The sequence below is a fragment of the Siniperca chuatsi genome, linkage group LG1, assembly GCF_020085105.1.
Source record: "Siniperca chuatsi isolate FFG_IHB_CAS linkage group LG1, ASM2008510v1, whole genome shotgun sequence".
Classification (NCBI taxonomy): Eukaryota; Metazoa; Chordata; class Actinopteri; order Centrarchiformes; family Sinipercidae; genus Siniperca; species Siniperca chuatsi.
The window spans coordinates 34,233,131-34,507,978 of record NC_058042.1 but is presented as its reverse complement, the minus strand read 5'-3'; the positions used below and the strand labels follow the sequence as shown (position 1 = coordinate 34,507,978).

At 40.0% G+C, this 274,848-nt stretch overlaps 2 protein-coding genes and 1 long non-coding RNA gene across 10 annotated transcripts; all 3 read left to right on the top strand.

The window, feature by feature from the left end:
- The first annotated feature begins 8,433 nt into the window (after positions 1-8,433).
- LOC122873161 lies at positions 8,434-9,147 on the top strand. The gene is made up of 2 exons (XR_006377368.1): positions 8,434-8,731; positions 8,945-9,147. It is a non-coding gene; the product is annotated as an uncharacterized LOC122873161 (long non-coding RNA).
- Positions 9,148-45,884: 36,737 nt separating this feature from the next.
- Positions 45,885-97,235, top strand: aldh1a3 (aldehyde dehydrogenase 1 family, member A3). 2 transcript variants are annotated; one of them, XM_044189517.1, is made up of 13 exons: positions 45,885-46,060; positions 46,242-46,346; positions 46,852-47,007; positions 50,630-50,759; positions 57,799-57,860; positions 64,549-64,677; positions 66,771-66,884; positions 68,096-68,198; positions 69,097-69,281; positions 78,146-78,310; positions 89,352-89,509; positions 95,191-95,265; positions 95,366-97,235. In XM_044189517.1, the coding sequence occupies exons 1-13, from the start codon at positions 45,962-45,964 to the stop codon at positions 95,433-95,435; spliced, it is 1,551 nt and encodes a 516-aa protein (XP_044045452.1). In that variant the 5' UTR covers positions 45,885-45,961; the 3' UTR covers positions 95,436-97,235. The 2 variants fall into 2 exon arrangements, with proteins under 2 accessions (XP_044045452.1, XP_044045459.1); XM_044189524.1 differs by having other exon boundaries at positions 45,887-46,060; positions 46,852-46,992.
- Positions 97,236-97,587: 352 nt separating this feature from the next.
- Positions 97,588-259,559, top strand: lrrk1 (leucine-rich repeat kinase 1). 7 transcript variants are annotated; one of them, XM_044189467.1, is made up of 39 exons: positions 97,610-97,744; positions 102,529-102,551; positions 102,911-103,057; positions 120,882-121,072; positions 139,417-139,588; positions 141,199-141,378; positions 142,591-142,727; positions 144,262-144,491; positions 152,378-152,505; positions 153,416-153,579; positions 154,354-154,491; positions 155,937-156,049; positions 157,513-157,583; positions 158,226-158,355; positions 159,881-159,993; positions 161,431-161,645; positions 179,033-179,197; positions 182,075-182,247; positions 182,344-182,464; positions 198,476-198,635; positions 200,508-200,686; positions 200,846-200,943; positions 201,488-201,659; positions 201,741-201,910; positions 202,337-202,476; positions 203,799-204,102; positions 213,090-213,259; positions 219,711-219,908; positions 220,007-220,146; positions 225,051-225,188; positions 233,487-233,681; positions 233,859-234,010; positions 235,999-236,116; positions 243,449-243,565; positions 244,374-244,571; positions 250,986-251,200; positions 252,854-253,291; positions 255,830-255,931; positions 258,936-259,559. In XM_044189467.1, exons 3-39 carry the CDS (start codon positions 102,988-102,990, stop codon positions 259,111-259,113), a joined length of 6,093 nt encoding a protein of 2,030 aa, XP_044045402.1. In that variant the 5' UTR covers positions 97,610-97,744; positions 102,529-102,551; positions 102,911-102,987; the 3' UTR covers positions 259,114-259,559. The 7 variants fall into 7 exon arrangements, with proteins under 7 accessions (XP_044045411.1, XP_044045421.1, XP_044045392.1 ...); XM_044189476.1 differs by lacking the exon at positions 102,529-102,551 and having other exon boundaries at positions 97,588-97,744; positions 144,265-144,491; XM_044189486.1 differs by lacking the exon at positions 102,529-102,551 and having other exon boundaries at positions 97,588-97,744; positions 179,036-179,197.
- The last annotated feature ends 15,289 nt before the right edge of the window (positions 259,560-274,848 follow it).

Sequence of the window (274,848 nt, the reverse complement as noted above, 5' to 3'; positions counted from 1 at the left end):
CAAAGACATGCAAAACAACTACAAAGAGACCCACAAAGAGACAAAAATTCAATTGAATTTTATTTATATAGCGCCAATTCATAACAGAAGTTATCTCATTGCACTTTTCCTATAGAGCAGGTCTAAACCATACTCTTTATAATATTATTTACAGAGACCCAACAAATCCCACCATGAGCAAGCACTTGCGACAGTGGCAAGAAAAAACTTCCTTTAACCCCGAGCAGAACCAGACTCAATAGTGGGGGGCCATCCGAACACAAAGAGACCAAAAATGACTACAAAGAGATAAGAAAAGACTAGAAAGACACACCTGTGGTTACTAAAAGCAACATGGCTGTGTTGCCTGTGTTGTTTGTAGTTCTTTGGGGGTCTTGCTCCTATATGTAGGAGTCACGGGGGGCCTTTTTACATGTCTGTGCCCAGGGGCTCATTGTCTCATAATCCATCCATGTAATGTCTCAATATGTGTAATACCTGAGTGGATCCCAAGCAGATTCTCCATTTGCTCTGATCTTGGTGGTGTTTCATCATCATCACAGGAGAATTTTTTTTTTTAAAGGGATGTAGAGTGTGTAGATCAAACCCCATTTTTGATACTATTTATGGTCAGCATTTGTTCAGCAATAGCAATTCGATGTATTTACATTCTATAACTGCCTCTTTACATACTACTTTTCATTGTTACTGGTGGAGACCGCCTTTCATCCACAGGATTCAATTGCTTATCTGATCCTGAGTTCAGCATTAAAGTGTTGAACAACATTGTTGACTGTCTTCTTTACCTTCTGTCTACACAGGACCGTTTCAGCCAGGTTTTTCAGCCTTGTGCGTTCTGTATATCTGACAGATGAGATTCCATTTTAATCAACGCAGCTGTTTACACTCGCCGTGTATTGGCTCACGTTTCACATGTGCGTTACATGCTATCAGCAACCCAAAGCATCTGTTTATGCTTCAAGTCAATTTTTTTTCATCTATGCGCATAAATGTTTGATTTAAACCCACTTGAGACAAGGCATTTGGCTATTTTAACTTAACTATACCAATTAAATACAGAGCACAGTCATTCTCTCTATATTATCCTCCAAAATATCTTATTTTCCATACTTGCCAGGGTTATTGGGGCTGACACCTATTTGAGAACGACCATCCCATCCTGCCATTAGCACTTTTTGATTGGTTGAGAACCTATGTCCTTTGACCAGTCAATGGGCTGGTCACGATAGATCCTAAATGCTGCTTATGCAACGCATCCTCTGTAGACACAGTGTTAGTCTTTATCATTATTAAAACAGCGTGTCATTTTGAGAGGGATTGGATCAAATCATTCATGGATTGGTTTTGATTGCTTAAAAGTGGGCGTGATTGAGTGAGTCTCTGGAAAACCACAATAATTTGGAGCTGTACAGAACTGTTGGCCTCCACCTGCAGTGATAGATCATGAGACAGAGGACAAGGGGGAAATGAATAACTTAGACCTCAACTACATTCTTTCAGAAATGTCAACAAGGTTTCTGCTGATTTCCAAACACACACACCACCATCCCGTGACATCATCGTGCTAGCTGCTACAAGCAACCAGCTAGTGGTCAAGCGTGGCTTTATATTATTGGCAAGGTTTGCATTTGATTGGATACATTTATGTAAATGCCCCAAGTGCAACTCATCAACAATATTTTTATTTTATTTATTTATTTTACAAAGAAAAGAGAGGCATTTCGATATTAAAATACTCACACATACCATATGATTAAAAAAAGGATTACTGATTGATGCAAAGGGTTAATGACAGTCCCTCTGTAAATACCTACGGCATGGGTTTTGATTCATAGTTCAGAGTCAAATTTCAGCTGTTGATATCACCACCACAAAACTAAACAGATGTATTGTACATACTCAGGCTTTAATTACATTCCCCACAGTAACTGTGTTTACATCCTTTCACTTACTTTGTGACACAGAGTGACGATGGGAGGGTATGCCTTGTTTCATTATTGAGTTCTTCTTCATTTCTTTTTATTCAATTATTTCATTCACTGTGATACAGCAACATTGGATAGATAGTAGTAATAGTGGTGAACAGAAGGTTTGCAGTGAAGATGGCTTCATTGGATATGTGTTACTAAAAAGCATCAGATTATTGAGCTTCTCCAATTTGCTTGTGTTGTCTTTACTATCAAAAGCCTCCGAGCCTGTTCAGGTCATTTCACTCACACTGGCACAGTACCGGGGTGTTACTTTTCAGAGGATAACTGTGCACATGTGTGTGCCTGCTTAGCTGGGAGGAGCTGTAAGATTTTTAATTCATGCATATTTGATTAGTCAGCCCACCCCACACCCAAATATCAAATATAAAAGTAACCTGGCACTTTGTCAAGCATCTCTCCTGAGCTCTGTATCATTTTACGAAAGGCATTTTCCCTATTCTGTCTTTATTTCCCGTTTCTTTTTTTTCCTCTGGAATGCTGCCTTAAAAGAGGTGGTTTCTGCTTTCGCCTCCATTTGTTCTCAGCAGGACTCAGTCAAACACTACACTGAGCTGAGGTGACCTAATAGTGGCTGTGATATACTCCTGTCTTACTTTACCAAACATAGAGTGCTATCGTTGAACAGATCACTGGTAGCATTACATGATAAAACAATGCCATCCCTCTGTGGGCCAGCAAGCCTTCAGACAGTAGGAACAATAGCAGCTTTGTCAGGAGTCTGTACAGCTCTGTGTGCTGTCTAAAAATATCTAAATGCTTCTTCCTCTCCTACCTGATACGGCACCTCCATACTGTCAAACCTAAATCAAATATGTGCACATATCCCCTATGATGGATTTGTTAAAAAAATATTAATACAACTTCATTAGATTCATATGTTTGCAAAGTCCTGTAAGTTTCCCGGTAATGTCATGTGAGAAAGGGAGCTCCTTTTTCAAGGCTACATCTAAATAATACACTCTGCCAATGTCTTTCTCTTGTGTTAGAAGGGTACAGACTTGTTGGTATAATTCTCAGGGTCTAAAACCAACATGCAAAAAAACTCCTAATATTTTGAATATTTTCTACATCTTTTCCAGATTTTAATAATGTATCAAATGAGTGTCAGTTTTGCCAGCAACTTTGCTCTCATCAACCTTGTTTCCAGCCACAGCAAACAGGTGTTTTCAAGGTGCCAGTCACTTAAACACAGCCCTTTCTAGTCTCCTGGATTCAGTTGCACCACTTTGTACCAAAATAAGATGGTTGAAGAGTTCTACGCCTTTATTTACTGAAGAAACACTTGCTTTCAAGCAGGCCTGCAGGAGATTGGAATACAAATGGCGTAAATCAAAATTTTCTACCTCTCACGGCACAAGTTTGTATTGAATTACAAGCATGCTCTGTCCACTGCTAAAGCAGCATATTTCTTTCACTAAATCAGTAACAATACACACAATCCTAGATTTCTTTTTGACACTGTAGACAAACTTACTCAAAAGCAGCCATCTGCTCACCCTTTAAGGCTCATGATTGTTTAGATTTTTTCTGCAGAAAAATAGATTAGATGATATTAGGCATTGTGCCTGAAATTGTGAGACTTTCTCTCTTGAAACATTGTCTAAACTGGTGTTGGCTTCTAAACCAACTACCTGTCCCCTCGACCCATAGATCATTGTATACTCCTAGACCGACCGATCTATTTGCCGTCTCTGGCCTGACTCTTGCATGGTTAAAGTCTTATCTGAAAGAACCCTGTGTTTTTATACTAATACTAAAGCTACATTTTCTGATGTGAAATATGGAACACCTCAGGGTTCTGTTCTTGGCCCTCCACTTTTCTCTCTCGCTCTCTCTTTCACTGCTTGGCCAAATTATTTTCAGTCATGGGATTCATTTCCACTGATGATACTTAGCTGTATGTGCCTCTAAAGGCAGATGAGCATTACCAAATTATTAAATTAGAGGCCTGCTTGTCTGCTGTGAAAAACTGGATGTCTCAAATTCTGTTAAAACTGAGATGCTGCTTGATTATTGTAACATTTTATTGTCAGGCCTGTCAGGCTGGCAAATACAAAAAATCTTCAAATGGTTCAGAATGCTGCAGCTAGAACTTTAACTAAAACTAAAGAATTTGACCATGTTACACCACTTTTAGCTTCCCTTCATCCCAATCCATGTCAGATCAGACTTTAAGGTGCTTCTGATGACTTACAAAATTCTAAATGGACATGCCCCTTCCTATCTGTCTGATCTCCTTAAACCTTATATTCCATTCCGTGCTCTCTGCTCTCAGAATACAGGCCTCCTGTCCGTCCCCAGAGTTAAAAAGCTGCTGGCTGCAGGGCCTTTTCCTATCATGGCCCCTTCGTCTGGAGTGACCTCCCTGTTGAGGTCTTTGAATCCAAACTTGAAACTCATCTTTTCGCTTAGTTGCTTATTCTTTGAGTACACCAGGTCTTGTACCAGTTATCATTATCCTTCCAGTGTGTCAGCGTCAGTCTCAATTAATCTATTAGGCCTAGTACTTATAGTCCATACAAGCACACAGGCGTCCAAACTGTCTGCCAATCTCTCTCTCGCTTTTTGCAAGATGCAACAAGATTTTTAGCTGCTGTTTTCAGCTTCTTCTGCTGCCCTCAAGTGGCCATAAAAATCAATTAATGCAGATTAACTAATAAGTTATGTTTCCTTTTCTTTTCAAATTGACTAATTCTTGACTTTAGAATTGGTTTCAACTTGACCTGGCTCTAGTTTTAATTGTCCTGTTAGTGTAATTCCGAGCTTCAGTAGAAATGTCCACGTACTGAGAGGGAGCTGAAATCATGAGGGTCAGAATACCTGAGGTTTATTATGTTGCTGTTAGATCATGAATGTGATCAACAGAAAGAAACTACCATTTTGTTTTGCTTCTACTTTCTGAATCTTTCTGAATGCTAAAAGGACACCTTCTACTCTGATTCTTTTAGAAAATACCATTAAAACCATTGGCTCATTTCCACTGGGCTTTCTCAAGGGACTCTTTATCTTTTTGCTTGGTTGAGGAGACAAGCAGCTATCAGGGGTCAGCTGTGTCTTGTGCTGGACTCTGAGAAAACAAAGAGGCTCTTTCTGATGGCCTTCGCTCCCTTTACCATAACCAGCTGCATCATTTTATTAAGACTTCATTTTGTGGTGAAAGCACTTCACCTTCTTGCCAGATACACAGGCCACTGAGGCAGAACAGAGTGACAGAGAGGCCAGTGCAGGAATTCCCTCAAGTTGGCATCCCAAACCCCCTCTGTCCCACTGTTGCCTGCCCTGACCCAGCCTCACTCAAACACTCCTCACATATTTTAATTTATTCCTTTATTCTATGAACATTGTTGATATTCTAACAAATTAAAAACAATTTAAAGTACTACAAATCCAATGCTGAGTGTAAAAACCATGTAAACGATGTGTCTCTGTCCTGTTGTAGGCTTGCTGGGGTCCAGGGCTGCAAAGCTATTGTCTGAAAAAGTTATTTTTTTTCAAATGGCAGCCTTTATTTTGTATTTTTGTAGATGTAGCTCCTTTATATGTATAATGTTTTTATCGATAATTGTGTTTAAATATAAAACCGTAGAATAAAATAATAACATGTAAGTACATTGTAATTTGTACAGATTGTTTTAGCCCTGAGTGGCTGCCTGAAAAAATGCTGCTGTGGAGCACAGTATCATTAGAAAGAATGTGGAACTCAATGTTTTCCTGATGACACACAAATGACTGAGATGCCGATTCACACAGTTGTCAGACATACCAAAATATGTTAAAGGCCTAGTTCACCCACATGACACAAAAACATATTTTCTCACTTACCCAAGTTTTGGCTTTATTTGTCAAGGTTCTGAGATATCTGTGTCTGAGATTTCTGCCTCCACAGTATAATGGAGGTGAAAAGAACTTAGTTTGTGCTGCTCAAGCAATGAGAAACTGCTTTTAAAAAAGTGTCCATGAAATAATGTTACTCTGGATATTCCACATATCTCATTATCAACAGTTTTCATTGGAAATACGGATCCGGATATCTTATCTGGAGCAGGAAAAACACATTTTAATACAGGTGTCAATGCACACAAAACACACTGCCACCAGAATGCTGCCAGATCAGCCAGACCACATCTGGAGGTAGTCTGGCCTACAGATGCCCTCACCTGTCTCTGTCTGTGACCCTCGCCTTGCATGTTGTAGAGGTTCCTTGGCAGCATCCCGCATCACCTGAGACTCCTCATGTTTGTTGACATGTCATTGACTCTACCTACCTAGTTTGCACATTGAAATCTGATCACAATGTGGGCAGAATGGAAATAATGAGAATACTTTTTAATACCAGATGTAAATGCAAAGGACTATGATCAAATGTCATTATTATTACTATCAAGATAACATAACCAGATACAGATCATATTTTATTACCAAATAAATAGTCCCTATGACAACTGTTGACAGTGTGTTCTATGGATTATCTAGAGTAACTGGGACAGTGGATGGCAGTTTGGGTTAACCAACTGTTTAATAAACTATATATTACTTCACAGTAACAGAAATGACACATTCACATTTCACAGGTTAAATATTGTTGATAACCTCCATAATTATCACACATGACCATCTTCCACAGGTAAAATAAAAAGGTTAAAGACAGTCTGCCTGTGGGCTGAGGATACAGAAGTGAGATTGCTTCTGACCTGCACTGATATGAATGAATAACAGTGTAAGAAAGGTCACACACTGTCATTACCCACATACACTAAGCAATTATGAAAATCTTTGCCCACACATCCACTGCTGTGTTTTTCTCTTTGTCCTCCATTTTACAGTTTTTAAATTCTCAGTTTTTGTCTCTTAGGTCTGTCATTTTTCAGCGTAAATATCCAAATATGTAGTTGGAGTGTACAGTTTTCCCCACATAAAACAACTGGCTCTTGGCACATGTTATTCTAGAGATTTTCATGTTTGATTATGTTTCAGTTTTCAGCATTTTACATTTACAGTAGCTAGATTTACTGTAAGTATGATTCAGGTTTATATCTGGCTTTATTTGAGCTTTTTTAGCTTAGTTTTGTTAACAATAATTGGATTTAGGTTAAATGTTATTTAGTTTTAGTTCTGTATTCAGCACTTTTTTCATGGATGGTGCTTTCTAAACTATTTTGTGTACAGTATGTTTGCGTTTGTGTTTCCCAACCTGTTCTGACATTGCACACTATGTTTCCCCATGGCAGTCCACTGTTTCATACCAAAACACTACAACGTATTACATCCATGTTCAGCTGTGTTTGTGTGACTTACAACTATAATATCACTCACTCTCAGTGTGAATCCTGAGCTTGTTTTTATGAACATAAAGCTAGTGTCCAGGCTGGAGAATATCAACCACACACACGCGCACACACACACAGTCACCTGCTCCCTGTCTTACAATGGGTTAACTTTTTATGAAAGGTATGTTTTACAGATCTATTTGTATGCCTCTGCAGAAAATCACTGATGTGTGCAACAGGTATTGAGTAACAGAAATGATAAATCATAAATTATTTACAGCATTATCATATATCCTCAACTAACCACTTTTGTAGACCTGTCCCCAAAACCTGAGTCAAGGTCTTTTCTCAAGTCCTCCATGTAATAAAAGTCACCAGGTCAATTATGGGATGGTGGATATAACGGGGATATAGCTTTAAAATCAGACCTGCAGCCTCATTTAAAACCGTTGTGTACACACAAAACAGGGCTTGAACCATGTGTATGCCACCAATTTATAAAAACAAACTTGACAGGAGAATGTGTGCACCTTTACAGAAACTCTGACTCAGACATACGAACATTTTGGAGACTGTGGAAATTGGTGATACTGATGGCAAAGTGTGGAAATAAAGCCATTAACAGTCCTCACCCAATAATTTCACTCAATATCCTCATTATCAGTTCCTATTATAATGCAGGCCAAGTTGACCATAACAAATAGTCACGGCAGTGGTGTTAAATAATGGTTATTTGTCACCTGTTACGGACAGAACAACCGGAGACAATGGTAAGGAGACTGAGAGAGTTTATTGCAACACAGAAGTAATATAGATTGGTATAGATACTGTCCTTGTTTCTCTGCTGTTGGAAGAGTGTGGGCACTGGGGCGACACACTCAGGAGACTGGAGACACACAGGAGCCTGGAGACACACAGGAGCCGGAGGTTAGAGCGACACACTCAGGAGACTGGAGACAGACGGGAGTCGGGGTTCCAAGTGGTAGTTTTTCTCAACGTTGCGTTGTAGGTAAGTCCGTGTAACATTCGTAGGAAGACTGCGATGCTCTGTCCTTCGTATGAACGAGACCGGACACTGACTGAGGTGAGGAGCTGGGTAATATAGGGAGTAGAGTGGCTGATTATGTGCAGGTGTGCGATGGGTGACAGGTGCTGGGAATTAATACTCAGGTGAGGGAGTGTAGAGTGACTGTGATGTGGTGGAGAGAACATGACAGACTGTGACATCACCATTCCATTTTCAAAAGATATCCTAGTATGGTGGATAGCCTGCCACTAATTAATGCAACCCAATTAATGGGTTAATATTTCATGGCCCATGATGATGGCTGGCTAATAAGCTGATTTAGGTTCCCAAGAGCCATGCTCTTGGATTCATGTGCTGAACTGGGTCCACCTTTAGACAGAACGACCCGATGGAATCGTGCCACTGTAGGAGACCAGGCCATCATCAAAACGCAATTTGCAGCAAATGTACGGTTTTCCAAATGTAATCTGCATAATTGATTGCACTCATGTTGCAATAAAGGAACCATCTGAAAACGAGTTTAGTATCCTAACCCCCAGCCCCCTACCCAACAAGAAGGAAATCAACTGGCAGCAAGATCTTTTAATGTTGTTGATATTTCATTCAGAACTGATCTTACGTATTTTAAGTCGTCTGATATTTATTAATTGCATGGATAGTGTCCCTTTGTGTTTGAAGGACAGCGTCTGTCAGGACACAACCACTGACGGGGGCTCTGTGCGCATGATGCACACAGGACGCATTGGAGATACCACTGGGGCAAGCCACACTCTCTCCAGCTTCAGCCTCCTCACCAGGCACCTCCTCACCACCAACTGCACTCATCAACCCTGGAAATAAATAAATAAGTGAATAAATACAAACTTAGCCTGCTCTCCTTTTTCACAAAAATGTTTCTTGTAAGCTTAATCTGGAGTTTCAACATCCAAACAAAAGATTGCTTTACTGGGTTCATCTGTGGTCTCAGCCATGTCAGTGTCTCCCTCTTTCTCAAAGATCAGAATCAGAATCAGAAATACTTTATTGATCCCCGAAGGGAAACTCTTTGTTACAGCAGCTCGCCTTTACGTCAGTGCACACAGGAGAAAGTACTAGCAAAAAATATAATACAATACACTATAAAAACAGGTAAAAAAATAAATTAAGTACCAGGTGGGTGTAAGTATAAAATAAAATAAAATAAAATGAGTGTGAAGTACCAAGTGGGTTTACCGGTTGATGATGATAATACAGTATAATAATACAATGTAATAATATAAGTAATAAGTAGTGGTGCATGTACTGTCGAGTTAAGTGTAGCTTATTGAGATTATTAAGATATTGCACAGCAGTAATGGAGGTATGAGTAATATCAATATCAATAAATAGGAAAAACTAAAATAGGAAAACTAAATATTGTACAGATGATCCCTCTTTCCAAAGATCCAGCGGTGAAAGCTCTGATGTGCCTTTGCCCTCATTAGTGGCAGACATGCTCTGGCAGTGGGATGCAGTCCATTTCTTTGTCTTCATCTTAAGGTACGAATATTTTTACTTAATTTCAGGTATCATCCTACTTCATTAAGGAGAGAGCAATTGGAAATGTATAATGTTTATTGAGGTTAACAACAGAGAAGGACTTTGGGGATAGACCCCATTGATGTACAGTAATGCATCTGCAATAATACATAGACACATTGAGATAGGAGATCCCCCAGAGTCTAGATGCTGGTGATGGTGAAGAAAAGCCAGCAGATGGAAGATTAAACATCTCAGTTGAGACACCTGGGGCCTCATTTATAACCGTTGCGATAAAACAGTTCTTTACCGGGTTCGTCTGTCGTCTCACAAGCGCCTCGATTTCTGTGTCAGAAAAAATCTTTTTCTTGGTCTTCCTCACGGTTGTTGCCATGATTCACCATAAAGAACCATTGATCAGCAGGCTCAAGGGACAAGGTGTTGATGGGGAGGCAGTGGGTTGAGCAATCATAGGTCTGAAATACAGAATTACAGAAACACATATTTAGACAGATATTTAAAGAACAGCCTCTGAGGACTGATTGGCATGAGGCACATGGGCAGAAAGATCACTGATGGTGATGGAAAATAGCAGGAATTCCCAACATAAAAAGAAGTGAGAGGGAAACAATCTTCCTTATTGAACATATTGAAGCCAAAGCTTCAGTTGTGGAACTCACACAGTTGTGAAACACGTTTCCACTCAATAAACTTTCTTTTTTGTGTGACTCCAGTGCTGAGACCACCAAACAATACATGTTTCCTGACCTCCACCTCACCCACAGCACCTCGATTTCTGCTTCTGTGAAATCCTTCTTTTGGTTTTCTGCTCAGATGTTGCCATGATTCTCCATAAAGAACAACGGATGAGCAAACTCATTAATACATATATATCAGTATTCATGAGGGGCTTTGCATTGACTATCATCATCATCATTTATGGTTAAATGTGGGAGTGCTGTGGGCTGGATATGAGGCTCATCCATGTGTGCACATTTTCAAGTTAACTGGGAGTAATAAAGGGAAAATTGCCCCCTCAGACTAAATGAAGAACTGTCAATCAAACCCTTATTAAAGGTAGGGTGGTTTAAACAGCAGCATTATCCTATTTTTTTCTGTATAAGATTAATATTTGTCTTTTTTTTTGTATGTTTGCTATCTCTTTATGTTTGTCAAATATGCTTGTTTCCTCAGGGATATTGTTTTTTGACATTGTTCTTGATACATATTTTAATTATTTTTTGCTAAGGCCTTTCAGGGACTAATGTATAATTCTCATTAAAACCCATATTTTGAGGGTGGTTTAACAACATCATCTTTCAAAATCTATCCTATTATGCGCTGTCTAAAATTTACTTTTACCTTGTTTTCTGATCGAATTCCTTTTTCCATAGTTATGTGGTGATGTACTATTGATATGAGTCAGGCTTGGAAGTGAACACTTATCTAGCTGGTTGTAGTCACACCTGTAGGCAGGGCTAAGACTATTTCATCAATGACACATACCTGAGTATATGTTGTACATTTCCTAATGTAATAATGTAGAAAATTTAAAGGGAGCAGATAATAGCATCACAAGACCTTCAGGAGATAGAATTCAGGGCAAAATATCATGGGCATGTAGTACGTCTTACTACTCTTAAACAGAGTTTGTGTCCTGTCACAGGTATGCAACTGAAGTTAACATTTTTGTTAACCCTAGCCACGATCTTTCTCTAACTTTAACCAAGTGGGGGTAGCTGCAGCTAAACAGGTAGAGTGGGTCGCCCACTATTTGCAGGGCTGGTGGTTTCAATCCCTGGCTCCTACTGTCCACGTGTCAAATTGTCCTTGAGCAAGACACTGCACCCCAAGTTGCTCCCGTTGGTTAGGCCAGGTATCGCTGCCATCGGTGTGTGTGTGTGAATGGGTGAAAGAGAGGCAAACTGTAAAGCGCTTAAAGCACTATATAAATGCTGTCCATTTACCATTTACCAAGTGTTTTAGTTGCCCAAGGTTCTAGGTGCAATTAATGTGGTCTTGTGTTAATCCTGATATACTTTCCATTAAATTGAATTAGCACAAAAACATGCTGTTCCCTTATTTTGCACTGTTGCCTGTCCTATCCCAAATGCAATCTACAACAACTTCAGTGTTGTACACTACATTTACTGTAAAAATGCTGAATATTTTTGCTCAGAAGGCACAAATACATTTCTATTGTACACACTGGTTTATAAATAGACTTCAAGAACCTTCTGAACAGGGGCCAAAGCAGGCTGAATGGCTCATATGCATGAAAGAAGACGGTTTCAGTACAGTGTGGAATAAGTTGCTTAACATTTCTGTTCCAGTAGAGCCAATTTAAACTCTAAAAGCACTAGCCTAGGGAAAAGTGAAAGCAAACAGAAAATGGCATGACAGTTTCAAGTGGCAGATGCTCAAATCTTTCAAATGGGCTTACTCGCCATTTACAGTTCATTTGGAGCACCAATGGCTCACATGTGACTCTAGTTAAAAAATAGAAACTTTTCTTTCCTCTTCCATTCTCATTTTTGTTCACATTAAGAGCTCTTGTTGCTTTCTTTTCTCCTCCCTTTTAGTAAATACAAATTTCTGTCATTGCAGTTGTGATTAGCTCTTTTCTGCAGTTGCAATTATGGAAGAATAATTGGAAGTTTTCATGATTGACATGATTAAATCAATGAAAGGAATTTAGATTTATTTCTTTCCATGCATTCCTTTCCATGTTTATCTTCGTCAAAATTTTACTTTTACCAATTTAACCCAAATACACAAAAAGAGTCTCTAAAACTTGTATTTAGTAATATCTCCAATATTGTCCAAAAGACCTCTATAATTTATCGCCAAAAAAAACCTAGAACCTAAAATAATTACTCAGTATGTTTATATTTATTGTTAGTAAACTGATCCTGACCTGTGATGCACTTCAAATAATGACTGCTCACTATTGTGTTTTAAAAGGGAAATCCCTGCAACAGCAGCAACACTGAGTTGCTGCTTCATCTACCAGACCCCGGGCCCCAGCAGAATATGATGAAATACCCATTATTTTTAAAACATCACAGTATTTACATGTTTTATATTTATAATTATAATAGTTTCAACCTTCATTCCTTTATCATAAAACAAACCAAACCAACAACGGGGTTAATGTAAAAACGTTTTGAAATTTTTTTAGTGTAAAGTGACAGTAGTGTTAGTCAGTAGTGTAGTGTCAGTTAGGCCTACACTCTACTTGGGCGAAAGCCAACATATCAGACGTAAGGATCAGGAAAACGCTCTGGGAGGATGTGGGGAGGAGGGAGGGGAGTGCTAGTCTGCAAAAACAGACAGGAAAGTTAGCAAAAATGCTGATGTCGCTTACAGCCCCCTTAAGAAATACAGTCGTTTATGAGCTTTCTTTACCAGGGTGGAGATGTGTGATTTCCATGACAGCTTCTCTGTGATGCTAAAACTGTTCCACTGCCCCACTTCTCAACTGATTTAGACAGGGGTGTGTGTCTTTGTTTCCTTTTTCTAAAATCAACAATCAGCTCCTTGGTTTTGTTGAAAATTGAGCAGTTGGTTGTTCTCTGTGCACCTCTCTCAAGATTGTTGATTTCCTCCCGATATGAATTCTCATGATTGTTTGTAATCCAACCAATGATGGTAGTGTCGTCCGCAAACTTCAAAAAAGAGTTCTCTTCATATCGGGGATTCCAGTCGTGGGTGTACAGCGTGAACAGGAGGGGGCTAAGCACACAGCCCTGGGGAGCAGGGCACTAGAGTGGAGGAGGTGTGGCCGCCAGCATGAACTGTCTGAGATCTGTGAGGAACTCCAAAATCCAGTTGCAGAGTGTGGTACTCAAGCCCAGAGTGCTAAATTTGCCAATCAATTTCATTGGGTAGATGGTGTTGAATGCTGAGCTGAAATCAACAAAAAGCATTCTAATGTAGGTGTAGGTTGCAGACTTTTTAGGTACAGGGACGATGGTGGCTGTCTTGAAGCAGGTGGGAACACTCTCCTGTGACGGTGATATGTTGAAAATGTTAGTATTGACATCGACTAGCTGGATGGCACATGTTCTTAGTACATGGCCAGGAATGTTATGAGGCCCAGCAGCTTTACACATATTCCCTCTCAACAAATTCTTCTCACATCTGAATACTGACAGTGGCCAGACTTCTGGAGGCGGAGTAGACTTGACAGCTGAATCTTTGCTGAGGAGATCAAAGCGAGCATAAAATGTGTTAAGGCAACATGGCCTCAGATATGATGAGGGTGCTCCTGCTTTTGTAGCCTGTGATGGTCTGGATTGCTTGCCACATATCTTTGGTGCTGGTCCAGTCTCTCCTGATGTCGCTGCTTTGCCTCCTTGATGCCAGCTTTCAGTTTTGCTCTGGCGGTGCTATAAGCTTCCTTGTCACTTGTCTGAAAGGCAGCTTTTTTGGCGCTGGATAGGGCCCTCACCTCTCCATTCATCCAGGCTTTCTGGTTGGGGAATGATTTAATGAATGAATTTAATGAATGAATAGAATGCTGTTGTCTTTGTGATCACCATGTCATCAACACATTTGCTCATGTATGATATCACTGATGATGTATATTGCTCAAGACTGATGTGGTTCTCCTGGGTGGTGGCATCTCTGAACATGTGCCAGTATTTGCACTCAAAACTAGTCCTGTAGAGCTGCTGTAGCTTTATCTGTCCATACTAATTTTTTTCTGATGGGTTGACCCTTTTACCAAGCAGGGAGTAGGCAGGAGAAGCAGGGAAATATGGTCTGACTGACCAAAATGGGGGCAGGGGAGGGCTTTGTAGCTGCCAGAAATGTTTGTATAAACATGGTGTTGGGAATCTGGTAGAGCAGGTTTTGTTATTAGCAAATATCAATATCAGGAATTACAATGGTTAAAGAGGCACCAAATTGTGTAGGTGCAATCAATAAATGTTGGCTAGAAGAATTATCAAAGATAATAATAAATATTAACTTGAATTAATAACGTTCCTCGGCGCACCACTCTTAAAGAAGAGAAAATGAATAGCAAATTAATTAAGTCTCATAAAATATTCTAAGCTATCAATTTGGAACTCTGATTAATAATTAAATGAAGAACTATAACCACAATTACCACCAATAGTTAGTAGGACAAAGGATTTGGAGTTCAACATAGAAGAGGTTGGCAGAATTCACTCTTGTGGGACATTAAAGAAACCAGCATGTATATCCACAAGCATTTATTAAAAATATAGTAAAAGTAAAACACACAATTCATCTAACTAAAATGTACTTTATACAGGTGTGGATTCAAAATGGCAGCTGAGGCCACATGGTGTTGGACAAAGGAAAACTACATGGGGGAGTCTAGTGAACATGACACAGAACGGGGTAGGAGAAGGACTATAACCAACCAAGATAAATGAGGAGCTCATTCCTTACATATAGGAGCCCTCTAGCCCTCCGTAATGCCAGAGCAGCCTGCTACTCATCATTAATAGAGGAAAATAAGAACAACCCCAGTTTTCTTTTCAGCACTGTAGCCAGACTGACAGTCACAGCTCCATTGAGCCATGTATTCCTATAGCCCTCAGTAGAAATTACTTCATGAGCTTCTTTAATGATAAAATTTGAATTATTAGAGACAAAATTCATCACGTCCTGCCCTCAACTGGCAACTTTTTATCCTTAAAGACAGGAACCTTATAAAAAGCTGTAAAACCTGATATATATTTAGACTGCTTTTTTCCCATCGACCTTCAACTAACTTCAATGCTTTCTTCATCTAAGCCATCAGCCTGTCTCTTAGACCCATTCCAACTAGGCTGATTAAAAAAGTTTTACCCTTAGTTGGCAGTACTTTACTAGATATGATCAATCTGTCTTTATTTAAAGGCTTTGTACCACAGTCCTTTAAAGTAGCTGTAATTAAACCTCTTCTTAAAAGCCCACTCTTCATCCAGGGGTTTTCAGTTTGCACATGTTAACGATGAATCCTCCATGCATGCCAAAGTTAGTTCCACAAGGTTGTGTGCTTGGACCAATTCTACACACGTTATGTATGCTTCCATTAGGCAATATGATTAGGAAACACTCCATAAACTTTCATTGTTATGCGGATGATACCCAATTATATCTTTCAATCAAGCCTAATCAGTTAGCTAAACTTCAAGCATGCTTTAAGGACATAAAAACCTGGATGACCTGCAATTTTCTGATGTTGAACTCAAAACTGAAGTTACTGTACTTGGCCCCAAACACCTCCTAAACATGTTATCTAAAGTCTATAGTTACTCTAGATGGCATTGCCCTGGCCTCCAGCACCACCGTAAGGAACCTCGGCGTTATCTTTGATCAGGATATGTCCTTTAACTCCCACATGAAACAAACTTCAAGGACTGCCTTTTTTCACCTACGTAACATTGCAATAATCAGGCACATCCTGTCTCAAAATGATGCAGAAAAACTAGTCCATGCATTTGTTACATCTAGGCAGCCTGATAATTCCTTATTATCAGGCTGCCCAAACAAGTCCCTTAGAACTCTCCAGTTGATTCAGAATGCTGCTGCACGTGTACTGACAAGAACTAGGAAAAGAGATCATATTTCTCCAGTATTAGCATCTCTCTACTAGCTCCCTGTAAAATCCAGAATAGAATTTAAAATCCTTCTCCTCACTTACAAGGCTCTTAATAGTCTGGCACCATCGTATCTTAAAAAGCTCATGGTACCCTATTACCCGACTAGAACACCACTCAAAAATGCAGGGCTATTTGTGATTACTAGAGTCTCCAAAAGTAGAATGGGAGCCAGAGCCTTCAGTTATCAAGCTCCTCTCCTGTGGAATCAGGTCCCAGTTTGGGTTCGGGAGGCAAACACCATCTCCACATTTAAGAGTAGGCTTAAGACTTTCCTCTTTGATAATGCTTGTAGTTATTGCTGGCTTGGGTGAGTCCTGAACCATCCCTTAGTTATGCTGCTATAGGCCTAGACTGCCGGGAGACTTCCCATGATGCACCTCTTTCCTCTCTCCTCCTCTCCCTCTCTATCTGTATGCATTTTTATCCCATTACTGTATGTCACTAACTTGACATCCCTCTCCCATAGTTTTGTGCTTTCTCATCTTTCTCCTCTCTCCTTCTGTTGCTTTCAGCAGGTATTTCTACCTCCAGAGCTGCAGAGACTGGGTCTGTGGTTGTGGGCCACCTGCTGCCCCCGTGATCCTGCTCAACAACTGCTACTACAGTTGTTGTTATTGGCTTTGTTACTATTATTGTCATTGTTATTCCTATGACTATTATTCCTATTATTATTACTACTTTATTAATATTAATATTACCCCTACCATTACATTATTGCTATTTTAAAATTATAGGTGGAATTTGCATTGTGCTTCCCTCTCCCCCCCCCCTTCTCTCTCTCTCTCTCTCTCTCTCTCTCTCTCTCTCTCTCTCTCTCTCTCTCTCTCTCTCTAAAAGTTCATTTTAAGTCACACAAATGAACAAATTCATCTGTGGAGTCCCAGTTGTCCCAACATATTTATTAATACCAATACAATTATTATTAAGAGTTCATAATTACAGGGCACCACCCTGGGATCAGGGACCAATAACCAAACTGTGTATGTAGTCTCAAAAAGGGGTTGTTCACTTAAAAATGCCAATATTTAATCTCTATTTTACATTCATAAGGTGAACAGTGAAGGATTGGTTATATATATAACCAACCATAAACACGCCATAGCAGGCCTAATTATCATACTTTAAGTAACTATTTAGCTTTATGTGTTAACACGGTGTAGTCCCTCATTTGTCCAGGAGTGTTCTATTGTAGAAATGTCTTAACATTAGGCTGTCATATGTGGTTGGTTTTGACATTGGCTGTCATGAGACCATTATAATTTCGTCGTGAATATTTTACTTGACCTCGACTACAGTGGTACAATTTGGACTTGGCTAGCACAGGAGCTTTGGACTGCCATCGTCAATCTGGCCTCCATTGGTCTCGGTGGCTGTGTCAGGTCCCGGTGCGGCTGTGTTCAATGGGAGGCTGCTGAGCCCGGTTCCATTGCCCGCTTGCCCGGCTCCAGTTCGGTGCCCATTCCAGTGTATGAGCATTCCCCTATGGGTGTGTGGTCCCCCCCAACCCGGGCCTGAAAACTTCCTCCTGCTTCCTCCACCACAAGCTCCTGGTGCCACCAACACCTCTGGTTTCTCCTGAGCTCCCAGTCAGAGATGCAGAGTCAAGACTGCTAGCTGCACGGCTAACTAAGCTAACTAGCTAATGGCAGCTACAGTTATCAGCAGTTACAGGTTACTTTAGAAACAAGTAAAGCTAAAGCTTTCTGTCCATCAGGCAGTTGCAGTTCTACAAGCTTCTCTGCGCTTCCAGAGCAGTTACCCACCCAAAACTCCTTAGTGACGGTGTCTGCACCCCAACCACTTAAATTAATCAAATCAAAAAGTTAATAGAAGATGAGTAATACATAAAAACCTGAAAGCTGAAATAGCACAACAAAATAAGAGAATGAAATATGGACACCTAAACATCAGATCTCTGTCAGTACAGCTCTGTCTAAAACTGTACTAGTGAACGATTTAATATCAGTTTATCATATTGACTTATTTTGTCTTACTGAAACCTGACTGGGTCATGAAGAATATGTTAGCCTAAATTAATCCACTCCACCCAGTCATTAATACTCACATTCCTTGAGGCAGAGGAGGTGGAGTCGTAGCCATCTTCAACTCAAGTTTATTAATCAACCTTAAACCTAAATTAAATTATAACTCATTCAAAGCCTTGTTCTTAGTCTTTCACACCCAACCTGGAAAACACTACAGCCAATTATATTTGTTATAGTGTCCTCCTGGTCCTTATTCTGAATTTTTATCTGAATTGTCTGAGTTTTTATCAAGTTTAGTCCTTAAAACAGGAATTATTGTAGGTGATTTTAATATTCATGTGGACAATGATAACGCTAGCCTTAGTACTGCATTCATCTCATTATTAGATTCTACTGGCTTCTGTCAGAGTGTACATAAGCCCACTGACTGTTTTAACCACACCCTTGACCTTGTTCTGGCATATGGCATTGAAATTGAACATTTAATAGTCTTTCGACAGAATCCTTTTTTATCTGACCATTATTTAATAAGTTTTGAACTCCTATTACTGGACTACACGCCATTAGGCAAAAACACTGCACTAGATGTCTGTCTGATAGTGCTGTAGCTGAGCTAAATTGAAGGAAATGATTCCTGTATTTAATTCAATGTCATGTCTCAATATAACAGAGGATTCCTATGCTAATTTCAGTCCCTCCCAAATTGATCATCTTGTTGAAAGTGCTGCCGACACTCGACTCTATCGCCCCTTTAAAAAAGAAGATAAAACAAAGAAGGTTAGCTCCATGGTATAACCCCCAAACCCACAAATTAAAACAAACATTGCAAAAACAAAAAGGAAATGACGTTCCAACAATCTGAAAGAATCTTGCTTAGATAGTAATGCTCCATAATGTCAGAGCAGCCTACTACTCATCATTAATAGGGGAAAATAAGAACACTCCCAGGTTTCTAACAACTTTGTGAGCTTCTTTAAGGATGAAATTGTAATTATTAGAGACAAAATTCATCACGTCCTGCCCTTAACTGACAACGATTTATCCTTAAAGACAGGAACCTTAGAAACAGCTGTAAAACCTGATATATATTTAGACTGCTTGTCTCCCATCAACCTTCTCCAACTAACTTCAACAATTTCTTCATCAACCTGTCTCTTAGCTCTTATCCCAACTATGCTGCTTAAAGACGTTTTATGATTGATCTGTCTTTATTAACAGGCTATGTACCACAGTCTTTTAAAGTAGCTGTATTTAAACCTTTTCTTAAAAAGCCCACTGTTGATCCAGGGGTTTTAGCCAACTATAGACCTATATTTAACGTTCCCTTTCTCTATAAGATCTTTGAGAAAGCAGTCATCAGTTGTGTGACTTTCTATATAACAATATTTTAATTGAGGATTTTCAGTCAGGATTTAGAGTGCGTCATAGCACAGAGACAGCACTGGTGAAAATTACAAATGACATTCTAATTGCATCAGACAATGGACTTGACCTTTCTGATAAAAATGTGTCTTGAGAAGAGACTTAAAAGAAGACACTGACTCAGACAACCTAATTTCTTCAGGCAGGTTGTTCCAGAGCCTCAGGGCCCTGATGGCAAAAGCTCTGTCCCCCTCAGTTTTCTGACTTGGGAACAGACAGAATACCCCTGCCCGAAGATCTCAAACTACATAATGGTTCATAAGGGATTAAAAGGTCAAAAATATATTCCAGGCCATGAAGAGCCTTAAAAGTAATCAATAAGATCTTAAAATCAATCCTAAAAACAAACAGGGAGCCAATGAAAAGAGGCTAAAACCGGTGTGATATGATCATACCTCTTGGTCCTGGTTAAAAGCTTAGCAGCTGAGTTCTGTACAGTCTGTAGTTGTTTTTTACAATAATCAAGGCGTGAGGAGATAAAAGCATGCACAACAGTTTCTGCATCACTAAAATTTAAAATAAATCGTATTTTTGCAATATTTCTGAGGTGATAAAAACATGATTGGACAAGCTTAGTGATATGTTCCTCAAAACATAAATTGCTATCAAGCAGGACACCAAGATTTCTTGCATCAGGCTTGATATGTTGTGACAGGTAGCCAGTAGATCGCAGTATTTGTTTAGTGATGTGTTTGGGCCCAATATCAAGGATTTCAGTTTTATTTGAGTTGAGCTGAAGAAAATTTATCGACATCCAATTTTTTATGTCAGACAGGCAGTCCTGCCGAGAACTCAGCGTACTAAGGTCAGTGGGCTTGACAGGGAGGTACAACTGTGTGTCATCTGTATAACAATTAAAAGAAATACCAAGTCTGCGGATGACATCACTCAAGGGGAGCATATAGAAGGAGAACAGTATTGGTCCCAGAACTGACCTTTGAGGCACACCGTAGTTGATATGGGAAACGGATGACATGAAATTATTAATGGCAACACAGAATTTCCTATTGGACAAATATGATGAGAACCAGTCTAATGCAGGGTCAGATATGCCCACCCAGTGCCTCAGTCTATCTAAAAGATGGGCCATGATCAATTGTGTCAAAGGCAGCAGTTAAGTCCAACAGCACAAGAATTGAGCACATGCATGTGTCTACAATCATTAAAAGGTCATTAGTGACTTTGAGAAGGGCTGTCTCAGTGCTGTGGTGCTGACAAAAGCTAGATTGGAACTTTTCAAAGGTATTATTGTTATTATTCCACAGCAGCAATAAGCTGCTTAGATACAAGTTTTTCGAGAATCTTCGAAATAAAAGGCACATTGGAGATTGGACGATTGTTGTCCAGGAGGGTGGAATCAAGCCCAGGTTTTTTTAGGACTGGCTGGACACAAGCAGTTTTAAAGTAAGCCAGTAGACAGTGAGCTGTTAAAAATAGTTAGCAAATGGGGTGCAATACAATCCATAACTTCCAATAAAAACCAAGTTGGGATTTTGTTCAGAGGGCTGGAGGATAATCTCATAAGAGACATGATGTCTGTTAGTTCAGGCAGAGTAACAACAGAAAAATTGCTCAAAGAATCCCTGATCGGGTGTTCCACATTAAAAAGGCAGGACTGGGGTTAATGCCAGAACTTATTAACTCTACCTTTCCAGCAAAGTGCAAAAGAAACTTTTCAGCATCACAATCAGCAGAGGCACAAGAAGAGGCTAGGTTAACTAACTGATCCACAGTCTTAAATAGGAATCTGGGGTTGTGCTGATGGGCATAAATAAGTGCAGAGAAGTGGCATGCTCATGCATCCTTCACCATCCTATTATAAAGGAGTAATAACTCTTTCATAGCCGCAAAGTGGACCTGGAGACCTGATTTCTTCCATTTGCGTTCTGCTCTTCTGCATTTCCTTTTACAGCTTCGAGTGCTCTCATTTAACTATGGCTATTTTCTAGTCTTTGAGCTTGATCTATTTTTAAGAGGAGCTATGAGATCTAACGTTGAAGAACACAGGTAATTAAAATAATAAACCAAATTATTGGTGTTGGAGGAGTCAGGAAACACATTGCCAGGAGAATTAAACAGTATACAGAATTTTAAGGCACTATGCTCATTAAGGGCACATGTGTACTTAGAGCGGGATAATTCAATACTAGCAGCCTGTAATTCACAGTTAAAAGCAATGCATAGGTGATCAGATACAAACATGTCCCTGATTGTCCTTCCTAACACGGCAGCAGCGGATGGACACCCACCATTGAGTCTGGTTCTGTCCAAGGTTTCTGCCTGTTAAAAGTTTTTCCTTGCCACTGTCGCCAAGTGCTTGCTCATTTTGGGCTTTGTTTGGTCTCTGTAAATAATATTATAAAGAGTATGGTCTAGACCTGCTCTATAGGAAAAGTGCAATGAGATAACTTCTGTTATGAATTGGTGCTATATAAATAAAATTGAATTGAATTGAATTGATTTCCACAGATGGTATTCTCAGACCCAGACTAAAAATTATTAACCATAGACAACATTTTAACCATCTATCTAAATAATGTTTATAGATGCTTTACAAAGTATTGATTAACCCTTTAACAAGGTCTTAAAATCATGAGTTGCATCCAAATAATGTGTGGGCAACTGTGGCTTAGTGTACCCCACTGTACCCCAAATTGCTCCTGAGGGATGTGCCCTCGGTGTGAGTGTGTATGAATGATTAGTTTCTTTCAACTGATGAGCAGTTGGCTCCTGCCATCAGTGTATGAATGTGTGTGAATGGGGTGAATGTGATATGTAGTTAAAGCGCTTTGAGTAGTCAGAAAGGCGCTATATAAATACAGTCCATTACCATTACCAAACTAAATATTAACCATTAACAAAGTATTACAAATATCTGTTCCATCACAAACAATTTCTTAAAGGTTTACAAATCATTTGGTAATAATTAACAAAAACTTAACATAGTATATAAACTGTTACAATGTGTGCAGCAACAAACTGTTAATAAATAGTTAACTAATGTAATCATAAATTGTTATCATCTCGTATCAGCTATGACACAATATATAATTATAAACTCATTATTTTATATTACACAAACTAATGATAAAATAACATAAATTATAGCATTACTAATAATTAGTAAACATTGTTAACTATCATTTCATTGTTTACAGTAAAATAACTTAATCTGTTAAATATGGCATGCATGTTCATGTGTATGATTGAGTTTGTATGGGAGAGAAGAAAAAAGTGATAATACTAATAATACTACTACTAATAATAATACATATATTGAAAAATAAATAATAAATACATGATAATAAGGGAAGAATAAAAAATAAATGAATAGTTTGTAAATAATATTTAGAAATGTCAGCTATTGTGGTATAGGGGTCCTGGCAGGTCTTGAGAGCTGTTTATTCTATAGCTGATATATGTGGAGGTGGGGGCACTGTCACCGGCAGTAGGGGGAGGTTGTTTCCTGGATGAGGATGTGTCTGTGTGTGTGTTTTTTTTTTTTACTGACAAAAGCGAAAATATACAAACATTCAGGTAAACAGCAGCACATACAAATCAAATATAGACTTACAAATGCAAACAAAAATACAAAGTGACAATGTAAGGACAAGTAGGTTTACATAAAAAAATAAAAATCAGGAGTATATGTGTACACAAATAGTATGACAATCAGTCAGAGGTTTCAGGGAAAAGAATGGCATAATTTTCCAACAATTTATTGTTTAATAAATTGAGTGATTAAAGTAGAGACTTCAATTCTATGAGAAATTGTGAGATCTTAGGCAATGGTTTAAAGAATTTCAGGTTGTATAAAAAACGTTGCATATAGAATAATGAAATTAATCAGATTTTCAAGAGTGCCATCATTTGGATTAACATAGTAATAAATAATATCCTTGAGATTAAGAGAATGGTCAGAGTTAGCAGCTTCAAAAAAATGAGACTCTAGATCTTTCCAAAGTGTTTGAGATATTTCACAATCAAAAAATAGGTGAGAGATTGTTTCTATATTATGTTTACAAAAGGTACATGAAATATCAATGTCTGTAAATTTAGTAATAAGACAGCTAGCAGGATGTATTTTATGTAAAACTTTGACATGAACTTCCTTAGCTTTGCATGAAATACAGTACTTAAGGTAAAAGCTTATGCCCTTCTCCAGTTTATGTCCTCAGCTTGAGCTCTCCAGAAACTGTCCTCTAGGTACAGTTTTATTCTTTCTTTGAAAAGTTTGGCGAATATGCTTATTATTGAGCTTTCTCTGTGTTAGTTCACTTCCATCCAGCATCAGCAAAGGCTGTGTTATTTTATTCTCATAATGCCTTAGATGGCTTTTCACAAATTAAACCACTTGGAATAGCATGAGTTATAGAATTAATTGAGTTATAGAATGAATTAAATTCTCTGAAAGGAATTAGAAAACTGTGTACAGACATGAAATGTTCATAGGACAGCATATTACCAGATTCATCAAAAAGGTTGAGGATATGATTTATATCTCTCTGGAACCATTTAGGAAAGAACAAGGATTTGTTTCTGATCAATATATCACAGAGAAACGTTTTGTGAGGTGAGAAATTGTGGACAAAAGCTAACTTCCAAGCTAAAAGGGCTTGCTGATAATTTCATTGGCAATCTGTCTGGCAAAAGTTATACCTTAGTAGGAAAGAAAAGCCTCCAATTTTGTTGAAAATGTAATTTGGGATGAAATACCAAACTGAATCGGGAAGCCATTTTTTTAACTATTTAAAGGTATTAACAGTATCAACAAAAGCAAAGATTTCAAGACAAGACTCTTAAGCTTTGCTGTTAGAAAGCACAACTTTCTTGAGCTTGTGTGATTTATTCTTCCAAATAAAATCTAGAAAGATTCTGTTTACTTCTTTGGCTGTCGAGTCATTTAAATGGACTGTACTTGTATAGTGCCTTGCTGTAGTGTGTTCTAGTCACACACTACATATCATATTCACGCCATTCACACACATTCATACACTGATGGCAGATGCTAACTGCTCATCAGTCCAAAGAAACTAACTAATCATTCACACAAACACTCAGACACCAAAGGCACTGTTACGGACACGCCAGGCTCCACCACCTCACAACCACAGCGTACTCCCTCACCAGAATTCTAATCAGATACCTGTTGCCAATCACACACCTGATCCTCATCTGCATCACCTCAGCACCTCCAGTACAAAAACACCCCACTCACCTCAGTCACTGTCCGGTCTCGTTTCAACAAGGACACTACTCTCTGCCCTGCAAGATAACGTTTCGGAAAAGTGTGTTTCTCCTCTCCTGAGTTCCTGTCTCCAGCTCTGTGTTCTCCTGTCTCCAGTGTGTGTATTTCCAGCTCCCGATCTCCTACCCCACTAAACAAAGGACGGTATCAGTAACCATCATCTCCCATTCTACTCACTGCTTGTTTTACCTCGTTTGTAATAAAACCTTCTGTGTCTCCATCTCAGTGTCTCTATTCTGTCCATAACAGGCATAACCCTCGGGAGCAAGTTGGGGTTCACTTCGACACGTGGGCTGGGGGAAGCCGGGATTGAACCTCTCTATCACTAAACCACAGCCACCCTCAAATAAGGACAAAGATGGATACACAAAGCTAGATAGTGTTGTGTGACTTTGTTTGTCTCACATTTACAGAGCCAGGGCTGTGTACAAACACCGGATATTTTTTAAGTGCACACACTGAACGGACAGCTAGCGGACCGTGAGGAGATATTTGCTGAATTTGACAAAGATGTGTATTGGATTAGAATCGCATACCCCATCAAGGCCATGCCTCAAACACACAAAAAGTACTTAAGCACATGTTGTCCATTCCCTTTTTCTTTGACTCAGTTTTCACATGACCTGTGACAGACTAGTACAGACGGAGCTCCTTCTCAACCCTTCAGATATTGATTGATTGACTGATTTTTATTTATGGATACAGAAGACAAACAATCCAAGGGATAACATGTAAAGTGTAAAACACTTATTTCCAACATGGTCCCTGATGTCATGAAAAACAGGACAGACATCAGAACAGAATCCCTAAAACAATAAGCAACAAAAACCAAAGACATCCTACAAATGAAAACAGCAGAAATAAACCCTATCCTAGTATCTTCTTTTGTTCACAATCTTTATGTCCTAAAACCATTCACAAACCCAATAAAAATACTAAAATAGAGGCAATAAAAGAACTAGATGAGCCCGGATCTGACCTTTCAAAACTCCTCTAGATTTTAACTGCTGGATGTTTAGTGGAAGGCTATTCCATAGTATGGTCCCTGTATGAAAAAAAGAGCTCCGGGCTACAGTACGCTGTTAACTCGCTGCACCTTGCATGATCCAACACTAGTCGAAACATCCCTTTCCACTGCTCAGACAATAAAGCAAAACACCACTCTCCCTCCCTGAGCTTTCCAAGCACTAACGGGATCCCAGCGACACATTCATGGCAACGTCGATAATGTCCCATGGCCAAAGAAGCCCAGCCTTCCACATCAGCCCTCTTAGAGGTTTCAGAGCTATCTCGCTCCTCCTCTACTTTCCCTCAGGCTTCACAAACAACCTGAGCACATGCATCCCTCCATCCCAGCATCCTTCCCCTTCACTTGCTTTTACCTTTCCTATCCCATCTTCTTCGGCCACCTCAGCTCCTCCCACCTCAATACATCACATTCGCACAGTGCGAGTGCACTCCGAGCCACACAGCCAGACAGCTAGTGTACCATGAGGAGATATTCACTGAATTTGACAAAAAGATGTGTATTGGATTAGAATTGCATACCCCACCTTTAAATGCAACCCTTTTCCCCACAGCTCCGCCCGCAGCTCCAGTGCTTTTCCCACTTATCCTCCTCTGCCAACTTCACGTTAGCCACTGCATTACCTCCAGTGCTCCCACTTGCATCCACCATCATCCCCTGTGTCACCCACACTCAGGCAACAGATTCTCGCCGGTAGCTATGTTGACCTTGCTCAATTGATACATCCATCCACATGTAATCCTCATATACCCAGGGAACTGCAAACTGCACTTGGTTCCATTGAACTCAAACAGCCACTCCCTACCCACTCCAAAGAACTCATGGTGGTTGAATTCGCCATCACAGTCTCCCTGTACCATGACATTATATGTTCTGCCTTCAGGTCAGGTCAGAGCTGGATGACTACTTTTCACTGATCCTCGATCTGGCCTTGCGGTTCAGTGGTAACGGATTCTATACTTACCATGTTCTTTTTGCATCATAAGTCGCCCAAAACCAGCCAATTTCCAGGCAACCACCCTATCTTTTCATTCCAGAAATTCAGACAATTGGCACCAGCCTCTGACCCTCTTCCAACTCCAGTCCCACCATTTTCAGCCACCATCTTCAACTGACCCCGCAGCTGGAACATTTAGTCACCGCTTCACAAGATGCCATCCTCAACAGTGTCGCTCCCCAGACACTCTCATCATATCTGACCAAATGAAATTGCTTCATTGCGTCCCTCAGTTTTTCGTTCTCTTCACTCAATGTCCTAACCCTCTCTAGCTTTATCACATTTGCCCATTCCGTTCAGCGGAATTAACTTCTTCATAAAACTGTCCTCAAGGCCACCGTGTCCAGCCTTGTCCCACTCACACATCAACATGTTAATCAAAGGTCTCCTTAAGGCTGAACCACGTCCTACACCAAAATGTTTGCCGCTCACTTCAGACGTCCTTGCCTGCTGCATCGGAACTCTTCACACAGGCTATCTGTCTACGCATATAGACAAAGTCTTAGAATCCATGTTCCCACTGGCATTGTTCTATGTCTGACATTTCCTTTCATTCTTCCAACACTCTCATCCACAACCTTAAACGCAGCAAGACCAACCAGTAGGGTCCACCTCAACCCATCTACTTCTTGCGACTAGACTCGTACCTAAGTCCATACAAACCTATGTGTGACAACATAGACTCAACAGCTGACACTGGTACATCATCATACTCCTCCATTCATCTGTTCACGGCCCGGATTTCTTCCCTCATCCCTTCATTGCTCACCCTTCTTCCCCTTATCCCTTGATCCCTCTCTCATCATCCTTTCATCCCTCACCCTTAATCCCTTCATCCCTTGACCCTCACCCCCATCCCTTCATTCCTTCATCCCTCATCCCTCCCTCTGGACCCTTAATCCATCCCTCCTACATCATCTTGGCTCTCCTCCATCCATAATATGTAATAAACTATTCTAAATCCATTCCCCGCTGAAGTGTAAAGTGTTGAGAGTTGTGATTATTTGGTTATAACTGATGCTGACGGTGATATTCAGAGAGTTTTGATCCACTGAATAAATGACTTACCCCAAAACCACATTTCTCAATTTATCAAAGACTGAGTAGTTTTTGCCTCAGAGCTTAAAAAATTGTCTTGGACAGGCAAATTGTGGCAAAAGTTGTGTAGACTGGACGAGGCCTTACTTTTACAAAGTGTGGACACAACTGTGAAATACTTCACATTTCCTGATTTCTATTTGAAATGTTGATCATATCTCCACACCCAGAAGACACCACACCATGATGCCATGATGTGTGGACTGTCTATGCGTGAGCTATTCTAAAACTGTTCTCAAAATGAAAGAAGCACCTGTATTCTTAATACTAGTGGACTTAATACATTTTTAGGGCGGATAGACTGTCGTGATGGCTCCAAAACAGATTTTAAGGCTTTACTGACCCCTTTCCAAACAAAGAGAAAGGAACAGGAAGAGAGAAATGACTGTGTCCAGACAGAAAACACTGTGTTCACTAATTCAGGATCCACTCATGCTTCCCTGAACAACAGAGGAGAGCCAGCCAGCTATCTTAAATGCTGTGGGAGTCTTTCACAGAACTGCTCTGAGTTTCCACACAATAGAGCGTATTGATTCGACATGTATCCAAAACAGTTCCACTGGAGATGTGTACTGTGTACAAGTAGCCTCTGAGAATTTATCTGCAACAGGAGAACAGGTGATATGTCCTCTGTGGCACTGCCATTAAAGCATTGCATTTCTCAGCAGAGAAACACAGACCAAGCATGGCTGTTTGAGTGTGTGCGCGCGCGTGCATGCGTGTAGAGTTTGGGCAACATTAAGGACAGGACAGAGTGGACAGGACTGGAGTGGACCATTTATCTTGATTTAATCCAAATTCAAGACTAATCGCTCTTGAGTTTGAGTCAAGACCAAGTCTGAAAAGGGCTTGAGACTCATCAAGAATCTAGAAAATATAGAAAAATCTAGGAATCTGTATAGTTGAGCCAGTTCTAGATTTGCTCTTAGGCTAGTTTTAGGCTAGTTAAACAGTTGTATAAAATAGCCTAGAAAGTTAACTAACCCCAGATTATCACTATCACAGTTTCCATGGTAACAATTATTCACACCTGCTGACAGAAAGAGCATGGCTAAGTTTGTTATTTGTTTTGAAAAATGATAAGGGAAATACTTTTTAGAGATCACAGAAACTCCTTCATAATAATATATAAATATATGCACTCTTCTATTTTGTCCTTGCAGAAGAACAGTAAATTGAAGTTAGCAGCTGAGTGAGTCACTCATGTGGGAGGGGGAGTCCAGGATATATTTTAGCAAATTATTCAGATTATCAGTAATTTGACATTGACATTTTTTCCATATTCTAGTGGTAGAAATGAATGTTGCATATCTGCTATACATTAAAACATTTTTAATGTCAACTCCATTTACTGTCAGACTGAGATGACAGGTTAAATGTGTCGTAACAACATATTTTACCTGCATCAAATGCCCTAGATTTGGTTAACTTTCTTTTAGTAATTGCTCAATTTATAGTCTGTGCACCTTGAACCAACAATATTCTTCTTTATGGATGGTGTGTATTGTACAATAATTGTACAAGAGACACCTGACAGCCAACCAGAACATATGTAATGCAATAATAAGGTACAAGGTACATGGTAATTTATTTATCATTATACAACCCAAGGTTGTACAACAAAATTAAGTTAGTAGCCCCTTCATGCTACACACACACATATACACACACACATATATATATATATATATATATATATATATATATTTACATATATAATATATATATACACACACACATATATATATATATATATATATATATATATATATATATATATATATATATATATATATATATATATATATATATATATATATTTATATATATATATATATATACACACACACATATATATATATATATATATATATATATATATATATATTTACATACATACACGTATACACCCAGGAAATAATTCAATGCATTTTTTGAATTTGCATCTGGGGGAATGCAAGACAGCAGCTACAAGATAGTGAAGATAATAATATGGTTATAATCTATTACATAAAATGTTTGACATCTGGACATAGTGTCCATCCATTTTGACTGCGCTTGAGCACCAAGCACCATCGATGTAAACAGAGTCCGCCTCCCCTCATCCCACTGGAGTCTTGCGCTCTTTCAGCTAGGAACAATGGTCTGCCCGTTGAGTGTTGAGTGATGTTGGTGGAGCAGGTCTCTGCAAAGATGTGGGCACAACAGTCTCTGATTCCCATTGCTTGGCCAGCCTGAGTCCCATTTCGTCCAGACCGGACATTAGCCAGTAGCAGCCTTAAATCCAAACTAGGCCAGCTTGTTCCTATCCCAGCTCTTCCTCTCCCCGGGGCGATCACACAGCACCCGCCGTGGTGTCTGGTCCAGTTGATCTGGCTGGGTGGATAATAAAGCACGTCACTTATTACTACAAAGAGAAACTGTTATATGAATGTCAAGATCCTCCAGCTAATAAAATCCATCCAAAAAGTTAGATATAAGATGAAAGGGATGAGCATCATGTTCTGCAGTGTGAATGGAGACAAACAGTCCTTATTTCCCCACTAGAAGTAAATTCCTTCAGTCAGTTTGGGAAAATATTGCATTTTATAGTTATATTTCTACTCATTACTGGAGGAATAGCATTCATAGAAGTGATGATTCTCAATTGACAAAAACCTTGGCCTTGTCAATGTATCAGTTCTGTTTGTCTATTTTTGAACAATAGAATACAATGTTATGTAAAATGGACAAAATGTGGAACTGGAGATGTTACCATAACAAGATAGAGATGAGACAAATAGAGGACTTACAAGTCAAGAAAGTATGTGCTATATTTATTGTGAACTTTACAGTATTTACAATAAAAGTTACCACACAAGTTTTTTTTTAAAACTGAACAAAAAGGCCTAATATATTTAGAAAAAGACCACAACTTTTATCATTAGGAGGAAGCCATCACTAATCCTATTGTGTATTAACATGTGATATGTTGCGAAACCTTAGGCTACTCCAGGGAAATTTGAAAACATGACCTACCCTCCATCTAACGTGCCTGCAACCTGAGAGCCTTGTCCTGCATGTAAATGTTCCTTTTGGTCCCCTATAAGTGTCTTCTGTTTCCTGGTGAAGTATGATTCATGGATGGATATTCATGGAAGAAGAACAAGATATCCATTTATTCCTATGCAAGTTGCTCACTGGGCACATATCCCAAAAAAGTCTTGGGGGCCCAAAGAACATGTGCACTGCACTTCTGCTTTCAAGACTTACACTGGCCAAGCTGGCTGACTTCCTGTTGGGTCGCTACACACATGAGTGAAATAAAATTATTTAATCAAATGGGTCTTCTAGACTTTCTAAATGTTTCTGGACCGACTCGATCACATGTTGATAATAAAAGAGTCAGTTCAGGGTGTTTGTGATGCTCAGAAAAAAGTATTTACAGTTTTACAGCTGTACCTTTTTCTAATGATTGTGTATGGGGAAAATGCTTTTTATGAACAGTGTGCATCACATGATGTTGCCAGAAGTTGCAGTGTGGCTTTACTACGCCTAAATTGCCCTGTGCTGTTCCTGGGGGCTTAGTATGAATCACCTGCAGAGGCAGCACTGGACTCTGTGTCACCCATGTGACGCCTCTTCCTCCTGTGATGCTGCTGGTGATAACAAATAAACCTTCATCAGGAGAAGAAACATTAGAAAACTTTGCAACAAGCAGGTCAGCTGACTGAAAGTGTCACTGTAGATCTTCTAAAGTGGTAGAACTTCACCATGTTGACATAACACAGGACTCATGAGTTTTAATGATGTAGTTGTCTACAACGTAGTACCAGAAAAATGAGCAGAAAGTGCAGAACCAAGTATGGCCAACTAAATCAAAGCTATATCACCTAGGGCCAGCCAGGTGGTCTGGTCATAACAGTGCTTCATTTTCACATGAGCAGTTGCTGAAGCTATTTGGTTAGAGAGCAGGCTTGTTGATGACATTCCCATGATGCATTCTCTTTTCTGGTGTGACACACTTGTTTTGCAGAACTTTTTTCAAGGGTTAACGTCATGTTCAAACACTACTTCAGTAGGACTGAAATCCATTGGTTTTTGTGCAGCTTCACAAGTTGCTAAAAGAAATGAGAAGAAAGTCTCTCAGTCTTTCTGTTACTGATGAAATCTCTCCAGTGCTCAGCGTGGGTTTCAGCATGTAGCATGTAACCTGTCAGGTTTTGTGGTCAATATCCCTTGTTTTCAATATCTGTGCAAACAAATTGGACTGTAAATTGGGACCCGAGTCAGTTAAATCATCTTTGGGAAGGCTCATGTAGAGAAGAACTTTATCAGAGGCTCTGTGATCACCAGGCTATGCAGGGAATGATGGGGGACCTGATCAATTTCCAGGTCACGTGAGGAATGATCAAATAGATGATCAAGAGACTGGGATGTACTCTTGGTCTTGTTTATGAAACAATGACTGTCAAAGCTGCAAGAAAGACACACACTAGAAGATGTGAAGTTAGTTGTTGAGACTTCTTTTGGAAAGAGTTACTGTCCTTGTATTTTGAGAGAGAAGTTGAGAGTAGCTGAGTCTTTTTTTTTCAAATCTGATCTGTACAACATGCATAATGATGGTGGTTCCTTCCTGTTGCTGTTATATTAAAATCAGATATCTATCTACAGAAATCTTTCCAGTGTGACGTGGGAGGATTTTTCACTGCAGCTGGTTGTCAACACAGTAAAATAGACCTTTCACTTTAACCATCAGTTTCCTAGAAAAGCATGTCTAACTTACTTCCCCAACTGTGCAGTTAACCCTTAAATGGGCAAGCACATATAAATATTTAGTAAAATTAATTACTTTCTATTTTCTAACGTATCTAGGCTAAAATGACACAATTTCATGATTTTTTTTCAAAATATAACCTTTTTTCCCAATTTACACTCTGTATCTTCCAAGATATATTGCCCATTTAGGATATAAATTTAACATTTTCTCCTCCCTATTATTAGTTCATTTGGCAACTTTCAAAACATTTTTACAATTAATTAGGTACTTTATTTAAAATTTTGCATACAAAGTTTTAAAAAAGTGAAAAAAAAATTAACAGTAGTTACTCACATATATTTTGAACGCTGGAAACAAATCTAATCTTTGAATAAACAACAAGCTATTAACATTTATAAACAAAACATCTTATTTGTGTTTTCATACTACCATCTTCCCTGTGGTGCCCGCAATATCCTATCGGCAATGGAAGCTGAGGAAACAGTTGTGAGCATTTTGACCAGTGACAATGCAAAACCTCACTTATTACCTACACTTCTGACACATGATGGAGGTCTGTCCATCCTAGCACATCCTGCTTTGGCCTTTCACTGGCAGGATATCCACAGACCTGGGGACTTTTGGATGTTTGATTACTCTTGGTGGTGTATTGTCTTCATTTCCTTTGGAGGGCTGTCCCCCTTTCTGCTTTTCGGGGTACATGAGTCCTTTGGCAGCATCCAGCCTAAAGTCCTTCAGACACTGATGTTTCTGACCCAGTGCTGCTGCATCACACTGGTGTGTTATTGACAGCAATGTCAACCATCTGTCAAAATATGCCCAGGTACCACCAGTGGGATTTTGCTGGAGTGTGATACAGGGCAATCATCATATCAGCCAAATCCACTCCTCCCATGTGAGTGTTGTACTCAGACACATTCTTAAGGCATGGCATACTTATCTTCCTCTTTTCCTCTTTAGAGTTGGGCCAACAGGGTTGACAGTAGCACAGAGCTTACCAAGGTGACTGTTTTGTTGTCTGCCCCTTTGACCATAGCAAGCTTTGCATCGTTGTCTACACGAAAGTCAAAGCTGCCTCTTCCTCTTCGTAGGATGTCTCGATCTTCTTCCAATCCACAACCCATCAAGTGTTTTTTTCGAATGGTACCCAAACTTCTGAGGCCCATAGACTCTTTTAGATGAGTTATCAAACTAAACGATGTGAGAAAATTGTCAAAGTAGAAAACACAGTCAGAGGGGTTTCTGGTGGTTCTGCACAGCTGCAGAACAACATTTGCACCTAACCCAAACTCTGTCTGGAGTTTGAGTAGCACCATCAAATGTAGACATTCCTGTGTAAATCATGAAGTCATACACAAAGCCAGACAAACCAGCTCGCACAAAGATCTTGAACCCCCATTTCTTGGGTTTGCTAGGTAGATAATGCCGCAAACTTCCAGTTTTTTTGCCTTTGTAAGGAACCGTCATCTCATCAATTGAAAATTGGTTCTCACTCTCAATTTCCATACACTTGCTCCTCATGTGGTCAAGTATAGGCCTTATTTTGAGCAGGTGATTACTGGAGTCAGAGCTCATGTTAGTGGCATGACACCTGCTACTTTGTCATATCTTGTATCTGTTGCCCAGTAGTTTCCCACTGCAGGCATTTTCACTATACCCATGATAAGCTTCATTCCAATGAATGCCTTGATTTCAGAGGCATTAGTGACAAGAATACAAGTTTGCCTGGTGAGCAGTGACCTCAAAGATGTCCTTTTCAAAGAATTAGTGGAGTGGAGAAAAGCAGCTTGGTTTAACAGTACACTGGTGCTCAAACTCAATTTATCTCCAACTACTGAAAAAGAAAAAAGTTATCAGTGTAAAAAAATACATATACACCCTTTTCCTGCAATCACCAATACAAACCACCTAACTATATGTAATTTTACACATAACTCCTGTGTGTGTGTGTGTGTGTATGCGGTACACTGCCATTTTGGATTTTGATTCAAATGATGAGTATATTTTTTAATGTTGGTATGAAGTCACATGACCTGAGTACTTGACCCATCCCCCATTCAGTGTTTCTCATGATATAAAGTACACCCACTTAATGCCCCTCCCCCCACAGCCTGTCAAATGACTGTATCCCCCAGGATACAGAATCCATTTATTGAGATGCCATCAGGTTGGAAAGTTAATCTACTGCCCATTAGAAACAGTGATGAGAGATTTTATATCTAAGCTCCTTTTGTTTAACGCTGTTTGTGAATGAACTTGCAAATTGCTCTGATCTGAAGACACAAAGTACTCTCTCACTCCATATAACAGACTGGGTAAGAGGTTGGACTGATGTGAATTGGTGAGAAACAGCCGGGAGTAAGAACCTCTTCCTGACATCAAAAGACTGCCATCTCACTTCTGACAGCTTAGGCAGGGAGGGATGACAGAGGGCCGCCAGGCAGACACATATCCCTCTGCAAGCTGAGCCCACAGAGCGCTCTGCATTGAATGGATGTTGATGTAGAGGCCTGCACCACTGATGAAACCCTGGGTAAATATAGTGCCAAAAAGAAAACTGAGACAATAGGCGTTTTTGGACCAAACAATTCTGGAGACTCCCCCGAGAACTATATACCCTTCAAGGGCTTTTTTCTGTTTGCTAACTAGAATCATTTAGGGTTCTTCAGTTTGTCCCTATAGAAGAACAATTTTGGGTTTTTGATAGAACCATATATAAAGGTTCTACCTGGAATCCTTTCAGATGCTTTTACCTTCAACCATCTGTGAAAGGTTCCATCATTAACCCCCTGTCAGAGGTTCTACAGAAAACCCTTCTATGGTGTAATGGTTCCACCCAGAACCCACCAAGGGGGTTCTACCAAGAACCCTTTTATATTCCAAGGGTTTCATCTAAATGAAACGCATTCTGTATTTCCTCAAATAGTGACCAGGACTTTTATTTACCCCCCCGGAAATGGCTTTTAAACTGAGCCAGGCCAAGTTAGGAGGGATTGCTGTATATTTTTTATTTATTTATTTTTATGTTAACACTTTACCTAGCTACATTTCAACTGTTTCGCTGTTGTCTGTAGATATTCAATAAAGTGTATATGTCAATTCATGAACATACCCTAAACAAGATGTTTTTTGTACCTAAACCTAACCCAACCTTTATTTGTGAAATTGTTGAATTGTTGAATCTCAACTAATAAGCTGTTCAAATGTTACAAATACTCTATAAACTATCTGTAGGCGAACTATCCAAGTGTAACCAGTGATGGCCATTATCAAAGGCAAACTCAATTTAGAAAGATAGGGCTGGCAGTAGCAGCGCCGCAGAGCAACGCTGCCTGTGTGGACACCACACACAAGCCACAGCAGTTCAGCGAGGTTGCCGTCACGCACAGGTAGAAGTGGGCAGTGTAGCCCGGGCGTAAGGACTAGTGATCCATTTCTTGTCGTGTATGTATGAACATATTGTGGTCTCTAATCCTGCCAACAAATCGCTATATCTTCTATGTTATTTTAATGCCACTGTATGAATGTATCTGTTAGGGGCCGCTGTGGCTCAAGAGGTAGAGCGTGCCATCCATTAATCACAAGTTGCTCCTGATAGGCAGCGCCTTGGATGGCAGCAGATATTGTATTGCAAAATCAGAAAACAAATGAAATACGTTGTCAATTAACATTTTACTGATACTGTTCCTTTTCTGCAGTACATCTATAACCAGCTATTGTACGCAGTGGAATTCAAAGAAAAAAAGTTGCAACGCCTCCATGTTCACTAGCAGCAGAATATTAGCTGCATAAATTCGAACAAGATTTGGTTGTTGTGTGAAGTTAAATACTCATAATGCTATCTGCTCTATTCTCATGCCACCTGTCTCTGCAAAGTGGACTGAAATCTGGCCTGTGTGAGCTGTGATCTTTCACAAGCTAGGAGGGTATGCCTAAGAGTGAACTTTTCTGGTGAGTGAATTCTACTGCTAATCTTTGTGAGTGAATTCATTGAATCCTACCTATGTAAACTGTTGAATGGTTAAAAGCAATCATTTCGGCTGTTTAGTTGCAGCTGAGTGTCGTAGGAGAGATTTCCGTGTGCATTGGTTGTTCATCAGTCTTCTTGTAACCGCTAATTCGAGTTCTCCTCCTAAACCATAGGTCCGATTGCTACCAAATTTTCGGTGGATCATCATTGGATCAAGCTTGTCAAAAGTTGCATGAGGCTTGTTGATATCTTATTTAGTTTTCATGATATTGACCAATGAACTTCAAAAGGAGCGTAGTCCACCACATAAATAGACCAAAGTCAACAATCGTTGGTCCAATCGTCACAACAGCTTACAGGATATATTCACAGAAGTACCTGAACCATACCCTGAAAGTTTCATTCAAATCGACCACTAGGGGGCGCTACAAATGCAAAAAGTGGGCGTGGAATAACACAAATCGGACACAGAATCACAAATTGTTTGTCCAGTTATCACAAAACTTCCAGAATTTGTCCTCTTAAGTACCTGAAATATACCCTGAATGTTTCAATGTTTAATTTCAACCACTAGGGGGTGCTACAAATGCAAAAACTGGGTGGGGCATATTCACAGAAGTACCTGAAACATATCCTGAAAGTTTCATTCAAATCGACCACTAGGGGGCGCTATAAATGAAAAAAAATGGGCGTGGAATAACACAAATCAGACTATAAGTCAGTGTGATTGGTCTCACTCCTTCTTTAAGGAGAATTAAAGTAGATGAACTGACTTTGCTCGGCTTGAAGCCTGAAGCCCACTCGTTGCTGCTTGTGGATTTAGTAATGGACGATTGAGCTGCTTCCTTCTGTTGAGCTTGCCGCGGCTCAAATTGCCATAAGCTGGAATGAGCTAGAAATATGATACTTGGCCCAATAACTGGAAATGGTGTGCATGTGCTTCCGTAGAAATATGAGCCCAGTGGGTCACATGGTGACGCTTTAATTAAGGCCCAAAAATGCAATTTTGAAAAGGCCACACCCCTCACACCGTAAGTCCGAATGACTTGAAATTTCCAGCTCACTGCGCTCTACAAAATGGACCACTAAAGTCCGCCTAACTAGATTTTCAGCCATTTTGAGTTTTTTAAAAACATATTTTTGACATCTCCTCCTAAACTGTAGATCCGATTGCTACCAGATTTTTGGTGGATCATCATTGGATGAAGCTTATCAAATGTTGCATAAAGCTTGTAGATATCTTATTTAGTTTTCAAGATATTGACCAATGAACTTCAAAAGGGACATGGCTCAGCACATAAATAGGCCAAAGTCAACAACCGTTGGGCCAAATATCACAAATCTTACAAGATGTGTCCACACAAGTACCTGAAACATACCCTGAATGTTTCATTGAAATCGACCACTCGGGAGTGCTACAAATGCAAAAAATTGGGCGTGGCATGACACAAATGAGACTATAAATCAGGCATTGTTTGTCCAATCATCACAAAACATCCAGGATATATCCACATAAGAACCTGAAACATGCCCTGAAAGTTTCCTTCAAATTGACCGCTAGAGGGCGCTACAAGGGCAAAAAATGTGCATGGCATAACACAAATCAGACTATTTATCAGAAATTGTTTGTTTTCTTCATTCTATTTGTGAAAATGCAAAACAGAGAGATTTCACTGCTTTTGTCATGTCTAGGCCACATTTGACCAGGTCCAGATCAAAATCTTCTTCTTCAGTCTGTGATGGCTTTAACCCCGGAATTGCCACTTGCGGCTATATTTCTCCTTGTTTGTGTATCTTTTGTGTTGGATTCATCATCTTTGGTAGAGAGTGGATTTCTTCTGCTGCTCCTCTGTGCTACAACAGTGGTGGTAGAGTTCAGCAGTTGTGGCGAGCCAAGCTAATTGATGAGATGATGCTGACAGATCTGAACTGTTGTTCTCATCTGAAAACAACATCTGGGATTTGTTGGGTCTCTGTAAATAATATTATAAAGAGTACGGTCTAGACCTGCTCTATAGGAAAAGTGCAATGAGATAACTTCTGTTATGAATTGGCGCTATATAAATAAAATTTAATTGAACTGAATTGAAATCCTGGTAGACTGATCATTGCCAGAACACTGAAGGATACATTTCACAGACTGCATATTTTCATTCCTTTCACTGGACTGACAAAAGGACAAAACGGGAGAAACTGTTCATTACTTAAGTCTGTTGATCTGTTGATTGATATTGACATTTGGGGATTGATACTATTTCCTTTAAGAGGTTAAAAGGTATTTTGATACATACATTGAGGTCAAAAGATGTGGTGCTAATACACAAAGGGGTCTGTCTCATGACAAAAACCATAGTTTGTGAGTTAACTTAGTTGGGTTGCCTAACCCTAGGATAAATACTAATATAGGCTCAACTTAGATTCTAAATGGACTAAATCTATAACTAAGTGACCACTAACTATTGTCTACTTAAGTGGTGTTTGGTTATACAGTGTGAGTGACTCCATTCAGAAGGGGAAGTACATTGTTCCTGTTGTTATATGTTTTTTCCCCTCTTCATACAAACAATTAATACATTAACATTTGTTTAAACTTACCTGTTGGTCTATGGGTCTTCTTTACTCTTGCTACTTAATGCTTACCACTTAATACTCATTTCTCCTGTGAACGAACCCACACTCTGACGCATTGGTCCATGTGGTTACTAATTTATAGATGTAGAGATACATGGTGTCTGTATCACCCAGTGTCTGCTATAATAAGCTAGAGTTGAGCCTGGTTACAATTATGTCAAAACATGTTTGCTGTTGCAAATCAGTTGTATGTAAATGTGTTTACTAGGGGACAGGGATAACTGTTCTGTAGTCATATTTACAATTACCCACTTATCCTGCAGATATGATTTCTACTTATTATCTTAGAAACCTTGATCCTTTCAAAAAATTGATACTTACTGCAACTGCAATACACAGAATTAACATATTGTCAGAGGTCACAGTTCTGACCGCAGCTCTTTTCTCTCCCAGCTAATACTCTTATTTACTGGCAGCAATGAGATCATGTAATTGGGTAGGTCTTGCCCTGGTCCATATTTTGGTACGGTAACAGAATATAAGCTTCTGCCTGAGTTGTGCTCTTTTTTCCTATTCTGTATATTCTGCAACAAGTGGAGGAGCAGTGCATTCTCATCAGGCCCTGAAAAGAGCCTTTGTTTGGCTCTGAACACCTGGACAGAGTTGTCTCAGTGGTTCAGACTCTCTCTCGCTCTCTCTCTCACTCTCTCTCTCTCTCTCTCCTTTTTTCTCTTATCTGTCCACCTTTTTTAAATCTGAACTGTTTTCTCCTTCTCCCCTCCCCTCTTTCTGTTTTACACTCTGTATGTGTCTAACTGCAGCGTTGTGACCAGTTCAGACAAATAATACACAAGCATGGGAAAGTGCTTTAAGTTTAAATAGAAAGCAGCACAAGGTAGGAATGATATTAATAGTCAAGGCCATTATCTAAGGTCAAGTCCCCCTGAGTTTGATTCCAGACCAGGTCCAAGAGATTCTCAAATAAGTCAAGACTGAGACCAGGGCAGTCAGGAGTCCTATTCAAGGACCTCAATGTTGGTTTTATTTTAACCATAAAGGCAGTTTTTCCCTAACCTTAACCAAGTAGTTAAAGTTATTTAAACTTAAACCTGGTAGTTTAAATGAAATGTGGGCGATTTTGATCAATCAGTCCCCTCAAATCCTAATATATATATATATATATATACATATATGAATGAGCAAAAATATGACAGTACAACACCATATCACCATATAACCTCCCTCTTTTTTTGTATTTTTTTATTATACAAAAGCACCTCCTGCATAGACAATGTACTTTTTCTTTCCTATTTAAACACTATATTATAGTGTCTTGTATATTTTAATCTATGTCATATTTTACATGATACTTTAAAATATTATTTCCATGCAAGCTGTATGTTGTTTTTTGAGTACTTTTATGTTTATCTTTCTTTTATTTAAGAAGGGACAATGCACATTAATTAACATGAGCACTTGGGTCCATCATGTAAATGTGCCAGATTTAGCCATAAAGGCTAATTTTCATCTGCAGTCCCTGGCAAGTTGATGGCATGTAAAAAACATCAAAAGAAAACATTATATTTTGATGATTTGATTTTCTTCCTTTGTTTTAATATTCTGTTCCATTGTTATTTTGCACTCCATAAAACTTGATCCACGTGATCATAATGCATGGACTTGCATGTGCAAAATGTTATAGTTATTGTAACTCACTTCATATATTTTCACTCATACACTTCGACTCAATCTATTTGTGATACCATAGAATTCTATTACGTAAACTGCTGTTATTTATAATTCCCCTTATTTGCTTTGATGTGCTGTATCCATTTGATCCTACAATGGCCCAGATTGCACACAGAGATCACTTTAGTTTTCACTTATTTTATCTCTGGTTTCATTACACGCTCCTAAATTGAGAATTGTTGCTGAAATGAATGATAAATGACCCTGTGTCTTTTCTGTGAAATGCTATTTAACAGTTAAAAATGTCTCAACAAAAGACATAACGCTGCAATTAGCTATCTGGGTAGTGATTCTAATTGGCCTTGAAGTCTTCATAAGAAGGTGCGCAATGCCAATTAGCCTGAGCAGCCAAGCCTGGAAGAAGAGGCCACCTAGCTCCATTTTCCCACGGCAGGACGCTCTCCTAACTCTCTGTCAGCTAGAGGATTGAATATTCACAATACACTGTAACAAAATGCTGTAAGAAAACAGTCAAATTCTGACAGTAACATACAGTTTCCCATTAAAATGGTAATATACTGTAGAAAACAATGCATTATGGGCAATATTTGCCGTTTCTCATAAAATACTACAATATACTGTGAATAGCGTTGCATTCTGGGGGTGATGGTAGAATCAATCATTTCTCCAGCAAAAGTGAGCTTGGTGAAACTCCACTACCAGTTGGGTAGTGTTAGCTTGTAGCGTAAGCGTTAGTAGCGTTAACGTGAGTTTGAATCAGATTTTTGTCGTGCGTTAGATGTGTACGGTGCAGTCATTTATTGTCCGACATTGCGAGTGGGGCGAGAAGATTGTTCCAATAACATAACATTAACGTAGTTATAGCCAGGCCAGGCAGTAGCAATTAAGGTTCTATGTACAGTCCGCTCGATACTTTTCTGCCAAAGCAATTTTTGTCAGTAGAGTTACACTATTGAGTCATGATATGACAATTTGAGCTAAAACGTTTTTTGTTTTTGTATTGTCAGTTGTTATTGCTGTTGGATTTGCTGTCGTCAATCCTCATACTGAGCTTCTGACAGACCTCAATGTGCTGCGTCTCCTGGAGCTTACCATGGAAGAATGTGGGAGAGCAATCATAGAATACTTCCCACCAGCAAAGATGTCCAGACTGTCCTCTCCCAGGACGCTGAGGTGGCACTCCATGTTATCCAGCTGATGGCCCACTTCACAGAGACCACAGATGGGCTCATCCTTCTTGCAGACGTTAGTTTGTTTCTCTTCTTTCTTCATTTAGCCACTCGTTAAATTGTTGCCAGCTTAAAAATCATATTATGAAACTAATATTCTCACTACAGTTTTATTGTCTGTGCCCTGCAGTTGTCTGCCACAGTGGCTGATGTCGACTGATGTCGAGAGGACCCTCACCCTACCCCTGATTCCTCATCTAATACTGCTCAGTATGTATTCAGTGAATTGACTGACATACTGTGTATTGCATATGAGATGAGCTTTTCAAGTTATCTGTATTCCAGTAAGGCATGAATGTTTTTTTCAAGTAGAGATATTTTCAAGATGCTCTCTGAAATTACTCTTAATTTCAAATTTTATGTGGAACAGAGAGACTGTTGGACGCTGGATCAGCCTTGAAGATCGTGTCATGTGAGGGCATCTAACCAACCTTTGTGACAGAGCTTGCTGCTCTGTTTTCACTGTACTACATCTTTAACCGTCAGTACCAAGAAACGGCTGCCTTTACACTTGGGTAAGGCTTGTGTTGTCCAATTGTCCTTTTCTCTCTCTCTCTCTCTTTTTCACATTCATCATGCGCATCTTAAATCCTGACTTCATGACCACTTCATATAGTAGCAGACTTTCCTTCTATCCAACCTCTAATCTCAGACTACTGTGTTTTTCAGGCGCGTCATTGGAATCAACCCAGAAAGAGGGACAAAGGCCAGCCAAGGCAAGATTGTCTCCAAGAGGACAGGGAGAGTCGTTCAGAAGAAGCTATCGGCTATCTTCATAAATGTGGGTATTCCTGCTGTAGAACACTTCAGAAAAACTACTATTTATGTAAACAAGAAGGGAACATGTTCACTTGTCCCAGTGCAGGAGTGCTCTTGTAGGATATGTAGGATCAGTTTTGCCTTTTACGAGACCTGTTTAAGTTAATTTAGAAAAGCTTGCTTTGAAATGCTGAGTTAAGCTAAAACTGTTGAGTCAGAATTTGTGCAGTGTATTTCACTCGTGTAGAAATTTTGATTGGTTATTGCACACATTTACTCCATATGTCACTTCTTGGTTTCCCCATGCAATGAAATCGCGGGGCTCCCACCGTCTGTCCCTCATACATAATATCTCAGATATCGCTGTTCAAATGTGTGTGTTTGAGTGTTTGAAGGAATGATGTATCTTTCCAATGTGTTGTGAAATGTATCGTATTATAGCAATTTGTCTGATGGAGGCACTCTAATTTGCACTAAAGTCTGACTGGGTAGATTTTCCACCGTTTAGATTTTTAAAAAACTGCAAATCTTTCTCTATTTCTCATATTTTGGAAGTCTCTCTGCTCATAGATTATTATATTTATGGGATTGATGTTACAATAACTACATCATAAGTTATTTTTAAGATCCCAAATTGTTACCCCCTTATTCTATCACTTCACATCTTGTTCCCCAGTACCTACATATATGCATTTGTACGTACTGTACTGGTACACAATTAGTACAAAAGATTATACTGTAACTCCGGAGTAATTACGCTGTACGTTGTACTAGAATCTTTCTTTATATATATTACACTACTGTAAATCCTACATTTATACTGTTGTGCATCTGGGCATAAAACCGTAAAACACAACAACACAACAGGAAGGCAATATGTTACAACATTTTGGCACGAAACAAAAGTGCATTGTAGAGTAATTAGCAGTTGTGTTCAATGCTGCTCAAATTGTCAGAAATATGAAGAAATGTTTGCAAACATGTGACTTTGATACAGTGATCTGGATGTCTAGTACAGTAATAAGCTGATATGATGTTGCTGTATCCTATGAATTGAGTATGTGGTTTGTTTTAAGCACTCTAATTGTTAGCACAGCATTTTTTGTTTACAGTAAAGTTAAGAATTTAGTGTAAGTTACTTAGGCTCTTTACTTTTATAGGTTTGCATATTGAAGCTCTGCTGTGAATTGAACTAAAGCAATTGTAAAATATGGTAAAATAATGTCTAAAAAACATAAAAGATGTTGTCTAAAAAATGGCAAAGCAGTGGAAACAGTTTCCCAAAGAGAGGGGTGTGAAACAGGATTGCAGTATTAGTCCAACCCTACTTAAAGGACAATTCTTCTCATATTCTATATTTGTCTACAAATCCCATGTGCAGAGCCAAACCAACAATGAATGTATCCTACTAACAAGTATTGTGTGTGTGTCTGAATATATCAGAACCAGATATATCTTATTTTTCTGTGCCAGAGAGCTCCATTGTTGTCCAAAAACTATTTTCAGAACACATCAGTGAGACACACTGTTGCACTGGGTGACATGTTCCTTCATCACTATGAACACACACACTGTACTTTATTTTGACTGAATCCCACATACCACCGTCCGCTGCTGGAAATAGTCCCCAAAAAATACATTTCTTCCTGTTTGAGTAACATTTGATAAAAATGACAGTGGCTCTGTTGGATACTCTAATAAATACTTCTGTTTGCTGACCCCATCTAAAGAATATTTATGGTGGCTGTGTTGATTTCTCCCTTGCTGTTAATCCCTCAAACAGTTTGAGCAATCAACTCATAACTCATCCCCTCCAGAGCAGGTTCCTGCTTATTTGCATGGGTCTGGGCCCATGCTTTGCATTTGGGTCTCTCCCTCCTTTCAGTCAATCCCTTTGAGTTTCTCTCTCATTATGAAGTGTTAGAAAGTTGCTGAAGTGAGAAATGAGCCTGCGAAAGCTCGTTGTCCTAATTAAACTTTGACATAAAGACAAGAAGCGATGAAGGGGAAACAATAGCAGACTGTGTATGAGTGCAAGTCCAGAGCAAGCAAGCAGCTTTGTCCCCAAGAACAAAAGCATTTGTTTGCATGTGTTCAACTCCATTCAACTTCACCAGGCCCAGGTGCAAAAAACAACTTTGCGAGGAAAATCACAATTCATAACACCTTTGCATGGTTGAACAGCCCGCAGTCGGTCCAAATAGGCCGACTTAAGCAGATCAAAGCTGCTGTGTTGCGATGTAAATATTGTGCAGCAGAATGAATTCCGTCTCATTACTTTCATTGCCTTGACTGAAAGACACAGTTAAATAATTCAGGTGTGAAATTTTACACTTGACTCTCCCTTTGCTGTTTCAGAGGTCTCCTAAAACTCGTGAATGCATGCTCGCTGTCACCCCACCAGTTAGAATGAAAATAAAAATCCACTGCATTTATTCCCCATCGTCATGAAATGGTAGCTGCTGCCTCACAGCCTTGCTTAATACAGTAAGAAGGTAACAGCTGATAAACCTAGGCGCACATGGCCACCATCTTCCACACTATCCACATAGAATTAGTAATAAATACGATACATGCTGCAGGATGTTTCCAAGGTGCTGCAAGAACATGAATCCCCTCAAATATGGGCCCTTGATTTTTTGACAGGGGCGGAGTTGGGCTCTCTTCAACTGTTGTGCGAGGAGGGAGGAACTCCACAATTTTATAAAAAGCCAGTGGACGGGCCGAGTGTAGAGTAGACGGAGCAGACAGACTGTCTCTGGACTGTACAGCTGACCTAGAATGGCACAGAACGGAACAAAAGAGAATGGAGTCGCCGAAGGGATTCCAGCTTTGCCTTTTCCTCAGCCTGTCAAAGTCCAGGAGATCAGACACACCAAGGTAAGGGGGCTCTACAAAGAAACCAAGTTCATCTGCTGCAGGTAGGGGTTTTAAGTGCCAAGACAGTCAAAACATTTACTCTCATTGTGTTTTTAACTTTGGTGACAGTATAAATCGGGTGTCAGTTGAGGCACAAAAAAAAAGCAAAAAGTAATTACCAACACTTTTCCACTTTCCACAGATTTTTATCGACAATGAATGGCACACATCCAGCAGTGGAAGGACATTTCCAACTTTCAACCCAGCGACATGTGTCAAAATTTGTGATGTGGAAGAAGCAGACAAAGTAAGAAGGCATCAATTGCAGCTCTGCGGGCTTTATTTGATTAATTATAGCCTATTAAAAATATTAAATAATTAAACTTAGTGTATGTCTACACACTGTACCACTGAATAATTAAATGAAATCATTTGCTGCTTAACTGCTTTGACTCTAATTCCATAGGAATAAACTTTTGCCAAACTTTATTTAAATATTTGTCAGTAGGAATATCTATGAAAAACAGCATTACATAAGAACTTAATCAAAAAGATAATTAGTTTTTTGCCAAATTCGGTCTATATGTTATATAGCCTACAAAGTAAAGTTTTAATTCCACAAAATATGTTTAAGAATAGAGTTTTACACTACCGCACGCCACGGGACATTTTTTGACTTAGCGTGGCTACCGAAATATTTAAAAATAAATTTACTTTTGTTGTGTTGTGCTTATAGCCTATGGGAGACGTGTGTCCGGACATTGTCCCGCTTTATTCTGCTTATTTTATTTATTTATTTATTTTTTGTGTAGGAAGATGTGGACAAGGCGGTGGAGGCAGCCAAGGCGGCCAGGCAGAGAGGCTCTCCGTGGCGGAGGATGGACGCGTCCAGCCGTGGAAGGCTGCTGCACACACTGGCCGACCTGATGGAGAGGGACCGGCACCTTCTGGCGGTGGGCTCATTGCCAGTACTTTCTTTATGTACATATACAACGTGACTTTTCGGAATTGTTCGTAACCTACATACTGTTGATTTCCGCATACAGTAGGGTACATACATTTTATTTAAATACAATTTAAAGTTGTGATAGTTTTTCCTTGAAACTGTTATGGACCTATACCGTTCAAGAATTACAGATTCATTTTAAACTGGGATTTTAAAAGATGCGCAGCTAAGTGTATCATCCTGTTGTTAAATTATCTAGAAGACAAATAAGTTAATAGAAAACATTCTTAATAATGTTGCGAGAGCGATAGAATCATTAGATTTACTTTAAGCTAATTCCAAAACTTAACTTCCAAAACTTAAAACACTATCGCAATATTACTGCTAGCCTACATGACAAGCTAATTTGAAATGGTCACTTTCATAGTGACAACATGTTACTGATACACAGCAGATTTCTAGTAAGGATGCTTAGGTCGCCAAAACACCAGGCTGACTACAGAAAGTTGCCCTGACCGCTGATTTCCACTGGTAGAAAAGTTATGAAGTGTAAGTAGCTATTCAAATCCTATACTTAAGTAAAAAGTAGCAATGCCACACTTCATTACAAGGTAGGTATTTTATATAGTGTACAGTAGTTTATTTTACTGTAGAACATTTTATGGTCATTATAGATTGAAGTTTTATATATAGAGTAGGCCCTATAGCATAAAATGTAAATACTCAAGTAAAGTAGAAGAACATTGGAACTTGGTATTTAGGTACTTGCAGTACTTTAGAAAATGTACTAAATTACTTTCTACTACTGCTGATTTATTTCTTCTTACAAACAGATTTAATATTTCTTTCCCCTTCATGTTTATATAAACTCAGGGTCAGATCTGGACAAACACTGGGCAGTAAGATATTCCCTTAATGACCAGTCCCTTCGGTACACAACTAACTAATGCTATATGTTTCAAATGAATGACAATTGTTAGCAGTGACTGCATTTTTCTAGTTTTGCTGGTGGTTCAGATATTATTTTTAACAATAGATCTCAATTATAGATAAAGTACTGTTTCATGTTTCAAGCAACAAACTTATGGGATTTTCCTGCAGCTGAAAAATGTTCTGAAAAATGACTTATTCATATCAGGGGTTGACCTACATTATTGCATGACATCATGACACTGTGACCCCACCCCAGTCTCTCTTTTTCTCTTTGTAGGATGTTACTTTCCCTCTCTTTCAGATATTGTTGGAATGAAATCCCCATTGCTGTGCCTTTTCCCTCTGTTTAGCTGCCAGCTTGCTTTAAGACTTAGATCTGTAAATGAACCCTTACAGATGTGAGTGAAGTAATAATACCAGATCGCATGTGACTGCTAATTGCAAACATGCTCTGGAGTGGTAGTGTGCAGGGTATGGCTAATTACACTAAACTCCCAGCTATGTTTGGGGAAATAAGGACCAGATTCAGACCATTTAAATGTATAGTAAAGTGGTACAGTGGTTTCAGTATCTGCTGGAGCTGCAGAGCCTCACTTTTAATTATTTTTCCTTTTACAATGAAATAAAAGTAAATCCAGTAAACACAGTTCAGGTGATATGTGCCAAAATTGAGGTGATATGTTCACTTTTTCATAAAAGCAGAAATGGAGCCGTCCGAAAAATTCCTCGTGGCTGCCATTTTACTTTCCGCCACAACATTATAAACTGATCAGATGAATAGTTAATGGTGATGTCAAGTCAAGTTTCATGCTTTTATGAAAAAATGAACATCATTTTGACATATCACCTGGACTAACATGGTATATATGTTGGATGTATGAAGGATTAGGGTACATAATACAGTGTAAATCATGTCTGATACATTCTTAACATAATCAATTATAAATTCAGTTTTACATGCTTGGTTTATTGCTATGTATTTATCAAGACACTATACATTGCAGTGGCCCACTGTGGCTGATATCCCACTGCACCTCCTAGCTCCACATAGAAACTACCTCACCAACTATTTCAGCCTCATACAACTCACTGCCTTTGTTAGGCCCTAGATTAATTCCACATTATTATAGTAGCTATGATTATTATATCTGGAACCAAGTATAATATCATAGTAAATTCCTGATATATTGTATAACAGAGAAATAGAACCGTTTGTAGATGGCCAGCAAATGTATGGGCAACCTGCACTGTGCAAGAAGAGGCCTGGTAGGTACCAGGGATTATAGATATTTATTTAAGGATTGCTTACCTATAATAAGGATTTATTACAATTTTGGTCTTATTTTTGTGGTTTTTTCCAACATTTCGATCAGTTATGATAATATTGTGTACACCAAAGTAATTGCTGAGCTCTGTAACACTTCACTGCAATGAAGTCTTAGCAGTCAAATCATCAGACAGGTTGGAAAAAAGGCAACCGTTTATCCAGATTATCTAAATTACTTCATTTGGAGGTCAAACTGAGATTGAGTGAAATGTTGCTAATCATCCCTCATTGCACTGGAAAACTGTGTTCAACTACAATAAATACAGTAGGTCAAAGTTGAAGCAGGAAGTGGATAGTAAACTGTGATGGACGTTTACAGCAGACAGTTTGGGTATTAATTTTACCATTCACCTTCATTTTGTCTTCCAAAAAAAGATACGTTTGACTAGTTTGACCATTAGTAGGGCCCTGCCGAAATATCTCAAGCAGCGATCAGGCTCATAGGGAGTTAGCAGATCGCAAATATGGGCAGGAGTCTGACCATTCACAGCTTTAAAATCAAGCACTAAAATCTTAAAATCAATTCTAAAACTCACAGGTACCAGTTAAGTGCAGCAAAGATTGGTGTGATGTGGTCGCTTCTCTTAGAACGTGTTAAAAGCCTGGCAGCAGCATTTTGTATAAGTTGCAGTCTTTGGATGTTTTGCCTGCTGATACCAGAATAAAGTATGATGCACTAATCAAGTCTGGAGTAGATAGAAGCAGAGGAAAGGAATGTCCTGATCTTGGTTAAATGTCTCAGTTGGATAAAGCAGGACTGCACCACTTTAGTCACCTGAGCATCAAAAGACAACTCTGACTCAAAAAGTACACCTAGGTTACGGCCTCTTTTTTTTTTATAACATTATTAGATAACGCACCCAAACTAGAGATCGTTCATACTGCTAGTGCTGGGGCCAAAAGGGGTAGTAATAAATATTTCTGATTTGGAGTCATTGAACTGCAGGAAATTTCATCAAATTCTTAATTTCAATGTGAAGGCGCAAAATCCATCTTTAGTCGAACCACTGACAAATCATAGAGGTTCAAGATATTCTGTGGCGTGGGGTCCAAAGTATACACTGCTTCATCTTTAGAGATCATTAGTACAAATCTGATCCATTAACTTGAGTATGAGTGCAATGTTATTATTACTGATAGGAATGATGACCAAAACTACTGAAATAAGATCCAGGTTGTAATAAACTATATTTACCCTTCAAGTCAAAGTCTTTTTCATGGAACCTGAATGTTTTGTTTTAGTGACACCCCTGCATCATTTACAGTTACAGTGACAAATTACATTTCTTTAGAGTAGTTATTACTTTGCCAAGATTTCAGCTAAACATGCAAAAAAGTCAAGAAGATGTATTAAACAGTGATGTTAGCTTTCCTGATTCTTTAGACCCTGGAGACTCTGGACACAGGGAAGCCTTTCCTGCAGTCCTTCTTCATTGACCTAGATGGCAGCATCAAAACCCTTCGTTACTACGCAGGCTGGGCCGACAAGATCCATGGCAAGAGTCTGCCTGTAGGTGAGTGTGTGTGTCATCTTCTTCTAATTGTCAGGAATTCAACAAATGAAACCATCATGGCAAACAAAGATGTGAAAGATCCTGTGTAGTATCAATAAAGGTTTGACCAATGTGATTCTAAGGGAAGGAAAATTAAAAACATCTCACAAACATACAGTATAAGACAGTAAGACAGCAGAGACAACACAAAAAACCTAAAGACATCTGAGAGAAAATAAAAATATATACAGTAAAAAATTTTAAATATTCAGGCACAGTACTGCAGTGTAGGTCACCTAGATTTTAGCAGCACTCAGTGCTCAATTCACAATCACTTGAAGGCTTGACCCTTTGGGTCACAGTTATGTATGTAAAGCGTGAGTGAAATTGAGCCATTATGTGGCCTGTTTAAACAGTTTTATTGTTTAAAATATAAGCATATCTGTTCCATCAGACGGACGACTGAAAAACACAGCTACATTGTCTCTTGTGTTGAGTTATAGTTTGTAATGCACTCAAAATAGTTTCTGTTGCACAATTAAAAAGACTACTGGGTGTAGGGAGATTTTTACACTAATTTGACAATAATTTTAGAGCATAAAATAGGAATTAACCTATGCACACAAGTTAGTAATTTGTGAATTTGTGAATTTCTCCTGAATTTCTTAATTCCTACCATCACAAATTATTGAATTTGTGCTATCACATAAGTTATTGTAACAACAGGAAGTTAAAAGTTGTGTTTCAGGTGACCCAGTAGCTCACCTGGTAGAGCATGTACTATTAAGGATGAGTCCTTACTGCAGCGGCACAGGTTCGATTCCAACCCGGGGCCCTTTGCTGCATGTAATCCTGCCTTTCCTGTCTCTATCTGCAGATCTGCAGCTGTCACTGTCCAATAAAGGCAAAATGCCCCCCCAAAACAAGTCTTTGAAAACAAAAAAGCTGTGTCCAATCTAGTCAGTTGGGGAAGAGCACCCAGAGTGTCAGCAGCAGGGTTTTGGTATTGTCGTGGCTATAATTAAAACTTAATGTATTCATTTATTTATTCTGTTACACATTTGAGAGCATGAATTAATAAGATACAGTATGTGAGCTCCATACAAAATAATGCAAAATGAGTATAATTTGTGGTGCACATGACATGAGTTTCCAGTGTGCACTAGAAACATGGGGGACATTTTTGCCTATATCCCCTCAGGGGCTCCGTAACCAGTGCACCATTGGGAAAAGTTAATTACTAAAGAGCAAGTGACTTGGCCTGGCTCAGGATTGTGCTCAGCCCTGGGTGGTATCTCATCCAGCCTCTTAATACTTCCCCCTCCTGTCAGATCCTACTTTGCATCTCCTCTGCCTCTGCAGGACAGCAGATAGACAAAACACGCTTGCCTTTTCCTCCTGATTAGATCCCAATAGAGTGGTGAGAGACGAAAGGCATGGCAGGACAAAAGGAAGAGGAAGAGGCTGAGATAGTAATCAGTGAGGTGCAACAGTCTGTGAGGATTAACAATCAGTGTTGGCTCAATGCCTCGCCAAGCCGGCAGCCACTCAGCCAGAAATCCCCATTTATACTGGAGCAGTCTCACTACCAGTCATCAAGATGAGACACATAACTGATATGTAGTTTGATATGAAAACTGCACAGTCGTAGGCTACATAAAAAATGCAGACTGGAATTTGAATTTTACAAACTTTAGTGGTAGAACTGCTGTATAAATGGCTCGTTTCATTGGATGCAGATGAAGCCAAAGTAACCATTGTTCTAAAAGTCAGGATAGACTAATCACTGCTGTATAGTGGAAATTTCAATAATGGCCAAATTCTACTCCTTTATTCTAAATTTATAACCCAATCGCCAGAATAAAATGTAGCCATTTTGCATTTCTGCAAACCACAGATACATTGAATCTCTACATTTCAAACGCTGTGATTAAGGTCTGGTTATGTTTAGGCACAAAAACCACTTAGTTAGGCTTAGGAAAAGATCATTATTTAGGTTAAAACCCCCTGTTTTGTCGCCACAAAACCGGCTACAAATGTCCTGATGCCTCCCTAAAAAATACCCACTTTTATGCCACAAAAACTGCTACAAATGTCCTGACACCTTGCTATAAAATATCCACCTTTGTCATCACAAAAATGGCTACAAATGTCCAGTTTTGTCAGGTGAAAAGGGAAGCTAACAGTGATCTACATCACTTTCCATATGATAGGTATAGGTACGATAGGTAGAAATGTTGATATGACATGTATTATACGTATTAAAACGTAGACATTCAACCTATCTGTGGTTTGCAGAAACGTAAAATGGCTACATTTTATTCTGGCAACTGGGCTGAAATTTACTGACTATTTGCTGACTAGTGAATTGTATTTGAAAAATAAGAAAACCCAACAAATGTACGTGGCTTGTGGCCACCACTTCATGCCTACTATACATAAGAAATAAAGATAGCATGACGATAATAAGGATGCTGGACAGGTTTCTCCCTGGTAAAATCAAAATAAGCCTACTTAATGCAATCAAATGTAACACTGAATTTCCAGTGAACACTGTTATTAATAATAACTAAGACTGAGACAAAGACAGAGAGAAACATGGGCAAATAAAACCAAAAGTAACTGCATTGCTAGACACCACTAGCTCAAAAATATTTTCCAGAAGTCAAGTCATTCTTCTTATTTGTCATGTTGACAGTAGCTGAATCACTAGTACTGCAGACATAATTAGTGGTTGTTCGGCTGCTTTCGTTTTCTATTTTTACGAAATTTTCACATAATCTTATCACTCCTGACCTTCCTAGGTCAACTCAACCACATGGTGTGTAGGCTTGCTTACTAGGCTTAGCTAGCCTGCTCACCCTCAAATATCCGTCATGCTATCATCAGGAATAAGTGACAAAGAGTTTAGTTTACAGTAGTTTAGTGTATTTGACATCACGAAATGCAGGACATTAAATTACACACAACTAGAAATTGTGCAAGTCCAAGACTTATAAATAGAGCAAAGATACAGGAGTCCTGGTACATCAGACCACCAAAAAATCAATACAAGAAACACCAACATTATCATCAATAAAACCACTCCAACTAAAAAAATAAATCATAAAAATGACAACTTATTGTGAAAGGTAACTTATTCTAATTCCTGGTGCCACAGAATGTAAAGTTACCCATGTTGGTATTAAACCTCAGCAAGTACAAGTCAACAACACTAGCTTGTGGGCATGAGTTCCCCCAACCCTATGAAGGTAGTCTTTGATATACTCAGGGGGCTTTGTTGTTATAAATATTATGTATCGCATTGAGTTATCATTGTATAGCCTGAGTGCACAACAGTAACCACCCGAGCGTTTGGAATTTCTGTTTGCTAATATGAGCTTTTAGGTTGACTAATGTGTTCAGGGCCAGCAGTCTTAAATGTCCTTTATCAATTGAGCTTCTCTAACCAAAAACCTAGTTCCTGTTGTTCACTTTCTCCAGGGTCTTTAATGCCATGCTCCCTCCACTCAAACTGCCATCTATCTACAGACATCGTAGATAAGTAACAGAAGATTTGGCTGAAAAAAATTCAGACCATACTGGTCGAAGTTGTCGAAGTTTTGATCCAAGTAATAATGTTTTTTTGAAAAGACAACTTAGACCAAAGTCAACTTGTGATGACCATTATTGTGTTCTCATTCTTATACAAAGCCAAAATGGCTGAATCAGCATATACAAATACATTTTTAGCACAAGCAAATTCCACATTATTTACATATAAAATGTAAATATATAATATGAATGTTTAATGTATAACAAAAACGGTAGGGAGCCCAAGACACTTCACTGTGGGACTCCACATGTCAGGTTAGGTTGACTCCTAGATACATTCAACAGTACTGAATGCTTTTTGTGGGCCAATGATTTTGGGAACTTAAGAGAAATTATTCCAGTAGTAAGTAGGTAAAATTAACTCCATCTCAACCAGATGAAATTGTAAAATGCAGCTTATACCTTAATGCATATATATAGGACTTAGGACTACTTTTGATTCTTCACTATTTTTATAGTGTGGTATAGCTACTTTAAGTAAGAGATCTCAATACTTTTTCCACCACTGATTATTTAAACTCAGAAAAAAAATTGCTTTAGCTCTGCCCTTTTTGATACAATTCCATCAGTACAGTGGGATATTCCTGCCTTCAGATGAGCTCTGCCTCTGATTTTGTATATAGAACCTGAAGTGCCAGAGAATACCAGTGCGTGTCAGTTTGTAATGAAGCGCATAGCAAAGCTACAGTAAGCCTGAGGCTGCCCCTCTGATTCTTGTGTTACAGCAGCTCTCCCAACACATTTTGTAAGAGGACTTCCGCGTTGAGTGAATGTAACCTTCAGTAAGCTACGATTGAACATGGACTCACCCAGTGAGTCAAAGATAAAGGCAGCTGGAGATGAGTCCTGTCATGGGGGAGTCTCCCAGTCTGTGATCAGTCACACGGGAAACTGGAGAAGGTCAGGGTGCAGACTGGGAGGCCAGGTTTGGCCACTTATCTGCTGAGCCTCTGACAAGTCCATGTACATTACAACTTATCTCATGTACAGGGAGTGTTGATCTCACTGATAGTGCTGGTGGGACATTCTAAAAGGATTCATGTAAAAACAGCTTAACAATACAACATAAATAGTCCACTTGACATTCAGAAAGTTAAAGAGTACAATGGAACCTAGCAATAATGTAAGGGGAACTTATACATGATATTGATTATCAAAAACCCCAAAATGTGCCTTAATGTAGCACAGTAACTGTTCCTGACTTGAAAAACCTGCCCATCTTTGCTAGTTTTTCTTTATTTCACTTGATTTAGTTTTTAAAAAAAATACACTTACTGTTTTTTCTTCCACGTTTCTTTTAGAGAAGTATTTTCACTCCAACCATCATGTGAAATTTTTAAAGTTGTTCAATTTAAGAAAAGGCTATTAAAGAACCAACAAGTCCTCCAACTTAAATGACAAAATGCCTCATTCGCCCACCAGAACTATACATAGAAGCGTTTTCTGATGTGACAGCTTTACCAGCAGGATGAGATCATTTGTCTGTGCCTTCCAAAACCATTACAAATCATTGTTGACAAATAAATCTGTTTTATGATGTGATAATGCTATTGTTAAGGTTTGGAAGCATCTTGGTTTGGGTTAAAAATACTACTGAATCAAGGTTAGGGGACGTTTGTTGTCACGGTTACAATAATAACAATTGGTTATGGTTCACGGATGAACGTGGTCATGGTTTAAAAAAAACAAAAACAATGTTGGCTGTTGTTTGGAAATAGGAAGAGAGCAGTCTCCCGCGTGAAAGTCTGACGTTTTGTTGACCCATCCACACGCCCACGCAACCACCCCAACCTCCTCCCTACGCAGACTTTGTGGCTCTATAATGATAATGATATCACCTGACTTCCTGCTTTGCTCCCATCACAACTCCTATGGCTGCAAGAGGGCTTTGTCACTAGAACATATGTCGTTTTAAGGGCACCAGCTGAAACGACTGATTCTGTCATTTCTCTTGGGAGAACAGTCTCTAAAAAAACATAACAACCTGAAATCGAGTGTTTGCTGTCCTCGAGTGGTGTAATTTCTTACCTTGCTGCAGTGACATCCCTGTTGGGTTACAGGTGCAACAGATCATACTTCTGACCAAACCCAACTACACCCATCAGTGATGCTGGCTGTGGTCAAAAGTGAAACAGACTTAAAACTTTCAACCAGAAAGGACAGTGAAACACTGCTGTTCAGCCTGGTGCTAAGTCACTGTTTAAACCACAAGAAAGTATTTCCACAAAAAGCACCAGAAATTGCTTGAAATCAAGCAGTTAGCTAAACCCTTGTGTTTCTTTTGCTTCTTGAACACCAAAGACGTAATTTTGTGCAATAGAAAAAAAACATTGTTGTTGTGTTTGCTGCCAGAAGTGAGCATTTGACCATTTCATTTGTGCCCGTTTTATGACCTTAAGAGATTGGGGCAACAGTTTTATTGTCGTTTCTCCACCTACTGAGTCTACATCTTATTAAGTGTATGATCTGAGTCATCAGCACAGGCTGAGGTCACAGCAACAGTGACAGTCACAGTCTGACAAGAACAGAAAGGAGTTACCACTCAAATACAACAGTAGACTTGTGAACAAATGAAAACATCATGATCCGACTTCAAACGCACTGCCAGTCGCTCAAATCGTCATCCTGCCATGAAAGCAAATAATCGCCATTGCTGCTAAAGACTCCATCGCTCACCAGTTGTGTGGGGAAAAAAAATATGCCACCTAATTTTTGCTTTTTCGTGTCAGAATTTTGGTTCGGACCTGGTGTGCAACCCACATTTCTTTGCAGCTTGTTTACAATTTGTAAAGATGTTTTCTCATTATCTCATAGTGTGTTTGTTTGTTTGAAGCTGATTACCTGCGCTGCAATGTTTATTATTTTTTATGAATTTGTTAATTCTATTGACATTGAAATGCTTGTCATTTCCAAAAACAAATGCAGAGTTTTATTATTTCCTCCAGAAATGTGTTATTTGCAGAATGCAAATTCATTAATAAAAAAATAGTACTATTAACATTACTACCACTATGATAATAATAATAATAATAATAATAATAATATACCATAGCTATGTTGATTCTGACCTGTAATATTAGTTATATACCTGTAAAACATGTAATATATTGATCCTGAAAGTTCAGTTTTGACCTTGGATAGATTAGTTTGATTTTTAAAAAACAACTCCAGATCCACTTACTAGCTTTTTCTGTAGGTTTCAACCACGTCTTTTCTCAGTATGGAACTTCAGTTATATGATATGTGATTGTACTTCACTGTTTTAACTTGTAACTAGCTGAACAACTTTCTTGTGCAAACATCCACTTGACCTCAGTTTACCTTGAATGTTTATCGTACCTTAAAGCAATAACAAAATAAACTATGATGAAAATAAATGTAAAAAATGGCAGTGCCTAAATAAAAATCTCCACCTAGAGTACAATGGATCAAACTGATTGTGCTGTTCTGTTTTTTTCTGTTTCAGATGAAAGCTTTGTGTGTTTAACCAAACACGAGCCTATTGGCGTATGTGGAGCCATCATTCCAGTAAGTCCAGAGGGGATCTGGTTTGAATTTCTGAGCAATAATGTATAATAGGAATTCTTATTACTTTTTGTATTACTTTGGCTTGGTGTGAAAAGAACTTCTGCAAAAATTAAACACACACATACACACTGGGGTGCGTAAAGAAAATAAATCCACACATAACGTTGTTTATATACTGTTACAGTGTGTTTGTGTGTGTTGAGAAGATCCAGTAACGGGTAATTCAGGATGTCTGACCATACTGCTGTAATACGATCTGTTCTTAAAGGCAGAACAAGTAGGATTTTTCAGTTGCTGTTTGCAAACACACGTTGGCCCTTCCTCCCCAGCTCAGAATGAGAGAGAGTGAGCTAGATAGTGAATGAAGAGAGAGAGCGACGTTGGCAAAAACAAAGCAGTGAATCAGAGAAATGAAACTTTCTTTCTGATTGTTTCATGGTGTTTACGTTCTAAAGCACAAATAAAATCGCCCACACCTCTGCACAACTCGGAGCCAGGAGCCAGACTGAATGCAGCCGAAACCAGGCTTCATCATGTCCGCTCTGTCGCCTCTCTGCTCTGAGTGTAGCTCAGCCCCGCAGTCTCTACAGATGTAGACACCTCCACACACTTCTAGTGGGTCATAAGTGATGATTGAGAGGGATTATTTTAGGAAAATCCTACTTATTCTGCCTTTAATAAGCATTTTTAAAAACCTGAACATTTCATAATGTCTTATTTATAACTTAAGGATATAGAGTCCAAGACACTGTTTGACTTTGACACTGGAGATAGCTGCTTACATAATGTTTCCTATCAACAGTCAACATTGTTTTGATTTTAACCATGTCTATGATCATTTACTAATCCTAAACAAGTAGTCTTATTTGCCTAAACCTAATCAAACCTTAACCATAGAGGTGGCAGATAAAAAAAAAGGAATAATTTTTCTGACGGTGACAAACAATATATTTTGTGATCCGAGTTTCCCCTTGTTTCCAGTCTTTGAGTTAAGCTAGGCTAAACAAATTCCAGACCTATCTTTATACTGGACTGGTCATTGGAATGTAAGAGCACCCTGAGATGGTGCTCTTACATTCCAATGACCATTGTTCTCCCACTGAATATGCCAAAAAAATGTTTGTCTCTTCCTGGTTTGCTCAACTCTGTGAACTGCATATGATCATAAGAGTCTCTTTCCCTGGCTCAGCCCCCTTATCCCTATTGAAAATATATCACAATCATAGAAATTGCTTTTCTTGCCTTGGGAAGCTTAATCATAATTGACCATGTTTGCAATATGAGGTGTCCTGTCAACAGTTTTACAGGCATCTATAGGGATTTTTGTTTTGCAGTACCACAGTTGGCCACTGGGACAAATTGTCAGCAAGGCCTCAATTAATTAATTCATATACTGGACACACAGAGATAAGATTTATATCAATCTTCTCATCTGACTCTGCATGGGCATAAGTGTATTTCCCAAAATGTCACAGTGTTCCTTTAATGCAGCAAGGGCCTTAAACTTCAGCAGGTTACAGTATTTAAGTGAATGGTTCTATCATTTACACTGCTAATATCTCTGGCTTTCTTGGAACTGTATTCAGGCTTAACTGGAACCACTGAAGACTCAACTTAACTTTCCAGAAAAGTGCTCATCATAATAAATGTGTAGTGCTAGTAAGTCAGCTGCACTCAATTCGAAAGCACTGTCTGAATGTAAGGATGAAATGAAATCCTGGTCTTAATTTTTGCTCTCCCTAAACAAGCTAATACCTTTAGGGCTATTCTTACAAGCTCCAATCCTGTGCTGCTTGGATTTACTTTCACAAATTGGTATATGTATTTTTTTCCTTTTGATAATAACTTCATCAGATTTAGGGTGGGGCAATGTTTGGTGTTTCACCGTATTGTGTTGCACTTTGTTGTAGATCCAGACAGACACATGAGTATAATTTCAACATCCTGATAGAATACAGCCATTCAGTTTTTTTATTTTGAGCATAAGCCTAAACCTCTGATGTTGCTTTGGCAACAAAGGAACAAAATGGCTATTGTTTGACATGGGCGATTATATCATAAAAGTGAAATTTATACTGAAGGACATTGTGTAATTACTTAAAGTACTGCTGGCGCAGACACAGCATGAGTCATTGTCAGAGGAAAACAGGAAACCTTTCTCCTGATTTGTGATCCCAAGATCCCTTAATGGCGCTGAGTGTTTCCAAAGTGTTGTAAAAGTTAACAATGCCTAAACAATAATTATGCAGCGCTCACATATATTGCTGTCTAATTTGGGTTTGAGTGCCCAATTATTTGTCCATTGGTTTCCAACATGGAAAACTGCAACTGGAAAATAAATGACCTCTTTTTCTGAATTTGTTTACTTTGAATCACCTCCAGTCCTGATGACTTAGAGCTTCTTTTATTGTCTTGTATATTCTCTCCAGACCAACATCCAAGTTATAAAGTGGATTTTGTTAACTGGGAAAACCAAAGCACTGATAATGTGTGTGTTGCTTGGATTATTAGCCCCAGTTTGTACCTCTCATGTAGTTGTTATTATTTCCATTGGAAACTGTTGCAGTGATAATTGCAGTTAGAAACAGAAATAAACCAAAAACTTTAATAAACGCGTCAGGTCATTTAAAAAAACAAGATAAAATATGATTTGGGTGTTTTACAATTACACAAAAATAGCAGCTGGAAATTACACTTGTTTATTTCTTTGTTTAGTTATTCCATATAGCCATGGCTGGTTTACCAACCAGACAAAGCAGGCAACTGGTTTGTGGTAATGTGATTATCAATCCATCCATTGATTTTCCATCACTTATCCATGTCCAGGTAGCGGTGGCAGTAGGCTAGGCAAGGTAGACTAGATTGGACATGTAATCACTTCAATGTGTTCGGGGTCTGCCCCGGGGTCTCTTCCCAGTTAGAAATGGCCAGAAAACCTGTAAAGGAAGGTGTCCAAGAGGTGTCCTTATCAGATGGCCGAATCACCTCAGGTGGTTTCTCTCAGCGGGCCTCATTCACAAACAGTGCGTAGAATATGCACAAATCTGTGCTTAGACCATACGAACTGTTGGGACCACTGGCACTTCACAGATGAATTTGTTCATTTGTGGGACTTTAACTGAACTTTTATTATGAGACCGCATGCTCTTTTGTTCTGTAAACAAAAGAAAGCCATAGAACTCAGTTTCCCACAATCCTCCAGACTTCACACCTGTGAAGTCACCCAGGCTCCAACTACCATTGGTCAGTCTGATTTGGTAAATCAACTGATTTGGCTATCATTTCTATATTTTCTTACTTGACTTTGCGAACAAATTTAGAACTGCCTCAGGCCATGCATACACACAAATGATAAAGGCCCGGTTGTCTTAGTTAAAAGGTGTTGTGTGTTTATATTTTCTAAATGCACAGCATATTAAAAACTGCATTCATTAAAAAAAGCTTTATTAGGAAACAATATTTTAAACCGTTAATTTTCTAATGCATTGGCGAAATGTATTAAAGGACCATGAAATTGACAACCATTAATCCTCATGAATTATTGTCATAATTAAAATATTCAACTAGAAAAACTAGTAGTGTCCCAGTCCTTGCTTACAATGCGTTAAATTGCAGTTATATCTATGGATAATGCACATATAGGGTCACAAAATGTAACATTCTGATTAATAGCAGATGGGTTGTGGGTGGGTGAAATAGGGTGAAGTGTCTCCCGGGGCTGTTTTTTTTTTTCAATTTTGTAGGGGGCGCTATGGAGCCATTTTGCCACGCCCATTCCCAAGACCCATAAAATACAAGTCCTCACAGTGATCACAGCAAGGATGCCAACTGTTGGATGCAGCTCTGACTTGTGATGTGTTTTAGTCACTGCACGTAGGGTTAAATGTTGCTTCCTGTGTCCACTATGTGGCGCTACACAACACACTTTATGCGCCACGTTGAAGGATATCATGCGTAGACCACACCACGAAAGTTTTGTGCAAATTGGATCATCTTTGTCATGGAAGGCTTACTTCCTGTTGCCACTGGGTGGCGCTATGACTTTACTTCATTATTGTCCTCTTACCAAACGTGAAATTAGAGGCAGATTGGACGGTGTAAACTGAAGTTACAGCAACTTCCTGTTTAAATATTACTTTCTGTGTCCTCTATGTGGTGCTAGAGAACACACACAAATTACGCTTGCTGGATATCATGTGTAGATGACACCATAGAAATTTGATGTAAATTGGATGATGTTTGACACAGAAGGCTGACTTCCTGTTGCCAGTAGGTGACAATAACTGAATATTGTCATATAGATGTGTTCAGGGAGGGGACTCTTATCATACATGTGAAGTTTGGTTAAGATGGGACCATGTACAGTAAAGTTACAACCAGTTCCTGTTTCATGGCGAAACATTGAAAATTGACGCCCTTTAACAGCCACATCGGTTGACAAAAACTCAACCTTTTAATAACTTGTCATCTGCAATCTGTTTTATTTATGCTGACTAGGTTGGAAGTTGATCAGATTAACAGTCTAGGGCGAGTTTGTTAAAATATAACCCCTATAAATCGTAAAAAACATGAAAATGATTTCAAAATGGCTGACTTCCTGCTGGGTTTAGGTCATGTCACTAGGAGACTTTTTTGTTAGTCTTGGCATCTTACATGTGCCTCCCAAATTTGGTACATGTGGGTGAAACCGCAAGGAGGGGCTGAATGTGTGAAGGCTGACTTCCTGTTGTCAGTAGGTGGCGCTATGACTATGACTCAGTTTGGGGATGTACATGTGTTCAGGCCTGGACTCTTATCCAGCATGTCAAATTTGGAGCAGCTGGGACCATGTAAAGTAATGTTACAACAGCTTTCTGTGACATGGAAAAGCATCAAAATTAGCTGCGCCCCCACACTAGGCCTTTCGATGAAAACTCACAATCTTTACATTGAAGCATTACCAAGGTCTTAAGTCCATTTCTGACGACATTTGAAGTGGATGTACTTAACCTGTTGGCTGGAGTAAATCAATGCGTAAAATATGCCATTTCCTGTTGCCGGTAGGTGGCGCTGTGACAATAACTGAATTTTGTCATATAGATGTGTTCAGGGCAGGACCCTTATCATACATATGAAGTTTGGTTGTGATTGGACCATATACAGTCATGTTACAAACCACTTCCTGTTTCATGGCGAAACAACATGTCGAAATTTGCCGCCTCATAACAGCCACACCGCTCGACAAAATTCAAGCTTTAAGCAACTTTTCATCGTGAAGGTCTTTTAAATATGTCTTCTCTGGAGAATTTCCTCTGTCCTGTCAAGTTTATAACTACAGTTTTTAGTTTCCCACGATATTTGCTGTGTATTGGGCGCATGGAAACGTTTAAAGTTACTGACAGCAGCCTCTCTAATCATTAAAGTAAATTGTTAAAGAAAACACTCACACATCAATACAACACACTATAAAGAAATCACCTGGAAAGCTTGCGCTGCTCAACATTATTTTAAAAGCAATATAGCCTACAGGAACTGGTAGAGGTGGAGTGAAATGTCCATGCGGATGTCTCGGAGAAGATAGTTTGTTCTGGTGGGTGGCGGGTGGATGATTTATGTATACAAGCGGATTCAGGTGACTTCAGAGCCAATCCGCCCATCACTATGGCCTATAATGTGCCTTTTCTGGCTTCCACCTCGGACACTATTGTTTCAATTTCTTCAGTAGTGAAATTCTTTTACTTTTTTGCTATCCTCTAGGCAAATGTATTTCCTTATAGAGAAATGGAGGCGCGGCAGTATGCTGGTTGCAAATAGTGGGCACATGCCTATCAATTTAGAATGATTCAACTGGTACATTGAGAGTTTTGCCTTCAGGCTTAGCTCCCTTGCCACCTCCACAGTCTGGTTCAATCCTTGCATCACTGTGGACTCTAGGGTATGTTTGAAACTAACTAGTTTGTATGATGTGTTGTTTGACCACATCTGAAGTCAAGTGTTAATAGCTGTTCGAAACAGTCACACTTGAAGGCAGGACAAATAGCATCTCATCATAGAGAGAAGCGAGATGCAATAATTGTTCAAATGAGAAAAATGGCACACACTGTGAGACAGTCTCTCCTCAAACACATTCATGGTGTTGCACTTTGATGTGCACACAAAATGTAATGAAAGTATTTGTGTGAAGAATGAAAAAAGAGAGCTTGAGAAAAAAGTTTAATAGTAGTGTCACATCTCCACACACCTGGCCAAATGCTGCCTGAAGTGGGCTTAAATCTCAGTCAGTTTTGGAAAGTTACAAAAGTTGCAGCCCCCAGAATTTTGACTTCGGAAAGGTCTGGGAGGAGGGGTAATGAGAAAGTATACTGACACATTTACCCTCGCTGGTGAACAAGACCCCAAAGTACTTAAACTTTGCCACTATGGGCAGTAATTGTAACTTTAGGAAAACAGGAATGTCTACAACTAATGCACAATATTAACACATAACAAGGACCCTAAGGTGCTTGCCGCTTCATTACCTGATCTTGAGTTCCTATCTTGAAGAGTGGCCCTATGTTCAAATCTAGTTTTAAAAGTTTCAGTAAAACCCTCAGTAAAACTTGGATTGTGGTCTAACTGTGCCATTTATTTGCGATAGCATGCTTTAATCTAACTTGTGCAGTTACATATTGAAAGCAGTCAGCTAACGTGTTCTTTCTGTCTGTGCTAGTGGAACTTTCCTCTGCTGATGTTCATGTGGAAGATAGCGCCGGCCCTGAGCTGTGGAAACACTGTGGTCATCAAGCCAGCAGAGCAGACCCCCCTTACGGCCCTCCACGTTGGATCGCTTATCAAAGAGGTCTGATGTTAGGCTCAACATGTACAGTGGGATTGATCCAAGCTGTGGGCTGAAAGAGGTTTAGACTTTAAACCTCTGACAGTCCTCTTATTGAACAGATTCTGGGCCTGTATTCTTATAAAACATCCTGTTTCTAATGTGATTGATGGAGTACTCTACTTCTATTATGTTTTGGTGGTGACTTTTCCTAGCAGGGGAGAAAATCAGGACATGAACACTTCAACTGTGGTTTCCAAAGTGTGGTTCGGAGACTCCCAAAGGTCCTTGTCCTTCATTAGACATAATCGCAGCTTAAGAAATGTCTAATGTTGTATTTGTAGGTTTCATTGTCACTGTGATCTGCTAACAACTTCAGAATAATAGACTTCATCTGCTAACATTCAGAAGTAAATCAACAACAGCATTCGTTCCATATGGGAAAAAAGACTTTACACAACAAGTGTACATTTTTTACATTTCTTTCATCCATAAAATTTGTTATGCACATAAAACTTGCACATTTAGTCTGAATAGATTATTTTCTTTTTTTTTCATTTCTTGCAAAACAAAAAGAACCAGGCCTTAACTGTTAGTTAAGTCTAAGTTATATTTTCTATAAATTTTATTTTCTTACATAAACATCTATCTAAATGCTCTTTCAAAGCCTTCTCCACATTTGGGTGTGAAAATACTGAATCCTTTATAATCTTTCTAGTATTCCGACTACTCAAAGCGCTTCACACACTACATATCACATTCATACTCTGATGGCATTCACACATCTGTTGAATCCATTTTATGGATGAAAGAAGACATATAGCACAGCCCTCAGGAGCAATTTGGGGTTCAATGTCTTGCCCAAGGACACTTTGACATGTGGGCTGGGGAAAGACAGGTCAAGACAGGTTTGAACCGCTGACCTTCCTATTAGTGGACGACCTCCTCACCCACCAAGCCACCGCTGCCCCTAAACATTCGTTGGTGGAATGTTACTAAGTACATTTACTCAAGTACTATACTTAAGTACAAATTTGAGGGACTTTTTTACTTTTGTATTTTCTTTTCATACTACCTTATACTTCTACTCTACTACATTTCAGAGGAAAATGTTTTTGACTTCACTACTTTTATTTTACAGCTACAGTTACTAGTTATATGCTCTTGATATGTTTTGCATCTAAAACATATGAAGAGCTAATAAAATATGATGCGTGGTTATGGATGAAACTACCCAACACTTATACAAGTAGAGCTGAAACGATTGGTCAATAAGTCGATTGACAGGAAATTCTGATTTTCGTTGGACAAAACGGAGCATTGTGAAGGTGTCACTTTGAGTAGTTGTGACAGCATTTCTCACTAATTTCTAAATTTTTTCAAACCAATAAATCGAGAATATAATCAGGAGATTAATCCACAATGAAGATAATCATTAGTTGCAGCCCTATAAAATAGTTTAAAAAAATAGCTCCACCTCAACCAACTACAACAGTAATATGCTGCTTTTACATTAGAGTAATAATAATAATAATGAGTCATAATAATCTAATTATATATTATATGATAGTATAACACTAACAGGGGCCATTTTTCTGTACTGAGTACTTTCACTTTTAATCATTTAAGTACATTTTCTTGATTATACTTACATACTTTTACTTTACAAGTTTTAGTTGTAGAATGTTAACTCCCTCCATAAGTCCCTGAAATTCCCAAATTTCTTGAAAAAAAATAGTAAGATATGACCTCAGTGTCATCAATGATAGCTACAGCCCTGGTCATTTGTTGATACAGAGTGGTACTAATATAGAATATCAATATGTGACAATATTTATACATTAGAACTGTGAAACACAGTAACATGTCATGTAATAATCATATAGAAATATGATAAAAGAAATACTGAATTATCACCCAGTCCTACCCTGAACTAGACAAATGAGGAAAAGGATGACCTGCGCTCCAAATCCATAAAGAGGGTTATATGGCATCACAGGCTGTTATGGGGTCAAATATCTTTTGACCTCATATGTGGGGTCTGTTGCTGTTGGTGCTGGTGCATCAAATGGATGGTGATGCCCTGCACTAACATGCTCTCTGGGTTGCCATCTCAGGCGGGGTTCCCTCCTGGAGTTGTGAACATCGTTCCAGGGTTTGGTCTCACAGCAGGAGCAGCCATTGCCAGCCACATGGACATCAACAAAGTGGCCTTCACTGGCTCTACAGAGGTATGTGAGTGTATGACAATGCACTTCTGCTGCATAATCATCATTTTGACAAATTAATTAAAGATAAATACTCTCAAACATTGGTTTTGATATAGAATCTAGCAGTGGTACAGTGCTGCTTTCAATGAGATCAGACCTTTTTTCATTTCACCTAGAGTCCTAATGTAGAGGTGATTCTGATGAATTCTAGAACTAAAGCAATGCAGATGTTGGTATAATAAGAAAATACAGAAGAAAATATAGAAGACAAAGTAAATATTTGGCTTGTGCTACTATATGTGATGAAACTATTCCTAGTTGGTTGTCTTGGTGAGTTATAACTTAAACGAGTCAGGAAGCCGACCGCATAAGATTGTTTTTAATGCTAATAAACATTACAAGAAATGTTTGTCCCTTGTCCTAATATTGATACTAGCAGCACTGATACTTCCTTGCTTTGTGAATGAAGCTGTACACAAGTTGAAGTAGCCGTGGTGTCTGTGTTTGACCATTCAGCGATGGGCAGCCCTGCAGACTCCGAAAGTGCTACCCCTTGAGCAGGGACTTTTTTATACCTGGAACTATTATACAGGAACTGAATTTAGTCCCTAGTTCCTCCGACTGACACATCAGTAAAGTTCCTCTAAAGTTTCTTGGTCCCTTGCACAGTTCCAACAGTGGAAAAGCCATATTGCATGCAAACTACAATCAAAACTACACTTTATACTCCATGTATACTCCAGATTATGGTAAAGGTTACTTTTTAGAGTTGTAACTGGTTCAATTTTAGCACATAGAAATCTGATTTGCCATCATGCCATTACTGTTAACACAGTGATAAAGTGTATATTGTATAAATACACAGCAAAAATGCAATTCTTAAATTCGAGGGGGGGGGACTCGAGAAAAAATAAATAAAATGAAGTAGCTTTTAAACAGTCTTCACTAAAAGTTGTTATGCAACTAACTTTTTATTCTTAATTTAAGAAATTATGATTATTCAACCAAAGATTTTTTTAATCTGGAGAAATCTGTTTACCAATGTAAAGGCTGTTTCAATTCTTAAATATTCTCAGTGATTTCGTCACTTTCAGACACCGGCCCTAACACTCACATCTGAAGACGTTTTTTGTTCTGATACTAGGTATATGTAAAGGAGTTCTATTTTTTCAGCATTTCCCATGATGCATTAAGGCATGGCTCATAATTTCTGTGTACCGTCATGCGGGCAGGTCGGCCGGCTGATTAAAGAAGCGGCAGCCAAAAGTAATCTGAAGAGAGTGACTCTGGAGCTGGGAGGGAAGAACCCCTGCATTGTGTTTGCTGACTGTAACTGTAAGTAAACATGCTCTCTGTCTGTCTCTCTCATTTTGAATAATGAAATGCAACATCACAATGTTGTATTGTGATTATTTCAGCATGCACTGGAGTCACACTATAACCTATTATATGGTTACTTCAACCTTTGCAGCCCCAGGTGTTAATGAGAGGCAGTTTTGAATTCATTAAAGTTTGACTAAATCACTACTACTCAAAAATACTGAAATATGAAGCCTGTAAAGTCTCATCTTTCACCTGTGCAATTCACCTTTTTGTGCCATTCCTGTCATCTCACAACTATAAGGTGAAGATTATAAAAAATAAATCCTGTGACTAAAATGCCAGAGGGCTGTAGAGAACCCTGCCTGGCTTCATTTGCTGTGCTGCTGACAGTGCTGTCATTACAGAGCAGCAGTAGAGGAAACAGGCAATACTGCCACTGCTGTACCATTCCTGTGCAATATTTGACCAGGGTTGTAAAGAGTACTAGAATATTTTACTCAAGTAAAAGGTGTGTGTGTGTGTGTGTGGGGGGGGGGGGGCACAGCATGTGCATACAACTGATTATCAATTATAAATATACAACTGCCTTCCTCAGTGTAGCCTTACTAGAATTAATCAGAAAACAGGGCAAAAGTTTGACAATAAAACAAAAATGACCATAAAGTCAGAGTGGGCTACATAAATTAAATATCCTGCCACTTTTTATAGGATTAACAGCAGAATAAAACATAACCAATGCAGACAACACAGAGATGTTTGATACAGGTAGTGACTGTAGGAATGACAAAGTAGACAAAGCAGGCAAAGGGAAAGTGGATATTTCAAAAATGTAAATTACTACCCCTTACCAACTCACCATCACTCCTGAAATGCACTGAACATCCCAGACTGTGTGTGTGTGTTTCTACAGTGCAGCTGGCTGTGGAGGAAACCCAGAAAGGAGCTTTTTATAACCAGGGTCAGTGCTGCACGGCTGCATCTCGTGTCTTTGTGGAGGAAAGTATTTATGAAGAATTTGTGCGTCGCAGTATAGAAAACGCCAAGAGGATTGTCATAGGAGACCCACTGGACCCCCAGACATCACACGGGCCACAGGTAGGAACATGCAGTCAACATCATAGAATACTAATTGACAAGCAGTCCTTAAGCCTGCAACAACAATAATAATTTTACACTTGGGATCAGCAACATTGATATATTACCTTTTAAATTGATATGGCAAACTTGTGAGCAAACAGTTGCTTATTTACACATTCATTAGGTACAGAGCAACATAATCACTGATTTGGAGTTGTTTCTGGTCCAATATTCATACTCTTTTAGCTCTGTTTTTGGTCTCTACCAACTCTTGTGGGAAATATGTTGCTCGTTAGCTACTAAATGCTCCACTATGTTCACTAGCCCAGTTCAGAGACAGTCCCGGAAGGTCCTATTTTTTCTTGGAAAACAAAAAATACTGTTTGAAAACATAATCTCATCTTTGCATTGCTTGTTGAAGTTTTTTTTCAATGGTGAAATGGGCTCATTGTTGCCCCTTGTGGCCATTTGGGGAAAACACATCCACTACAACTACAGTTCTCACTAACGTTACATACCAGTGGGTGTTTTTCCAACCTCCGGGAGGCAGTGATGAGCACATTAAGGCTTGACACACAACAATGAGACAAAGAAGATGCTGCACTAGAAAACTTACTCAGAGAAGCAACACAAATGTGAGATTTATGGTTTATCAAACAAGAATGAGGACTAACTGGTTAACTTCCCCACCACTGTTGAAGAGCAGTGCACAGCCACTTCCCTGAGCTTCTATATGGGACCTTCTACAGGGCCATATTGCTGTGTCTGTCTGCCGTTTGGTGCTGCGTAATAAAACGAAGCTATGAGAGCAGTAAGAGCAAACCGAAACAGTAAAGTTGCAGGCCGGGGTTACAGCATATTCTGTGACCATCGCAATGTGTGATCACAGGGTACACTGTTGCATGTATATTACTTTATACAAGTGGTTGTTGTAACCTTATTCAGTCTTTAAAAAAGGTGAAAGGGTACCTGACAATATTTATTTATTTCAATTTAATTCAATTTATATAGCGCCAATTAACAACATCAGTCATCCCACTTTTCCTATAGAGCAGTTCTAGACCGTACTCTGTATAATATTATTTAGAGACCCAACCATTCCCACCCAAATCAAGCACTTGGCGACAGTGGCAAGGAAGAACTTCCTTTTAAAAGGTAGAAACCTCGAGCAGAACCAGACTCAGGTGGGCCATAAATATGTAATGGTAGTGGTAATATTAATATTAATAAAATGATGATAGGAATAACAATGATAATAAGACTAACAATAATAATAATTGTAGTAGCAGTTGTAGATTCAAACTCTACAGCTCTGGAGACTGAAAGCGACAGAAGGAGAGAGGAGAGAGACAAGAAAGCACAAAACTACAGGAGAGAGAAGATGTGGCGTTAGTAACATGCATTAATGGGATAAGAATGCATACAGATGGGGAGGGAGAGGAGGAGAGAGGAACTCAGTGCATCATGGGAAGTCTCCCAGCAGTCTAGGCCTATAGCAGCATAACTAAGGGATGGTTCAGTACTCACCTGAACCAGCCTTAACTATAAGCTTTATCAAAGAGAAAAGTCTTTAGCCTACTCTTAAATGTGGAGATGGTGTCTGCCACCCGAACCCAAACTGGGACCTGGTTCCACAGGAGAAGAGCTTGATAACTGAAGGCTTTGGCTCCCACTTTTGGAGTCTTTAGGAACTACAATTAACTCTGTATTCTGGGAGCGCAGTGTTCTAGTCAGGGGAAAAGGTACTATGCGCTCTTTAAGATATGATGGTGCATGACCATTAAGAGCTTTGTAGGTGAGGAGGATTTTAAATTTTATTCTGGATTTTACAGGGAGCCAGTGCAGAAAAGCTAATACTGGAGAAATATGATCTCTTTTCCTAGTTCTTGTCAGTACACGTGCCGCAGCATTCTGGATCAACTGGAGAGTCTTAAGGGACTTGTTTGGGCAGCCTGATAATAAGGAATTGCAATAATCCAGCCTAGAAGTAACAAATGCATGGACTAGTTTTTCTCCATCATTTTGAGACAGGAAATGCCTGATTTTTTTTAATGTTACATAGGTGAAAAAAGTCCTTGAAGTTTATTTCATGTGGGAGTTAAATGACAAATCCTGACCAAAGTCCGAGGTTCCTTACGGTGGTGCTGGAGGCCAGGCCAATGCCATGTAGAGTAACTATATCTTTAGATAACGTGTCTTGGAGGTGTTTGGAGCCAAGTAACATAACTTCAGTTATGTCAGAGTTTAACATCAGAAAATTGCAGGTCATCCAGGTTTTTAGGCATGTTTGAAGTTTAGCTAACTGATTAGTTACATCTGGCTTGATCAATAGATATAATTGGGTATCATCAACATAACAATAAAAGTTTATGGTGTGTTTCCTAATAATATTGCCTAAAGGAAGCATATATAAAAAGGTGAATAGAATCGGTCCATGCACAGAACCTTGCGGAACTCCGTGACAAACACGTGCACGAAGGACTCACGTTAACGTGTACAAACTGAGATCAATCTGATAGATAGGCTTTCAACCAGCTTAGTGTGGTTCCTTTAATGCCAATTAAATGTTCCAGTTTCTGTAATAGGATATGATGGTCAATGGTGTTGAATGCAGCACTAAGATCTAACAAGACAAGTACAGAGACAATTCCATTGTGTGATGCCATTTGTAATTTTCATCAGTGCTGTCTCTGTGCTATGATGCACTCTAAATCCTCACTGAAAATCCTCAAATAAACTATTGCTATATATGTGATGGTCAATGGTGTCGAATGCAGCACTAAGATCTAACAAGTACAGAGACAAGTCCTTTGTCTGATGCAATTAGAAGGTCATTGGTAATTGTCACCAGTGCTGTATCTGTGCTATGATGTACTCTAAATGCCGAATGAAAATCCTCAAATAAACTATTGTTATTTAGAAAGTCACACAACTGACTGGCGAATGCGTTTTCAAGGATTTTAGAAATAAAAGGTAAGCTTAGATATACAGTGGGTACGGAAAGTATTCAGACCCCTTTAAATTTTTTACTTTGTTTCATTGCAGCCATTGGCTAAAATCAAAAAAGTTAATTTTATTTCTCATTAATGTACACTCAGCACCCCATCTTGACAAAAAAAAAATACAGAAATGTAGAAATTTTTGCAAATTTATTAAAAAAGAAAAACTGAAATATCACATGGTCATAAGTATTCAGACCCTTTGCTTAGTATTGAGTAGAAGCACCCTTTTGAGCTAGCACAGCCATAAGTCTTCTTGGGAATGATGCAACAAGTTTTTCACACCTGGATTTGGGGATCCTCTGCCATTCTTCCTTGCAGATCCTTTCCAGTTCCGTCAGATTGGATGGTGAACATTGGTGGACAGCCATTTTCAGGTCTCTCCAGAGAAGCTCAATTGGGTTTAGGTCAGGGCTCTGGCTGGGCCAGTCAAGAATGGTCACAGAGTTGTTCCAAAGCCACTCCTTTGTTATTTTAGCTGTGTGCTTAGGGTCATTCTCTTGTTGGAAGGTGAACCTTCGGCCCAATCTGAGGTCCTGAGCATTCTGAAAGAGGTTTTCTTCCAGGATCTCTCTGTACTTGGCTGCATTCATCTTTCCTTCAATTGCAACCAGTCGTCCTGTCCCTGCAGCTGAAAAACACCCCCATAGCATGATGCTGCCACCACCGTGTTTCACTGTTCGGATTGTATTGGGCAGGTGATGAGCAGTGCCTGGTTTTCTCCACACATACCGCTTAGAATTCATGCCAAAAAGTTCAATCTTTGTCTCATAGGACCAGAAGATCTTATTTCTCATAGTCTGGGAGTCCATGTGTTTTTTGGCAAACTCTATGCAGGCTTTCATATGTCTTGCACTGAGGAGAGGCTTCCGTTGGGCCGCTCTGCCATAAAGCCCCGACTGGTGGAGTGATAGTTGACTTTCTAGAACTTTCTCCCATCTCCCTACTGCATCTCTGGAGCTCAGCCACAGTGATCTTTGGGTTCTTCTTTACCTCTCTCACCAAGGCTCTTCTCCCACGATTGCTCAGTTTGGCTGGACGGCCAGGTCTAGGAAGAGTTCTGGTGGTCCCAAACTTCTTCCATTTAAGGATTATGGAGGCCACTGTGCTCTTAGGAACCTTGAGTGCTGTAGAAATTCTTTTGTAACCTTGGCCAGATCCGTGCCTTGCCACAATTCTGTCTCTGAGCTCCTTGGGCAGTTCCTTCGACCTCATGATTCTCATTTGCTCTGACATGCACTGTGAGCTGTAAGGTCTTATATATACACAGGTGTGTGCCTTTCCTAATCAAGTCCAATCAGTTTAATTAAACATAGCTGGACTCCAATGAAGGAGTAGAACCAATTCAAGGAGGATCAGAAGAAATGGACAGCATGTGAGTTAAATATGAGTGTCACAGCAAAGGGTCTGAATACTTATGACCATGTGATATTTCAGTTTCTTTTTTAATAAATTTGCAAAAATTTCTACATTCTGTTTTTTTTCTGTCAAGATGGGGTGCTGAGTGTACATTAATGAGAAATAAAATGAACTTTTTTGATTTTAGCAAATGGCTGCAATGAAATTTAAAGGGGTCTGAATACTTTCTGTACCCACTGTAGGTTTATAGTTGGCTAAAACCCCTGGATCAACAGTGGGCTTTATAGGAAGAGGTTTAATTACAGCTACTTTAAAAGACTGTGGTACATAGCCTGTTAATAAATACTGATCATATCAATTAAAGAAGTACTAACTAAGGGTAAAATTAACTAAAACTAAACTAAGAATCTAAGAGACAGGTTAATGGCTTAGATGAAATCGTTGAAGTTGGTTGAAGAAGTTCAATAGGAGAAAAGCAGTCAAAATATATATCAGGTTTTAAAGCCGTTTCTAAGGTTCTGTCTTTTAGGATAAAATGTTGCCAGTTGAGGGCAGGAGGTGATGAATTTTGTCTGTAATTATTAAAATGTTAACATTAAAGAAGCTCACAAAATCATTACTACAGAGGGCTATAGGAATACATTGCTCAATAGAGCTGTGACTCTGTCAGCCCCTCACAAATTGACCATTTTGTTGATAGTGCTGCAGGCTCACTGCAAATGACACTCGATTCTATCGCCCCTCTAAAAAAGAAGAAAATAAAACAAAAAAGGTTAGCTCCATGGTATAAACCCAAACCCGCAAATTAAAGCAAGAATCATGAAAACTTGAAAGGAAATTCAAAACAACAACTAGATGAAGTTCCAACAACCTGGAAGAATCTCATTTAGTCTGGCAAGAGTCTTAAAGGAAGTTTTCTTGCCACTGTCCCAAATGCTTGCTCATGGTGGGATTTGTTGGGTCTCTGCAAATAATATTATATAGTGTATGGTCTAGACCTGTTCTATAGGAAAAGTGCAATGAGAACTTCTGTTATGAATTGTCAGCCTCGCTACAGTGCTGAAAAGAAACCTGGGGTTTTTAAATTTTCCTCTATTAATGAGTAGTAGGTAGCTCTGGCATTACAGAGGGCCTTCCTATATGGTGTAAGACTATCTTGCCAGACTAAACAAGATTCTTTCAGATTGGTAGAAAGCCATTTCCTTTCAAGTTGTCACAATGTTTGCAGGTTTGGGGGATATACCGTGGAGCTAATTCTCTTTGTTTTATTTTCTTTTTTAGAGGGGCAATAGAGTCAAGTGTCATTCGCAGTAAGCCTACAGCACTAACAAGATGATCAATTTGGGAGCGGCTGAAATTAGCACACGAGTCCTGTTGTATTGAGACATAGCATGCTAAGTTAAATGCAGATGGAATCAACTTAAATTTAGCTACAGCACTATCAGATAGACATCAAGTTCAAAAGTTATTAAATACTAGTCCGTTAATAAAGGATTCTGTGAACAGACTATTAAATGTTCAATTTCTATGCCATATGCCAGAACAAGGTCAAAGGCATGGTTCAAACAGTTAGTGGGTTTATGTACACTCTGTTACAGTTAAGCAGGTAACACAAGGGCTTGGACCCAGATGCAGACAATGGAGACAGGCAGGTATACAGTTCAATCATTTAATGAAACAAAACACTTACAAAGTTCTCAGGCAGTCAATAGCCTGGTAACACCAGGAATGCAATCCAACAAATGCAGACCAGTCCGAGGGAGCAAACTATAAAGTCCAACAAAGCTGGCAAGGTCCAAACGAAACATAGAAGTACGCCAAAACTCAGTGGCAGAAACAGCAACCAGGACACTTGACACACAGACAATGAAGATGGTCTGACATAGAACAAAACAAGAACACAGACTAAATACATTCAGGTAGGGGAGACAACAAGACACAGGTGAAATCAATAAGGGCAAACAATCAAAGACAGGAAGCACAACTACACAACACATGAGGGAGGGAGAATATTTCAAAATAAAACAGGAAACATCTATCGAAAACATGAAACTGAGGAAAACCAAAACTAAGAGGCAGAGCAGGACATGACACACTGACAGAAGCCAATCGAATCTAATAATGAGATTAACGCAGTATTACGGCTATCAGTATCAATGTCCATATGAATATTAAAATCTTCTACAATAATTACTTTATATGTTTTAAGGAATAAACTCTAAGAATTCCGATAAAAATTCAGAATAAGGACCAGGTGCGCGGTACACTATAACAAATAGAATTGGCTGTCCTGTTTTCCAGGTTGGGTGTAAAAGACTAAGAACAAGGCTTTCGAATGAGTTATAATTTAGTTTAGGTTTAGGGTCGATTAATAGGCTTGAGTCGAAGATGGCTCCATCTCCTCGGCCAGTGGCTCGAAGAATGTGAGTATTAATATGACTGGGCGGAGTGGATTAATTTAGGCTAACATATTCTTCATGACCCAGCCAGGTTTCAGTAAAACAAGATATGACATTATGATAATCTAATATTAAATCGTTCATTAGTATAGCTTTAGATGGCAGAGATATGATGTTTAAGAGTCCACATTTAATTATCCTGTTTTGTTGTGCTATTTCAGCGATGGTAATTTTTTTAGGTTTTTATGTATAACCTAACCTAACCTAACTTTTGATTTAATTAATTTAAGTGGTCAGGGGGCAGACAGTGTCACTTTTAGAGTTTTGGGTGGGTAATTTCTCCGGAAGAGCAGAGAAGGATGTAGGACTGCAACTCTGCCTCCTTTTTTCAACTTTGGGTTGGTTTAGGTCATGACAACCCAGTCAGATTTCTAGATATGAGAGCTGCTCCATCCAAAGTGGTTTGAATGCCATCTCTCCTAATCAGACCAGGTCTTCCAACATTAATTTTGGTGATCTCCGACTGGTATAATCGGAAGTTGTTACCGCAGACATGATTAACAGTCTTACTGTATTTATGCTTATCCTTAGTCAGCACTTTTAAAGGTGGGGTACGGAATTCCGGAGGAATTCAATACCATGACAAATACCATGATATAGAACGAACAACGACACAGCAAGTAATATAACTAACGTTAGCTAGGTTGTGGGTTAGTTTAGCTAGATTCGGACAGTCACCCTGCCTCCCTGGTTTCCCAGCTGCCGGGGGACAGCTAACAGGAGCTACCTCTGGTCGGTCCACACCGGCTACTGGGGGCTGGTTAACTACAGCAGTTAAGAATGGAGTTCCCATAGTGCAGAACCGTATTTCTAGTTCACTAAGTCTTGCCTCCGATGCTACAAATAAACTACATTTATTGCATGTACCATTATCACTAAAGAAGGCAGAGGAATAGCTAAACATTTGACACACCAAGCAAGAGAGAGCAGGAGAGGCAGAGAGAGAATCTATCACTAGCTGCTAAGCTAAAGAACAGTAGCTAGCAAAATGAGTGCTTGAGCATAACTAGTGTAGGTTTAAATGTATAGAAGATAATTAGCCGCTGTAATGAAGAATCTACATTTTTTTTAAACAAATTGCCACATCCTGTAATTATCAGGTACTTGGCATTTCTCTCACGTTCTTTAAAGACTGAATAACACAAAAACAATCTATCAAGGATCAACACAAACACAGCAGACTGAAGGCCATCATTTCTGAGACAGGCCTTCAGAAAATGTGACTGCATCTGGAAATTCACCAAAAAATTGCATCTAAATATTGTCTGGTACGTTGTCTTTCTTTCACTCGTTTTAGAGAGTGAATAATGTTAATTGCAACAACCACTTATGCTAAGTAACATCCACACAACAGCGGCCCCTAGGGTCACACTTTATGATAGTCACAGAATATGGTGTAACGCCGGCTAAACCAGTGGTTCTCAAACTTTTTCTGTCATGCCCACCTTCAGAAACCGAAAAAAGTTCATGACCCCCACCACATGTAAACGGATTGGATTCTTATCAGTCATTAACTATTCTGGGGGAGCAACAAATAAAAAATTCGATTTAAAATAAAAAATGATTCAGGTCAGCACCATAGTATCAGCAAACTCTTGTTTTTTTAATTTCCCTACATAAATCATGTTTATTCAATTTAGTTCCACTCCATATATTTTCCCCTGGGCACCCACACCCTCTCTGCAGTGGCTCTATGCCACCCAGTTTGAGAACCACTGGGCAAAACAGTGAGCTGAAACTCGCTAGGAGGTTCCCTAAAGCTGAGGGGAGCTCCAGATTCAGGTGATAATTCTCTGAAGGTTCATCACTGCAAGTGACGCCTTTCACATTTTCATCTGTTGTTGTTTAACTTGTACACATTTGAGCTAAGTAGGGCCAAACACCATGGTGCAATCTCTGTGGTGGACGCACAGAAATGAACCTGATATTAATCTTATTGTTTCATTTGACTCTGTTTAAGGACAGCAAACAAGTGAATTTCAAATTTCCCAAAATTTGGGATCGTACCAGTATTATTAAACTGTCTCCTTCCCTTGTCTATTTGTCTGCCTGATGCTGGCTTCAGATTGACCAACAGCAGTTTGACAAGATTATGAATCTGATAGAGAGTGGGAAGAAGGAGGGAGCCAGGCTGGAGTATGGAGGAGCAGCTGTGGGCAAGAAGAGCCTCTTCATTCAACCTACCATCTTCTCCGACGTCAAAGACTACATGCGCATCGCCAAGGAAGAGGTTACAACTTGTTTCAGTTCATTACAAATGAACTTGACAGGGAGAGAGATAGCGCCAGTGGGTGAAAGTAAAGCCTGACACCCTGTGGAACAGTGCTTTAAATACAGCGCAGACAGTGCAGAGAGGCAGGCTGCACAGCCAACACTGGAGAGCAGGTGAACACACAGGAGAAGTCTATGACAAAGGAAAACATGGCCTGTTTCCAAACAACATAAGTCCCTGAATTACGCAAATTTATAATTTTAAATTAAATAACCTTGACTTAACTTTTTTTTTTTTTTTTTTATTTCTTCATGAATTTTTAATCGTTTTTTTTTCTTTTTTCCTAGCAGAAATTGGCTTTCGTAGTCATGATGTAAACATACTTTCTGTACAAAAAAAAACAACAATACAATATAATCCTATGACCAGAGTCATTAGATGACCATAAATCCAAGATATAAAGTGTATAAAAAGAAAAACTGCTGTTGTCATTGTATATACCGTTGCCAGCTCCATTATCTCACCACAGACTGTCCAAACATTTAACACCAGGGGCGACAATGGAGAAAACCGTATAGTACATCCAGGGCCATGAGCGTTTTAATTTAAGAGATTTAAATTAGTGACTTTTAAGCAATTTGTGCTGCACACTTGAATCTGTAGTAAGATAATTTTATCACTATTAAATTTCACTCACCAGTAAATATCACTCCTAATGGGTTGCACAGTAGAGCCAGAAAAGCTAAGTATATGCTTTGGCATGGCCTCATCTGGGTAAATCGCGTCTTTACGTTTCCCAACAAACCTCTGCCATAACCACGCCCCTGGGCTCTGACGTGTTCTCAGGATCGATTTCATTGGCCAACTCCTTGACCGTCGCGTCACACTGCGCTCACACAAATCTGGATACCGGATCCAATGATAGCGTCTATTCAGTCCAATAAGAGTTGCTTGCCTGTCGCATACGGCAAAAAAGTTTTTAGCTTCTGGGTTTACTTCCGGGGGTATGCGGCCCACCGAATATACGCAGTAGTGTTTCTCCCGCTGGCCCCGACCGCGAGTTCCTGTTCCCTAAGAGTAGCCGCCTATTTTTTTAACAGCTCCGGTCCCGAAAGGGAATTTCTTATTCATTCATTCCATTGACGTTTCAGAAAATCCTTAGGGTTTTAAGCCTGGAACCAAGCAAACCAACTACGAGATCAATCATGACCATAAAACATTTGAGTCAGACTGTGTACTACGCATCCCATAAATCACTGCAAATGATACTTTTCTAACAATTTCCAACTTAACAATATCTTCTTGGAATTTAACCTTTGACATTATTAGTAGTAGTTTATCAAATAGCGTTGTAGTGATTCTCTAAAAAAACTTTAAAAAGCAGCATGTCAAAAAAGGAAATCATGGTTGCTCGGTGGTAAACATAACATCAGTGAACGTAGAGTTCAGTGGTAGCAGTGGGTGTTTCTCAAACCCTAGAATGCAAAGAACAGACTTGTGTTTTTGGGGAGAACATTCTTAGTAATCATTCTTAGAAGAATGAACTTGCAAGTTCACAAACACACAGAACGCGGTTGACAGTTTGAGACGCATTCTTGCTGGTATTGCGCAATACCCCCAGCATAGAGGGCACCTGCAGTGCTCCAAAATAACAGCCAGGCTTTATCACCCAAAACAATCAGCTCAGAATCCAGTTTATTGCCAAGTAGCTTTTCACAAACACTATATTTGCTTTGGTATATTGGTGCATAATCGCACCAATATACCAAATTATGCCATTATTCTCTATGCATAAATAAGCATAGAGAAAAATAGGAAATCTATAAAATAAAAGCAAATAAAAAGCAAGTACTGTAACCACAACTGTACAATAACAATGTAATGTCTATTTACAGACATTTTCATACTGTTTCTGTTTCACGAGCCAAGATTTTTTCTGTACATCACAAGCCAGATGTCTCTTGACTTTACTCAGAGTCTAATGACAGAATAGCAGCAGTACAAAAAATAAAAATATCATACAGTTGTGAGCCTGGCTCTCTTCTGCCATGGTTGCTGAAGGCATCTGCTGCATTGATCTGTGTGACAAGAGAGGTCTGTGACCGGTTTGTGAGCATGACTGGCCGGCTGGCTAGCTAGCTACCCCCACAGGCACTTGTGGAGCTTCTCAACTCTGAAAACAGTACATTTTCAATTCGCCTTCAATTTTCATAATACTACCATTATGCAAACTCTACACAGTTGATTTTTCACTTAAAAAAAAGTGAATTTAGTGATAAAATAGCAAACAAAAATTGTAAACAAAACTTTGTTGTTGGCTTCTTCCTCTGCTGCTTTCCGCTCCTCGCTTGAATGCCGAAAGAAATGCTGGGATATTTGTGCTGTCATGTTCATACAAGTTACGAGTAGGGTATCTCTGCAGATCGGAATGGGCGGGGTAACTGTCAATCATTTTTTTAATTTGGCCAATCAGAGGCTTACAATCAAAAGCAAGTTTCACCAATAAGCAGCCTGAGAGTTGTCAGTTTTTAATTCAGTTAATCATCTTTCTCATAGAGAGAACGGGGAGGTTCGACATGAAGAAGCAAAGTTGCCTTGCTTCTCCCTGTTTAGAAGTTTTCAGGTCTAGTTAGAGGATCAAAGTATCAACAGACAGCAATGTTTGTAATCCGTATTTTAAACTGGAAGTAGAGAACTTTTGATTTTAACAGAATATAGTAACTTTCACCACTGCTCATTTTAGAAAACACACGTTGCAAGTTTTGTTGGAAAGCTAGACGCTGGCAGCTAATTGTTACGGTTGTCAAGCAGGGGAACCAGGAAAACAGTGGCAGGACCCAAAATGCAGACACTGAGGCCAGGCAAGGTAAAGGAGAAACAGAAGATGACTCCAACAGAATACTCAGAAACCAAGTCAGGGACACACTGACAAAAAGACACAGGAAGCACACAGGCTGAATACACTCAGGTGAAGGGAGACAATAAGACACAGGTGAGACTAATAAGGGTGGAGCAAACAATCAAAACTGGTGGGAAAAGCCAACAAAGACAGAAAGCAAAACTACTAGACACATGAGGGAAGGAGAGTCTTTGAAAAAACAACAGGAAGTAACATACATACACCCTCAAACCATGACACTAATGAGCTACCACAGGCTATATTCAGTAAATTGCAAGCTAATGTTAGCTAACTCGCTAACCTCTATGGGAAATTACAGTAGTAAGCTAACAGGCTAGAAAAGCAGTGGAAACCGGAAGTGTAGTAGTGCCCTTGCCTTACAAAAGTCAGAACAAACTTTTAAATTAGGCCTCGTAGATCTAATATGAGTTCAGATTTAGCAACTGGATTGCTTATTTCTTGTCTTAAATTTGTTCAGAAACAGATTTTGGTGGACTGCTAAGGTGAAATAAGTGAAAGTTTGCATAGTAGGGTTTCATTGTATGAAGTAGGCTATGCACGTTCAAACCCCACTGGTTCACAGAACTAGTGGCCTCAGGAGGGAGGACTGCAGTTGGACCCTTCTCTGCCACCAGGCACGATCCTGGTAAAATGAAGGCTCGCTAGCTAATGGCTGGAAGCCAGGAACAAACATCTATGATCATTGTTTGTTTGATAATCTAAACACATTTTCTTGTGGTGGCCTTTCTAAAATAAGCAGTGGTGAAAGTTACTATATTCTGTTATGATCAAGGAGTTGATAAGCCATAAGCAGACAGTGTTAGCTAGCTTGAAAAGTTGTCTGGTACAATGGAGCATGAGTTGTTTGTGTACCTCCCCCCTTATAATACTGTGAAGATGATACTGTAAATGTATTCCTGGGGCCAGAGCGGCTGACATTGAATCCTATTTAAAACTGCTGGCTAGATAGTAAGATTGTTATTCACGATGGAGGTAACGACTCTCGATTACGCCAATCGGAGGTCACTGAAATGAATGTTGAGTTGGTGTGTACATGTGCAAAGACAATTTGCAGAGTTGCAGTCCTACACGCTTCTCTGCGCTTCCAGAGCAGTTACACACCCAAAACTCCTTAGTAACGGTGTCTGCCACCCGGCCACTTAATTAAATCAAAAGTTAACAGAAGAGGAGTTATACATAAAAATCTAAATGAAATTACCACAGCTGAAATAGCACAACAAAATAGGATAATTAAATGTGGACTCTTAAACATGAGGGCCCGTATTTATCAAGCTTCTCAAAGTGAATTCATGAAATTTACTTCTACTTTCAAATTTAAGTATAAAAGCAAGTTATCAAATTTCTTAAAGCTAAGAATCACTCTTACTCTCCCAGTTATTTAAGACAGCTTGAGAGGTCTCCCAAGTGTTTAGGAGTTGCTAGGGGCTTGTGATGGCACTGAGGAGAGAGAGACGTGCGTGAATCTTTCAGGAAAGGAAGAATGTTTTTGAATTGTTTGACGACACGCAGTTAATCAGACGGTGTCGTTTGGATAGACCAGGCATTATCTTTGTCAGCAAGTTGGTGAGGGATGTCATCTCACCACTGAATTTATGCAGCAATGCGTTTTCAGCTGAATTGAAGGTGGTGATGACAAGAAGTGTGGTGGAGAGAGGGATTGGCCTATGGAATCGCAGATTCCACATTCTACACTCAGAAATTCGGTACTCCCCTGAAAGAGTGTGCCGTATCTTAATGGCTTGTGCAATACTGCATAATATTTGCAAGAGGCGCAACATCCCACCCCCACCAGAGGATGACAACGATGGAGAAGCAGGAGATGTCAGCCCCCCCAAGCAACATCAATCCATGTGATGGGGCAGCCTTCAGACAACACTTTGCCAACCTCCACTTTGGGTACACATAATAATTAATACGTATCAATGAACACTTTATCAGGCCATTTTATTTGTCACTCTTGTTTTCTTTTTTTCAGTTACTAGGGTGTAGTATTTGTGTTGCAGTCTCAATACTTTAATTTGAAGTTTTAATTTTTCTCTCTACAGTGCTTGCAGCTCATCTGGGAGCAGGTCCTCTGCCGGGCCATCATCCACTACTGGGCATACCTGACTTGAGGTGCTTGGGAGGACATCCAAAGCAGGGGTGGCATACAGAGAGCCCATGTTTAGGCTGGCCGGGTCAGGCGACTCACCTGCATCTTCATTATAACTGAAAAATAAAATGTTTGAAATGTTGAATATTGTTGTCATGGTTTTGAGTGAACCAAAAATAATTTGGGCCGTACCTTTGTGATAGAATTTCAAGTTTGATTGCTGCAGGATCCTGGATCCCCTCCATTCCGGAGATGACGACATTGTCCTCCCCAAGTATGCGCTGCACCACCTCACAAAGGGCGCTCAGTGGTTTGCCTGGGGGGCCTCCGCCTGAGTTTCAATATCAGTTATAATAAAGACTACAAGTAAATAAGGTAGGGCTAATGGCAAAGGGCCTAGGCATGCAAATGGGAAAGAATGTTGTACCATTTCTTCACGCAGTCAGATGGTGACCGAGTGTATGAGATCTGTGAAGCATTTAAATGTCTGAAGATGTTCTCCCATGCCTTTTTCTTGTCAGCGCTGGTTAATGTTGGGCTGAACTTGCCTTTTATAATATGTTTCCTCTGTTCAACAAATTCAACAAGCAGTAGTGCTTCTTCCCTCCAGTTTGGTTTTCTTTTGGAATCCATGGTGGCTATGATTACATCATAAAAGCTTGGATATATATATAGGCAGGTCAGTTAACAGCACACACTTCTTTAAATTTTGTAATTAAGAAATGGTGGAAAAAGTGTTGGAAACTTTTTTTTTTTATTTTCCAATGTGTATATCATAATTCTCTTGAAAATTCTTTACTATCAAATGTGTATTGAATGTAAACTCCTCTTAGGAATTTCACCATTCAATATGAATTTATTTGAGAATATTCTTAAATAAGGAAATCTATTCAGTGATTGGTCCTTGCCTATATCGTCATCCAAAATCCTGTTTGCGGCACAGCAATCTGTCATGAATCAGCTCTAAGACTGACAGATTTAGTCCTACACTTCACTTAAATTAGGACTGAGACGCTTGATAACTAACATTTAAGTTCAGCTTTGAGCCAAGAACTTTCTTACTCAGTCAATTCTTTGCAGTGTTTTAATGACTAATTCTGAGAAGCTTGATAAATACGGGCCCAGATCGCTGTCATCTTAAGCTGTACTAGTGAACGATTTAATATCAGATTATCATATTGACTTATAATAGTAATTATTGTAGGTGATTTTGATATTTATGTGGACGTTGATAATGATAGCCTTAGTACTCTCATTATTAGATTCGATTGGCTTCTGTCAGAGTGTAGTATAGTAAACCCACTCACTGCTTTAACCAAACCCTCAACCTTGTTCTGTTATATGGCATTGAAATTGAACATTTAATAGTCTTTCAACAGAATCCTTCTTTATCGGATCAATATTTAAAAACTTTTAAACTCCTAATACTGGACTACACGCCATTAGGCAAATACTCCTACACTAGATTTCTACCTGATAGTGCTGTAGCTAAATTTAAGGAAGTGATTCCATCTGTATTTAATTCATGTCTCAATATAACAGGGTACTCCTATGCTAATTTCAGCCACTCCCAAATTGACCATCTTGTTGATAGTGCTGCAGGCTTACTGCAAACGACCTTCAACTAACTTCAGCGATTTCTTCATCCAAGCCATCAACCTGTCTCTAAGACTCCATCCCAATTAGGCTGCTTAAAGAAGTTTTACCCTTAGTTAGCACTTTACTAGATATGATCAATCTGTCTTTATCTGTCTGTATTAACAGGCTATGTACCACACTCTTTCAAAGTAGCTGTAATTAAACCTCTTCTTAAAAAGCCCACTCTTGATCCAGGGGTTTTAGCCAACTATAGACCTATATCTAACCTCCCCTTTATTTCTAAGATCCTTGAGAAAGCAGTCAGCAATCAGTAGTGTCGACTTTCTATATAACAATTTGAGGATTTTCAGTCAAGATTTAGAGTGTATCATAGCCCAGAGACAGCACTGGTGAAAATTACAAATTACCTTCTAATTGCATCGGACAATGGACTTGTCTCTGTACTTGTCTTGTTAGATCTTGCAGCATTCGACACCATTAAACATCACATCCTATTACAGAGACTGGAACATTTAATTAGCATTAAAGGAGCCGTACTAACTATGCATTTGTTACTTCTAGGCTGGATTATTGCAATTCCTTATTATCAGGCTGCCCAAATAAGTCCCTTAAGACTCTCAAATTTATACAGAATGCTGCGGTATGTGTACTGACAAGAACTAGGAAAAGAGATCATATTTCTGCAATATTAGCTTCTGTGCATTGGCTCCCTGTAAAATCCAGAATAGAATTTAAAATACTTCCCCTCACCTACAAAGCTCTTATTGGTCAGTCACCATCATATCTTAAAGAGCTTATAGTACCCTCTTACCCCACTAGAACACTGCACTCCCAGAATGCAGGGTTCCTTGTGGTTCCTAGAGTCTCCAAACGTAGAATGGGCGCCAGAGCCTTCAGCTATCAAGCTCCTCTCCTGTGGAATCAGATCCCAGTTTCGGTTCGGGAGACCATCTCCACATTTAAGAGTAGGCTAAAGACTTTCCTTTCTGATAAAGCTTATAGTTAGGGCTGTCTCAGGTGAGTCCTGAACCATCCCTTAGTTATGCTGCTATAGGCCTAGACTGCCAGAAGACTTCCCATGATGCACCTCTCTCCTCTCCCCCTCCTCTCCCTCTCTTTCTGTATGCATTTTTATGCCATTAATGCATGTTACTAACTCGACATCTTCTCTCACCCGTAGTTTTGTGCTTTCTCATCTCTCTCCTCTCTCCTTCTGTCGCTTTCAGCAGGTATTTCTGCCTCCAGAGCTGCAGAGTCTTGATTTATGATTGCAGGCCTCCTACTGCCCCCATGTTCCTGCCCGACAACTGCTACTACAATTATTATTAGCCTTATTACTATTGTTATCATTATTATTCCTATCATTATTATTACTATTATTATTTTATTCATGTCAATATTACCACTACCATTACATTATTATTATTTAAAAATTCTATGTGGAATTTGCATTGAGATACTGTATTCTCTCTCGCCCACCCTGAGTATGGCTCTGCTCAAGGTTTCTGCCTCTTAAAAGGAGCTTTTTTCCTTGCCACTGACAAGTGGTTCAGACAGCTTTGACTGACAGTGGATTGTAAGCCACTGACTGGCCAAATTAAAAAATGATTGACAGTTTCATAAGGACACAAGTACAGATAAAAACGCAGATTGAGAAAGGACTAGTAACTCACTAGCTAAACCTATTATAAGTTGTAAGTGTGTAAATAAAGTTTCAAAAAGAAAGCTCTCTAGCTATTCACGGTAAACATTTCCATGGTAACAGCTAGCTCCACAAATCAGAGACATCGCTGTAATACTTTATAGTGGGTAGTGTAGTACTTCTCTGTGAGATTGTGAAGAAAACGTTGTTTTTTTTAACTAAGCTGAATTCATACAGACTTGTGGCTTATACAGGAGCATATACCATTCTTTCACAATCTCATAGCTTGTGGAATGTCTACCTTGGATGGCTACCATATTATGGCTAATAATCAACATCCTCTATTCAGAATATGAATGGGATTTTCATGTCCAGAACCTCACTGCTGAGCTCTATAGACTTTACATTGTGTGTAAAGTCCATAATGGTGGTCTATGGGGGAAATGCTTTTTGGGAAATTTTTTGCTGCAATGCCGCGAGTGACCACTGAGCAAAATTGGAAGCAAGGCTGAGCGGCGGCGCCTTATCTAGGTCTTATTATACATCCATGAAATCTTCAGAATGTTTGACATCTGTTTTCCTGTCGGAAAAGTTGATGCGGAATAACATTCTTTGAGCATGATTATGATTATCTGTATCTGATTAATGATGTTGTTAGCTAGCTAGCTTGCTAATCATGGTAAAATCAGTTCATATTGGCTCTGTCATTATAAAGCCCATTTGTAATCGAAAAAAGATCACCACGTTGATGCTGATTGCATCAAGTAACATTATGTCTGTAATAGGGAGATCTGCCAACCACTCAGGGTTGCGCAGCTCAACAAGTTGGAACAACTGTCCCACGACTAAGCCAGCAAACATCTGAGAGGTAGATCCCCATATTGCACATGAATTTTTAGAAAGCCCAAAACTCACGGTGATTAAGCGCTCTTGATTGAATGGGAAAAATTGTTTTCACCACGGTGAAAACAATTTAACAATATTAACATGAATATTCTCATCACATCACCCAGCTCAGCGACTGATATTCCCATATGGTGATAGTGACACCATATTGAAATATCACCGTTCACCATAGGAATTAGGCCATATAAATTAAAGTATCGGATTTGTGTATTTTGCCAACCTCTGAACTCGGATTCACTTACCAGTTCACCCAAATAATTTTTCACATTCGCACACTCTAATTTTCACTTTGATATGCAGTGAGATTTCCGCACAGTTGAGCCTGGCTGCAGAACTGTAACATGAGCAGGCTCAGGTGGACAAAACAAATTAGGATCAGAATTTGATCGGTTTTATTTTAGACGATACCGATCCATTAAAATATACACGGATTGCCCCCGAAACCAATCCTTAGGATCGGCTCTGCACATCTCTACCAGAAGTTAAAGTCAAGTTCAGTGGGCTTCAACAAAATTCGTCCGCACAACATATTTACAATGGAGTAAAAAATGTGCTGCACCATATATTCATTAGGGATTCTAGATATAAGACTCTGTGTGTTTAAAGGAAACAGCAAAGTGCTGAACTACTGAATGAATTTGATCATTTATTTTTCTTTCTGTCACTAGTTATTTGCCATATGATGATAAGCACGAAGAGACAGTTTCACCAGTTACTTCAGATTCCAATGTATTAACTCAACACCAAATAACATGGCATGTAGTACATATATCAGATACAATAGAAAGATCACAAAACAATGACACATAGTAGCAATTAAGTGTTAACTAAATCACTTAAAGAAAGGATGGACATTATTCAAAAAGCCACCTAGTTTACCTTTACCTTGACTTAAACATGGATGAATGGTATAGCCTACATAATAGCAAAACAATTTCCCAATACAGGAAAATGTTCTTTATTCCTACATTCAAACAATAATGTTCCAGGTACTTTGAGGATTCTTGGGTTATTGATGCTAAAGTTAAAAACAGCATTTCTGTCATTTCTGTTTTCCTGCAAGAATATTTTTCAAGTTTAAACACTTTCAATTTCATGTAAATATCACATGTTGACAAGTCTTGGAGCTCACTGCTCCACTTTTTTATAAACAAATCTTTTAGAAACCAGATTTAAACAGTTAATGTTGTCATATTTTTGTGTGATGCAGAGATTAAAAAATCCACTGTCATCTTTGTTAGCTTCTGTACTGTCCAATAACGACCTGCAAATAAGATTTTCTGCAACTGCTAAAAAGGTGAACACAGCTCTAGAGGCTTGCTGTAGCAGTTCTTCAACAGCTAACCAAATTAACCATTGTGATTCATTATGTACTCTGATACTTGAAAAAATAACAATCTCTAGATCTTCTCCATTAAATACTGTACCAACTTGAACATACTAATGTTAGCTTTTCTACAAAGGTAAAAATGTGTAACTTTAGTTACTTTCAAAAATTAGACATGTGAGCCTCTGTTTTTTAAAATCCTTTTCTTGTTATGATAATAGTATCATCCATTATACTGTCTGTCACGGTATCATTACAACCAATGGGCTCACAACCATTCTGTTGTATGTACTCTTCTACATCATTAATAAATAATGGAAATACATTTGTGAAAAAGCACATTTGGCCTACAGTACAGAATTGTATTTCTGTTTAATGTTGGATTGTACAGTTCTATATTTATTTATTTTTAACTATTCCAGTTATTCTTTTTTCAGTTGCTATTAGACATTAATTTTATTTACTTAGGATGAATGGCAGTCAGATAGGACAGCAAACTAAATTATTGAATTGCACAGTGTGACTCACTTCTCTGTATATGTGACTGATCTACTGATATCTTTTCCCTCTCAGATCTTTGGTCCAGTGCAGTGTATATTCAGCTTTGAGAGCCAGCAGGAGGTCATAGAGAGAGCAAATAGTTCACAATATGGCCTGGTGTCAGCAGTCTTCACAACAAGTATGGACAGAGCTCTGTCTGTGTCTGCAGCCCTGGAGACTGGCACTGTCTGGTAAGTCCCTGTTCACAGTCCTGACACCAGAGGGAAATATTTGGACAGAAATATATAAATATAAAAATTACTTTTCCATTTTATTGTAGTGCCTTTCTTGCTCGACCAGTTTCTGCTATCCCTATTCACATATCAATGGTTATGTACATTAGAAACACAACAAAAAAAGATAAAGAACAGGGAGGTTGACTCCCCCTGACCTTCCATACCGCTAACATAATGACCATTCCTGCCATTTTGCCAGAAAAAAAACATACTTGAGAAGTAGACAAAGTTTCACTCTTGTGTCTCAAAGCAGTCTGTTGTGTCAAGGCACGACTAACCATAAAATTAATCAGTTTGTCAGTCATGACAAAACAGCAAATTAGACTAAACAGCATATGAACACTATTAGAATGAAATTATCTTAAACCAGGTGATTTTTTTTCTTGTCTTCCTCTGTACAAAAGCATCCTCCATTTCCAAGACAGATACATTTTCCATTTAATAGACTTGATCATTTTCTTTACTATCTTAAAATGGCTCTATAGCACCCCCGACAAAATTGAAAAACTACCTACCGTTCACCTACATGTACAAAATTTGGAAGGTACATGTATCACCCCAAAACATGCAAAAAAGCCTCTTGGAGCCATACCCTAAACCCAACAGGAAGACAGCAATTTAGAATTGAATGTGCACTTTTCAGTCATTTTTCGCCACAGGAAGTTGTTGTAACTTGAGTGTACATAGTCAAATCTGACTATGTCTCAGCCTGAAGAAATCTACAGGCCAAAATTAAATATTAGTCACAGCGTCACCCACTGGCAACAGGAAGTTAGCCTTCAATGAAGTAGCCCCTGTGCTACGTTTCACCTAGATCTACAAAATTTGGGATGCAGATATATATCATCCCAAGACTTACAAAAAAGCCTTTGGAGCCATTCCCTAAACCCAACAGGAATTTTGCCATTTTGGATGGAATGTGCACTTTTCAATTAATCAGATTAACTTCAAATTTTCGCAGTGCAGTCTAAAGACCTTCGTAATTAAAAGTTGTGCTAAGTGTGAGTTTTCGTTGAAGGGCGAGTCCATGTCGTGGTGTCGAATTTCAATGTTTCGCCATAAAACAGGAACTTGTTGTAACTTCAGTGTACATGATCAAATCTGCTCCAAACTTCACATAAGAGTCCCGCCCTGAAGACATATACATGCCAATATTCAGTCATAGTCATAGTGCCACCTACTGGCAACAGGAAATTACATGTTTTATACTTTAGACCTACTCCTTCTACCTGGTTGACCAGATCCATCTCAACATTTGGCAGAAAAGCCTTAAGACCTTGATGATGCTACATTGTGAAGCTTGTGAGTTTTCGTTGAACGGTGTGTCCGTGCCGTGTCGTCGAATGTCAATGTTTTGCCCTGACACAGGCAGTTGTTGTAACTTGAATGTACATTGTCAAATCTTCCCCAAATTTCACATGTTTGATAAGAGTCACAGTCTGTGGACATCAACATGCCATTAAGGAGTCATAATCATTGTGCCACCTATTGGCAACAGGAAGTAGGCCTTGTGTGGCAATCATCATTTGATTCATGTGAAATTTTCATGTTGTGGTCCACACTTGATATACTGGAACATGATGTATAATTAGGGGGTGTTGTCTATCACCATATAGGAAGTGGCATTTAACTCAGTGCAGTGTTAAAAATGCATGAAAATTCAGAGATGCGTCATTCGGCCTCCGGCAACACCGTCACAGATACTGCATGCCCGACGTGCGAGTGCCCATTCATTGCTGCTTGCAGCTTTAATTTGATTTCAGTTTTGTTGGACCATTAAAAAGTTGTGCGTATGTTTACTTAACAAATGAAATAATAAATACAAAAATAAAAAATAAAATCAATCTCTCTCATTTGAATTCAATGGGGCTTTACTGGCATGGGAAACAGACGTTAACATTGCCAAAGCATATGTGAAATAAAAATATATACATAAACAGAAGAAATGTGATATTAAAATATATACAGATAAGTAAGATAAGATAATAAAAATAATAATAATAATTTAAAACATTGTATGAGTGTGTGTGTGTGTGTGTGTGTGTGTGTGTGTGTGTCCAGGTCATTGACTGTCCTGTGGCATGTTGAAACTGGGCAGCAAGATATGGCCTGCCACCTTCTCCTAGGAGTATTTTTAATTTTGAGAGGTCATCAAGCTCTTTGAAAGCTGAGATTACAGAACTGAACTTGTTAAAGTAAATGTTCCTTATTTCATTGAATGTTGTACATTGTAGGAGGAAGTGCATCTCTGTCTCAACCTCACCTGTCAAACAGTGACCACATATTCTGTTTTCTTTTGGTCTTCCTTTTTTCCAGTTTGTGCTCACTGAGCCTTTATTTGGTTAGGATCTGTCTCTGCTTTCTATCTCTGACAGTAGAGAGATGTTCTGCCAATTCATAATCTCTTTTTAGGGCCAGATAACATTCTGATCTACTCTGGCTTTTAGTTTCTTCTTTCCAATGTTCCAAATAGTTTTCTTTTTTACATTGCATTATAATTTGGTTTACTCTGATTGGTGTTTGGAAAAGCAGTGTTGTTGTGAGACTGATCAGAGTGTGTCTGAGAGGGGTCAGTTAGTCTCAGCACCAACTGACATAGGGGACTCTTTTCTGGGCTCAGTTCTTGGGTTTGGAGGGCTTTGGAATGGAGGGTGTCTAGGGGGGTGGATTAAAGGTGATGAAAAAATTTGCTCTCTTAACATTCTCTTTTGAATGTTAATTATCAGAATCAGAAATACTTATTATCAGTGGGTATCTGCCTAATTCTGCTCTTCATGCATTTGTTGGTGTTTTTCTACGTATGTGTAAAATGTATCTGCAGAATTCTGCATGTAAAGATTCTGCTGAATGTTTGTCCCAATGGGTATAGCTATAATGATATGAGTGGTCCCCATACTTCACTACCATACAGAGCAATGGGCTGGATGACACTATTAAATGCCAAAAGCCAAATTTTTATTGGAATTTGGAAATTATAAAACATTCTCTTAATTGCATTTAGAGCTCTTCAAGCTTTTTCTTTTAGTGCATTCACTGCTATGATGAAACTCCCTGATGCTGTTATGGTTATAGCAAGGTAGGTATAACTCATACTGTATTCAATGATATGATTATTTATGGTAAACTGGTATTTGTTCTCCTGACATCTGGGGCGTTTTTGAAAAATCATGATAATAGTTTTCTTCATATTTACTGCCAGAGCCCAGTTCTGACAGTACTTTTCTACTATGGTCCTTGTTCAGTAGGAGACAGTAGAACAAGGTAATGAGTGTAAAACAGAGAATTCTTTTATTTATTTTATTACCAGGGTCAGATTTGTTCCAACACTTATGAAGGGGGGAAATGAGCCCTTTACACCAGATGTCTGGAAAACATCCTGACTGTAATACGATACTGAACAACTTCTACACTGCAACCTGCATCTCTGGAGAGCTGCATTTGAGCATTTCATTTTTAATGCTGTCTGGACCACAAGCTTTCCTTGGCTGGAGAGACTTAGTCTGTGTGGTCAATTCTTCCCAGGAAGAGTCCTGTAATAGGGAAATCAAGGGGGTTTTGGTTGTCTTTAATTGTTTCTTCTAATATTTGGAGTTTTTCTTTTATAATACATTGATCTGAATTAATTAGATTTATTGGTATGTCTTTGTACAGATTTTCAAAATGTGCTCTCCAGATGTCACCATTTTGGATGGGTAGTGCTTGTGGTTGCTTTGTGTTGAAGATGTTCCACATATTCCAGAATTGATTTTGATTAATGGCATTTTCAATATCTTCAAGTTTCTCGTGGGTATAATTGTACATTTATATTTGTTTAAAATATATTGTTGGGGATTGCTGTCTGACAGTGAATGCACTGATTGTGGAGGGGTCCATGTCAGTGATTGCATAGTCTACAACACAAGACCCAAGAGGTGAGGAGTATGTGAATCTCCCTAAAGAGTCCCCTCTGAACCTACTGATAACTATGTACAGGCCTAAGGCCTGACAGAGATGCACTACCTCCCTGCCACTTTGGTTTATTTCAGATTCAAGATTGTTCCAATGGGTGATGGTTGGTGTGGTAATAAGGGGAAACTGACCAAACACATTCCTGTTCGTCTGATCTCCAGTTAGAAGTACGTTTCCCTGGGCCTGGAAATTGACGATTTCTGAGTGGAGAGTTTCAAAAATGTCTTCTTCAAAATAAGGAGAATCTACTGGGGGTATATAAATAGATAGCACTTTCTTACCAGGAAAAAGTTTGTTTGTGTCCAGGAATTTCCCATTAGGGTCAGCCAGTAGGACTACTTGTGCGGCTTACTCTTCAGGCTGAGTGGAGGGAAGCTAGGATGGGCAGAGCTGGCTGTTGGCAGCTGGCTGTGTGGATGTATCAGCAGGTACCAGGGTGTTGTTGGGCTGAGTGTAGACCAGAGAGGGTGGGACAGAGAAAAGGCAGGGGTTTGAGACACTGGCATTGAGAGTCTGTGTCTCTGCACTCGTCATTGTGAGGACTGATGAGAGTTGGTCTGTCAGGTGTTGGGCTTGCCTGGTGAAGCTCCTTTCTCTATTCTCTGCATCCTCCTTCACTTTGGCTAACTGAGCACGGAGCACACTGTTCTCCCGTTTGAGTGTCTCTAGACTTCCTCTGAGGTCAGATGCTAAGGCCTGGTTGTCTCTCTTTAGCTGCTGGAGCTCCTCTTTAAGCTGCTGCAGAGTGTTGTCTGGGTAGTCAGATGGCCTGGCTTGGCTCAGCTCTTTGAATTCAGCAAAGTCCAGTTCCAGCAGGGCCATATTCTCCTTTAACTGGTTGGTGCCACTGTCAGGTGTGGGAGGAGCAGAGATGGACAAGGTGGTGGGGTTCCCTAATGGGCTCTCATCATCTTCACTGTCAGAGGGGACATTGATCCTCTTGGTGTCCACCTCAGGTTTCAATAGGGGAAAATGCCTCTTGAAAGGACTCCAGGTGTGCTTCATTCCCTTGGACCATGACCTTTCCTTTGGTGTCGTATGTGATGGTAAGCAGAGGGTCATCCTTGTCAAGGTGGTCATCTTTACAGATCTTCTGAGCCAATGCCCTCGCTGGACACATATGCATAATTACTGCACAGAGTATCTTTCCAGATGTAGATGGAATCAGTAAAGAATATGGGCGTAGTCAGTGAAGAGGACCTCTGGGTTTTCACGGAGTGTCTTCTCCTTGTGTTTTAATTTACTTTGCAAGCTATTCTAGCCTACAAACACTGGCAAAAAACTGAACTATGCACAGGTTACCAGATATATTGTTACCTTTCATTTTTCTCCTTGTCTTTATAAAGTACATTTTCTTTTAGCTTCTTCAATGCAATTTTTCCTTTGGAAAGTTGGTAACCATAGCAGGTAGCAATTGACAGCTAGCTAGCTAGCTTGACAGTTAGCCAGTTGTTTTGATTTAAAAAATATATCCAAAGATGATATTTCCTCCTTTGTTCTTGTTGATTAATGCAGTTACCTCTTCTTTAGAGTCCTTTCTGAAGATTATTTGAAGGTTATTTTGCAAAATGTTCCACTTTTTTAGGTCCAAGTTTGAAATGTATTCAGGAGCTCATCTTTTGGTGCAGCTACTCTTATGGAAGTCTCTCTCTGTCTCTCTGTGTGTGTGTGTGTGTGTGTGTGTTAAGGATAAACTGCTATAACGCCCTTCATGCCCAGGCTCCCTTTGGAGGGTATAAGATGTCAGGCAATGGACGAGAGCTGTAAGAACCATCACTGTTTCTTCATATTTCATCTTCTTCCATTATTCCTGTTCACTGCGTATTCCCTAACCTGCCTCATGTGTTGTCTCTGTTCTCTCAGTGGAGAGTATGCCCTGGCTGAGTACTCAGAGGTGAAAGCAGTGACCATCAAACTGAGTGAAACCCTGTGAGAAGAACTGGGAAAGTCCAGCGCTCTGCACTTCCCATTCCATCAGGCCACAAAACAATTCTTTACAACCCATGCACTCTCTTCTTTGTCTTCAGTCATGCTCATGATGTTGAGATTAGGGTTAGGCCAATATGTCAGTTGGCCTATACAGTATATCAGTGCCCAAAAAGAGCCATCATTTGTTCACCTTTTCTTTGATATACTGTAGGTGAGGACAGGGTTTTACTCAGCAGCTTCAGTAATATCAGTATATAAAACCAATAATGCTTTATTTTACAGGTTGGTATTTTCCTAATAATTTATTCAGAAGTTTCCCAGAAATAAGTATGTGATTTGGTACTACAGTAATTATGGAGAAAATAGAGACAGTGTTTAGATGGTACATTTCCAACTAATAAGTAATTGTTGGCTTAACCCACATCAGCTGAACATGCACAAATGTGAAATTTGTCTACAGCCAAGCATACAATTCAACATATAGGCTGGGAAGATTAAAGTTTCCAATGATAGACAAATAAGATCCAGTCATTGGGAAATTTTGGCCTTCATCAATGGATGGAGTTTGCTCACTCGTCATGTTGATGGGTCATGTGATGTATGGTAACCCCTGTCTCTGTTCAAAGATGGTCTCTTATGTCAGATGTGAATTTCCTCCTTGATCTTTCTCTGGATATTCACTGACTCCTGGTCAATAACCTCTTCCAGTGGATGCTGTGAATGATTTGGTCCGGTGTTCACAGAAACCTGATGTTATTTGTTCCTGCTGTTCATTGTCTGCTGTCTCTTGTTTAGGATCCTTGCTCTCTCACTGATGTAGTGTTTCTGTTGCTTGAAGTGAAGTGCAAAGATCCACTCCTTCTACCCAGTGAGTGCCCCCTGGACCTGCTGCACCTCCTCTTTTTTTACAACCTTACTTGTTTATGTGTCCTGGAAAGCATTTTCCTGACTCTGTGTTAATGGACTTACATACATAATCTTTGAACAAAGACAGGGGTGACTATCTCTTATCAAGTGATGGAAATTCCAAATGAGATAAATACTGAACCATCTCCATGACAACTGAAGAAACTTCATCCGCTATTAAGCCAATGAGATGTGGCTGAAATCTCTGAAAAATTCCCAGTAAGTGGACCATGAGCTATTTTTATTTTATTTTTTGTCCAATTGATCTTTCAAGGTCAATAATGAACCTTCAAGTTCAACTGGTTTTAGTGTGTCAGTCCCAGTTTAGTGTCCCAGGAAAAGTAGTGGAAAGAAATGAGAGGATGTCTCTGAGGTTGATTTCTGTCATGTTGACTGTCTGTGTTGACCCTCAACCCAAGTGTGTTCAAAAATACTCTAGTAGTTATAATGTTAAATTTTTTGCCTGTCTAGTCCAGTCATTAAAGCAGACTGATTATATGAGATGAATAAATGCACAAAACATAGTGACAGCAATGATAGGATTTTGCAAATGAATTCCATTGATTAGTTGTATCTGTTCATCAAATCTCCTTACATGGGACAATGTGGGAAGTTCAGGAGAAGTTTTATTTAGTAGCTGATGTATGCAGATACTTTTTATTTCTAATTCCAAGCGCAGATTCTAACCTTTCCCAAACAAGGTAACATTTACCTCGCCAATAACATTTTAGTACTGTAACAGCAGCAATGATATCATTGCATGGATAGTGTAACTTTTTTTTAACCAAAATATATGTTTGAGTGTTTGTTTATTATCATACATGGGAAACAAGTCTGCATTTTTCTCACATTAGTTTTGTATTTAAATAGAAATTCTGAATAAAGAAAACCAAATACACTTTGTGTGTCATTCTTTGCACCTGATGTATAGGAATGTATCATTTATACAAGAAAGTTGCCCAATGAATGCATTTTCAATGTCCACTCACTACAGATTACAACTCTAGTGACAAACCCATTATGTTCTTTAAGTTGTGTCATTTCAAGTCTTATAACATTGCAATATCTGATTTTTTGGTTTAACTATTCCCACCGTTGAAATGTACTTTACTGATAGGCGAAGATATTATTCCTATTCTCGCGGTGGAATTGCTGTTGTTGAATCTTCGTTACCTTATCGTAGCCACCAGGGTTTCTCTTGACATTATTTTGAAAATTATTACCGGAAATGCCTCAGTTGTGCAGTCTGATTTGACACGGCGTTCGTCTGGATTGGAAAGTTTGCATCGTGGAATCAGGAAGTTCAGTAAAACGTTAGTGTTAAACAGTAATCTATGCCTGCCACTGCTAACGACTTAAAAACTGTGAAACCCTATCGTGATGCTCACTGGACTTCTCAACCATGTGGTGAGTTAGCAAATAATAACTGGTGTGTCATAATAGTTTATGTCTGGTGTTTTAGCTGCAACTATGAACAAGTGCTCACGTTTTGTTTCATTAGATCTGGTACGTCGTTGGCATTAGACAAAACAAACCAATTTTAGAAAATCTGCCAATTTTGTGTTATTTGTAATCGTAAGTATAATACAGTATATTTTCCATTCTCTCAGGAGGTACGTTTTATTTTGGTATTCTTATAATTCATAAAGAACTGCGGTAACGTGAGCTGCCGAATGTGAAACTGTGGTCAAGCCAGCCGCCGTCTGTATTTTGTTGCGCCTAAAGTGGTGTTATTATGGTAAGGATGGAATCAGAGCGAGGAGAAGGTCCTGAAAGATACTTATACGTGTTTTCTTTCATGAGCTTTGTTTATTCATGAACAGAAATAAATATTAATATAATTATAATAATTGAAAATAAATACAAAATGTGCATGTTATTTTATAAACAAATACAAATATATTACATAGCAATTATTATCATTACTTTTATTTTTATGTTATTATTATTATTATTATTATTATTATTATTATGATTATAAGTTTTATAGAGCAAATGCTTGATTGCAGTTGTTGCTGCTAAGGGTGGCCCAACCAGTTATTAGGTTTAGGGGGCAATCCCTATTTCACACAGGGCCATGTAGGTTTGTGTTTTTGGAATTATTTTCCTTGCATCTCTTTGTTGCATCCTGAGTTGGAGGGACTAAGATGCAAGGAAAAGATGCAAATGAGGGAAACGATGCAATTAAGGGAATTGCCACGTATCCTGTGTTCCCTGTTCTTGCTCTTTAAACCTGCCACTTATCTGTAGGGTTGCAAATAACTATTATTTTCATTATCGATTAATCTGTTGATCATTTTCTTGATTAATCGATTTGTTGTTTGGTTCATGAAATGGGTGAAAAATGTTGATGACTCTCAAAAGCCCAAGTCCTATGTTTTGTTTTGTCCACAACCCAACAATATTCAGTTTACTGTCATTAAGGACTAAAGAAACCAGAAAATATTCACATTTAAGAGGCTGAAATCAGAGAATCTGAACATTTTTTCTTAAAAAATTATCGAAAGCGATTAATCGATTATCGGAATAGTTGGCGATCAATTCAATAGTTCTAATTGATTAAATCGACTAATCGTTGCTGCTCTACTTAACTGTTACCTGTTTTTATGAACTGCTGCCAGTTACTGTGAGGCTGTTTTTGACCATTTCCTCCATAGTAAAGTTCATTTATGTGGTGGCACATTAAGGCAACATAACATACGTGTTATATTAATGTGTAGTGGAGATAATTACATTTCACTGTAAGTCTTTTCAGTGTAACATCCATTTTATGTTTTATGTTATATTATTAGCACTACATACCTCGCCTGTAAGCCACGGGTGAGGTATAAGTGATCGTAGCTTACTGTGGTGGATTATGAAGCTTTGCCCTTGGATTTGAGAGGGGACCACAGAAACAACCACTTCTGTGTCATTTTTTTCCACAATGCAGTGAGCTGAGGATCCTAAAAAAATAAGTGTTGTAATAGGGGCTAGACAAAGAAAGAGTTCTTGACAGAAGATAAGTCAAACATGGGCAATTCCATTTCACAATGTATGTACATATTCTGTTATCACTCCTTCCTACCTCCATATTGTCTTCCTCTATTAGTCTTCATGTTCTTTCCTTTTTAAAAACAAACAATTATTGTGTTCTTTCAATCCTTTTTTCCTAATATACTTCTCTCCTTCTTTCTCTCATTTTCCTTTCTATCAATAGTGTATTTAGTTCAATATTTTATTGTAATTCTTATGTAATCATGTAATTATTTATTCATGTCTTTCTTACTGTAAATTTGGTACCTTTTCTAACTTTGAGTCTTCATTAAGGAAAAAATATAAATACACCAGCTAAAATACTGATGATATTAAATTTAAGATGTTACAAGATGTTACATTACGAAAAATATTTTACACGTCCAATACATTATTGCTTTCAATGTGTAGATAATACTTAATTGTAAAGGTAAAGTTAGATGAAGCTATTGGGGAATAAAATCCGAATAAATTATAAAAGCTGAATTTTACAAATGTATGCATTAGGTAGGCTAATATCAGTCAAAGGACTGGCGCCGATCGCAGCTGACATTTGGCGGGAGGTGGGGTACACCCTGGCAAGGACGTGCAAATACATAGAAAGGGCCACACCCACTGTATTGTCATGCCTCCTCCCGATGTTGGCACACTAGGCCATACAAAATTCATATGGCCAAACACACAAATACACACACATTCATGCTCATGTATCCAAGGATGAAACACAGATGATGTATTTTTAAAAGAGAAAACTGAATAAACTGTTTACATAAACTTAACACATGATCATGATTACAGATGATGGTTCTCTGTGATGCTCATTCCCAGAAACCTAAAACTGTTCACCTGCTCCACCTCAGGGTTGTGTGTCTTTGTCTCCTTTTTTCTAAAATCAACGATCAGCTCCTTGGTTTTGCTGACATTGAGGCAGGTTGTTTTCTGTGCACCACTCTGCAAGATTGTTGATTTCCTACCAATATGAATTCTCATCATTATCTGGCCAATGATGGCGGTGTCATCCGCAAACTTCACAACAGAGTTCTCTCCATGTCGGGGATTGCAGTCATGGTTGTACAGTGTGAAAAGGAGGGGGCTGAGCACACAGCCCTGATGGGGGCTCCAGTATTCAGCGCTAGAGTGGAGGAGGTGTGACTGACAATCCAAACTGTCTGGGGTCTGTTTGTGAGGAAGTCCAATATCCACTTGCAGACTTTCATGGGGGAGATTGTGTTTAAGCATAGGATGAAGTCAAATTTGAGACACTGTAGTAGCATCTTTGCTTCTCCTGTGGCCAGATCAAGCCGCTCAATCCTGGTCAGATCCTCCAGGAAATGCTTGTAATGCTGCTGTTAATCAGGGAGGACCTTTTTAGCGCTCTTTCTCTGCAGAGTTTCAGTAGCTCAAGGATGCGGTGACCGGGATTCATGGCTTCCTGGGTTTTCACGAATACTGCATGGCGTTTTGAAGAATTGGTGATGATGTAAAGTTTTTCAACAACATTAAAAAAAACTTTTACTTTCCACTTTCCACTAAAACGAGATTCAAGCAATGGGCCAATAGTGCCTGTGGATTCTGGACTGAAGACCTTTTGTAAGGTGTACTCATGTTGGCTACCCCATCATAACCCTGGCCACAAATGTCTTCTACTTTCAGATGGTTTTCCCTCATCACATTCATCATCACTAAGTTTTCAAGATCCTCCCCTGTTGTTGACTGTACATTACACAGCTGGATGAAGTGCTCCTTTATGGCCATGTCAACAAAGGATGCCTTTTCAATGTGCATCACATCAAACCAAATGGAGAATATTTATGCTTCCCACACTTTTTTCTGCATGAGTATCCAAAACTTTGATCATTTTGAGTTTTGTTGGAAAGGAGAGATACCTGTTTGTTTTTTTGTGTGCGTGTGAGGCTCGCTTTTCCTTGTTTGCATCAAGATGAAACTTGAGGACACTGTCATATTGGCTAAGCAATTCCACTAGCTCTAAGAAGTTTCCTCTTTCTGAACTTGAAAGGCTTTCATCACAACCTCTAAAGGTCATCCTTTGTTGTGCTACTTACAATGTAATGTCAGTTAACTGAGAGATAAGCCTTTCTGTCTTTGGCAGTTTGCATGTCATGGTCAGCCTCTTCCAAGGCAGTGTCCACTGCCTTTCTTTTATAGGCATTCCACTTGATCATGCTTAGTATGTGTGACTTACTACTGCAGTGGTCCATGATTTTGTGTGTGGCCCACTTCCACAGGTTTACCCCTACAGATTTCCATCCAGTCCTGCTCTTCAATTAAATCAAAAACTAAATTAAATTAAATTATAAATTAACTTACATTTGATTAAAAATTAAGTTACATTTATTTTCGCTATAATTTAATTTTAAATTCAATTCAATTTTATTTTATTTATATAAATTAGAAATTACATTCAAATTAAGTTAAATTAAATGTCATTACATTTAAATTAAATTATATTAAAAATTGATAGATAGCTAAATACATAGAGAGATAGAATTCATTAACAAATGTTTTAAATATTTTTTTGAATTTGTGTCACAATCATCATATATTCATATATAAAACAAAGTAAAAGAAGAGGCTGAAAAATTAAGCCAACACACAACTGCCAAAAACTGCAATTCCTTGAATAGCCACTTGAGGCTGGCTCCAAAAGCGAGTCGATCCCCATAGAGCCCCATGTTACAAAAATGGTTTTGGTCTCTATAGCTAATTTCCCACGTCATGACAACTGTGAGGGGGGTGAATTTTTTTATAACTCACCCGTTTAAATTATATTAAGACTTAAAGTTATGCATAAATAAGGACGTGGCCGTTTTAAGTGACAGGTGGGTGCCCTTTCAGTTGGCTAGCCGCTAGGTGGTTCAGCAACCAGGCTTCATATGGCCCGCCTCAGCTCCAGCTCTTTGCCCATTTTTGGATTAGCCGGAGTCAGGCACTGCCAAGGTGGCGACGGCTGGAGCCGCAGGGAGCCGCCCACTTTGAGCTTCACAACGGCTCTTCAGAAAACTATGGGTGACGTCACGGATGCTACATCCATGTTTTATACAGTCTGTGGTATTGACACATACTTGGGACTAAAACTCAGGATATCTCTGGCTCTGCTACTTTGATTTTGACCAGTCTTTTTTTTTTTTATCTGTCTGTCTTTTCTACTATTTTAGAGGATTGTGCTGCCTTGTTGGAGGTACTGTATGGACACTCACAGTTTGTGATGTTGTTTTATTGGATTGCATTATTTTAAAATAATTTCTTATATTTTGTCCACCGCCATTTTTATATAGAGGGGAATTAGTTTTTTTTAGAAACACTTCTATATACGTTTATAGCAATCCAATGAAAGACCAGCACAGCTCCTCAATTTTTTTCAAACACTCAAACATAAAAATAGTCAATAGTCTTAGCCAATAGATTTTAAATAAATTTGGTACCATTGGTCTGTACAGCTAAATTGTGTCTGTTTGACTGGTAGAATGTTTTTTTTTGTATGGCTCCAGAGAGCTGTTTGTGTTTGTTATTCACCACTGCTGCTTTGTCTTTGTGCAGGGTGACAGCTGAATTCAGGCCTCCTATATGTGGAGGAACTCTGCCCTGATAGTCATTAACCAGTAACTCCAGTAGGAATGTCCTACTGGACTGTTGGCCTTCCCCAGGACTCTGGAGACACTCCCAGCAACATGGAGCAACAAAGCAGTGAGTAATCTCCCTTTATCTCATTCATCCCTAAATTCTGTCACTACACACTGCCTTGTTTTCTTGCTGTGGTGTAAGAGGCATCAGAAAGGATGTGACTGCAAACTGAAATGTATCGATGTGTGGAGCGACTATAGCACTGCTTAAATTTAGCAATAAGAGAACTGAAACCGTGATTGAGAGCCACAAGCCTTTCTGTTGCTGTCTAACTGTATGTGTGAACCAGACTGTGCTCACTGAAAACAGGGAGAATATTTTAGTCTCAAATAACACACACAAGGCTTTTCTAGCTTCTCTACCAGCAGATTACAGTAGATTGTGGTACAGTTGTGTGGTAAATGACAGCTGAGCTAATAATAGATGATGGGGCTTTACAGTAGGAGATGGAAGAATATGGCAGCGTATGGTAGATTAGATTATATTAGGTTTACTATCCACGTTTGTTTCCCAGCAACAAGGAAGCTGTTGTAATCTGCGTTATATTTCCTGTCCTACTTCCTATCTATGCCAGAAGTGGGGACGTCTTGTTGTGCTGGTTGACTTCTTCTGCTTGTGATTGGACACATATCTGACCAGTTTTACAGTGTAACATAAGTGTAAGTTTTTAATGGTAAATGGACTGTACTTGTATAGTGCCTTTCTAGTCTTCCGACCACTCAAAGCGCTTCACACACTACTTTCACCCACAGATGGCAGATGCCAACTGCTCATCAGTTCAAGGAAATTAACTAAACATTCACACATACTCACAAACCGAACCCCAATTGCTCTGGAGCAATTTGGGGCTCAGTGTCTTGCCCAAGGACACTTCAGAAACCGGGATTGAACCGCCGACCTTCCGATTGGTGGACGACCCGCTCTACCACCAAGCCACAGCCACCTGAGCTGGAAGAAGACTGTCAGAGCTGGAAGAAAGTGAGAGACTTCCTTCCACAACAGTCTTACAAACATCCACTGCTTAACAGCTTAGTGCTCCTGCATGGTGCCGAATTAGCTAGTCGTGTTATTACAGTTAATAGTCATGGTGACCAATCACCATGACTATGGCCTGCTTGGTTGTGTCTGTTGTCTGTTCTTTGCAGTTTGCTCTGAATTCAGCCTGACAGGTAGTGGTTCTTTCCCATGGCTCAGTGTAGGTAGAATGTTAGAATGACTTTGCTGAGATTTGGCCTGGTGGAGGTCAGGGTAAAGTACCTCAGACAGTGGTATATCTAAGGAAATTGCTTTGTTGGGTTGGTCTGGATTTGTAAGCACTCCAATTTGACAATTTTTGTGTAATATAGTTTGCCTCTTGAATTAACTAACTAACTAACTTAACACAGGGATTAGTTGTGATTACTTTTACATGTATGTTCAATTATGTGATTACAAAATGGCAAAATCCTGTAGGGATGAAACAAATTACAAACTATTTACAAATTCATCCAAAAACTGAGAAAAGTCCAATGAATCATCTGTAGTTCATTTACTGAAGCCATAAAAGGGTATCTGTTTAAGTTTGAAAATTACAGTTTGTTAATATATAATCACTGCTTTTCTAAAACTGATGATCAGAGGGAGCAGTTTTCTTTCTTTTAGAACTGACAGAAGCTTTGAGCATGGAAGGTCATTCTTGGGAACAGAATGTGCAACAAAATAGGCTCCTAGTCCACTTACTAGCTTTTTGGAGCTTGCAACTGCATCTTACATTTTCTTCTGCATCTTCATTTAGTGAATGGAACTGGTGCAGGTGTCATTATGTGAACTAAGTATGGATCTTCAGTCACATGATAACATGATTGTACAGTATATAAGGGCAGATGGAAATCACTGTCTTTGTTCAAAGATGGTCTCTGATGTCAGATGTGAGTGTACTCGTCCAATGAATTATTAGTATTTTTAGTTAGAGTTACATTTAAATAAATCTAGCAAATATGATTTTTTAACGGTATGAGAAAAAATAGAAATGCTACATAGACCTCTGCTGTATTGATAATGCACTAACCATACTTAAATACATGTTTAGTTTCTTGATAGAGATGTAATGTTGTACTGTGTTTGCATCTTTACTATAGAGAGCCCTGTGCTTTTACTGCCTTAATTTTGATTTAGGTTCAAGTGTGTGTGTTTAGGAGGATATTCACTGTAACAAAAACTGACATCAAACTAACATCAGATATTGATCAGCCAGTGTGCTCTGCAGATCCATGTGATGGATCTGATGACTTTATACTGTAGAGCTCATTAATACAGCAGTGGTTTTTCACTCAAGAATACGTGGATGTATTTAATTGTGTTTTAATGAAGGATTTTAGTGGGACATGGTCTAACAGTTGCAAGTAACACTGCTGGGAATTGAGCCCAGAATTTTGCTCCTGTGCCACCTAAACATGTCCTGGACCTATGTCTGATTAATTGTTTGAGTCATTTATCAAACAAAAATACCAGTCATTCTCTGGTTGCAGCCTCTCCAATGTCTTAGATTTTCTACGTTTAATATCATAATAAACTGATCATCTTTGGGTTTTTGACTGTTGGTTGGACAAAAGAAGACATCTGATGATGTCACCTTGGACTCTGGCAAATTGTGATGGGAATTTTTCTCCATAAACCAAATGATCAATTTAATAAAGGTTTCACTGGACAGTGTGAAATTACAGTAGATCAGAACAGATGCAGTGTGAGGGAGAGAGAAACAGGAAGCTCGGAGGCTGGCGTGGCTCTTAAACAAAGGAGCATCATTCCCTGCTCTCCCTCCCTGCCTCCCCATCCTCCCTCTCTCCTCAGGCTGTCACAGGGTTAGAGGGGAGGGAGCTCATCCATGGAACACAGCCAGGATGGCTGAGGATGCTGGGTAGAAGCCACACAGCAGCTGAATGGAAGCCATGAAAAGAAAGTGATCAGCTTTAGATCTGATGGAGGCTGGAGGAAGAGGAATGGTCGCTGCTTCGCTATGAGCAGGTTAGTAGGAGAGAGGAGCAGAACTAGGAGAATTAGGACTGGAGCCTTATTTATAAGCTGCACATGCAGGACTGAGTGAGCCTTAAAGCTACTTTGCTCTGACTCTGCTAGCAGTTTACTGACATCAGATCTGGATCAGCCAGTGTGGTCTGCAGATACATACTGTAGAGCTCAATAATACAGCAGTAGTTATTTATGAGAATCCGTGAACCTGACTCTGATGTCCCACTCTGAATATATTTTACTCAAGTACGCACGGATGTATTACACTGGGTTTTAATGGAGGATTTTAGTGGGGCATGGTCTAAATGTTGCTTCAGATGCTTTTCAACACCTTCAAGAATACATTTCACATTTCAAAGGGAAATGACAGATACTGGAATTTGTTCACTGACCTGGCTAGAGGTACCACTGCTGGGAATTTAACCCCAGGTGGTGGGCAAGTATTTTGCTCCTGTGCACTGGAAAGGTTTTAATTTATGTAACAACAATGATACTGATATGAGTATGATTTTTTTTAAATCAAAAGGATAGTATTGCTTTTTCAAAATAAATTAAATCACACCGCCTGGCCACTGTAACCATTTTAGTACAAAATAGTTATGGCTTCGTCTGCATAACTTTGCCCCTGTGGCTACAGGCGACATTTTATCCTACTAACCTAACCTGTATCATACATTTTAGCAGCTACGATCTCACAGACTTTTTGACCCCTTTATGCACACTTTCCGTTAGTCTGCATATCTGCAGTCTTTGCCTGAGGGAATAACCCACAGTTCATAGCGTTGTTACGTTAAACACAGGGTTACCAGGGGAAGCCCGGATGCATTAAAAAAAAAAAAGGTAAAGAAACATGGAAGGAGCAACTACAAGAAAAAAGAAGTTTACATGTAAGTGCATGATACTGTTTTGATTAAAAATGAGTAAATTGATTATTTGAAAATTACCTCTCATCCACTTTGTAAGGCAAGAGCCTGGAATAGGCCCATCCCATTATCCTCCTTTAAAGGATAATGGGATGGGCTCTATTACCGTCCCACATTTGAGGGGAAAATGCTTGAAAAATTCTAACGATCTGGCTATGTACAGTAAGTGGTCATCTGCATAAAACGATACCTTGTGGGCTTCTTCATTTCTAGTGATTCCCAAGATGCTCTCCTCCATTCTTAGAGCAATGGCTAGTAGGGTTGGGTCGGTCTCTGGTTTTGCCGGTCTGAACTTAAACCGGTTTGATTTTATGCAAACTGACTGAACTGGCACATGTCATTATGAGACATTCTGGCCAATTAAAAAGATACAAGAAGCAGCTCTCAGCGATGTCAACTCTTTAATGACATTTTAGAGCTGGGCTCAAGAAATATAACACCCACCTCACTAATAGTTAAAACTATAAACCAGCACAAAAATGACAATTACCCACTACGGTTGAAGCGGTATACCAGTTTCACATTATATCATGGTATGAAAACTGATGGTTATCATACCATGTACATTTGCTTATCTACGGTATTGAATTCTACCATATTACTGTTAGTGAAAAATATATATTTCAAGTTTATATCAAGTTTCATACCTACAGGGAATCCATCCGGGCCAGACGCCTTACTGCTCTGCATGGAGTTTATTGTTGTACTATTTGCTGATTTGATATTAGGGCATCAATAAATGCTTGATTTTCCAAACAAATCTTAGAAATTTCGATCATCATTCGACCATCTAGGAAAGCCTGAATCTCAGGTGCATGAGTGGATGTCTGTGAGGTGTATAGTTTGGTGTAGAATGATTTAAATTGATCATTTATAATTTGATGATATGTGGATGTTGAGCCTGCTGAAATACGAATTTTTAGGAATTGCACTGCTCGCTGCCACTTGCCTGAGTTGATGACGCAGCAATTTACCTGCCATGTCACCATGCTCATAATACATTTGTTTTGTTTTAAGCATGAGCTGTTCAGTTTGTTTGATGGAGGTTATCAAATTCTGTTTGTAACACTAACGTATTTTCAGTTGTTTGGGAGTGGTTCCCTGAGCTAGTCTGTAATCTATGTCTGATATCTGTTGTGCTAGTTCTGTGAAGCACCTAGTTTGTTCTCTTTTTTCATGAGCAGCGTATGAGATGATCTGTCCTCTGAGGTAGGCTTTGAGTGCTTCCCATAAGAACCACTTAATGCCAAATAGCTTTCCCAATACAATAATAAACCTACCCTTATTGTCTGGCAATACTGTGGTTGATAAACAGAAAACCTTTTCTTATTAATATAGCTGCACCTCTAGATCTTTCATCACAGTTAGAATTAAATACCTGTTCTATGCAACCCTTCTTGAGTTTGGTGTGCTCATTTGTCCGGGGGTGAGTTTCCTGGAGGAACATGATGTTTGGCTCTCGACTTTAGGTCTGCTGCATTTAATATGATAATTGTATCCCATTAATGTTCCAATAATGAAAAGAGTTTAGCCTAAAATTAGAGAATTAGCCATGGTTATGCTGTACTTTAAAGTGTGAATATGTAACTAGTTGGTTGGATGAAAATATGGTTAAGGTCCCTAGCATGACGACAAGTATCCTGTATGTACTAAACAAATATAAAACCAACTGTCAAAAAATAAATACAGAAAAAGCACAAAAACAGTGGCCTTGTGTTCCCATGCTGACCTGTCCATAACAGGAAGGTCACTCTAGCCTTCCCTAACTTCAGGCTAAATCCCCACATAGGTTTTTAACTGGTTTACCACTAAGCTAAACTAAACTCAACTAAAGCCCCCAGATCCTGGCTCATGAAACAATTATTTATATCAATCATTTTCTGTATGCAGCTGTAATAATATTCTGTAGATGTCTCCTCCTGCATTCGGAAGATCCGCTCCTGGTTGCTGTGTGTAATTCGGAGTTGGGCCAGAAAGAGGATGACATACTTGACAACCTCCAGTTCTCAGAGCTGTTGTCTGAAGTTGTTGAATCCTGCCCGAGCTTTGGCCACTCGTGCAGTGTAGTCAGGATAGATGGATATGGTCATCCCATCCACTTCAATCCGCTGTTTTTCTTGTAGGATGTTGGCACATTCCTGTGAATTGTGCAGGCAGGCCACAATGACGTGGGGTGGGTCTCCCTGCAGTGATCGGTAGGCTCCCAGTAGTGGTGCTTCTGTCATACTGAGTGGTGGTAGAACAGCTGCCTTGGCTCTCCGGTACTCCTATTTTCCTAATGTTGTTCTTTCTCGACCTTGACTCCAAATCCTCACATTGTTCTGTAGTGACCCAGTCAGGACAGTGAGCCGGTCCACCTCAAGCCACTGAGTAAAGATGTCATCCTTGCATGGCGACAGGCTCTGCTCCATTTCACTAATGGTGCCTCTTATGTTGGCTAACTCTGTCGTGATTGTCCCCTGGACTTTAATTCAGTCCTTAGCGTATTAATATCAGTTTTGATGACCTCTTTCCAATTCGGTTCTGATCTCAGTTTTCATGATGTCTCCAATGTCTGTACGCAGCGAAGTAAGCAGCTCACGCCTGAAGGCATCTCTAGTTAGCTCTGTGGGTACATGGTTTGTGGTTTTGTTTCCAGGGGAGCTAGGCCTCGAGGCCGTTGTGGCGGAGCTTCTACCTTTTGACTACTTGCCAACCATTCCTTCTAAGTTGATTACTTTTCAAACAATAGATAGATCAATGGAAAGAAAATAAACATCAATTCTGTATCGAAAGGTGCCTTTGGAAACTTATTTAAGTGAGAAGTTGTGCGGCGCTCAGTAGATAGCTCCCCTGGCGGCCCCCCAGTGGAATGCTTTTAATGTGAACTAGCAGCAGTAGTAAATGTTGGGTTAGCATTAGCAGTAACAAAATACAGTTCTAATACAGCATTAGGAGAGTGAACAGTAAACAGTGAGGTTGTTATCGATGAGATAAACATGCATCATTTCCTCTGAACCCCTCGTGCCTAGGTTGGCAATTTAAATCCAGCACAGAAATGGCGGACTCCACTACTAGCAATGAGACCTATTACAGAATGTAAATACATTGAATAGCTATAGCTGAAAAAAATAACCATAAATAGGGAAATTATGAAATGAGGGTTTGATTTCTTGAAAATCTTAAGGATTATTTTTACACATGTAATTTATGGAAAACAAACACCATCCTTTTACAGAACTACATAGTGTAAGTGATCACTTCAGTGTTTCATAAAAAGAGGAAGCCTGTGGTGTGGTTTTCTGTTGGCCTTTAGGATCACTGGGTACAAATAAGCATAATATACATTTCCAATACTTTATTTTAATAAATTCAAAAATATAATCATGCTATTTTCAATACTTTGTTGTTCTGGATTACTCATCTAAAGTGTTATTTAGTTTGAAATAGATACAGGAAGTGTTAAGTTTGTGTTAACAGCATAATGCAGTAACAAAACTTTAACAGGGCAAATGAGACTGGATCAGAAAACAAGGAGGTAATGAGCACCTTGATAATAAGGTCTGTAATGAGTACTTTTTTTTAAAATGGCCTGTAACGAGTACTTTGATAACATGATCTGTAATGAGTACTGTATAGTATAGTATAAGAATGTCACGCAGTGCCAAAGATGGAGGTTTTATTATTATTTTATCTTATTTCTGTGGTCTGTACTGTGCCAAAAAGTTGAAATAAAAAATAAGTTCCAAATAAAAAAAGGAAAACAAGGAGGCTTCATACTAAAATATGACGAAATATACTTTTAGAAATAAAGGCCTATCTCTAATTTAAACTTGCTTTAAATAAAGGCCTTATACCCTCTGCAGTTGAGGTAAATAAAGGCCCTGGCCAAATTTATGGTACATAACTAATATATACAAAATCTATGTATGTATCTTACAGATACATTTTGTTTTGACAATTGAAGTATTGAAGTAGTTGATATTAGATTATCGGTATAGCCTAAGCCTTCTCATCTGGATAATGGCACCACTGATTTGAGTTATTCCATTGAGCACTGATTTGTAATTTACTTGTAGCAGTCTCCTGTCCAGCATGTCCTGTCCTGATGGTTGTGTGTATGGTTGAGTGCAGTAGTGAAAAGTAACTAAGTACATTTACTCAAGTTTTTTGAGGTACTTGTACTTTACTTGAGTATTTACATTTTCTGCTACTTTGTACTACTATTCCACTACAATTCAGAGGGAAATGTTGTACTTTTTACTCCACTACATTTATTTGACAGCTATAGTTACTAGTTACTTTTCAGATTAATATTTTACATTAAACACAGATGATAAGCTTATAAAATACAACACATTTTTAAAAATTAAACCAGTGCTTTCCAACCTTTTTGGCTAGTGATCTCTTACAAGAAAACTGTCTGGTTGGGGCCCCTTGTCACATTTCAGATATCTTTGATTTGTTAGCAGTTCTACCAAACAGTCATTTCCCCTCTAAACTTAAATCACTTTAAACTTTAATCAACTTTAAATCACTGTTAGAGGCACACACAGAATCGGACTCAGCATGTAGGGAATTGTGGAGAGCTAAAAGTCTCCATTGAAACCACTGAATGAAATTCTATTAGGTGGTTTCTTAAGGTCCTCAAGGCTCCATAACCCTTGATTAATTGCTGTTTTTCTTTAAAGATTATTTTGGGGAAATTTGCTGTGCCTTGCTCTCTGTATATTTTCCTGCTTGTTTGTCCTTTGCAAATCACATGCCTGATTAGTTAAAATGGCCTTCATATTTCATCGTCGAACCAGTACCTTAAACATCATGCCCCCACCAACGCAGTCCCTTGCATTTTTCATTGCAGTGCTGTTTTTGGTCTGAACGCCCAGCTACGATGGTGTCAGAGAAAAGGTCATTATTATGACCCTCTGATGTGATTTAGGGATGTCTGATAGTCTTATCCCACCCCCTGTCTGATATCCCACCCCATTGATACTAAATGTAACATTAACGTAAAGTCCTTCATATTTGCACATCTGTGAACCCTCCACAGCAAACTTAGTAATACTATGCACATTGACTTATCGTCTGTATTATTATTATTATTATTATTACTATTGCATATCTGCTTACCCTCCACCGCAGACACCACTCATCAAATTAACGTAGTTCTGTATGTCTGTGTATCTCCATCTGTCCATTTGCACATTTCACATATTCTTTATATTATGAACATTCCCTATTCAAAATGTTGTACATTTCATTCTCTTTGTTCTAATCACTGTACATCTTCTTAAACTATAGAATATATATTGTACATATTATTGTAAATTATAATAATAATTAATAATATTTTATATTACCGTTTTACGGTACTTTTACGGTATTTTCTCCTATTTTGTATATTTTGACTGTTATGCACCACAACACCAAGTCAAATTCCTTGCATGTGAAAACCTACTTGGCAATAAACCTTCTAATTCTGCAACACATTGCAAGACAATACCTTTGGTCATCAGTGATCCTATCTCACTGTGAGACATGTTCACCAACAGCTGATTTAGAGCCGAAAGGCTGCTTCAAAATTCTGACAGAGTAAGAAATTTAGGACCAAATTCTCACAAGATGACTGCTGCTATGACGCACATATACAAACCAACTAAACAGAATACAGCATGAAATGACACAGAATACACTACCTGTTGTGCCATTGTAAACGCTCATACATAATATGCATCTAGATGCCACACTGGTGTGTATGTATTTGATGAAGTTGGAAAAACTTGTGTCAATGGCCAGGGCTGTTTTTTGACATTCATCGCACAATCTGACATGCTTCAAAATTGATATTGTACAGTTTGACAGAATGTGACCCAGATTTTAGTAGACCATCTCACACATACAATTAACCAGAAAGATTGCTGTTATCTCTGCGCACAGGGCCCTTTAGAGTTATGTTGAGTTGTAGAGTGTAAGATAAGATATAACTTTATTTATCGTGAGGGAAATTGTTCTGCAGCAGTTGCAGTACAAAGTAGGAACAATGTAAATATAAATATAAAATATCAATAAGGTGGAAATCCAAAATATACACAATGCCAAAAAATATAACCAGGTTAATGGTAACGATCATAAAAATATAAACTGGTTAACGGCAAGGTGCAAATCCAAAATATACACAATGCCAAAAACATTAACAGGCTAACTGTAAGGATCACAGATATGTATGAGAAGTGACATATGTATGTACAATATGAAATCTGAAGTTCAGGTAAGTGTTTATTGTGTAGTTATTTTAATTCTGTTTTTGTTTGTGTTCTTTTGAATGTTCTTGTTCTCAGGTCTCAGAAAAGAGATCTTAATCTCAGGGTTGCACAATGAAATGAAAGTTGTAGCCCCCATCACGCTCAGTTCCATATCATTTATTTATGGTGGAGTGTGAAGGATGAGGTGGAGTTGAGGAGTCTCACAGCCTGAGGAATGAAGGTGATCTGTAGTCTAGTGGTCTGGCAGTGGATATTTCTATATCGCTTGCCAGATGGCAGCAAGGTGAACAGGCTGTGGCTTGGGTGGGTATTGTCTTTTAGTATCCTTTGGGCTCTCTACAGGCATATCACCTCATCGATATCTTGGCCCAATGATGTTCTGGGCGGTTTTAATCACCTGCTGCAAAGCCCTCCAGTCCTGGGAAGTGCACATCCCATGCCAGTTTGTAATGTTAGTCAGGATGCTTTCTATTGCTCCTTTGTAAAAGTTAATAAGAACTTGGCATGCAAACTTTTATGTTTTCTTAAGAAATACAACTGTTTCTGACCTTTCTTGTCCAGAGTGGAGATGTGTGATGACCATGACCGGTTCTCTGTGATGCTCATTCCCAGAAACCTAAAACTGTTCACCTGCTCCACCTCAGCACCACTGATGTAGACAGGGTTGTGTGTCTTTGCCTCCTTTTTTCTAAAATCACCGATCAGCTCCTTGGTTTTGCTGACATTGAGCAATACAATGGTCTCTGTGCACCACCCTGCAACATGGTTTCCTAGTCATATGAAGTCTCATCGTTGTTTTAAATCTGGCCGATGATGGTATTGTCATCCGCAGACTTTGAAACAGGGGTTGCAGTCGTGTGTGTACAGCATGAACAAGAGAGGGCTGAGCACACAGCCCTGGGGTGCTCCGGTGGACATGCAGGTAAAATAGTTCTGAGGTCTGTTTTGATTAAAATCGCCACCTGCAATAAATCTACCATCCGGTTGTTTTGTCATATGACTGCTGATGACTTCATACAGTCCCTGTAGTGCATTTTTTAAATTTGCATCTAGGGGAATATAAACAGCAGCAACAAAAACAATTAAAAATTCAACATCTAGAGAACATTGTCCATCAACTTTGACTACATTTGAGCACCTAGCATCATTATAAACAAAGAGTTTGCCTCCCCTCGTCTTACCGGAGTCTTGCGTTCTGTCAGTGCAGAACATGGTCCGCCCATTAAGTGCAATAGCTTGATCTGGGTTGTTGCGGTGGAGCCAGGTCTCTGTAAAGATGAGGACCGTCTCTGTTTTCCCGTTGCTGGGTTAGCCTGAGTCTTATTTTGTCCATTTAATTTCCTGCGACTGGACATTAGCCAAGATTAAGCTGGGTAGTAGAGTAGCCTTAGGTCCAATCTGGGTTAGCTTAGCTCTTATCCTGGCTCTCTTCCCCCTCTTCCTGGCGCTGTTGCACCACTTGCATTGGCGTTTGGTCCGGATGATCCGGCAGATGTTGTGGCAGTGATTGTCTCATTGCACTTAATCCAATTACTGGTATTTATTAGGTTGGCAAATTTTCACTACCCATGACCAAAATTAACATGTATAAACATCAAATTTGATGGGAATATGAGGAGACAACAATATGCTTGACCATGAGACACAATGAAGTGACACGATTCAAGTTAATGACAAGAGATTTAATATTGGGCTGGATGTAGCCATCAAGTTCTTCAAAGAACTCCAGCACAGAGAAGAGAAGGAACAGAGAAACAGAAATATATAAACATTACAGGTCGGCAAGTGTGGAGACACAATGGGGCAGCACACGGTCCGGATTTTGCTAACAGACAGCCTGCAAGAGGAAGAAAAAACAAAACACATGAGCACATCGCTTTTGGAAACACTGCCAGGTTGTTCAGTTGACTACAAGCTGTGAAGCAAAAGCATTCTAACACGGCCCTATTGATAACCAGACCAGCCAGGCCAAACGTCACCACAAGCGGTGTGACCGAAACAGGAAGAAAGGAAAGAGAGGCGGCATAATGTCCTGTCCTGGCTAATGTCCTGTCGCAGGAAAATAAAATGGATGAGACTCAAGCTAACTCAACAATGGGAAATCAGAGACTGCTGTGCCCTCATCTTTACTGAGACCTGGCTGCATCACAAAATCCTGGATGAAGCTATTGCACTCGACGGGCGGAGCTTGTTCCGTGCTGACAGAACACAAGACTCCGGTAAGACGAGAGGAGGCAGTCTTTGTGTTTACTTCAATGATGCTTGGTGCTCAAACGCAGTTAAAGTGGAAGGACATTGTTCCCCAGATATGGAATTTTTCTTGTTAAGATGTTGACCATATTATCTCCCCAGAGAATTCACCAGTGTTTTTGTTTCTGCTGTTTACATTCCTCCAGAATTCAAAAAACGCACTTCAGGAATTGTATGAGGTCATCGGCAGTCATATGACAAAACAACCCGATGGTGTTTTTATTGTAGCTGTTGATTTTAATGAAACAGACCTCAGAACTATTGTACCTAAATTCCACCCACATGTCCACATCCCCACCAGGGGAACAAATACCCTAGTCCATGTGTACGCAAACATTTCTGGCAGCTACAAAACCAGAGTGTGGACAGATGAAGCTACAGCATCTCTATCTAAATGACTACTACCCTGTGGCTCTGACCCCTATTCAGCCACAACAGAACAACAGCCTGGACCCTTACCAGTTTGCTTTCAGAACCAACTGATCCACAGAGGATGCCTTCTCCACTGCCCTCCACTCAGTCTTCAAACACCTTGAAAACAACAACACCTACATCAGAATGTTGTTTGTTGACTTCAGCTCAGCAATCAACACAGTCTCCCCCATGAAACTTACTGGGCACTCTGGGCTTGAGTACCACACTCTGTAATTGGATATTGGACTTTCTTCTCTCTTTCTTCTTATGTATGTTTTTCGGTGGACTACTACTACTACTGCATATTTTAATCTACAGAAACAAGTCAAATGTTAAAACTTGCTCTTCATGAACATTTATACTTCTATTCAACTTTTTTCTATCATTTATACTTAGCTTCCAGCTTTTCTACCATTGTATTTCAGCTCTTAGCTTATTTAGGTAATGCAGTTCAGCTTCCAACCAGTTTTCCAACTCCCAATTCTACCGGTTTTACATTTCAGCTTCAGTTTTTGAGCAGTGTAGTGTGATACATTTGAGGTTTCAGATTTTTCAGGCAAATTCAATTCAGATTTCTGCTTTTTCAGCAGTGCTTTGCGATTTATTTCTGCTTTCAGCATTCACATGCATTTTCTGCAGGAAATGCAATTTTCTAGTTACACATTATGTTTCATAATGTTCCATAAATCAGAGAGTTGTAATGATTGTAATCCGCAGAGAGACAGTAATCCAGAGAGAAAGAGAGAGATTAAACAAATAGTGCAGAACAGAGCTGAAATGGTGGCTGGAGCCACCTCAGCACCCCATGACCCTGTTGTCCATTTCTCGACATGAGGTAAATGAGTTGTAAAGCTTGATTGTAAGTAAGTAAAATTTTATTTTTATAGCACCTTTCAAAACCTACGTTAGAAACTGCTTTACAACGGGATAAAAATAAAGAACACACACAAAACAGAATAGGGTACATGACTGAAGCACAGAAACACTTAGAAAAGAGATGGGTCTTCAGCTGTGACTTAAAACACACAAAGGAGTTTGCTTACCAGACTCCCAGGGGTCTCCACAGCCTGGGACCCAGAACAGCGAACACTCGGTCCCCTCGTGTTTTCAGTCTTGAATGAGGTACAACTAGGCCTTGTTCAGAGGACCTGAGAGGCCTAGCAGGGGTATAAGGCATTAGTAGTTCACTAATATACTCTGGAGCAAGATTATTTAAAGCCTTATAAATGAGGAGGAGGATCTTGAACTGAATCCTCGGAAGCCAGTGTAGTGACATCGGAACCGGGGTGATGTGAAAGCGATATGAGGTTTTGGGGAGTTATCTAGCTGCAGAGTTTTGGACAAACTGTAACTGGGCAACTGCATCTTGACTTAGGCAGGAATACAGAGCATTACAGTAGTCTAAGCGAGAGGACACAAAAGCATGGATAACCATTTCCAACTGCTGTAAGTTAACAGAGGGCATTTTGCAATATTCCTCAGGTGAAAGTAACAGGACTGAATAACTGTCGTGACGTGTTTGTCAAATTTCAGCTGGTAGTCAAAAATGACCCCTAGGTTTTTGTAGAAAGGTTTTCTATTTGTAGCCAATGAACGAAGTGTTTGAAAATGTTAGAAGAGACCTGATCTGGGGCGAAAACCAGAACTTCAGTTTTACTGTGATGTAGTTGAACAAAATTATGAGACATCCAGTTACTAATTTCAGCCAGACACTTGTGCAGAGTAGTTATATTTGAGAGATCACTGGGCCTAAGGAATAAGTAGAGTTGTATATCATCAGCGTAGCACTGATAAAACACAGTCGAATTGACGGATCAAGTGGCCTATATATAATGAAAATAAAATGGGTCCTAGGATTGGCCCCTGAGGCACCCCACAAGTCAAAAGAGCACAGGTGGACACCTTATTATTAATAGATAAAAAAGTTTAGTGTTACACCAGATATCCCAACCCATTTTTCTAGCGGATCAACTAGAGTAGCATGGTCAATAGTGTCAAAGGCTGCAGACAAATCTAAGATAACTAAAATAGCAACTTCACCGTGGTCTAACTGCATAAGAATGTCATTCAGATGACCCTTAGTAAAGCTGTCTCGGTGCTGTGTTTGTGACGAAAGCCTGATTGGTATTTATTAAATATGTAATTTTCTTCCACCAGTTCTAGAAGTTGCTTACAGACCAATTTTTCTAAAAGGGTAGCTTAGAAATAGGTTTGTTTGTGGTGATGAGTTTATTGAAATAAGCAGTTTGTGCATCCTTAATTTTTTGATTCAGCAAGGTCATTAAGTCTTTCATTTGATTATAATGGACAGGCAGCCATGTGGTTTTCCACATACACTCTGCTTGTCTACATTGTCTTTTCAAAGAGCGGATGTCATCATTTAGCCAGGGAGAAGAATTGCTGTTAGAAACTGATTTGGTCTTAAGGGGGGCAGCAGCTTCTAGAGCAGACATATCATTAAAGTGGTTACCTATGTCATTAATATGTGAAAAGGATGACCCACCTTGATCCAACACAGAAAAAGTGGAAGAAAATGTGGCTATAGACTGACTGTTAATGTGGTGACATTTTATGGTGCACTTCTGGGCTAGATTGCTACAGGAAGAAAGGATGTTCTGTGGTGCATCATGGTGGTAACAGTCAACTGCTGAAGGTGCTGCGACCAGCATATTGTGGAGAGGGTGGCAGTCATTGTCCTGATGCGCCGCAGTTTGCGCAGCATCATCCTCTCTGACACCACCACCAAAGAATCAAGCTCCACCCCGAGGACAGAGCCAACGTTCCTGATGAGCTTGTTGATTTTGTTGCCGTCAACTGCCCTCTCAATACTGCCCCAGCACATGACAGCAAAGAAGATAGTACTGGCTACCACAGACTAGTAAAACATCCTCAGCATGGTACTGCAGACATTGAATGACTGGAGAAGAAGACTTAAAGGCCTGTAAGAGACAACATTTGTATCATCCCTGTCTTTTTTCAGTAGGAGACAAATATTTGCTTTGTAGATTGTGTCAAGGGAAAATGATGTTGCTAATTGAGTTATTCATCATTCAAAGCATAAGCTGTGCTATTCTTTCTAAGTGAGCTTTGTAAAATTTGATGATTAATGAACGAATAGCAGCTTCTTTTTTTAAGTGTGAATGGTTAGTCCAAGTCCTGCCTTGCAGCTGTACTGTGAATGGGCATATATATTGTATCACTAAAGTTCATAATGTCGAAAGTGGTAGCTGGTAAGTGCTTTTAAAATTTCAAAGACCTATCATTAATTAATTTGTTTACGGTCTGTGATCAATTGACCAGAACTGGAAGAAATTTTATAAATAGCCCTGCGAGCCTGTACGGCCTTTAATTGTCTTGCCAACAATCAGCTTCATGAGTTTCCAGCCTGTGAATATGGTTGTACTCATACTTAGGCTTTGAAATAGAGTGGAGAGAATCCTGAGATCCATATCCACGGTAATCCAGACCCACGGTAAGCCTCTTCCAGTGTGGGGAGCTGTGACTAAATTACAACTAGATTAAGATTTACACTGATAAAGCATCAAACAAAGAACAACGTTTATCAAAGGATATATGATAGCAAAAGTTTAAATAGGAATACTGTTCATTCACAATGTAATCATTGAGTCAATCAAGTCTGGTCCCCTAGGGCAGTTCATTACGAGTTGATCATTTGAATCATTTGTGATGGAGCAGAGAGAGATCTAAAACATGCAGGACAAGGGGTACTCCAGGAGAGGTTTGGGAAACGCTGCCCTAGGGAATTCACAAACCGTTCAGCATCAGCAGGAGACTGGACAGCAGAGGAGTTGTAAGCTTGGCTGGGCACCAGCTTCTCGTGACGTCTTCCTCACGTGGCTCAAGAGCTCTGAAAAAGATGACTACTCCATTACAACGCATGAACACCCCCAGGAAAGGTTGAAAGAAGAAGACGGCTGAGTACATCTGCATCAATATGTTGAATTTGATACTAAAAACACCTGCTCAGCCCTTTTACCTTAAGTTTTCAGCTTATGCGTTATGCCTTGGCTCTTAGCTTTTGGTAACATCATATCACTAAAACAGTCAGGTAGATAGGTCAGTGGAAGACAACAAAAGCAATAGAGTGAGTATTATAACAGTGAATGAGTTTGAACAAAAACAGGAAAAGTGCTCCTTTTTTTGTTTTGCAACTACCCTTTTAATATTATTGGACCAAAGACCTCTGTGCAAGATACTGTACATTTTTATGAATTAATGATCATTGAGATGACTCATTTGTTCTTGTTTTTATGATGAGGAAGATAACCTATATGTAACCTGAATTTATTTTATTTTGGTTATTATCCTTGAAACTGTGCTCAGATGCTGCTTCTGATGTTGTCTTAAAAAATCTAGACACTAAACCTAACTTTATTTTTCTTGCATATTATATTTCTGTGTCACAACCAAGTGCTTTTAGGTCAATTGTGTATTTGTATTAGCAGAACACCCAACAGTATGTTTTTATTTATTTATAGTTTAATTTGCATCTCGTTAACCCATATTACACAAATTGCAACAGTGTCTCACTTGCTCATTGTACTGATGTACTAATTCCATTTTGCACATGAATCCTTAAGAGATGAAAACATTCACCACACATCTTGCTGGAAAGCCTTTATACTCTAAGAAAGTTTCATATGCCATCATTTTATATAGAAAATTTGAGCTAAATACTGTTACATACTATTGACATTTTGAGTCCAAGAGTGTTAGTTTTAATATTTTCCTATATAATACCAATATCATTGTGTGGTATGAGTTCAGTGTCAAGTGCTTATTCCACCTGCAACCATAGGCTATAACTCTTTCACAGTGTGCTCTAATCCACTCAGCTGTATTGTAGTTCATGCCATGAGAGCATTCTTTAATAAGGTGACCAAGTTCTCGGCATATGCTGCTAACAGAACTACAGAAATATGATGTGTTCAATCTGCAGCATGCTGCCAAAAGCTCCATATGATCCCATTCCTCCTCATAAATACTCTTTTTAACTCCCATTTGACCCCTGTTTTCCCTCTGTGCTGTCAGGCCCTGGGGAGGAAATGGGAGCCAGGGCATCATTGGTGGAGGGTCTGGGGTCCGGCTCTGCACTGGTTCATTCTGCCACTCTGGAGAACATCCAGGCAGCATATGAAGATGGAGAGGAGGAGGCTGCCAGGGAGCTGATCCAACAAGCCTGCTGCGTGGAGTGCAGCGCGGGCACACCTCACATCGATGGCGTGAGTACACCCATATACATGACAGTCACATTGTCAACTACACCGCTTGTTGGGCTATGGACATCACTGTAAAATTATGTGTTATGCATGGTGGAAACTAGGGTTACAGTGATATGCTGGCAAGTCTTTACTTGGCTTTTATGGAAAGAAAAAAAGTGTTTACTTTGATTATATACGTTACATAGTCAGTGAGTGTGGTACAGTACATTACATTACATTTATTTAGCTGACGCGTTTATCCAAAGCGACTTACAATAAGTGCATTTCAACCATGTGGATACAATCCAAAAATTGCAAGAATCATGCAAGTATATCAACTTCATCAAATATGCTGAACTGCTTTAAGTGCTACATTTAGAAACAATAAGTGATAGAGAAAAAGTTTAGTTTTTTTTTTTTATTGGCCAAGGTGCAGTCTCAACAGATGAGTTTTCAGTCTGTGATGACAAACAGTTGTGATTTTGTTGAGCGTTGGCTGGGCCACCCTCGTAGTAAGGGAGTAACAAGCCGATTGTTAGTAGCAGAATGTAGTGGACGTGTATGGTTTGATTATGTCCAGGATGTAGGATGGGCTTGAGCCATGGTAGGCAAGTACTAGTGTCTTCAATCGAATTCCAGCAGCCACCGCATAACTCAGAACAAGATAATAACAATTAAAAGGATCTATTTGATTCTGAAAAAGTTTGTTTTAACATTTATAACACATAACACAGAAAGTAATCGGAAAAGCTGGAAACGAGCAGAACGTTAAAATAAGAGCCACGAATGAAGTTTAGAACCATAAAACAATTGGGCTACTACTTTCATATTAACTAATTACATCAATAATGTGCTTGGCTATTTAAGCTTCACAGTCAACGCAAGTGACCTCTGTTCTCCATGCACAATTTCCACACATGGGTTTGCAGCATTTGCAGCAGGTGTCGGGTGTTTTGTTTGCATCTTCTCCGAACCTGGCACTGCCACCGTTTTCGTGTCTGCTGCGGTGGTTGCTTCTGCTGCTGACTGGGACCTTGTGCCAACTGCCATGCTGCCCCTTTTCCCTCCATGAACGCCTCTCTCAACTCCTCTGCCAGTTGCTGCATGAACTTCCTCCATGCTATCTTGCTGCTGGTGCACTCCTTGAAGAGGATGTGGGCATTGATTTCAGCCAGGTCGAGGATGTTATAGAAGACAGCCACTGGCCATCTACGCGTACCGCCTTTCACAGAGTATGCCCTTGCCATCTGATCCAGGACGTCCACGCCATATTTGGTGTTATTATAATATGTGACCGACTCCGGCTTTTCCTTCGGCCCATCAGTAATGCCCATGCTTGTGTGCACGGAGCTCAGAATGCACACATTCTTCTTGCTTCGTTTTCTCCAGGGTGCAAACAAAGCTGGACTTCTTGCCCTATAAGGTGGTGGCCAGTTTGAAAGAAGTGAAGAAATTATCTGTAGTAATATTTCTGTAGTAATATTTGATTCCATATTTAAAGGCTGCCCAACTCCATGTTTTTTGCTCCCTGTGCTCCACGGATATATAGCAGGGCTATGGAGGCTTTCAGTTCAGCGTTCAGTGTCAGGTCCCATGAGCTGTCACCACGGTGCTGATATGTCTCAGCCACAGTGCAGTCCCTGATGTGTTTCAGCATGCCATCATCAAACACACAGAGAAAGGCGTGAGCTCATCTCCGATGTTGCGCTTCGCGTGCGCTGTGGGGCCAGCAGCTCCAGTCAGGACATTTTGGCTCTGCCTTCTCCCTGGACGTTCAGTTGACTGAAGGACCGTCCACACTGTCCCATCCTTCCCCTTTTCCACAGTGGCCTCCGGCCGAGATGACTCCAAGGGCGGGCTGAGCACTCCAGTTGGCTCAAGAGCAGGTACTGGTTCGGGAAGGCCTAGAACAACAATAATAACCTAATAATAATAATAATAGCATAATCTATATCTATAATATAACTAGCGCAGGGCAGCACAAGACAGGACAGCGGTGCATAGAGGAGCGCAGGGCAGCCGAGCTCACCTGGAACGTCAGCCGTGAACGGAACATCTGGATCCCTAGTCTTCGATGAAAGTAGCAGCCTCTTTTTCCTCGGTATGGACTCTGAATCACTCTCTGATGAGGATGAAGTGTTTTCTTGCATTTTCTAAAAGCTCCTTATAAACTCCAACCTAGGCAATTACTCAGTTTCTTAAATTATTGTGCTGATAGCCAATTTAGTCTAATAATTTGTATTTGTAAGTAAATTACCATATGCTAATAGCACTCGAGAGCGCTAGCGACGTTTCTTTGACGTTCCTATTTGTATAACAAAGTGCGCGAAAATAGAACAATAGAATAGCGCGAAATTCAGTGCGGTCAACATGACCGTGTATGGCTGAAATAGGTAAAAATGATCATATTTTCTTTGCCTTTTGTGTAATTTATATGAAACCCATTGTAAATAAAAATACAGACACTTTTAGGAAAAGTCACGTACCAGCAGGATTGTATTTTTTAAAGTTATTGCACATATAAATTTCAAAACGGTCAAAATGACCGTCGTGGCCGTTCTAGTGTTAAAGTTCTGCATTAATTAAGGGCGTGGTCGCTTTGAGTGACAGGTGGGGGATGTAGGTGCCATCACTGCTAATGCTAGCCACCCATCACCTTAGCTAGTCACCGAACTTGACATCTGTGTTTCTGCTTTTTGGAGACTTTTTCATGAAAATATCTGAAGAATAATATGGCTTGCTGTGCGGTTAATTGTACCAACAGACCGTCCTAGAAGTCTGTGCTACAGTTTTTCTGGTAGGTGAAATTCTAGTACTTTATATGTTAGCAATAATAAGCAGGTATATGTGTGGTCTGCGCTCACCATACATGGCTTGTTAACTAATTAGCCAGCTAATAAATTAGCCTTGGGTTAGCTAATGATGCTAACTTAACGGGAGACGTAACGTTAATGTAACGTTAATGCAAGACTTGGCTAGGTACTGTAATTGTGATCAGGGAGGGGAGCTGCTGCGGACACTGAGTAGAATAAATGGCTGCACCTGTACCTCATGAGGACTGGAGGTAGGACTACGAAGTGTTGAAATGGAGAGAGTTGAGGTGGGTACGCTGTTCTAGGGAGTGGCGCTTAGTGCGGGTAGATGCCGTTCGCATGCTGATTAGGGGTGCCGGGGGTGAAGACAGGTAGCTGGGCTGTAGGGCGAGGTTCCTGAGTTAAGTAAGGTTAGATTAGTAATATTAGGACATGTGATGGCCCCTGCTTAGTCTACTTGTGTGTGTGCTTTGTCAGTAACTGTGTCTTCCCATGTTGTCTTGAAAGGTGCTAGAGACCTCATTGCAGTATCAAAACAGATCTGGAGCAGCTGGGCCCAGTGCTGTACAGGATATAAAAGTCCCAGCTTCCATCGTGGCTCACTCTCTTCCCTGTCAGCACCCTATTGATTTGCTTAGTATTTTGTTTTACTTTAACTCCACACACATCCACATGAACACTACTGATTTCACTGACTAACACACCTCATATCCAAAGTATAGTTCTTTCTTTTTTTCTTCATTACAATAAATAACTTCTATTTATTGGTATTTAGTGTCCTTTCCCGTTTTTCTCATGGCCTATGGGCTAGGTTATGACAGACGCTTATATGTTGCCTAGGCCAATGTTATGTGTAAATGGTAAATGGACTGTACATGTATAGCGCCTTTCTAGTCTTCCGACCACTCAAATTGCTTCACACACTACATATTGCATTCATACATTCATACACTGAGGGCAGAACTGCTCATCAATCATTCACACACACTCCCACACCTCGGGAGCAATTTGGTGTTCAGTGTCTTGCCCAAGGACACGTCGACATGTGGGCTGAGGGAAGCCGGGATCGAACTGCCGATCTTCCGAATGGTGGACGACCCGCTCTACCAAGTCACAGCCGCCCCCTGTACTCCATGGTAAAGAGGTTGAAGGCATCACTTGTTTCACAAGACATTAAGATTTTGCCAAATTATGACACTGGGATATTATCCATAGGTTCTATCATTATAATTACTTTACACATTTTTTCATTTATTTCAAGTGTACTTAAGTCATGCAAAACAACTTGTAAATTTGCAACCTTTAATATTGATGTTTTCATGAATGCAAGATATGATTTTAATTAGTTAAACTGTTGCTTGTGTAGTGGTACATTTTAGTTATATAAATTGGACTAATTATACTTAGAGTTAAAGCACATTCTTAAAAGCTGTCATTCATCAGTTTCCTATGTTAATTGGAAATAGAGTGGTGATCTAAACTTTTAACAAAATAATAGTTAATAGTTATAAATGAAAATATTAAGATGGTATTTATAGGTTAGCATTTCGAATATATCTTAGCAGAAAGGAAAAAAAATGACAAGATAATGGTATGTGCTGGTTTTGTTTGGACATTTCTGTAAGACAAATGTGGAACATTCACTGACGAAAAACAATTATCTGCACACTGAATAGTTTTGAAGCCCTCTAGGAGGTGTCATTCATTTGCGATGTCTGAGAAGGTCTTGTGGGTATTGCACAGGTACTGTGAGGCTAATACTGTATAGTGAGGCAAAAGTTGGCTGATTGTTTCTTTTTGCCTCACAATATAAGCCTCACAGTACCTGTATATTTGCTTGAGGAACACGAAAATGTAGGCAATATTTAAAACTATAAATGTAAAAGTTAACACATTTATTAAAATAACATCAACAGACTGGGCTATGCCCAAAGAGCTGCAGAGTCCATGAGGTGGTAGAGGGAAAAGGGTGGGATTGTAGGAATGAGGAAGACCAGAGGTGGTAACAGTGTTATGGCTACTGATTGTATTAATTATCAACCATAATGAACATAAAAAATAAACATAAGTCATGACGGTCAGGGCTATGTTTACTGTAGGTGTAAAATAAATGTGTCCTGAAGCCCAAATTCAAAAGCAGTGACACTGCCAACTGTAAGCAGTTGACTGCATTTGGAGGTGGTCTTTAAGGCAATAAGATGCTGTACTTAAAAACATAATTTCCTCTAGGTGTGAAATTAACTCCATCTTTCAAAAATAGCCCAGGACTGTCATGTCTAATGTGAGGGTGCTCAATCATAACACCATTTAAGCTACAAACAAATGTAGCTATAATACTGTTGACAAATTTCCTGGCCTTGTCGAGCTTCACCGGGTTGGCACCAGCCTTCCACCGGCACCTTTCGGATCACTGACAAAAACATGATCTTCATGCCAGGGTGTTGGAGGTGAAGCTGGTGTAGGTCCTCCATCATGTTGACCAGCTTAATGCTGCTGACCTACCCGTGTCGTTGCCTGAAAGACTGAAAGAAATAAACATCTTGTAACAAATATAAAAATGCCTCTTTCTTTCTCAACAGTCATTTCTCACACAGCGCTGTTGGCAGCACTACACAAATCGAAATAGCGGTGTGGGGAATTACAATCTATTAAGTTATGCATCCGCACTGAGAATCGAACTGCAGATTTTCTAATTTCTTGTTTGGTATAATTCCTTAATGCAGCAATAATAATTATGACTATGCAATCACATGTACAGTGGTGTGAAAAAGTGTTTGCCCCCTTCCTGATTTCTTTGTCACACTTAAATGTTTCAGATCATCAAACAAATTTAAATATTAGTCAAAGATAACACAAGGAAACATAAAATGCAGTTTTTAAATGAAGGTTGTTATTTTTAAGGGAAAACAAAATCCAAACCCACATGGCCCTTTGTGAAAAGTGATTGCCCCTCCTATTAAAACATAACTTAACTGTGGTTTATCACACCTGAGTTCAGTTTCTCTAGCCACACCCAGGCCTGATTACTGACACATTTGTTCTCAATCAAGAACTCAATTAAATAGGACCTGCCTGACAAAGTGAAGTAGACCAAAAGATCTTCAAAAGCTAGACATCATGCCGTGATCCAAAGAAATTCAGGATAAATTGAGAAAGAAAGTAATTGAGATCTATCGGTCTGCAAAAGGTTATAAAGCCATTTCCAAAGCTTTGGGACTCCAGTGAACCATTATCCACAAATGGCGAAAGAAATGGAACAGTGGTGAACCTTCCCAGGAGTGGCCGGCCGACCAAAATTACCCCAAGAGTGCAGCGACGACTCATCCAAGAGGTCACAAAAGACCCCACAACCACATCCAAAGAACTGCAGGCCTCACTTGCCTCAGTTAAGATCAGTGTTCATGACTCCACCATGAGAACGAGACTGGGCAAAAATGGGCTGCATGGCAGAATTCCAAGACGAAAACCACTGCTGAGCAAAAAGAACATTATGGCTCATCTCATTTTTGCCAGAAAACATCTTGATGATCTCCAAGACTTTTGGGAAAATATTCTGTGGACTGACGAGACAAAAGTTGACAAAACTTTTTGGAAGGTGTGTGTCCCATTACATCTGGCATAAAGTAACACCGCATTTCAGAAAAAGAACATCATACAAACAGTAAAATATGATGGTGGTAGTGTGATGGTCTGGGGCTGTTTTGCAGCTTCAGGACCTGGAAGACTTGCTGTGATAAATGGAATCATGAATTCTGCTGTCTACCAAAAACTCCTGAAGGAGAATGTCCAGCCATCTGTTCGTGACCTCAAGCTGAAGTGAACTTGGGTTCTGCAGCAGGACAATGATCCAAAACACACCAGCAAGTCCACCTCTGAATGGTGGAAGAAGAACAAAATGAAGACTTTGGAGTGGCCTAGTCAAAGTCCTGACCTGAATCCTATTGAGATGCTGTGGCATGACCTTAAAAAGGCAGTTCATGCTTGAAAACCCTCCAATGTGGCTGAATTACAACAATTCTGCAAAGATGAGTGGGCCAAAATTCCTCCACAGCGCTGTAAAAGACTCATTGCAAGTTATCACAAACGCTTGATTGCAGTTGTTGCTGCTAAGGGTGGCCCAACCAGTTATTAGGTTTAGGGGGCAATCACTATTTCACACAGGGCCATGTATGTCATATGGTGCGTAGTGGTATGTGGACCCAAATGCAGATGACCAGGAAGCAGTATGAGGTGAAGTAACCAGATGGCTACAGTGTTTATTGGGGTTGATGGTTTACAGGCAGGTACAGGCAGACATACTGGTAGGCAGACAGTGCAACAAACAGGCAAAAGGCAGATAGGTTACTGGCTGGTAGTGTTGGAAGCAGGGAAGTGAGTCCAAGGTGGCAAAACAGTTCAAATAGGGAGCAGGCAAGTTACAAAATCCAGGATCCAGCCAAGGTCCAAGGGAGACAAACAATCCAAAAACAGAACTCACGGTAAAACTGCCGGGGAACTGGGCACTGGAACCAGGTACAACAAAAAGTGCACCAAATGGCAACACACACAGGTCAGGAACACTCACAAAACAGGAACAAAACTCAAGGCAGGTATAACACCATGTGTAACAACAATGACTCAACACTGAAAGACAGAGACACGGACTAAATACCCTAGGGGAGGTGAGACAACGAGACAGAGGTGCAAACAATTAAGGAAGGGCAATCAAAACTGGAGGGAAAACAAAGTCAGGAAGTAAAACCACAAGACACACAAGGGAAGGGACTACAAAATATAACAGGAAATGAAAACCCTTAAACTACCACAATGTAGGTTTGGCTTTTGTTTTCCCTTAATAATAACAACCTTCATTTAAAAACTGCATTTTGTGTTTACTTGTGTTATCTTTGACTAATATTTAAATTTGTTTGATGATCTGAAACATTTAAGTGACAAACATGCAAAAAATAAGAAATCAGGAAGGGGGCAAACACTTTTTCATACCACTGTAGGTAACTTAAAGTTAGCTTATTATCGTTAACTTATTAAAAGTAATGTTATAATCAAGTGACATCCAAATAAATGACTCGCCACCAGCTAGCATTAAAATTATACATTCTCTAAAACGGTGGACAGCCCACTTGCCACACAGAATTATATGCGCACTTACTGCACAGCTTTATGTGCGCATTGTTTGTGGTATTTTACAAGACGAAGTGAGCATGCACATTTGTGTTTATTTGCCGTGCTGTGCTTGTACTTAACCATACGCGCCTTGCTCTGCGCTCTATATATTTTGGTCCTTTGCCAATCACATGCCTGAGTGTGGGAGAACTTGGGTGGGTTGAAGACCAGCTGAGCTGCTGGATTCTGGATGAGCTGCAGAGGTCAGATGGCACATGCAGCTCACCAGTCAGGAGCGAGTTGCAGTAGTTTAGGCACGAGAATACGAGCCTGGACCAGAACCTGTGCAGCCTCCTGGGTGAGGAACGGATGTATCCTCCTGATGTTATGGAGGATGAATCTCCAGGAGTGGGTTGTCCCAGCAATGTTGGCAGGAGGACAGTTGGTCATCCAGTGTCACACCCACGTTCCTTGCAGTATGATCCGAGGACACCACAGAGTTCTCAGTGGTAATGGAGAGGTCATGGATGGGAGATGCCTTCCCTGAAAGGAAGAGTAGCTCAGTCTTATCAAGGTTGAGCTTCAGGTGGTGAGCAGACATCCACTGAGAGATGTCAGCCAGACACGCAAAGATTCGTGCTGCCACCTGTGTTTCAGACCGAGGAAAAGACATAATTAGTTAAGTGCATGGGCCCCAGTAGTTAGGCTGCAAGGTTCAGACACAGATTCTTTCCAAGTTGCCCTGTAAGTGCCATCCTTGAGGTAGAATGTAAACAGAGTGCAGAGCCTGAGACTCCCAGTTCTTGGAGGGTTAAGAGGAGGATCTGGTGGTTCACCGTGTCAAACACTGCTAAAAGATCCAGTGGGATGATGACGGAGGAAAGGGAGGCCACTCTAACAGTGTGAAGTTCCTCTGTGACAGCAAGGAGGGCAGTCTCAGTTGAGTGGCCTGAAACTAGACTGGTGGATGTCAAGTAGGTTGTTCTGGTGGAGATATGCAGAAAGGTGAGTGAAGACAGCACGCTCAAGTGCAGGTCTGTAATTCTTTACATCAGAAGGGTTGAGGAGTGTGGGTTTCTTTAAAAGGCGGTTCAGTCAAGCAGCTTTTACAGTGTTAGGAACGCAACCAGTCGTCAAAGCGGTATTGATGAGGTGGGTGAGGAAAGGAAGGAGGTCGGGCGCAATAGACTGAAGAAAGTGAGAGGGGATAGGGTCAAGAGGGCAGGTGGTTGGGTGGTGGGAGGTAACCAGGGTTAGTACTTTATTGTGAGAGAGGGGTGAAAAGGTAGTTGGAATAGGAGATGAAGAGGTGGATATAGGACAGTACACTCTGTTAGATTGGAAATGAGAAATCTCTTGTGAATCTTATATGACTGTATGTATGTACAGTATATGTATCTGGTAATTAAAGGTACAGTCCATGATCTCAATGTAAACCAAAATTCTAAATACAAGATTGGAACATGCACTCACTTGGTAACAGGTTTTTAATTCAGGAATCAAAGGACCTTTCACAACAAGTCTGACATGAAATTATAGTCTGCTATCTAAAACTAAAAAAATAAATGAATAAAAAAACTTGGTGACATTGGGGATCTAAAGCAGTAGTTCCTAAACTGGGGATCAAGACCCGCAAGATATATCTAAGGGGTCTATAGTAACTCTCTAACAAAGTGTATGTGAAAGAAAATAGTAATAACTAAAGCAAAGAAATAGAAGACTGGCTGGTGGAGGGTAGGACTTATCATGAAATTTTAGTTGACGGTTAATTGTGATGAACAATTTAATTGTCTTTTTCTGTTCATTTTATGCCATACATCAGTACTGTTGTCTTTGGCTTTGCAACTAGGCTTAAATCCATGTTTATTTCATTGGCTGCTCATCGAAATGATGTGGCTGTCTGCAAAGGAGTGTCAATTAATCTTCAAATAGTTTGCACATGTGTGCGTTCTGAAATGTTTCACCTCCCGCTCTGCTGCACATAGACTAATTTTAAATAGCTTATTCTAAAACTGTTGTGTAGGCCTACCTAATGTAACGAAAAAGTGGTTCAAGACAGTTAATTAATATAGAAGGATGCTTGGGTTTAGTTAATATACAACAGGGAAACACAAAGCCATGTTTCCATCCAAGCATTTTTATTTAAATGTTCTAATTAGAAAAGCTGGATGAAAGTGGCAAAATTTAACAAAACATCCACAATATCGTTACAAGATTTTACACTCGCTTGAGGTGGGTTTTTTCCATTTAAGAGTTTATGCATCAAATAGGCAATGGAAACGCGTTTGCAGAAGCACCAATCCCTCGTCGCTGCTGGATCGCAGCCGCCTCCTGTCCCGGTTGGACCGCAGCAGCACCAATCCCTCGTCACTGCTGCATCGCAGCCGCCTCCTGTCCTGGTTGGACCACAGCAGCAGCCATCCCTAGTCGCTGCTGGATCGCAGCTGCCTCCTGCCCTGGTTGGACCGCAGCACGCCGCAGAACCGTCTGCTGGGTGGCAGCACACCACAGAATTCTCTGCTGGATCGCAGCTGTATCCTCCTTTTCTGCTGGAGTGGCAGGCTCCGGGTTCCCAGACATCACTGGTTCTGCCAGCTCCTCTACCAGTCTCTCCATCGCCAGCTTACTGTCCTGCTGTCCCGTTGCTGGCCCCCTGTTCTGCTGTCCTGTTGCTGGGCCCTGATCTGGTTTGCCGGCCTCCAGAGGGGTCCCGCCTTCACGGCTGGTCTCCAGAGGGACTCCGCCTTCGCGGCCGATCTCCAGAGGGACTCCACCTTTGTGGCCAGTCTCCAGAGGGACTCCGCCTTCGCCGCCGGACTCCAGAAGGGTTTCGTCTTCACCACCAGCCTCCAGAAGGGTTTCGTCTTCGCGGCCTGTCTCCAGAGGGACTCCGCCTTTGCGGCTGGCCTCCAGATGGTTTTGATCTTCGTCGCAGACCTCATGAGGTCCTCAGCTCTGCACATGTCCAGCCCCTGGGCCATCCACCGAGGTCCTCAGCTCCGCACGTATCCAGCCCCCGGGCCGTCCGCCGGAGGTCTACCACTTGGTCCTTTTCCTTGGTCCTTGGCCTGTACCTGCCTGTAAACCACATCACCTCCAATAAACATGGTAGCCATCCGGCTACTTTACCTCATACCGCTTACTGGTCATCAGCCTTTGGGTCCACATACAGTATTACAGATGTGATTGGGCCTGACAGAGATGAAAAACTGAAAATAAACACACAAGAATCTTATTTGACTACAACACTAGCTGGCTGCTTGCTGGTGCTTTTCAAACAAATAGTACCAGCAACTAAACTAGAATCAAATCAAAAAGTCTCTTTTCTGCAAACTCACTTTTTGTCCATTAGGATTAGGTACTTGAGATCATAAAAAATGTTTTTGGAAGAGTTCCTGTGATCAAAAAGGGTTATACATTATGTTTCTTCTTCAGAGGAACACATTTTTCACAACCAGAGAAAAAATATTATTTGATAGGATGAAAACTGTTAGCAGAATAGACAATAGAGACAGTGAGCTTGGTGTAAATAGTTTGAGACAAGTTTTAACTAGACCAATTAGCATCATCCTGGCTCTGCTACAGGACAAGCTCTCCCAGCTGAGTGGAGCACCGGTTTCCCCCAAGGCTGCCTCCTTTCCCCTCTGCTCTTCTCCCTGTATACCACCAGCTGCACCTCCAGTCATTAGTCTGTCAAGCTCCTGAAGTTGGCAGATGACACCACCTTTGTAGGGCTCATCTCTGGCGGGGATGAGTCCGCCTACAGGTGGGAGATTGACCATCTGGTGACCTGGTGCAGTCAGAACAATTTGGAGCTCAATGCTCTAAAGACAGTGGAGATGGTTGTGGATTTCAGGGAGAACCCAGCCCCACCCACCCCTGTCTCTCTGTGTGACTCCCTAGTTGACACTGTGGAGTCCTTCCGCTTCCTGGGCACCATCATCACCAAGGACCTTAAGAGCTGAACATCAGCTCCCTCACCAAGAAAGCACAGCAGAGTATGTACTTCCTGCGGCAGCTGAAGAGGTTCAACCTGACAAAGTCAATGATGGTGCACTTCTACACTGCCATCATTGAGTCCACCCTCACCTCCTCCATCACCATCTAGTACACTGGTGCCACTGCCAAGGAAAAGGGCAGACTGCAGCGCATCATTCACTCTGCAGAGAAGGTGATTGGATGTAATCTGCCATCCCTTCAGGACCTGTATGACTCCAGGTATGGAGCCAGGACAGTGACTTGAAAATGTGGCATCGAAAAGAAAATTTGGCATTGAAAAAAAAAACTGGAACTGAAAAAGGAAACATTGGCATTGAAACATTTGTACTTGAAAAAGTTGTATTGGCACGGAAAAATGTTTCTGTGAAAAACAAAACACAGGCATTTAAAATTATTTAAGTTTTTTTTTTATATTTTTTGCATTCTGATGTTTTTCAATGACAAAGTTCTGTTTTTTCTTCATGTCACTCTTTTTTCAGTGACAGTTTATTTTTTACGCTGTCAGTTTTTTTTCAGTGCCACTGGTTTTCAGTTTCAACTTTCTGTCACCCTTTTTGGTGTGAAGAAGAGGGGTCTGAGGGGAGGGGGCAAGGAGAGCGTGATTGATCTGCATACTAAGTAGAGGACGTCACTCTTCCTGAACCAGCCGTCCTCTTGTCCGCTCCAAAGCTTCTGGCATTGCCGCAAAGTAAGTCTGTTTCTCTCTGCCGGTTTTTTCTCACATAAAACCGAGCTGGTTAAAGTTAACTTTTAACTGAATTGATGCTGGTCTGGCAGAAGTCTGCTGGAACAAGCGCTAATGTTAGCTAATAGTGACAGCTAGCGAACTTTAGGCTCTATGTGAATAAACAACGGCAGAAAGAAACAGACTTAATTATGGTTTGGGAGTTCCAGTTGAATTCGTGAAAGCCATCACTGTAGGTGTGCGGTATTTTCTTAAATAAGTAGTCAATAATAATAATGTCCGGTCCCCAATACAGGCCAGTGGGGAAAAAACAAGGGTGGATAAAGGGGGCCTTAAGTTCTGCATTAAAAATGTTACTTAAGTAAAAGTATGTAAGTATTTTCAGGAAAATGTACTTTAAGTTATAAAAGTAAAAGTAGGCCTACTCAATGTAATGTAAATGATTATTTTTGGGTAGTTTAATTTATAACAAAACATATTTTATAAGCTCTTCGTATGTTTTGTGCAAAAATCTTAATTTGTAAAGTAACTAAAGCTGTCAGATAAATGTAGTGAAGTAAAATGTACAATAAAAAGAAAATTCTCAAGTAAAGTATGCACCTCAAATTTGTACTTAAGTACAGTACTTGTGTAAATGTTACATTCCACCACTGCATATCCATCACTTTAATTTAATAAATTCAACAATATATTCATGCTATTGTCAACACTTTGTTAATCTTCCCAACTTTATATTTTCTTCTTACCATGTTTATTGTTAGTCACCAATATAGCAAGCCTAATTCCTTGTATGTGAAAACCTACTTGGCAATAATCCTGGTTGAATTGCCATGATCTGATTTCTGAAGAGGGGTTTGAGCTAATTAGTGATTCAAAGACTGAAGTTCATATCATAACTGAATGTTGGCTTCAAACTGTTGAAATAAACATTGAATCTTTCCACATTTTTCAGATTACCACTGAACACCAAAATAATTTCATCAATAGCCTACATCTGCCCTAAAGTCTTTCTTCACATGTAGTGTGATTCCCCAGTCCTGGTAACTCATGTCTAAATCACTGAATGAGACAACATGGCTTGTTGCTGACATCCCTAATTGCTTGCCCTTCTTAGTTGGGAAATAACAACCCTTAGGCAGTTTTGAACCACAGTGAAGTCAGACTCAAAGAGAGGAATAACCAGCCTAGCCAGTGCCAGTTGTCGATCCAATATGTTAAAGCAGTTGCACACTGGGTTTGAAAAGTCCATTGTGAAAATGCAAAAGATTTGTGTGTTTAAATTTCGAAGGGTAACAGTGCACATCAAGTCTGAGAGAAAATTGTACTCTTCTTCATGTTCTATTGCTTGCCATGCTTCTTAAACGAAAGAAAAGGAAGGTTTTGTGTTAAGCCGATCTTGAGGAGGTGACTGGCACTGTTTAAGGTCGGATCATTATGTTTTTATCTGTTTACAGGGGCACTAAATCTTTTTTGTATTTGAGTTAAAAGAAGACTCTTTCCTGTTCCTGTCATTCACCTTGATCTGATGGCTTTTGTCGTTATGGTGACTAGGACTGTCACATTTATAACATGATCACCTGATTGCGATTATTTGAGCTGACCGCGATCATTTTACGTCATCGTTAGATTCCACAATCAAGGGAAGTTTTGAAGTTGAATACTATTTGTTATTATTTGGATTTTGATATTTAGTCATATTTGCTTCTATTCTTAATATGTTTGATCCAGGTGTTCTCTGAATAATTACAGTTATATTGTATTTGTTTGTTACCTGTAATGCAAAATAAAGAAATACATGCATGTCCCTTCAGGACTGACTGCTGACACTTAACCACACTTTAGGGCAGTGAGTAGCAGCAGGTGCAGAGTGGAGCTACACAGTTTTCCGACTGTGTTGCGGACTTTTGGAATATACAGAGATAAACAGCGGTATTTTCTGTCAAAACCGGTTTTTGTTTTCACCAAGTTTATTTTTGTATGAGTGAAAGTGGTTTAATAAACCTTTTTACCTTAATCTACAAGAGGAGTCGTTGTGATCTCTGGGGATTTAGCATAAGAAACGTGTGTGACCTAAGGTTTGCACTCTGTACCAAGTTTTAGATCCTACAGGTGTGTTTCCATCTGTTGGGTTGAGGAAAATAAACTGTCTACCTGAGCACAAGGTTCCAATGTCAGGACAAAAGAGAGAAAAAGAGCTTGGCTGTCTACTCTTTACTGCTATTGGGCAGGTTCTTTTGCTTCAGCTCATATTTGACACATTTCGGTTATGCTGTCGTAAATTATGTGTTTGAAGTGTATCCACAGACATACCCGACTTGAGCTGAACAATGTGGGCATACAGTTTGACACTAATCGTTGTCCATTTTTGCTGTAACTTACCGGGAAACAGTAATGCTCCATACAGTGGATCTAAATGCCATGGGAGGATCCTCCAGCTCTGGTCTCTCATTTGTGTTTGCCATTCGGAGGTAGCAACACTACATGATCGTAGAAAAGGTTTCAGTCTGTCTTGCTGAAATTTAGTCAGTCTTCTTGAGGGCAGGGCTTAAGCAACACAGAGTAGCTTAAATTTCTCACTGCAATTGAGAATGACTTCCGGATGGGAGCCGAAACGTCTTGATTCTGAAAAACAGTTTTCAGATGACTACAACTGAAACCTTTTCTACGATGGAAGACTCCTGGACGAATGAGGGACTACACCGTCTAACACTACATGATCATGACTAACCTGGCTAACCAGGCTAAGCAGACTAGCAAGCTACTGTATAGCTGATAGACAACAACTGGTGTCTCGAATGTGAGTAGTAGACATAAAGAGACTATTTTGACAGTAATTGTTTGGGTCACAGGGCGTACTGAACCGAGGAAGTCGCATACCGAACATCCTGTACTGAGTCGTTCGGGACGAATATACATACAGTTACACCGCTAGTAGCTAGATATTCATGCTCACCAAAGGATGAATCCTACTGACTTTGGTGATCTCTGATTTTTCCTCTAGCGCCACCATGAGGTGGACATTTGTGGTTATGAGTGACATGTTTCAACAACTATTGGATGGACTGACATGAAATTTAGTACAGACATTCATGTCTCCCTCAGGATAAATGTATGTAATGCAATAACTTTGGTGATCCTCTGACTTCATCTAGCATCATCATGAGGTCAAAATTATAATTTGCAATTTCCATTTTTAATGACATTCCCATCAGCCTCATATATATACTTTGTGTTTAGTGCTAATTAGCTAATTTTAGCATGCTAACATGTTAAACTAATATGGTCACATTTACACATTACAACATTATACCTGCTTAACATCAACATGTTAGCGTCATTGTGAGCATGTTAGCATGCTGATGTAAGCATTTAGCTCAAGGCACTACTGTGCCTAAGTATAGCCTCACAGAGCTGCTAGTATAGCTGTGTACTCAACTGGAACAACTAAGTGATTAATCAATTAAGGCTTGTGTACACAGGAGGTGTTTCAGAGTCATCCATCTCAGCAACACAGGGTTTGTAACAGCTCATGTTTCACTTACGCACGTAACCGCGACCTGAAACGTATTTTTACGCTTCAAGTCTATTTTCGTATGTTTTATGCGTGCAGTAGTGCATTAGTGAATGTGTGTTGGGCTCTGAGCACTGCTAAAGTGCAGATGATCTACACTCAGTTCTGTGCCTCAGCACATCCTGTGTAGATAGTGATGGATGCTAACATGCTGCTTTCACTACGCATTTAATTATGTGCTTGTGGTCCCTACTTTTTCTCATCACTAGATTTTTAATTTGTTATTTTTACAAATACTCAACATTACTATTTGATGTTTTTTCTTCAATACATCTCAGCTATAATTATGAGAAATGCATTATTCAGCAAGTTACAATACAGTGCAGTCCAGTGCACCTGCAGAATAGCTGCCCCACAATAAACTCCTATAACTGTCAGGGATACGCCAGGCTCCACCGTCTGTTAATCACACACACCTGCTCCTTATCACACTCCTGCTCCCCATCAGCACCTAATCACAGCCAGCAAAAAAGCCTAACACTCACCTCAGCCAGTTGTCCGACCTCGTTGAACTAAGGACTCCACCTGAGATTCTTCAGAACCCCAACAGTCTATGCCAGTTTTCTTCCACTCCAGCGTGTCCTACCCCAGCTCCATCCTACTCCTGCGTGGTTCCCTGCATGGTTCCCTCTCCATCCTACCCCAGCGGGTTCCCCACTCCATCCTACACCAGCGAGGTATCCATTCCACTCCACTCCTAGGCACCGCCGAGGTGCCCTTGAGCAAGTCACCGAACCCCTAACAGCTCTTCTTCTTATAGTTTAGCTGATTTCACTAACATTCAGCACCAGGGCTGAAATTGTCGAAGCAGTGAACAGAAATGAGTCACACTGCTCTCTGTCACTCTGTTCTCCGTTTCCATCACCATTTTCTATTTACATTACACTTAGTTTTATATTTAGTTCATATTGAGACGAGATTCAGTTTGTTAAAGTTTATAGTCTGCCATGCTGTGTTATAGTCCTGTGTATCCTGTGTACAATGACGGATCTTAAATAAGTGCAGTGACTCAACTGACAAATTGAATGAATTATTGTTGTTTAATTAGCAGCTCTTTGACAGGAAGAAGTTGATTCAAACTACCACCCAGCTGTCATTAAAATAAGCAGAAGCAGCAACTTGCTGCATCCTGGTCCAAATGTCCAGTCCAGACACTGCAGTGAACACCTTTTTAATGAGCTGTAAATCCACTACTCTGTTTAGCATATTAGGTCTACTGTTGTAAATCTATCGGTGATGTGTATGGGCCTACTGCTGCAGACCCAGGTCTGCATGAACAAAAATGACCAGGTATTTCCCAGAGCATCAGTCTGATATGAATGGTTCAAATGCAGTCAATGCTTGTTCATTATCCCACATCAAACAAAAGGTTTGTGTTTGAAAGTGGTGGTAGTGTCATTCAGGCTTGGGTTTGATTTCAGTTTGCTGTGCTCCATCTTAAGTTCTTAAACACCAGTGAGTGTTGAAGTGAAAAGTTGCCTTATTCAGTTTGAAGATAAGGGTCATCCAGTTTTGGACAGTGATAATGGTGATAATGTTCATAGAGTTTGGTTTTGTTTGGTTGATATTGTTGATGGGCTCTTGTGCAAATGTACATGGACCTAGAATTTAGCTTTCCTCTTTTCACCTAGTACTACAGGGAACTCAAATTTCAGATTCTTCATCCCAGTCTGAGCCTGAATGTTTATGCAATAGGAAATATAGATGGAGGGTTGCCAGTTTGTTATAACACAATTGCTTCCTTGTGTTTATCAATTTTCAACAGAATACCTTATGGGGACTGATTTTTTTATTTTTTTATTTATTTATTTTATTATTAAACAAGTTTTTCCCTTAATCACCAACATTGTGCAACATACACTTGGCATAGTTCTATGTCTCGACCAGTTTAGAGGATATAGAAAATCTAGCAATTATTATGCTGTGTAAAAATGTTTTTAATGTAATGCAGTATTTATCATACCTGTTAAATGAAAGCACAGACTGATGAGCGATTCAACAAATCATTTTCCCTTTACAGGTTATTAATGTGTGTGCTGAGCAGGTGTAATATGTAGGAAAAAAATATATTTCATCTGGACTAAACACTGAAGACTCACACAGAGTCAGCATTAAATGACCTGAATCAAATTTAGGGGCGTAGTCCCACTAGTCACCAATAGTGATTTTCTCATTGTGTGTGTGTTTTTTATAGGTACGTCTCCTGTGTTTGGCCACTCAGTATGGTGATCTGCAGAGTGTGCGTTACCTCCTCAAAGAAGCCCGTATCACTGTGCCCCAGGAGCCATCCAACAGCAACCCAGCCATCCTGGCAGCATATTACGGCCACACCAGCCTGGTCAAAGAGCTGATGAATTCTATACCTGGTAGGAGGAAAAACAGCTCAACATTCATGATATATGGAACAGGGCTGGGCTTGTATGCATTTATTGATGTTTAAATCAAAGGCCAGTTGATGTCCTGCAGCTGTGACACGATGAATCTGATGCAGTTTATTTAATGACATATTTAAGGTGTTACTGTTACTGCTGTCAAAGTTAATGCTTTAACACCTTATAATAATTAAAGCAGGGGTACTCTGCCATTTTTATGTCAATGTCTGTTTACTAGTGATGGATAGTACTACTCAGCCCGTGAAAACTGTTGTATAAAGTCTCTTGTGGCTCTGGAGGAGCTGTATGAAGTCTGAGGAAATATCCCTAATGATGTCATAGTGATGCCATCAGGGTTATCTTGGCCTGGAAGTGGAGACAATAGATTTATAACAAAAAAACAGCATTACAAACTGGAGGTGTGGAGTTGTGCAAGAGATGGGCATTTACCAGTCAGAGTGGGTCTACTAAGGTAATAGGTGTTGAATTATGGGAATTGTAGGATTCAGTGTCTTTGGAGCTTAAATCAAACTAGGAACTAAAAGTCGGGATATCTGGGCCTCTGCTGCTTTGATTTTGACAATTCTTTTTAAAATCTGTCTCTTGTGAGTCCCCCAACTTCATGACTGTGCAATACTAAATAATAGGAGTACCCCTTTAACAGAGAACATTATTTAATTGCATAAATATTATTGTTTCCTTGTTAGTCTTGCTAATCTGCTTTCTGGTGTTTAAAGGTTACCATAGTACAATATACGGGAATACCTTGCTCTTAAATAGGGCTCTGACACAGTGTCATCACCATGTCATGAGGTTGTTGGAAGAGCCAACATGATATTGACATATTTTGGTCATATTCATATTAAATGGTTATTTACCGCTGATCTGAAAGTAGAATTATAAGTACATAATTTTAACAAAGATAAATTGGTTGTTTTGATAGAATACAGACTGAGTCTTATATGCACACCAGGTTTGCTATTAAAACTTCATAGGTCGTTTAAAGCTTACAAAATAATTATTTTTCCTCTAGAATAATTGTTTTTACAGTGTATTTTCATTAATATAACCTGGTGCTCAAACTTTAGTAGTTATCATGTTTTGAACTTCTCATCAACACTGGAGAAAAAAAAAACATCATTGAGAAAATAGTCTGTCTGACACGGCAGCAGCAGATGGCTGCCCACCATTGAGTCTGGTTCTGCTCGAGGTTTCTCCCTCAAGTTTTTCCTTGCCACTGTCGCCAAGTGCTTGCTCATGGTGGAATTTGTTGGGTCTCTGTAAATAATATTATAAAGAGTAAGGTCTAGACCTGCACTATAGAAAAAGAGCGATGAGAACTTCTGTTATGAACTGGTGCTATATAAATAAAATTAAATTGGCAGAAACCCATGGAGGCTCATCTCAAGGTCAGGTCTTCATGGAAAGAAATGCATAAAAAAACCCTGAACTTTTAAATCATCTGTCCCAGTTTGAAACTCTGCCATATTGGTCACTGGACTAAAGGAATCTCTGCAATGCAGTCTGTGTGGTTGTTAATGATGAAAAGAATGTCCCCGGACTGATCTCCTTTGACTGGTGTTGTGTTTCTGGCTCCCTCTCAGGTCCATGTCTGAGGAGAGACTTGCTGAACTGGATGCTGGCCACATCTTGCCAGCACGGTCACCTGGACGTGGTCCGGCTGCTGGTCCACGGCTATAATGCTGATGCCAAGGACTGTGCCATCCTCAGCGATGAGTTTGCTGTCATCACTGGGCTGCCGCTGTACGCTGCTGCGCGAGCAGGTAGGGAGATGCACACATGAATACACACCAGATATTACTATATATTATAGTATATATTACTATATACTTAAAACACATTTTGGATTTGCTTCTTTACTGATAGAAAATCCTCAAATCAAAAAACATTATTTCTACAGTGCCTTCAAAAAGTATCCAACTTCTGCATTTGTGTCCTGAAAATACAGAGAAATACTTAAGTGTTTGATCACTTTTACCATGGGTGCTTTCCATTCAGCTAATGTGGCTCCTTACTTCCCTCACTCGCGTCTCTTCCTTGCGTCTTACAGCAGCTACACCTGTGGTTCTTTGCTCTAAAATCCTTCTGAAGCCTCCTTTCTCCTAGCTCCTCGTCTTCTCCAAGAAACATTTATGGGATTGGAACATTCTCGATGATGGTGGAACCCAATCAATTTCCGGGTCAGGGGTTGGAGGACTGAGGGCGGAGGAAGGGAGGAAGCATAATTACCAAAATGGAAAGTACCTTATATCTGACCTCATAAGGACTGTGTACCAGATGTGTACACATTTGTGTGCTGATAAGTAAATTGGCACCTCAGCGCACAGGTGGGAGGAAAGGCGCAAACAGGTGGGAAGTTCATTCAAATGAGGCAGCAGAAAGCGAGTTGTTGGTATTTTGGTGGAAATTGGATCAGGGACTTTGCGCTGAGAAAAGATGTATACCATAACAGAATAATGCTTAAAATTTAAATCGACATTTCAATTAATCACTCCCCAACCAGTAGATGCATTTTATAACGTCATCAAAATGAATGTTTAATGTTGGTAGAGCAGGAACGCCAGTAAAGCAGTCTGAATTATTCTATACATAAATAAGAGTGATTCTTACAGTATCTGTAGTCTACAGCTGCTTTATACTGTATGAAAAGCTTCTCCTTAAGTTCATTAAATCTCTGAAGCCATCTGAAGGCAGCATGACAGATATGTTGATACATTTTCAGCCTTCGGTTTGAGAAAAGCTGTGCCAGAGCGCAGTCATGTGCAGATGACACCATGCTGCTACAGAATAACCCCATACAATTCTACACAAATCAGACTAGTCATTATAACTTGGTATTCTGTTGTTTATGCGGGAGATGTCAGATTACAGCAGTTCATCAGTTCTGTGTGTCATTGCCTCCTTTCCAACTTGAGTGAGCACTGTGTCCACCTCTGGTACTGTGAACAGAGTGAGTAGTGTGTTTTGTGTTGTAGGGAATGAGGAGATAGCTCACTTCCTGCTGCAGAATGGAGCAGGATTCTCATCATACACCCTGATGGACCATCCAGCCTTCAGCAAACACCTCCTCAGGCTCAGACTACAAGAAACCTCCAACGCAGAAGGAGAGGAGGTCTGTGTTCTGGAGGGGGGTGCTTCGTTGTTAATCCGGATTTGTTTTTAACATTTTCTCATTACTCTTTAGCTTTTGACCCCCAACAATGAACCCAGATGATCTCTGAGAGCTCTGCAGGATTTGAACAAACTTAGGGACTTCCCTGTGTTCAGACAATGAACAACATAATCTAAATTTATTGCACCATTACACCAAGTCTATTCTAATAGATGGGTATCTGAACGACATCTTTCAACAATGCAGAATGAAAGACCGCTTATAAAGAGGCCAACACGAGGAGTTACTTTTGTGCTATTAACTTCATGCATCACAAAAGTGATCAGTTCGACTTGTGTTTAGAGTTCAGACATGTGACTTGGTGACAGCTGATAGAGGTGCAAACTGATGGATTTGGATCAGGGTCTTCTTAGGCATAGGCGAGTTAGGCAGTACAGAAATTATGGCGACTGTCTGGGAAGTTGAGGAGTCCTTGACTCTCCTGCACAGATGAAAAGAAACCTGATAATGTTAGAATCATACAGGGATATTAATAACCCAGTTATGTTCTATATCATGTCCTAAATATGACAATTTTAAGACGTAACAGGGACAAGTATGTAAAGATACTTATTTATAGATGATGTTGATGACATGATACAGAACAGAAGTTGAGTGAAGCTGAATAAACGTTTTTAATGTTAACATTACTTTTGTGAGGGGAGCTTTTGTGCTCATTAACTGCCTGTTGATGGTTTGGGACACACACAGTTAGTTCTGCAGGTAGTAAGAAATGAACTATGTAATGTGGGTTAGTAATATTACTGCTAGTGGCTGCAATTCCTCAATAGACATCCATGTGTCATGTTACAGTAGCTAGCCAGAGCCGACAGATGCCTATCAGCTGTGGCATGTAGCTCTGGAAATGTGCGGACGAGTGCCACATACAAATTTACCTCCTAAGAAGTTATTTTACAAGTTTATATTTCTAAACACTGAAAATGTCCATATATAAGATGTCATGATATTGTGGTGATGAGTTTTATGCCCCCCTGCAGCACACACATCCTTGATTGTTTATAAATTTGAAACCTGTCTATGGAAATAACGAGTAAATGAAATTGAAAACAAAATTACTAAATGTGCAAGATTTACATACAAAAAATAAAATTTGTTTTCAATGGATCTCGACTAGACTGGAATTTAAATGTTAGGACTATTAAAAACTAAATCAAATTTCAGTGCAGCTTCAAGGAGTTTTTGCTTACGAAAAAATTATTTAGCCAATGCAGTAACAAAAAACCCCAATAATTAAGAACATTACTTTGTATATATCATAGTACTAGTTGAACATGAAAACAAATTACCTTCAATATTATCAAAAATAATTAATTTCAAAAAGCACTGCTACATTCTTTAAAATGGGGCTGTTATATACTTTCTAGTGTCAAAATATGTGATATGTGAAATTCATAATACTTAGTACTTACTTAGTCAAAGTTGTTAAAGATAGTCCTGGGTAAATCTATGTTCTCAACCCTCTTCATTATATAAGCAGGCTGTCAGTGTGTATTGGAGTGGTCTGCAGCTGCCCTGGTTGGAGCTGGATTGGTTCATGGATGTCTCCTCACGTATCAACCACCTGGATCTGTCATCCAACAGCCTGGCTGCTCTGCCCTCTGTGGTGCCCTGGGGTCTCATCAACCTGCAGACTCTAGATCTTTCTAATAACTTGCTGAAAGAGCTGCCAGCTGCTCACAACTCCCAGGAGGTCATCTGCTCCAGGTAAACATGGCAGGAGGTTGTCTGGTCTAAATGCAGCTGAGACAAATATATTTTCACAAAACACCAGGATAGTAGCTAGTCCTCCATCTTGGATATGATGGAATTCCTCCAGTTAATTACATTTGTTGTGTAAATGCAAATATATCAATGCCACATTAGTTGCCTACTGGAAGCTCTTAAGCTGATTGATTAAAAATTGATTCCAATCCAACATGGTGATCTGATTTCACATGTGTGCATGGGTATGTTATTATTCCTATTGTCCTTGGTTTAAATTGAGAGTTTAAAGGAACACTCTTACAATTTGCATGTTTTCTGTCCATAGTATGATGTGAATCGATATCAAATTCAGCTGTGTGTCCATTACAGAGATAGCTCTGGGAAATGTTTACTGGTAGCCCAGTTAAGCACAAAGACGAGAAGACGAGGGAGAAACTGGTAACTGCCATCAAAAATAACTTATCGTAGTACATTTACTCAAGTACTGAACTAAAATATAAATTTGATGTCCTTGAATATTTCCACTTTATGTTTCTATATACTTCTATATTACAATTTTAAAAACCTTTTTTAATTATATGGAAGTTTTTATTGGACTTTATTATTTGTAACCCACAGAAAACAATCTACAAATGTGTACCATATTTCACTATCCACAAACTATATATTTTTTATTCTGTATTTTTAATTTGTGTTGTGTAAAGTCATATCCACAAAAATACAGAGTGATTTGCAAATATGCATAACTTACTTGGTAAAAACATATTTTAATTTCACATAAAATTATAGAGGTTCTACAAATGTAAATAGTTTCATCACAAAAAATGAATGTAAAGTGATATTAACGAATCCATTTTAACATGTGAACCAGGTTTTGCACATTTGTAGACTGCTTCCTGTCAGCTTATGGGCCCCGTGACATTTGTGACTTCCCTCCTATTTATTTGTGGAATTTTGTCCAGTTCGTACAGTAGAGTCTGATTGCAGCTGCAGTGGGGCGTTCCTGTAGAGTGTGGGAACACCCACTCCTTTGATTGGCTCGTGTGGTACAAGAACGCCCACTTTTTCTTCTCTACTTTGCATGCTTTTTAGATATATAAATAATAATGTTTCACTTTCAAAACTTGACAATAATTGTAATCTTAAAGATCATCAGTTTGAAGTCCTCTCTTTACAATGTCAGCATATGATACCTGTGGTACATATGATGCATCATGTTGATCTCCTTCCTTGGCATTGTTGTTGTGCTCAAAAACCACAAATGTAATGTTTTATTGTAAACAACCAATATATTAAACCCAATATTAATGATAAAATATTACTGTTAACGTAGCAGGATCTGAAGATAGATGCTTTTAAATCAGAAGCACTTAGGAATGGTAAAATAACAGAAAAGTTCATGTTTATATGGTTCAAAACTATGCAATTTATTTTTGTCAAGCCTGTGAAGATAGTATAGAAATCTAAGGTAAAACAAAAGTTTAAGGTACACCAGAAAAGATGAACTTTATATATATGTATATACTATTTCAATGCTACTATTACTTACAGACTTAAATGCACAAGAGTCAACAACTAACTGTTTCAATATTTTCAGCAAATACAAAAATTAAGTCCAAGCTCAGATATGGGATGGACAGAAAGGCTGTTTGTTCAGTATTTTAAAGCACTATACTGATGCTTTAATGTTGTACTTAACTGACAATAACTGAACACTATGGTATTTGTATATCTTAGTGTTTGTAATACAATTGACTTGAATGTCAGTGACAGCAACCTGAATTAATATTTTCGTGTGTATGTGTGTGTGTATAGATATAGATCTATCTCTATCTCTATCTCTCTCTATCTCTCTGAATCAAATAATAGTGTCTCCTTATGTCCGCTGGATGATTTATTACAGTATATAAAGGTTTAAACACCAAAGCACAAATTTTTTTTTTAATTGATTCAAACACTGTGAATGGTTATAGATTAGGTAGAATTATGTGAATCAGGGAGAATTAATACAATGTATGCAGTGGTATTACTTTTACACTTGTTTACAGAGTTTTCAAAATTCCAAAGACAGAGTCACTTTAATAGAGAGGAGAGTAGATGGACAGCAGGACACCGATATGACAAAATGGAAACATACATTAGACAGTTGTTTCAATATAAGAAATCCAATTAAGCATTTTCTACCCAAAGCTAAAATGTCAATAAATCACACATCATGTATTCACATGAACAGAGTGTAAAATCATAATCACCTACAAATACTGCATTTCCAGTTGTTACTTGATTAGCTTGAAACAAATGCATGCACTAATATTTTGGCATAATTTTGAGACAGGATGTTCCTGAAATTGCAATGTTACGTAGGTGAAAAAAAGGCAGTCCTTGAAGTTTGTTTCATGTGGGAGTTAAAGGATAAATCCTGATCAAAGATAACTCAGAGGTTCCTTACCTATCTAGAGTAACTATCTTTAGAAAATGTGTCTCGGAGGTGTTTGGGACCAAGTACAATAACTTCAGTTATTCAGTTCTGTCAGAGTTTAACGTCCGAAAATTGCAGGTCATCCATCCGTCTTTGTCCTTAAGGCATGCTTGAAGTTTAGTTAACTGGTTAGTTTCATCTGGCTTGATCGATAGATATAATTGGGTATCATCTGCATAACAATGAAAGTTTATGGAGTGTTTCCTAATAATATTGCTTAGAGGAAGCATATATAAGGTGAATAGAATCTGTCCAAGTACAGAACCTTGTGGAACTGCATGACTAACTTTGGCGTGCACGTAGGACTCACCGTTAACATGTACAAACTGAGATCGATCTGATAGATAGGATTTAAACCAGCTTAGTGTGGCTCCTGTAATGCCAGTTACTTGTTCCAGTCTCTGTAATAGGATGTTATGGTCAATGGTGTCGAACGCAGCACTAAGATCTAACAAGACAAATACAGAGACAAGTCCATTGTCTGATGCAATTAAAAGGTCAGTATTCAGTACTCTGCTAAAAGTAAAAGTGGAACAGCTAGGGAGAAACACAAGGGGAAGACACTCCGTGAAAACCCAGAGGTCCTTTTCACTGACTACACCCAACAAAAACAACAAAGGAAGAATAACAACTTCATATTCTTCACTGATTCCATCTATATCTGGAAATATACTCTGTGCAGCAATTATGCATATGTATCCAGCGAGGGTATCGGCTCAGGAAGCAGATTAAAGATCTGTAAAGATGAACACCTTGACAAGGATGACCCTCTGCTTACCATCACATACTACACTGAAGGAAGGTCATGGTCCAAGGGAATGAAACACATCTGGAGTCCTTTCAAGAGGCATTTACCCCTGTTGAAAGCTGAGGTGGACACCAAGAGGATCAATGTCCCCTCTGACAGTGAAGATGATGAGAGCCCATTAGGGAACCCCACCACCCTGTCAATCTCTGCTTCTCACGCATCTGCCAGTGCCACCATCCAGCTGAAGGAGAGTATAGCCCTACTTAAGGAGCAGCTGCTCCAGCAGCTAAAGAGAGACAACCAGGCCTTAGCATCTCACCTCAGAGGAAGTCTAGAGGTACTCAAACAAGAGAACAGTTTGCTCCGTGTTGAGTTAGCCAAAGTGAAGGAGGATGCTGAGAATAGAGAAAGGAGCTTCACTAGGCAAGTCCAACATCTGACAGACCAACTCTCATCAATCCCCACAATGACAAGTACTGAGACATAGACTCTCCCTGCCACTGTCTCAAACCCCTGTCTCTGTCCCACCCTCTCTGCTCTGCACTCAGCCCAACAACACACTGGCACCTGCTGATAGATCCACACAGCCAGCTGTCAACAGCCAGCTCTGCCCATCCCAGCTTCCTTCCACTCAGCTGGAAGAGGAAGCCCCACAAGTGGTCCTGCTGGCTGACTCTAATGGGAAATTCCTGGACACAAACAAGCTTTTTCCTGGTAAGAAAGTGTAATCTAAACGCTGCAGCACTACAGGCCAGGCAATGAAGCTTTTGAAAAAGGAGACCCTCAAGAGCCCTCAACGCCTGGTGATCCACACAGGAACAAATTACCTACACAGCCTCCATAAAGACACTGCTGAGGTAGTGAGGAAGATGGTGGAGCAGGCCAGTAGGGAGTTCCCTGACACCCGCATTGTGGTCTCCACCCTACTGCCTAGGACAGACACCCCTCCTCATGTCATCCATGACATTCATATGGAGATCAGAAGAGGATGTGCTACCTTACCCAATGTCCACCTGGCACCCAATCATTGGCACCTGGGACCTCTATGATGGACTCCATCTACACTGAGAGCGGGTTCATTTTGATTGTTTTAATACATTCATTTAATATAAGCTGCTGGAATATTCAGGGTCTCCACTCCTCAACCTTTGAGCTGACGAGTGGAAACCCTGAATTCATTAACTCTATCAAAGATGTTGATGTAATTGTGTTAACAGAGACATGTCAAAAAAATTGGTCAGTCTCTCCTGTTTACCACACCAACCATCAGCCCTCGGAACAACCTTGACTCTGAAATAAACCAAAGTGGCAGGGAGGTAGTGCAACTTTGGCCTTAGGCCTGTACATAGTTAACGGTAGGTTCAGAGGGGATTCTTTAGGGAGATTCACATACTCCTCAGCTCTTGGGTCAAGTGTAGTAGACTATGCAATCACTGACATGGAACCCTCCACTATCAGTGCATTCACTGTCAGACAGCAATCCCCCCTTTCAGACCCCCCTTTCATGTGTTCTTTAAACTCTCAGATCAAATGAGTGACACAAAAAGGGAACCCAGTAGGCTGTATACATTAAATCCTACTTACAGATGGGTTCCAAGACAGTGGAAACAAATTCATCATGGCCTTGAACTCACCTGATCTGATGAATGACATATCAATATGTCAAAATCAATGTCCCTACCAGAGATGGTGTAAAAAAAGGCTATTGATGATATCAATATGATATTTCATGAGGGAGCTATTAAAGCTGCTCTCATAAAACAAAAACGAAAGCCTATTAAAAAATAAAACGCAGACAAATGGTTTGATCAAGAAAAAGTAGGTTGAAAAAAAATAGCAAATGAAAAACATCACCAACCGGCGACTGTGGCTGTGACTGTGGCTTAGTGGTAGAGCGGGTCGTCCACCAATCGGAAGGTCGGCGGTTTGATCCTGGCTTCCCCCTGGCCCACATGTCAAAGTGTCCTTGGGCAAGATTGGCCAAATTGATTGTGTGAATGTGTGTGAATTGAGTTACTTTGAGCAGTTCTGCCATCAATGAATGAGATAGTTGATGCTTTGAGTAGTCATAAAGGCGCTATATAAGTACAGTCCATTTATAAAAGAAAAACTCCAAACATTAGAAGAAACAATTAAAGACTGCTTGAATTCCCAATTGCATGGGAAGAATTGACCACACAGACTTTATTGACTTCAAGAAAAGCTACCGACTCTATTTGGCATGAAGGACTATTACAAACTTTTACATTGTGGTATAGGCGGCAAAATGTATGATCTGGTTAAATCAATGTATTTGGAAAATAGATGTGCTGTAAAAAATGGAGACAAACAAACTGAATTTCACCCAGAGAAGAGGTGGTCGTCAGGGCTGTAACTTAAGCCCGAGTTTATTTAATGTGTATATAAATTAACTTGCTGTACAGCTGGATCAGTGTGCTGCTCTGGCCTCTCCCTCCTAGATAGAGAGGTGAAGTCTCTGTTTTACGCTGATGACCTTGTTCTATTACTTGTTCTACTGAACAAGGACTACAGCAACAGCTAGACATAGTAGAAAAGTACTGCCAGAACTGGGCCCTGGCAGTAAATATGAAGAAACTAATGTCATGATTTTTCTAAAATGCTCTGTCAACAAGGCAAAATTGTATCCCTTCAATATTTCATCTTACTGCCTTCAATATCTCATTCTGCTCGTCTGGCTGTGAGTTGCCTAAGATAAAGCATCAGTACTGTAGAGACTGAATTACACAAGTGGATCGCTACTGTTAAATATTAGCAGCATCATATGATCAAAGGTAATGTGTAAATCAAGCTTGCAATCAGACCTGTCTCAATTCGCACTGCAGCAGATCTGTAAAAAGGAATCTGTAAATTGAGGTGCAGTTACTAGCTCCCTCACATGAGTTGACAGAACTGCAGTCTGTAAGCTAGTAGAAGAAAGCTAAACAAGAGTCATGTACAACAGGAGAAAACATGCTGGCTTCTACCAGGAGGTGAACGACAAGGTGGAGCATCTTTATTTAACCCAAAGGTCGTGAAAGAAGAAGAAAGAGAGGTAACTTACGCCAGGGACACACAGGAGGTGGAAGCGCAGCGAAGCGCTGCCCGCTTCCTTTCGGCGCCCATGTTAACCAATTGGGCTGTTCAGACAGAGTGTGCGTCGGCTCGCGCTCAGCAGCGATAGTTGGCCTGTTTTTTCTGCATGCAGCAAGTGAATCTGGAAAGAAAACACATTGAAAAACAATTATAAACGATATAAATTGATATTATATATGATGTAAATGATCTGATTCTGAAGAATATCCCATGCTTGCCAACCCTTTTGATTTCTCTGCCCCTCTCCCTCTTGTTCTACTGGAGTGAACAGCCAGGCTACTGCTCGCAAGAGAAATTACCTAGCGTCCCTTAGCGTTTTCTGAAACAGGACCCCAAACCAAATGATCTAACATGAGCTAGCTGTTACACCACTGTCACTGCTAGCTAACACTAACGCTAGTAAGTAAGCAAGCACAGCACACTCACCTGGAGATGACAATGATGAATCCTGAATCACTACCTTTGGGTTAAATAAAGATGCTCCACCTTTTCTTGCACCGCCTGGTAGAAACCATCATGTTTTCTCCTGTTGTACGATGACTCTTGTTTAACCTTCTTCCAGTAGCTGCACCTCAAATAAATAGTCACAAATGTCACGTGGCCCACAAACTCACAGGAAGCAATCTACAAATGTGCAAAACCTGTTTCACATGTAAAAATGGATCCACAAATTCGTAAATATCACTTTACATGCATTTTTTGTGTTGAAACTATTTACATTTGTAAAACCTCTATAATTTTATGTGAAATTAAAATATGTTTTTACAGAGTAAGTTATGCATATTTGCAAATTGATTGTATTTTTATGGATATGACTTTACACAACACATTAAAAAATACATGTTTGTGGATAGTGAAATATTTGTGATATATGGTACACATTTGTGGATTGTCTTCTGTGGGTTACAAATAATGAAGTCCATTAAAAAAAAAATCCATATAATTAGCATATATGCTTGCTCATGGTGGGATTTGTTGGGTCTCTCTAAATAATTTTAAAAAGAGTACGGTCTAGACCTGCTCTATAGGAAAAGTGCAGTGAGATAACTTCTGTTATGAATTGGCACTATATAAAAATTTTATTGAATATGTGAAACAAAATAAATGAAAATATCCAACAGTATATAAAGTAGTTCAGATGAAACCACAATGTCTCATTTTCTATTTCTACATGTGTTAAACACAGATAACACAATGTAAATAAATAGCTTTCCCCCTGTTTTCAGTCTTTCCACTAGTACTAATCTAGGCTGAACATGTCCTGAAGTTAATTCTGTTACTAGACACAGAGATGAAATTAATATTGATCTTCTCCTCTCACAAGTTTTTTCCCCAAAATGTCAGTGTTTAAGTATTGCCTCATTGAAGGCATTCAGTATAGTATAGTCTAAAATGATGTAAAATTTAGTATAATATACAGAAGTGTAGGCAAACACAGATTACTTGACTCAGTCCTGAATGCTTTTTGTATGAAAATAATCTGGTGTGTCAAAAGTAGCTGCTTATCTCATATAGAGGAAACTGTCAGCTCTCACCTTTTCAGCCTCCCTCTCTTTTGTGCTTCAGTTTACAGCAGGTAAATCTTTCTCAGAACCAGCTCACCAGTTTGCCACCCGGGCTACTCCATCTGACCCACATCCAGAGACTTTCTGTTGCCAAGAACCAGCTCACAGTCCTGTTTGACATCCCTACCAGTATGTTACAACTCCACTTATATATACTATTGTATGTATGTAGGATGTATTTAATATAGATTTAATATAGTATTAAAGAACTAAAACTGAATTGTCGTCAGTTGCATGTCACGGCCATTTTGAAAGAGCTGGCTCAAGAGTTGCAAGGGCGCCATTGAGTATGGCAACCCCTGACTTAAGCATCAGTGAAGAGCCAACCAAAGATGACAACTTTGCTAAGTATTTCAGACATAGAGCAACTGATGCACTCAGCCAATTTTCACCAATAAAAGTACTCTGTTTCTAAACTGATTTTCAGTTTAGTTCAGCTGCATTTGTGTACCCACACTTCTGTGTTCTGCTGCTAGAGAACACTGATTATGTTGGTAGAGATACAAATGTGGAGAAAGTTAAAAAAACACACAATGAAACTACAGAGTGTTTTGTGCTGCAAATAGTATTTTTAAAATGTGGTTTTAAAGAATTTTGTGTCAATGATGGTGGTCACTTGTAACTCACATAAATGGACCAATGAAAAATAACAGAAGCCAGACAAACTCCACTCATCTGTAGGGTGACAACCAAAGACAAATCTTGGAGTCTGAAATGTCAGGAAATAGTGAAACATGTCTACCAATGTATACCCATCACAGAGTCCAAGGTGAGGTCTTCAAATGTTTTGTCCAACCATCAGTCCAAAATCCAAAGATTTAGTTTACAATGATATAAAAGAGAGAAAAGCAATAAATCTTCAGTTAACAGCCTGGATATATTGTTAATCAGTACATATATGTGCCATTAAATTTACCATTTAAAAACTGATTCAAGCTGATTTAGGGTATCAACTGCTGGAAGGGCTTTTGACATTAATTTGTCATTTGTACAGGTTTGATTTAGACTTTGGTTGTGTTCTTTAATTCCATTCTGTCAGCTACTAACTGGATCGGTCTTCGTAAGCTGGAGGAGCTGGATGTGTCTGATAACTGTCTGACCAGTCTGCCCACGGCAATCCTGCGCTGTTTGAAATCTCTGAGCTTCCTCAATGTGTGCAGGAACAAACTGAGCACCTTCCCTGACCCCTGGGCTTGTCCACTGGTAAGAAACCAGACTGATAATGATCCACTTCCTGTTCTGGGATATCTGCTGAATTTTCTTTTAATTAAAATATTCCCGTTGCTGTCGTCCATATTTGATATTGTGGGTATTACTCTATGGAGTTTATTTGACATATTTTAATATAATTGTTTATATATTGTATATTGTAGTATACTTAAGTTTATAAGTCTAAGTCTATAAGTAGCTCATCACTGCCATTAGGTAATAGAGATATTTTGATTGTTACACTAAGTCATGGGTTCTGACTGTCTTTATCAGTGTTACATGATGGTGTAAAAGCTGTTTGAGAAGTTTCTCTATCATGTCAAAGATAATATTTTGGGAGGATAATGACTGTTCACACAAAATGTTTTTGAACATTTTTATTGCATGCCACAAATGTCTGTATGTCTTTTATTATTGTTGTTGTTCTGGATTTTGGTGCCTTTGTGGTTTTCCAGACAGGACAGGAGAGTCACAAAGAAGAACATATGTGTGTGTAGCAAGCTACAACTTTAATTTCGTTGTGCAGCTTTGTGTTGTAGAATGACAAATAAATGTACCTATCTCAATACTGTATATATCTGAAAGATATTTACTGAAATCACAAAATCAAAAAGTAACAGCTGAAATTTGCATCCATCACATTGAGGCTGATTGTTCTTTTGAGTTTTACTCGAACAAAATGTATAATTAAAAAAACAAAGCAGTCAGTGAATTAAAATGACTTTCAACATAACACAAATGGATATTCTTCTTTCTCCTCCCCTGCAGAAGCAATGCAAAGCTTCCTCCAATGTGATCGAGAGTCTTCCAAACACCATCTCCATCTTCTGGAGGTCTCAGCTGCAGGAGGTGGACTTCTCTGACAACGGCCTGAAGGAACTGCCCTCATACATCTTTGAACTGGAGGTAGGAATCATCATCTGGATCTGTTATTGTACATCTGTATGTGCACCAAACTGGAGTGCAATTAATAGTTAAAAGTCTATGGATTAAACAAAAATAAATTCATTAATTTAAGAAATAAAAAAACACACAAAGTAGTCAGACTCCTCTGTATGATCTGTTAAGTAGCCTCCAGATGGCACTGCTGCTCTGTAGTTGGCTCCATGTTCAGGTCATTGACTTAAATTTTTGTTCTGCAGCTTAGAAGTACCAGGAGATGGTTTACAGGTTAGATGCAGAAATATTTGTCTCACTTTGCCAACACTAATGATGGAAAGAGGTGTACATTTTGGGATTGGATTGTGGAGCTCTTCAATATAATTGCAAACCAAATAAAGGTTTTGTACATGTCTAGCCTCTGAACGTACCAAGACAAGCAGATAGATGCAAAATCTAATTTAAAAGGAATAAACAGAAAGGCAAAATTGTACAACAGTGGGCCTAATGCAAGAAACACTCATATAAACAGATTTGTTCTTAAGTGGCACATATAAGTGATTTCAGAGAATTTTTCTCATTCACCAATGTTCTCATATTTACATTTTTTTCTTTGATATGAATGAAATGTATGAGTGGTCCAGCCTTGTCTTACAAGTCACGTACAGATAGTGCCTTTCTCCACAGTGGAAAAACATTTATTTGATTTAAGATTTTGGTAGTGTTGTGTTGTTCACAAACATTTTGTTCAAAAGACACACACATAATGTTAATGTTTTGAAAAGAGGACAGCTATAAGCAGTAGGCGATTTGACCAAAATCCGTCCCCCTTCTTAACCTGCTCAAAAGATGCTCTGTGCTTTGTGTCATAGTGGCGCTTCACTTTGCTGCTTTTAATAATCTCCATGGTCTCAGAACATATGAGAAATACTGGTTTTGAACTGCCTGTGGGAAGATTGAACATGTGAGAGTCTTTCCATTTTTGATTAAAAGCTCTGTTTTCGCTGTCTACTGTTCTCTTTATAGAGCACGCCCTGTGAAATGATTTCTCCGACATGTCTCTTCTCACACGTGTGTGTGTGTGTGTACGTCACTTACTGACTCGACTCGCAGGGCGCTAAACCAGTGCAGTAAAGGCTAGAAAAGCTGTGCCAGTTAAAATAGAAACATCTGTATGTTTTCTGCTAGACTTGGCTGCACTTTATTTCAGATCACTGTTTAACTTTTAAGCCGCTAGAAACTTCTCTTAGATTTGAGACAGTGCCTGATTTGAATGAATGATGAATTCATGAATAATTTGAGACAGCAAAAACACAGTGAACACAAGAATAACTTTGGATATTATGTTCTTATCACTCTACAGGAAAGCTGACCAATGATAGTCAGCCAACTGTCTGTGTATTCCATGAAAGGAAAATGTGAATGTGTTGTTTACAGTATCTTACCCCTCCTCCCACTCATCCTTCCATCAGACTCTGGTCTCGTTGAGATTGTGTGGGAATCGCATTGCGACACTCCCAGCCCCCAGTAAGTGGAAGTGCTCTCAGCTTAGGACCCTCGACCTTTCCAGGAACCAGCTGGGCAAGTAGGTCCACACAGATATACACTTACTTGTGTGTGTGTGTGTGTGTGTGTGTGTGCGTACACTGTCTACTGGAGTCAGCTGTTACTGAAAAACCCAGCCATTCTCCATGGAGTTCAATAATATTATTGTGTGAAGAAACATGCAGTTTTAATGCACATCACAGTATATCGGTCAGTCAGTCAGCTTTGAAGCATGACATTTTTAGATAAAAACAGATTCAGTCAAGTCTAGGGTTGGGGTTTGATAACATTTCATAGAATCTGAATTTGCTTAATGAAGTCAATTCATTTTGAATACCTTATGAAAGCTTTCAGTTGTCAGTAACTAAAGGTATAATTAGCAACTTCTCAAAGATTCAGTTTAGATCTGTCAATATTTTTTGTTGGATGACAAGGCAAAAACACTAGTTTTGAGCTGTAGCCTAATTCATGTTGTCAACTTGCTGCTACAACCTGAAAATGAGAATAGCAGCAGAAGATATGAAATGTTGATCTGAATATGTACACATTGAAAAAACAGCTGGAGCCTACTGACTTTGCTCACCTTATGTTTCACAAACTATTTGATCCAAATACTGTAGGTCCTGATTCAGAATTATTAAGCTGATCATCTTAAAATATCAATATGATATTTATAAAGGTTCTGGAGATTCTGACTAATGAAGCTGGCGTGATTCAATAAGCTGATGTTAATCATATTGAACTGCAAAAACACAGTGCACTCCCAACTGTAAAGTGATATTACAGAGTGGAGTTTCTTTCTCTAATAATCTTTGACTGAATACAGACACCAGCTGCAGAGAGCACATTAACTTCTAGACAATAGCCAAAAGCTTGCTCTCTGGGCAAGTTGCAACATTAACGTTAACGTTTGTCATTTCAACCAGCAAAAGCAATGGTCAGCACCAGATAAAAGTGTGATGCTGCTACCTGAATGTTTAGCACATTGCTCGTTGTTAAAAAATAAAAGAGCGAGAAGAGCTAATAAAAAAATGGATTCGAGATTTGTTAGCCTCAGATCTAAGAGGATTTTAGTATTTGATCTACTTGGAACCAATTCCAAAAATGAACCAGCTATTGGAACCCAACCTTAGTCCAGTCACGATAGGACATGCAGACTAGATGGATCTGATGCAGCTTGTTTGGTTACAGCCTTTACAGGTTACATATATTACTACACTAGTTGTATCATACAACTTGCATGCAGGTGTGTACTGAATATAATTTACTGTATCATACTAGGCTTAAGGTAGAGTTCTTGTCTTTCTTCCTTCATTTTTAAAAAAATTAAGGACAATTGGCATGTGTTTATAGATACCTCTATACAACTGAATCATATTAAGCTAAAATCCATACAGTATATGTTACCATAGTTTGTTGATGAGGGCTATTGTAATTCCTTTTTAATGTTAGTGTACTTGAATTCAGCAGTCTAATTACTGTATTTCAAATTGTGTATTTTAGAACAGAGGAGGGGCCCAAATCCAGAAGGCTAGCCTTCCTGACTACATGGAACAGGAGGGACCCAGATCCAGGTAGCTCTGCTTTACATACATGGAAATTATTTGAACATAAATACAAATGGGCATAATGATGTTATCACAGTGTTACTCCTTGCCCTATAGCGTCAGACTAACATATTGTTTCTGCCAATATTCAGTCTTTCACTTTGTAAGGTCTTGTGATTGCAACAATTAACATACATTCAAACATTTCCCAGGATGTGTGATCTTGCCCTGTCCTTGCAATAGTTCCACAAACTGAGAACATGTTTACAACATGTTATTTTTAGGTGAGATCTTTTTAACCACTATGAGAGGATCTCCCTGCAAAGTTTTTTATCTTCTGCCTTTGATATTTTGACTGACTATTGCAATTGGCCTTTGATATAATTACATTTTAGGCAATATTTGCCTATTTTCATTGTTGTTTTATGTATGGGGAGTCCTAGGTGAGTTGGTGATTTGAGTCCAAAAAATGTTTCATTTTGATTTTTACACAAATAACACATACATATGTGGAAAATTATAATGCTATTGTGGAATTACAGTTTACATTATCATAGGACTATAGTCCCGTAAACGTTTCCATGAGTTACATTCTAATAAACTGTATCTAGTAACTTGCTGTGTGTGTTTAAGCATGCTGTGACCCTCTGCATGGTTCTGTCTTGGCAGTGTGTCCCATAGAGTTTCCCCTGATTCTGCGGGATTCACTGGAAGTGCTTTTCTTGAATGACAACCAGCTGGAGTGTGTTCCCCAATCAGTGTGTGGTCTGCACAGCCTCACTGAGCTCTACCTCTCCAAGTGAGTCCCTCTGTCTGTCTGCCAACCTTTTCCTGCATGCTGTCCCTGTCAGTCCTCCCTCTGTCACACTGATGATATTTGTGTCAAGTTTGTCAAGTTATAATCCTCAAATGTGTTTTTTCATCTCTTCTTTCATTGACAAATGATGTCTGAGAGGTGCAGTGAAGAGACACTGCAGTTATAGGGATTTTTCTGATGGGGGAATTCTTGTCTCTGTAAGTGCTCAAGATAAAAATATAAAACAACAGTTTCTGGGTGCTAGAAAATTTCTCCATACACTTGCAATTGTAGCAGACACCGGGGACCGTATTTACCAACATTCTGCAGATACTCACAGAGCTGTTAACTTAAGTCCAACAGTTCCTAGCAGGTGGACTTACAGATCTTATCATCTCTTATTATCGTAGTCATCTGGACACTGTTTTCAGAATCAAGACGTTTCGGCTCCCATCCGGAAGTCATTCTCAATTGTGAAAAAATTGGACGGGAACTGTAAATTTAAGCTACTCTGTGTTACATAAGCCCTGCCCTCAGGAAGGAATCTGCCTGAGTATCTGTTAATCGCTAGTTTCACCTGAAACTGACCTAATAGTTTCCAAGATGGCCCAGTAATCAGTATATAGGCCTGATTACTGATTACTGGGCCATCTTGGATAGAACACGATAGAACACTCCTGGACGAATGAGGGACTACACCGTCTTATCTCTTATTATCTTACTAAGCTTCCAGCACCATTTATTTCATGAGGACCTCAGATTACATTTTGCCTTTTTTATCCTTAATGATTTGCATCTTGAAATTGTGAACGAAAGTCAATCGCAAATCCTGTATTCCCACACAGTATTGAATTTGGATGAATAAACCTGAATAAATCAAACACATTACACATGAATTTCAATTTAAAGCAATAAACTATGTCATAAGTTTTCAATGCAATCAATTGCGAGGGTTAGAAGCTGGTCAAATTACACATTGGCTAAAATGTTTGTTCGCCTTTTTTGACACTGAAGAACACTTTCTAACATGTCACCATAAAAAGTTAAAATGTTAAAAGTCAGTTTGACTTTTCAAAAGAACAAATAATAAAGTAAAAAATTTAAAATCTTCTTGGATTCACCCAAATCAATTCAGTCCATTGGAACCACTGCTTCGTATGAGGTCAGTCCTCCTGCTACAGCTGTTTGCAGCTGTTTTATACAAGCAGCAAACTGGTCTGCTCTCACACACTACCCAGAATGATGAATTGTTTGGGAAGTCATGGATCCATGGTATTCTGTTGATTCCAAAAATGACTTTGGCGACATATCCATCTGACTGTTTCTTAAAATGGGGTTTAGGGACCCTGGTGGGCTTTTTCAGTGAAAGTCCATGAGGTCTAAATAGTTCAGTTTAATGAAATGAGGAATAATTTAATTTATTCAGTTATTCAAAACTGCCAACATCATTTGGATGGTAGGTAGCTTTCAATGTCCTGTCTTTAATGTGATTCATTGACCAATGTTGTCTCACCTGCTCTGGGAACAGTAATGCTGGAATCCGGGAGCTTCCAGCAGAGCTTGGCCAGCTCTCCAACCTGTGGCAGCTGGACATTGAAAACCTCAACATTACTAATGTCCCCCAGGAAGTAAGAAAAGAAGGTAATGTCTAATTGTCTTTAAAGAGACCCTCAACAACTTTCCAAAAGTCTGCTTAGCTGGAACAAATGCGTAGAAATGTTGTTGCAAAAGATCCAGTATGTAACATTTAGGAGGAGGTATTGGCAGAAATGGAATATAATATTTATAAGGATGTTTTCATTAGTGTATAATAATAATAATAATAATAATAATAATAATAATAATGAAAATATGAATTGTTGTGTTTTCATAACCTTAGAATAAGCCGTTTTTATCTACATATGGAGCGGGTCCCCTTCCACGGAGGTCGCCATGTTGCACCGCCATGTTTCTACAGTAGACCAGAACGGACAGACCAAACACTGGCTGTAGATAGGGTCTTAAGCATTTTTATAATAAAATAATTTATTTAAAATGTAATAACAGTAACCCAGTCAAATGGGAACAACAGTACACAAAAACAAAAAAAGTAACTAGATGGCAGAAGGGTACTTTACAACAACAGCTTGCAGTTTCCTCACCTGCAAAAAGCCACCAGGATTAGAATTTCTAATCACCACAACACATTCATTGTTCACAGGGAAGGCAAAATGTTGCCACACTGGTGTCTTCAGGGAAGCAGGAGGTTTTTCCAGTTCTGTTGTTTCTCCGTTATCTCCTACTCTGGCAGTGGCCATGGTGTCTCGAAAAGTGCAGCTGCAGGCTATCAGTAAGCCACGCTGTGTTGTCTTTGAAGTGTTTTTTTTTTTCTTTGGACACAACATGTGCAAGTACGCAGTGGTGGAGAAAAAACAATACTGGGTGAATCGCCGATCCTGATTTTGATTTCGAAGGTCGAAATCGAAAGCTCATTTCGATTGATTTTTTTATTTAGAATCAAACGTGACACCTCTAGTTATGCTAGAACTGTACTCACCAAGTTAATAGCTGAGATCTGAAAACATGATGACATCTCTAAAAAGCAGTATTAAGTTCTTAGAACCCTTTAATATGTATTAAGGCCCAAGCACGAAAGTGCCAGGAACCTATTGTTTTTGTTGAGATTATTATTATTAGGGCCCGAGCACTTTCAGTGCCAAGGCTGAATGGCTCCTCGCACTGAAAGTGCAAGGAACCTATTGTTTTTGTAGGTTCGTTGCAAAAACAATAGGGGGTTCATTGCTCTCATAAAGAACATATTTCACTTTCTTTTGAGAGAGTTTTTCCAACAGAAAGTCAGCCATTTTGGATTTCATGTGTCAATTAAATTTTTGACATGTTTGAGAAACTTTGCACCCAGACTTGGACTGGTAAATACTTCAATTTGAGTTCACTTTTGGGCTTGCGGGTGGTAAGTTGGCTTGACAGTGCCCCCTACAAAATTTCTGCAGTGGTGGCACCTATGTGTAGTTTCTTGGTCATTGGTAATATAATTTCCAACACCCAGAAAACCAAATCTTGACCTCTCTGGTTTTTCAGGTCCTGCGTCTGTCCTGGCTTTCCTCCGGGCACACCTTCGAAAGGCAGAGCCTTTTAAACTGCTGAAGATGCTTGTGATTGGTCCACCGAGGCAGGGGAAGACGGCCCTTCTGGAGGCTCTACAGACTGGCAGGGCATCCCCCTTCACCCCAGCAGAATGCAGCATCTCAACCTCCATCTGGGAGTTGGACAAACCCAACGGAGGCAAAAACACAGTGAGGAAAACGCATATGTATACTGTACATTCACTGCACACACACACATGGTATATGGTCTAAATTTCAGACCATAAAGAAAGCTTTTTCAAGAACTATACCAATGAATAGGGATTTGTATTGTATCTGTAAGGTTGTACTTTTGAAACTAGTTTAAAATTCAGTAATTACAGTCCTGTACCATAGGACTGCTGAATTTAGTTAGTGTTTTGATTTCTATGGCTTGCTAGTTCAGAAATGAAACAGACTTCACATGTCTGAGAGCACTTCCAACTGAAATCACAATTAGTAATCCCTTTCAGCATATTGGCAAAAATCATGTCAAACTGATTTTTAGCCAAGCTAGCTGCGTGGCTATGGAGCCAGGATGGTGACTTTAACATTTGGCATCGAAAATAAAATTTGGCATTTAAAACCATACCAGAACTGAAAAAGGAAAAATTGGCATTGAAACATTTGTACTGGAAAAAGTTGTATTGGCACTGAAATAAGTTTCACTGAAAAATAAAACACATACATTAAAAATTAGTCCATTTAGATATTTTTTTTGCATTCTGATGTCTCTTTCAAAGAGAATGTTGTGATTTTTTTCTTCATGTCTGACAGCATAAAAAACTGTCACTGAAAAAAAAATTTTCAATGTCTGGTTTTCAGTTTCAACTTTATGTTACTGTTTTGGTGTGGAGAGGAGAGGTCTGAGGGAAGGGGGCAAGGAGAGTGTGATTTACATATAATCTGCATACTAAGAAGAGAGCGTCACTCTTCCTGAACCAGCCGTCCTCTCTTCCGCTCTGAAGCTTCTGGCATTGCCGCAAAGTAAGTCTGTTTCTCTCTGCCGTTGTTTTCTCACATAGAACTGAGCTGGTTAAAGTTAACTTTTAACTGAAGTTATGCTAAACAATGAATGTCAACAATGAACAACTGCTGGAACAAGCGCTAATGTTAGCTAATAGTGACAGCTAGCTAACTTTAGGCTCTATGTGAATAAACAATGGCAGAGAGAAACAGACTTAATTGTGGTTTGGGAGTTCCAGGTGAATTTGTGAAAGCCATTGCCGTAGGTGTGCGGTCATGTCAGGGGATTACTGCGGCCAAGCCAGCCGGATTTTGATGTGCGTCTATTCATGCAGTTACGGTACTGGTGCTTGGAGCGGCCAAAAGGACAAAGAAAGATTTGTATTTCAGCAATCATTTGTCACATTTATATCGTATTTAATCAAATGAGTAGTCAATAATAATAATGGCCGGGGGTGTGGTTGCCACGAACAAATAAAGGCCAGTCACAACTACGGGCCAGGGGAAAACACAAGGGTGAATAAACTCCTGGTTATATAATGTACATGCCAACTAAGCATAATGTACATTTCCAGTGGTGGAAGAAGTATTCAGATCTTTTACTTAAGTAACAGTACTAATACCACATTGTAAACATACTCTGTTACAAGTAAAAGTCCTGCATTGGAAATGTTACTTAAGTAAATTATGTATTATCAGGAAAATGTACTTTTAAGTATTAAAAGTAAAAGTAGGCATAGTCAATGCAGAAAAATGGCCCATATGACTTAATTGTTTGTTGCAAATCCTCATATTTGAGAAGCTGGAACCATAAAATGTTTTTGCATGAAAAATGTCTCTACCGGTGGACACATTTCTTCCATCGCACGGTATATACCGTCATATCGCCAACCCTAAGTGCTAGTAATTAGCATGTTAGCATACCTACTAAACATTAGCATGTTGGTATTGTCACTGTGAGCATGTTAGCATGTACACTCTTAGTCTTGTTACATTTAATGTTAATATTTTTTATTATTGAAAGAAAGAAAAATTGTTCTTTTTGCCTCTAAGGCTCTGAAAGGGTGGCCAAATTTTTGCTCATGGTGGGATTTGTTGGGTCTCTGTAATTAATATTATAAGGAGTATGGTCTAGACCTGCTCTATAGGAAAAGTGCAATGAATTGTTATGAATTGGTGCAATATAAATAAAATTGAATGTAAAAACAACTTTCTGGTAATTGTAGCTTAAAGGAAAGGAAAGACAGTATTTTGTTAGTAGTGGTTTTGAAAAATATGGATATGTAAACCAACGATGTTGACATTTGCAGGTATGTTTTTAAAGCTGTTCAATTTGCTAACAAGCTGATTAGCTTTCTAGTTTGCAAACTCATATTAGCAGTACACATTTCCCCGGTGGATGTTTGTTTGATAGCTCGTTCAGCAAGACAAGGTGCAGGACAGGAAGCGTGTCCATGCTTGTACAGTAGATTAGGTGGGACATAACTAGAAAGCTAATGTGGGTTTCGGATCAAATTATGAGGGTCGTGTCATATAGTGGCTGCTTTCTGGCCTTAACTGCTTAATCCAAATACAGATTAAAATTAAGTGATTTGATTGACTGCATGGACAGAAGTTCCCCATCTACTGTATGTAGACAGAGAACTAGTAATAGCATTCCAACTGGTCAATGCACAGACAGGCCATCATGAAACCATAACATATAAAATGTATATTTTATATATTTGTAGCATTGAATGACAGAATGTCAAGTTGGGACTCTCCTTTGTTTACGTGCTGTATGTAAAGCGTTTTCCTGGATATTAATTTATTCATAAATAAACACTGAAGGGACAGACAATTGGTCAGATTATTAATGTGGTTGTAAGAGGGTTTTTTTTTTAAACTTCTTTTGTCCCAGTCACACTGCGAGAAATTTGTTTTTATTCTGATCTGAGAAGAATCTCTTCAATAACTTAAAATTGGCTCTTTTACAGTGTTTCCTAGTTTATGAATCTGATACTGTGCGTAAGAGATGATTACTGTGATAATAAATTATTTAAAGTGATCTTAGAAGGTGGTACAGGACGCACAATTCTCTTGGTCTCTCTCTGCATGTTTTACCTTGTGCTGCTCATGCAGCCTTTACGGATCTGACAGCATTCGATTCAGACTTGTGTTGAAAGTGACACAGAATGTTACTAGGTCCGATCTCGTGAGATTGCGGGTACCGAAATTGCCGTGACCAGGGTGCGTATACAGACGGGAGAACGACATGTTAAATTGCCATCAGATTAACATAAAGGGGTGCCTGTCTGAAAAGGGTGTAAGAGGCTCTTTCACTAGCCCCTTTTAGACATGAATCTGTAACATGGTTGGCTTCATCTCTCTGTGAGTATCTGTATCTGTAAGTAATGGTGTTTGGGATTGCAAACATACGATAGGTCTCTGTTATGTTAGCTCTATTTAAATATGATAGGACTGTTATGGATAGAGACACAATGCTCCTGTGATATTTGGCACCTGGTTTACAGAGGGAGCAGAGTCACTGTTGGAGAACAATGGTGAGTTTCTGCTTGAAACAAATGAGTTGGTACAAAGCGTCATCTGGCCGCATGTAAAGGTAAAAGTGTTAAGAAGCCCCTCACTTAGTGTGCAATTCGGGCCGTTGCTTGGTCGCAAACCGTTGGTAATAACATCCTTTTGCACGTAGTTGCTTACAGTGAGGGAATCTTATTTGAACAAATTTGCCTATTTGAGCAGTGAGCCTAGGTCTTGATATACATTTATCTAATCAATTTGACCATTGATTATCTGTGTTGCTTCAATGTGTGCCTTGTTGCATTTGCTCATTGTAATGTATTCAGGCTCTGTATGTGTATTGTTGATGCCGATGGCCATTACCTACACATAGTGATCCTACACATTGTAGGAGAATCAACTACTTTAATCACGTAATTACACTGTAATACTCTTGTTGGTGCACCACCCGGTAAACCAGGAAACAAGACCGAATTAATTAAAACTTGATCTTCAATTGATCTGTCTTTTAAGAAGGATTGAATTCTTTTCGAAAGATGACCTTGTCTTCTGCTTCAAAGAAAACACACAGTGAACTTCTCACTGATTAAATAAGGACATTAATTTATGGCTAAAGGCCTAAAAACTGAATAAATGAAGGATTAATAATAATAATAATAAGGTATATGATAAAGAAAATGAAATAGCAGTTATTATGTGTTGAAATAAATGTATGTGATCTAATTATAAAAATGACTGCAAGATTAACATAACGATAGGGCAATTAACTTCTCTAAATAGGAATTCATATACTTTTATTAAACAATAACTCTTTATCACAGCAAAACCATGGTTTAACCTAGTGTTTTGAAGCTCTGGCAAAGATGAGGCGTTTCCACTGGCTTTCCGGCGTGGTGTGCATGGCCTGAATCCGCTGTGCAGATGAAGTTGCGGGTGGTCTGCCTGTGAGTCAGACTCCGTGATTTAGGAGCCCAGCAGGTTGCTCTCAGGTGACTGTGAAAGCGGTTGGTCACCAAGCTGATCTCCTGGCCGGTCTGACGGTTTAATTTCAGGGCCGACTGCGAAGGTCCGGGCCAAGAGGCTGCTGGCACAGTTCTCTGGGAGATGCAGGATTCAAAGTTTCTTCGGTTCTAACCTTTGTTGTGTTAGAACACAGACGTTCTTCAAAACAAGACGGTGTAGTCCCTCATTCATCCAGGAACGGTGGAACACAGACGTTGTTTAGGCTTCTTTCAGAAGGGCTTTGCTTTTGCAAGTTGGCTTGCTTCCAGTGGCTTGCGGCTTCTGTCGAGTCTGTGATGTTGTAGCTTGTCGAATAAAATATCTCTGGCTACACTTTTTCAGCTAGGCTTGAGTAACTTAAAAAAAATAATGTCAATGTCAAATTTAGTTATATAGCACATTTAAAACAACCACTGTTGACCAAAGTGCTGAACAGGATAAAATACCAAATTTAACAAACACAGAAGTTAATAACAAATACATTAGAAAAACAATAGAAAATGAAATCAAGGTGTCAACCTCAACTAGAATTGAATGCCAATGAGGAGAGGTGGGTCTTTAGCAGCAACTTAAAAGTTTCCAGGCTCTGGGCAGCTCTTATATGAAGAGGTAAACTGTTCCAGAGATTAGGGGCAGCTACCGCAAAGGCTCTATTTTTGTGCCTGGATCTCAGAACATCCAAGAGCATCTGGTTGGTTGACCTCAGTGCTCTAACTGGAGCATGATAATGTAACAGTTCTGCCAGATAAGGTGGTGCCAGCGCATTTAAGACCTTAAAAGCAATCAATAAAGTCTTAAAATCAATCCTGAAGCCATGAAAACTGGTGTTATGTGATCGCACTTTGTCTTACCAGTTAAAAGCAGAGCAGCTGCATTTCGTACTAACTGCAGACAACAAAGCAGTAATCCAACTGAGAAGTAATAAAAGCATAACTCTCTTGAAGTCGTTGGGACAGACCTTGGCTAAAAGTCTCAACTGAAAGAAGCTGTTTTTGACAACTAATCTGCCTATCTAGGAGCTTTAAAAAATAACTCCAAGATTCTTAGCAAAAGATCGACTGTAAGATGCTAGCGGGCAAAGAGTACTATTAAATCCATCCAAGTTTTGATGTCATTTAAGCAGTCCAACAAAGGCTGCATTGAATCTTTACTTTTAGTTTTACTTTTAGTTTTTTAGTTTAGAATCGATGAACTCCTATCTGTCAGGTATGACTGAAACCATTTAAGGGCAACACCTTTGATACCTACGCACAGTTCAAGGCGTGATAAAAGCATCCTATGATTCACAGTGTCAAAGGCAGCAGTCAAATCTAAAAGCACCAGAATAGCAGAGTTCCCTGAATCAACAGTTGAGAAGATCATAAAAACTCTTAAAATAGTTTTTTCAGTGCTGTGGCGTGGTTTAAACCCAGACTGAAACTTTTCATGAATGCCATGATTATGTAAAAATGTTTCAGTTAATTTCAGATTAGTTTTTTTAATAAGAGGCTGCACTGCAGCATGTTTAAGCAGCTGGAACACACCCTGAAAGAAGACAGGTATTTATCAGAATGATGATACTAGACTCATACTATACCGTACTAAAAACGTCTTTTAGTAGATGAGAGCGAATACTGTCTAAGGGACAATTTGTAGCCTGCATATTATGAAGTACCTCTGATAGTAAGGAAAGTGATACAGGCTCAAACTGATCAAAGACAGCTGGTCACAAAGGAGGAACAGAAGGGTCTAAGGCAAATGAAGTGGGTGAAGACCTAAGAGCAGAAATCTTTGCAATAAAAATTAAGTTTACACAAAGTGTAAAGTGTTTGAACAATACGCGCTGAGTCACAGAGAATTAAAAGTATTGAACAGAACCTGAGGCCTATGACTGTTACTACAGACAAGGTTAGATATAAACGGCTCTCTGGTAATTTGCTAAGCAGTCCCTTAAGATTCCTAAGGAGACGTGGAGCTTATCCTTCTTACACTTCCTCTCAGCTCGTCTATATCCGCGTCTGAGAGAGCAGGTAGTATCATTCAGCCACAGCTCTGAAAGTGCCTTTAAATGTTTAGTCCAAAATGGAGCAGCAGAGTCCAAAATATTAGTACAAGTCAAGTCAAAGAGGGTAGTAAGCTTTTCAGCACTGAGATCACAGCAGCCATCCAGGGTAAAAAGCATAGAATCTTTAGAAGCAATAGAAAACTGCGACGTAGTTAGAGTGTTAATCGCATGCAGGAGGCGTGCAGGAACACAAGCTGTAACCCTAGAGCAAGGAACTGTAGCAAGAAAAAAAAACAGGCAGATGATCCATGATATACATGTGTCACAAATTTCATTGATACATACACAATAACCATAAGACAGCACAAGTTCCAATGTGTGTCCTTTTTCATGTGTCGGTCCAGTCACCAACTGGGTCAGATTAAGACAGTTGATAAGATTCATTAAGTCTTTGACCAGAGGTCTGGTTTCACAGCATACGTGTATATTAAAATCCCAACAATTAAAAGACGACCGTATTTTAACATAATCCTTTTTGAACTCTGGTGGATGGTACACCACGGCGCACAGCACGGGAGAAGGATAGTTTAACTCGAATAGCTGCAGCTCAAAGCTGGAGTAAATGTCAAAAGGAGTCTGCCAGCATGGTAGATTTGAATACAGACACTAGCCCTCCCCCTATCCGGTAGTCCAAGGGGAGCTGAGAAATGCACACTCAGAAGTTCAGAGAAAGGTGTAAACTCACCAGCATGAAGCCAGGTTTCCATCAGAAACATAAAATCCAACTTGCGAGAGATGAAGAAGTCATTAAGCAGGAAAGTCTTATTTGCTACGACCCAATTCAATTTTAATAATATAGTGCCAATTCATAACAGAATTTATCTCATTGGACTTTTCCTATAGAGCAGGTCTAGACCATACTCTTTATAATATTATTTACAGAGACCCACCATGAGCAAGCACTTGGCGACAGTGGCAAGAAAAAACTTCCTTTTAACGGGCAGAAACCTTGGACAGAACCAGACTCAATGATGGGCTGCCATGTTAGGTTTTGAGAGAGAGAGAAAGGGAGTGGGGGGGAGGGAAGCGGTTGGGGAGCACAATGCAAATACCACCTAGAATTTAAAAATAATAATAATGTAATGATAGTGCTAATATTAATACATTTATAATAAAAGGAATGACAGTCAGAGGAATAATAATGACAATAATAGTTATAGAGCCAATAACAACAACTGTAGTAGCAGTTATCGAGCAGGAACACGGGGGCAGCAGGTGGCCCACAACCACAGATACAGTCTCTGCAGCTCCGGAGGTAGAAATACCTGCTGAAAGCGACAAAAGGAGAGAGGAGAGAAATGAGAAAGCACAAAACTACGGGAGAGAGAAGATGTCGAGTTAGTAACATGCAGCAATGGGATAAAAATGCATACAGATAGAGAGGCAGAGGAGAAGAGAGGAAAGAGGTGCATCATGGAAAGTCTCCCGGTAATGGTTCAGGACTCACCCAAGCCAGCCCTAAGTATAAGCTTTATCAAAGAGGAAAGTCTTAAGCCTACTCTTAAATGTGGAAATGGTGTCTGCCTCCTGAACCCAAACTGGGATCTGATTCCACAGGAGAAGAGCTTGATAACTGAAGGCTCTGTCTCCCATTCTACTTTTGGAGACTCTAGGAACCACAAGTAACCCTGCATTCGGGGAGCACAGTGTTCTAGTTGAGTAATACGGTATTATGAGCTCTTTAAGATATGATGGTGCCAGACCATTAAGAGCTTTGTAGGTGAGGAGAAGAATTTTAAATTCTATTCTGGATTTTACAGGGAGCCAGTGCAGAGAAGCTAATATTGGAGAAATATGATCTCTTTTCCTAGTTCTTGTCAATACACGTGCCGCAGCATTCTGGATCAACTGGAGAGGGACTTATTTGGGCAGCATGATAATAAGGAATTGCAATCGTCCAACCTAGTGCATGCACTTGTTTTTCAGCATCATTTTGATCAATAGATATAATTGGGTGACAACCACATAACAATGAAAGTTTATGGAGTGTTTCCTAATAATATTGCATAAAGGAAGCATATATAAGGTGAATAAAATTGGTCCATGCACAGAACCTTGTGGAACTCCGTGACTAAACTTTGGTGTGCACGGAGGACTCACCGTTAACATGTACAAACTGAGATCGATCTGATAGATAGGATTTAAACCAGCTTAGTGCGGTTCCTTTAATACCAGTTGAATGTTCCAGTCTCTGTAGTAGGATGTGATGGTCAATGGTGTTGAATGCTGCACTAAGATCTAACAAGACAAGTACAGAGACAAGTCCATTGTCTGATGCAATTAAAAGGTTTGTAATTTTCACCAGTGCTGTCTCTGTGCTATGATGCACTCAAAACCCTGACTGAAAATCCTCAAATATACTATTGTTATTTAGAAAGTCACACAACTGATTGGTGACTGCTTTCTCAGGGATCGTACAGAGAAAGGGAAGGTTAGATATAGGTCTATAGTTGGCTGAAATCCCTGGATCATGAGTAGGCTTTTTAAGAAGAGCTTTAATAACAGCTACTTTAAAGGACTGTGGTACATAGCCTGTTAATAAAGACAGATTGATCATATCCGGTAAAGAAGTGCTAAATAAGGGTACAAGGTCTTTAAGCAGCCTAGTTGGAATGGTGTCTAAAAGACAGGTTGATGGCTTGGATGAATTAATCGTCGAAGTTAGTTGAAGAAGGTTGATAGGAGCAAAGCAGTCAAAATATTTATCAGGTTTTACAGTTGTTTCTGAGGTTCCTGTGTTTGAAGATAAATCGGCACTGGTTGAGGGCAGGACGTGATTAATTTTATCTCTAATAGTTAAAATTCTATTATTAAAGAAGTTCATGAGGTTGTTACGACTGAGGGCTATAGTAATACATGGCTCAGTAGAGGTGTGATTCTCTGTCAGCCTGGCTACAGCGCTGAAAAGAAACCTGGGGTTGTTTTTATTTTCCTCTATTATTGATGAGTAGTAGGCTGCTTACGGAGGGCTTCCCTATATGTTGTAAGACTATCTTGCCAGACTAAACAAGATTCTTCCAGGTTGTTGGAACGCCATTTCCTTTCAAGTTGTCATGATGTTTGCTTTAATTTGCGGGTTTGGAAGTTATAGCATGGAGCTATCCTTCTTTGTTTTATTATCTTCTTTTTTAGAGGGGCGATAGAATCGAGTGTCATTCGCAGTAAGCCTGCAGCACTATCAACAAAATGGTCAATTTGTGAGGGGCTGAAATTAGCATACGATTTCCTCTGTTATATTGAGACATAGCATTGAATTAAATGCAGATGGGATCTTTCTTAAATTTAGCTACAGCACTATCAGATAGACATCCAGAGTAGGAGTTTTTGCCTAATGGTGTGTAGTCCAGTAATAGGAGTTCAAAAGTTTTTAAATAATGGTCCGATAATGAAGGATTATGTGGAAAGACTATTAAATGTTCGATTTCAATGCCATATACCAGATCAAGGTTGAGGGTGTGGTTCAAACAGTGAGTGGGTTTATGTACACTGACAAAAGCCAATCGAATCTAATAATGAGATAAACGCAGTGCTAAGGCTATCATTGTCAACGTCCACATGAATATTGAAATCTACTACAATAGTTACTTTATCTGTTTTAAGGACTAAACTTGATAAAAACTCTGAGAATTCAGATAAAATTCAGAATAAGAACCAGGAGTGCGGTATACTATAACAAATAGAATTGTCTGTCCTGTTTTCCAGGTTGGGTGTGAAAGACTAAGAACAAGGCTTTCAAATGAGTTATAATTTAGTTTAGGTTTAGGGTTGATTAATAGGCTTGAGTTGAAGATGGCTGCAACTCCACCTCCTCGGCCAGTGCCTCGAGGAATGTGAATATTAATATGACTGGGCAGAGTGGATTCATTTAGGCTAACATATTCTTCATGACCCAGCCAGGTTTCAGTAAGACAAAATAAGTCAATATGATACTCTGATATTAAATTGTTCACTAGTACAGCTTTAGATGACAGAGGACTGATGTTTAGGAATCCGCATTTAATTGTCCTATTTTGTTGTGCTATTACAGCGTTTTTCTTTAGGTTTTTATGTATAGCTCCTTTTCTGTTAACTTTTAATTTTATTAATGTAAGTGGTCGGGGGGCAGACACGGTCACTAAGGAGTTTTGGGTGGGTAACTGCTCTGGAAGCGTTGAGAAGCGTGTAGGACTGCAACTCTGCCTCCTGGTCTTAACTCTGAGTTGTCATGGTTTTGGTCCACTAATAAAATCAGTCAGATTTCTAAATATGAGTGCTGCTCCATCCAAAGTGGGATGAATGCAGTCTCTCCTAATCAGACCAGGTCTTCCCCAGACAGTCCTCCAATTATCTACAAAGCCCACATCATTTGCTGGACACCACCTCGACAGCCAGCGGCGGAATGAAGACATGCGGCTAAACATATCATCACTGGTCAGGTTTGGCAGAGGCCCAGAGAAAACTACGGAATCTGACATTGTCTTTGCATATGTATACACCAACTCAACATTAACTTTAGTGACTTCCAATTGGTGTAATTGGGAGTTGTTACCGCCAACGTGAATAACAATCTTACTGTATTTACGTTTATCCTTAGCCAGCAGTTTTATAATAGGATTCAGCGTTGCCCACTCTGGCCCCTGGAATACATTTGACTATGGTTTCCCGGCTAACAGCAGCTACCTCTGGTCGGTCCGCACCAGCTACTGGGGGCTGGATAAGTACAGTAGTTAATGACTTGAGTTCCCATGGTGCGGAACCGCGTGTCCAATTCACTAAGCCTTGCGTCCAATGCTACAAATAAACTACATTTATTACATGTACCATTATCCCTAAAGGAGGCAGAGGAATAGCTAAACATTTGACACACCGAGCAGGAGAGAGCAGGAGAGTGAGAGGGAGAGAGACAAGCCATTGCTAGCTGCTAAGCTAAAGAACGGTAGCTAGCAAAACTCAAAAGCATGTAAACTGTGGGATTAGCGAGAAAGTCATTAAAAGAAGGACAGCGCTATGAGTGCTTGAGAACGAAAATTAACTCTGATGAGCTAGAGCAGCAAATATACGCTACTAGTAACACACAAACACCGGTAACCGGAAATGAGACAATACGCTTACCGCCGCATGTCAGCACGTCATGAATTCTCTGAATATGGCAGACCCAGCGGGCGAAGGTTCCCTTGGTCCATGCCGTTTCTGCTGACCCGCATCCTCCAGGGTTGAAGAGGCTCCGTCGGCAGGTCAGAAACAGCTGTCAGACTAGGAACAACAGGCCGGATCCACCAACCTCTAAAATCTGGTGAGTGACGGACAGCAGGAAGAGGATAACATCCACCCAAAGAGAGTGCTTGGCAATCATAAACAAGTAAAGCAGAGACATCTCGACGACATACACAGAAAAACAAAGCAGCAGCAAACAATACGCTGAGCAGACGAGGCAGACGATTTGTTACTCTTGGAAATAACGTGTTGTAACAATCACAAGGCTTAGTGATAACGTTACAAAAACATAAAGGTCAAAAGAAATAACTCTTCAGTTTAATACTGATGCATTAAAAAGAACTTGCTTGGAAAAAGGTTAAATTGTGAATGGACTTTAGGTGAGGAAAAGAAAACTTACGTTTTAAGAAAAGGTAAAATAAAACAACCATTGAGCTCAAAGGTGAGGATCAGCCTGGAGCTGATATGTCGGTGAAACTGGTTTTGTCAGCTTGCCAAAGGAGGAGGAGTTTCAGGTGTGGAGGAAGGCTTTCACGCCAAAAACTCTGTTCCTTTGTTAGAAACTTTTACCACGGCTCTTCATGTTTTTCTGACTCTAGTGAATTTCATTTAAGTTTTATGCGCAAAATATCACATACTCAAATATCACTATGACCATACAATCATGATTTGAGACATAAAAATACAATACATAGTGGTTAGAAAACATTCAGCAGACCATTCAACCAGTTACCAGAGACTCTTACTATGAAAACACAGATTTTTAACACTGCTAATAAGTGGCATAAGGTTAAACTATACAGTTTGCTTTACATAATACAGTATAATAGCTACAATCTTATACAGATTCATAATGGCGATGGTTGCAGAGACTGTTGTCTGTTGGTCATTAGGTGGCAATGCTCTCACCTGGTAAACAAGAGGTTAACTCCGTGAATTAATAACTTGCTCATTTCATGTTCAAAGCAAGGATATCACAGTTATGTCACTTAGGAATGTATTTTCAACTTTTATGATAGGTGTGTGGCAAACCTTATCTCAGATCACATCAATGGGTGAGGGAAGAAATAGTGTGTTTCTTTGCGTGTGTGTGTGTGTGTGTGTGTGTGTGTGTGTGTGTGTGTGTGTGTGTGTGTGTGTGTGTGTGTGAGACAGGTAAGGGAGGAGAAGATGATGTTTTTAGTCCTCCTCTAGTTAGACTAATCCAGAGAATCAATTTATTATCTTTAAATGTTTCAGTTGCTCCATTAGCATGATAAGACATGACTGGGGTGGAAAGTTGTGGTCTTGTCTGGCAAGTATCCAAATTGACACCTTTACTGTTTGAGAGGGGAAGAAGTCATTTTGCATATCCTGAAGTCTGAACACAGTTTATTCAAACCTCCCCCCATGGAATTCCACCAGATTGTAAACGGTGCTGCTGTGTATTTGTGAATGTGGGGAGACAGTCACCCCCCCGTTCTCACTACAACATAGTCTACATGTGAGAGGTTAATTAATATTTAGAAGGTTGTTTATGGTTATTATTTTGGTATTTCCTTTAGTTAACTGTTTGATTTTGTTTATAAGGGACCCACTTTATTTATTTATTTTTTTGTATAATTAAATTTAATTCTATTAGTCTGCTTTCTAGGCTGCAGTGTTCATAATTTAGTATTTTATGCAGTATTGATGTTTGTAAAAGTGCTGCACGGCTTGCCTTGCCTTTGAATATGTCTAGCAAGTTTTGAAGCAGAAGTAGTAGAAGAACAATTGCTTTTCTGTGGTTATTCATTGCAGTTTGTAGTATTTTTTCAGCAGCAGAGAAAACATGCTGGCGGACTATAGAGAAAGAGCATATGTTCCTTTGTTTTTGTTGCAAAGAGGAGAAATAAATCACTACAAGTTAAACCACGTACCAGTGTCTGCCTGAGTCTCTGGCTACAACATACACATAGTATTGTGGGCGGAGTCAAATGTTTGACTCAACCCACATTGAGCGACACCCTGAATTGCACACAGCAGTGAGGGGTACTTGAATGTGTTTCTACCTGTTCTGAATGGCCCCACTAGAAGGCGGGGCCAAAAGCCTGCCATCACAAAGAGTGACAGGAGGTGATGAATGGTACAAGCAGAGATTAGAATGTCAAGATGTCAGGTTGTGACTAATGATTTGCTTATATGCTGAATGTAGAGCACTTTGTTGTGTATTTGGACTGTAAGCAGTCGACATGGATGAAAACTGAACATTTTAGGAGATTGATGGTCTGATGATTATTTTGTTTTTTCCCCCTCTTTTACCCCGGGATGGTAAACAATTGAAAAACACATTTTATATAAACAGATCTGATGTGGAAAGAATCTCATTCACAAATGAAAATGTGTTCAATAACAGTGTTTTTTGGTTAAATAAACATCTTTTTTTGTGCATAAGAGATGATAATTAAGTGATACATTTATTACAGTGCTCTTAGATGATGAAACAAGACGCACTTTTAATCTCTCTCTGTGTTTAACTTTGTTCTGCACCAGCCTTAATGTTAATCTGATGGCATTCAGTTAAGACTTTTGTCTGTTGGAAGTGTTACGGAAATGTTACAGGTCTGATCAAGATCTAGTGAGATTGCAGATGTGACTTTTACGTAAAAGTGACTTGGACACTTATTCAGACATGGGACCAAAATTTAAAATTGCCATCACATAATGAGGTGCATGTCTAAAAGGGTCCTCTTGACTCATACATGAGAGGAAATAAGAGTCAGCCATTGCTGGTAAGTCAACATCCTTTAAAGCACAATGAAATGGTTCATATGTCCTGCTTATGAAATCCAGCTGCAGGAGAATATTTTGAAAAATAAAAACTGAAAAGTCAGTTAAGAATAGAACTGAGGCAAGAATGGGCAAAAATCTTATTTTTAAAATACCTTTTGCAGTTGTTTCAGTACTTTTTATATTCAAATGACTTAAATGGACTCATGGTATTCTGCCTCATAACCAGCAGATTTTTGATGTTCTCTCCATTCTTCACCTTCATCAGCATCAGCATGATCTTAGCTGTCCTTGTTGTACTATACTGTAAAAGATCATACAGGATTTTAGTGGCATCAACTAATCTTTTATCTTTAACTTAATGTAAATGTATGTTTTATTGTTTTAAAGTCAATTCAACTTAAATGTCTAGTTTTCATTTTCAGACCGTTTCAGAACTTACGAACATTATTTCTTCTGAATTTAGGTATTTTGACTGATGAATGATATAAATTTAATTAATGTACTGCTGAGAGTTTCTAAAGAAACATAATCAGAATATTGGTAGACTTCCCAGCATGCATAGCTTGAGAGTTAAACCTCTACAGATTCTTTTTTGTAGTATGAAGAAAACATGCGCGATTGAAACTTGCTGTGTATTGGTTCTTAATATTGAATTCTGTCCCTACACCCAGACAAATACAATTTTACAGACGGACAACACCTTCAGGAAGGCACAGGAAAAACAAACAGTCTGACAGAATGGCAGGACGGCAAAATGAAACACGCATGACGATATATGTTGCTATGGTGATGTCGGCTACACAAAGTTAATAGCTAGCCAGATAGCTTGCTAAGCTAATATAGCATAGCATACTTTCTATATTACCTGGTATTTCCACCCAGCTCTGTGCTGATCACCTAATTTTACCATCTCATCCACTAAAATGATGTCGGTTTGCCGTCTACCGTCTCCCTGAATTCATGTGAATGCAGCAAGGATTGAAACAGAAATAGAAAAGCAGAACTTCTTCTGTTATATTTCCAGCAGATTAGATGCTTCACAGCGGGCGGAACCACTTTGCGCATGTCAAAAAAGTTATTTTCTGATTAAATGCTTTGGGGCATGTAAACGCAGATCTTAACGGATCACTTTATTTGGCGTCCAAGTAAACATTTAAGTTGGAATATTTAATATTATAATATATAATATTGTCCATCTAACCACAGCTGCTGTGACTAAACAGTTAATATCTTAAGTTTATTGAATTTATTTTCTCAAGTTCAGTGAACTTAATTCAGCTGGTTTTACATTTTCAGAAGCCCACTTTGATCTAATTATTTAAGTTTAGTTCAGTTAACTCACATTTTTAAGGCATCAGGGAAATTTGAACTAGCTTAAAATGTTTTACAGTGTACATCAAACGGCTCTATTTTCAAGAACCACGCTGCACAGCGCAGATAGCTCTGGGACTAGTAAGAATACATCATATATTATAGGTAGGCATGTTAGACTGGCATCGGCTGGTGCTATTTTAAAGTAGGCACCATCAGTCTCCAGTCCAATCGGTAGCCACCACCTGCATCTCAACACACTTGGAAACGCACAGTACAGTGAACAGCACAACATTCAGTCAGGGAGGGAAAACAGCTCCGAAAATACACAGTCACACTCCTATACAAATGACTCAAGGCCGTAACATAGAAATTGTGTCAGTAATGGCCAATCACATTCACTACTTTAATCCCCTTAAAGGTATGGTCACATTATGTTTCCATTCAATGAAATTTACCCACACTCGCCCAAAGAAAGACGTCATGTCACATTTCTAATGCGGGTAATCGGAGCGATCACAGACTAAGGTGGTGTTTAAGAACAACGCTATAATTGCAGTCTGGTAGACTCATAATTTTCTAAAAATAGTGATAAAATGCGCTAGAATAATAACTTCTCCATTTACAAACACGGTGCAGCAGTGTCTCTATTGGTCAAAGGTGAACTCTGACAACTCTGCCAGAGCCGGCTGGAGATCGGAGCAAAACAGGAAACGCACGCTTGAATTTGTCTGTTCTGTGCTTCAATAGAAGTGGATGGGAGACAGAGCAAATATTCGTATACTGGAAATGTAACATGACAGTGCCTTTAAGCACAGGGCTTTCCACTTCATGATGCACTGACAGTGGTGGAAATAAGTACATTTACTCAAGTACTGTGCTTAAGTTACTTACTAATTACTTTGTAGATTCAGATTAATAATACAAAATATAATCAACAAATAAATTATGATGTATTATTATGGATAAAGATAAATTAAAGTGATGTACACATTAATGCATAAATAATTATAATCAAATTATGTAATATACATTATTCGTGAAAAGTTTCAAATATGAATACAGCAGCTCAGATGTCCTGCCAAGAGCAGATGTTGTCTCTTTTTAAGTTGAATTCACTTTTTTGGTCATGTTGAAGATCTGATGGTCATTGTGTTTTCTGTGCGTAATAGTCTGCAATTTTATTTGTCATCATAATGATCCATACATTAACTATCAGCGGTTGATTGCCATGCAGTGCCACATATAAAATGAAAGTATAACTAAATATACAACCTAGTTTTTTGCATGTTTGTGCTTGTGAAATTATTTTTAAGGTTTAATCTCCAGGTGATACTTTGGCCATGTGCGCAGTTGTTGCTCCTGGTTATACCTGCTGTTTTGGATAGAAACACCTGGGAGGATTGGTAGGAACTGATGGTCCTGAGAGAGTTATTAATGGAGAGAGAAGTTTTTATTGACCTTAGATTTTTCATGGAACTGTGTGAATTGTTTTCAATAATTCATGATTGCTTGGGTATTAGCCAAATTTACAAAACTTGAAAATGAAAGAAGCCTTGATTTATTTAGCTATTACAATTTTTAAAAAGTGTGTAGTTTTGGTTGGAAACTATAACAAAATCAAGGAGTGAATTTTTAATAATGACTTTTTGATATTTTCAAAACACTGAGCCACCTCAAACATCATGTGTTTTTTATTCCTGACTCATTACATGTTCATTTTCCAGCCCCTTCTTTAGAGTTGACTTAACTCTCATCTTGTTACACACAGAAGGACTCGGTGGCGTTCAACGTGTGGGACATCGGTGGTCAAGCCAGCATGTCCACAGTGAACCAGTGTTTCTTCACAGATAAGGCCCTGTATGTGGTGATCTGGAACCTGGCTCTGGGAGAGGAGGCTGTGGCCAACCTGCAGACATGGCTGCTTAACATAGAGGTGAAATGTAGCTCTCACACACGCACACTTCTGCAGACCTACTGAGAACCTGGTTCGAGCTGTACTATAGTGTGAGTGGGTCAGAAAGTGAAGGGTGTGACTGTGAGAACCAGACAGTTGTCAGTGCTGAGCAAAGAGATAGTGTTTGGGTTTCCAGTGGGAAGGAGGAGTAATCTGATTTAAAGGAAAGTCATTTGGTTGTCAGACAACATAAACCAACTACAGTCCAATGGATGTCATTTAATGGAAGCATGATGACGTGGAAGATGTTGACAGCTTGCATCATTTTCAATTCAATTCAATTTTATTTATATAGCGCCAATTCATAACAGAAGTTATCTCATTGCACTTTTCCTATAGAGCAGGTCTAGACCGTACTCTTTTTAATATAAATTACAGAGACCCAACAAATCCCACCATGAGCATGCATTTGGCAACAGTGGCAAGAAAAAACTTCCTTTAAGAGGGCAGAAACCTTGGACAGAACCAGACTCAATGGTGGGCGGCCATCCACCGCTGTCGTGGTAGGTTTTGAGAGAGAGAGAGAGAGAGAGAGAGAGTTTGGAGAGAGAGAGAGGGAGGGAGACGGGGGGTTTAGAGAGAGAGGTTTATAGATAGAGAGAGAGAGAGGAGAGAGAGAGGTTATGAAAGAGAGAGAGAGAGATTTTGGGGGAGGGGTTGGGGGAGAGGGAGGCACAATGCAAATACCACCTAGAATTTTTAAAATAGTAGTAATTTAATTGTAGTGGTAATATTAATAAATTAATAATAGGAATCACAGGTATAGGAATAATAATGACAGTATTAGTAATAGAGCCAATAATAACAACTGTAGTAGCAGTTTTTGAGCAGGAACACGGGGGCAGCAAGTGGCCCACAACCACAGACCAGTCTCTGCAGCTCTGGAGGCAGAAATACCTGCTGAAAGCGACAGAAGGAGAGAGGAGAGAAACGAGAAAGCACAAAACTACGGGAGAGAGAAGATGTCGAGTTAGTAACATGCATTTATGGGATAAAAATGCATACAGATGGAGAGGGAGAGAGGAAAGAGGTGCATCAAGTCTAGGCCTATAGCAGCATAATTAAGGGATGGTTCAGGGCTCACCCAAGCCAGCCCTAAGTATAAGCTTTATCAAAGAGGAAAGTCTTAAGCCTACTCTTAAATGTGGAGATGGTGTCTGCCTCCTGAACCAAAACTGGGATCTGATTCCACAGGAGACGAGCTTGATAACTGAAGGCTCTGGCTCCCATTCTACTTTTGGAGACTCTAGGAACCACAAGTAACCCTGTATTCTAGGAGCACAGTGTTTTAGTCGGGTAATACGGTATTATGAGCTCTTTAAGATATGATGGTGCCAGACCATTAAGAGCTTTGTAGGTGAGGAGAAGGATTTTAAATTCTATTCTGGATTTTACAGGGAGCCAGTGCAGAGAAGCTAATATTGGAGAAATATGATCTCTTTTCCTAGTTCTTGTCAGTACACGTGCCGCAGCATTCTGGATCAACTGGAGAGAACAAATGCACTAGTTTTTCGGCATAATTTTGAGAAAGGATGTGCCTGATTTTTGCAATGTTGCATAGGTGAAAGAAGGCAGTCCTTGAAGTTTCTTTCATGTGGGAGTTAAAGGATAAATCCTGATCAAAGATAACTCAAAGAGTCTCCTTACGGTGCTGCTGGAGGCCAGGGCAATGCCATCTAGAGTAACTATATCTTTAGATAATGTGTCTCGAATAGGCCAAGTGCAATAACTTCAGTTTTGTAACAGTTTAACATCAGAAACTTGCAGGTCATCCAGGTCTTTGTGTCCTTAAGGCATAATTGAAGTTTAGCTAACTGGTTAGTTTCATCTGGCTTGATCGATAGATATAATTGGGTATCATCTGCAGAACAATGAAAGTTTATGGAGTGTTTCCTAATAATATTGCCTAGAGGAAGCATTTATAAGGTGAACAGAATCGGTCTAAGCACAGAACCTTGTGGAACTCCACACCACATACACCCACAAGTGTGTACATATACCCGTTGTCGCGGGTATGTACACAATTACACTGATAACAAATGTACAGAGTCCTACTACTACTTCATTTTTTCCCTCACCCAAAAACCCATATCCCTCCCCTCCTCCCTTCCACCCTCTCTGCCACTGTCCCCCTCTTCTCTTTGCACTGTCTCCCTCAAGGTTACCCAGCATCTAACAAACAAACAAATTAACACAACTTTTACTTTTATTATACTAATTAAAAGGCACAGTTCTGTACAATACTTTTTACTGTTTCCACTGTTAGAAGTTTGATAAATATGGGTTTAGGCTCCTGTTTATGGAATGTGTTTAACAAATTTTAATCAGTGTCAATCAGATATCAGCCCCTGATTTGATTCTCTATGTAGGCACTAATGCTAAAAACTGTAAGTTGTTGATTGACACATCTAACCAATTGCATATGTTGGCTAAAACATGATTTGTTTTTTGACACATTTGTTGAGTTTTCAACTGCAACTCATGGTCTTCATCAATATAAGTGCACTAGTTGTCATGTTACCAAAGTTCCATACTTAGGTCATATGATGACCCAACCATCTCCATGATAAGTGACAAATCTCACTCTGCTGAGGAAGACAATGAGAAGCGGTGGAAAAATCTACACATTGGTTGGAGTTAATATTATTTTTCTGTGTACGTCAAACAACTCTTTCCAACATTAAGAATAAACTTGCATGCTAATTTTTTGTTTTGTTTTTCATCAGGCTAATGCACTTTTTGTGTTAATTGATATGCAAAGCTGACTGTCCAATTTACAAATGAAATGTGTATTTTTGCTTTTTTTTTTTCTCTTTAATACACATTCAATAAACATGTTAGTTCCTGTGTGTATAGGCGCGAGCGCCCAACTCTGCAGTGGTGGTTGTGGGAACACATTTGGATCTCATCGACACCAAGTTTCGCACTGAGAGACTGGCTACGCTGAGAGCTTATATTCTGGCTCTTTGCCGATCCCCGTCAGGGGCTCGAGCCACCGGCTACCCTGACATCACCTGGAAACACCTGCAGTAAGCACACATTTTACATTTTATTGTTTGTTTATTTACATTGATAATAAGCTCTGTTTGCGTATGCTTCATGCAAGTGTGTGTCTTGGTAATCAGTGAAGTGTCCTGTAAGACCCTGGAGGGTTTGGATGTGCTGAAGAAGCTGATCTACCAGGTGGCTCTCTCCATGAAAGACAACAGCAGCACAGCCTGTGGCAGTAAACTGCTGGGCAGACTGGTGAGTGAGTGTGGCTGGTGATGCTCTACATTGTGTATCTGTGTAGAGAAAGCTTCACAGTTTGGACCAACAGAGAGAAACTGTTTGCTTACTGAATACATACAGTAGTACATGCATACAGTATGTCACTATTGTTGTATCTCCAAAATTGAAACATTTTATAGCTGTAATATTCACTATATAATTACAAGAATTTAGAATTGTAGTAATTCTGCCTTTTTGTCAACAAAAACTCAGCAGAATTTCAGTGGATTTTACTCTGTAGGATGGATTCAGATTCATAAAACATGAGCATAATGCGGAATACTGTATGCAGAATGCATTCAGTATTTGTGTGTGTAATGAAATTTTCATTTTATATGTATGTATATGTATCTACAGTGGTGTGAAAAAGTGTTTGCCCCCTTCCTGATTTCTTATTTTTTTGCATGTTTGTCACACTTAAATGTTTCAGATCATCAAACTAATATATTAGTCAAAGATAACACAAGTAAACGCAAAAAGCAGTTTTTAAATGAAGGTTGTTATTATTAAAGGAAAACAAAATCCAAACCTACATAGCCCTGTGTGAAAACGTGATTGGCCCTCCTATTAAAACATAACTGTGGTTTATCACACCTGAGTTAAATTTCTCTAGCCACACCCAGGCCTGATTACTGCCACACCTGTTCTCAATCAAGAAATCACTTAAATTGGACCTGCCTGACAAAGTGAAGTAGACTAAAAGATCTTCAAAAGCTAGACATTATGCCAAGATCCAAAAAAATTCAGGAAAAAATGAGAAAGAAAGTAATTGAGATCTATCAGACTGGAAAAGGTTATAAAGCCATTTCTAAAGCTTTTTTAAAATTGAAAATTACACCAAAAGCGCAGCGACGACTCATCCAAGAGGTCACAAAAGACCCCACAACATCCAAAGAACTGCAGGCCTGATTTGCCTCAGTTAAGGTCAGTGTTCATGACTCCACCATAAGAAAGAGACTGGGCAAAAATGGCCTGCATGGCAGAGTTCCAAGACAAAAATCACTGCTGAGCAAAAAGAACATTAAGGCTCGTCTCATTTTTACCAGAAAACATCTTGATGATCCCCAAGACTTTTGGGAAAGTACTCTGTGGACTGACGAGACTTTTGGAAGGTGTGTGTCCCATTACATCTGGCGTAAAAGTAACACCGCATTTCAGAAAAAGAACATCACACCAACAGTAAAATATGGTGGTGGTAGTGTGATGGTCTGGGGCTGTTTTGCTGCTTCAGGACCTGGAAGACTTGCTGTGATAAATGGAACCATGAATTCTGCTGTCTACCAAAAACTCCTGAAGGAGAATGTTCGGCCATCTGTTTGTGACCTCAAGCTGAAGCGAACTCGGGTTCTGCAGCAGGACAATGATCCAAAACACACCAGCAAGTCCACCTCAGAATGGCTGAAGAAGAACAAAATGAAGACTTTGGAGTGGCCTAGTCAAAGTCCTGACCTGAATCCTATCGAGATGCTGTGGCATGAAGTTTAAAAATTCTGCAAAGATGAGTGGGCCAAAATTCCTCCACAGCGCTGTAAAAGACTCATTGCAAGTTATTGCAAACACTTGATTGCAGTTGTTGCTGCTAAGGGTGGCCCAATCAGTTATTAGGTTTAGGGGGCAGTCACTTTTTTACACAGGGCCATGTAGGTTTGGATTTTGTTTTCCCTTAATAATAACAACCTTCATTTAAAAACTGCTTTTTGTGTTTACTTGTGTTATCTTTGACTAATATTTAAATTAGTTTGATGATCTGAAACATTTAAGTGTGACAAACATGCAAAAAAATAAGAAATCAGGAAGGGGGCAAACACTTTTTCACACCACTATATATGTACAGTATATATACAGTATATATATTAGGGGTAACACAAAACGGTACACAAAATTCGGTTCAGTATGTACTTTTAGTTTTAGTTTTAGGGTCACAGTTCAGAAACATTTATAATTGAAATGGATTGATGAATCGAAATTTCTTTAACAACTTAAGATCATTGAAATCTTTTGGGATGATTGACCCGGTGGTTTTGTCAAAAAATAGGATTTTATAAAATTCAGAAAAAACTGGCAAAATGTGACAGTTTTAGAACAGAAGACCAGATGCAGATGACTTGAGTGATTATAATGACAAAAGAAGTTTGACTCTAGGCCAAGCCATTTTTGAGATAATTGTGAAAACGTAAACTTAATTATTACAGCAACTGTGTCATTATATGTGCCTGAGTAGTGGGTGGAATTTGCAATCCACCTGTCAATTATTGTGTTTCTAGGTCTGACGGTTTTTGCTGGACAAACACTTTTTAGCAGAGAAAAATAATTTTCACAGGGTCACAATAGGCAATTTTTAACTTGATATGACCTCTATGACACATCACATGCATGAATTGCCACATTTTGGGGAAGTAGGACTTGACCACCTGGGAATTTGAACCCTAGACCTTTGTATCCCCAGAGAAGGTGACTTACTGACTACACCGCTGGGGAGAGATGGCTTCCACACAACTTGAGGCAATGACATCACATGTGCAAAACTGGGGTATTTTTGTTAATTTAGGGGTCCAAGCAGCAAAGCTGCTGGAGCCCTATTGTTGTTGTTCTCAATATTAGGGGTCCAAGCCCGAATGGTCTTCTACTCTAAAAAGGTCAAATTTTGTGACTTTTCCTGAATACAATTTTCTCGACCATATCATAGACCGTTGGGCTATTTGTCCCGAAACTTTGGCAGGATCAGCTACAGACTTCGCTAATCTAAAGTTATCAAGGAAATTTAGATATGTTAATCCGTTTTGAAATTAAACATTTTTAGACCTGTGTCTGTGTAAAGTTTTACATAAACGCTCATAAATCAAAATTAGCTTAAGCTATTGTTACTCAAACTTGGTGCACATGTTCGGATGCTAGATCCGAGCTTTGTTAAGCAGTCCTGGAATATTCTGTCATTAGGGCGCGCCATAAATGTGAAAAGTTTATATCTCGAATTCAGTTTGCACGATCTAGGGTCATGAGTCATTTGATGCTTAAAATTTAATAACGATTGATTAAAGTGGGCTTGGATTATTACAACAAATGTAAATTTCTAGACATTTCACATTCCAAACTTCAAAAAAATCGAAACAAATCACCCGTCCTAGAGAGCTGAAATGTTTTCAGCACATCCACTGATGTCACTGTGACAAAAGTTTGCCTCACTGCCGCCTATGGTCAATTTATAAGTCTTTCACTCTATATTTTTCAGGATATGCAAAATCAGTTAACAATTGTATCTCCACATGTATTAATTCATATACTGGCAAAAGTGACACAGACATTCTCTAGATGGTAGATAGAGTGTTTCAAATGGTGTTCAGATCGGTCAAACGGTGAGTTTGCAATGACATTCAATCTTGCTGTAATTTGTACTGTATGCACAACATTTTCTTTTTTTCCTCAGTGTTGGATCACACATCACCAAAATATTTGACAATACACCCGAAACCAGTGATTTTTTTTTTTTTTTCAGAATTTTATTACCAACATTTTAAGCGTTTGAAGTTCAAACAGAAAAAAATACCCCAGTCTGGGGTATGTGATGTCATTGCCTCAACTTGTGAGACGGTGTATGGAGACCATGTCTCCTCAATGGTGCACTCAGTAAGTCACCTTCTCTGGGGATACAAAGGTCCAGGGCTCAAATCCCCAGGCAGCCAAGTCCTACTTGCCAATAATGTGGCAATTGATGCATGTTTCTTTTTTCAAGAGTTCATTGAGGTCATATTAAGTTGAAGATTGCCTATTGTGACCCCGTGAAAATTTCTTGTCATTATTTTTCTCTGCTAAAGAGTGTGCAAAATTTCGTGGCAATCTGCCACTTGGTGGTGCTTTTGTTGCAAAATCATGAAATACACTAAAATGATTCTGATGGAATGTTTTCCAATCTCTGTGCTGCTCTCAAGCTGCAAATTGCACCGTGCCGGGTGCGACTTGCTTGGACCCTGTTAGAACCTGCCTGCAGGTCTAGATAAACTTAAAACAGTCAAAATATTGTTCAAAAAATTCTGAAAAAAATCACACATTATTTTGCTGGTTTCGGGTGTAGGCCTATTGTCAAATACTTTGGTGAAGTTTGACAAACATTTGGTGAAATAGAAAATGCGCATACAGTACTAATTACAGTAAGACACTGAATGTCACTGCAGACTCATTGTTGTGTTCATATCTGAACACCATTTTAACATTATAAAACATGTGATATCTAGGATTCAAAGAATGTCTGCGTCAAATCTGGTAGAATTGAAATGAAGACTTGTTGAAATATAGATGTTAATTGATTTTGCATATTTTGAATTATATAGAGTGACGGACTTCTGAATTTACCATAGGTTGCAGTAAGGTAAACTTTTGTCACACATCAGTGGATATGCTGAAAAAAATTCAGCTGTGTAGGACATATGGGGGATTTTTTAAAGTTTGGAATGTGAAATGTCTACAAGCCATGGGGGGGACTCAAAGAGTCAAAACACACCATCTAGGCTACAACAAGTGGATTGAGGACAGACTACATACAGTATATTTAATGTTAAGAAAAACAATTTTCAGTTTAAAATATTCTTTGAAATATGTTATTGGGGTTGAAAGCAAGGGCCTACACTAATGAAACTGTGTGTCCCAAATTACCAAAAATGTCACTGAAAAATTGTTTTGTGTCACTACAACAAGATGGTGAACCATGCTTTGTAAAGATATCATACACACTTAATTTCTTCATATAAAGAAACAGTTCCAGTCTGTTTTATGACCAAGCGGTCATGTGAAGACAGGGTGTTTGGGGGAAATCCATCCTTGAGTCCTAACAGACTTGTTTCAACAACTTCAGGGAAGGTTAAGTCTTTTATCAATAAAAGATACAAAATGTTCATCAGCATGCACGTTGATCACGCTACACCATGAAAGCGCCAAAAGATTAGTTATTCAACAGAACTGTTTGAAAAATGAAAGCAATACGGGTTGGAAATTATCGATATACAATAAGAAATAACCATGTGTGCGACGGTGTCCACTTGCCTCATCTGTGTACTTTATGTGCTGTTAACAAGGCATATAATTTATCTAGACACAGAATAGCCTATACGCTGGTACAGAAACACCCTAGGACAAACATACACAGTGTTTCTTATGCAAAAAAATAAATAATGTTTTACATTTGCCAAATTTACAAAAAGAGGCAAATAATGAAAAAATTGACATAGACAGCATTTCACAGAGTTTATAAAGCTTCCCCTAACTCAACTCACAAAACTCCAGATGTCAATGCGATTACTGTTTTTGTAAAATTTGACGTTTAATTCAATTAAATTAAATTTTATTTATATAGTGCCAATTCATAACAGAAGTTGTGTAACGGGTAAAAAATATATTTATATAAATTCATGGGGACCAGCACAGGTAAAAATTAACTAAATGGCTTCCGGTTATGTCGCCTGCAGAGTAGACGCGTGTGCGACACGCTCCCTTTAACTTTTCATCTACTTATTTTCTAACCTCACTCACTCGTTTTTGTTCTCTTTGGGCAGCTTTTGTTTATTAATTTTTTTTGTACTACAATCTCACACAGTATGTTAAAAGGAAAAGGTAAGCAGGTGGAAAAAGATCGAGAAGCCACTTCATCACCTGGCACTAGCATTACGCTAGCTGAAATTAGCGCATTGCACAAGGAGCTCAGAGCCTCTTTAGCCACGGACTTTAAAGCCTCGTTTGAGAGCCTGGATACCAAGTTAGACAACATTCAGTCACAGCTCACGATCAATGTATCGAATACCTTGAGTCCGGGCTCACGGAGGTGAGCCTATTGTAATTTTGGATCATGCCACAATTACAGTGGATCTCTTGCTTCCCTGGTGGGGCAACATCCAGGTCTTTTTGGCGTCTAAATTCTTTATTACTTATCGTTGCAGATTTTGTAAAAGTTATTAATGACTGGATCGACCTTTTTATCTCTACAAATTTCACCCCTGATACTTCAGCTGTTACTATATGGGAAGCATGCAAAGCCTTTTTGAGAGGAGAAATTATATCTTTTTCGGCGTTCCAGAGGAAAAAGGCTGCTGAGAGGAAATCATCTTCATCTAGGTCTCTGGCTGAGCTTCAATCAAGAGTTGTAGTTTTGCCCAGCTCAAATTTGTTCAATAAAATTCTCACAACAAAAGCTGAATTCGATCTGCTTGCAACAAGTGAAGCAGTTGAAGCTCTTCATAAATCTAGTTATAACTATTATGAATTTGGTGACAAACCTGGTAAATTGCTTGCACACCAACTACGTCAGTCTTCCGTCCTGAATCATATTACTCAAATTGCTACGTCTTCTGGTCCCACAGTGTAGCAATTTTCATCCAATTTCTTTACTGTGCAGACGTAAAACTGCTAGCTAAGATATTAGCACGCCGTTTGGAACCGCTCTTACCAACTATAATTTCACCAGACCAGACTGGTTTTATTGTCAGACGTCTCTTGAATATCCTTTACTTTACTCTCCATAAAAAGATCCCAGAGTTAGTTATCTCTATGGACGCCGAAAAGGCGTTCGATAGAGTTGAGTGGGATTTCTTGTTTTATACTTTAAAGAGATTTGGAATTGGTGATTATTTTCTATCTTGGATTAAGCTTCTGTACACTTCTCCCCTAGCCTGTGTGCACACAAACAATCATTATTCAAAGTTTTTTCCTCTTGGTAGAGGGACAAAGCAAGGTTGCCCGCTCTCCCCGCTGCTATTCGCTTTGGCTATCGAACCATTAGCCATTGCTCTCAGACGTAGTCCGATGTCATGCGTTTCCAGGGGGGAAGTGGAGCACAAAGTGTCCCTATATGCGGATGACCTTTTGTTGTTTGTTTCTGATCCGGTCATTTCTATTCCTCCGGTGCTTACCTTGCTGTCAGAATTCGGTCTAATTTCTGGCTATAAGCTAAATTTGAATAAAAGCGAACTAATGCCCATTAGTAATGCTGCATCTGAAGTTCCTCTATCTTCTGTGCCATTCAAGGCCTCTTTACATAGCTTCAAATATTTAGGCGTACAGATGACAAAGTGTTTTGCAGATCTATTTCATCATAATTTTTCACAATTGCTCAGTCGTCTCACAAAGGATTTTCACTGTTGGTTTCTTCTCCCTTTGTCTTTGGTACGTAGAATTAATTGTGTGAAGATAAACGTGCTCCCTAAATATTTATCTTTTTCAATGTATCCCTATTTTTATCCCAAAGTCCTTTTTTATCACACTAGATAGCTCTATTTCTCAATTCATATGGAATGGCAAGACTCCAAAGATTCGAAAAAGTGTCTTGCAGAAACCAAGGCATTTGGGTGGTCTTGCCCTTCCTAATTTTCTGTTTTATTATTGGGCAGCAAATATACGGTCCATGCTACACTGGATTAATTCAAACAACTTTTGACAGTGCCCTAGCATGGTTTAACATTGAGACTGCCTCTTGTAAATCCTCTACATTGGTCGCTCTTCTATGTTTTCCAATCACACTCTCTCCTCTGAAATATTCGGATAATATAATAGTGAAAAATAGTCTCAAAATTTGGATTCAGTTTCTACGTCATTTTGGCTTTCAAGTTATGCCCCTGTCTTCCCCGATACATTTTAATCCGTTGTTTCTCCCTTCTACCCTGGATGGTGCACATGCTTATTGGAGGAATCAAGGTGTCCACTCTGTTGCTGATCTTTACATCGAAGGCACATTTGCCTCATTTGAACAGCTGAGTGTTATCCATAACATTCCAACAAGCCATTTTTTAGGTTTTTACAAATACGTGACTTTGTTCGTAAAGATTTTGCAAACTTTCCCAATGCTCCGCCTCCGTTTGCAATTGATACCATCCTAAGTCTTGATGTCTGTTCTAAAGGCTCAATTTCTAAGTTCAATCAATACTTTTGCCACTTTACAGTCTTTCCCCGTTGATAGTTTGCATATCAGTTGGTCTTCAGACCTCAATATTGAAATAGATCAGGACACATGGGAGGAAGTGCTGGACAGGGTCCATTCCTCGTCTATCTGTGCACGTCATTGCCTTATTCAATGCAAGGTGGTTCATAGAGTTCATTGGTCAAAATGTAAGTTTGCACGAATTGATCCAACCATTGACCCAGAGTGTGATATACATACTCACTGGTTGTTTAGTTTGTAACCCTCTGGAATCTTTAAGATTTGTTTTGTGATGTAAATATACAGGTATACTTGTCTATCTTTTTCTTTTTTGTACGCCTGCTTGTGTACATTTATATACATCTCATTCTCATCACAAATTTTATATATATTATTATTATTATTATTATTATTATTATTTATTTATTTTCCTTGTTTTGTTTTGGTATCTGTATTGCAACTCTGTCAACGTCATCCTTTCTTGTGATCTATTGTTTGTAAAATGTTTAAAATTAAGAAATAAATCATTAAAAAAATGACCTAATGCAGGCAGGCAGCAGGTGAGAACAAAAATATGTTGGGTTTATTTCTGGAGAAATCAGAAATGAAAATGATTGTGCAGTATTTTTAACATCTAAATCTAAATAACCGGTCAGTTTAAGGGACTGTGGACAATATACTTTTTTTGCACAGCAACCTCAGGCTCAAGGGCAATTAAACGTCAGCATAGTGAGTAGAAACATACATAGTTGGTGACTGATTCAGCCAAATAGGCTACGGTTAATTATGATTTTAATTCATGTTTCTACATGTTCCAATTGCACAAGTAAAAATGAAGCACTTTAAAATGAGTGACTGTGTAGCTTCTGTGTTTAATCACAGGTCGGGTTGCGGGTAACGTGTCGGTTCTGGTACTGAGCTTTGTGGGTGCAGGTGGGTGCAGATTTGCAAAACTGGACCCGTGCAGGACTCTGGTGCAAGGGCATTTTTTTACCTCATGTGCTCAATACATACAGCATCTCCAGTGAAGAGTGGAAAAATAAATATTTAAGTTGTTTTTTTTTAAATAGCCACATTCAGCACCTACTGTCCTGCTCACTTCCAACACCAGTCTCACCTAACTGCAGAGGATGAGGCCCTTTTGTACTCATGGGATATACCACTAGACACCCCTAATCAATTAACAATAGTAATAATGTAAAATAAACAATTGTCACAACTGTTTGATTCACTAGGGGGGCACCAACTTGTGTAGGTGCGATCAATTAATTATGGCTATCAGAATTATCAAAGATAATCATAAATAACTTTAATTAGTAAAGTCCTCGGGGGCACCACTCTTCTTAAAGAAGAGAAATGATAAAATAATAAAATACAATAAACTATCATATTGGAACTCGGATAAATAATTAAATTACCTATAACCAGAATTACCACCAATAGCTAGTAGCTTGAAGGATTTGGAGTTCAAAATAGAAGAGGTTGGCAAATTACTCACTCTTGTGCGACATAAAAGAAACCAGCATCATTATACACGAGCATTTATTTAAAAGATAAACAAAGCAAAAACAAACAATATGAAGACTAACTCTAAATAATACACTACAGAACAAAGGGTGTGTATGTGGATTTGTGTGATCACAACAATATAACCTCAGAAAAACACATCAGTAATGTCACATGTACAAAACTTTGCTTAGCTATTTACACTGTTACTCTATGCTATGCCCAGTTGTTACGTTACCCATCCATGGGAGGGAAAGAGAGGTGGCTTTGGTGCTGCTGTTAGCTGGCGGTCAGTCTGTTGTAGATAAGCCAAGCAGGGAAGAATTGTGGTTCCACTGTGGAAGCGTTTTTTACTGTGCAGTGTCCACTTGTAGAGATCAGAGGAAGCCGGTCGCTCCACCTGTGGTTGTCCTTACAGAGTTAACAGCTAGGCGTTAATTTGCTTCGTGCATGTGAAGTTAGCTGGCAGGCTTTGTGTGTGGCAGCTGTTTGCGTTAAACTTTGTTGCAGAGATCTAACAGGCCTTTGCAGCGCTTAGGTAGATCAGTAGACGTCGGGTTCTGCTGCATGTTTCTGAGGAGAGAGTTCAGGTGGGTGTCTGCTTGTGAGCATGCCACACTGAGAGGGGGACAGCCACAACTGTCCGCCGCAGTGAATATTTCCAGGAGAAAGAGACAGAACCAATGATCTCTGACCTTTTTATTGACCTGAGTTGACAGAAAACAAACAGGTGATGTTTTGTCAAGTGAATTACTGAAGAATAGAGAAGAACCTAAAAATAAAACGACATCACCATTATTTCTGGAGTCCTTACATGCCTTCTACTTCCAACATTGAAAGAAAAAGTGGTCTAACTAAAACAAACCTAAGAACTGAAGTTTTGCCACTACAATAATCAAAAGCTTGCTATTTAGTCAAGCTCGCTATCAAACTAAAAAATCGCTAAGAAGTGAATATGTTATCAAAGAGCTAGCTTTGGCATCTGAACCATTAACACAGATGTCACCTTGCTGCGCTGTAAGGGCTTTGTGAAGTTGCTGAGAAGAACACATGGTGCAATGCTGCATACCAACTGAAGTAGGGATGTTTATTTGGATGGATTTATGAAGATTTGCACTGTGCTGTAACCAACAAAAATAGTTAAAATACCGAAACAACTCAAGAGTCTGGATTCACAGGTGCTATGGCGGATGAGAAAGAAGACGATGATGCAATTACCCGGACTGGCTCCGGAAGAAGCTCAAATAATTAAAGCTGAAAAAGAACAACTGGAGATTGAAACCGTTGCCACTGCTAGAATTAGAGATTATGAAAAATGTGAAGAACACCAGAAGTTTAAGTGGGTATGAACAAACCTGCAGCGGCAAGACCTCTTTGAGTGCTGAAATCTGAAGATGATGATGACTGTGGGTATATGTATAGCTTCTCATTCTCCAAGCAGAAACACACTGAGAAGTCGCATTGCCAGTGTTAGCTGACCCAGGTGTGCCATTCGGTGTTAGACCCAAGATGAAAAACACTCTGCTGCTGATGCATCGACAACAGAGACTCATCACAGCATCATAACAGTACAAGAAAGATGTATCGACTGATGCAATGACAAACAAACATTGCAGAGATTCTTGCACAGAACCAGCAGTTTCGTTTACTACAAAGAGATGCACCAGTGTTCCATGGAGACCCACTGGAGTACAGATCCTTTATGAGAGCATTTATCCATGCTATTGATGCTAGAGCTGACAGCAGTGCTGACAAGTTGTACTTCCTTGAGCAGTATACCAGAGGTACCACAGGACCTTGTGAATAGCTGCCAACACATGCCTGCAGATCGTGGGTTATACAATGGCTGTGAGGCTGCTTCAAGACAGGTATGGAAATGAGCTGAAGATGGCTATAGCTTTGAGGGAAAAGGCATTCAAGTGGCCTGAGATTAAGTGTGAAGATGGAAAAGCTTTAAGTGCTTTTTCATTGTTTCTGGTGAGCTGTCATAACGCCATGGAAGATGCTAATTGCATGGAAGAAATGGACAATCCCACAAACATGAGGGCCATCATTTCAAAGTTGCCATTCAAGATGAGAGAGAATGATGGAGAGCTCATGCATATGACCTCCAGGGGCAGCGTCAAAGAAGAGCCAGGTTCACTGAACTGGTGGACTTTGTCGATCACCAAGCAAAGAACATCGGCCATCTGCATGTCTGATCCACTCTTCAGCACAGCAACAGCTGATAAGAAAGACGCAGAGAAGTTTCAAGGAAACAAGGCTAAGATAGGAAGTAGCCCTCAATGAAGAAAAAATGCTGCCAGTGCACCAGCACCACTCCATCAAGAGACAAGTGCCTGGGGCCGGAGAAAACTGTGTGCTTGCTATAGTGCCTAGTGAAATCCAAGAAGTGCAACAAAGCTGTGGAGGCCTATGCATTCACCGGCCCAATCAGTTCTGCAACATTTTGTACTGAGGCACTGACTAAGCAGCTGAATGTTCAATGCAGAAAGGCCAAGCTTATGTTGAGCATGATCAATTCCAAGAAAAGAGTAGAGAGCCACATCTTCACCGACAAGTCAGGGTCTTGAAAACAACAACTTCATGGAGCCATCCACGGTGTTCACACAAAGAAGCATACCCATTTCCAGGGAGAACGTTCTACTACAAAAAGATGGAGACAGATGGCCATATCTTGGTGAAGTGAGGTTGCCTTACATTGACGCTGAAGTAGAACTTCTCATCGGAACCAAGGAACACAAAGTCTTAGAGCCGTGGAAAGTGTTCCTTAGCCAGAACAACAGACCATATTTGAGAAAGACTGCTCTTGGATGGATCCTGAATGGACTGCTCAAAGAACCAAAAGACATTGATCTTGCAATGAAGAAAACAAGTGTCCAACTGCCGAACAAGTGCCAAAGTGCTGCAATGCAACAAGCACTAGACCTCAAAAACAAGCTGAAGAGGAATCCTGCATTCCATGAAGAATACACAAGCTTTATGAATGACATGAACAAAGGATATGCAATGAAAGTGACAATGACACAACTGAGCTGTCAATATGGTAAAACATGGTATATTCCCCATCACGGAGTATACCATACATAAAAGAAGAAGCTGTGTGTGGTGTTTGACTGTGCCGCCAGCTATCAAGGAGTCTCGTTGAACAGTGAACTTCTACAAGGACCAGACCTAACTAACCTGACCATGTCAACTGACCCTAAACCTAACCAGTTGTTAGTAAGGGCTAAACCTAATCAGCTGTTAGTAACACTAAGAGTGAGAGCCTAACCGTGTCGACTGACCCTAAACCTAACCAGTCATTAGTAAGGCCTAAGCCTGACACTAGGAGTGAAAGCCTACATAGGTTTTAGATAAATTGACCTGACCTTTACTTTTGGGCTTTTACCAGCTTTCTTGGTACCAGGACTCCCTCTACTTTTTAATTCTATTGGTCGCTTGACCAGCGTTGTCTCTCTCTCTCTCTCTCTCTCTCTCTCTCTCTCTCTCTCTCTCTCTCTCTCTCTCTGATACAAACAAACACAAACCAAAGGAAGCTTCTTGGTATCGCTATTTAAAAAAAAATATATGATCAGCAGCATGATCTCAGGTTGCGTTTCTCCAAAAGTTGAGTCTGTTAAATCAGTTGTTTAGGAACAACTTGGGTTCTGGCTGTACTGAACCCACTCTGAACCATGACTTCTAAACCATGGTATGAACTGAACCGTGACTTCTGTGTACTGTTACACCCCTATTATTTAGTCTTATTAAGTTATACTATTCTTGCTTTTTAACTCATTTATACATCCCATTTCTCAGCTTTATTATTCACACTGTTACAATATATATAGTAATATAATGCACATATTTTACACTGCTTATTTTTCTTATTTTCTATTTTTCTTATAATTTCTCTATACTTATATATATTTCTCTTCTAGAATGTGAACAACTGTAACATGACCCAATTTCCCCTTTGGGATCAATAAAGTATTTCTGATTCTGATATCAACATGCAATGAATGCATGTGCCCTGGGTCTGTCATCTTACACAATAAATAAATAAGTAGACATCACAAGACATATATAAAAGAATCAAGACCATCACATGATGTGTGTGACGTGATAGTTTACCGTAATTAGAGAGCGCTCCAGTAGACCCAGCTCTTGCTGTGCTTTTTTCAGGTCCCTTTTTTCTGCCAGCTGTGGGAAAATTGGCCAATGATGTTGCAGCAGACCCCTATGGCTCGCCCTCTGTGTTGCCTTTCGTGGGAGATTGCGTTAGTCATGGCTAGATTGAGATTATGGCTGAAACTATTTAGCCATTGCCAGTCCAATTTCCTAATCGCAGCTACCTCAGTGTTATTACTGACTGTTTGATCTGATCCAGTTGCCAGTCACGCAGTGCCTCTTCAAGCGCATCAGCCAAGTTTTCTGCCGTGCGGTTCTCCTGGAAGAAGCTTGTTGGGAGGCACTTTGATGCAATCTTCCATTCTTTGTTACTGAAATGGACCGTCAATGACATATACAGTGCCATATCAATACTTGACCACATCTGTCGTCAGCACAAAGTGATCGCCCTCCAAGATCAAAACTTGATTTTTGTTTCTCAGTTTATTGTACATCTCAGGGATGGCAACTTGAGAAAAATATTTCGACCTGGTGGATCATACTGACGGTCGAGTGTCTTGAGCAGTGATTTAAAAGACTGCTTTACCACTGTTTTAAAAGACACCATCTCTTTAGCAATTAATGTGGTGACTGCTTCTGTGCACTCCTTCCATCTATCACTGCCTCGTTTGTATTTCGAACCCTTCGTAAATGTCCCTTCTATGGATAGCCCTAAAGTAGTAGGCCCTGAAGAATGTCCCCCATCTGCCCATCTGTGCAGCAATGGAGGCATGATATTTTTGCAGGTTAGGTGTGTTATCACCTTTTGCCATGACTTTTTTCCTGTAGTGTTTACACGTTGCCTCTTCTATGTTTTTCGGCTCACCTCTTTCATGTGCTTCAAATCCAAAATCTTGCTATCTTGGTGCAGTTTTAGTTTTAGTTTTCTTTGAGGCTAACTCTTGTCTCATCACCCCAAAAAACACATTCTTTCTAGTAAACAAATACAATGTTCGCTGTACGCATCTTCCACCCTCCCACCTCTACTGAAATTTGATCTTAATGTTGCTGGGCTTGGCAGTAAATTGCGCAGGGCCTGTCAGACACTAGTGGCTCCGTTAGTCTGTTTATAAATAAGCATAATATTATGTTAATCACTTCGTCATATTGCTTATTACTAATGCAATACAAGTTGGATTTAGCACCGTGACGTCGTCGGCAGGTTCCTGATGTAGGCTACTTTTTAATTTGCCATAACGTGTCATAATGACAAAGGCTGGTTCAGCCAGTTTGCATAAAATCTTAACTGTTTAAGCTCGTACACCGGACCGTACTGGCAAAACCGGAAATCGACACAACTCTATTATTGAGTAATTGTCACTCTGCATGCCTTCCAATTAGGGGCTGGAAATGTAAGAGCCAAAAGCATTGAAAATAGTTTTGAAATGCCTTTATTTTGAAATGTATAGATGTTGTATATACAGTTGTGTGAAAAAGTGTTTGCCCCCTTCCTGATTTCTTATTTTATTGCATGTTTGTCATACTTAAATGTTTCAGATCATCAAACTAATTTAAATATTAGTCAAAGATAACACAAGTATACACAAAAGGCAGTTTTTAAATGAAGGTTGTTATTATTAAGGGAAAACAAAATCTAAACCTACATGGTCCTGTGTGAAATAGTGAACCTAACAACATCTCCATTATTCTTGGAGTCCTGTGATCAGTCTGTAACATAGCTTACATGTAGATAAAGAAATTAGCTAATGGATACGAGTCAGAAACCTTTCTACTGCCAACACTGAAAGAAGAAGTGGTCTAATTAAAACAAACCTAAACCTCTGATTGGCTACAGATAATTCCCTGTTGAAAAAAAAATGCATTTGTGAATCGAGCCAAGGCAGGGGACTCTCAAAAAACCCACACACAAATGCAGTGAAGTTCACACATGACAAGCAGTTTGTAAATGCAGGTTCAACAGTTTGTATATTAATGTAACAACATCCAAATATGTTTTGGATGAAAATTGAAAATACTTTTAAATACATATATTTGTGGATTTCTATTACATTCATTTAAAACAAGAAATATTTGTGTGTGCATCAGAAATACATTTGTGAATCTTGTTTTTTTGTGGATTTGTTTTACATTCATATACAACAATAAATATTTTTGTGTGCATTGAAAAATATTTTTGTGGAGAGAGTCATTTATAGATAAATCCTGAAATACATTTGTGACTCTTTCTGTGTGCATTCATTAATATTGAGACTGATCTAACTCCATTTATTACTATCCTGCAACAGCCACAGGTACAGCGCAGTAGGTTTTTTTCAGCGCTTTTGATTTATTGATTGCTGTCGGGATGTAAAGAGAATTTCCACAAATATAACAAAAAATGCTTCTGAAATACATTACCTACCCTATCTTTAAAATCTTCCTTATGTTATTCTAAAGCACAGACAGATTTTTACCATTGTCTCCTCTGCCAGATCCCCAGGAGCTACCTGACACTTCAGGAAGCAGTGATAGCAGAGAAGCAGAGGCGAGATGCTGAGGGAGAGGTCCAATACCTAACTGATGCCCAGCTGGACCACATCATTGAACAGAACCCAGGAAGTGACATCAGAGACTATGAGGACGTGCAGACTGGTATTGTGACTTGTTCGGCAAACGCCTGGAATGTGAAAGTCATTTGTTTGACTTGTCAAAAAGTTCAAACTATCTAGAATCATTTCCTTGTACAAAAGTGTAATTACACAGGGTTCCCACGGGTCCTTGAAATCCTTGAAAGTTTGTGAATTTGAGGGGAAAAATCAAGGCCTTGAAAGTTTTTGAAAATAGACATAAATAGACATGGGTCATTGAAACAGCTTGAATTTATATATTTTGCAAGAACAGAAATTTAAGTTCTTTTGATATTTATTTTTATTGGATCACTGTAACACTGCACAATTGAGAAGTGTTCACACATTCAAGCCTCTATCTTATTAACTGTTGTCTGTGAGCTTCTGTAAAGCTTGCTAGTTCTCATTATAAAAATTCAGTGTTGTAACAGTAATTAACCATGACCCGTGTCTCAAACTATGCCGTGTTGGGTCCTTGAATTTGAGAGAATTGGGCCTGGAAAGTCCTTGAAAAGTCCTTGAAATGTATGTTTAAGAAGGTGTGGGAACCATGATTTACAATATTTATTTGAGAAAGCTTCCCATTTACTTTGGTGAGCCACCACAAAAACCTGTAGACAGGCCTATGTTTGCCACTGATTGGCCTTGAGAGGGACTACAACCAGGCGCATAAATGCGCAGGGGGGTGGGTAGTCACGTCCCCCCCAATATATGAAGGATTGAAATTTGACCCCAATATTTGCAATTGACCAGCACTGTTAGGCAAGTTACTTGAAAACTGTAATCAATTACCCATTACATGTTACTCATGAAAAAAAGTAGTTACATTGCTTTACTTTACTTGTTGCTTTACTTTCATTACTCAGCTGTCTGCTCTGTCAAAGGTGCCTTTAAACAACTCCTAATCATCCACACCCACATGTTGCATCTTTTGTATTTAACATGTGTAGAAATAGAAAATGAGACATTGTGGTTTAACAAGTATGCAGCCCTACAATTTGGGGAGATTTACTGATCATCCGGCAGCTCTGTGATTGCACACAGTTCTCTAAAAGTCCCGACCTCAGAGGTTACACACCCTCCAACTCCAAACAAAACTAGGTGACTCCAAAATGCATACCCGTGGCTAATGTTAGCAAGCCAGCCAAGACCACACAATGTTTAAATAAGACAACTTTGGAATTACCTGGAGTCAACCAACAACAGGGAACAGTACAGCTGTGCACGCAGCTTGCACAGGAACCAAAGTCGTTCTGTTTTGTAGGTATTCCGCACCATTTACAGATCTCTTTTCAATGTAACAGGCTGGAGGATGATCCAGTTTCACTCAGTCGGTTGTCTTTGAAAATCTGTAGTTGATTTGTCACTAAACTGTGTCACTGTCGACCAGGTTATGTTGTTGATCAAACCGCGGGTGGCAAATATGAATGGTGGCAATTATTGCATGTGTGCCGGGGTGCGCATTTTCTCTGGTACATGGTCCTAATTGCCCCGTGTTCTTTGTTCTGTGTTTTACTCACCTTCCAACATGTAGTTACTAGTTACTTAATACTAAAATACAAAGAAATACTTTGTGTTTAGTTACAAAACGAGCTTGTATATGGACTTTGTGCCGTGTGTGCACATTTTGATACAAATAGGAGGCTGACCGTTGAGGTGATTGGTTACTTCCAGAATTCATCTGGCTGTCTTTATAAGGAGCCAAGCCGACCTGCTGATACTGGTGTGGCAGAATATTTCCTTAATTTCCCAGATCAGCAACATTATCCATTAGTTCTTTATTTGCATTTGACTGTTCTTAACAGTACCTTAAAGGTCCCCCCCAATGTTTGGCAGAAGATTACGCCCTTCACTACACCATACATATGGCTCTCCTCTTTTTTTCAACCACATCCAGCCATCAGCTTCCTAATGGAGACGGGGACCCTGCTGCACTTCCCTGATACCAGCCATGGCCTGTGTACCCTCTACTTTCTGTGTCCTGTATGGCTGTCGGAATGCCTGGAGAGGATCATGCACCTCAAGTCCTCTCGCTCTGTGGCCAGGAATGGAGTGATCCAAGCTGAAGACCTCAGGGTGAGACTCAGGAAGCAACTGGTAAAATGGAAAAAATTCTAGACAGGCAGCTTAAATTAAAAAAAAATATATACATGTTTTTGACTTTGAGTTATTTTGTGTATAAATGATGATGCTGGCTTCCTGTTGTGATGTCTAGTGATGATGTCTGTTGTGCAGATGCTATTGGTAGGAACAGGGTTCACCCAGCAGACAGAGGAACAGTATTTCCAGTTTCTAGCCAAGTTTGAGATTGCTCTGCCTGTGGCCAACAACAGGTAAATATTGTCTATATACTAATTGATACTCAATTGATACAAATGGTGATTCTCTGTCAGCAACACTCAGGCAACTACCCTGAACACCATAACCTGCCATGCATAGCATCCACCTCATGGTGCCCCAGCAAACATCTACTACTACTACCCTAGCAACTGCCCGGAAAGCCATAGCAACCACTTAGCACCCAACTGGAAATGTACTAGTCCATCACACACATCCTAGTAACAACCTAAAAACACCCTGGCAATTGTGTTGAAGACAGTTATCACCCTACCAAACACTTAGCAACCAAGTAGCTAGCACATAGGAAACACTTCAGACACCTTAGCAACTACCTAGCATCCATATGCTACATATCTAACAATTAGCTATGTTTCAACAGGTAGCAATACATGCAAGCCAGCACCACAATGTAAAAGCAACCCGCAAACAGCAAAAAAAATCCTGGCACAAACATCAAGCAGCAACCATACCTAAAGTTTCTTCAAACATTTTCTAGTTTTAAATGTGTTTTTCATTTTTCCTTTCCTCTTGCTGTAGCTATCTGTTGCCCCACCTCCTTCCACCCAAGCCAGCCATGGATATCCATGGCTTCCGCCAGCAGACCAACAACACTCTGCAGCGCCTTGTTAAGATGAGCTTTGTTCCTGCTGGATTTTGGGAGCGCTTCATTGCCAGGATGCTTATCAGCCTCACAGAGATGGACCTGCAGGTATTGAAACCAGATTCTCATCATTCACCACACATTCAGCTTTTCAACATTCCATGTCCTTAAAATGTTGTGTTTGTGCAGTCATTTGAGCCCAAAAGAAACACCAGGAGCCAGCACAGCAGGAACTCTGTGATCTACAGCTTTGCTGGAACCCAGCAGAGGAATCGTTGCAGCACCTTCAGAGTCCGACGCAGCCAGACCATCTACTGGAAGGAGGGGCTGCTGGTCACTTTTGATGGAGGTTACCTCAGGTCAGAGCTGGGTCTTGAAGTATGTGGGCAGTATTTAAATGAGACAGATGCTTAAATGAGGAAATGAAGAGTGTGAGAAAGTTAAGGATGTGGAGCTTCAATTAGATTCAGAGCTTCAGAAAGGAGCCAGTTCTGAATTGCGATAAGCAGACTTGAGTCAAAAACCTCTGGAGACAAACACCAGGTCGGAGCTAGTCAATTTCAAGGCCATACTGGTTCACAGGAAGTGGGTAGGTTCATAAATTCCACAGTTCAACCTGGACATTCCAGGGGATTTTTGACAGATGTGGTCTTTTTCAGAAGCTCTCTTGAACAATAAGAACAAGCAATATTTGTTCAGAATATGAACCAACCATGATTCTATGTGTCTTAATGTCTTCAGCCCGCTGATATTCAGTATCATTACCATTACCTTCATATCTGCAGCGTGGAGTCATCAGATATCAACTGGAAGAGGAAAAAGAGTGGAGGCATAAAGATCATCTGCCAGTCAGAGATGAGAGATTTCTCTGCCATGGCCTTCATCACAGACCACGTCAACTCTCTGATCGAGCAGTGGTTCCCTGGTCAGTGCACTGCTCTCTGTTTATGTGGACACACTAACCCAGCTTTTAATAATTGGTCAGATTCTTACTCTTGTTAACTTTTGTCTTTGATCAGATATTTTTAAGGTTACAAGGTAGATTTATTTATCATTTTACAACACAGGGTTGTATAACAAGATTAAGTTGTAGTTCCCTTTATGCTACGCAAAAAATCACGTTATATACAAAAATTATACACAGTAGATGGGTGAATAAATAATAGGTCATGAGGATGAGGATGAATTCAGGAGTCTCACAGCCTGAGGGAAGAAGCTGCTCTGAAGTATGGTGGTACAGCAGCGGATACTTGTGTATCACTTGCCAGACGACAGCAGGTTGAACAGGCTGTGGCCGGGGTGGGTACTGTCTTTTAGTATCCTTTGGGCTCTGCGCAGGCACCTCACCGATATCACTGTTCCTCGGTAGATGGGTACCAATGATCTTTTGAGCGGTTTTAATCACCTGCTACAGAGCCCTCCAGTCCGGGGCTGTGCACATCCCATGCCAGTTTGTGATATTTCCAGTCAGGATGCTTTCTATTGTTCGTGTGTAAAACAAGAACTTGGCACGGACATTTTGTCGTCTTAAGTTTCCTTAATAAATACAGTCGTTTCTGAGCTTTCTTTACCAAAGTGGTTTTGTGTATTGCCAGACAGATGAATAAGTAAACTTATTGAATGACATATTTCTGAGCGCGACCCTGTCATCTTTGAATGGATATATGTATCTAGGATAACGCACCAGTTGGTCAGAGTGCAATGGCAACCCTACAAAAAGAAGTCAGGAATATACAAACTTCATTACAGTGCTGATTGTGACCATTATGTTTATTTCCCAATCACCAACTTCACTTCACAAAGATCAGTCATTGCTGTCAGTCAGCTTCTTCGTCAGATCCTCGTGCAGTGTACAAACTGTAGTTTCAGCGTTTTGTAATTTTTTTGTTTATTTTCAATGTAGGATTATATATCTATACATTATATTATACTATTATAACCTGGAAAAGTCACTCACTCGCATTAGAGTGGTATTATTAGAACTGATTTACTCTATGTACCAATCTATATCTATATATATCTATATATCTATATTATCTATCTATTATATATCTATCTATTATATAAGAGTACGGTCTAGACCTGCTCTATAGGAAAAGTGCAATGAGATAACTTCTCTTATGAATTGGCACTATATAAATAAAATTTAATTTAATTGAATTCAATCTGTTGTGCACCAAGCCCAGTTTTCAGCTCTCCAATAAACAACAGATCATATGTCTTTTGTTTATGTGTCCTCTCTTGTAGCTTTGACGGCCAGTGAGAGTGATGGGAGTCTCCTCATAGAGCAGTATGCCCCCTGTCCCCTCTGTGCCTCACTGGGCCAACAAAAGCAGGCCGAGCTCCTAGCTAGCCGGTCGAGCCAGGTCGGAGAGAGAGGTGGATGTGGAGGAGATGATGGAGGAGGTGCAGGGATTCATTACTTTAACATGGAGGACTGTGTGCTGGCTGCAGTGGAGAAGGAGCACATAATCTGTCCTCAGCACCCTGACCACCCAGTCACCCTCCAGGAGCTGGTCCCAGAACTCTTCATGACTGACTTCCCTGCACGGTAAACTCTCACCATTTCTTTTTACAGACTGAAACTTGTGTTCTGTATTGTTTACGTGTGGGACTTATTGGAAAGTGTCTCTTGAAGGAGTCTCTTGGAAGGCAGGATCAGGACAGGTATAATGGTAGAAGGGGGTAAAGCATGTATGTTTGTTATTGTGTGTACATCACCATTATTAAACAGTATGCAAATTATGCCTACTTGCCCTGTTACAATTGGAACAAAGATTATGCTATTCAAGGTTTAAAAAGAAGAATCATTTTTCGACCAGTAAAGCCGATTCTAAGAATAATACATACTAAATCTTGCAAATCCAAAGCAGTCATACTAATCTGCTATACAGCTCACTCTACAAGGCCTTACTATGTAATGAACAATACATTAAAGCACTCAGAGAGCACATACATCTGCCAGTGCTGCATGCTCTACCAAATTTGTCAAAAGACAGTTCTGGTTTAGCACAACTTAATTCTAATAGTTTTGGCCATCATTTCTATCAGTTATGATAACACTATAGTCGCCAATGCCACTGCACATTTGAGAGTTTAATATATTCAATATTCATTCTATAACATAAACAAACATTTTTGAAAAGGATGCGTTAAATTTGGTCATTAGAAACAGTGATCAAGATATGTAGCAAGTGGGACATTTTATTGTGTAAAAATAAATGTGTCAGTGCTCTGTGGTGGACAGACTATGTAATGTAACTTTTTCTAAATGACCTCAAATATATCTTTGACTTTTTTCTATTTCTTGTTACCTTATCACAGATATTGATATATCTGAGAAACAGTGGTTTATTTTATAAAGTAAAGTATAAAATACTTTTTCGTATTTCACTTTAATGGCATGATGTGATGCTCTGTCACCAGTCTGTTAAGGATTGTCACAGCCACTCACTAGACTTCAGAATGTGACAGGCTAGTTGGTTGTTCCACCAGACACATCCTACATGAGCTGGGTAATTCACACAGTACATACTAAGTTCAATTAAAATTTTTCAATTTAATTTCAATTTATTTTTATTTATATAGCGCCAATTCATAACAGAAATTATCTCATTGCACTTTTCCTATAGAGCAGGTCTAGACCGTACTCTTTATAATATTATTTACAGAGACCCAACAAATTCCACCGTGAACAAGCACTTGGCGACAGTGGCATGTAAAAACTTCCTTTTAACGGGCAGAAACCTCGGGAAGAACCAGACTCAATGGTGGGCAGCCATCTGCCGCTGTAACTGCTACACATGCACACACACACACACACACACACACACACACACACACACACACACACACACACACACAGTGACAGTCAGCAGCTCTTCAGGTCTTGGGCTGTATAATGAGTTTTAGATGATTTGTTGCCAGTGACAGCATCTTTTAATCTATTGTCAGGGCTCGAGGGTAACCGCCACTGCTTCCACTAGTGGAATACATATTCAATCTATCTCTGTGTGTATACACACACACACAGTCCATGAAGTACTAAGAAACACTGTGTGTATGTGAGTTGGGGTTGCAAATCTCTGTCTAGCACAGACCCATGGAAATGTTTGCTGCAACAGCCCCTCCAAATATTAGTACAATTGCAAATGAAAATGTTTGGACTTGAGCTCTTAAAGAATGTAAGATGGATGTTAATATAAACATGAGTGCCACCAACTAACATCATCCACTTTTACAGCTGGATGCTAGTATAAATGTGCACACATTAGGGTTAGAATATTCTATTAGATTTGGCCAATATTTGTCTTTTATTAAAAATGTGATAGCAGTCCACCTCCCATATGGAGCTTAATATTGGAGGTGAGCATGTGATTAGACAATCTTGGACAAGATTTCCACCACACATCACTCTGCTATAAGTGAATTTATTTCTAAATATTGGAAAACGTCTGAGTGTATTGTCATGCTTATACCATTGCCACTTACCAAAGGAAGGAGATGTTTGAGTTATCCTCTATTTTTATAGTGTGCTTTTGGTCACTTTAACCCAAGGTTACAATAGGTTAGTTAACCATGGAAACTTGCATCAATAGTGTTACTAGGGTTAGGGTTGCCATGGCAATGACGGCACATGCAGATGCAGCGGCCAGCAGCTCCCTCAAACTTTTTTGTTTTTATTTGCTGTTTTTTCTCCTTTATTACTGAAGCGCCTATTACTTATGCCAGAGATACACTCATCAACATTGGAAAAGGAAGCACAGCGGACCTTGAGACGATCATTTCTCACGGAATCTCCTGTACAGACAACCAGACCAGCCGGAACAAACATCATGCAAGCGGTGTGATCGAACCGGGAAGAGAGAGAAGAGAGCTGGGATAAGAGCTAAGCTAACCCAGTTTAGACCTAAGGCTATTCCATTACCCAGGCTACTCCTGGCTATTGTCCGGTCACAGGAAAATAAAATGGATGAAATAAGAAACAGGCTAACTCAGCAACAGGAAATCAGAGACTACTGTGCCTGATCTGACCTGTACCTGACCTGACAACAACATCCTGGATCAAGCTATTGCACTTGATGGGTGGAGCGTGTTCCGCACTCACAGAACACAAGACTCCGGTAACACAAGAGGAGGCGGTCTCTGTTTACATCAATGATGCTTAAATGCTCAAATGGTGTCAAAGTGGATGGACAATGTTTACCAGATGCAGAATTTTTATTGCTAATATGTCTACCATATTATCTCCCCAGAGAATTCACCAGTGTTTTTGTTGCTGCTGTTTATATTCCTTCAGATGCAGGAGAACCATATCATTCTTGAGGAATATACATCATCAGTGACATCATACATCAGTAAATGTGTTGATGATGTGGTGATCACAAAGACAGTAAAATCATTCCCCAATTAGAAAGCCTGGGTGAATGGAGAGGTGGAGGGTCTATCCAGAGCCAAAAAAAGCTGCCTTTCGGTCAGGGGATAAGGAAGCATACAACACCACCAGAGCAAGACTGAAAGCTAACATCAAGGAGGCAAAACGGAGACATCAGGAGAGACTGGAGAGAGACCTCAACACCAACAACACCAAAGATATGTGGCAGGTGTTTAAAAACATCACAGGCTATAAAAGCAGGAGCTCCCCCATCATGTGTGGGGCCATGTTACCAGATGAGCTAAACACATTTTATGCTCATTTTGATCTCCTAAATGAAGAGTCAGCTGTAAAGTCTATTCTGCCTCCAGAGGACCAGCAACTGTCAGTATCCACAGCAGATGTGAGAAGAATCCTGCTGAGAGTGAATATGGGTAAAGCTGCTGGGCCTGATAACATCCCTGGTCGTGTACTAAAAACGTGCCAACCAGCTAGTTGATGTAATTTCTGACATTTTTCAAATATCCCTGTCACGGAGATTGTTCCCACCTGCTTGAAGACAGCCACCATTGTCCCTGGTACTAAAAAGTCTGCGGTATCGAGTCTAAACCACTACCGCTCTGTGGCACTCACTCCCATTCTGATGAAGTGCGTTGAGAAACTGGTTCTCCAGCACATAAAGAACAACATCCTGACCAGCCTGGAACCTCACCAGTTTGCTTTCAGAACCAACAGATCCACAGAGCATGCCATCTCCACTGTGACCTCCAATCCGTCTTCACACATCTTGAAAATAACAACAACTACATCAGAATGCTGTTTGTTGATTTCAGCTCAGCATTCAACACAATCTTCCCTATGAAACTGATTGGCAAACTTAGCTCTCTGAGCTTGAGTACCACACTCTACAAATGGATATTGGACTTGCTCACAAACAGACCCCAGACAGTTCTGATTGGCAGTCTCATCTCTTCCACTCTAGTGCTGAATACCGGAGCCCCTAAGGGCTATATGCTCAGCCCCCTCCTGTTCACACTGTAAATCCATGACTGCAACCCCCAACACGGAGACAACTCTGTTGTGAAGTTTGCAGATGACACCACCATCATTGGTCGGATTTCAAACAACAATGAGACTTTATATCGGGAGGAAACCAACAATCGTGCAGAGTGGTGCACAGAGAACAACCTACTCCTACGTCAGCAAAACCAAGAAGCTGACTGTTGATTTTTGAAGAAGGAGGCAAAGACATACAGCCCTTGATACATCAGCGGAGCTGAGGTGGAGCAGGTCAGCAGTTTTAGGTTCCTGGGAATCAGCATCACAGAGAACCTATCATGGTCATCTTACATCTCCACCCTGGTAAAGAAAGCTCAGAAACGTCTGTATGTCTTAAGGAAACTTAAGAAGGCAGAATTAATGTGCCAAGTTCTTGTTAACTTTTACAGAGGAGCAATAGAAAGCATCCTGACTGGAAACATAACAAACTGGCATGGGATGTACATGGGCCAGGACCGGAGGGGTCTGCAGCAGGTGATTAAAACCGCTCAGAAGATCATTGGTACCCATCTACCGAGCATCAGTGATATCGGTGAAGTCAGGTGCAAAGCCCAAACAATACTTAAGGTCAGTACCCACCCCAGCCACAGCCTGTTCACCCTGCTTCCATCTGGCAAGAGATACAGAAGTATCTGCTGCCATACCACCATACTCCAGAGCAGCTTCTTCCCTCAGGCTGTGAGACTCCTTAATTCATCCTCAGCACTCCACCAAATGAGTTTTATCTCCATGATTTATTATTTTTCATGATCTACTATATATAATTTTTGTATTTAACGTCTCTGTGAGTAGTATAAAGGGAACTGGAACTTAAATCTTGTTTCACAACCCTGTGTTGTAAAATGATAAATAAATCTACCTTGTAACCTTGTACATGCAGTTTAATATACCTTGAACACTGATTTAAAACAATGATCAAACTGTTGACTGGAACTACATTGAATGTTTGATAAAAATAATTGTAACTCAAGGTCCACTTATTAGGCTCATGGAGATGACAACTGAATCAGTGACAAATTAATCTCCATGACAAGGAGCAAACTCCATCCGCTGATTGATTGTGAGATACTGATAAAAGCTCTGGAATAAGCTAGTAACCTGGAGTTACAATTATTTCGTCAAAAATTAACAAAATGATGACGGGGAGGGTGGGGGGAGAGGGAGGCACAATGCAAAGACCACGTAGATTTAGGAATGGAATAGAATAGTAATTGTATTGTTAATATTTATAAATTAGTAATAAATTGTTTGATGCCAACTTAGAGTATTTGACAGTTTTCCATACTCATTGGTGTAGACACAATTCAGTCAGTTCTCAAAAAGTAGTATGAACTAAATAAGTTAATAATATATTGTAGAGATTTAAATTTTGACAAAGATTGACATATACGATACTAGTCTATTAAAATGTGGTTTGATCAACTCTGATACAGTGCTGAAGATCTGCTTGAGCATCCCTACTCTGGTCCCTTGTTTGATTCAGCCTATTAAAAAGATCCAATAAAAAAGCTCAAACTGCAGCAGTAATGTTGCTACATATTTACATCCAGATGTTTGGCCTTTAAGGAAACCATTCAGATTGGAGGGCTTTAGCTCATTTAAGCCAGCATCTTGACTGGTTTATGTTGTCCCTGTGGTTGAAGCAGCACATCAAAGGCCTGTGAGTGGAGGATGATAGAGGGATGGGCAAGGAATGCAGCTCTACTGTCAGCCTGTAGGGTACAGCTGTGAATAGCTAACATTTTGTGACAATTATTATTGACTTTTAGTCCAACCAGTTACCAATACAGATGCAGATGTTGTTCTTAAAGGGAGATTTTTGCATGTTGTTTTGTGTCAACTTTGAGAATATTGATTGAGGTTCTAACCAGATTTTTATGAAAGTGTCTATGTGTGATCAAGAAAACACACTTATCAGACACAAGTGCTTTACATAATGCATTAAAAACAAACAGGAAATACAGTGTTAAACATTAAAACATAAATTGAAAGAATGGAAACCTTTATAAAAGAAATTAAAATGATAAAAACAGTAATAAAAGTCACAGTAATAAAGTGTAATTGAGGGCTAATAATGATGAGTGCTTAAAGGGACAATATGTAAGATTTGAGACTATTCCACACCTTTCGAATTCATAATCCAAATAAATAGGGAGCAGTATATCACTGGTCATAACTGCTGCTACCTGCCATTAGCTAGTTAGCTCAGTTAGCTGTGCAGCTAAATTAGCGGTCCTATTTGACTGAGCACCAGAACAGGAGCCGGGTGAGCGGGCAATGGAACCAGGATCAGCAGCCTCCCAGTGAACATGGCCAGACTGGGACCAAACAGCCCCCATACTGACAGAGGGCAGTTTGACGACAGGGAATACAGTACTGAGGTGATTTACAGCAGCTCCAACCAGGACTCTGATTCTGGGGATGACAAAGATATGGCGCGTTCAGGCTGGGACAGGAGAGGCATCAAGTGGGAGTGGAGCTTACCAGAGCTAGTGATAGTTAGTGATAGTTTAAAGACTAACCAAAACAGTTTTGGTGAGTTTTATTTTGTTTTGTTAGTGTGTTTTATGACGAGTTAACAAGGCAATTAAGCTGGTCTTAGTTCGGTGAAAGAGAAACGTGAATTCAGAAGTTGTGCGGTTGTATTTTTCAGTTTGATAAGGAAAATAGGTGAAAGAATATTTTCTTAATAAAAATATAATAATTTTCTTGATATTTTGTGAGTTTATTTTGTTTATTTATTAGACTTAAAAAGCTAAGAGTGCTTGTGTAACGTAGCAAACTCGCCGCTCGCACACATCTCCCAGCTGGAACACTCGAGGCACAAGTGGTATTACAACACGGGACGGGCTGGGGCTAGCAGGTTAGCATGCCAACTTCAGGCAAGCCACATCTTTGTCCTCTTTTAAAAACTCTTTTAAAAGGTGCTTTTACGTACGTTTTTCCTTGCTCTCCATGTCTAGTAACCAATTCTATCTTATCTTTTATTTTGTTTATTCTTACTTTTATGTTGTCAAGCACTTTGTAACTAGAGAAGAAATTGCAGGTGTGAATGCTGGCTGTTGAAGGATACATGTTGAATAATACCAATAATAAATGAAAAATGTGGAATATTTTAAAGTTTGTTGAAAAAGCGGACGCTAAACTGAATTGCTGGCTTTATAATTTGAATAATACCAATAATGTATGAAAGATGTGGAACACAAGGTTTGAATGGAGTTTTGTTCAAAAAGTATGAATGAAAAGATAAGGTAGAAAATAGCTGAATCATAGCATAAAAGAGCTGAACATTTTGAGAGAGAGAGAGAGACAAACAGACAGACAGACAGGAAGTGTGAGAGACAGACAGAGCGAGACAGAGAGAAATATAGACCAAGCGAGACAGAAAGAGGTGTGTGTGTGTGTGTGTGTGTGTGTGTGTGTGTGTGTGTACACATGCCTTCTTGGATACACATGTATTAATACGTCTTTCTCCTATACTGTATGGTTTAAAGGTCCATTAGTTGAGCGCTGGGATTTCCTACTTTAAGTGAATGGACTACTGACTAACTTGTGTTTGTGTGTCAAACTGCACTAAATATCTCATATATATAAGCTGTGTTTCCCCACTGAGATCAATGGTAGCCATGGTGATGGTACACAAAGCAGGTGTGTGACTCCTGACTCATAGAGTTAATATCATAGAGATTTTAGCTGAGGCACACCTCTGAAATTCCTGCTTCTTGCTCAAAGACGGTAACTCCTATCACCAAAGTTGAAATACTGCAAGAGAGAGGAGAACCTGCTGCAGAGGCTTTGTGAGATTTGTTCGTGTGGTGTCACAAATGTGGGAGTAATAGCAGGTTAGAAATCTCGGTGTTTCTGCCTGAAAAATCTGGTCTCAGTTAACATGCAAGTCTATACAGCAGTTGGCTGGCACTGCTGTCATTTTGAAGCTGACTGTGCCAACTGTGTGAGTTCATTTGACTCCATAGTTACATGTCTGCGACCGGCACACATTTTCCTACGTTTTGATGTATAAATCATGTATGAAGAGTGAAAATTGTGGGAATGAGAGCAAGTTTATAAAAAGATTTTGAGAAGATTTTACAGATCATCTGCACTCTAACTGTTGGGTCCCTCACTCTAGCACTGAACATTCCATCCAATACACACTCATTGTTAACTGAATGAATTAATGAATTTTGAAATGCACTTGTGTAAAAAGTACAAAAGATATGAAAAATTTGTTAATGCTTTTCTCATTGACTGCCATTGTAACTTTACTTCAGATAAAGTTGAATATTTTGAAAGGTTTTCATGGAAGAAGCACCTGAGCGCACCTGAAATTGCTAATTTGCTAATTTTCCTTCATTATGCAAGAAAACTGTGCACACATTGGCAGTAAGTACAGTAAGTCAAATTTGCAGCAAGAAGTGAGTCTATAAACTGTGATGGATGCTTACAACGAACGTTTTCTCTTCTAATTAAGTTTGGCTAACCTTTTGGTTTGTTTGCAACCTGTCTAATCATCTGACTGCTTGTGTGTCTTGACCTGTCGGTCTGTAGGGGTGAGAACAAGGTCCAAGGAACACTGACATTTTTGGAAATTCATTACACTTGTTGCTGTCAAAGTCAGTTGAAAAGATCAATATCAGTTTCATGTCTGTGCATAGAGTATAGAGATAAGGATATGTTAAGCCTGTGGACATGACTATTGAGAGAGCGTACTGTTACTGCACCCAGCAGAAATTACCTCCAAATCTGTTGTAAAACCACCATGTCTTGTTTTCTTTGTCTAAAATTAGAAAAAAACACAAGATACAGTGTGCAAATAAAATAACTTTGGAGTTTTTGGAAGGCATATTTATTTATTTGTTTCCCCCTGCTTCCATTCTTGTGCTAAGCTAGGCCAAACATGTCCTGTTACCTATCTCTGTACCCACATTGAGATGAAACTGATATCTCCTCACCTAACTCTGGGTAAGACAGTGAACAAACAAGTTACCCAAAATGTCATTGTTCTAAGTTTGGGATTTAATGATAAACGAAAGCCTGTGTGTGTGTGTGTGTGTGTGTGTGTGTGTGTGTGTGTGTGTGTGTGTGTGTGTGTGTGTGTGTATTAGGCTCTTTTTGGAGAGGGCCCAGCTGGAGTACTCTGAGGAGGAGAATAACATCCTTGGCCAAGGTGGCAGTGGGACCATCATCTACCGAGCCCGATATTGTGGCCAGCCGGTTGCTATCAAACGTTTCCACTTCAAGAAGTGTCGACAGCAGGCCATCAGCAACAACACAGGTACAGAGGCATGTTCTGGTTTTTAATGAAATTGTTTAATGGGATTTTGAAAGCTGACACTGTTATTTCAGAAGCAGCTGATGGATACTGCAGAGAGCACTTTAACCAGACAAGTTTGATTTTGTTATCAAGGTACTCAATGGCATAAACGTTAATTAGCGACAACTGATATGGTCTGCCACTCGCGATGTTTGGCATTTTAACCAGAGATAGAAAAAGGTAACGATGGTTAGTGCCTGCCAAAATGAAAAGCTGCTACCCGAATGTTTTGTACGCTGCTCTTTGCTAATGATAATTAGCATTGGAGTTTAGCAACTTTGCACTCAAGATGTGGCCAAATATTTTGCCACATTCACACACAAATTTTCATTGTGATATGCAGTGGAATGCTCACAAGGGGAGCCGTGGTGCAACAAGGTGAGGTGGACAAAACACAGTAGAGTACAGTAAAGAAGGATTTTGATCTGCTTTATTTTAGCCGATACCGATCCATTAAAATACGTACGCCCCGAAACCAATCCTTAGGAATGACATCTCTAATATTTACATGTCACTTAAAGGTGAGGTCAACGATTCTAATCCAATACACTTTTTGTCAAATTCAGCGAATATCTCCTTATGGTCCGCTAGCTGTCCGTTTTTTGTGTGCGCTGAAAAAAAATCCAGTTTTTGTGCACAGCCCTGGCTCTGTAAATGGGAAACAAACAAAGTGGCTTAGACCGAGCCACACAACACTATTACATCCAATCAGCAACAGGAGGCGTCCGTGCTTGCCCTGTAGGCCGCCAGGTTCAAGGCTGCTAGAGCCAGTTAAACTCTGGCCTCTTCCTTTGCTTCTGCCGGCTACTCTCCCTCTTCCATGTCCTCACCCACGAGGAAACAGAGTTTCACCATAATAGTAATGAAACATAAATAACATAGGAGATATTACCTTGCCAACTTTGTATAAAAATATTTGACTTGCTACGGTGTGTATCACTGACCGTAGAGTATAAGTTACTGTTACCGTTGAAGTTACTAGTGATAATGTTATTGATACATAGGCTAAGCTAGAGAAATATTTGGCTTCAACACCTATTTAAATATTGACAGGCTTATTGTCACACTTGCTACCGTAGCTACTACAAAAAACATATGCCACATGTATTTTCATAGCAATAAAACTTGCTTCCCCTTATTGAGGCTAACTTACGCTCGGCCAGCAGATGCTCTGGATTCCGCCATATTGCCCAGTTACAGTTCACAGCTGAATGAAGCACCCTTCATTAAGGTGTAGGCTAAATACAGTGGCAGTCTTCGGGACGAACTAACCTCTCTCCAGTAGAAAGAGGACCTGATGTAACTTTTCCTAAACATGGTTTCGAATCAGCATCTTTTGGAAGCGGCAGCACTTTCCATGATCCACCAACTGTTGGAAGATGACAGGAGGAGATCTTCAAGAAGGCATAGACGTTTAAGGCACCTTTTAGCGTTGATGCGCCAGCAAAAGGTAGGTGCATCTTTTTTTGTTGCTAATGCATTTTATAACCGTTGTATATCTACAGCTAATCTTTGTCTAGATTCTTATTTATCTTTAGTAAGTTCTTTAAATGATGAGTTTAGTGTATACTCATAATTAAATTGTGTAGACGTAGCCTACAATCTGTATTGTAATTTCACTGTAATGTGATAAAACGGTTTGTCCTCAATTAATGTAAGACAAGTAAGACAAGGATATTGTTGAAGAATGTCAGAGCAGCAACATGATTTCTATAGGCCTACATATCACCTAAGTGGATGAAATGTCCAAAAGACAATGAATGTCTTTAAGGTATTAAAATAAAATTGTATCTGTCATTCTTTTTTCCCAGGAGGGCAGATGACTGTACATGCAGTTAAATGCTGCCAACCCTATTTTGCTGTTGCATGGTAATCCAGAGGTCTGCCTCAAGAAGGATTTTCGTGCAACAAGAACTATTGTGGCATACTTGCTGCAGTTAATTTCTGCAGGGACCACGGTTGGGGCCAAGAGTTGAAGGTTCTTGATTTTCTGAATAGCTTGGCCCATGGGCTTTCGCTCTCTGTGGTTAGTTCTACCTTTGGAATTCCAAAAAGCACCGTGCACAAAATGATCCACAGAGTTAGCAGGGAGATAAAGGCCAAGCTCTACACTGTAATTTCACTGCCATCGCCACATGAGCTTCCCACCATTGCCCAAGGCTTTGGTCAACTTCTTTTCCTGCTTTTGCCCATGCTGCTGGTGCCATAGATGGATGCCACATATGGAATAAAGCTCCAGGGAAACAGCACCATGCAGACGATATGAACTACAACCTTTTTTTCATCTATACAAATGCAGGCCATCTGTGATGCAAGAGGCAGATTTCTAGATGTGTTTGTGGGCTATCCAGGCTGGGTGCATGATGCCAGGGTTCTGCGCAACAGTCCCATCTTCTACCAGGCCCTATACCCTCCAGCTGGCTATTACCTCCTTGGGGATGGTGCCTATCCTTAACTGGAAATGCCAATTGGCATCCTAACACCGTAAAAGCACCCTCTGCAAGGCCGGGTCCATGAGAGATATAATTTGAATCACTCCAGGGCTCATTCTATTGTTGAACAAGCTTTTGGAATGATGAAAATACCCTGGTGAGCCACAATATCAAAGGCCCTGGAGGTCCATCCAAATTTCGCACCAGGCATAATTTCTTGCTGTGCATTCCTACACAATCTTTGCCTTAACATGAATGATGTTCTGGAAGAGACAGAGGATCTCCCGCCTGATGAAGATCCCCAGAATGCCCCCCTCCCCCAATTGGTGCACGTGGACAGGAAAGTCCTGGACACCACATAAGGGACAGGATTGCTGCCTACCTGTCAGGTGTGGATGTTCCTGTACTGGATGTGCTTGGAAGGGAAACAGGATCTGATGGGGTTTGCAGGTCATTGGGGCTTGACATGCATAAAGCAATGTGGACAGGAGGAGTTACTGATGCTTACACCCCATTGCCTTATGCATGTGAAGATAAAATGCCCATGTGGCAGGGGTTTCCTCCCCCTGGCCTGTTCCAGACCCAGTGGGAGGCCTTATTAGTTCCTAGTGGCATGTTAGAAATTTCACTATAGCATTTAAGACAGTAGTATGTTCTTTCTGTGACAGTAAATTTACTGTATATTTCTTTTTGAGGTTCTCCCATTTCTTCAAGGCTTGTTTGGGCGACACAACAAGCTCAATGTCCAATTCCTTGAAAATGAACCTGTTAAGCAATATGTCAGAGAGGGTATCTCTTATACACAGCACTAATATTAGGCTATATAAGTAACAGTGTGGGCAGTGAGGTGGCAGACTCATTACATTAAATCCACAGTAGGCCTAAGCCTATGGAGAAAAACAAACCTTACTCCCAAGCTTCTTTGGTGGCATTTCTTTTTTTTTGTAAACATCCTCTCGTGTTTCACTTTGATGTTTATAAGCTTGGTGTATGTAGACTCACTGTTGGAGGGTTTTATAACCCATTCTACTCCCCGCTAATTGATTTGGGACATGGCACTTAATGTGGCAGACCCTCCATGTGAACGTGCAAACAGAGTGGAAGTGGGTAGGGAGAGTGTAGGGGGTGGTTTGAGAAAGGCTCTTTGACTCATTAGCATGGATAACTGAGCACCTAAATGGAATTCAGCTATCATTAATGTTATTACTAACACCTGTGCTGTCCCTGCTATGGCAAGTCAAAATGTCTGCTGTGAGAAAGGTCTGTTGTAGCCTAATCTGGCATTACTTTTACTGTTGTGGTTCCCTCTCCCCCCTTGCTCAACGCCCCAAAATGAATTATCAGGTGATTAATCACTGAAAACGTGACTCCTGCAGCCTGTAGGCTTGTTCCCTAAGCTTGCTAGAGTCTGTAGGCATTGGGGCCTGAGTACTGGTCAGTGACCAATTTTAGGGGAAATAACAATTGCATGCTACCCACAGCAAAAAAGTTCCCTAGGCATATGCCTAATACAAATAAATATTGTGTGTTTTCAACAATAATAATTCCCAAAGCTATGGAAATGTGCTCCTTACTGTCTGCAGTGTCATAGTATGTTTGGTATAGTAGGTTATACAATTTAGTATTAATCAGTCAACCTACAATCTCTGTAAAACAGAAATATGTACCAAATGGCTACTCGTGATGTGGATTTAGAGAGGTAGCCTGACCCACGTGTTTGAACCCAGGTCTCCTGTAGTGAAATAGAGTGGATTGTGGTGGGTCGTCCATCTTCTCTCTGCAGATCTATTTGTTTCTTCTGCTGTAGTCCGAAACTGATTTAAAATTACTGCCTGCTAGCTGTAGCTAACTTCAGGTAATTGATGCTGCTCTTCCAGCTCTAATACCTACAACATTGTTTGCTCGAGACTTCCTTTGTGTTTTGCTGTGTAAAGGTACAGGAGATATTCAGAAACCTTTACTGTTCACTATTGCCAAGAAGAAAATTTCTGCTTAAGGCCATGAATCATCTCTGTTACCATTCTTATTAAGTTGCACTAACACACACACAGACCCCCTCCCAAATTCTATGCAGTATAAACATAGTCAGCAATTAATCTGTCCAGAGGAAAAGAATTTATGGGAGTGATCTTGGTCATCTTGTGAGTTTTCCTTTCCTGTGTTTTAATCTCTAACCTCCAGTGGTCCACTGCAGCATAGCTTCCTGTCAGTCCATATATGGGCACCATATTGGCCTGTTGCTACACAGTCCTCTGATCAAGGTATCAAGGTAATTTATTTAGCATTTTACAACACAAGGTTGTACAACGAAATGAAACTTTGTAGTACCTTCATGCTACACACATAACGGATAATTAAATTTATATTAGAATAGGGTAACATAAAATAAGAAAACAATATTTACAGTTATTTATATACATATATACAATCACTTATACACCCAGGAAATAATTCTGCAATGCATTTTTTAAATTTGCGTCTGGGGGAATGTAAACAGCAGTAACAAGATAGTGATAATAATATGGTTTTCATCTTCACATAAAAAGTTCGACATTTGGGAAACAGTGTCTCTCCACTTTGCTTGCGTTTGAGTACCAAGCATTGTCGATGTAAACACAGTCTGTCTCTCTCATCTTGCCAGAGTCTTGCACTCTGTCAGCTCAGAACACGGTCCACCCATCGAGTGCTTGACCCGGGATGTTGATGGAGCAGGTCTTTGTAAATATGTGGGTACAACAGTCTCTGATTTCATGTTGCTTGGCTCGCCTGAGTCCCATTTCATCCATACCAGACATTTGGCAGAGCAGCCTTAATTCCAAGATGGGCCAGCATGGCTCCTATCCTGGCTGTCTTTCCTCTCCTCCTGGGGCGATCACAGCATCCGCCGTCATGCCTGGTCCGGTTGATCTGGCTGGGTGGATCATCTCAAGTTCCACTGCTCTTTAATCCAAAGCACGGCTTCCTTTTCCGTTGACTGTAGGTAGGCTAATATGTGTTTCCGCAATAAAGCCAAAAAAAAAGAAAAAGAAATAACAGATGAAAAACAAAAATGTATGTGTAGACTCTGCAACTTCATCCAAAAGAAACGCATCTGTGAAATTTGCTGCAGCACACCAACTCCATTTCAGTTTCCATCGGTGCACATTTACCGCAGTGGCACCACCAGTTGTCCCCGGCACAGAGTAGCTGTGTACCACTATCCTCACCGGGTGGTGGTGCTTGACTCTGTGACTCTGTGGCAGCCCCTTCTTTCTCCATACGCTGTAATTCCTCCTCACTGTGTTCTGGCTCATATAAATAGCCCCTGAATGATTTTGGAGTGGTAAGGAGCCACCTCCCTCTCTATCCGACTGCCCGTGGAGACGGGCATATAAAAAATGCACAAGTACAATCTGTAGTCCTAGAGCCAGTAAAACTCTTTGCCAGTAAATGAACGGGGGAGCTCTGGGTGCAGGCAACATGGAGGGAAGTTAACCAGTGTCAATTCCAAACAATATAATTTTCTCACTGCAGCAACAGCACTGTCAACAGAGCCCAACCTATCACTCTCTCCTCAGGAACGTGGAAGTTCATTGATCTTATATGACAAAATAATCTCATCACATGACCTAAGTGTGGAACATCAGCCACGTGTTAATAGGGGGTAGTGTATGGTGGATGATAACCCTTGTCCCTCTTCAAAGATGGTCTCTGGCATGTGATATGAATGGAATCCTGCGAATACCTTGAGAAGTGGTTAAAAGCTCCAAAAATGCTAGCATGTTTTGTTGAGATTAATTTGTCACACATTTCTGTCCTCATATTTACACAGAGACACACAGACCACCGTAGTGATAGATAGTAAATGGAGTAAAGAATGTAGACTTATTGCAGTTGGAAATTTCAATATGAGAAGGTTTAAGTCTAATCTGCGTATCCCATTTGAAATGATCCTTTTTTATCTTTGGTGCTCCCTCTCATTCCTTTCTCTGTTTCCTCAGACACCATGGTGAAACACCTGCAGTCTGCAGATGCCTGTCGGAGCTTCTCTGAATATCGCCAGGAGGCCAGTATGTTGCACTCTCTGCAGCATCCCTGCATCGTCTCTCTGGTGGGCATCAGCATCCATCCACTCTGCTTTGCCCTGCAGTTAGCCCCCCTGGGCAGCCTCAACACTGTTCTGGAAGAGAAGCGCAAAGGCACGTAGAGATCTTCATCGTGTGATTTCCCACCTGAAGTTGGTCTTAAAGTCTGTGTCTATGTTAGTGGAACATGAAGTTATGTTTTGTTTTTGTAGGCTCCAGGTACATGCCGCTTGGTCACATGCTAACCTTCAAAGTAGCCTATCAGATTGCATCAGGACTGGCATACCTTCACAGGAAAAGAATCATCTTCTGTGATCTCAAATCTGACAACATTCTGGTTTGGTCTCTGGAGGTCTGTATGTCTGTATATAAATTTCCATAATAGAGCCATACATTTTTTGGTTTATTGACGATGTTCAAATTTATTTGTGAAATAACATATCAACATATCAGACTTTGTCAGTGGTAGAACAATAAAGTCCTCAATTTATTAGGGCCTGAGCACAAACATGTGAGGGCCAACAGCTCCTGGCACTGAAAGTGCAAGGAACCTGTTGTTTTTGTACGGATTATTATTGTTATTTTTATGGCCTGAGCAGTGACTGCTGCAAGGAATTATTATTCTTTGTCAACCCCCAAATGCATTTTTGAGGGCCTAAAGGTGTTTGAAAACTCACAAAACTTTGCACACTTGTCAGAAGTGGCGAGAATTTACAGTTGATATGGGTCTTGGGCATGGGCATGGCAAAATTGCTCCATAGCGCCCCCTACAAAATTGACAATTGAATGTGCACATTTAGGTAATTTTTCGGCATTTACAATAGTTTAATGAACTCCTCCAATAGAATCAATCAGCTCGACTTCAAATTTTCGCAGTGCAATCTAAAGACTTTCACCATCAAAAGTTCTGCTAAGTGTGAGTTTTTGTTGAAGGGCGTGTCCATCGAGTGGCATCGAACTTCCATGTTTAGCAAAGAAATAGGAAGTTGCTGTAACTTCAGTATACATGGTCAAATCTGCCCCAAACTTCACGTGTTTAATAAGAGTCCTGCCCTGAAGACATCTGCATGCCAATATTCAGTGATAGTCATAGCGCCACCTACTGGCAACAGGAAGTTACCGGCCCTGTACTCAAATTACTCACTAAACTTGGTGAGATGTTGTCTGATATTAGTTGCTGGCTTGGATATGGCAAAATGGCTCAATAGTGCCCCCTAAAAAATTTCAACGAAGTAGCCCTTGCGCTGTTTCACCTAGATGTATGAAATTTTGGAGGCAGATGTATCTCTGGACTTTAAAAAAAAAAAAAAAGGCCTCTTGGAGCAATACTCTAAACCCAATAGGATATTAGCCATTTTGAATTTACTGTGCAATTTTAGGGTATTTTTAGCCATTTACAGGCTCTGTACCGCACTCCTACAGAATTAATCAGATCGACTTCAAATTTGGGCAGTGCAATTTAAAGACCTTCGTGATGAAAAGTTCTTCAAAGTTTTTTAGTATAAGTTGAACAGTGTGTCCGTGGTGTGACGTCACATTTCCATGTTTCAGTGTTGACTGGACTTACTTAACTGGAAGTTTGTTCAGAAGACCCTTATGGATTATTTAAAATCAAGGCCAGTTACGTCGCCCGGATTGGCGCTACCGGGGCCCCACCCTGGAGCCAGGCCTGGGGTGGGTGCCCGACGGCGAGCGCCTGGTGGCCGGGCCTTTCCCCACGGGGCCCGGCCGGGCACAGCCCGAAGGAGCGACGTGGGGCTGTCCTCCCGTGGACCCACCACCCGCAGGAGGATCCGTAAGGGGCCGGTGCAGAGAGATCTGGGCGGCAGTCGAAGGCAGGGGCTTCGGCGACCAGATCTCCGGACACAGAAACTGGCTCTAGGGACATGGAATGTCACTTCGCTGGGGGGGAAGGAGCCTGAGCTTGTGCGGGAGGTTGAGCGTTACCGGCTAGATATAGTCGGCCTCGCCTCCACGCACAGCCTGGGCTCTGGAACCCGTCTCCTCGAGAGGGGCTGGACGCTCCATTTCTCTGGCGTTGCCGGCGGGGAGAGGCGGCGGGCTGGTGTGGGCCTGCTCATAGCCCCACAGCTCAGCCGTCACGTGTTGGAGTTTACCCCAGTGAACGAGAGGGTCGCGTCCCTCCGCCTCCGGGTGGGGGACAGGTCTCTCACTGTTGTGGCGGCCTACGGGCCGAACAGCAGTGCAGAGTACCAGGCCTTCTTGGAGTCCCTGGGAGGGTACTAGACAGTGCACCACCCGGGACTCCGTTGTTCTACTGGGGACTTCAACGCCCACGTGGGCAACGACAGTGACACCTGGAGAGGGGTAATCGGAAGGAACGGCCCCTGATCTGAACCCGAGCGGTGTTCAGTTGTTGGACTTCTGTGCTGGTTACAGTTTGTCCATAACTAACACCATGTTCAAGCACAAGGGTGTCCATCAGTGCACGTGGCACCAGGACACCCTAGGCGGAGGTCGATGATCGACTTTGTTGTCGTATCATCTGACCTCCGCCGCGTGTCTTGGACACTCGGGTGAAGAGAGGGGCGGAGCTGTCAACCGATCACCACCTGGTGGTGAGTTGGATCCGCTGGCGGGGAGGAAGCCGGACAGACTTGGCAGGCCCAAGCGTATCGTGAGGGTCTGCTGGGAACGTCTGGCGGAGCCCTCTGTCAGCAGGGTCTACAACTCACACCTCCGGAGAGCTTCTCCCAGATCCCGGGGAGGTTGGGGACATTGAGTCCGAGTGGACCATGTTTTCCACCTCCATTGTCGATCGGCGGCTCGTAGCTGTGGTCGCAAGGTTTCTGGTGCCTGTCGCGGCGGCAATCCCCAACATGGTGGTGGGCGCCGGAAGTAAGGGATGCCGTCAGGCTGAAGAAGGAGTCCTATCGGGCCTTGTTGGCTCGTGGGACTCCCGAGGCAGCTGACAGGTACCGGCAGGCTAAGCGTGCTGCAGCCCGTGCGGTCACAGAGGCAAAAACTCAGGACTGGGAGAGGTTCGGAGAGGCCATGGAGGAGGACTATCGGTCGGCCTCAAAGAAATTCTGGCAAACCGTCCGACGGCTCAGGAGGGGGAAGCAGTGCTTCACCAACACCTTGTACGGTGCGGGTGGAGAGCTGTTGACCTCGACTGGGGATGTTGTCGGACGGTGGAAGGAATACTTTGAGGATCTCCTCAATCCCGCTGTCACGTCTTCCGAAGAGGAAGCGGAGGCTGGGGACCCGGAGGCGGACTCATCCATCACCCTGGCCGAAGTCACTGAGGTTGTTGGCAAGCTCCTTGGTGGCAAGGCTTCGGGGTGGATGAGATCCGTCCTGAGTATCTTAAGTCTCTGGATGTTGTGGGACTGTCTTGGCTGACACGTCTCTGCAACATCGCGTGGCGGTCTGGGACAGTGCCTCTGGACTGGCAGACCGGGGTGGTGGTCCCTCTGTATAAGAAGGGGGACCGGAGGGTGTGTTCCAATCACAGAGGGATCACACTTCTCAGCCTCCCCGGTAAGGTCTATTCCAGGGTACTGGAGAGGAGAATTCGTCCGATAGTCGAACCTCGGATTCAGGAGGAGCAGAGTGGTTTTCGTCCCGGTCGTGGAACACTGGACCAGCTCTATACTCTCCATCGGGTGCTCGAGGGTTCATGGGAGTTTGCCCAACCAGTCCACATGTGCTTTGTGGATCTGGAGAAGGCATTCGACCGTGTGCCCCGGGGCGCTTTGTGGGGAGTGCTCTGGGAGTATGGGGTCCGGGGCCCTTTGCTAAGGGCTGTCCGGTCCCTGTATAACCGGAGCAGGAGCTGTGTTCGCATTGCCGGCAGTAAGTCAGACCTGTTCCCGGTGCATGTTGGACTCCGCCAGGGCTGCCCTTTGTCACCGGTTCTGTTCATAATTTATATGGACAGAATTTCTAGGCGCAGTCAGGGGCCGGAGGGTGTCCGGTTTGGGAACCACAGGATCTCATCTCTGCTGTTTGCAGATGATGTCGTTCTGATGGCTTCTTCAAACCAGGACCTGCAGCATGCACTGGGACGGTTTGCAGCCGAGTGTGAAGCAGCTGGGATGAGAATCAGCTCTTCCAAATCTGAGGCCATGGTTCTTGACCGGAAAAAGGTGGTTTGCTCTCTTCGCGCGTGGGTGGGGAGTCCTTGCCCCAAGTGGAGGAGTTTAAGTATCTCGGGTCTTGTTCACGAGTGAGGGACGGATGGAGCGTGAGATTGACAGGCGGATCGGTGCAGCGTCTGCAGTGATGCGGGCGCTGTATCGGACCGTTGTGGTGAAGAAGGAGCTGAGTCGAAAGACAAAGCTCTCGATTTACGGTCAATCTACGCTCCTGCCCTCACCTATGGTCATGAGCTTTGGGTAGTGACCGAAAGGACAAGATCGCGGATACAAGCGGCCGAAATGGGCTTCCTCCGCCGAGTGGCTGGGCGCTCCCTTAGAGATAGGGTGAGGAGCTCAGTCACACGGGGGAGCTCGAGTAGAGCCGCTGCTCCTCCACGTGGAGAGGAGCCAGCTGAGGTGGCTAGGGCATCTGATCCGGATGCCTCCTGGACGCCCCCTCGGGAGGTGTTCTGGGCATGTCCCACCGGGAGGCGGCCCGGGAAGACCCAGGACACGCTGGAGGGACTATGTCTCTCGGCTGGCCTGGGAACGCCTCGGATCCCCGGAGGAGCTGGAGGAAGTGTCTGGGGCGAAGGAAGTCTGGAAGTCCCTGCTTAGACTGCTGCCCCCGCGACCCGGCCCCGGATAAGCGGAAGAAGATGGATGGATGGATGGATGGATGGATGGATGGATGGAAGTTTGTTAAGAGTCCCGGCCTGAGGACACATGCCAATTAGAATTAATGGTCATTGTGCCAGCTACTGGCAACATTAATTAAGCCTTGTGTGTCAATAATCATTTGATTTACATGAAATTTTATTGGTGTGGTATACACTTGATATACTGGAACACAATGTATAATTAGTGGGTGTTCTCTAGCGCCACTTAGTGGACACTGGAAGTGACATTTAACTACTTCGTGCAGAAGGTGCGAGGGCCCGCTCATCGCTGATTGCAGATTTTACTGATTTTGTTGTCCCTGCTGTTTTCACAGTCCACTGACCTTCATCAAGACAGAGATAGGCATTCAAAATATTACAAATAGAAAATGTCATCATATGAACAAAGACAAAAAAAATTTATAAGGAAACAGACAGGCTTGTTGTTTCTATCATCTAATTCAACTTGTTCACTCTTGTGTGTCTTCTTCCAGGTGCAGGATCCAGTCAACATTAAACTGTCTGACTATGGCATTTCTCGACAATCCTTCCATGAGGGGGCGTTGGGGGTCGAGGGCACACCGGGTTACCAGGCTCCTGAGATCCGACCAGGCATCGTGTATGATGAAAAGGTAATGACCACCTCTTCTTAACCCACATTAAGTGATGTGTATAATATTTTTATGAATCATGTGTCTTTGTTAGGCTGACCTATTACAAGTGGGGAATACAAAAAGGTTGGTCATGTCAGTCTGTTGGTCCATTCATACATACAACAAGATATCTTAAAAATTGCTTGCCAGAGTATAAACAAACAGCTAAATTATATAGATAGAATATAATAATATATATTTATGCTAATAGGACATTACATTGTGACAGCAGCCAAGTCACAGAAATCACAAAACAAAAAGGATAAGGACACTTAAGGAGGTAGATAAGAAAGAAAATACAATAAAACCATAAATAATCAGCAATCAACTGAAATAAAATAAAGTCTGAGAAAAACACGATATTCTAACTCTAATATGTATTGAATGTACACTGTACAATGACACATAGACAGACATGCACTGTACATTAGTGCAAGGTAATATTGTGTACTGTACAGCAAGGTGCTAAATAGAGGACTATCAGAATTAGAATCAGCTTTATTGGCCAGGTATGTGTACACATACAAGGAATTTGACTCAGACATAAATATGGCTAAAAACAAAGACAACAAGCTCAACAAGGTAGACAAACATTAAGCTACTATGTGCATATTAAGATACTATGTACAATATAGATGTATATATTTTATGTACAAAGTACAAAAAAACAATAAAAAAAAGTAACATTTGTAAACAGTAATTACAGTAAACAACAATTAGTGCAATGGTGCAGAGTGCAAATGGTGCTGACGTAAATATAATTAATGTAACAGGTTGCTTTATATACATGAGTTAGGTGGATATGACAGTATATACAGTATGTACAGCGTGTGGAGATTTAAAAAGTGATAATATTTGCAGGCACAGTAGATGTTTTTGTTAGGGGTTACTGCACAGGGATTCTTCCTGACACTATGTGACTGGTGTTAACTGTTCATAAGAGTGATGGCCTTTGGGTAGAAACTGTTCTTGTGTCTGGTTGTTTTGACATACAGTGCTCTGTAGCGCCTACCAGAGGGGAGAAGCTGGAACAGGTTGTGACCAGGGCGTGATGAATCTGCAGTGATGTACCGGTCAGCACCGATGATTTTTTCTGCAGTCCTGACTGTCCGTTGTAGTCTGTTTCTTCCTGTTTGGTGGCCAATCCAAACCAGACAGTGATGGATGTGCAGAGAACAGAATGGATTATTGCAGAGTAGAAGTGTATCAGCAGCTCCTAAGGCAGGTTGAACTAACTGAGCTGGCGCAGGAAGTATATCCACTGCTGGGCCTTTTTGATGATTGTGTCGATGTTGGACGCCCTCTTTAGATCCTGGGAGATTGTGGATCCCAGAAACCTAATGACTTCCACAGCAGACACCCTGTTGTTGGATATGGTGATGGGGGGGCAGTGTTGGGGGCTTCTCCTGAAGTCCATCTCCACATTTTTGAGAGTGTTCAGCTCCAGGTTGTTCTGGCTGCACCAGAAGGCCAGCTGTTCAACCTCCCATCTGTATGCAGACTCGTCACTGGCCTAGATGAGGCCAATGACCGTTGTGTTGTCTGCAAACTTCCGGAGTTTGACAGACAGGTCTCCTGAGGTGCAGTCATTGGTGTAGAGGGAGAAGAGCAGTGGGGAGAGCACAAATCCCTGGGGGGCACCAGTGCTGATTGTTCGGGTCCTGGATGTGATGTTCCCCAGCCTCATCTGCTGCCTCCGGTCTGTCAGGAAGTTTGTGATCCACTGACATGTGGGGGCTGGCACAGTGAGCTGGGTGAGTTTGGTGTGAATGATGTCCGGGGTGATGGTGTTGAACGCCAAGCTGAAGTCCACAAGAGGAGAGTCGAGGTGTTGCAGGATGTAGTGCAGTCCCATGTTGACTGCATCATCCACTGACCTGCAGGGGGTCCAGCAGGGGTACTATGATGTCCTTCAGGTGTGTCTCAGAAACACCAGCCTTTCTGAGGACTTCATGACTACAGACGTCAGGGCGATGGGCCTGGTCATTTAATCCTGTGATGGAGGGTTTTTTGGGGACTGGAATGATTGTGAAGCATTTGAAGCAGAAGGGGACTTCACACAGCTCCAGTGATCTGTTGAAGATCTCTGTGAAGATGGGGGTCAGCTGATCAGCACAGACTTACAGGCAGGAGGGTGACACACCGTCTGGTGCTGGTGCCTTCCTGATCTTCTGTCTCTGAAACAGCCGACACACATCCTCTTTGCAGATCCTGTGTGCAAATGGAGGGTCAATAGGGAGAGTGAGGGGGTGGCAGGGGGTGTAGGTGGTTGTTTGATGTCAGAGCTGGTGAGGGTTGTGAATGTGGGCATATCTAACCTAGCTTAAAACACATTCAGGTTGTCAGCCAGTTGGTGATTTTCCACAGTGTGGGGAGATGGTTTCCTATAGCTGGTTATTTCCTTCAGGCCTCTCCACACTGACGCAGGGTCGTTGGATGAATACCTGTTTTCCAACTTCTCAGTGTAGCTCCTCTTGACTACTCTGATCTCCTTCATCAGCGTGTTTCTGGCCTGGTTGTACAAGATTCCATCCCCACTTCTGTAGGCCTCCTTGGCCTGACGAAGCTGTCTGAGTTTTGCTGGAAACCAGGGTTTATTGTTGTTGTATGTGCAGAAGGTTTTAGTCGGCACACACGTCCTCACAAAAAGTGATGTAAGATGTCACAGTGTCAGACAGTTCATCCAGGTCTGTGGCTGCAGCCTCAAAAACACTCTAATCAGTGCAGTCAAAGCAGGCCTGTAATTCCAGCTTTGCCTCATTGGTCCATCTCCTCATAGTCCTGACCACAGGCTTAGCAGAATTTAGTTTCTGCCTGTGTGTTGGAAGAAGATAAACCAGATCAGTGATCAGAGAGTCCCAAAGCTGCATGGGGGACAGAGCGATAGGCGTCCTTTAAAACAGTATAACAGTGGTCCAGAGTCTTAGTTTCCCTGGTGGGACACTTAATGTGCTGTCTGTATTTTGGAAGTTCATGGCTGAGGTTTCCTCTGTTAAAATCCCCAAGAACGATGAGCAGGGAATCGAAGGATGGTTTTTTCCATGTTAGTTATCTGGTCAGCTAGGTGTTGTAACGCGCCACTCACACTATATGTATTACACAGCTAGATGTATGCAATTTAGAATCCTTCTTTCAAACGGCTAGGGATGCCTGAAAACTTATGAAATTTGGCACATGCGTCAGAAGGAGTGTATTTTGTTTTCTGATATAGTCTGGGGCTTGGGTGTGGCAAAATGGCTCCATAGCGCCCCCTACAAAATTTCAACGAAGCAGCCCTCGCAGTACGTTTCATCTAGATGTACGGAATTTGGTAGGCAGTCAGCCATTTTGAATTTAACATGCTGTTTTTCACCATATACAGGCTCTGTACTTTAACGAATTCCTCCTGGAGAATTAATCGGATCAACTTCAAATTTGGACAGTGCAATTTTACGACAATCGCAATGCTAAATTGCGAAGGTTTTTAGGATTTGTCAAATGGCTTTGCCGTGGTGATGCAGGGAAGTTTCGCGAATTTTAGGGATTTTTTGATATTGAACTGCTCCTAGAGAAAGAATCTGATCGACTTCAAATTTGGGTATAGTCTTAAAACTGTTGCAATGCTGAATTATGAAGCAAAATTTGGGCAGTGCAATCTTAAGAACTTTGCGATGCTAAATTGCAAAGGTTTTTAGGCTTCGTCAAACGGCGTGTGCTGTCGTGATGCACCACATTTTGGCGAATTGTAGCGATTTTTAAAACTTTTATGTTGAACTGTTCCTACAGAACTAATCTGATCGACTTCAAATTTGGGCAGTGTAATCTAAAGACTGTTGTGATGCTAAATTGCAAAGCTTTTTACGTTTTCTCAAGCGGTGTTGCCGTGGCGAATTCTGGGTTCCAAAATTAGTAAAAATGGTATTTTGTTCCAGAATTAGTAACAGTGCTACCTTGGTTCAAAATCTGTAACTGCGCTACCTAAGCTCCACATCATCAGATCTTAAATCCAATTTCAGGTGCTTGATAAGAGCCCCAGGCTGAGGACATCTAAAGGCTAATTAGGAGTTATACTGTTGACATTTGATATACGGCAGCATTGTGTATGATTAGTGCATGTTCTCCACATAGTGGACACAGGAATTGATATTTAACTCCTTCGCACAGGTCGTGAAGATTCAGAGATAACTTCTGTAAACAATTGGCACTATATATATAAAATAAATTGAAATTGAATTGATCGCAATTAATTAAGATAGGAGTGACTGCTTCTGCTGTAGTGGCTTTAGTAATTATTATGTGTTCAGTAAAGATAACTGACAATAACTGGATGAAGTAGGGTAATACATTTTTCTCTTAATTGCATTTAGAGCTCTTTGAGCTTTATCTTTTAGTGCATTCACTGCCATGTTGAATCTTCCTAATGCTGTTATGGTTATACCAAGGTAGGTATAACTCATACTATGTTCAATGATATGATTATATATGGTAAACTGGTATTTGTTCTTCTGACATCTGGGGCATTTTGAGAAATCATGACATTAGTTTTCTTCATATTTACTGCCAGGGCCCAGTTCTGGAGGTACTGGCAGTAATGTCCAGCTGTTGCTATAGTCCTAGTTCAGTAGGAGACAGTAGTACAAGGTCATCAGCATAAAACAGAGACTTCCCCTCTCTATCTTGAAGAGAGAGGCCAGGAACAGCACATTGATCCAACTGAACAGCAAGTTAATTTATATATATATATACAAATAAATAAAGTCAGACTAAAATTGCAACCCTGCCGAACACCTCTTCTCTGGGTGAAGGATTCAGTTTGTTTGTCACCAATTTTAGCAGCACACATCTTTTCCAAATACATTGATTTAACCACATCATACATTTTGCCCCCCATGTCTGTAATAGAGCCCTTCATGCCAAATAGTCAAAAGTTTTCCTGAAGTCAATAAAACATGTGAATATCTTACCATGTTCGTTACAGTTATATACATGGTCGGTGGTGCAGTGTTTTGTGAGGAAGTCGATTTTTACTCAAGATGGAGTGTTCATCAAGGAAATCTAGTATTCTTTTTTTTTTTAGAATACTACAGAATAAATAAATAAATTTACCTAGACAACTTGCTTACACACATGCCACAGTAGTTATTAGGGTCTGATTTGTCCCCACTCTTATGAATGGGGGAAATGAGCCCTTAGCACCAGATGTCAGGAAAACATCTTGACTGTAATACAATATTGAACAACTACAGCACTGCACCATGCTTTTCTAGGGTGCTGGATTTGAGCATTTCATTTTTAATGCTGTCTGGACCACAAGCTTTCCTTGGCCGGAGAGATTTTGTCTGTGTAGTCAATTCTTCCCAAGTAATTTGGAAATCAAGGGGGTTTTGGTTGTCTTTAATTGTTTCTTCTAATGTTTGTAGTTTTTATTTCATAGTACATTGTTCTGAATTAATTAGATTTATTGGTATGTCTTTGTACAGATTTTCAAAATGTGCTCTCCAGATGTCACCATTTTGGATGGGTAGTGCTTGTAATTGAATATCTAATCAATGTCTCCATTGTCATTATCAGTAAAAGTCAAGCAATCACTGTCATTCACCTCCTCCCCCATATTTCCCTGCTGATAAGTATGGGATTAGAGTTTCTCTTCAGCTTTCAAAACGTTTTTCTGGCATATATGTGTATGTTTTACACCTGTTTTAATGACATCATGCTTTACTTACTATCTTACTATTACATTTACTGTTTTCTCAGTACAAGTGTTTCCATGTGTTTGCATAACCCTCTTTTGATGTATTCATCATATACATGTTTACTTTTGCTGTGCCCAAATGACACCACAGGGATTATTTCAGTTTCATCGTTGTCTTATATTTCATTCAATATTTCAATGGTCACATAATTGTCATTTCTTCCCAAAAATTTATTTCATGATTTGACCCTGTTTGAGTTGCTCATCCATCAATACCATACACTCACATACTGTTGTCATCACAGGTAATATTGCATCCCTACCGATACAAACATATACAGTATATATACCTATCACACACTTACACACAGACATTTATCTCACACTTACACACGAACACAGACCCACACAACAAACAGGACAGGATAACACAAAACACAGTGTTCCTTTAACTTTATAGATGCTGGTTGATTTTGCGGCTCCACTCAGTCTACAGAGCTTCATAAATTGAGCTCTGTATCTTGTGAAATTGTTTCTCTTTTTTAGTGTCTTCCGACATTGTCCTTTCAATATTCAAGTAATATTTCATTAGTGTTTTCCAATTTTTAAGTGTAGGTGCTTCCTTATTTTTCCAGTTTTGCAATATGAGCTTCTTATAAACTAACTGACGAAAAAAGAATTTGCCATCCAGTTGGGTCTGCACCTCTTATTTTCTCAATATTTTGAAAGAGACAAATCTTTGGTGAAAATGCAACTTTACAATTACAAGTTCTTGAAATCCATCTCTCAATGTTCTCCCAAGTCTTTCTGATTTTCTCACAATACCAGGCATGGCATGTATGAGGGAGTCACTCTGAGTGCCACATTTTAAACATTTATCTGAGGAGCTGCTGTCAAACTTGTGAATTTTGTCTCTCGAATATATTATTCTTGTCATTAATTTATACTGAATTAGACGTAAATTTATCAGTGGCAATTTTATATGTGAGTTGTAAACATTCCTTCCTTTTATTTTTAGCATCTACCATGCCAAGATCTTTGTTCCATTTGTTATAAATGTTTTGTAACAATCTTCATTACTCTCAGATTTGGTAAGAGTATTGTATACAGCACTTATTAATCGCCTCAAATCCAAATTTCATGTGTGGCAATATTGCACACAAATCTGACTGGAGGTCTTAATACCTCTTCAGATGTAATTCTGAAACCTCACCTTGAAGTTCCTAGCTTTTATGCCTCTGCGCCAGCAATAGCCGTGGCTGGAGGCATTACGTTTTCGGGTTGTCCATCCATCTCGTGAATGTGATATGTCAGGAACACCTTGAGGGAATTTTATGGAGAGAAATAAGACTCAATATGGTCACAAATGTGTATTACATGATCTACAAATGTGTACAACAATTTGTGTGTAATTTTGGGTACTCACAAATGTGTGTTCCAATCCACACACAAATACCAAGCAATTTGAACACATGTAAAATACTTTTATAAATGCACACATCACAACCTGAATAAATATTAATATTTTGCGTATTGATTATTAACTTCAACTAAACAGATCTGATCTTGAAAAGCTTCCTGTGTATAGAAATATCTAAAAATATTTGTGACATTATTTTGTATTTATTTACAGATGTGTGTGCACATTTGTGCATTGAGTTTTGCTACTCTTTTCACAGTGTCCAGCTCCACACAGATCCACAAATGCATACTACGTTTAAGTGCTGGCGAAAAACTGGAACATCTGGGCTTTCAGTGAATTTGTGTGTAATTTCAAATTGGAAAAGACATTTTTCTAAATAGACAGAATAGCTTGTCATCCCTCGATTAGAACACATACATTTACCAACTATAGACTCTATACAGTAGCCTAACTGTAAATATATGGTTTAAATAAGCTACTGCTTGTTCTTCTGCTGGGAAAACAGCCAGTAAAGGCACAAAACAGACTTCGACACAAGGTGAGTCATTGGCCATTATTAAACACCATAACTCAGAACCAGAAGGGGAGATTGTGATCATATTTCACAGTTGGTCGGACACTGAATAGGTGACACTTTAGACTCAGCACAGTACGGACTTCACCTCCATCTCGTCCATTCTGCCTTTAACTTCGCCTCATTCTGAATTTGAGCGTCATCGGAATCACATGACTGCAAAAAACTTATTGGAGCGTGCCTAGCTAATTGTGATCCTGTGAGTGAGTGACTTTCACCTACAGCTCATAGAGAGGCTTTGCATCTAAAAATGCCAGGAGAAAACAAAAGCACCACATTTTGTGTAGCTATACTCTATAAGAATCCATCTTTACATAGTAAACAAGTACATGTGTACCTGTTTAGCCAATACATCTATGATAATCCTTCATTAATCAGTTCAACAATGTATATTCACTGGAATCATACATGTGTATCATCAATATAGTGATATCTTCCATTTAGCCAAAAAATACACTACCTACCTTTTATTCAATTCCTTCCAAGTATTCACTACATATATCATATGAATCTGGACAGACATGGATGTAAACTGCAACTTGACTAGTTGGCAGAGGCATACAACCACAGGGCAGTAATTCTAGTTTCTCTCATCACCACTGCATAAAGGTGGACATGTTCTCCTATGGTATGGTGCTGTATGAGCTGCTGTCTGGGCAGAGGCCAGCGCTGGGACACCACCAGCTTCAGATAGCAAAGAAGCTCTCCAAAGGCATCCGGCCAGTGCTAGGCAGTCCAGAGGAGGTTCAGTTCTACTGCATCCACAGCCTGCTGACTGAATGCTGGGACACCAAGCCCGAGAAGGTGAGCCGCCCTGCTTGTTCACATAATTTCTTTGGCCAACACAGTGAAGTCAGTCAAACAGCAGATCGAAGTTACCCGTGTGTGTGTGTGTGTGTGTGTGTGTGTGTGTGTGTGTGTGTGTGTCTGTGTCTGTGTCTGTGTCTGTGTCTGTGTCTGCGTCTGCGTGCGCGCGCGCAGAGGCCGGTGGCCATGCAGTGTGTGAGGCAGATGCAGGAGCCCAGCTTCCCCTGCCTCAGGTATGTATTGTCGTGTGACAGCCACTCGCAGCTGTTCCTGTCCCAGCTGCAGGGATACAGCGCTGTGTTCTGGAACGGAGACAAGGACGACAGGTTTGTTTCAACTATTTAGTCTGCTAATAACTGCTTTTCATTTGACTTTAATGCATGAAAAAAAAATCTCTTTTTAGTCATACATTTCCTGGATTTTTTCCCTTCACAAACCTGTCCTACTGTGAGTGCTCTGCACACATTTAAACTACATAACAACTCAGTAGTAATATCTACATTCCTGTGGTAGAAAAGATCTAAATGCATTCAAGCATTAAACCAATATATGGATGTCCCAGTCTCATTGTTTGCCAATGATCTGGGTCATTTAGGATCGTATGTAGTAGACGTTACACCAGTCATATTTGCTTTTACTAAAAGAAAATCGCCTCAGATCACAATGTTGATAATGTCTGTGACATATCACCAAAGATCCATTTCTTTTCTTTAATGGTTTCCTGTAATGCTGTTTTTGAGAGAGCAGTGCCGGTGTAGATCTGATTTAGACAGCTTCTCTTCTTCTTTCGCATGAACCAAATACTGAAAATGCAGTTTGCAGCCAACGACTGTATTTTGGAGGTGTGGTTCAAGTAAGAAATGTCACTGGAAATGGACAGAAAGAGAGAAATGCCTTGATTGGTCCAGATTCTGAGGATCAGCCCATTCTTTGATATAAGCTAATATTATAGTTTTATTAAAAATCAGAAACTACAATAATGATCTGTGGGAAATGTTTCAATTGTGTCACATTATCTAAGATATCTGTAGAAAATATCTGTAGTGTTGCTACAGCTCTTTCTTCATTTTGACAACAATTATGTATAATATAAAAAACTTGAGGGGAACTGCTGACCTTGCGATTGTTTTAATAAATACCACCGTAGTTTCTCCTGCACGCTTGAAAGGGGAGGGTGATGCAAGCAAATTCAAATGGTTGCAAATTGCAATTTCATCTCTAGATGCCACTAAATCCTACATACTGGACCTTTAACAAAAGCAGTTTTATAAGTGAATATACGTACATGCAGACATAATGCAGCGATGCAATTCTCAAGTCTTATTGACGTAGACAGTGACTTGTTAAGAGTCATACAGGTAACTTTAATGTATTTTCTTTACATAATGTAAATATAAATATAGGTATAAGCAATAGTAAATATAGTGTAAATTAGAATGTATGTATATTTTAATGTAATATTTTAAATTTTATACTGCATGTTTCACATTTGCCTCCATCGTTCCCTCCGTAAAACATGATGTTTCAGGTTGTACCTGAGACACCACTGGTCCAAGGTGGATAAAGACTATTTAAATTTCATTCCCAGTTGTTTTATTTTCCACCCACTTCCACACCTCGTCTGAAACTGAGACTGTCCCAGCTAACGTCAGAATAAATGATTATTTTTTAAGAAACGTTAACCTTCAAACAGAAAGAGCAGAGGCGCTAGTTCACCATAAGTCTGATTGATCCAAAAATCAATCAGAAAGACACGACACAAATGGTCAGACAACCACAAGTTTTAAACAAATCCCTAATTTAACCCAATTATCTAAGCCATTTATCTAGACATGAAGCCAAAGTGAACACATCTAAAATGGAAACTACAATTGTCCATTGCATTGTTGAACTGTGAAGATAACATTGACCTGGGAAGTAGCTCTGCAAGTAATGGATGTTTGCAGTGGTCAGTTTGTGTAATATATTTAATACTCAACTTTATTTTCATTCAACTCAGTGGTTCAGACAAAATGGTTAAACCTGTCTGATGCCTTGTGTCACCTGTTCTAATACACTCCTATGTAAAGCTATGTCTAGCAGAGCTGCTGCATCACCCGATCTCAGCAATGAAACTGATTAGTAAAATGTTATCTTAACATGGTCAAATACATGGTAAAACTATGAAAGTAAGACCAAGGCTGTAACAAAAAAAATAAATTTTCCTGTAAATGTACAGCGTGCCATGTGACTGTACGATCTTCTAGAATTTTATCCAAAGCAGGTGGAATCGTGTGTGTCATTATTTTTGTGTGTTGCTGTGTCTGGAGTGTAGGAACTACAGTGTGGTGAATGTGGAGAAGGGCCAGGTGGAGGTGAAGAGGATGTCCTGTCCAGGCAGCAGGATTAGCTGTCAGATGAAGATGGGTAACACTCTGTGGATGGCCACTGAGGTACACACCACACAGCCAACACCACATGAAATCACATTCACCATTGTAATGCAGTCTTTTCTATTTGATTTCTGTTTACATAACAGTACTGGTTCAATTTATAGTTCATGTAAGATGACCTGGCCATACAGTTAGGATGAGCCAGAAAAGGATTTTTTTCAATGCAGATTCCCAGAATAATACAAAATTCATAGAAATATCCTGGAAAACAATTGAATTTGAATTTTTGTAATTATCAATGAATATGGCAATCAGTTAATAATAATAATAACAATAATAATAATAATAACTTTGTGTGTAGCACCTTTCATACAAGAAATGCAGCTGAAAGTGCTTTACCACAAAGAAAATTATATACACCAAGTGCTTCACATAAAAAAGGGAGTTTTTCTATTAACTTTCAAAAAGCCTGCACAATGTATTTTTTTTCAGTCCACACACAACTGGTAGTTGACATTAGGACAGTGTTCAGTGAAGAATTATAGTTAAAATCACATGGACATAGTCACTGTATGTTTACATTCACAACCTATGTTCTTCTACAAAAACTTCTTCTAATATTAAAGTTCAAACCTCAAAGTGGTAAAACCCTACTGAGTTTGTGGCAGTTTATTATTATTATTATTATTTGTCTTATGCTGCGGCTCAAATTGCCGTGAGCTAGAATGAGCTAGAAACTTGGCCCAAAAACTTTTTTAATTGCATTAAATTTTTTAAATGCATTGTGCTTGAAATTGAATAAATAGACCAAAGTCTGCAACCGTTGGGCCAATCATCAAAAATCTTACAGGATATGTCCACATAAGTACAAAACGACCACTAGGGGGCGCTACAAATGCAAAAATTGTAGACTATAAATCAGGAATTCTTTTGTCCAATCATCACAAAACTTACATGATATGTCCACATAAGAACCTGAAACATACCCTGAAAGTTTCATTCAAATCACACTAGAAATCGGTTTGATTGGTCTCACTCCTTTAAGCAGAATTAAAGTAGCTGAAGTGACTTTACTCAGCTTTGTCAAGCCTGAAACTCATTCGTTGCTGCTTGCGGCTTTAGTTTTGGCCCATTGAGCTGCTTCCTTCTGTTGAGTGAAAAAGGGTTTGAACCCACTAATTACCTCTTGCGGCACTTTTTCAACTCTTAATTACTCATTCATACTTTCAGCTAGATACTCCATTGAAACATCAAAATGTTCCACATCTTTTGTACATTCTGGGTATGTTTCAAATTTTCAAATCCTATTCAAAATATTCAACTTTGTTTAAAGTAAAGTTTTGATGAAGTGTTCAGAGAGTGCATGAAGTGTGCAGAGGGAAAAAAAATTCTTCTTAAGAACACAGCTGATTGAGGTGAGCTAATTAGTTCAGTTTGACAAAGACACACAATCCTAATTTACAATTCAAATCTACCTGTCTCACACAAAGAAACACACACACAAACGCACGTGCACACACCCAATGTCACTATCAAAATGTACAGCTCTTTAAGGACATTTATGCTTGTATTTTTATTTTTTATACCTTTTATACTTTTTAAAAATATTAAGCTTTTTTAAAAAAAAATGTATAATGTAAGTCAATGGAGCAATCTTCAAATCCTCTTCAAACATACTCCACTTTGAAATGCTACTAACTCTGCATACTTTCAGCTACAGATGTTATTTAAACTTTAAACGGATCACAAGACTTTCAACTATTAAACTTGTATTCAGCTTTTTGATATCATGTACAGTTTTTAAATTATCACAATTTACGTTTTATGCTTTTTTCAGTTCTTTTCTGAGTTTATAATGGGTGTGTATTGGGCGAGTTAGAGGGGGTGACATCATCGCTAGAGTGCAGGGCAGCTGTAAAACCTTCTTAAAAATTTCTGTTCCACTTGCTCTCATGCCCACAATTTTCACTCTTCATGCACAATTTATACATCAATTAGTAGACAAACTTGTCCTGGTTCAGATCATGTAACTATTTAAGCCATAGGACATACAGTTTTTTGAATGATCTGCCTCAAAGCATCAAGAGAACCCTACAACTGTCATTGACTGTCATGATATTTTGGCTCTGAGTAAAAACACAAATGTGCCAACTTTTAAAACTGTGATTTCTCCGTCATTTTTAACTTTATCCACACAAATTATAAATCTGCATGTTCAGTAATGCCTTCTTGTGCTGATGGTGAGGTCATTTCACCGATACAACCAACAGTTTAAGAATTTGTGTCTTCTTTTATGGGAGCTTTTACAGATTTCTCTCTCTGTGTCTCAATGACTGCACTTTACACATATATAGTTACACACAAGTGATGCTGATTAGCTTGTTAAACATCAACAGTTTGTTCCTTTGATCTGATTAGTGGTTTGTTGTTGGGCTATATTTTGGCAGTTTAGATCCCTGTCCTTTTTAACTGTTAAAAAATAGCTGTTTCAGGCTTCTCACTCTCCCTGTCTGTCTGTCTGTCTGTCTGTCTGTCTGTCTATACTATCCCACTCTTCCTGTCTGTCTTTATTACTATCCTATAAACTCTATTTCTACTACTCCCGCATCCACTACAGAAACCATTAAAATATCAAAATGTTCCGCTCTTTAAGGACACTATGTACTACCTTTTATACTTTAAAATATTAAGCTTTCAAGAAGATTTGTATAATGAGAGAAATACTGGTTTTCCCCCATTTGTGGGGACTAGTGGGGATTTTTACTAACACATACAACACACACAGACATACACCCACACTAACTGCTTTTGCTAGTGGGGGTTTGTACTTTTTTCAACTATTTATTACAATAGAAGAGAAAACCATTGGCAATATTACAGTAACCACTGTCTTGGTTGACGTAACTTTAGCATTTAGCGATAGCCACAGGATTGTCAACTCACTCAGTTGACATTTTTCACAAGCTAGCACACAACACAACAGTGAAAAACTAATTTATAACTGATAAACAGCACGAAATGAGGACAGCGCACAGACAGATAAAACTCCGCAGCTCTTGTGGCAGCAGTGTCTCTCCCTCTCGTACCGTGTGCATGCAGGCAGGAGTGACAGTGAGTTACTATGGTTACGGGGATGCTCTGTCGCTCTGAAACTTTTTACAGGGAAATATTACAGTATGCAAACACTGCAGTAGTGAGAGTACCATTGGTTCAAATGTGAACGGTACCCAAACCTATTCAGCTCTCAGCTTCTTTAGGTAATGCAGTTCAGCTTCTAATTCTGGCAATTAATTTCACATTTCTTCATTTTAGCCAATGCTTTTCAATTTATTCTTCTTCTGTATGTTTTTGGTCGACTAATACTTCTGCATACTTTCAGCTACAGAAACAATTCAAATGTAAAAATGTTGTGCTCTTTAAGGACATTTGTGTTTCAAATCAGCTTTTCAACTTTTCCATCTCCCAGTTCTACCAGTTATACATTTCAGCTTCTAGGTTTTTGAGCAGTTTAGTGCAATACTTTAGAGCTTTCAGATTTTTCAGGAAAATTAATTTCATGTTTCTGCATTTTTAGCAATGCTTTGCAATTTAGTTCAGCTGTCAGCATTCCCATGCATTTTAGTGTGTTAGAGCTTTTATCTTCACTCTGTATTTATTTATTTCGCCATTTTTTGGCATCTAATTACTCCTGTACTCTTTGTCCTAGAAACTTTGTTTCAACTTCAAAACGTAGATCTTCTTCATGAGATTTATGCTATTACTTTTCTTTATTCTAACATGTTTCAGTGATTTTATATATTTTTTTATACAAGTATTAAAATTTATAATGGGAAGTCTAAGGGAGCAATGTTTGAAAGCTGAAATCTCAACAACTACTGTACAATTGCTAAAGCATGCATACTTTATGGACAGTTGCCCCAACATATTTAAACATGGTAACTATAGCACCACCATGTGGTCAGTTATTTTGTGTTATGTTATAGCTAATAAAAAATCACCCTACCTCCTACGTGTCACAGACACGCCATGCTCCATCTCACCACACACACGCCGCACTCCCTCATCTGAATATTAATTCCCAGCACCTGTCACCTATCACACACCTGAACGTAATCAGCCACTCTACTCCTCCATAAATTCCAACTCCTCACCACAGTCTGTGTCCGGTCTCGTTGAAATGAAGGACAGCACTTTAACTACTGCCTCATTACTTCACGGACTCACCCTCGACACGATATCCCGACCCCGAACCTTGATCCCGACTCCTGTCATCTCCAGTTCCCCGAGTGTGTCTCTCCAGCTCCATCTCCTGTGTGTCTCCAGTCTCCCTAGTGTGTCGCTCCTGTTCCCGGTCCCGTGTATATCCACTCATCTCCAGAATCCTTCTGCCATCTGTATCAGGGACGGTATCTTTATCACTATCCATTCATATCTCTTGTGTGTGAAATAAAACGTTCTCATATCCTCACCGTGTCTCCGGTTGATCTGTCCATAACACTACGGAGCTGAAACTTTTTTAGCACATCCACTGAATCGTGACAGTTCTTTGCCTCACTGCAACCTATGTCCAATTCAGAAGTCTGTCACACTATATTTTTCAAAATATGCAAAATCAATTAACATCTATATCTCCACAAGTTTTTAAGTAAAAGCTACCAATATTTACACAGACGTTATCTAGATGGTTTACATCAAGAGTTTGAAATTGTGTTGAGATCGGTCAAACGGTGAGTCCGCAGTAATATTTAATATCTTGCAGTAATTTCTACTACATGCACACCATTTTCTTTTTTGCCCAGTATTGGGTCAAAAATCACCAAAATATTTGACAACACACCTGAAATGATCCAGCCGAATGATGTGTAATTTGTTTCAGAATTCTTTTCAACATTTTGATTGTTGTAAGCGTTTTCAGTTTAAACAGACTAAAATACCCAGGTATGGCACATGTGAAATCATTGCCCCAACTTGTGAGAAGGTATGTAAAACCCATGTTTCTCCTATGGCGCAGTCAGTAAGTCACCACTTCTGGGGATACAAAGGTTCGGGGTTCACATCCTCATGCTTGCCAATAATGGGGCAATTCATGTATGTTGTGTGTTTTCAAGTGCTCGTTATTAATTGTGAGTCTTACGCTCTTTAATATTTTTGTTTAATATTTAGATTGCTTTTTAAGTTAATTTAAAAAAATAGTCATCTTTTGTTGATGTGAATAGCCAAGTGGTTAAAGATCTTGCCAGTTTGGTGCCCCTTTCAGATCCAGAGGTTGGGGGTTCGAACCCAGGAGCTGGTAATATGTTGTTAATTAAATTTACACATTCTCTCTTACTTTAAACACTTTGCACACACAGTGTACATCCTCACGTTCTGGAAAACCTCCTGCCAATAATAATGCTCGAATTTCTGACATAACATCTTAATTTTAGACTAATACATTTCTTCTCAACAAAATGTGAATTTGTGCTTTGTGTGGCAGAGATCCTCTTCTGGCTCTGTGGTTGACCCCTGGTAGTGGTCAGCTTTCCCTATTAGATAGCAAGGTTCTGGGTTTGATACCGCCTCGGGGAAGTCCTCCATATATTATTGCAATTAAAGTTGTTTTATACTGTATGTTTATCATGTACCATCATTCAATTCAACTCCCTCACTCTTTAATATAATTATTTAGCATTTATATTGATATGCATTTAAAAAAAAGTGATCTTATGCTGTTGTGTGTCTCAATAGTGAAGTGGTTTAAGATAGTGCCACTTGTGTTCCCCTCTCAGGTTTCAAAGTTGTGAGTTTAAATCCTGCTAAGGGCATTGTAACCAAATTCAATGAAGTTGTACAGATGGCACTGCTGAACAAGTCTGTAGCATTTGATATAGTTTTACATGTAGATGGCACTAACAGATTTGAAAAATTGCTGCTGTAGCAGCCGCAGCTGGGAGCAGTGGAAGCAGCAGCCAACAGCTTCAAGCTCTCACGCAATTTCTCTGGAAATTGCATATTCATCATTATTATTATTATTATTATTGTTATTATTATTATTATTATTTGTTGTTGTTGTTGTCTATTTCAGCATAGAAACCTAATTCAAACATTAAAATATTCAGCTCAATTAGGAGATGTGTGCTTTTACTTTTCTCATACATACCTTTCATACTTTACAAAATATTCCTGTTTTCCGGGAAATTTTCCCTATTCAAATGAATGAACGGAATGTAAAAAATTTCCACATTTACCCACTTTTTCAACTTTTAACTACTCATTCATACTGTCAGCTAAAAACTTCAAAGATCAAAATGTTTCTCTTCTTTTCTACATTCTTGGTATTTTTCAACTTTCAAATCCCATTTGAACTTTTCAAAATATTCAAGTTTGAAGTAAAGTTTTGATGAAATGTCCACAGTTAGAATTTGTGACATCATCGCTAGAGTTCACAGGAGGAAAAAAAATCTTAAAAATGTCTCTTTAGTACAGTCTCTTTTTTAGACTGTACTTTCATCACCAACCAGTAAACCCACTTGGTACTTGACACTTAGTTTATCTTATACTTATACCGACAGGATACTTAATTTATTTCTGACCTGTTTTATAGTGTTTATTTTTTCTAGTACTTTCTCCTGTGTGCACTGACGTAAAGACGAGCTACTGTAACAAAGAGTTTCCCTACGGGGATCAATAAAGTATTTCTGATTCTGATTTAACTTGCTCCTCCTCCCACAATTTTCACTCTTCATACATAATTTATACATGAAAATGTAGGAAAACTTGTGCTGGTCACACAAATCTCAAAGCCTCTGCAGCAGGTTCTCCTCTCTCTTATGGTATTTTAACTTTGGTGATAGGAGTTACGGTCTTTGTGCTAGATGCAGGAGTTTGAGAGGCGCGCCCCAGTTAAAATCTCTATGATTTTAACTCTTTGAGCCAGGAGTTACACACAGCAGTTACCATCACCATTGCAACCTTTGATTTCAGTGGGATAAAACAGCAGAATTAGATGGGTCATTAGTGCAGTTTGACACACATACAAGTTAGTCTGAAGTCCATTCACTTACAGTAGGAAATCCCAGCACTCAGTTAATGGACTTAAACCATACAGTATAGGAGAAATACATGTATGAATACATGTGTGTCCCAGCAAATACATACACACACACACACACCCCTACCTCTTTCTGTCTCTCTTGGTCTGATATTCATCTGAGAATCTCAAAGTCTTGAAAGTGTTTTTTTTTTTCAAAAGAGCAGGAACCTTGACAATCTTAATGTTGAAAGTTTCTTGACGGACGTCCTTAGAGAACATTTAATGTTTTAAACAGGATTACTCCCTGACATGTTGTATGCTCTGGAGTTTTACACAAATGTGTTCAATATTGTTTAATATTTTGTGTGTTTGTGTGATAGGAGCAGGAGGTGTTCATCTACAGTTTGAAGGACATGTGTCCACTCAGTCAACCCCAGAAACAGTTCTCCTGTCCAGCCATCATCACCTGCCTATTCCCTGTTCCAGCAAGAGAACAGGTCAGCTCACGTCACAACATACATACACACACACACACACACACACAAACAAAAGATGTTGTACTTGTGTCTGTGTTGATATATCATCAGTTCTGTGAGGCAGAGAAGCAGGTTTTTTTTTGACTGGAAGGTCACCTGTTTGAATCCCTAGATGGATGACAAAGTGTGGAAAAATGTTGGCCAGCAGTAATAGATTTCATTACCCAGAAATCATCTTCATATGCTGTGTTTGTTAATAAGACAGAACTCAAGATTCTACAGAGCCCAGCAGCTATTGCGAAAAATGTTTATCATTTGTGCACATAAAATTATTTGTATCCAAAATTAGTCATCTGTTCCCTCAAATTGATAATTTAATTAGAAATGAATCCAGTTCATTAAAGCAGGAAACATTGTGTGCTAGTTGTAAGTTGTTGAGTTTTTTTCATGTCAGATCAATCTATTAAAAATATTTTGTCACCTCTTCAGCCTATAGCAACTGGTAGCACTGAGTGGAATGAAATGTGATCATCTTTCTGTGTGTGAATCTGTGATTCTTTGATATTATGGAATGAATTGTCCCTTTTAATGCGCCAACCAGTAACAAAAGCAGTTCATATCACCAGATAATGTAATAATGTCTTCAGACTCATACTCCATAGTGACTTTTCACAACTACAACTTAAGAGAGGGAAATTCACAGCAGTACAGGAAATAGTCTTAAGACGTAGGAAACAGATAGAGGACTCAAGAGCAAAGAGGCCTCTGAAACAACATTTAGATTTAAAGTGTAAACTGAAAGAAAGATCTCTCTTCCCCATGTGTTAAGAACCTGGCCAGAGTGTTTGCGGGAATGTCTGACGGCCTGGTGGCAGTGTACAGCTTGGTGGAAGACCTTCCTCTGGAGGGGGAAGCCTACCTGTGTTCACACACCCTCAACAAGACGGTGTTTGGTCTGAAGGACACAGATCCCAGACAGAGACCCTACCCAGTCAGGAGCATGGCTCTGGTCAGCAGTGGCTCCCAGGTGAGCAGATAATCAGTCAAAAATGTATTCAGAATCAGATTTATTGCCACGTAAGTATATACATACAAGGAATTTGTTTTGGTATTTTGCATAACAATTAACATAGTAAGTAGAAAATATGAAGAACGATAAAGAAAGTACTGCCTAAGTCAAGAAGCATAAATAGAAAACTGAGATGTGAAAATATATGAAAAAATATAATAAAAACTAAAATATAACTTCTGTGAGGCTCAGGATTTCTCAAAGGCATCTTGAGTTATGAGCAAATATCTGACAAGCCACACCTACGCACACCAATCAATATGAAACGTCAGGTTTTGGTTAACACCAAATTTGGTGAAATGCTGTCCACCAGCTTTTGAGATACAGTTTTTTGTTTTTTGTATCACCCCTATGGATTGGGCTCAAAATGTTTTGGCACGTCTATTCCCAAACACACTGAAGATATTTCCAAAGATTTAAGACATAAGACAAATAATGATAATAGTCAAGTTACAACAACTTCCTGTGTCATGGCAAAAAATTGACATTTAACGCCAAGGACACGCCGTTCAACGACAACTCACAAGCTTCACAATATATCATCATCTATGCGCCACAGAAAAATGGCCTAAAAGTGCACATTCAATTCAAAATGGCTGTTTTGGGGTGATACATGTACCTCACAAATGTCGTACACATAGGTGAAATGTAGACTGTGGGCTACTGTTCTTCAATTTTGTAGGGGGCACTATGGAGCCATTTTGCCCCACCCATGCCCAAGACCCATAAAATACGGAAATCTTCGCCAATTCTGACAAGTATGCAAAGTTTCATGATTTTTTGAGCACCTTTAGACCCTCAAAACTGCGATTCATTTGGACAAAGAAAAAATTAGAATAATCTGAGCAATTCCAATAGGGTCCTCGCAGTGGTTGCTGCTCAGGCCCTAATTAAAGCTTCAAGCAGTGATGAACGGGCCCTCACACCTGGCCGCACGTCGTGGTGTTCGTGCCAGAAGTAGCTCATCACGGCTCAGAATTTTCATGTGTTTTGAACGATGCACAAAGGAGTTGATATCTTCAGGTCAGGACTGTTGTCACGCGTGAAGTTTGGAGCAGATTTTAACGCGTACACTAAAGTTAGAACGACTTCCTGTGTCATGGTGAAACATCGATATTCGACACTATGCCACGGACACACCGTTTAACGAAAACTCAGCACAAGTTGTAATGGCAGAGAAAATTTTAAGTCGATCCGATTAATTGGGAGGAGTTCGTTAAAGTACAGAGCCTGTAAATGGCCTAAAAGTGCACATTCATTTTGAAATGGATAACTTCCTGTTGGGTTTAGGGTATGGCTCCAAGAAGCTTTTTTGCATATTTTGGGGTGATGCATGTACCTCCCAAATTTTGTACATGTAGGTGAAACATAGGCCGGGGGCTGCTTTTTTCAATTTTGTAGGGGGCGCTATTTTTCAATTCAGTTTTATTTATATAGCCCCAACTCATTGCATTTTTCCTATAGAGCAGGTCTAGACTACTCTTTATAATATTATTTACAAAGATCCAACAGAACCCACCATGAGCAAGTACTTGGTGACAGTGGCAAGGAAAAACTTTTAAGACTTCTTTGCAGACCACTGGACCCAGCTTTGACCTAAGCCCAAGGCCCTGGTTAGTTCCACTCCTAGCCAGAAGGAGCCATGCACTGTTGCTCGTAAAGGTAAACATGGTGGGAAGCTCCCCTGTCATCCTCTTCCATCTCAGGCCCTCCAGCTGACCAACAAATTCTCCATCCTGGACGAGCAGGACTTCCCCCCCACTTGCCAGTCGCCGCACCCCCCATCGTCCCTGGACTCTGACAGCCCCTTTGTCACCACCTCCACTCCACATACGCCGTCTGTCTCTCCTGTTGACCGTCGTTCTCAACGACATGCCCCCTCTTCATAACCTGGCTACATGCACTTTAGCAGGCTGCTCAGTCTCAACACATGGCTACAGTCAGTTTGCTCCTCACACAACTTAGTTTTACTTGATAATTTGAATCTTTTCTGGGAGCGTGCATCATTTTTTAACAGAGATTGCAGTCACCCCAGTCAACAGGGCACCCATTCCCTAACTCCAAACATTGTTCATCTCCACCGCCATACACACATGACAAATCATTCCTACAGCACACCTGGACACACCACCGGTCACTGAACAGAACTGTTCCTCACTGCCACTGAAATTCTCCATCTCACTAAATAGCTCCGCCCACCGGCATGCAAAGCTGTCTCCTTCTAACGCTGTTCCAGATAGTTTAGATATTCCTGTAATCATAACGCATAGGTCTGTCAACCGAAACGAGCACATCTCACACAGAAATAGTAATAATCTATTAAAGATTCAGACGAATGCCCCAACTTTAGCTCCCAGCACAAATACACTTAAAATGGCACTCTTCAATGTGAGATCTCTATCCAGTAAGACTTTCATTTTAAATGATTTTATTTCATCTGCAAAACCTAGATTTTGTGTTTTTAACTAAATCTTGTTTACAAACTAGGGACCATAGCGAGCTTGTTGAACTGTGTCCTTCACTCTATGATTGTTTCAACCAACCCAGGGTCAGTGGTCGTGGTGGTGGCCTGGTGAGTGTGTATAGGAAGAGCTTTAAATGTCATCAAGTACCTTGTGGATGACATTTCGGCTCGCGCTCAGCAGCGATAGTTTCGGCGTATGGTCTATTTTTTCGCATGTCACGAGCGAATCTGGCAAGAAAACACTGATAATCTATTATAAACAATATGAATTGATATTATATATGCTATAAATGATCTGATTGATTTCTCTGCTTCTCTCCCTCCTGTTCTCCTGGAGTGACACCCCCCCCAACGATGAAATATCAAGATCTGCCCATCCACTATATTTATTAGAAATAGTATCACTGCTGTATGTGATTGCGTTTTTTAACGTATGTAGTTATTCCACATTTGTGTCAGATGTCTCTAAACAGAGAGAGAGACGAGCAGACACACACACAGGCCTCTGTTAAGTATGGTGTGCCTCAGGGGTTTGTCTTTTGCCGTGGCTCAAATTGCTGTGAGCTGGAATAAGCGAGAAACACAAAACTTGGCCCAATAGCTGGAAATTATGTACAATGCTTCCACAGAAATTTGAGCCGAACCGGCAACATGGTGGTGCTGTAATTAAGACCCAAAAATGCAATTTTTGAAAGACCCCACCCCTCACACCGTGACTCTGATTGACTTGAAATTTCTCGCACAAGTCAAGCTCAATGTGCTCTACAAAAAAAGCCTCTTGGACCATTAAAGTCTACCATGATGGATTGTTTGCTAATTTGCATAATGAGAAAAACATAAAAGTAAAGTAAATAGAACTAAAATAAATGAATAGAACTTATTGAATTTTGGCTCTATCGACACCAAATTCTTGATACAGCATTGCGGGACTGATATGCACGTTTCTCTTATATATTAGCAAGATTGGTCAAAAAACATCTTTCAAAATATCTATGCTATGGGAGAGGCTTAGCACAGAATTGGCCATAACTCAATAACTTAATGATTTGTCCAATCATCATAAATCTTGGGATATATCTTCAGGTTGTGTTTGGGGACAGGCATGCCAAAGCATTTTGAGCTCAACCCATAGGGGATGCCAAAAACTGTACCTCAAAACCTCAGAATTTCACCAGATCTGGTGTACATGCTCTGGGGGCAAATTTTAACCAAAATCTAAAGTGCCATATTGATTGGTGCAAGTGAGCGTGGCATATCACATATTTGCTCATATCTCAAGATGTCTTTGAGCAATCCAGATTAAACTCACTGATATCCAGCACTATCTCCTGAACATCAGAATCAGAATCAGAAATACTTCCCGAGGGGGAAACTCTTTTGTTACAGCAGATCACTATCATGTCAGTGCACACAGGAATAGAAGGACTAAGCAAAAAATATAATACACTATAATACAGGTCAGATAAATTAAGTACCAAGTGGGTATAAGTATAAAATTAAAATAAGTGTAAAGTACAAAGTGGATTTACCGGTTGATGATAAGTATGTACGGTATAATAATACAATTTAATGATACAAGTAGTAAGTAACAGTGCATGAACTGTTAAGTGTGTTAAGTGTAGCCTATTAAGATTATAATGAGACGGCGGATATTGCACAGCAGTAATATAGGTATGAATAAATTTCAATAAATAGGGAATTTTAAACTGTAAAGAGTATATTGCACAGCAGTATTAACACAGAATATTGCACAATTATGTCAAGTATTGCAGTGATGTTAATGATCAATGTCCAGTTAATGACTTAGGGTCATATAGACTAACGCTTAGAGGGAGGAATTAAAGAGTTTGATGGCCACAGGCAGGAATGACTTCCTGTGGTGCTCTGTGGTGCTTTTTGGGGGGATGAGTCTTCCGCTGAAGGTACTCCTTTGTTTGACCAGCATGTCATGGAGTGGGTGGGAGACACTGTCCAAGATGGCATGTAGTTTGGCCAGCATCCTCCTCTCTGACACCACTGCCAGAGAGTCCAGCTCCACCCCCCTCACTGGCCTTACGGATCAGTTTGTTGAGTCTGTTGGCATCCGTTACCCTTAACCTGCTGCCCCAGCATGCAACAGCATACAGGATAGCACTGGCCACCACAGACTCATAAAACATCTTCAGCATTGTCCGGCAGTTGTTGAAGGACCTCAGCCTCCTCAGAAAATAGAGGCAACTCTGGCCCTTCCTGTAAAGAGCTTGAGTGTTCTTAGCCCAGTCCAGTTTATTGTCCATATGTACTCCCAAGTACTTGTAATCCTCTACAATGTCCACACTGACCCCCCGGATAGAAACCGGGGTCACTGGTGCCTTGGCCCTTCGTAGGTCTACAACCAGCTCCTTAGACTTTGTTACATTGAGCTGCAGATGGTTCTTCTCACACCATGAGGCAAAGTTCCTCACTACAGCCCTGTACTCAGTCTCATCACCACCACTGATACATCCCACCACAGCAGAGTCATCAGAAAACTTCTGAAGGTGGCAGGACACTGTGTGGTCGCTTAAGTCCGTGGTGTAGATGGTGAAGAGGAAGGGAGAGTGGACAGTCCCCTGACGGGCCCTAGTGTTGCTGACCACACTGTGTGACACACAGTGCTACAGCTTCTCACCCAGCAGGGCTGGCCGGATGGTGTTGAAAGCACTGGAGAAGTCAAAAAACATGATCCTCGCCATACATACACACCAAGTTTTATTTGAATCTGATGAAGGGGTGATGAATGGCGGAACTTTGAGTGTGCAGTAATTGAAACACTGCAGGCTTTGTTATGGAGGAACAATAGGTCTGCTAGCTAGTCAGGACTGTCCCATTGTCTTTCAAAGCGACGGTAGAACTCATTCAGGTTGTTGGCCAGGCGCAAGTCGTTAATGGAGTGGGGGGCTTTAGGTTTGTAGTTGGCGATCTGTCTGAGCCCCTTCCAGAAAGAAGCAGAGTCGTTGGCTGAGAACTGGTGTTTGTCAGAGTACAGTCATTTAGCTTCTCTCACTGCCTTGCTAAACCTGTACTTTTGCTCTCTAAGCCTGGCCTTGTCCCCACTCCTAAACGCTTCTTCCTTTTGCAACCATAGCTGTCTGAGTTTAGCTGTGAACCAGGGCTTGTCATTGTTATACTGTAACTCACTCTGGTGTGTGTTGGTATACAGCAGTCATCATAGAAGCTGATTTAGGATACCACAGCAGAAACTAGCAAGAGACAGCTACATACAAAGTTTCCAACCGAAAAAATCCCACCCCTTCCCAGCAGGCCTCCCTCCAAAGCCACTCCCCCAAAACACATTTCAGTGCACGGGCAGAGTGTGTGCAGGTAGGCAGGTAAGTAAGTATACAGGCAGTTAGGCCAGCCAGTCATTTTATTCGGGCCGAATATAATGATTGGATGGGCTTATTACAGGCCTGCGACAGCCACAGATACTAGATTTTTTTCTTATTATTTTTCAAGGCATTTGATGTATTGATTGCTGTTGGGATGTAAAGAGAATTTCAACAAATATAACAAAAAATGCTTCAGAAATACATTACCTACCATAGCTTTAAAGTCACAGAGGACAATAACTTGAGGAAAGGTTAACAGTTTATGAAAAATTATTCCAGATCAGGAGAACAGGACTGTTGAATCACTGACACATCGATCCCCTCTGAAGAGTGTGAAGTCCGCCAGCTGCAGCGCAGAGTACGGTATCGATCCACATAGCTGCATCTCCGTGAAGCATAAAATGGAAGATGAATAACATTGACCATAAAGTCACGTTTGATAAGTCACTAAGAAGGTCGCTGAATAAAAGGACAGCATCAACTCATCAGTCAAACCCATGTCTTTGCATTATTGGATTATGGTTGTGTTATTTCTGCCCCTGTCCCTGTGTTTATCAGCTATGGTTCTCCAACGGTCCGGGTGTGCTGGTCATCGACTGTCTGAGTCTTCAGGCAGTTCGAAGGCTGGAGCTCTACAGCCCGCCATCCTCCATCATATCAATGACAACCAGCTTCAGTCTATGGGGAGAGGAGGCAGTCTGGACTATTGATGACCACATCAACACCCTGCTGCTCTACCATGCTGCCTCCTACCAGCTCTGTGCCAAGTACTGGTGAGTGGAGCTTTAATGAACAGGTCTGCCACAGGGAAGTGTCATCATCAGGTGTAGGATTTGGGAAAGTGAATGTTTCAAAGTACAATTGTCTAACACAAGCTTTTTGTGCTTTGACTAACTGGAAAAGTATGATTTCCTGGAGAACAGTGAATCAATAGGTTCATTTGTGATGAATTCTTCCATGCCTTGAAAGTAGACGACATCAGGCAGGCTGATATTGGCTGATTTTGGCATATTACAGATATATCAGTATTGGCATACAGTACAGTATGTAAGCTGATGTCAGTACAGAAATATCAAAGATATGTTTGAGGTCATTTAGAAACAGTGTCTTCATAACATAGTTTGTCCACCATCTATTCAGTACATTTGAGGGCTGCCTGTAAATATTGATGATTCTTACATCAGTCGAGAACACCATTTCGTGGTAAGCACACATATTAGACAGATAATATGTTATGAGTAAAATATTGCAGCAAAAACTAACAAAATCTGCCATAAACAAAGCAAAGAGAACTCTTGGCAGTGTTGTAGGTCAGCAGCAACTCAGACTCTGTCAGAAGTAGAGATGAACTCAAATCAGCTGAAGTCCTCTGTTACCTCAGTTTGTTGCTGCGCTTAGCTTGTAATTCTGTCATGCTGGGTTCAAGTACCATGTGACTGACATGAACTTTCTTCATAATTAACTGACTGAGGCCAGGCTTGTCTGGAAGGATACGTTTCCATTTGTAACTTAGGTCAGACTTCCTTTATGAAACAGAATTTCCTGAAAATAAGCCTTATTTATGAAACAAGCCTCGTTTAACTGGTAAGCTTGCTTCATCAAACACCCCTCAGGGCCATTTTGTTATCTTAGGACAGATCCAAGATAGCTGTTCCCCCCTGTTTCCAGTCTTTGTGCTAAGCTAAGCTAACCGGCTGCTGGCTGTAGCTTCATATTTACCATACAGACATGTGAGTGATAGCAATCTTATAAACTCTCAGCAAGAAAGAGAATAAGCGTATTTCCCAAAATGTCTTTCAGCAGCCAGAGTATACAGTTTTTTATAGTTTTTTATGTTGAACTTAATATACTCATATTAGCATATTATAAAACTGTTTTTGTACTTATTAATTCCTAAAATTTTATTTGTTTAATTTTTCTTCTCTATCTTCAGCTTATTAGCTGTCCATGTCCATGGATCTTTCTTTAAATTGCCTCTCTGGAGGTTTCTCCAGTGTTCCTTATATGTTAAGGAAGTTTTGTCTTCCTAGAGTGTTTGGCTGTGTTTGGAAACATTCCTGATGAGGGTCTCTGGGGCCTATTAAGACACTGTGTGTGATACTGAGCTGTATGAGTAAACCTGGCAGTGAATGATGTTAACTTAAGCTGCTGCGCAATGCAGAACAGTCTGTGACCTTCCTCATCCATGATTATATGAAGCAACATTATACCTTTGTTACTTCAGGTTGGCTAGCTAATACTAATTAGACAGTTGCATATTAGCAACAATGATATGAACACACCTCTTTCCTTGTGCTTTCTTAATCTGTCTGATACTCACAGTTGTGCTTTTACAGTTGAGCATGAGAAAAAAGCTCATGCCTCAGTTGAAACATAATTGACGTTTGATTTGAGTGGCTGTTTTTGAGATCATGTTGTGGTTTCAGCTGCGGAGACAGCAATCCTCTACGGGACGTCTTCACTGTGCAGCGTCCTGCAGGGGTTAGCATGGTGACAACCACTGACCTCAAGAACACGGCCCAAGAAGAGAAGCGGGAATGTATTAATGGAGAAGTGACATTGATCTACAGTGAGGAGGCGGGAACTCAGATCATCCAACACCAGGATTCACTGACAGACTACTGCTCCATATCATCCAACTACTTGCTGGAGCCGCTGGGGTCAGACACCTCAGGCCTCAGCTCATTAGCCAGCCACAGCAGTGTACCACTGCCTGCAGAGGAGGAGACGGGCAGGTACCAGGACCAGCAGGCATCCATCAACCCTGAGTCTGATCTGGACTCTCCAGAGACTGTGAACCCTACAACGCCTCAGCTGCGAGCCTTCACTGTGCTTCCTGTGAACGGAACTCTGTGGGTCCCCAGGTACAAAATGCTGCACACCAACTGAACACAACACAAAGACACCAGCTAAGTGTTGGTGAGATATTGTTGCAGCAAGTGAATATGAATATGATTCAGATTAAATAGGGGCAGCGCAAATAAAGATATTAAACATACTCAAATACAATTGTCAAATCAGAATTTTAAAAACTTACAAGTTAAAGTATACATACCTTCATGTATATTGTACATGCAGGGTATGTGAAATATATGCACAAAAATACTGGAAAAATAAATATTATACAATATGAGAGTGTTTTGGGCTTCACAAAGTTGAGCAAAGTCACTTCAGTTTGTTTCATTCTGTTGAAAGAAGGAGTGAGACCAATCACACACTCATTCCATCATCACAAAGCCTGCAGCATTTCAATAATTGCGCACTCAGAGTTCAGCCATTTGTCCCCCCTTCATTGTATTTGAACGAAACTTGGTGTGTGTGTGTTAATCAGGATTGCTCAAAGGCATCTTGAGTTACGGGCAAATATTCAAAATGTTCTATTAATTGTACTGTTTTTCACATTATGCAAATTAGCAAAAAACCATCATGGCGGACTTTAATGGTCCCAGAGGTTTATTTGTAGAGCACATTGAGCTTGACTTGTATGAGAAATTACAAATCAATCGGAGTTACAGTGTGAGGGGTGTGTCCAGTTATTGGGCCAAGTTTTGTGTTTCTAGCCCATTCCATCTCACGGCAATTTGAGCCACGGCATAAGACAAACCCCTGAGGCACACCATACTTAACAGAGGCCTGTGTGTGTGTCTGCTATCATAATAATAATAATAATAATAATAATAATAATAATAATAAAACTGGCACAAACTCAATAGGGTTTGCGGTTTGAATCCTAATAATAGAGCAGCACAAACTCAGTAGGGTTCTACCGCTTCGCGGTTTGAACCCTAATAATAATAATAATAATAATGATAATAATAATAAACTGGCACAAACTCAGTAGGGTTCTACTGCTTTGCAGTTTGAACCTTAATAACAATAATAATAATAATAATAAACCGTAACGTAAATATAAATAATCTTACACACCATGTTTATATAATTATATGTGCTGTAAAAAAATGTAACACATTCACAAAAGCTTATCTACATAAGGCCATACCTTCCTAAGTTCTTGCACTATTAAAACTTAAGGAATGTGTAGGCTGGTAAATACCTCTGTAATGTGTCAGTTGGCTGCTAAGAAACATTTGTAGCACCATTTAATCAAAAGCAATCAACATTGTAAATGGGAAGTCACTGCAGTATCACAAGCTGTAACATAACTTTCAACAATAACAGTTTTAGGGGGTCAAGCTGGCAATCCTTTGTAAATGTAGATATGACTATTTTATTTGGTAACACTTCATATTAAGGTACACATATTCACCATTAACTAGTTGCTAGTTAGCATGCATATTAGTAGCATATTGGCTCTTTGTTAGTCATTATAAAGCACTTATTAATGCCTTACTCTGCATGACCATATTCTACAACTAGTAGGTCATTAACTAAGAGTTTTCCCTCAATAACCTCCTAATTACTGCTTATTGATACTAAGTAAGGAGCTGTACATGAATTACGATCTTAATATGCTTTCCACAGTATGGGCCTTATAAGGTGGTAGTACCACAAGAATAGTCATTCTCCCTTAATAACACTTAATAAATATGGTCTAATCTTATGTAACAAAACACAAAAAGTGTTAATAGTGTCCAAATAATTCTAAAATAAGTATTTCTAACTCCTATTCTAAAGTTGCCTCCTCTTCACATTTAGTAAATCCATTATTCTCTACTATATAGTGTGACATATATCCATTTTACGAACTGCACATGAGTACAATATTTGAATCGAATGTCAGGTCAGATATGTCCACCATACAGTGGTGTGAAAAAGTGTTTGCCCCCTTCCTGATTTCTTATTTTTTTGCATGTTTGTCACGCTTAAATGTTTCAGATCATCAAACAAATTTAAATATTAGTCAAAGATAACACAAGTAAACACAAAAGGCAGTTTTTAAATGAAGGTTGAAAACAAAATCCAAACCTACATGGCCCTGTGTGAAATAATGATTGCCCCACCTGTTAAAACATAACTTAACTGTGGTTTATCACACCTGAGTTCAATTTCTCTAGCCACACCCAGGCCTAATTACTGCCACATGTGTTCTCAATCAAGAAATCACTTAAATAGGACCCGCCTGACAAAGTGAAGTAGACCAAAAGATCTTCAAAAGCTAGACATCATGCTGAGATGTATATATTATCTAGTTTTGTCAGTTGGTTGAGTCAGCTTCACAACAGTTCCACCTCCAGTTAGTTGGTGTAAATATTTAGTAACAACTAATCTCTATGTAAGAACCAGTTTGTTTGGTGCAACCTGTTTTAATTTAGTGATGCCTATACCTCCAACTCATAAAGACTTATATATAACTAGGTTTGAACTAAAAAACAACTGATGCAAACGTATCCAGTGGCATAACACACTGTGTGTCTATCTATGTGTGTGTTGTTGTTTGGTAGGCGTGGAGGTGATGTGATGGTCATCGAAATGCAGTCACATGCCGATCAGCTGACGGGGCGTGTCATCGCTGTCCTCAGTCCACCCGGATGTTTCACTTTGGGGTGAGCTCATTTCCTGTTAAGAGCACTACTGCATCATAAGAGTTGCAGGGTTGTTAGTAGGCTCAGCTCTGTGTATTAAATGCGGTATCCACATGTTAAGTGTGTCCAGCAGGCATCTTTGATCTTTGATGAAATGTTACAGAGCTGAATCAAACACAAAATGGTTGCAGCTCTCCAGCAAAGGTGGTTAGTATGAGCTTATCCTGCCCTGAGATAAAATGGCATTGAAATAGAATCTAAAAAGAATTTGCTGCACCTGAACCAGTGGACAGCTAGGGCAGTCACTTTCCACCAGAACACCAGCAACATGTGATCCACAACAGCAACGCAGAGAGGACCAATGGCCATAATCTGTATCTAGATGCTCTTCATTTTTCCAGAGTATCTGCAGATTATATATTAAATTACACTAACATAAATACTGTTTAAATGTTAGTATATAACATTTAATTTAAGTGATGTTGTGCAAGCTCTTTTTTTAATCATGTAATGCAACTTCATAGCCTTGCAGAAGCAGACATTCCTTGGGCTAAGTATTGGTTTTAAGTCTGGAAAAATCAGTGTGAGACAAAGAAGCTGCTTTCCACAAAACAAGTTTGTAGTCAACCTACACTATACACATATCGGTACATACATGTATGTACATGTACATACTTTGATGTTAAAGAGCAGATGCATAGAGAATGGATTAAGGGCAATGCTTGGGATCTGGCTGATGAGGGTTCAAAATCCCAGTTGGAGCACCTCTAAAATAAATGAAGTTGGAGGAAGTAAAATGGCATAAGATTTTGCTCAAAGCTTGGGAAGCTTTATCAATTCAGCCCTGCCCCCTGTGGCTACGGCATGCCCCACTTCCAGTTACCCAACCAGCTCCACCTCCACAGCAGTCTAGTTGACAGGAGCCCCACACTCTGGTCCCAACTCCATGTACTGTGGCTCCACCCTCCCAGAGGCTCATTGACAAGTATAACCACGCCCCTATACAGTAACAGACTCCTCCCACTGTGGTAATGCAGCCTCACCTGTTTGTTTAGACACGCCTCTGTGTGCGGTAGCAAGCTCCGTCCCATTTACGAAGCCACAGCCCCTGTGCAATAGCAGGCTCCACTTCCAGCTGTAAAGCAGCCCCACCCCTGTTTTCTTAGCCACTCCCCCTGTACTGTAGCAAGTGCCACCCCCAACAATAATGCAGCCTCACCCATTTGCTTAGTCATTCCTCCCCTTATGGTACCAAGCTCCACCCACAAGGAGTGCTGCAGCCTCACCACTAGACTATAAACTGCGCCTCACCTGGAAAGTGGACAAGAGCAGGCGGCGGCATGGTGCAGTGGCTAAAGTCAGTGCAGTCAAGACGGACAGTTTCCAGCAGCCTTCACAGTTTATACAGGAAGTCACAGAAACACTCACCTCCCATTAGGTCAAATCTGGATTTAATGATGTTATATTTATTAAAATGATAAAATCTGTGATAATCATGACAGCATTGATTCTGTAACCTTCATATTACTCACTACATACGTTATTTTACATAGAAATTTAACTGCTTTAGTGTGCAGCGGCATGCCCACTATAATTTGGCTGCTGGTCAGACTTTTTGCTGTACCTGTTCACCTCAGACTCATTCACATACTAAGTTTAAGAAATTCAAAACATCAATCTATAGTCAAAATTTTCAGGGAGAGAAAATGAAAAACAGAGAATGTATTGTATAACAGAATGTATTGAGCCTCTCTAGCTGATAAGTTGCCATCAACAGCACATTTATTCTCTTAAAATAAAACTTCATAGTACAAGAGTTTTTATAAAATGTCTGAAATAAACCTAAAATGTAAACTTTGATGAAAGATGATGAAAAATACAAAGATGTACAGATCAAAGTTTTCTTCATGCTGCATGGAGCCCATTCATCACTGGGGGAGGAAAAGCCAAAGAGCTATATATTAATTTACTGATGCAGTCTCAATAAAGCTTAGCAAGATCCGTCATCATGTACTTATGGTGCTTCGCTGAGTCTGTAATTATTTCTGTAAAGAAGCCAGCTGCTGGTACTTTGCTGAAAGGACTTCTGTATGAGCTTCCACAAAGGGGACTGGCCTTTTAGCAACAGGCAATAAAAAGGCCACCCAAAACAGGCTCCTTAATAAGCAGTTATTACATGGTGCACCTGTAACATAGGCGACACGCAGGGCCGCTCAGGTCACGTGAGGGCCCGTCAGGCCTGTAGGGCTTGATTTATATTACGTAGCCGTTGTTCTTTAGCTGTAATGATCAGGAGCATAATGCTGCCTGCCCAGTCTGATTGGACAGTTTGACTCCATTACAAATGTATTAAATCCTGAGTTGTTATTTAATGTGTCTGTTAGCTCATGTGTGGGTTTGATGTCTCTTATAGCTCTTGGTGACTTCACAGAGCACAACCTCACCTGTTCTTGTAATCATGAGGCTATATATTACAGAACATGAGCAAACATCAGGAGAGGATAATGATACACCCCATAAAGATGAAACAACAATGGAAGAAGATAATTCAGGGTTGTTCTGCATGATACATGGGTGGTTGATCTCAGGATATAGGTTCAACAGAAGCCCTCCTTGCTCCCAAAATGCTTTGCTTCACAGCCTTCATAAATTAGAGTTAAAGTAGATTGCTTTGTCCCATTCTTTAACATTGTTCTTTGATCCATTTTACATTTTTTCTTTCCAGGAGAAAGGGCTTTGTAGTAGACATTTTAGGATCAGAGAAGTGCAGGATTTTAGTTCTTTACCAGCAGTTAGACAAATAGTAACTTCTGCGCTAACAGTACATTCAGTATCCTCAGTGGCTTTCCAGGGAACCGCTTCCTAGTACTGCCCACTAGCTTCTAGGAAGAGCTAATTACAGTGCACAGAGATGTGCCACCAACTTTAGCTCCTTCCTCGCATTGCATCCCTCTTTTTCCCCACACAGATTGATCTCTTTATTGCGTCCTTCACTCACTTCCTCTTCTCTCTCTCTTTCTCTCAGGATCCTGGAGGAGGCAGCACTAGTGGCAAAGGACACAGTTGTATGTGCCTTTCGTAAGGAAAATATGGAGTGGTGCCTGTGTGTCTGGAGGGGCTGGGGCTGCCACGAGCTGAAAGTCTTCTACCAGTCCTACGAGGAGCTGGGCCGCTTGGAGACCAGCATGAGGAAAAGAAGGTAGCTGTTGTGCTGTGACGGCGAGGTGCAGAATCGCAGCTCTGTATGGAGCCGAGGGGAATACACACCGACAGACTGCCAGTGCTCAGAGCAGAGGGCTGCCGAATGCTGACATCGGGGCAATGGAGGGGTCATTAATTCAGTATAATGTTGGACATTGCTTCTTTAGTCTTGTTTATTAAAACATGTTGTGTGATGAATCCTCAAGGAATGTTTGCTGCCCCCAGTCGACAATACATACTCTGGGACTTGTATTATTAAAATTCTTGGTCATTACCAGCAGTAACCACAGATGTCACCAAATCAGCCAGGATTTAAATTGGTAGGACTATTACAAAGTTAAAATAATTGACTTCATCTCCCATGAGGCTTTGGCAGTGTGTCAACAGCTTATGATGGCTATGTTGTTGTTGAAAACGAACAAAATAAAAAAAAATCCTTTTAACATGACAAGGCACTCGAGTTTCACTGTCCATTACTCTACAGAAGTAGATCCTAGTCCTGGTTAGTCTATTGACAGAACACACCACCAGTATTTTTCAGCTTTTCAGAAACACTGATGAAAGATACCCTCTATAGGGGCATTCCGTCAGAAATCAATCACTTTCTGACCCCACCCCTTTCGATTTTTAACTGATTTTTTTCCTACATGTTAACCTAAATGAGATAGTGTTAGAACGGGGTTTTATTAACCAGACCACGACCAACCATTCAGAAGACTGGGATGCTCAAAGTTGAATTTTTTTAATATTTTATGGGGTAGACACTTCTCTACATCTCCTGAAGTTTTCATGTTGTGCCCGCTATCAGTTGAGCAACAGCAGACTTCTGAGTATATGGTGGGTAGGTCAGTCTAACACACAAATCCTTAATGTGCTTGCCTATGAATTTCTGTTTCACCTCAAATATTACTTCGGGTGGAGGGGGGAAGCTGCAACAAGGCTCCTGCTTGGTATGAGGAAAATAAGAAATTGCTTCCTGCTCAGAAATTTGGCAAAGCTTTCTGCTGGATGATTGGAAAAATCTCTTGTTCGACCTGTTCCTGTCTGCATGATCATGTATTTGGCTGGCTCACAGCAGTAATGTGATCTTTAATGTTACTGCAAACCCAGTTTACTTTATCAGGTGAAGATGTTAAAGTGGTAATCTATGATTTAGTATTTCACTTTTATAGAGCTGAGGGACTGTTAATGATAAGTGAGGAAGCACCCAAGCGCAGACTCAGACAAAGGGATTTTAAGATAAAAAGGTTTATTGTAAAGCTCAGTGGGAAGACGATGAGCTGAGGAGATGGAGAATGGCTGGAAACCGTCCTTATCGTAGCGGCCAAACAAGCAAAACAATTGACAAACTAAATTTACAAAACAATTCTACCTCAAGCTTTCAACCACAGCTCATGGTCTTTCAGAGTTTACTCAGTTGTCACAGAGATAATGCACTTGTCAGAGTTAAATATGAAACTTGGGTAACAGGGTGATATGGGGGAGCTCGTATCCCCTGTCTCTGTTAAAGCTAGTCAGTGGACTGAGTTACTTTTTTTGTTGTAAAACTATTGTTTCCTAAGTCGAGAATGAACTTTCATGCTGGAATCATTTTGGAGCATTTTCTGATTTGGTGTCCCTATCGGTAGAACAACATAATCTGTCAGTTCAACACCATTAGAAAATGACTTACAAAAATAAAAGCATTTTCTGATCTACCATTGTTATTGTTTAGTTTCAGCACAAAAAAAGCATCCTCCCTGACCTTTTCCGTAACATGCCTAGCGGTGATATAACGTCACGCTACTTCCGCCTTTGCTTCTGACAGACAGCAGTCATAATTTGCACTGCCGCTAGAGGTCTTTGTCAGGTAAATGTTAGTCTCGCATAGCCAGACCTATCTCCACACTTTGTTTTAGCACTGTGCCAGCACTGGAGAAAGGTCTGGCTAAACCCATTATCATTCTGGTATAGGGAAAAACACTCTGGCTTGTTTGTATTTCACAATTGTCTTGAGTGGTGAACTTGTAAAATGATAACACGCAGATAGCATAAGGGGAGGAGAATTCCGAGTGAAATAGTCAGCCAATTGCAGGCTTATACCCACAGCCGTGAGTCAGACTAGGTAAATGTAAACAGATACATGAAATTAACACTGATGCTGTTGTCTTTTCTGCTGAAGGCAGTCTCTTGTCTGGTAAATGCCCATGACTTTCAAACTCCTCACCTCCAGCTTGTAATGTAGAAAAATTTGCATTCCCCATGCCCAAGCTGATGTAAAGGCTGGGGTGTGCATGAAATGGACTACTTTGTACATATATAATGTTCTGTTAACAATCATCCTTCCATATTGAAGCAATTGAACAACAATTTTCAGTACAGTCAATAAAATCACATCACGTATGGTATTAATCCCCCTTTGCCCATGAGTTCTGCATTTGGCCACTCCTGTTAAGATTCTTTGAGTTTATTTGGGGTTTTGAGCAACACTGACCAAGGCTATAAAAACCTGGTAAAAACATGCAAGTTTTAACAAACCGTCACCATGCCACTCTTAGCGCAAAACATGAGGAAACAGGTCATCGAAATACTGTGATCCGGAATGACAGAAGCGAGGGTTGTGAGGCATTTTGGTGCACACATATGCACAATTTGATGGCTACAGATACATTGTGCACAGACTGGTGCAAAGATCCGCACATGTGAGTCATGTACCTGTGTCACAGACTGCTACAAAGACCATAAGACGGCACCACAGGTAGATCAGCTCCAGAACAGTATGATGCCAGCTGCAATTCAATTTTATTTATTTATATAGCCCCAATTTATAACAGAAGTTATCTCATTGCACTTTTCCTATAGAGCAGGTCTAGACCGTACTCTTTATGATATTATTTACAGAGACCCAACAAATCCCACCATGAACAAGCACTTGGCGACAGTGGCAAGGAAAAACGTCCTTTTAAACAGGCAGAAACCTCAGGCAGAACCGGACTCAATGGTGTGTGGCCAGCCGCCGCAGCCGTGTTGAGTTTAGAGAGAGAAAGAGAGAAGGGGGGGAATTATTAAAATAGTAATAATGTAATGGTAGTGGTAATAGTTATTTTATAATAGGAATGATAGTCATAGGAATAATAATGACAATAACAACAACCGTAGTAGCAGTTGTCGAGCAGGAACACAAGGGCAGCCGGTGGGGCACAACCAAAGATCCAGTCTCTACAGTTCCGGAGGTAGAAATACCTGCTGAAAGTGATAGAAGGAGAAAGGAGAGAGATGAGAAAGCACAAAACTATGGGAGGGAGATGTCAAGTTAGTAACATGCATTAATGGGATAAAAATGCAAACAGATAGAGACAGAAAGGAGAAGAGAGGAGCTCAGTGCTCCCACCCAGCAGTCACCCAGCAGTCTAGACCTATAGCAGCATAACTAAGGGATGGTTCAGGACTCACCCAAACCAACCCTAACTATAAGCTTTATCAAAGAGGAAAGTCTTAAGCCTCCTCTTAAATGTGGAGATGGTGTCTGCCTCCCGAACCTAAACTGGGACCTGATTCCACAGGAGAGGAGCTTGATAACTGAGGGCTCTGGCACCCATTCCACTTTTGGAGACTCTAGGAACCACAAGTAAGCCTGCATTCTGTGTTCTAGTCAGGTAATAAGGTATTATGAGCTCTTTAAGATATGATGGTGCTAGACCATTAGGAGCTTTGTAAGGGAGGGGAAAGATTTTAAATTCTATTCTGGATTTTACAGGGAGCCAGTGCAGAGAAGCTAATATTGGAGAAATATGATCTCTTTTCCTAGTTCTTGTCAGTACATGTACCGCAACATTCTGAATCAAGTGGAGAGTCTTAAGGGACTTATTCAGGCAGCCTGATAATAAGGAATTGCAATCCAGCCTAGAAGTAACAAATGCATGGATTAGTTTTTCGGCATCATTTTGAGACTGTATGTGCCTGATTTTTGCAATGTTATGTAGGTGAAAGAAGGCAGTCCTTGAAGTTTGTTTCATGTGGGAGTTAAAGGATCAATCCTGATCAAAGATAACTCTGAGGTTCCTTACAGTGGTGCTGGAGGCCAGGGCAATGCCATCTAGAGAACTATATCTTTAGATAATGTGTCTCGGAGGTGTTTGGGGCCAAGTACAATTACTTCAGTTTTGTCAGAGTTTTAACATCAAAAAATTGCAGGTCATCCAGGTCTTTATGTCCTTAAGGAGGGAGGGATCTGATCATACTGTGCAAACGTGGGTTTGGTGCTAACGGCCGCTGCAGGGACACAAGATGTAGGTGAGGTTGGCGGTATTCCAACAGAAACTGGCCAAATGCAAACTGGCGACATATTGTCGAGTCACAATTCACCCTATTTTGACACGACTGCAGGCATTGAGTGTATCGTTGTTGCAGAGAGTGCTTTGTTGATCCATTTGTTGTACAAGGGGTTTAGTGGTGTGATGGCGTGGACAGCAATCCGTTATGGGTGGAAGTCTAAACTAGTCTTCATCAACGGTACTCTCAATGGCCAACGATACAGAATCATTATCCTCCTGCCACACATGGTGCCCTACATCACATGTAACCATGTTGTGTCATGTTTATGCACGACAATGCCCAACATTTTTGTTCATTAAATTGTTTCATTTTGTTGTCTGATATTTTGTTTGTTGCGAAATGATAATCCTGAATGAAGATAGCCAATGTAAGAAATAGTGACCAAAAACGACTCAAAATTTACCTTGTTGTGTTTTTAGTGGCTCTTAGTGTAGTTCAAACAAATGCTGTCTGTTTTTACCTCTTCTAAATTGCCACACTCAAAGGCAGAATGAAAAGCCTGCTGTCATGCCCCTTCAGAAAGGCGGTTTCAGACACTGTTCAACAATGCAAACGAGCACTAAGTTTAAAACATACTGATGCCTTAATCCTGATGTCATCATTAGGGGTTGAATGTTTAACCATAGCTAGGCTAAGCTCAAGTGTGTGCATTTACATGGCAACAAGGACAGTACCACTGTGGCAGTAGTTTGGTGGGATATAAATCCAATTGCTAACCAGTTGCATGTAAACTGTGCTGATTAGACATTAGTTTCCTGCCTGAAGTGGACTTCTCACAGTAATCTGGTTTCTTATATGTATGTAAACACAACCATTTTGAGCAAATTTTACTGAAACATTACCGATTAGAAAAAATATCTTTGAGCTGTAACTCTGTGATATTTTTTACCCTAAATTATCCAAAATCTTGAAAAGACAAGAAGCTACAGAGATTTTCTTGGAAGTACCTGTGGGCCCTCCTGTAAACAAGATGACAGGGTTGGTGCCAGAAGTTTACTCAGGATCCAACATGGTGGCACTGCAAATATCATGAATGATGCTCTTGTCATTTAAAAAGACTTGGCCTTCTGTTGGACTGATATGAATAAATCATGCTCAGTCCTTGGATGCTCTCATTTAACCTCTGCCAGGCCAGAATACCCACAGCAGTCCTGGCCTTGCAGCCTATAGAGCAGACACTCAGCTCCTCACACTGAACCTGCTCTGCTCAGGATAACATTCATTCTTATCACTGCCAGCCTACTAGATTTGAAACACAGACAAGGATTTACACATCTTTGTACTGTGTTAATTAAATTAACTTCAATTCACTTTTATTTATATAGCTCCAATTCATAACAGAAGTTATTTCATTGCACTTGTCATATAGAGCAGGTATAGATCGTACTCTTTATAATATTATTTACAGAGACCCAACAATTCCCACCATGAGCAAGCACTTGGCGACAGTGGCAAGGAAACACTTCTTTTTAAGAGGCAGAAACCTTGAGCAGAACCAGAGGAGAGAGGTGCATCATGGGACGTCTCCCGGCAGTCTAGGCCTATAGCAGCATAACTAAGGGATGGTTCAGGACTCACCCAAGCCAGCCCTAACTATAAGCTTTATCAAAGAGGAAAGTCTTAAGCCTCCTCTTAAATGTGGAGATCGCGTCTGCTTCCCGAACCCAAACCGGGATCTGATTCCACAGGAGAGGAGTTTGATAACTGAAGGCTCTGGCACCCATTCCACTTTTGGAGACTCTAGGAACCACAAATAATGCTGCATTCTGGGATCGCAGTGTTCTAATGGGGTAATAAGGGATTATGAGATCTTTAAGATAAGATGGTGCCAGACCATTAAGAGCTTTGTAGGTGAGGAGAAGGATTTTAAATTCTATTATGGATTTTACAGGAAGCCAGTGCAGAGAAGCTAAGGCAGTCCTTGAAGTTTGTTTCATGTGGGAGTTAAAGGATAAATCCTGATCAAAGATAACTCTGAGGTTCCTTACAGTTGTGCTGGAGGCCAGGGCAATGCCATCTAGAGTAACTATAGCTTTAAATAACGTATCTCGGAGGTGTTTGGGGCCAAGTACAATAACTTCAGTTTTGTTAGAGTTTAACATCAGAAAATTGCAGGTGATCCAGGTTTTTATGTCCTTAAGGCATGCTTGAAGTTTAGCTAACTGATTAGTTTCATCCGGCTTGATCGATAGATACAATTGGGTATCATCCGCTTAACAGTTTTTAACATATACTTATACAAGGTGAATAGAATCGTTCCAAGCACAGAACCTTGTGGAACTTGTGACTAACTTGGGCGTGCACGGAGTGTTCACTGTTAACATGTACAAACTGAGATCGATCTGATAGATAGGATTCAAACCAGCTTAGTGCAGTTCCTTTAATGCCAATTGAATGTTCCAGTCTCTAGGATGTAATAGGATGTGTATAGTGTCGAATACAGCACTAAGATCTAACAAGACCAGTACAGAGACAAGTCCATTGTCCGATGCAATTAAAAGGTCATTTATAATTTTCACCAGGGCTGTTTCTATGCTATAATGCACTCTAAATCCTGACTGAAAATCCTCAAATTAACTATTTTTGTTTAGAAAGTCACACAACTGATTGGCGACTGCTTTCTCAAGGATCGTATAGAGAAAGGGAAGGTTAGGATATAGGTCTATAGCTGGCAGAACTCCTTGATCAAGAGTGGGCTTTTTAAGAAGAGGTTTAATTACAGCTTTAAAGGAATGTGGTACATAGCCTTTTAATAAAGACAGATTGATCATATCCAGTAAAGAAGTGCTAACTAAGGGTAAAACGTCTTTAAGCAACCTAGTTGGGATGGGATCTAAGAGACAGGTTGATGGCTTAGATGAAGAGATCATTGAAGTTAGTTGAAGAAGGTCGATAGGAGCAGTCAAGTAGTCAAAAAATATATATCAGGTTTTACAGCTGTTTCTAAGGTTTCTAATTTTTTCTCTAATAGTTCAAATTTTTCATTAAAGAAGCTCATGAAGTCATTACTACTGAGGGCTATAGGAATGCATGGCTCAACAGAGCTGCGACTCTGTCAGCCTGGCTACAGTGCTGAAAAGAAACCTGGGATTGTTTTTATTTTCCTCTATTAATGATGAGTAGTAGGCTGCTCTGGCATTATGGAGGGCTTTCCTATATGTTTTAAGACTATCTTGCCAAACTAAACAAGATTCTTCCAGGTTGTTGGAACGTCATTTCCTATCAAGTTTTCGCGATCTTTGCTTTAATTTGGGGGTTTGGGGGTTATACCATGGAGCTAACCTTCTTTGTTTTATTATCTTCTTTTTTAGAGGAGCAGTAGAATCAAGTGTCATTTGCAGTGAGCCTGCAGCGCTATCAACAAGATGGTCAATTTGGGAGGGGCTGCAATTTGCGTAGGAGACATAACATTGAATTAAATGCAGATGGGATCGCTTCCTTGAATCTAGCCACAGCAATATCAGATAGACATCTAGAGTATTTTGCCTAATGGCATGTAGTCCAGTAATATCAGTTCAAAAGTTATTAAATAATGGTCTGATAAAGAAGGATTCTGTGGAAAGACTATTAAATTTCAATGCCATATACCAGAACAAGGTCGAGGTTGTGGTTAAAACAGTGAGTAGCGTCATGTACACTCTGACAAAAGCCAATCGAATCTAATAACGAGATAAATGCAGTACTAAGGCTAATTTTTAACGTCAACATGAATATTGAAATCACCTACAATAATTACTTTATCTGTTTTAAGGACTAAACTTGATAAAAACTCAGAGAATTCAGATAAAAATTCAGAATAAGGACCAGGAGCGCGGCAAACTATAATAAATAGAATTGGCTGTCCTGTTTTCCAGGTTGGGTGTGAAAGACAAAGAACAGTTTAGTTTAGGTTTAAGGGTTGATTAATAGGCTTGAGTCGAAGATGGCTGCAACTCCACCTCCTTGGCCGTTGCCTCAAGGAATATGAGTATTAATGGGCAGAGCGGATTCATTTAGGCTAACATATTCTTCATGACCCAGCCAGGTTTCAGTAAGACAAAATAAATCAATAGGATACTCTGATGTGACGTGGACAGTTTGGTGGTGAACCGTGGGCTTCTGCTTAGGGCTTCCCGGCTGCTCGGGAGCTGCTCGCTACCAAGAGATGGTTAACAGGAGCTACCTCTGGTTGGTCTGCACTGGCTACTAGGGGCTGGCTAACTACAACAGCTAATGATTGAGTTGCCATGGTGCGGAACCGCATTTCCAATTCACTAAGTCTCGCCTCCAATGCTACAGATATACTTTATTTATTACATGTACCATTATCACTAAAGGAGGCAGAGGAATAGCTAAACATTTGACACACCAAACAAGAGAGAGCAGGAGAGTGAGAGGGAGAGAGAGAAGCCATTGCTAGCTGCTAAGCTAAAGAATGGTAGCTAGCATTTGATAATAAATAATCAAACTAAATTAACTGTGATGAGCTGGAGCAACAAAAATACTGTACAAGTAACACACAAGCACCCGTGACCGAAAATGAGGGCACAGACGTGCTGCGGTAAGCGTAATATCCAGAGAATGTCTGAGTCAATTTTGGTAGTATTTGAATGAAGACTTGTGGAGAAATATTTGTTAATTAATTTTGCATATTTTGGAAAATGTAGTGACGGACTTCTGATTTGACCATAGGTTGCAGTGAGGCAAACTTTTGTCACAATTCAGTGGATGTGCTGAAAAAATTTCAGCTACGTAGGACATATGGGTGATTTTTATCTTTTTCTAGTTTGAATGTGAAATGTCCAGAAATGTACATATATTTTAATAAGCCACGCCCACTTTAATCAGTCATTACCAAATTTTATGCATCAATTGAGACATGACACTAGATCATGCAAACAGAATTTCGTACAAATCCATGCAGCCAATTATGAGATCTAAACTTTTTTCGCATTTGTGGCGCCCCTAGTGGCATAATATCCCAGGACTACTCAGCGAAGTTTGGACCTAGCAAAGAAACACGTGTAAGAATAGCTTAAGCCAATTTTGATTCATGAGCATTTATGAAAACTTGAACTTAAAGACAGGCTTAAAATTTATAATTTTAATATTGTATGGAAAATCAAAAATCCAAAAAACAAGGTTTTTTTCAGATTGGTCCAGATATGCTATGTGAAAAGTTTAATGCCAATTGCTTAACATTTTTAGGAGGAGTAGCTGAAAAACTGATTAGGACAAAATTCTGAATGGTGGAAAATGTATCAGGTGCAAATGGGCCTAGCTTATATGGATAAATTCATCGAGACCCACCGAATTTGGGGGGGGAAAAATTTCTGAGACATATGGTTCAAAAGTTATAGGCCAAAATGTAAAGTTCATTGTTATAGTGCCACCATCTGGCCAATTGGTACAATTTCTTTGGTCTGAGTAGTGGGTGAGATTTCCAACCTATCTGCCAGGTTTGGGAACTGTAGCTGTCACAGTTTCTGAGATCCAGATACTTTTAGGGCACAAGAAGAAGAAGAATCCTAACAGATACAATTGGGTTCCAGCAGCTTCGCTGCTTGGACCCCTAACAACAACGAACAGTTGTCTGGAAATATTTCAATATTCATACAAATATATTTAGTATATTTTAAGCATTAATTTAGTCGGTGTCATGCCATATAATTGTTCCATTTTCTCTCAGTTCTTTTAAAATGTATTCTCATTGAAGAGAAGGTCAATAAGTACAGTATGTCAAAAATGTCTTGAACAATTTCCAGCTACTGTTCCTGTTTTGGAGTGTTTACATTGAGCCAATTTATGGTAATGGCTTTCTTACTTGCTGCAAGTAAGTAACTTTAGTCAAGTAGAGGTCTTCTCTCATCACAACATCTTCAATGTTCCCAAGATACATCACAGGGCAGGTATTTGGGATTTCATATCATGTTCTCACACAGCCTCCAACAGTGAGTGGCCTCTTTTTATTTTGGGTGTTAAACAAAGTGAGTTAAATTCTTCCAGCAGAATTCCCTACATTGTGTCTCACACATTTGATACTTTTCTTCCTCTGTCATTTGAATCTTTAACTCTGCTTCCCATTTTGCTTCTATGTAGAGCGTTGTTTCCCCTCTGCTTCCTCCCAAAGCTTGGTAGAAAGCAGAGATGACCCGAGGCCCCTTCTGTTTGTATGCATCCACAATCATACCAATTATTACACACATTGCCTATGTTTAGGCAATTGGAGTGTCGTAAGTTTTGGTCTTGGCTATTTGCTGTTTCAAATGAATCTAGACACAGGGTTTAGGAGTGAGACATGAAAAGAAGGGTGAGTGCGGTACCTCGGGGGGAGCTGGAGCTGGTATGTTACGTCATTAATCTGCCTCTCGATGGGGAAGGGACCTATGTAGCGGGGACTCAGCTTACGGCAGGACTGACGGAGACGCAGATCCCGAGTGGAAAGCCAAACGCGATCCCTTGGATGATTTACCGGGGTAGGGGATCGTCGGGCATCTGCAAATTGCTTGTGTCTCCGTACAGCATGCTGCAGGTGGATATGGGCTGAGTCCCACACTCTCTCGCTCGAAACCAGTGGTCAATGGCAGGGACTTCAGATGGTTCCTCAGTCCAGGGGAACAATGGGGGTTGGTAGCCGAGTATGCACTGGAACGGGGTGAGACCCGTGGTGTTCTGTTTTAGGGCGTTCTGTGCGTACTCAGCCCACGGAAGGAAGCGGCTCCAGCTGGTTTGGTTGCTGTGACAGTAGGTCCGAAGATATCTCCCTATCTCCTGTATCTTCCGCTCAGTCTGGCCGTTCGTCTGAGGGTGATAACCGGAGGAGAGTTTGACTGCTACTTGGAGGAGTTTGAAGAAGGCCTTCCACACATGTGAGGTGAACTGTGGTCCACGGTCGGAGACTATTTCTTCCGGGGTACCAAAGTTGCGGAATACATGTTAGAAAAGGGCCTCTGCAGTTTCTAGAGCGGTAGGCAGACCCCGCAAGGGAATGAGCCTGCAGGCCTTGGAGAAACGGTCCACCAGTATGCAGGTGAAACCATCTGATTTGGGTAAGTCTGTGATGAAATCGACTCCGACGTGGGACCAGGGTCTACGTGGTATAGGAAGGGGTACCAGTTTGCCGGCAGGAAGTTGACGTGGCATGCGGGATATGGCGCAGACTGAGCATCCTTCCACGAATTGGGAGACATCGTTGGGCATACCCTAATCTGGATACAGGCACCGGCCCTGGGTCAAACGGAGTGCTTGTTCCTGGGGAGAGAGCCTGTGGGTGTCAACCTGCATGGGCTCTGGTACTGGAGGACAGGCTTCAGGTGAGAGCGGTGAATGAGCGGTTTCTTCCGGCTTCCGGCCACTTTAGCTCGTTCGGTGGTGAATTTTTGAGAGTGCATCTCGATGTATAGAGAAACTTGAAGCAGGAAACCGCTACATCCTACTGCCTCACCCGAATAGCTGGGGGGAAGGGCCATGGGACTGGCAGAGGCAGATTGTGGGTGAGGATCCGGAGACAGAGCCGCACGAAGGGCGCTGACCAACCCTTCATATGGATTTTCCGTCGGGGGAGCGGAGCGCTCCAACTCCAGATGGTTTTAAAGGTCTGGTCTTCTGTCAGCAGGTAGACACGGGACACAGAGGTTAGTACAATGACGAGGGATTTATTTGAAAAGCAAGACAGAGTACTGGGTAAAGCAATGACTGTGGAGACGAGGGGTTGGAGCTAGGAAAGTCTATGAGTCTTATCTGATATTGAGTAGGTAGTTCAGTCCACTGGAGGAGACGGGAAACAGGAGAGCCAGGAGTAGAAACCCACACGACGGTTGAGTGGAGTCCAAAGTCCTTGGGGATTCTTCAGGTGATACTGCGGTCGGGTAGAATCTCATAATAGGTTTGAGACCAGACAGTGAGTGAACTGGGGAAGTGTGACTATATAGTGTGGGGTTGGTGATTAATGGCATGTGCGTGATCAGTACTCAGGTGAGTGAGATCTGTTGATTGCAGTGGGTGGAGCTGGTGGTGTCTGTGTTGGCTCTCTGACACATATACATTGATCATTGTCACCACTTTGTTTTCTAGCTTTCCTTTACCTAATACATACCTTACCTCTTTGTCCCTGACTTCTTTATGGTATTCAAATTGGACTGCATTTGTGATAAGGATAGCCACTCCCCTCTTCTGGCTTGGTTTGTAGGAACTATCAAATGCATTTCTAAAACCAAAGCATTTCCATTTCTCATGTTCTTGTTGAGGCAGGGTTTCTTGTAAAAATAGTACTTGAGCCTTTTCTTTTTTCAATTTAGCCAGGACCCTGCTCCTATTAAACTGGATTATTCATCCCATTTACATTGACACCAATTTTATATTGTTATGTGACATTTAAATTACCCAATCCTGCGTTGCATTTATAAACCTCCAGACAACTTAAAACTGCACAAGCCTGAACATCTCAACAACATGTGCTAAATAAAGAAAATAATGAGAAAACACTTTACTAGCTATGGTGATTCCTCGCCACCCTGAGTCCTTGTTAGCAGGCAGAGGGAAAAACATGCATCCTAGTAGTCCAACGTCATCTGATAGCTCTTATTTTGTATATACATTAATATATTACATATTACTAGTAACTTTCATTTGAAAGTAATATGTTAATTTACAATATTACTGTCTGTAATGCATTACTGATTATACTACTTTTGCGTTACTTTCACCAAAATAACCGCAGAAGTATGACTAATCATTATAAAATGGAAGAAGGTAATGTTTCATAGCGGATAATGAAAGCACAGAAGCTCAAGTTTATTGCAGTTCATTACAAATCCAGTGGTGAGCAGTATTGTATAGCCTAATGAAGGCTCTCCTCTGGAGCGCTGATCTGGTCCATTCATGCATTCACATACAGTGGGTTACCACTTTGTATTAATATCGCCTGCTAACAATAGTGTGATCATATAGAACAAAGAAATCACCTAGACCTTTTTAAATAAACAAATAAGTCTGATAAATTATGAGATAGGGATAAATATTTTAAATTGTAGGCCTATCATATGAAACACAATCAACCTAATCAGCCTATAATGACATCAGATCAGAATCAGAAATACTTTATTGATCCCCGAGGGGAAACTCTTTTGTTATAGCTGCTCACTATCACGTCAGTGCACACAGGAATTGAAGTTCTAAGCAAATCAAATATAATACACTATAATAAAGGTAAGATAAATTAAGTACAAAGTGGATATAAGTATAAAATTAAAATAAGTGTAAAGTACAAAGTAGATTTACTGGTTGATGATAAGTATGTACGGTATAATAATACAATGTAATAATATAAGTAATAGTGCATGTACTGTCAAGTTAAGTATAGCTTATTAAGATGATTATGAGACGGTGGATATTGCACAGCAGTAATAAAAGTATGAATAAATATCAATAAATAGGGAATTTTAAACTGTAAAGAGTATATTGCACAGCAGTATTAACACAGAATATTGCACAATTATGTCAAGAATGATGTTAATGGTCCAATGTCCAGCATAATGACTGGGTCATACAGACTGCATTTTAAAGGGATGGCCATGAGTCTTCATTCTGTGGTGAATTTTGTATGAGTCTCCTTTCCTTTGTTTGACCAGCATATCATGGAGTGGGTGGGAGACACTGTCCAAGATGGCATGTAGTTTGGCCAGCATCCTCCTCTCTGACACCACCGACAGAGAGTCCAGCTCCACCCCCACAATGTCACTGGCCTTACGGATCAGTTTGTTGAGTCTGTTAGCGTCCGCTACCCTCAGCCTGCTGCCCCAACATGCAACAGCATACAGGATAGCACTGGCCACTACAGACTCATAAAACATCTTTAGCATTGTCCGGCAGTTGCTGAAGGACCTCAGCCTCCTCAGAAAATAGAGGCGGCTCTGGCCCTTCCTGTAAAGAGCTTGAGTGTTCTTAGCCCAGTCCAGCTTATTGTCCATGTGTACACCCAGGTACTTGTAGACCTCTACAATGTCCACACTGACCCCCTGGATGGAAACTGGGGTCACTGGTGCCTTGGCTCTTCGTAGGTCTACAACCAGCTCCTTAGACTTTGTTGCATTGAGCTGCACATGGTTCTGCTCACACCATGTGTCAAAGTTACCCACCGCAGCCCTGTACTCAGTCTCATCACCACCGCTGACATATCCCACCACAGCAGAGGCATCAGAAAACTTCTGAAGGTGGCAGGTCTCTGTGTGGTAGCTGAAGTCTGTGGTGTACATGGTGAAGAGGAAGGGAGAGAGGACAGTCCCCTTAGGGGCCCCCGTGTTGCTGACCACGCTGTCCAACACACAGTGCTGCAGACGCACGTGCTGTGGTCTGCTAGTCAGGTGGTCAACAATCCAGGACACAAGGGGGACATCCACCTGCATCGCTGCCAGCTTCTCACCCAACAGGGCTGGCCGGATGGTGTTGAAAGCACTGGAGAAAAAACATGATCTCCACCGTGCTTGCCGGCTTGTCCAGGTGGGTGTGGATGTGGTTCAGCAGGAAGATGATGGCATCCTCAACTCCCAGCCGGGGCTGTATGTGTCTCACCCACATCCATGCTCTCACCAGCATTGGTCAACCTAACACACAGCGGTGGTGGGCGGGGCATTCAGCGATCCTGAATTTCTCAATGAGGGAGAAAATGTAGGTGCGATTCCAGCCCCTCTTCAGAGTTTTTTTTTTCTTTTTATGTGGGCTAACCATGCTAAACAAAATATTAATCATAGCAGAGTATTTTTACATACTTGTGTCTGGAGGGGAACTTTAAGTGTGTCTGGATGAAGTGTAGAGGGCCGGACTGAGCAAAGACTGTAAAAAGATGATGTTGCATGGTGGGAAAAGAAGCTGCTACAGCAAAATAATGACTGGAAACAGCAAGGACACAAATCTAATAAAATGCAATCAGAAGAAAACAAAGACATACATAAATGTGGAAAATGGAACATATGGAGTTCAATAGTACACCCAAAGACTGCAGCAGATTATATGTGTCACTTGCAGTGGTGGAGGTGTTTAACAGCTGAAGGAAAAAACAGTGTTCAGACAAAACGGGTTTATCATTTGAAACAGTTTTTCTATATTAACAAATCATACTCTCCTTTTACAGATTTTAAAATTAATATATTTTGACTGTCTACCAGGAGTGAGCATCAGTTGATGCATCCCCTTTTTACTTCTTTTGTTTGTTTACTTCCTAGTATTCATTTTGGTCCATTGGTAGTCCTTGAGTGTCAAAGTTCATTCTTGATGTTGAAAAAAGTTATTTGGAAAATTGAAAAATTATGGATTTAAAATTATGATTTTGTTGAATAAAAACTGGATTGAAACAAGAATACATATGTTCACATTGTGGTAAAACAACAATGTAATTGTTGGCTTACAGAATTGGTTTGCAGATCAATGCAAATACAAATCCAAGTGCA

Coding starts and splice junctions, on each gene's coding strand:
- aldh1a3 (XM_044189517.1), top strand. CDS start 45,962: ATGGCACAGAACGGAACAAAAGAGAATGGAGTCGCCGAAGGGATTCCA. Junction 64,678..66,770: donor TTGGATCGCTTATCAAAGAG/GTCTGATGTTAG, acceptor TTGCCATCTCAG/GCGGGGTTCCCTCCTGGAGT. Junction 89,510..95,190: donor CTGGAGACTGGCACTGTCTG/GTAAGTCCCTGT, acceptor GTGTGTGTTAAG/GATAAACTGCTATAACGCCC.
- lrrk1 (XM_044189457.1), top strand. CDS start 102,988: ATGTCCTACTGGACTGTTGGCCTTCCCCAGGACTCTGGAGACACTCCC. Junction 139,589..141,198: donor GCTGATGAATTCTATACCTG/GTAGGAGGAAAA, acceptor GCTCCCTCTCAG/GTCCATGTCTGAGGAGAGAC. Junction 156,050..157,512: donor TCCAGGAACCAGCTGGGCAA/GTAGGTCCACAC, acceptor TGTGTATTTTAG/AACAGAGGAGGGGCCCAAAT.